At 39.0% G+C, this 220893-nt stretch overlaps 1 protein-coding gene and 1 long non-coding RNA gene across 4 annotated transcripts; one reads left to right on the top strand and one right to left on the bottom strand.

The window, feature by feature from the left end:
* Positions 1 to 18811: 18811 nt before the first annotated feature.
* Positions 18812 to 72597, bottom strand: RAP1B (RAP1B, member of RAS oncogene family). 2 transcript variants are annotated; one of them, XM_049883825.1, is made up of 8 exons: positions 72418 to 72597; positions 29745 to 29823; positions 28698 to 28766; positions 27424 to 27480; positions 26337 to 26477; positions 23574 to 23717; positions 22765 to 22881; positions 18812 to 20147 (listed from the first exon to the last, which is right to left on the bottom strand). In XM_049883825.1, exons 2-7 carry the CDS (start codon positions 29799 to 29801, stop codon positions 22795 to 22797), a joined length of 555 nt encoding a protein of 184 aa, XP_049739782.1. In that variant the 5' UTR covers positions 29802 to 29823; positions 72418 to 72597; the 3' UTR covers positions 18812 to 20147; positions 22765 to 22794. The 2 variants fall into 2 exon arrangements, with proteins under 2 accessions (XP_049739782.1, XP_049739781.1); XM_049883824.1 differs by having other exon boundaries at positions 72427 to 72597.
* Positions 72598 to 72637: 40 nt separating this feature from the next.
* LOC126075769 (uncharacterized) lies at positions 72638 to 171704 on the top strand. Of its 2 annotated transcripts, none has more exons than XR_007517260.1 (3): positions 72638 to 72964; positions 161276 to 161463; positions 171660 to 171704. It is a non-coding gene; the product is annotated as an uncharacterized LOC126075769 (long non-coding RNA). The 2 variants fall into 2 exon arrangements; XR_007517261.1 differs by lacking the exon at positions 72638 to 72964 and adding an exon at positions 135572 to 135866.
* Positions 171705 to 220893: the final 49189 nt, after the last annotated feature.

Here is a 220893-nt window from a genome sequence, read left to right as displayed (position 1 = left end):
TGCTTTCAAGTCTTTCAGATATAAACCTAAGAGTGGAATTACTGGGTCATATAAGTCTATGTCTAACTGTTTGAGGAACCACCAAATTGTTTTCCACAGCAGCTGCACCATTTTTATAACCAACAGTGGACGAGGGTTTCAATTTCTCCACATTCTGGTCAACACTTGTTATTTTGTTTTTCTGGTGATAGCCATCCTAAAACCAAAAAAAAAAAAAACGTTGTCATTGACTCCAACTCATAGTGACCCTATAGGTCAGAGCAGAGCTGTCCCATAGAGTTCCCAAGGAGCAACTCATGGATTTGAACTGCTGACCTTTGGGTTAGCAGTGTAACACTTAACCACTGCGCCACCAGGGCATCAACAGTCATTAGGAAAATGCAATACCATTTAGCCCCTACTAGGATGTCTATGGAGCCCTGGTGGCACAGTGGTTAAGAGCTACCGCTGATTATCAAAAGGTCTGCAGTTCGAATGCACCAGCTGCTCCTTGGAAACCCTATGTAGCAGTTCTACTCTGTCCTATGGGGTCACTGAGTTGGAATCAACTCGACAGCAATGGATTTGGTTTGGTTTTAATGACTAACGATGACATTTTGAGAATCTTTTCATGTGTTTATCGACCATTTGTGTATTTTCTCCCCACCACCCTGTTTGTTGTGCTGTGATGACTAGCATGTTGCTATGATGCTGGAAGCTTTGCCACCGGCATTTCAAAAACCAGCAGAATCACCCATGGTGGACAGGTTTCAGTGGCACTTCCTAACTAAAGCAGACTAGGAAGAAAGGCCTGGCAATCTACTTCCAAACGTTAACCAATGAAATCCTATCACATAAGACTATTGTCTGATGGAGTGCTAGAAGATGAGCCCCCTACATTGGAAGGCACTCAAAATTACAGTGGCTGCAACAAAGGACTCAAGCATATCAATGATCATGAAGATAGCACAGGACGAGGCAACACTTCATCCTGTTGTACGCATGGTCTCCAGGAGTCAGCGCCAACGTGATGGCAACTAACAAAAACATATCTTCTTCAGTGAAATGTCTATTTACGTCCTTTGCTCATTTTTATTTTTTTTGGTTGGATTGTTTTTGTTGTAGGAATTCTTTATATATTCTGGATACTAAACTCATGTGGAACCCAAATATTTTCTCCCATTCTGTCAGTTGTCTCTTCACTCTGTTGACATAGCTTTTCTCCTTAATTATTTCAAATTGTGCTCAATTTGAGGAGGAAAACAGAGTGGTGAAACATAAAACTTTGTAATTTCAAGACACTCTTCTATTATTGAATTTTGATTTAAACAACTAATGTCTGGGAGATTTTAACATGAAATCATAAATATATTATAACTTCTTAGAATTCTAACAGTAAGGGTCAGCCCAACATTGTGAAAACATAGGCCTTCATTGTGGCTTGAACTTCTAGTGTCTTAAGGATGGAATAATTTGTGACATTTTCAAGGTAGTGGTGAATTTGCTGACGAAGTTTGCCAGACATAATCAATTACAACAACTCTTCTTTACAGACATTTCAGACCTCATCAATAGTGGAAATGATCTTGGGGGCAACTGGAAAACAAAAATCGTTATTCCCTGTTGATATAAGACGTTCTCCAACTAAACCTCAGAACTATTATTGCAGCTTATGCATTTTGCTTTCCTGTTCTCTGCTTGGAATAGAAATCCTGTAAATCAAGCACAACGTCACGGTTCTGAAGAGTGATTTACAGGGTCCTTGGGAAAGCATTTTTTTGCTGTTTTCACTAAATAGCATGATTTATACTCTGATTTTATTGTGCGAAGAAGATAGCTGCCGTGAAGCTTACCACGCAAAGTCGACTGGGCAAGGAAAGTCACATTTGTGACTGAGCCCTCTCCTGCCTGGTCTGATGGGGTGAGGACAGGAAATCCAACCCCCCACCTAATAGGGGTTTTCTTTCTCTGGGTTATGCACAAGAATCCAGGGGTGCTGGGAGACAACTTCTGTGGTGCTAAGAACACAGGGAAAAGGCTTCTTTCAGTACTCTTTGGCTAATGCAGGTCATTGTCCAGTCCTCAGTGTTGCTCTGAAGATGGGAGGCACTGCTGCTTGCATACCGGGTTAGTTGGAAGAGGGCAAGGAGGGGGAGAGCAAACAAGGAAACCAAACACATGTCATTATTTGGATAAATAAGCTTTTGAGAAACAATGTAACATAATTTAAAATTCAAATGAATAATTAGTTAAGAAACTAAACCAAATCGGTTGCCACCGGGTTGAACTGTGCTCCACAGGGTTTTCAATGGCTGTGATCGTTCAAAAATAGATTGCCAGGCCTTTCTTCCAAGGCATCTCTGTGGATTCAAACTGCCAACCCTCTGGTTAGCAGCCAAGCACTTGACCATTTGTGACACCCAGGGACTCGACCTTATTTTAATAACACAGGTCTTCTGTGTTTGTTTGCTGGCTGTCCCCTTACCTTCCCCCCCCCGCCCAGGTATTTTTGTAAGCGCGCTATGCTCATTTTACGGCAACGTGTAGGACTGCATGGTGGCGCTTGTGAGAGTGCCTCAAAGAGGGGGAGGGACACGGCTGGCAAACAAATGTAAAAGGTATTTGTTATTGCATAAAATGCAGTAATTAGTTACTATATATGTACAATTGTAATCATCGCCTATAAGTATCTTCTAATTAGAGGATGTATGAAAAGGTATTCTTAAGATGGACCCATGATGTTATGAGTCTATTCTTTAAGAACATTTTCAAGCTATTATTTAAATGACTGAAAATGTAGCATATTTAGTTCATACATCAAGAGCAGGAATTGACTTCTAAAATACTCTGAGTATATTTTGAGTCACAAATGTATTGACATGTAAGAGCAAACTATGCAGGTTCTATAAATAGAAGTGCATTTAGAAGCAAAATGACAGAATATTAAGTATTGGCAATGCAATACAATGCTAAGAAAATGCTGTGTCTGCTTTTAACATCACCCTTCAAACTTGTTTGGAAGCTTGAGTTCTGCTGCAAAAGGGCACTAAGTAAATCTGTGCTTCAAAACCCTTACTGGCTTCTTCACAATTTCTAAATGATTCAGTTTAATCTTTAGAAACCTGCTTGCCATCCTAGGGGAGTCCTGCTTCTTTGCCCTTCACAGCATCAAGAAGTTCTTCAGCTGAACTGCATGTAATAAAAGAAAGTTAAATTCCTCTGGCTTTTTGCTTGCTTATAATTTTTTTTCTTCCAATTGTAGTATGAAGTTATGATGACATACAGTAATTATTTTTAAGTTTATTTTTACTTAAAGACAGCATTAACAATGGTAACAAAAAAAATTCAAAATCATTTCTATTGCTACTCTAGCACAGCAATTTTCATTACTGCACATTATTTTCCGATATATTACATTTATATTTTACATAAAATTGCTTTTAAAATTTCTATTCCAGAAATTATTTACCTGGTACTGATAATGGCATTCTCTATACCCCTTTGGACTCATTTTGTTCCTTTCAGTTTTTGCTTTCTCTCTCCCATATACTCAGATACCCCTCACTTCCTCACCCCTACCCTCCTCTATCCCCTTGCCAGATAACCCATGTTAACAACCTGGTATGTATCCTTCAGTACCTTTTCTAGGCTCATGTAAAACACACACACACGCAATACAGCCTTATCTGTATTTTGCTTTGTTCACTTCGAATACCTGATAGAAGTCAACTATTAAAAATCAAACTCACTTTTTAATGCCTGCATAGCGTTCTTTATGCATGAACTGTAATTTACTCAATCATTCCTTCTACTGATGGGCATTCACTTTTTTCTTCTACCGTGTCGCAGAAACTTGTCTTGTGTATAAATCTTTTCATTTCTTTGGAGTAAATGTCAGGAGAGGGATTACTGGGTCAAATATGCATATTTTGAATCTTAATATTGTCGTTGTGTGCCATCAATTCTGACTCATAGTCACCCTATGTGACAGAGTAGACAGAACTACCCCATAGGGATTCCTAGGCTGTAATCCTTTTTTTTTTTTTTTTTGGCTTTAACAAATTTATTCTCTCACAGTTTAGGAGGTTAGAAGTCCAAATTCAGGGCACCAGCTCTAGGGGAAGCCTTTCTCTGTTGGCTCTGGGGGAAGGTCTTTTTCTCCTTTCAACATCTGTGGGTCCGGCATTCCTTGGAGATCTCCATGTGTCTTGGCATCAATCTTCCCCGGGTCTAGGAGGTTCTCAGTGTAGGGATCCCAGGTCCAAGGGATATGCTTTGCTCCCGGCTCTTCCTTCTCAGTGGTCATGAGGTCCCTCCCCTCTCTGACTGCTTCTTTCTCCTTTTATCTCTTGTAAGATAAAAGGTATGACAAGATACACTACACACTGATCCTGCCTCATTAACATACAGAGATTGGGACTTACATCACAAAATGGAGGATAATTACATCAGATCACAAAATGGAAGACAACCACACAATACCAGGAATCATAGCTTAGCCAAATTGACACATATGTCAGGGAGACACAATCCATGACGTCCCACCCTTTGGTCCCAATAATTCATGTCCTTGCCACATGTAAAACACATTCACTCCATCATATCATCCCAAAAGTCTTAAATCAACTCCAAGCCCCAAATCTCTGCTTCTGAATCATCTAAATCAAATATGGGTGAGATGTTATGCATATTCCATCCTGGGGCAAAACTCCTTTTTATCTGTGAACCTGTGAAATCTAGAATACAAGTTATCTGTTTCCAAACTACAATGGTGGAACAGGCACGAGGCAGATATTTCCATTACAAATGGGGGAAACTGAAGGCACAGAAGGGATAACAAGCACCAAGCAAGTCCCAAACCCAGTAGAACAATTTACATTAGCTCTCAAGACTTGAAAATAATCTTCTGTTCTCTGAGACCATCTAGGCAACAGACCTACCCTCTAGACTCTGGGTGTTGGCCATGCTGTCTGGATTCTGGGTGGAAGCCCCTCAGCCCTGGGCTTCAGCTCCACCTTCCAGGCCCACTGGGATGGCAACTCTGCTCTCTCAGCTTTGGGTGGCCCCTTCTTCTAGTCCATGAGTGGTGACCCCACCCCCTTGGCCCTGGCAGACCCTGTTCTGCCCCTTGGCCATGGCAGCCCATGCCCTGGCACACCTTCACAGTAGCCCCACACTTCAGAACTGAGTTGGTGCAGATCTGACTCTTTGAAACCTAGGAGCCTGTGGCCCCACCCTTTGAAGCTAAGAAGGCCATGCTTCTAACAGTTCTGCTGATATCCTATTTGCTCCAGGGATGGTTATTTTCTTTTCTTTTCTTGGAGGACAACAGATGTAGCTCCTTTGGCCTGTTTCCTGCCTGTAGAATTTCAAAAGGCAGGCAGCATTTTCTTTTTATTCTTTCTCGGTCCACTTCAGCCTAAGCTGAAGGGTTCTCTGCTGTGGTAGTCGGTTAGATCAGTCACAGGCTTAATCTCTTTAACAAAAGACTGTAGACACGTTCTTGGTGAACATTCTAGAACACCTGTCCTTAGTTTCTACAACAGAATTTTCCAAATTAGGTTCTGTTTTCATTTTCAGTTCAAGTCCATCTCTTTCCTCTTGCATTGTACTGTAAGTGGCAAGGAGAAACCACGTGACCCCTTTAAGATCTTGCTTAGAAGTCTCATCAGCCAAATATCCAGTTCCATCACTTACAAGTACTACCTTCCACCAAACATTTGAACATAATTCAGACAAGTTCTTTGCCACTGCATAAAACGCATTGCTCTTCCTCCGTTGTTCAATCACGTTTATCATTTTCTTTTAAATCCTCCACATTTCTAACAACATTCTGTTGCTAGCACCATGTGTATTCTCTAAGATGATAGAGGCTTTTTCTATAGCTCTCCTCACTTCCTTCTGAGCCTTTATCTGCCTTTGACATCCATAATTCTACCAACAGTCTCTTCAAGGCAATCTAGGCTTTTACTATTAGGCACTTTAAAACTTTTCCAGCCTCTACCCACTAACCAATTCCAAAAATGCTTCCACATTTTAGGTATCTGTTAAAGCAGCACCCCACTCTCTTGGTATGAAATTTTCTTAGCTATCTAGTACTGCTATATCAGAAATACCACAAGTGGATGGTTTTAACAAACAGCAATTTATTCTCTCACAGTTTCGAGGCTAGAGGTCTGAACTCAGGGCACTAGCTCTAGAAGACTTTCTCTCTGTTGGCCCTGGGGGAAGGTCCTTGTCTCCTTTGCACATCTGTGGGCCTGGCATTCCTTGGAAATCTCCATGTGTCTTGGCATCAATCTAGGAAGTTCTCAGAGACCCCGGGTCCAAAGGACATGCTCCACTCCTGGCTCTTCTTTCTTGGTGGTAGTGAGGTCCCTCTCTAGGCTGTAATCTTTAACAGAAGCAGTTCACCAGGTCTTTTCTCCCGCTGAGTGGCTGCTGGGTTTGAACCACTGAACTTTTGGTTAGTAGTCAAGTGCTTAACCACTGTGCCACTGTCTTAGTCATCTAGTGCTGCTATAACAGAAATACCACAAGTGGATGGCTTTAACAAAGAGAAATTTATTCTTTCACAGCCTAGTAGGCTACAAGTCCAAACTCAGGGCATCAGCTCCAGGGCGGGAAGTCTTTCTGTCTGTTGGCTCTGGAGGAAGGTCCTTGTCATCAATCCTGCCCTAGTAAAGGAGCTTCTCAGGTGCAGGGACCCTGGGTCCGAAGGATGCACTCTGCTCCCGGTGCTGCTTTCTTGGCGGTATGAGGTCCCCACTGTCTGTTCATTTCTCTTTATCTCTTGTAAGATAAAAGGTGGTGCAGGCCACACCCCAGGGAAACTCCCTTTATACTGGATCAGGGATGTGACCTGAGCAAGAGTGTTACATCCCACCCTAATCCTCTTTAACATAATCTAACCTTGCCCCATTAACCACAGGCAGAGATTAGGATTTACAATACACAGGAAAACTATATCAATCACAAAATGGAGAACTACACAACAGTGGGAATCATGGCCCAGCCGAACAGATAAACATAGGGAATCATGCGTGACCTAGCCAAGTTGACAGATATTTTTTGGGGGACACAATTCAATCCATGACAGCCACCATGGCTCCTTTTAATAGATATTAGGAGATAGCACATTAAAAATTTGGTATACCCAAAGGCTATACAATTCACATTTCCATCAGCCACATATAGTTCTTTTCTTGCACTCCTTTCTTATGGGACTGTAATGTAATCTTTTTATAAATTTTGCCAGTGTGTTAGGCTCATTGGTATTTTGATTTGCATTTCTCTGGATACTTCTAAGTTTGAGCATCTTTTTATACTTATGGGCCATCTGTATTTGCTGTTCTCTGAACTGCCTAGTGATATCCTTCACCCATTGTTCTACTGGATTATTTGTTTCTTCTCAAATTTTAAGAACTCTTTGTATTTTATAGACATTAACCATTTATCTTTTATCTGTGCTATATTTTCTCGTTTACTGACTTTGTAATATATTTTGCCAAACAAGTTTTAAATTCATATATATATAAAATCTTTATTTTTAGAAATAAGTTCTGAGTTTCTTCAATTTGTTAAAGTTTCCACTACCTCTAGACTACATCTTCAGTCTCTTAGGATTTCCTTCCAAGATTTTTATTGTTTTACTTTATAATGTGAAAAATTTAAATGTATCTGGAATTTACTTTTTATGTGACGTAGGAGTTTTTTTTTGAAACTGTATTATTAAGCAATCCACTTCTATGACTTTGAGGAGCCCAGGCTAGGTTAACAGCGTTAAAGTCTAGAGGTAACCCACTCTGGACTTTCTGGTTATGATCACCTAGATCCAAGACCTCAATCCCTGCCCTCCCTATTCCTAGCAAATGCCAAAGACAGCTATGTAGGAGGCTTTTTCAGAGGAGATGATGACTTTGTCTTCTCAGAAGAGAAACCCTCCGCTTTTCTTTACGAGGCAGATAGCAACCCCAAACCACTGACAGGCTGGGGCCCGCGCAGGCCTCAACTGTAGGAGTGTAACTTCGGAGAGAATGGATAGCTAGCTGCGCCAGCACCATACTACTTCCTGCTGAATATATTTGAGATGTATCTTTGTCATGTATCAACTTCTGTTATTTATTGAAATCAACTTTATTCTATCAACTCTATTCTATTGATTAATAATTGTCCTTCTTTTACATGAATTTTAAGACCATTTAAATTTTAATTCCAAAATCTCACCTAGTTGAAATTCAAAGTCAAACTGTATTAAAATGTTACTTTGGGAGAAATTACATTTTTATATTGCTTTCCTATTTGAGAATACACTATTTGTTCAGATCTTAATTTATGCCTTTCAATAAAATTGTAAGTTCCTTGTTCATTTTATTCCTTGAGATATTTACAGCTTTTGTCTGTCATAAATATTTACTTCCATTTCCACTTTTAAGTGCTTATTGTAGATATAGAGAAAAGCTATTGTTTTGGGGCATATTCATCTTGTTTCCAGTAACCTTCCCAAATTCCAGAATAATTCTAATAGACTTTTTAGCTTTCTAGGTATTCATCTATAATAATAACAAAAACAATTTTTCCACAGTGTTTATAATTATTTCACTATATTGACTTAATGCTTCCCTTAGGACTACTATGGGACACTTGGCCCCTACTTCATTGCATTGTTGTGAGGGTTAAATAAGGTAACACAGGCAAAGTGCTTAGAGCAATGGGTGGCATGTAATAGGGGATTCAAGAATTCATACCTAATATTATTATTACTCCTCAGCCATCTGACAGTTTTTCAACTTAGAAATGTCTCTTTCATGGAAACATCAAGCCAAAGAACAATTAAGACACCTACCACTTGCTGGTTTTTCTTGTTCTTTCACCATTTCCCATTTTAATTTGTATTGGGGAGCCTGGGTAATAGCTTTCTTAAACTTCTATTTGTGATTCTCTCACCTTGATAGAATGGCAGAAAAGGGTAGCAGAGAAACAGTCTATGCATGGAGGCTATTCAGATTATTACGTTTATCTTCCCTTGGAAAAGAGAAGTTAAAGCCAAATTAGGTTCTGCCTACACACTGAATATTTTTGTTTAACTTCTGTAGTATTTCAGTGTTTATTTTGTGCAGGTCAAGGATACCTGGTCAGAAAAATATATTGCTTCCTAGAATTTACCTACTTCCAAGGTGAGATAAAGCAATTGAGCCCACTGTGACTAAATCCACTGCGTCTCTGAGTCTTAGGAGTAACTGAACTAATGCAAAAAAGCCCCTACTTATGATGTAATAGCCTTGGGGAGACGAACCGTGAGCAGTTGGCTCTCTCTGGCAGACAGCAGTAGAGGAGAATTAAAAAAAAAAATTTTTTTTTTTTTTTTTTTTTTTTTTACGGCACTAAAAAATGTCAGCCTTCCAGGGCATACATACATGGTTAGCATTCTACATCCATCCTGTTTGGATGATATCTTGAAGACTGTTTTCTTTACCCTCTATTGAACAGGAGCTTTGACAGACAGCCCTGGGCAGCCAAGTCATTAATTTTGCCTCCATTATTAGCCACATCCTGCCACGGGGAGAATGCATGGACTAGTTCAGAATGGAAGGATAGGTTAAGGATAGTGGGTGCCACTTCCTTCTTTGGTGATATTTCTCTATTCGTTCTGTTGCTGAAAAAGTAAGAACTAGCTGATAGGTGTTTGCTAAATAATAATTACTAATGGTCCCAGCTTCTGCAAAGAGCCCAAGATGTATTTCAGGAATCATTATTGCTTTTTAGTTCAATAAAATAGACTATAATTCTCCAGTTGAAATCCTGTATGATCCAAGTCATGCTTTTTTGAGACCAGAAAACTTTAAGAAATGAATGAGTTTAGTTCCAACTTTTTCCAGAATAGCTCTAGTAGAGAATGACTAAATCAACTTCTGGGAACTAGAAGTTTGTATCTTGAACATGTAAACCATACAGTAGGATTCAGTCTCCTTACACCATTACTTCAGATAATTAGCTGGTAAGACATATTTGGAGAAGGTCTGAATTAATTTTTTATAAGCGATTATACAAAGAGGAATCCCATTCCTAATGCTGGATGTACTAACAAAGAAATAAAAAATCTGTTGGGTTGAATTAATCTCTAACTTGCTCAAATGTTCGATGTACTTTATTCCAACTAGATGAGTTTTTATCTTGTGCCTGTACACTCCTCCCCAGTTTCTTAAAAAAAAAAAAAAAAAGGCAGCAAATAAAACATTCGGTTATGTACAGAAATAGAATAAAATCTTTTAAATTAATGACACAATTTGGACTTAGAAACACTCATTTTTTCCTAATATTAAATCACATACATCTGATTAAAGGTGGGAGGTGAGGTGGAGAGAAAACCCTATGGTCGTGCCTGAAATGAAAAGCAATGTTCGCCTCTCACCACTCCTATTCACCATTGTACTGGAAGTCCTAGCCAATGCAATTAGACAAGGAAAGGAAATGAAAGGAATACAGACTGGGAAGGAGGGGACTAAACTTTTTTGTTCACAGATGATATGATTATCTATGTAGAAAATACCAAAGAATCAACATCATCACCAAAAAACTCCTGGAACTAATAAGCAAGATAGCAGATACCAGGTCAATATACAAAAGTCAAATGCTTTCCCATATGTGAGCAATGAACACTTGGAATTTGAAATTAAAAACACAATGCTATTTATATTAGTACCCCTACTACCACCCCCCCAAAAAAAAGAATAGATATTTTGGTATAAATCTAACAAAATATATACAAGATCTACATGTGGTAAACTATAAAACTCTGATGAAAGAAATCAAAAGAATTTTTAAATAAAGGGAGAGATATCCCTTGTTCATGGATACCCTGCTGGCATTTGAAACACTGGCAGCAGAGTTTCCAGCACCATACCAACATGCAAGCCACCACAGTGGAACAAATAGGTGGTGGTCATGTCATTAGGGAACTACAAATCAAAACAAGAACGAGATACTACTACACAGCTATTAAAAAGGCTAAAATCCAAAACACTGACAATACCAAAATCCTGGAGGGGATGTGGAGCAACTGGAACTCTCATTCATTGCTGGTGGGAATGCAAAATGGTATAGCCACTGACAGTTTCTTACAAAGCTAAGCATAGGCTTACCATATGATTCAGGAATTGTGAACCTAGGTATCTACCCAAATGACACAAATAGATATGTACGCATAAAAGCCTACACACCAATGTTTATGGCAGTTTTATTCATAACTGCCAAAATTGGAAGCAAGATGGACGTTATCTATTATTCATAGGTGAATAGATAAGCTGTGGTATATCCTTACAATGGAGTATTACTCAGTGATAAAAAGAAATGAGCTATCAAGCCATGAAAAGACAAAGAGGAACCTTAAATGCATGCTGCTAAGTAAAAGAAAGCAGTCCGAAAAAGCTACATACTGAATGATTCCAACTACATGACATTCTGGAAAAGGTCAAACTACTGCGACAGCAAAAAGGTCAGTGGTTGCCAGGGGACCAGAGGGAGGGGCAAGGGATGAACAGGTGGAGCACAGGGCCCTTTCAGAGCAGTTAATCTATTCTGTAGGATACTGTCATGGTGGACACATGATATTACTCATTTGTCAAAACTCTTAGCACTGTACAACACAAAGAGTAAACCCTAAACTATGGACTTCAGTTAATATTATTTCATTAATTATAAAACATATACCACAGAAATAAAAGATGTTAACAAGGGGAAACAATGTGTAGGGAGAGGGGGAAAATGGGAACTACTTTTTGTACAATTTTTCTGTAAACCTAAACCTACTGTAAAAAAAAAAAAAAGCAAACTAAGAAAATAAAGTTGGCCATTTATATCATTCTTAAATTTAAGTGAGTGGAAGGAGCCCTGGTGGCACGACAGTTAAATGCTAAGCTGCTAACTGCAAGGTTGGCAGTTCGAACCTACTTAGTGGCTCTGAGGGAGAAAGACCTGGCTATTTGCTTCCATAAAGATTATAGCCACGAAAAACTTCTGGGGGCAGTTCTACTTTGTCGCATGGGGTTGCTACAAGTCCGAAATCGACTTGACGGCACCTAACGATTCAGTGAAAGGGGGAGGTTTCTGTCACGACCGGAAAACATTATAAAACATGTAAGGTAGACTGGCTATGTGCTAACAAAAGTGGAAGGTCACTTAGTATGTTCACAATGGTTAACAGCATTCTACTACCATTACATTGGCGCTGCAATTGTTGAGTCTAGTCCAGGCTGAGCCTTTTAGTGACTCCTGAAAAGTCTCATCTGAGCTTAGGCTTCCCTCAGAAGAATTCCTGCAGAGTAATTCAATTCTGGGATTTTTCTAGGTGCTCAGAATCTCTCTAGGGGTACCCCAGGGTATGACTCAGTTCAGAAATTCCTGGGTTATCTTGGAGTATACCGACACCGGTAGGCGGATAACGGCTTGTAAAGATATGCCTATATCCAAATCCACAAATCTGTATATGTTAACTTATTGGAATAAGAGTCCCTGAAGATATAATTCCCCCACGTCTGTCAGTTTGTCCTACTGTGGGGGTTTGCATGTTGCTGTGATGCTGGGAACTATGCCACCGGTATTCAGATACCAGCTGGGTCACCCATGGAGGACAGGTTTCAACTAAGCTTCCAGACTAAGGCAGACTAGGAAGAATGACCCACTGGTCTACTTCTGAAAAGCATTAGCCAGTGAAAACCTTATGAATAGCAGCATAACATTGTCTGATATAGTGCTGGAAGGTGAGTCCCCAGGTTGGAAGGCACTCAAAAGACGACTGGGGAAGAGCTGCCTCTTTATTAAATTAAGGATTTTGGTAAGAGGTTGTCTGCAATACCCATCTAGGTCCTAAATGCCATCACAGTGTCCTTATAAGAGAGAGGCAGGAAGAGATTACAGACACACAGAGAAGGCAATGTGAAGATGGAGGCAGAGGCTGGAGTGATGTGGCCTCAAGCCAAGGAATGCTAGCAGCCACGAGAAGCTCGAAGAGGAATGGATTTCTCCTAGACCTTCTCAAGGGAGCATGATCCTGCTGACACCTTGATTTTGGACTACTGGCCTCCAGAACTGTGAGAGAATAAATTTCTATTGTTTTAAGCCACCAAATTTGTGGTAATTTTGTAACAACTGCTCCAGGAAACTAGACATATAAACTGTTTAATCAAGACACTCATTTTTTTAGAGAACAGCAGAAATACATCAAAAGCATATCACGAGACACAGTTAATAAGAAATCATTATTTTCCTAACATTTTCTCAGGTAAAGCACTAAAATGGCATTTAACAAAAATTAGAGCCCCAAACAAAATTTATATTATTAAAAAGAAGTGTGGAGAAATATTGTGGCCTTGGTGCAGCTGAATTTGCACAGAAGTTTGCCAACACTGGCTCTGAAATGGGCTTTACAGCTGTTTGCACAGACCTACAAACACAGACCTGGTACTAATTAAAAAAAAAAAAGGTACTAATTAGAGGACGGTATTTCTGAAACTATCCTACCGTTTTCTTAGATTAGTACCCAATTCCCCACTGAGAAATATATAAGCAGATAAAACTTATAACACATCTCGAGAAAAAAATAACTGCTGTCCTACAGCACAAAATAAACAGAAGAAAACTGTAGTATCTTGCTGCCTGCCATGAAAGATGCTGTATTTTCAGGCACTACACAGCGATCTGCCTCCTCCTCCAACCTATCTTTGTAACAACCCTTTCTTCCCCACCCCCACCCACTAAGTCCTGGTTTCTTTTTTCTTCCTTCATACTTAAATCTTTATGAAAATAATTTCACTCACACTCAAGGCTTCGGTTGCCTCCTATATGCTAATGACTCCAAGGTCCAACTGTTCAAATCCCACTATTGAGAAGATATTCATTAAAATATTTCACTTAACATAAATTTCACGTTACGAAAAAGTTTTTTCACATATGCACTAAAAGCCAAGATTTATTGCCAGCTTCTCTATTTTATCATCATTAATGCTCTATCCCTTTGGTTCTGCTATTATAGTCAGACATTTCATCCTTTTCCTCCAGCCCCCACATCTAGGCCATTAATCAATTCTCCAGTTACTCCTTTGCAAAATTTCTTGGGCTCCCTTCCTTACAGCAGCTACAACCCTGAATCATTTCATGTTTAGCTTACCAAAGCAGCCTACAAGCTGGCTGGGTTTACTCTAGCTCTATCATTACTCCTCCCTGGGCTACAAACAACTGTCAAAAATTATTCCCATTTACAACAGTAGAGTGGCTCCTTGGTAACTATCCACACCATACAGTATTAATTGTACTCCATTTGCAGATACTAATTTTCTCTTCGAGCTATAAAGTATGCCACCATTGGTTGACTCAGGGAATCTAATTAATAACACTGACCTGTAAAGCTTAGAAATATAAATCAAACAGTCCATATATTTTAAAGCAAAATACAATTTGTACTATTACAATTAGATACAAATTATTGATCGTTTGATAGCTTTTATCTGACTGATCATTCCCACCAGTAGCAAGGACTGGGTTTATTATATGAGTTGCTCTTTCCTGCCCTTGCCCCAAGCACAGTGCTTTTGCACATTCAAACATTCGACAGTAATAGTTTCCTGTTTTGAAATTAGTGCTTACAGGGGACATAAACTACCACTGTATAAATGGAAATCTGAATGGGTAATAATGGCAGATAACAAAGACATTAAAGGCTATTTAAAGCTGCTGTAACCTTTGGACTTAGGTGAATATATTATTTACCTAAGAACCTTGTGAGATCTGTGCTTTCAGACGTAAAAGTGTACACTTTAACCCAAATACAGAATCTGAATAATTTATCATTGTATAAGGGAAGTCAGGTTATACTTGGTTCACTATAAAACAAAACAGTAAAAATTCCCTCCACACCTTTTCAGACAAATCAGAATAAAATAGTGACTGTCTATAAATGGTGATAAAAATCTTCAAACATATGAAAAATGATACTACGCTTTCCTAAAATCATTAAATTGTCCCAAATGGAAAGCTTTGAGAAAGTTTAACAGGCTGCTACCACTAGAGCTTTGTTCATTTGCCAATCATCTGTCTTCCACACTAGAATACAAGGTCCACGCAGGCAGCACATCTCTGCTATTCCTCAGCATCGTTAACAGTGCCTGGAACATGGCAGACATGCCGTACATTTATTCAGTGGTGAATGAATGAATCTGTTGATTCTTAGAAACAAAAACCAGGTAAGTACCTTTAATTATGGATAAAACGTGTAATTCCTAAGGCCAGTTACCTATACACCACTAACAAAAGTTGTTCTAAGGGAGCAATTTCAAAATATTTGCAAAGTAGAGAATACTTTTCATAAGGTTTTCACTGGCTAATGTTTTTCAGAAGTATACTGCCGGGTCCTTCTTCCTACTTTGTTTTAGTCTGGAAGCTCAGCTATAATCTGTCCTCCACGGGTGACCCTGCTGGTATCTGAATACCGGTGGTATAGCTTCCAGCATCATAGCAACACACAAGCCCCCAAAGTACAACAAACTGACAGACACGAGGGACTTGAAGTACTTACTAATGAACATCAAAGACCACAACCTTCAGTATAGATTGCACCTCAACATAAAAAAAAAAATCCTCACAACTGGACCAATGAGCAACATCATGATAAACGGAGAAAAGATTGAAGTTGTCAAGGATTTCATTTTACTTGGATCCACAATCAACAGCCATGGAAGCAGCAGTCAAGAAATCAAAGGATGCATTGCATTGGGCAAATCTGCTGCAAAGGACCTCTTCAAAGTGTTGAAGAGCAAAGATGTCACCCTGAAGACTAAGGTGCACCTGACCCAAGCCATGGTATTTTCAATTGCATCATATGCATGTGAAAGCTGGAAAATGAGCAAGGAAGACCGAAGAAGAGTTGACGCCTTTGAATTGTGGTGCTGGCGAAGAATATTGAACATACCATGGACTGCCAAAAGGATGAACAGATCTGTCTTGGAAGAAGTACAACCAGAATGCTCCTTAGAAGCAAGGATGGCGAGACTGCGTCTTACATACTTTGGACATGTTGTCAGGAGGGATCAGTGTCTGCAGAAGGACATCATGCTTGGCAGAGTACAGAGTCAGTGGAAAAGAGGAAGACCCTCAATAAGGTGGATTGACACAGTGGCTGCAGCAATTAAGCTCAAGCATGAAGATTGTGAGGACGGCGCAGGACCGGGCAATGTTTCATTCTGTTGTGCATAGGGTTGCTATGAGTCGGAACCGACTCGACGGCACCTAACAACAACAACAGAGAATACTTTTGTCTCAATCTATTACAATTCTCATGCATTCCTAAAATACAAGATGTATTGATGCACTGTAACAAATTACAAAACAGATTCAATTTGAGTCCTTTAAATCACAATTTGTTAAGGCTCACTGATAGTTTAAGACAAGCCCGCAAACACCTTAAAATTTCTAAGTTAAGGCAGTAGGAATATTAACTATGAAATATTCCTTTTCACATTTCTAATATTTAAAAGAAAGGAGACAAAATAATAGTTGGAAATTAAATTCAGTGAAGACACATTTTTGCAATGATGAATTTTGAATGTTTGCTGCCCCACAACTGAAGAGATGATTACATAAACAGAGGTTTCAGAACTTTCTATTCATCATACCTGCATGTGGTAGATGATATATTTACATTTAAGAAAAAAGTCCAAACAGGGTTTTTGCCATTTTTTAGAAAAACGTTAAGTGAAATACAGCACTCTGGTTTTCTCTTAAAAATTCAAGTTTCTCCATGTGTCCCTGGGGACATGAAAATGAACTCATGACTTTTGACTGTTCTCATATTTTTCCATCTAAGCACCAGAAAAGTCCACCTACATATGAATTTCACTCCCAAGCTGCAGTTACTGTTTTGTATGAGAAAATGGTGCTTATTGCCAAACCAGTCCTATTTCTATCAGCATAAAATGTTGACCTAGAGACTGGCACTGGCATTCATTTCACTCTTTTAACTCTTATTAAGTAGGTGCTATTATCAACCCCATTTTACAGACAAGGAATCCAAGAAGGCACCTAACCAAGGTCACATGTTAGCAAGTGGCGGAGCCAGGATTAGAAACCCACAAAGTCTGGTTCCAGAGTCCACATTCTTTCTCAATGTAATTAAACTGTCCGATTTGTACCCCTAAAGCTCATCTAAAACTAATGTGTTGTTTTTCACCAGATCAGTGGTTTCCAACCAGAGCAATTTTGCCCTTCAAACTCACCCCCTAACTGGAGGACATTTGACAATGTCTGCAGACATTTTTGGTTGTGACAACTTGGGGTGGGCAGTGTGACTGGCACCTTACTGAGTAGAGGTCAGGGATGATGCTGAATATTCTACAATGCACAGGACTGCCACTGCCCTACCCCTTGCAACAGATTCCAGGAACACAGGGTCCTAGTTGGTCTTGGTTACTACTGTATCCTTAGCCCTAGAAAAATCTTTGACAGAGTTAAGTACTTAAATATCTGCTGAATGAATATTTATGTTCTTAAGAGCCCAGAACTGTGCATGGTATATACCGGTAGGCAACAAACGTTAAAGATAATTGAATTAATAGTGGTGGCTTTAAAAGGAGTCAAACGGACGTATGTTATTGTTGTTAGGTGCCGTCAAGTTGATTTCAACTCACAGCGACCCCACACATCGGAGCAGAATTCCCCCAGGCGATTTCTATGCTGTGATCTTTATGGGAGCAGACTGCCAGGTCTTTCTGTTGCTGAGCTGCTGGATGGGTTCAAATCACCAATCTTTTGGCTAGAAGCTGAGCACTTAACCAGGGAGCCACCAGTGCTCCTTAAATGGACGTACAGGACATAACAAATTGAAGTGTTATTTTAGTACTCCACAACCCTACTCCTTTGGGTTTAATTTCCTCCCAAATGACTATAAATAAAACTAGTTCTGGCAAAACAAGTCTCTTATTTAAGTGGGCTTCTGGAAGAACAAACATATATTTTTCTTCAGGTCTTTAAATATACAGAGCTTAAATACATGTGAATAAAATATGTAAGTTAAATACATGTGAATTAAATACATAAGGAATAAGACCTTTTTCCTCTTAAAATGAAAGCCTTTAAATGTCCAATTCAAATACCATGTATTTAGGGGATTAGTCCCACCCAAACCCCCATGCCGTCGAGTGGATTCTGACTCATAGCGACCCTATAGGATGGAGGACTGCCCCACAGTTTCCAAGGAGCGCCTGGTGGATTCGAACTGCTGACCCTTTGGTTAGCAGCCATAGCACTTAACCACTATGCCACCAGGACACCTCTAAATTAGATGGTATTACTAATTAATTGCTGATATGGTCCAGTGGCTGGCAAATACTTTGAGAAAGTTTAAGAGCCTGTTTACAAATTTCACAAAAGAACTGAATTACAGCACATGTAAGACAAAGACAAATCTATTATTTAAAAAGAAAGCAGTACTGAGTCCACTTTGCTCAAAGATTTTTATAACCATAACATTCTAAGTATAACTCTATCCTACATTAAAAACAACCAACCCATCAGTTTAACATCTGTCAAAGTATTTTCAAACCTTCCTCCACCCCAAAGAGCTATTGCTCATTACCCAGAAGGCATCTGTTTATAAGTGATATTGCTTGATTTACAAAATTCTTTCCCAAGGAAAAGTTCAAAAGGTGGTTATGTGGATTTTCAAACAATACTAGAAAAAACTGACATCTTTCACTCTTCATTCCCTAATTAATGAATGAGCCTGGCTTGCCCAAATGTTAAATTATGACACCATTCTGTGTAAAATGCACCTATTACATTTAAAAAGAAGTTAAACCCATATTTATTTACTAGCATTGTTAAACATTACACAAAACATTCAAGTGGCAAGTAATTATAATGCAAGCCCTTGCATGGCAATCCAAATTTATTGAACTACTGATGCTAAGTTATACAAAATTGCACCACTTTAATTAAGGCTTTTAGTTTACATTTGGCCACCTCAAAGTAGTTGTAACATTAGGTTGGTCAATTTAAATACTGTGGCTCCCTGTTGGATAGACACACAATCTTTACACCCAAATGTTAATGCATACAAAGCAACAAGGCATTGTTAAATAAAACAGCAATAGTTACTGCAACTTAGGCCTTGTGACCAATTACACATGATTAAAATTACTTCCCACATTCACATCCACAGTACTCGTCAACCATTTAACATCTCAACCAAAACGTTACACATGTGAAACAATCACTAACAGGCAAAGATACTAAACCTGTATATTTGGTATTGCAAATACACTTATGCATGAGCAAGCAAGGGATTCACAGTGAGAATCTACAGCTGCAGAAGCCTGAAAATGATTTACAAAAATTGTTAAATCATTAAAAAACTGTTTGAAAATATACACTTCTTGTTGTAGACCCCCACTGTACACACAACTATAAACACTGTTCCCTATGTAAACAAAAAAGGAAACATATAATAAGAGATTTGAAAAGTCTGGACATTTCCTTCCCGACAGATATTAAAGGCAATGTCTTTAATCTAAGACATTATACTGAAAGGACTATCGTATTTTAAAGACAAGATCACTGTCTCCACAGGTTTTTCAAAAATTAAAAAAAAAAAAACCAAAAAACTATATAGCTGTGTTAATCAAAGCGCTTATTATTTTGTACAATACAATGATAATGATCTTGAATTTCTTAAAAAAAAAAAATTACAATAAGCTACAAGTATCAAAGAAGCAAAGTTATCTGGAGTAGTCTATATAGGAGCTCTTTGGACTTTCTTTTATTATGCTAAAATAGTGGTGCTTTTAGGATTTACATTATTGTACTCTCCAATACAAAGTATGGGGCGTGTTAAAGTATACAGTACACCATTTTCATACATGTACAACATCGGTGGATGAAGAATGTCTCTTAGCAGTAATACTGGATGTAGCCTCTGGTTTTACCAGTTGCATACTCTAGGGCTATTATATAAGTAAAAATCTCTCTTGTGATACTGGAAAGTGATTAGAATGTGCAAACTGATGTAGTAGCTTTCATCCGCCTCTTAAAGGGTACCACCACAGGAAAGTCCATTTAAGATGTTGTAGGTTTAACAAAGTTGGAATGCTGGCACTGTTGAATTGGGCAACAGTTTTTCAGACCTGTCAAAAGGAAAAAAATTAAGTGAAAACATGGGTTGAAAATAGGACATTAAAAAATCTAAAGGAACACATTAAGATAACACTCTTTAAGTGTTAGAAATGAAAATAAACACAGACTCTTGTCCTAAATCATTACATTAATGACTAATGAACCACATCTCATAGCAAAACACAGCATGAGTAGACATTTTCATCTTTGCATTCCAAAAAGATAAATGCTTTTCTGGTGTCACTTTGAAAGATTTTGTTTTGTTTTGCAGTAAAATTTTAGATACAAAAAAAACAAAGTACCTTTGTGCAAATTTCTATAATTACCTTCCAAAGTTAAGAGAGAAAAAAATCCTATTAATATTTAGGTTAATCTTATTAGAATAGGAATAAAGAGAGATTATCAATACTAACAAAATGGATGAACTTAAAACAGTGTTTACAATCCTAGAATTACATTGTTAGTATAGAATATACATCTAAACCAGGGTTTCTAGTATCAGAAAATCAATACCTTTCTTCTTTACTCTTTTAATAAAACTGGCTAAGAAGCTGGTTTTGAGAACTGTAAAAAATAGACTTATTTCAGGATGCCTCTTTACAGCTTTACCAACTGACAGTTACACATTCCCTAACTCTAAATTTAAACAGGTTCGATCAACTTTTTAAGATGGATGCCAGAAAAAACTGGTATTACACTAAAACTGTATGTAATTAAACTTTTAAAAAATACTAGTGAGATAAAAGAAGTAAAATCAGAACTCATTTCCTGCTAAATATTTATTTTGGATGATTTTCTGCAGGTATGCCTAGGCTAAATAAAAATGTTTTCTTTTTATTACATATATTTTTTTAACGGAGTTCAGGCTTATTGCAAGCTCCAGAAACAGCTGTTAATACAGATGTGGCTGCTGAAATAATTTGCACAAATGTGCTGAACTTTAGGCCCTCAGTGAGAGCCTGAAATCTCAACAGGTTTGGTAATCTAGTTTTCTAAAACCTAGCAGACAGGGTGTAGCAAATTGGAAAGGACAGATGGGAGCTGAGCTCAGGCATATGTGTGTTCTTGAAAATGGGCACGTGGACAGGAATGAGAGGATGTATTGCTAAACAGAAAGCCTTAAATGGGACAGAAACTCTAAAAAGATAAAGAATCAGAGTGGTATGGTAGTAAGGGCTATTTAACATAGGGGGAAGCAGGGCCACAAATCTCAAAATGTTCTCAAGGATAAGAGTGTAGTAAATAATGGTTTAACGATAACTGAGCAAGAAATTGTCTTTAGCATAAATGCAAGGAGCTAATAATTGAGTGCTTGCTATGTGCTATGCACTGATCTAACTGCTTTAGAGATATTGCTGTTGTTGTTAGGTGCTTCCTACTCATAGTGACCCCATGTACAACAGAACAAAATACTGCCCGGTCCTGCACCATCATCAAAATCATTGCTATGCTTAAGCCCATCATTGTAGCTACTGTGTCAATACATCACGTTGAGGGTCTTCCTCTCTTTTGTGGACCTTCTACTTTAAAGTATTAACTAATTTAATAGGATTGTTTTCAAAATCTACCTAAATATGTTGTATGCTCAGTTTTCCTTTGCAGTCTCACCTCTGGACTTTTATATTAGTGGTTCCCTCTCCCTGGGAATCCTTCAGGGGCTAGCTTCTACTTGTTTAGATCTCAGCTTGGCTATCTCTTACTGACAGACTTTCCCTCAATTCTCAATCCATATCTGACACATTTGGTGCCCTAGTTATAGACTCCTACAACACCCACAATAGCATACTGGTTAATAGCATGGAGTTGAGAGCCAGCCCACCCGGGTTCAAATTCTGCCTCTTTTATTTATTAACTATGTGGCCTTGAGTAAGTAATTTAATCTTTTTGTGCCTCAGTTCCTTCATCTGTACAATAGGAATAATGATGATTCTTTGTCTCACAGGGCTGTTGTGAGAATTCAATGAATACATAGACAGTACTTAAAAGAGTGCCAGTTGTTATTAGTTGCCGAGTCAATTCCAACTCATGGCAACCTCATGTGTGCAGAGAGAACTGCTCTATAGGATTTTCAAAGCTGAGACCTTTAGGAAGAACATCACCAGGCCTGTCTTCTGAGGTACACCTCTAGCTAGGTTCCAACTGCCAATCTTTCAGCTAGCACCAAAACTGTATGTGCCATCCAGGGACTCCGAAGAGTGCCTGGAATATGGTAAATGTCCTAAATGTTAGATGGTGTTATTATTAGTACTACCCTGGATTTATCCCATCAGAGGCATTTTTCAATTGTTTGTTTATCTGTTCCACTAGCCTCTAATTAGCTTCATGAGGTTAAGGGAGAAGGTCGATCTTATTCTCTGCTGTTATCACCAGCACCAACCAGCACCCTGCTGGGGCATAAGTATTTACTGAAAGAACTTATCTAGAATACTCACTTATATGGAACACCTTACTTCTGATGATGTGAGGTAAATAATTATTTCAATAGGGTATCATACTAACTCATGGATATCTTAAGAAGGAACTATTTCATTTTTAGAACTAACAAAAGACTCTATAGTTGTTTTCCTGACAGAGTGCCCTTAATGAAGATGAGTGGTTAAAGGTCAAAGGAAAGACAAATGAACATACCTGGCTCAGAGCTACAATGCATTCAGTATATTAAAGCAGCTGACATGATGACTTTTTGCGGGCCTTCCCAGGTACAGGAGTTTTTCTGTTAATTTGCCGCACTAGGTCATAAAAGATCTGCAAATACATTAGTTTTTTAATTTACAAGAGGAAAAAAAAAAAAAGTAAAGCAACAACAAAAACCAACAGAAAAAAAAAAAAAAAAAAAAGGATTTCCATGGATAAAATTGAACCTAGAAAGCAAATAGTCTGTTTAGTTAATGAATGACAGTAAAACCAGATATGCTTATAATTGCTGAGTTCTTTTGTATTAGTTTGTTTTTTGGGAGGGTCAAATTTTTTCTCCTTAAAGTAAGTACCAGTTGAAGGAGCTTCAGAGACCTTAATTAGAATATTTACAATCATACAAAAAGCCAACTCTTTACTTTTCTTCCAACTTTTCTATACAAGATAGCTTTAAGACCCCCTCAAGGCAAGAACCATGCAGATGCAAACCTTTCTAAATTTCAGTCACCATCGTTTATATAAAATCCTTCATACACCAGAAGACTTAATCTGTCTTCTACAACTCTATCATCTGTCGAGTCTTCTTTTCTTCATGGTAAGTTCCACTGTACCAGCACTTAAGAGACTGAAACAGCTTATTAACATGCATATATTTAACATAAGATTTTTTTGCCTGTAAGATCAACATAGTACTCTGAGCACACATTAACTTGGGGCTATATTAATACATACACGTTATTTCCTATTAATTATGAATGCTGAATTCCAACTAGAGTTATTTTAAGCATAATATCTGGCCATACCTCATTAACATTTATTTTTGACTTTGCAGAAGATTCTAAGAATGCACAGTTGTTCCACTGTCGTGCTAGATTTTGGCCTTGTTCCTTTCCTACAACTCTTTCATCTTCTAAGTCACACTTATTTCCAACCAGAATCATTGGAACCTAAAAATAAAATTTGTGAGGGTGAAAATAAGTAAGTAAATAAAAATATGCCCTAAAAATTCAAATCCAAAGAATTCTGAGAGAGCCCCAAGGATTATTTTTCATATTATGCCAAAGAAAAACAGCATTAATAATATACAAAATTTAGTTAAATATGAAAGCCTTAACACTGTTCATTTGTAATTCTTAAGCACAATTAATAATAAGTATTGATTTTCAGGTATGTTAACTACACTATCAATTGTCTCCACTGCCTTATCTCATGGAGATGTCATATGGTAACTCCAAAGAAAAGACAGAGAGGAGAAAAAAAGGAAAATTCTCATGTTAAATAAAGTGGATATAATACAGGTCCTCAATGAGTCAATGCAGATACAAACAAGAACCTTTCACATGAGCTTCTTAGAAAACCACGACCTACTTATAAAAGAGACACGCAAAACTGAAAATTACAAAATGGACTTATAATTACAGTAAGCAAAAACACATAACCTTTTAAAAGGAAGTACAAAGAGGTGTTACTCCAGAAGCCAATATATTTCAACATTTAAAAAAGTTTAAGGAGTGTGAATCAACTTCAAGTTTTCTTGTTTCCTGACATGCATTTATCACATAAGCGTTTCTCAATTTCACAACACAAAAAGGAGAAATTTGGAAGGCGCCTATAGATTATTACAAAGCCAAAGTTAAATTAACTTAAAAAAAAAAAAAACACAACCACTTATTAATAATGTCATGTGTTTGCATACATGTGGTATTTATAATTTTTAAAAAATACTATATGAAAAAATAACACTTATTCTGCAAAACCACTGTTAAACCTTTTGGCTTTCCAAAGCACTTCTGGGAAAAAAAAATTCGAAGTTGAAAAGCAAGAATTCTGTTTTATTAGGAAGAGAGAGTTTTATTTCTTGGAGATAAAGGAATTTCGCAGTTCTACACTGCTAAGTTCTAAACACACACCACCCCCCACACCCACCCACCCACACCGTGTTCACTTAAAAAAAAAATATTTTAAACATGTAGCTGATGACTTGCAGGAATATTCTTCTGTATCCTACAATGAATATCACTTCCAAAAAACGCTTTTAGTATAATCATTCCCTTTAGCAGGTGGAGTGTGGTCCTTTGACCATGTAAACGATCAAGTATAAAGAAAAAACATCTAATACTTTCTTACATGGTACAGCAGAAACTGACCTTGTTGAATGAAATATCCTTTTTAATTAAATTAAACCACAACATGTAAAAGGTCGCACTTGGACAGTATACAGGAAATCAGACAACAGGAAGTAGGCTCTAGGAAAGTTAAGTATTATTTACTTTTTTCCCCCTCAAGTTGGAAAGTAACATTATGAACCACAAATTATCTATGTTCTAGTCAAGCAGCCATGTTCTAGCCTCATCCTCACATTTTCCACACATTCTCAAATTTGCAAATTAGCCCATCAGAGATTTTTTTTTTTTAATCCTCTTCTATTTTTACATTTCGATAATTTCAACACATTTTTTCAGGGCCAAACTCAAAGATCCACCATCTTCAAAGAGCTTCTTCTATTTACTCCAGCCCAAACTAATTTTTTATTGTTCTATAAATATTTGTTTTGTTAATTTTGACTCGTTAATTTTAAGTTCCTTAAAGGGAAGAACCATGTCTTTAAATTTTTTGCATTCCCAATATCTATGACAGTTCTAGGTATATCAGACACACTTAGTAAGTACCTGTTAGGGATGCAAACAACTGAAGAGAACTACGCTAGAAGAGAACTACAACTGAGGAGAACTACCAGAGACAGGTGAAAACATATATTAACTGAAAAATGAGGTTGCTATAAATAGGTAGGTTCCCTGAAGGTTCCCTTGTTCCAGAAGTCCAGAAAATGACAGGATTTACCATGGGTATCTCCCAGCTCTCGCAATAGTTGCTACTTACAGTACAGTGGTTCTCAAGGTATAGGGACAGGAGCAGCAGCTTCACCATCACCTGGAAATTTCTTAGAAACATGAATTCTTGGGTCCTACCCCAGGCCAACCCAGGTTTACTGAATCAGTAACTCTGGGGATAAGGCCCAGCAATCTGTGTTTTAACAAGCCCTATAGATGATTCTGATACAAAATGAATTTTGAGAGCCACTGCTACATATAATACAATAAATAATGAAAATAATCTTTTCAATAGGGATTAAACTCCATTATGACGTACTCTGAAGGGGCATGTAAATTAAGCTTCGGTTCTAATATATTTTTTTGCTTCTTTTAAAAATTATTATTGTTATTATGCTCTTTCTATGTCATAGCTGCTTGAGATATGTTCGTATGTATGTGATTCTTGTTTAAAAAAAAAAAAAAGAGCTCTTAATTCTACCGGAAATTGGCCAGAACATCATTTATTCCATTTATTAACATCTGTCTTCCACATCCTTCCTCTCTCCCCACCAAATGCATGATTTAAAAATAGAAAGGGTATAAAATTTATTTTGCACAGGATAAGGTGGCAGGAAGAAATTTTTTCACTTTCCACATTATAAGGAAAAAACTTTTGAACATAAACCAGCAAAAAAGTTAAACTGAATACCATTACAAGGGTTTAAAAATAGAATGTATTAGAAGTCAGCTTACATCGTCAGTGTCTTTAACTCGAAGAATTTGTTCTCTCAGATCTTGCAAATCATTAAAAGTGGACTGTGCTGTGATGGAATAAACTAATGCAAAGCCTTGTCCATTTTTCATGTACAAATCCCTCATTGCTGTAAATTGTTCCTATAGTGGGAGGAAAAATTCATTAAAAAAAAAAAAGTTTTGATAGTTAATTTGACAATTTTCAAAGTAAAGTCTACAATTATAGTTCAGTGAAGATTATTATAGTATAATGTAACGTTTCTTAAAATTACAGTCATGGAAAAATACAATTTGAAAAACTGGTATTTCAAGAAATAGGTTTTTTATTTTAAAATAATACATCAAACTAGATTTATGCATAATAAATACACTTGAGTAGGTTAGAAATATCTCATCTCCAAAACTTACTTAAACGCAGATCTTATATATGGTTAACAACTTTTTCATGTATCTTAATGTGTAAGGCATCCAAATTCTATTGTCAAGTTATTCAGCTATCTCACAACGCTCTAGCTCTATGAGGTCCATCAGCATGCTTCCCCGTATCTTGTCATTTCTTCCTACCATTTTTCTCTTCACTACAGTGTGAGCTTTTGAGGGTTAGTACACAGTGCCTGGCGCATATAAGGTACTCAAACATTAGTTGAATAAATACCATATACCCAGAATACATCTTCCTTTCACCTTCAGATACCTATAAATCTAGTTGGCCTGTAAATACTTCGAAGGGGCAAAGATACCATGCAAAATAAATTCACAGTCACTGAAGAATGAATGTATGCCCAACTATTTTTCACATTATTTGAAATATGGCAATATATTCTAACTTGTTTTAAAAGTATTCCTGAGCTTATAAAAATTATCATTCTAATAAATGTTCTAATTCTTCAATAACTGACCTACTGTAATTAGAAAGCACACCATAAAAAAGAATGTAAGAATTATTCAAGAGAGTAAGAAAAATAGTTTCCAGATTTAATGTCAGTACTTTTAATAAGCTTAACTAATATTTGGCTATAGAGTACTAGCATTTATAAGGTCGCTACTGTACAAACTGCACATACGCTTTGGTACTTATTTTACATACCGTTCCTGCAGTATCCAAGATTTCAAGCATACACTGTTGTGCATCTACTTCAACTTGCTGGGGAAAAGATTAAAATACACCTTTAGTTTTCACGAATACAAGACTACCTTAATATACACAAAGGCTAATGTGATTTTAAACACAGACACAGGTAAATCAAGGTTCAAAGACCCCTAAATTGTATTAGGTTTAAAAACCATGTGTTCTCAACTCAACACAAGGACACCTACAAGATCGAGTCTCAATATGCATCACTCAGCACTTAATTCTGGAGAGGCAATGATTTCAAAACAGCTCAAAGATAGTTCCAACAATATTGAACTGTTCCTATATCAACTCCTCTATAATACTTTTTACTCTTCCTCTAGATAGCCACAGTCCCTATAATTACTAGTAACAAGCAGTGCCATGGCTATCAAATTAATTACATACACTAACCAAAACGTGGGCAGTTCAACTCCACCAGCAGCTCCTTGGAAACCCTATGGGGTAGTTTAAAAAAAAACCAAACTCATTGCCAATGAGTCGATTCCGACTGACAGTGACCCTGTAGGTAGTTACCTCTTTTGCCTGATATTCCTTATGGTAAAAAAAAAAAAAAAGTTGCTTAGATGTGAAAAGAAAATAGTAATACTGCCTTACAGCTGAGGTGCAAGAAGGCGTTCCCAGTTTTTCTGGATGACTGTGGACATGGAGGGAAAAATGGAAACAATACCTGTTTTTTTCCATCAGGCTGGCTGATACACAAAAAGTACAATTCTTTTTGTACTGTTAAAATGTCTGTGCAGTAAGCTTTACTGTCACATGCTGTGTTAGTGAACACAGGAATTCACTTTTCCATTGTTAGCGGTGGCGCTTTCTCAAGGAGTTCTAAGCAGGAAGTTTAGGTAGACCTCCAGACTCATACCTCAAGGTTTAAGAGAAGGAAGCCTGAGAATACTCAGTCTTTCTAGACGGAAAAACATGCAGACTACCACTTGGAATGGATGGCCACACTCTAAAGTCTGTAGGTCAAATTATAATCTTGGCACCAAAATAAACTTAAAGATTCTCTATGTGTGTGCACACGAGTGTTTAAGATGCTCCTATACGGGCAAACACACAACGCCACGTAATAATCAGGTGTTAACTTTTTCCACCAAATAATTTTATAAATTAAATCTGCTTCTTCATTCTACTTTGTATACAACACTCAATAATTATAAAGCTAAAAGCAGTAAGTATTTATATATATATTAAAGTAAAAGCAAAAGGCCTTCTAAAGTAAGACATACCTTTCTATAAGAATCTTCTATCGTAGGATCATATTTTTCAACAAAAATTCCTTGAACAAACTGTACGGTCTGAAAAAAATTAACATACCATTATACTTCTTAAAAAAAAAAAAAGAATTGAAATCTGTAAATTTTAAACTATTGATTTCACACTGCAGACTGTATCACTGAGGAAAAAACATAATCCATCTGAATGTATGTGCTGGGTGAGAAGATTATCTTAGAAACGACTCCTGTTTTAGCCTTAAGGGCTGAAATCTGAATTTTAATTAGAATGTATGCAACTATTGTGTATATACACACATGGGCACATACAACACACCTTCCCATCGCTTCAGATATATTTACAAATGAAAAAACACCTCACACCATGTTGTGCACACTTCTCAGTTTAATCCAACCAAGTCAAGTTCTGTGCTAGGTGGCTACTCTAAGTGGCCAAGTGAGGTGGTTTTCTCTCACTTGGAGAAAGAGAAGGTCAATCTATTTTTTATTGTGGGGCTTTGCTAAACTCTCAAATATCCAATTTATTTTCTCTACGTTTCTCCCCCTTTATCCCATCCCCACCACCAACTGTGTCTTCTTTCTTGTTACAGTATTCATTGATGCAGAAAACGTGGTTGCTAAAATTATGTTAAAAACTAGACAAAGGTAACACTTGAAAAAGATTTTTAAAATAAATGTTATTTTATATTTTCTAACAAAATATCTAGTATAAGCCTACTCACAGGGAGTAAGACCAAAATTCATTCCCATCTGACTCTGAAATACAAATCGACACACATTTATATGCTCTCTCCCTCTGGGCTTAGCCCAAACTCTATTCTGGCATACTTCATGTCAGTTTGGAACTAATGTTCCAGAAAGAGTATGATTTATCCAGATACAACTGGAAGCAGAGTACAATTACAAGAAAAATATATTACTTCTAAAGCCATTAGGAGATTTTACCCTAAACAAAAGAAGCTTAATAATCAAAACCTAAACCTCAACAAAAAAAGAACATGTCTTGGAACGAATAGCTTAAGTACACTGGGAACGACTTACCAGAGCAGACTTTCCAACACCTCCTGAGCCAAGAACGACTAACTTATATTCACGCATGGTGCACACTTGTTGTTAAAACCTGTTTAAAAAAAAAAATAATGCTTAAGTAATGTCTTGTTTTCACGTGCTTCTTATATAAATAAGACATACTCAAGAAAGCAGATTTATTTAAAATAACTATACTGTGCTAATCAGGAACATTCTTTAAACAACTCCTAAAGGATGCTATGGTAGGCTCTTTACGACAGAGGTAAAAAGAAACTACAGAGTTACAAAACATGACTTTCAGTAATACCCTAATTCAGAATCAAATATTTAGTCTGGTAAGTTAGAGAAAGGGGGGAGGGGGGATGGAAAACAGCACAAAAGGGTATTTTATTGGTTACAAGATGCCAGTGACAAACATGTTTCCCACTATCCCTTTCTTAGAAGCCATCCCAAAACAAGAGCAGGAAACAAATGCAAACATACCATCAATCATCTGTAATCTTACATTTAACAGGTAGCTGAGTGCCTACTAAGAGCCAGGGATACACCCAGCAAACAAAAGACAAAAACCAATGTCCTCACTGAGCTAATGGTCTAGTGAAGATCCCCAGGATAGGGCAGGGATCTGAAAACAAATCTGACCCATTACCTATTTTTGTACATACAGTTTTACTGGAATACAGCCACACTCATTCATTTGTGTATTATGATTGTATTCTTGCTACAATGGCAGAGTTAAGCAGTTACAACAGACACCATCCAGCCTGAAAGCATAAGGTATTTACTATCTGGCATTTTTGGAATCAAGTGGAGGACGACAGGTTTGATTATTATGCAGAAAAAGTCTGCTGACCCCTGGGGACAGAGGAATGGTAAATGAGTCAGCACAGGAAGCTGAATCCCAAATGTATATTCCTGAAGTGGGGGGAGGTACTGACAAACAGCCCATTTGCCCCTGAAGAATCCTGAAAATGCTCTGGAATTATAGGTAGAACTGCAGAATATGAGTGCCCAGAATGAAAAGTTTACTGAGTGTTTAGCATGACGAAATACGGAAATACCAAAAAAAAAAAAAGGAAGCCCATAACAAGGCTTATCATTATGAAACTTCAAAATACTAAGGACAGAAAGAGAAGATCTAAAAGTTTCTGCAGTAGGGGATCACATAAGAATAAAAAGCTCCCACATTTCTAAAAAAAAAAACAGAAAAACCCTAATTGGTCAGTAGCCATGGTAGCTGCCAGAACACATTTTAAACTCCCTCAATTAAGGAAAAAAAGTTCTATAGTCATGGTAAGGAGCCCTGATGGTGCAGTGATTAAGCTGCTAACAGAAAGGTAAGAATCAAACCCACCAGCTGCTCCTTGAAAGAGAAGACCTGGAGATTTGCTCCCTTAAAAAGGCAAACCTACAAAGGAGCCCTGGTGGCAGCCTGTTAAGTGCTTGGCTGCTATCCAAATGGCTAGCAGTTCAAATTCACCAGTTGCTCCTTGGAAAACCTATGGGGGCAGTTCTACTCTGTCCTATATGGTCAGTCGCTACGAGCTGGAATGGACTCGACGGCAATGGGTTTGGTTTTTTGGTTTACAGAGACAGAAGTAGATCATTGGTTGCCTGGAGGTGAGAGTGGAGACTAAACTATATATGGTCACAAGAGAACAGTTATGGATTGAATTGTGTGCCCCCAAAATGTGTGTTAACTTGGCTAGGCTACAATTACGGTACTGTGTGGATGTATGCCATTTTGTGATCTGTTGTGATTATCCCTTTTATTGTAAATCCTAACCTCTATGATGTTAATGAGGCAGGATTAAAAAAAAGGATTAGAGGCAGTTAAATTAATGGCACAGGACACAATCTACAAGATTAGGTTGTATCTTGAGTCAATCTCTTTTGAGATATAAGAGAGAGAAGCCGGCAGAGAGGAGGGGGACCTATCACCACCAAGAATGAAGAACCAGGAGGGGAGAGCATTCTTTGGACCCAGGGTCCCTGTACTAAGAAGCTGCTAAACCCTGGCAAGATGGACGACAAGGACCTTCCCCTAGAGCCAACACAGAAAGAAAGCTTTCCCTTGGAGCTGGCATGCTGAATTTAGACTTCGAGCCTCCTAGACTGTGAGAGAACAAATTTATCTTTGTTAAAGCCATCCACTTGTAGTATTTCTATTATAGCAGCACTAGATGGATAACTAAGGCAAGAAACTTTTGAGGAGATAGAGGTGTCCTAAAATAAGTAATGGTGATGGCTACACAACTGTATAAATTTTCTAAAATGCGAAAGCATAACACATTTGATTGCATCAACATAAATACTACCATTAAAAAATAATGAATATAAAAAGTAAAAAATTTTGGACATTGTATTTCTTAACAAGATGGTTAGGGCTCCAGCTGCTTCATTTATCCATGAATGAAAATTACTTGTTGCTAAAATGGATCAAGAATCATCCTGAATTGTCTTGCTATTTTTTATTTTTATGGGTGTAAACATAACGATGGGGGTGGAGTTTTGTTATATCAATGTCACCCAATTTTCTGAGCTCCTTTCAAGCTACATAGCAAAACACAGTAATCCATTATCAAAAAATTATTTTTAATAATCTCTTGGCTAATTTCATTCCATCCTTCTTAAATTTTGTTGAAAGCAAAGAATGGAAATCAAAAGATTTCTTAGAAGAAACTTCAAATAAATGGAATCATACAAGATGCGGTCTTTTGTGTTTGTATTATCTCACTTGGCATGTTTTTGAGGTTCATCCATATTATTGTTTCTATCAATAATTTGTTCTTTTATTTATTACTGATAAAAATATCTCCCTGCTACGGATATCCCACATTTTCTTTACCCATTCACCAGCTGATGGACATTTGGATTGTTCCCAGTTTGAGAATATTATAAATAATGCTAATCAATTTGTGTTTTAATTTAATAACTCAACCTAGAAGAATTTTTACTGCAGAGCCTTATGGACATAGAAAATTTAAGGTCAGCGATAAAGATTTTAAGCCTAAAAATATTTAGTGACAGAACATATCTAACTTATCAGTAAGCAGCTTTCTAACAAGGAACAGTGCTAAGAGGACAATACAACTGAGCATAATCATTATCTTTCTTAATCTTTTACTAATATTTCCTCATCTGGACCAACTGAAATATTTTATCTACATTCTGATAAATACCACTCCCAGGGGGTTAATTTTTCCCCTCAAAAACAGAATAACTAACAGTCCAATAGCCAATATTTGAAACAATATTTTTTCAAACCTTTGCTACTATAGCAGTCCTGAAAAACTGCTCGAACATTTGGAAATCTGTGACCTGTCTAAAGTCTCATGCACAATTTTAAGATGAGGAGAGACATCACATCGGATTTTCAAATGGATTTGTGGTAACTACTGTTTGAAACCCTGAGACTAACTGCTTTCTCCGAAGATCACAAATGCAGACAATTTTGAAAGCACAGCACAGTGGATAACAGCACCTAAGTTTTAAATCCTGTCTTTGTATAACCTTGGGCAAGTCAGGAAATCTTTCAGAGCCTCACTTTCCCTGTAGGTAAAACAGAGGCAAAAACACCTACATAAAATTGTGAAGCAAATTACACAACAATGTAAACCCCACAAGGGAAGGGATTTTTGTTTTCTTTATTGTTACATGCCCAGAACTTGAAACAGTGCCCAGCCCATAATATGTGCTTAATAAATTAAGGAATGAAATGTGGTAATTTTTCCTAAGAGTCATTGATATGATACCTGTACACCCATAAACCGCTGCCATCGAGATGATTCCAACTCATAGAGCCCCTACAGGACAGAGTAGAACTGCCCCATAGGGTTTCCAAGGAGCGCCTGGTAGATTCGAACTGCCAACCTTTTGGTTAGCAGCCACTGCTCTTAACCACTACACCACCAGGGTTTACACCTTGTACACAGTAACAATAAATGACAGCTGTTTAACACCATTAGCACTGGTCTGAGCTGGCACTCAATACAGTGAAACAGAATTGCTTTTTCCTCCATTAAGAATCAGAGCCCTGGTGGCGCAGTGGTTAAGAGCTTGGCTGTTAACCAAAAGCCTGGCAGTCTGAATCCACCAGCTGCTCCTTCGTAACCCTACAGGGCAGGTCTACTCTGTCCTATATGGTTGCTAAGAGTCAGAATTGATTTGGTGGAAACGGGTAATGAGTTTTCCACTGACAATCAGTTTTACCTACTAGCTCAATACAAAAAACTTAGTAAAGTTTTAGGATAAATGTGTTCACTATATAAACTCCAACTCATAGCGACCCCAAAGGACAGAGCAGAACTGCCCCATATAGTCAAGGAGTGCCTGGTGGATTCAAACTGCCGATCTTTTGGTTAGTAGCCGTAGTTCTTAGCCACTATGCCACCAGGGTTTCCTCACTCCATAAAAGTACGTATCAAAAAGCAACGAAACCCTGGTGGCGTAGTGGTTAAGTGCTACGGCTGCTAACCTAAAGGCCAGCAGTTCAAATCTGCCAGGCACTCCTTGGAAACTCTATGGGGCAGTTCTACTCTGTCCTATAGGGTCACTATGACTCAGAATCGACTTGATGGCAATGCGTTTGGTGTCAAAAAGCAAATAACAGTTTAATTATCCACTGTTCTGGATGATATAATACTTTTCACTAATAAGACCTAAGATCCAACTGCAGATATTACTGACCCAAATTATGAACCATACGAGTTAACTCTAAAAGTCACTGGGAAGTGAAAAAGTGTAACAAAACGATAAGTTGATGCAGTATTAAAAAAAATTAAAAGGCTCTTGTTAACTGTTTACTTGGTGGAGACATTTATTAAGGACCTATTCTGTTCTAGCGTTCCAGGAGTCAAATCTATTCTTCAGATGGTCTCTAAATTCAGGTGGGATATACTCAAGCTCGTATTTTGGCTCTCGTGGACTTGCTCTGATTTTCTTCAGTTTCAGCTTGAACTTGCATATGAGCAACTGATGGTCTGTTCCACAGTCAGCCCCTGGCCTTGTTCTGACTGATGATATTGAGCTTTTCCATTGTCTCTTTCCACAGATGTAGTCCATTTGATTTCCGTGTGTTCCGTCTGGCGACGCCCATGTGTACAGTCGCTGTTTATGCTGGTGAAAGAAGGTATTTGCAATGAAGAAGTCGTTGGTCTTGCAAAATTCTATCATTCGATCTCCGGCATTGTTTCTATCACCAAGGCTGTATTTTCCAATGAGTGATCCTTCTTCTTCGTTTCCAACTTTCGCATTCCAATCACCAGTAATTATCAATGCATCCTGATTGCATGTTCGATCAATTTCAGACTGCAGCAGCTGATAAAAATCTTCTATTTCTTCATCTCTGGCCCTAGTGGTTGGTGTGTAAATTTGAATAATAGTCGTATTAACTGGTCGTCCTTGTAGGCGTATGGATATTATCCTATCACTGACAGCGTTGTACTTCAGGATAGATCTTGAAATGTTCTTTTTGACGATGAATGCAACACCATTCCTCTTTGAGCTGTGATTCCCAGCATAGTAGACTATATGACTGTTCAATTCAAAATGGCCAATACCAGTCCATTTCAGCTCACTAATGCCCAGGATATCCATGTTTATGCGTTCCGTTTCATTTCTGACGATTTCCAATTTTCCTAGATTCATACTTCATACATTCCAGGTTCCGATTATTAATGGATGTTTGCAGCTGTTTCTTCTCATTTTCAGTCGTGCCACATCAGCAAATGAAGGTCCCGAAAGCTTTACTCCATCCACGTATTTAAGGTCGACTCTACTTTGAGGAGGCAGCTCTTCCCCAGTCATCTTTTGAGTGCCTTCCAATCCGGGGGGCTCATCTTCCAGCACTATATCAGACAATGTTCCGCTGCTATTCATAAGGTTTTCTCTGGCTGATGCTTTTCAGAAGTAGACTGCCAGGTCCTTCTTCCTAGTCTGTTTTAGTCTGGAAGCTCAGCTGAAACCTGTCCTCCATGGGTGACCCTGCTGGTACCTGAATACCGGTGGCATAGCTTCCAGCATCACAACAACACACAAGCCCCACAGTACGACAAACTGACAGACACGTGAACACTAGTGACCGAAGACCAGACGAGTTGTGGAATGACATCAAGGACATCATCCACGAAGAAAGCAAGAGGTCACTGAAAAGACAGGAAAGAAAGAAAAGACCAAGATGGATGTTGGAGGAGACTCTGAAAATTGCTCTTGAGCGTCGAGCAGCTAAAGCAAAAGGAAGCATTGATGAAGTAAAAGAACTGAAAAGAAGATTTAAAAGGGCCTCTTGAGAAGACAAAGTAAAGTAATGACATGTGCAAAGAGCTGGAGATGGAAAACCAAAAGGGAAGAACAAGCTCGGCATTTCTCAAGCTGAAAGAACTAAAGAAAAAATTCAAGCCTCAAGTTGCAATAGTGAAGGATTCCATGGGGAAAATATTAAACGACGCAGGAAGCATCAAAAGAAGATGGAAGGAATACACAGAGTCATTATACCAAAAAGAATTAGTTGACATTCAACCATCTCAAGAGGTGGCATATGATCAGGAACCGATGGTACTGAAGGAAGAAGTCCAAGCTGCTCTGAAGGCATTGGCGAAAAACAAGGCTCCAGGAATTGATGGAATATCGATTGAGATGTTTCAACAAACAGATGCAGCGCTGGAGGTGCTCACTCATCTATGCCAAGAAATATGAAAGACAGCTTCCTGGCCAACTGATTGGAAGAGATCCATATTTATGCCTATTCCCAAGAAAGGTGATCCAACCAAATGTGGAAATTATAGAAAAATATCATTAATATCACAACGCAAGCAAAATTTTGCTGAAGATCATTCAAAAACGGCTGCAGCAGTATGTCGACAGGGAACTGCCAGAAATTCAGGCCAGTTTCAGAGAAGGACGTGGAACCAGGATATCACTGCTGATGTCAGATGGATCCTGGCTGAAAGCAGAGAATACCAGAAGGATGTTTACCTGTGTTTCATTGACTATGCAAAGGCATTCGACTGTGTGGATCAGAACAAACTATGGATAACACTGCAAAGACTGGGAATTCCAGAACACTTAACTGTGCTCATGAGGAACCTTTACACAGATCAGGAGGCAGTTGTTCGGCTAGAACAAGGGGATACTGATTGGTTTAAAGTCAGGAAAGGTGTGCGCCAGGGTTCTATTCTTTCACCATACCTATTCAATCTGCATGCTGAACAAATAATCCGAGAAGCTGGACTATATGAAGAAGAATGGGGCATCAGGATTGGAGGAAGATTCATTAACAACCTGCGTTATGCAGATGACACAACTTTGCTTGCTGAAAGTGAAGAGGACTTGAAGCACTTACTGATGAAATCAAAGACCACGACCTTCAGTATGGATTGCACCTCAACATAAAGAAAAAAGTCCTCACAACTGGACCAATGAGCAACATCATGACAAACAGAGAAAAGACAGAAGTTGTCAAGGATTTCCTTTTACTTGGATCCACAATCAACAGCCACGAAAGCAGCAGTCAAGAAATCAAAAGACACATTGCATTGGGTAAATTTGCTGCAAAGGACCTCTTCAAAGTGAAGAGCAAAGATGTCACCCTGAAGACTAAGGTGCGCCTGACCGAAGCCATGGTATTTTCAATCACATGATATGCATGTGAAAGCTGGACAACGAATAAGGAAGACCGAAGAAGAGTTGATGCCTTTGTATTGTGGTGTTGGCGAAGAATACTGAATACACCATGGACTGCCAAAAGAACGAACGAATCTGTCTTGGAAGAAGTGCGGCCAGAATGCTCCTCAGGGCAAGGAGGGCGAGACTGCGTCTTACATGCTTTGGACATGTTGTCAGGAGGCATCAGTCCCTGGGGAAGGACATCATGCTTGGCAGAGTACAGGGTCAGCGGAAAAGAAGAAGACCCTCAACGAGGTGGACTGACACAGTGGCTGCAACAATGAGCTCAAGCATAACAACAATTGTAAGGATGGCGCGGGACCGGGCAATGTTTTGTTCTGTTGTGCATAGGGTTGCCATGAGTCGGAACCGACTCGAGGGCACCTAACAACAACAACATTCTGTTCTAAGAACTATGCTAGAATTAGAATCTGAAGACAAGAAAAGTAAATCTAGGAAATGATCATCTTTCACCAAAGAACTTAGGCTTATGAGGAAGACAAGCGTATATAAATAGATTACTGTAATACAGCTTTTAATATTCAATATCAACATTTACTGAGTACCTAAGACATGTCAGGCACCATTCTACGAAATCGGAATACAGCAGGGAACAAAAGACTCTGTCCTCCCTCATAGGATTTACAATCTAGAGGGACATAAACACAGTCAATATGCTATATGTCAAGAAGCAGTGTGGAAAAAAAAAATAAAACAAGGCAAAGGAAATAAAGAATGTAGGAATGGAAGGATTGCTTTATGTGGCTATGAAAGACCTGGGTTAAAGAGAAAGTACTCAGTATCTAGAGTCCTTTGAATAGTTTGATATTAAATCCTTTGTCAACAAAATGCTCTACCATTAGGCTTTGTCCCGTTTAGCATTTTAAAATCAACATCTTTCATGGAATAATTTAAGACATGATAAGGTGGCTGATGTTAAATTAGGATTTGGAGAGTACAGGGATTTGTCCAGGATCCACTGTAGAACTCATGGTATGGACGCCTCCTTCTTCCTCTGCCAACAGGGGCATAAATGGGATTGATTTACGGAGGAATCTTAATGCTGTTGGTCTTATGTGGTTCCGTTACGGTAGGTACAAACTGCCCCTCAGTGATATCCTTTGCCAGCTCTAAAAAGAAAGATGACTCCCCGCCCCCCACTCTGTAGCAAGAATAACACACAGATCAGGATAGGATGTTCCTGATTAGCACATACTCAGGATGCAGCTCTTAAAAGAGGGTAATGTCAATGAAATGTCCCTGAAGTATTGTTGCACTATCTCAGCCCACAGTGATTGCTCCCCTTTCTGACAAGCTGTACCAAATACTTTAGAACTTGATTATATACTATCTTTTATTGTTTTCTAAGAGGAAACAAGCTGTGGAAAGCAACATTATCTTGGGATCTAAGAGGCTTAGCTCTGCTATTTAGAAAGTTGTATCCCGTTACCATCAAGTTGATTCTGGCTCATAGTGACCCTACAGGAGAGTAGAATTGCCCCATAGGGTTTTCAAGGAGCACCCGGTGGATTTGAACTGTCAACCTTTTGGTTAGCAGCCGCAGCTCTTTACCACTACACCAACAGGATTTCCAGAAAGTTGTACAACTTGAGGTAAATCACTTAAATACCAGATTCCAGGTTTCTCATCTACAAAATGAAGGAATGGGGGAAAGCAGAGGAACTGTATACTCAGATGCCTTACATCAGACATCAGCCAGGTGGGCATGTAAATGTCTAAAGCAGCAAGCTGCTAAAGTCATCTGAATTCTACAAATTGTGAACATTGTGGAAACCAACAAAATTTATCTAGAGGATCGCGATTTGGACACTGGACCACCAGCTTTTTAACTTCTGTACTAGCTGATCTCTGAAGTCCCTTTCAATTCTAAAACGCATTATTACATACATTAGGATCTTGAAGAATTACGTATGGATGGAATTTTAAAAGTATCTTAGCTTTTTATATTCCTTCTCCTTATCACTGTACAAAAAGATGTAAAACTCTGCTTTGGTAATAAAATTTAATGATAACAATAACCTTTAACTTCATACTGGTGGTTTGATTACTATAAATATTTTGGAATTATCTTTTGAATATAATACAAATAAAATTAAAGGGGCTGAAAATAATACAGGACAATCTGCCTATAGCTGGGAAAATCCATTAACATTACTGAGCACTCAACCAAAGCAATATGCAAAGGCTGTCCACATTTCCTTCTTCCTTCCATCCAGCATGCTGAATCCCTGGGTGGTGCAAACAGTTAATGGCTGCTAACTGAAAGGCTGGAGGTTTGAGTTCACCCAGAGGCACCTGGGAAAAAAGGACTGGTGATCTACTTCCAAAAAACCAGCTACCGAAACGCTAAGGAGCACAATCTTACTTTGATGCACACGGGGTCACCGTGAGTCAGAGTCGACTTGCTGGCAACTGGTACTGGTCCAGCATGCTTGTTCCAGATGCTCTGTGTAAGGGATTCTTTCAAACAAGCTTAAGATTAGGCCATAGGCATGAGGTCCTCTCTTAGATATATACTTCTCTTTAACTATCACCCCAAACAAAGAGATTGGTCATATAGGGTTGGTGAATAATATGTTATTTTTAAAGACTGCTTTAATTCTATGCAGAACAGAATATAACAAAGCAGGCCAAAGGAATTAAAAATTTAAGTTTACATTAATTTAGTAACAAAATTTATACATAAGGTACTTTGAAAACAAGATTATCTTGAAAAGCAAACAAAATAAATTGATTCAGCTTTTTTTTTGAAATGGTGGACCTATGTTAAAGGACCTAAAGCAACTCTGTAATTTAAGAAGGTTAAACTAAATAGTAACCGACTGACATTTTCAGAGACTTTCTTAACCAAGTGAAGCCAGTTCATCATCTATAAATAAAGCCACCTGACTAGTCTGGAACCAATCTTAGTTTTTTTCTTATACACATAAAAGTAAATATGTGCAGCTCAGGGTGCTAAAAACATGGAGTTCAAAAATAAGGAGACACAGAGCTGGCTATCTCTGCAGCTTACAGGTGGTACTCACTTATTTCTCGGCTGGTGTCTTAATCTGTAAAGTATGAACAGTGATAATACCTATTTCACAGGGTTGATGGGCAGATTAAGTAAGAATGTAGATTGTCAATAAAAACCTTAAATGTTAGTCATTATAATCAACAACTAGATGCAGAGTCGTCCTTATTTACTTTCGTATCCACTATTTGATCTAGAAATATTTGATGAATAGAAGATTGACTAGATAAGACTCATTTCCAACAAAGGGAAAAACTTTTTTTTTTAAGACCAACTAGTTTTTTTTTTTTTTAGTTAACTCTTACAGGTAATTGTCATTTAAGTTTATATCAATTATTGACAAATGCCATGGATCCCAAATGAAGATAAATGAAACAGATCTTGCTATTAAAAAAATAGTAGTAATAGTGCTTATCCTTGTCTTCTTAGAATTTACAGTCCAGTAGTAAAGAAAACGCCGCAAGAGCAGAAATACTATTAAAGCCAACAGCTGTTAGGTCCTAGAGGCATCTGCTCTTAACCTCATAATTTGACTAATGCTTTAAATCTCATCAGTAAATACAGAAAGTAGAATCGAATGCTTGAAAAGTGATAAGCAACATTTTAAAAGCATAATTTCTTTCATTGAAACATCACATCAAAGGGTCATCCAATGTTGTTGTTAGGTGCCACCGTACTGACTTCCACTCACAGCAACCCCATGTAATCTAGAAAAAACGCCCCACAAGGTTTTCTTGGCTGTGATCTTTATGCAAGCAGACTGCTAGGTCTTCCTCCTGTAGAGCCACTGGGCAAGTTCAAACTACCAACCTTTCTGTTGACAGCCAAGGGCTTACCTTTGCGCCACCAAGGCTCCTTAATTACCAAAGGAAAAAAACACACACACAAGCAAACCCGTTGCCATGGGGTAGATTCCGACTCACAGCTACCCTACAGGACAGAGAAAAACTGCCCCAGAGGGCTTCCAAGGCATCTTTCTCCTGCAGAGCAGCTAGTGGGTTCAAACCACCGACCTTTTGGTTAGCAGCTGAGCACTTAACCACTGTACCAATAGGACTCCTGTAGTCGCCAAACAGCCATAGTCAAATTAAAGTTTTCCAAAACGCTGATAACTCAAGTGATTCTGTCAACCTCAAGTTGTTTAGCTACCCCCATCCCATTTGGAATTCTGTGATCTTAAATTACAAAGAAAGGACTAAGTAAAAATACTTAACTACTGGTTCTTGAAGTCAAGTGACATAAGTTCTCCTACTGAACACTTCTGGGAGAGAAAATACTTGATTTTTCCTTTCCGCCTCCAACTCACAAAGTAGTATTTTAGTAGCTAAAGGGGACTGTGTTCTCTTTTTCACTGCCAAATAAAACTAACTAATTCAAATGTCAGAAGAGCCTGGTACTAATCCGTTGGACACAACTGATACAACTGAAAACTCCTGAGCAGATTTTAAAATTACTTTTGGAGGGAAAAATATGAGGCCCAAACACTACCTACTTCTCATATACTCTTTAAAAAATAAAACTTCTAATGGGGAATTACAAAAATACACTGCAAGCTGTTAAAATGAATACTGCTTATCATACTTACTTTCTGAGATGTCTGCGTCTCTTATGAGGACGAATGGGAAATGTTTCTAATCTTACTAACTCATTCTGTTGAGAAAGGTCTTCTTCGTGAAGGGAATTTCTAAATCTAGTCAAGCACAGAATTTCTAGACTATGAAACTGTTTGTACAACTTCTGACCATATTTATAATACCTCAAGTAGGAAAAAATTATTTTCTTGCCCTTTTCATGGATTAATATTGGTAGTAAATAAAGCTTATTTCAGTTAATCAAACCAACTCTCACTGAAATATTCAATAACATATACATTGACATGCAATTTGAGGTCATATTTTCCAGTTTTATTACTGTTGTTACCTTTCAGTTCAGTACTTGATCACATCTCTAACAGAACATACTAGCTAGAGGGTAACAATTTATCAGTACTCTGACAAATGTAGAACTACCAGTTTTTTTTAACAGATTTTTCAGCTGGAGTCAAAAGATGAGCACAGTAGTTAAGTGACCAAAAAAAAAAAGAGAGACTGAAGATGTTTCAAAAGCAGGCAGGAAAAAATAATGTGGGTTGTTCAAGATCATCTTACCAGTTTCTATCAGCTCTCTAAATAAGTCGGATTTCTGTATAACTCTTCCCGGCTCCCAACAGGACATAATCTAAAAAATAACCTACTAGTTTTTTTCTTCTCATCAGATCTAGCTGTAAATTCACAGGCAAACATATTAACTCAAAAGATCTTCTGTGTCCTCCAAATACAGTTTAAGTAGCTTGAGTATAGACATTAACCTTAATATGTGTTACATAGCGTGTGATACAAAAAGGGGCCTTAGTTAACTACATTTTAAATTGGGAAAATATGATAAAATAGAAAAATGTAACTGTTAAGAGTATAGGCTAATTTTAGATCTGACCGCTTGGGTTGGAATCCTAGTTCTACCACATTTTAGCTGAGTGATCATGGTCATGTTATTCAGTGGCATCACTTGGGTTGGTGTCACCCAGTACGATAATTCATGCTGACCTCTCTCCCCCATGGACCTCCTCCCATACCAGACCATACAGAATACTTGGTAATGTTTTTTGTACTAATGTAACTTGCAAATCATAATTCCTGTGTACCACTCTTTTTCCTTTAATTACTTCATTCTCAAAGAAGTTACTGATATAGGTTCAAAAATACTAATTACCATAATATTGTAGCTAAAACACCAGATAATTTGACAAAATCAGAGAGAATAAAAACACCAGCAACGACAAAAGCAACAGCACATGCTTGTAGTGTGTGCAGACAAAACCACGTCATTTGAAGCATCATTGTAACTGAGTAATAATGACAGCTCTGACTGGGACACATTAGAAGGTGCCAAAAGTAAACTGCTATAGAATTTTAGCCTTATAGGTATATTGATACATATAAGCTGTTTATAAAAAATGTTTTTGTTTTGATATTTTTATAAAAAACCATAAATTTCTGCTGAAACAGTGCATGAAAATTTTTACAAACAGTCATCCTGGTGTCACCCCTAATAGTGTCACCTGGTGCAGTCTGCACTCCCCGCCCCCTCTAGTGACACCACTGATGTTATTTAACCTCTCTGTGCCTCAATTCCTAGCCTGAAAATGGGAATAACCATATCTACTTCATAGAGTTTTTAAGAGTAAAATGCCTAGCCTGAAAATGGGAATAACCATATCTACTTCATAGAGTTTTTAAGAGTAAAATGAAATAACTTTTCCTATGCAAAACACTTTGCACAAGTAGCACACACAGTAAGCAGTCAATAAATATTACTTGCTAATTTTTTCATCTCACTTATCTATTTACAGTGCTTAAAACCTGAGGCACCAAATGACTTCAAATATTTTTCCTTTTGTGACTGACTTGTTTCACTCAGCATGTCTTCAAGCTCCATAATATATTATAGCATGTATCAAGACTTCATTTCTCCTACTAGCTCAGTAGTATTCTATTGTATGTATGTACCATATTTTGCTTATCCATTTATTTGTTGGTGAGCATTAAGGTTGTTTCCACCTTTTGGCTTATTGTGAATAGTGCTGCAACGAACACTGGTGTACAAGTCTCTGGTTTGAGTCCCTGCTTTTGTCTTTTGGGTATATATCTAGAAGTGGAAGTGCTGGGTCATATGTTAGTTCTATTTTTAGTTTTTCTGAGGAGCTGTCACACTGTTTTCCACAATGCCTGAACCATTTAAGATGTTCTTAAAAAAGCTGTTAAGACAAAGAGACAGAATGTCTCAGAAGCTTGGGAAAAACAAATATGACAAACATATTTTTAGTGGCCTTTCTACTCCAGAAGATACTTTGTTAGTTTAGAACTTTAAAATGTTTATAATGTTTGCACTGTGTGAGGTCACAATCAAGCAGGCATTACAAAACAAAGTGCTGTGGGTTAACAGAGAACTGCCTGCCTGTAGTAACAGACAAGGTTTCACTATGTGCATGTTTGAACCAGACCTTAAAGCAACAGGGAGGAGTTCACTGTGATATGGTGAAGTTATGGGTAAAAGGATTAGCATGAGTGAGAGCGTCTGTCGGAAGGAGTGAGAGAAGGATGTGTGGTTTCCCGTGTGCATGCTAGGAGCAGGGGGAAAGGGAGCTCTCTGCTGAGGAGTTTGGCCTCTACCCTGTAAAAGTTTAGAAGCTGAGAGATGAACGGTATGCAAATTGGGATATGATAGGGACAGATCTGTTTTCAAAAGATCACAGGAACTGAGGATTTATTTTATGAATTCTGGGGATTCATATGGTAGACTATGTCAAGGCAGTGACAGAAGGAATAAAAGATGGTGCATCTCTGAGAAACTGATAAGCCAGAATCAAGAGAACATGGTGACTGTTAGATAGGTGAGGAAGGAAAAACAAGATGTAGCATGATCAAATAGATGGACAGTGATGCCATGAAACAAGATAGGGAGTCTAAGAGGAACAGAAGGTATCTTCTTTTACCTTTTGGGATCTGTCTCAAAGACAGTGGAGTGAAACCGGGAATGGCATGGACATGGCAATAAAACCAAAACCAAACCCACTGCCACTGAGTCAATTCTGACTCATAGCAACCCTACAGGACAGAGGATCTGCCCCATGGTTTCCAAGGAGTGCCTGGCGGATTCGAACTGCCGACCTCTTGGTTAGCAGCTGTAGCACTTAACTACTACGCCACAAAGGAATTGGAAATAAGATGGTGACTGCCTATATTCAAAAGACTCAGGCATACAGAGAAAAAGAACACTGATTCATGCAAGGAGGTTATAAACATACTAGGTATAATTTGTTTCATAATATTTTGGGCTTAATTTAAGATGTACAATTTATTTGATTACAAATATCGACTTAATTTTAAGGCCTTATTTTTATAGTTTTAGTTGTAAGGTTCCATTAAATGAACTTCAAGGTATCTTTTGCCAGTTTATGTGGAGCAGAAATAGGAACAGAAAAATTATCAATATTGCACAAAACCAAAACATTTTCTAGACTTAATGAGTTCCTGAGTGTAAAACACTCAATGGCTCGCTTCTATTCTACAATAACCCATATCATATAAAAATCATTTGCTCATGCAGTGCCTGTAATCTTTGCACTTGCTCCTTTTCTTCTTCACCCGGAATCTTTTGTAACCAAGGCAGTAAGCATCTTATTTCTAATTTCCCTAGGAATAAATAGATGCTATTGCTATGTTCACACTACTGGCAATGTTTATTCTACATTTGAGTCCCCCCCCCCGCCAAAAAAAGTCTAGTCTAAAAACAAGTATCTACTAAAAATGAACAACAACAAAAAAAAAAAAAAAAACACAAGAAAGCAAACCCCTTCTGTTGTGAAAAGGACATTTTTTTTTTTTTAACTTTAAAATTTCCAGTTCTCTTCCTAAATTTTTTTGTCTTCCAAAACTGACCTTTACACTTCAATATAGGATTATAATGTGGGATACATCTGCTTTGAAGGGACAAGTAATTTTAATACAACAATGTGATCCAGGATTTTGCTGAAGAATCAAGTGCAAGTTGGATCAGTCTGACAAGAACCATGAAGAGCTAAAAAGATGTCAAAAGAGCTATATTTGGGACAACTGGATCTCCACATGCAAAAGAATGAAATTGGATCAATACCTGAAACTATATACAAATTTAACTTAAAAAGAATCAATGATCTAAATATAAGAACTAGAACAATGAAACTCTCAGAAGAAAACATAGGGATAAAACATCAAGGTCTTGTTTTTGACAATGGATTCTTAGATATGACACCAAAGCAAAAGCAACAACAAAAACTAAGAAACAGATAAACTGGGCTTCATTAAAACGAAAAAAAAAAAAAAAAAAATTGCATCAAACAACTTTATAAGAAAGTGAAGATACAACTTAAAAGAATGGGAGAAAATATTTGGGAACCATATAAACAAATATACATTCCCAAGTAGATGAATAAATTGATAAGGGTTTAATATCTACAACATACAGAAGACAAAGAATCCAATTAAAAGAGGAGGAAAGGAACTGAACAGATTATTTCTCTGAATAAGATATAAAAATAGCCAGTAAACTCATGAAAAGATGCTCAAGGTCATTATAGTCATTAGGGAAATGCAAATAAAAACCACAATGAGATACTACCTCATATCCACTAGGATGGCCATTACAAGAAATATAGAAACTAAAAAATGTTGGCAGGGATGTGGAGAACCTGGCGTATTGGAGCCCTAGTGCATTGCTGGTGGGAACGTAAAATGGTGCAGCTCCTGTGGAAAACATTTTGGTGGGTTCTCAAAAAGCTACACATAGAATTATCGTATGACCCAGCAATTCTACTCCTGAATGTATACCCAAAAGAATTACAAGCTGGGACTCAAACAGACACCTGTACATCAATGTTCACTGCAACATTATTCACAACAGACAAAAGGTGGAAACAACCCCCATGTCCATCAACAGATTAATGCATAAATAAAATGTGGTATATACATACAATGGAATATCAGTCAGTCATAAAGAAAAAATAGATTCTGATACATGATACTACATGGATGAGCCCTGGAAACATTATGTTGAATAAAATAAACCACACATAAAAAGACAAATATTGTACAGACCTACTTATATGAAATATCTAGAATCACCAAATGCATAGAGACAGAAGTGGATTATTAGTGGTTGCTAGGGGCGAGAAGGAATGAAGGTTACTGCTGAGTTTCTGTTTGAGGTGGTGTAAGATTGTCGGAAATGAAGAGTGGTGATGGTTGTGCAAAATGATGAAAGCCATTAATGTTACTGAACTGTACAATTAAAAATGGTTAAAATGACAAACTTGTTATACAAATATTTTATCATACTGAATAATTAAAAAAAAAAAACTATTCACATTGTTACAAGAAAAAGGAGAAGAAAATAAAACAAACCATCCCTGAAGAGTCTATTTTAGCCAAAAGGTTAATCGAATTAAGGACACTATTACTCCACACAGCTCCATGAAGTACGTTAAAATTTAATCATTACAAAATGGGAAGAATCTGGTCTTTGATGCCCTTTTTGGTATACTGTATAAATATTTTTAATGGATAATTCTGTTTTCCAACAATATCACCAGGAATAATGTATGTCCCACTACGGTTTGCCTATTGATAAAATCCACAAGAATTTTTAATAGCCACTTTATCCTAAATTATATACCTGTCATACACCCCTTAAGAAGCAGTCTCCACAGACCTAAGACCAAAGCTGAAACCACTTTAAAGGGAACCAAGAGGAAATTTTTCAGGCCATCTGAGACTCCTCTGCTATTGTAAACATATCTATACCTAATACAGTACATACCTGACAGTTTATGCAAATTTAACAAAAAATTTTGAGTACTATTACCTTCTAATAAGGCCATCAAGACATGTCTGATACAAATACATTCCTAAGTAGATGAACTGATCAAACACACTTTTGAATTTTCATTTGGACATTAAAGACCATCTGTCCAAAATAAGTATATTTGGAAACCTAAATAAATAAAAGCTCAAGTGCCTCCAACACAGCTCTCCCGCCAAAAATGAAACAAAAGCCTAGGTGCCTAGAATTTATCACACCTTTTCAAAACTGTACTAACACAGTGATACACAAAAGAGATGATTACACAGTGAGGTGGAATCAGCGCAGTCAACTGTCCCAGTTTTATTACTTTAAGTCCCATGTCCCAGAAAACCCCTAGTCCTAGGCAAACAACGATGGTGGTCATCCTAGGTGGATCACATATCATGCATCGTAGGAATCTGCTTCCTCTCATGTTTCATAATCTTAATGTAAACATTTGGGGAGGGGGGCTCTGCACAGCCTTTAAAAAAAAAAAAACAGAATCTTCTCTGAAATATATGGAAATTAAAAACTGAATTGTGTGCAGCACTTAGCAGCAGAGTCAAGTTCAAGTGTTTATGATAACAGACAATATCATACAGGCTTTACAGTTCACAATGTATTTTTACATGTGTTTTCCCATGTGGATAAAAGTCCAATGACTTCTCATGAAGAACACTGCCCCTTGTTGAATCTAAAAAGGAACTTTTCATTTAATTAACATGTGATAAACATTTTGTGCAGGACACAGTCAAGATTACAAAGATGAACAAAATGTACTTGCTCTCACAAAGCTTATAATTTTGTAGAAAAGGTGACATAAAAATATGGAAAATCAGTATCACGAGAAACACAAAATACTATGGGAGTTCAGAAAAAGGTGGCCAGTGAAGAACAGTTATAGTGTTTCAATTGAAAAGAACATGCCAGACAGAAGGAAAGTCAGAAGTACAGAAGGAAGCAAAATTCAGGAAAACCATCAGAATACAGCAGAAAGCAGTCTGAAAGGATCACAGAGCACAAAGGAATAGGAAAATAAAAACAGCTAGAGTGTCTGCAGTTAAGATAATGGAGATCTTGGTATTTATTAGTCAAGAGCCTTGACTCCATTTCATAAGCAACAGTATCAGACATTTTGAAGAGAAACTTACCATTATTGTGAAAAATAAAGGTACTTTAAACTAAAGAAAGGTATTCTAACAATAGAAGGCTGTCTATTACATCTAGCAAAGTTAAGCATTTCATTAAAATATGATTAATACGTGGCCTACTTTAAAAATGCATGAGTAGGCTTGCAATGAAAACCCATATTAAGACGGCAAAAACCAAAATTAAGAGGTCAGAAACAACATACCACATGAAGAATCAGTAAGATAATTGGTAATTTTACCTTTATTCAACAACATCATAAGGATGCTAAGTGCCTACCACGTACAAAGTAGTGTAGATACAAGACACAACATCTTTGGCTTCTTATTTTTCATAGCAGGATGTTAACTTTGATACCCCAGAATGTGGTATCTAAAGCAGACTGAGGTTACTTAAAGTTAATACCACCAGCACAAAACATGACTTAGGGTACCTGCCTAAAATCTCACTTGTATTGACTGTTATGCAATGGGCGAAAAACCATATTCTTCCTCAGAGAGTTTCTCTGGATCTACTCAAGTGCATAAACAAAAAATACTCAGTTAAGGCTTAAGTCCCTTACAGCCAGGGATCTGTGTGTAATGTTCATTGCTGTATAACCAATGCTTAATACAGTGTGAGGAATACAGAAGCAGCTTAATTGTGTGTTGAATGGAAGAAAAGTAGAGTTTCTTGTCCTTGAGCAGGAGGCTGGCAAAACTATGGCCCTCAAGCCAAATCCCATCTGTTGCCTATGTTTTTGCAAATAAAGTTTTGTTGGAACAGTCACACTCATGAAGTTTTATTGGAACACAGTCAGGCTCATTTGTTTAGGTTGCCTACGGTTGCTTTCATGCTACAACTGCAGAATGTGTAGCTGTGACAGAGACTGTATAGCCTATAAAGCCTAAAATATTATATGACTTTACTGTACAAGTTTATCGATCCTTGTCCTTTGGCTAGAGCTTGGAAGAGACAAGGAGAGATCCTGCCAATTAGTCCAGCAGTGGCAAGCAAATGGGTTTTAGTTCAAGCACCAGCTGAAAATATTAATGGCTGCTAACTAAAAGATTTGTGGTTTAAACCCACCTAGCGGTTCCATGGGAGAAAAGACCTGGTGATCTGCTCCCATAAAGATTACGGCCTAAAAACCCCACTGAGCAGCTCTACTCTGCCACATTGGGTCACTATGAGTAAAAAAATTGATTTAACGGCACTTAACAACAACATCACCTGGAGTGTAGTATTGAGAAAACTCTGAGACCAACTCTAGACTCAACGGGAAAGCGTACAGTTCTTAATTTTCAATGTCTAATGTGGCTTAAGGAGTCCCTGGGTGGTACAAATAGTTTGTGCTCAAATACAGACCTAAAGGTTGGTGGTTAGAACCCACCCAGTGGCTCTGTGGAAGAAAGGCCTGGTGATTTGGTTCCGTAAAGATTACAGCCAAAAACCCTATGAATACTTCTACTTCTACTCATGGGGTTGCCATGAGTTCAAACTGACTCAACAGCAATGGGTTTGGTTTGCGGTAATATAGTATAATAAGTCCTTGGGTGGCGTAAACATTTAATGCTCTCAGCTGCTAACCAAAAGGCTGGAGGTTCACATCCACTCAGATATGCCTCAGAAGAAAGGCTGGTGATCTATTTCTGAAAAATCTGCCACCGAACACCCTATGGAGCACAATTCTACTTTGACACACGTGGGGTCGCTATGAGTGAGAGCTGACCTGTCAGCAACTGTTGTTTTTAATGTGGCTTATAATTCTGAAAATACCAGAAAATGCTGTAGAATACTTCATTTTAAATAGCTAGCACTGTTCTCTGAGTTTTACAAAGATGAGTTAATTTGCTGTAACGTATATACCAAAAACACAAAAAAGCCTAAATAGAATTACTGAGACTGGTTTACCTGAATACTGAAGACTGTCCACCAAAAACAATGATTTTGGTCCTGGCACAGCTGATGTTGCTCATTTTTACAACATTCATTTAATATCTCTATGTGCGAGGCACATTATTCATTTAGTCAACAGATACAGCTGTTTAAAGTCATCTAGAAAGTATGCTAAGTGGTGTTATCAGGGGAACCTACGGCAAGAAGGTAAGCCCCTCATATACCTAAAACTTCACCAAGCTTTACAGATAAAAATGAAAAGGGCAGTTTGGATAAAGTTAAGTTGTTCACATTTAAAATGAAATTTGATTGTTAGGAGACCATTTCTTTCCACTTTGATTCCTGAAGTGGTTTAATATACACAGTCTAACATTAAAGCATTCACACCACTGGGGCTTTGAAAGGGTTCCCTTTAGATTATTTTAGAAAAATTTTTTGTCAGCCAGCAAAAATAATCCTCATCTGAAAACATTTTTAAAGATGTTCCTGTATCTTTGATAAGTTAAATAACACATCTGCATGGTACTTTTAAAATTTATATAGTCTTTTCACACATTGTTTCATTCAATCTTTAGAACAACACTGTGAAGATAAGGCATTGTTTCTGCATAAGGATTTGAGGTTCAGGCCACTTATCCAAGATTGAAGAACTAGAAAATTATAGAATTAGACTAGAATCTGGACCAGTGCTTTACAACACACTTTCTGTAATGATCTAAATGTTCTACAGCTGCACTGTCCAATACAGTAGCCACTAGCTGCACGTGGCTATGGAGCATTTGAAATGTGGTTAGTGTGACTGAGAAACAATTTTACATTTCATTAAATTTCAATTAAAGTGCTTTCTACACCACAGAATTTGCACCTCTGAACCTATGGAATAACATATCCAGAGCTTCAATACTCATGAGAAGCTTGGATCTACAAAAGAAACACCAGGGAAGAGAGTCTGCCTCTAACCTCATTCATGTACTTTTCTCTCACATGAGGACATCACTCTTCTTTTTCCTCACATAAACCTGCCTTTGATGATAAAGTTTTGCTAAATTTTCTAGTGACGTGTATCAGACAAGGTTCTCTATTGCAAGTAACAAATCAACCTTATACAGCAACCAAAAAAAAAAAAAAAAAATAGACCCATTGTCATCTAGTCGATTCCAACACATAGTGATCCTATGTAATGGAGTAGAACTGCCCCATAGGGTTTCCAAGGAGCAGCTGGTGGATTCGAACTGCCACCTTTTGTATTCGCAGCCTTATCACTTAATCACTGTGTCACCAGGCCTCATTATATAGAAAAAGAATTCCACTGGAAGATACCAAGTAACTCACAAAGTTATGGTGAGGGCTAGCGAATCAAATTTGGGACTTACATAGCCAAAAAACCCAAAATCATATTGCAAAACTGGCCAGGTGAGGAAACCTGGGGATTTCCTTCTGAAAAATCAGCCACTGAAAAGCCTGGGGAACACAGTTTTACCCTGGCACACATGGCATCACAATGAGCCAGAATTACTTTGACAGGCAACTGGTTTTTGATTTAGGTTAAGTATTTGTGCCCTAATTGCAAGGGAGGTTGGAAAAGCGAGTACTTGGCATTTTCATTTTCTATAAAGCAAGGTTGTCCATATGGCTGAATAATAAGGTGGAGAAATGTCAAACATAGGAAGTATAAGTTCAGATGTTGGGTAACCAGTTAGAATGACAAACGTCCCAGTAAAGGATCAATATTAATTTGAAAAAAATCTTTAAAAAGTACTGCTTTGGTTTGAAATTTTATTTAAAGTCATCCTAAGGACCAAAAAATAAACGAACAAATTTCTCTTAATACTGGATTATAACAATTTCAAGTGATCTTAAAAAAACCAAACAAAAAAAACCCTTGTATGCTTATTGACAGCACTTCACATCTGAGATGTCTCATACGCATTTTAAACTCTGTATGTGCCAACAAAAGCACAAACAGCAAAAGAAATAAATGGGACCTCAAAAAGTTAGAAACTTTTGTTCACTGAAAACCAAAAAACCCCAAACCCAGTGCCGTCGAGTCAATTTCGACTCATAGCAACCCTACAGGACAGAGTAGAACCGCCCCATGGAGTTTCCAAGGAGTGCGTGGCGGATTCGAACTGCTGACCCTTTGGTTAGCAGCCGTAGCACTTAACCACTATGCAACCAGGGTTTCCTTTTGTTCATTGAAAGACTTCAGCAATAAAGTGAAAAGACAAGTTACTGACTGAAAGGGTATCTTTGGAAACCCTTTATCCAACAAGAACCTAATAACCAAAACATATACGAAACTTTGACAACAAAAGGACAAACAACCAATCATAAATGGGCAAAGAATTTAGACATCAGAAAGGACATTCAAATGGCCACCAAGCCATGAAAAGATGGTCAACATCATTAGCCATAAGAGAGATGCAAATCAAAACCACAATGAGATACCATTTCATTCCCTCTAGGATGGCTAAGATTAAAAACAAAAACAAACAAATGCCAGGAACAACAAATGTTAGCAAGGATATGGGGAAATTAGAACCTTTACCCATTGCTGGTGGGAATGCTAAATGATACACCTGTTGTGGGAAACAATGTGGCAGTTCCTCAAAAAACTAAAACTGGAACCACTATATGATCCAACAATTCCACTCCTAGGAATATACCTAAAAGACTTGAAAGCAGAGACTCAAAAAGAGACTAGTACACCAATGTTTGCTGCAGCACTATTCACAATAGCCAAAAGGTGGAAACGACCTAAATGCCCACCAACAGATAAATGGATAAACAAAACGTGGTACAAATATACAATGAAATACTACTCAGTGAGTAGGAGAAACGAAGTCTTGATACACGCTACAATATTGATGGAGCTTTACTTATGCTAAGTAAAATAAGTCAATCACAAAAGGACAAATACTGTATGACCTCTCATATAAAAAGATAAGACAAGTGTATGGAGAAAAAAGTTTATCAGTGGTTGCTATGGGTGGGAGGGATGGGGAAAGGCAAGGGTTAACAGTGATGGAAATATCACATTGATTAAGGATAGGGCTGCACAGTTGATTATTTTAATTGCTGTCAATAAACTATACCTGTAAAAAGTTGAATTGGCAAAAGTTGTATGATAGATATATTTACGATGACAACAAAAAAGAAAGAAAAATAGCTGCTGAGGCTGATTATGTACAACCAAAAACTTCACGGGATTTGGTTTCTTTGTTTGGAGGTTTAGGGTCATAATTTTATGCAGCATCCCAGTTAACTGGCCTAATAACAGGTTTAGTGCCTCTGTTCTACCTCCTAGTTCGATGCATAGTGTCTGCGGTCTTAAAAACTTGTAAATGGCCATCGAAGGCACACCAATAGATCTCTTATTTGCCTAGAATGACAGAGGAAGAAGGAGAGTCAGGAATAGGAGGAGAATATGGAATGTGTGGCTAAATGCCTCCATGAACAGCTGTCCCCTTTGACATGAGACCAGAAGAACTGGATGGTGCCTGGCTACCATTACTGAAGCTTACATATAAGAATTCTGATCAACAGGGGAAAAAGGCAGAACAGAACTTCAAGTTCTCACGGGCTCCAGACTTCCTGGAGGCATGAAGGTTGGATGAACCCCTGAAAACTTCTGCCATGAGATAATCTTTAAACCTTAAACCAAAAATATCCCCTAGGTCTTCTTAAAACCAAACCATACTTTAGCTTAACTAGTAAAAAATACCTGTCTTGAGCATTATGCTCTTTTAAGAACTATCTATATGAGGTAAACTGACGACAGCAACTCTAAAGATTACCACAGATAGGAAAATCAGGGGGCAGTTAATCTATGTCAACCTGGGAGGAACAACTCAGAAAAGGAGGATAAGAATGGTTACACAACTTGAATGTAATCAATGCTACTAAATGGTACATGTAGAAACTGTTAACAATAAAACTCCTCAATGTGTGCAAACATGAACTCATTTTTTGCATTCATAAACCAGCTCCTGTTTGTTATTTCTGTATCACACTGAACAATGCCAAAAACTCAACCATGCCAAAAACTCAACCCAAAATATGACAAAGTGCTCAAGTTCCCTGAATGTACTTGGTGCTTGTTCATGCCGCTCCCTCAGCCAAGAATGCCCTTGCCTCATCAAAACTGCCACCTCATTTTTCCTGAGTCCATTCAAACATGAGCTCCTCCTCTACAAAACCCTTTCTAACTCCTTATCCCACTTGAAGAATTTAGTAATTCTTTCTTTGTGCCCTGATTACAGCCTCTCACAATTTATTATAGCTGTTTATATGCCCCTCTTCCCAACTAGACCCTAAGAAAATTTGAGGGAGGGCTATTTCAATGATTACCACAAAGCAGGCAAACAGATAACTGATGAATGAATGTTGTAAATGTTTTCATTCATCTTCTACTCTGTCTTTTAAATATGAAAACCTTAATTTGAGAGGGGGGAAAAAAACAAAACACCTTCACACACGTTCTTTTTTAAGTATGAAAACTGACGAACTTCATTGGGAGTAGTGACTTTACAGTGCCATGTTCAGAGTAAGGGAGCCCATATTCCAAATCTCGGAATGCCACAACTTAGTCTTTTAATTGAGAAATCACATATTCTAGTCCCCATATTAGATTGCTACCTCTGTACTAGGTACATTTGATCCTTGACACAATCCTGCAAGTACTGTTGTTGTTATGTGCCGACAAAATCGATTCTGACTCATAGTGACCCTGTATGACAGAGTAGACTACCTCACAGGGTTTCCTAGGCTGTAATCTTTACAGGAGCAGACTGCCACATCTTTTCTCCCATGGAGCCACTGCTGGGTTCGAACCACCAATCTTTTGGTTAGCAGCCGAACGCTTAACCATTGCACCACCAGGGATCCTCTCTGCAAGTATAATTATCCCTAATACAAAGATTAAAAATAAAAACTGAGGCTTAGAAAAGTTATTTACCAATGACAGTAAACATAACCGAGATAACTTAGGTCTCTTTCTTTTTAGTACACCAGGGAGCCTCTCTAAATAGAAATGTGAATGCATACATTCCTAAGTCTATATAATAAGACATTTTTAGTCAGATGTTATGTTTCTGTTAAACGTAGCCTGGCTGGTATGGGCCACACCCTGGCATGACAGGAAGTAAGGAGTCATGCATGGGGTATTTGAAGATGTGGTTAAAACAAAAGTCACTGCTGGGAAGAGTGTGAAGGGAGGTCTCAAGGCCAGATCAAATCTAAATCCGAAGACACCAGAAGCCCAGAAGAGCTAAGTAATTACACTACAGCAGTGGCTATCCACCAAATGGTTCATATTTCCAACACTGGTACCAGGAGGGTGGAAGTTTTAAAATACACCCCTGAAAGACTCTGATAATATCCACCTCCCCCTTAAGACTGTAAGACCTATATCCCCAGCAAAGAAAGGTCAAGGTCCACCAGAGACCATCTCAGTCACCTTTTTACCTCCAAAGATTTTTCCCAATTTAGTACAACAAAGGAGGGTCTCTTGTTCCTCAGGTCTCTAGAAACAAGATTCTTCAGCAATTTAAACAAACTACTCAGTGTCTTAACTTCCAAAAGTCAAGGAAAAAAAGAGACACCACCGCTCCAAAGGGATGCTCATTATTAAGCTTAAGAAGGGGTACCCAGATGGTTTTCCATGTTCCTAGCTAAACCAAATACTATAATAAGTACAGTTTATGAGCTTTTGTGGCAAAGGTATAAGAAATCAGAAACGAAGTTCTGAAGCAGTACTAGCAGACAGAATTTAAGGTAAGGTAAGAATTCCAGAATAATCCACATTTGTTTTAATGAATGGGAGAATGCCAAACATATTTCTTTTAATATAAATACCTAGATTTTACAATACCCCTTTCCCTCAAGGATGGGGAAACATTTTTTAAAACATAATTTACTGTCTGTTTTAACAGAAAGCTGGATTCAGAAATAAATAGAATTAGTATCTTCCATCAGAGAATACATGACTACAAAAATTAATATTTTCATTTTACTGTTAATCTAGTAACCAGGATTAAATGGCAAGCTTATGTCCGCCCCCAAATGCATTTGAAACCGTAATAAGAATGTCTTGGAGTTTAGACTGTGGGTTCATAGTCTGCATGACTATACACACTCTAATGCAATTTGAGGACCAGGACATTCCAATGGAAAATTCCCTGGTTAAAACTGCCAGGGATGTCTGAGGTCTTAAACGCTAGCAAGCAGCCATCTAAGATGCATCAATTGGTCTCAACCTACCTGGACCAAAGGGGAATGAAGACTACCAAGGACACAAGGTGATTACAAGCCCAAGAGACAGAAAGGGCCACATGAACCACAGAGACCAGAAGAACTAGATGGTGCCTGGCTACAACTGATGACTGCCCTGACAGGGAACACAAGAGAGAACTCCTGAGGGAGCAGGAGAGCAGTGGGATGCAGACCCCAAATTCTCATAAAAAGACCAGACTTCATGGTCTGACTGAGACTAGAAGGACCCCAGTGGTCACGGCCCCCAGACCTTCTGCTGGTCCAGGACAGGAACCATTCCCGAAGCCAACTATTCAGACATGGATTGGACTGAACAATGGGTTGGAGAGGGATGCTGGTGAGGATTGAGATTCTTGGATCAGGTGGACGCTTGAGATTATGTTGGCATCTCCTGCCTAGAGGGTAAATGAGAGGGTAGAGGGGGTTAGAAGCTGGCGAAATGGACACGAAGAGAGAGAGCAGAGGGAAAGAGCAGGCTGTCTCATTAGGGGGAGAGTAATTGGTAGTATGTAGCAAGGTGTATATAAGTTTTAATGTGAGAGACTGACTTGATTTGTAAACTTTCTCTTAAAGCACAATTAAAAAAAAAAAACTGCCAGGGAACAAAAACCAACAAAACACAATGGAACCACAGGCACCTCCCATAATTTTAATATCCCAATCTACACAGCAGCTTATGTAAACTATTACATGCCCGCACTGGCATTTGTAGCAAATTTTACTCCTAACATGTTGTTTTTAACTAATTTAACAGTTCTTCCTTTTATACTCTACCCTCTCCCGTTTATTCAAAGATGTGCTTAGTATCCAGTAAAATATAGACCATGATGAAAAATAAAAACCGCACCACACTTCACTGGAAGCCAAAAATAACGCTTACAATTGGCTTTTACATACACTATTCCACTTGCTTGCCTAACTACTAGGTCAGTCAGTAAGCACTTAAAAAAAAAGTAGCTTTGAAACATGCCTGTCTTGGCAATTCCGAGGGCTAAATCAGTATCCTAAAAACAGCCGATGCATACGTGCTTGGGTTCTTGGGCATTAGTATATACCAAATGAATGAATAAAGCCAATAAGAACTGAAGTGTGGCTGTTAAAATTCGGCTGCTACCATAAGCAGAGCATATGGGGGAAAACATGAAAAGTGGGCAGGCACTTCCTGTAATCAGTTCTGAGTTTCAAAGTAGCCTCTTCAGATAGTTACTTCTTTCCTTGTCACGACCAAGTGGTTCCATCAAATATTTAAAACAGGGATTGTGTTAGTCCTGTTCTATAACATTCCTATTTTAATCTTCTACTATGTTTTTACTTCACAATTAAATACACTCTAATTTTTAGAAACCTTATCAATTAGGAGACAAACTGCATTAAGACTTTCAAATGTATCAAGAAGAAACTATGGCTAAAATATAAGCTCTCTCAATCACTGAACATATTTCTTATACTTATTACTTTCCAGCCATTAATACACAAATTCTCATTATTTCCAAAGATTTATCCGGATACTATGGGATTAGGTGGTTCTTCCACAGCCTTAAAGCCTCATCTCCAGCAGTAGTGCATTCCTTTCTCAGTCAATGTCAAAAAGAATTCTTTGGTAATGACTCCTTATAAGCTAACTGCTTCAAAGTAACATTTTCAGACTCCTTGTATTTTCTCCAAAGACACAAAGTAATAAGGAGTATAGTCTTTCCAGGCCATTCCGGACTACAGCTTTGAAACTTTTATAGAAATTCTGAAATCATAAAATCCCCAACAACTGAAAGTTTCATAACTTATTTGGTGGCAAAAAACTGACCTGATATAAATTAACTCTTTAAACACCAGAACTTCATCTAAACACTTACATGAGACTATTTAGTTTTTAAAATTAATCCTATTTAGTGTGACTATCCATGTTTCGGAGCCCTGGTGGCACAGTGGTTAAAAGGCTGGCTGCTTACTAAAAGGTTGGAAGTTTGAACCCACCAGCTGCTCCTTGGAAATCCTATGGGGCAGTTCTACTGTCCTATAGGATTGCTTGAGTTGGAATCATCTCGTCCGCAATGGGTATCCACGTTTCATTCTAGAAGTATTGATGGTGTTGGACTACTCTTACTTAGAACAACAACAAAAAAAAACCAAAACTTGAAAAATTTCTGAATTCCAAAATATGTGGCACCAAGGGTTATAGGTAAGGGATTATGGATTTATAATCCACTTCACAAACATTTTCTGGAGCAAACCACTCCCTTGAGCATTCTTTGCACTTTATGTGTTGTTGCCCACTGTTACTCACTGTTAATCTAAAATTTATACACCCCTCCTTTTAAATTTCTCCTCTGACTACTGGAGCCTAAGAGTTTTCACTTCTTCCTCTGACTTTATAAGCACTCATCTGTATCACTCATTTGGGTTTTTATTATTACACTGAACTGCTATTTGCATTTCATATTGGTTAACTATTCACACCTTTGCTTACAACATTACTCAATTTAATCCTAACATAAAGTAACTGAGAACAATTAGCTCTATGATGAACTAGCCCTCAAGAGACAGATGACCTAAACAATGAAGAATTATACTTGGAAATAAACTAACACTAAAAAGAATATAAGAAGTAGTTTATGATGGGAATGGATAAAGAAAATCTACTGAACACTTTATGTATTCTTTCAGTTAAAGTGAAAAAATGTGAGCACTTACTACGCACCAGCTACTGGGCTAAGCATTTGTGATAATGGTGGACAAGGGAGACAGTGTCCCTGCTCTCCTGAAACAAATAGAGGGAAAGAAAAGTAAACAAATGGATCAATGTAATTACTAATTTTAATAAGAACTAAGAAAGTAATAAAAAAGGTCATGCTTTTTAATAAAAGGCAATCAGAAAACACCACTCTGTAAAGGTGACATTTGAGCTGGGATCTAATGTTAAGACTGAGCAAAAATTGCAGACAACTGAGGAAAGTTTATCACTGACAGAAAGTAGTAGTTAACATCAAAACGCAAAGGTGGTAAAAAAGCTTGTCAGGTCATTAACAGAAAGAGGTCCAGACTAGCTACGGATCAGTGAACAGTGGAAAGGAGGTAAAGTTGTGAAGCAAGCAAGAATCGGACTACATAGGGCCTCCTAGGCCATGACGGAAACCCTGGCGATGCAGTGGTTAAGAGCTACCAGCTGTGAGCCAAAAGACAGGCAGTTTGAATCCACCAGGCACTCCTTGGAAACCCTATGGGACAGTTCTACGCTGTCCGATAGGGCCACTATGTGTTGGAATCGACTTGACGGCAACAGGTTTAAGCCATAATGAACAGGTTTTTATCCTAAGTCATGGGAGGGAGGGTTTGGGCGTACACTGGCTTCTGCGTGGAAGCTGAAGTGAAGGGGACAAGAATGAGTCGGGAAGCTCCTGTAGGAGTCCAGACAAGAGATGATTGTGGCTTAAACAAGCGTGGTATTATCACAGCAATACAGGATTTTAGAGCTTTAAAAGGCCTGAACAGCCATTTAATCAAACTTCCTCTACATAAAGATAATGTTCTAAACAGGAGTTGTTCGAGGTTTCATGGCCAGCGTCAGAACTGAAACCTAGGTCACCCAGCCCAATACCATCACTACTAACCCAAGCAGCTTAAGACAACAGGCTGCAATGAAATGCCAAGCACATCGTTTTTCTATCCCTTATGCCCAAAGGAATAAAACTAAAACTAATGAGAATAATGAAATAAATATCTGATTTGAGCACCTGAAGGTTCAGAGAAAATGCATAAGGTTCCGCTGGGAAGCAGAAACATCCAAAATACTCTCAACTCAAACTGCTCAGTGATGAAGCTCTTAAAGTAAAACCTGAGAAAGCCAGAACCTGTGTAAGGCGGAAACCTGTCAGAGAAGGAAAACTCAACTAAAACCAGTGATAGAAAAGCGGTAAAATCACGAGACCCAGAAAAACAAGGAATTCCATCTCGTTCCAGCTCTCACAGGTTTTACTGTACTTTAAGACCACCATCTGTTACTGAACAGGTATCCAATTATTCTCTACATAGGACCCGCTGGTGGACAAGATCTATCAACCACTAGAGCATCACAAGTGCTTTTCAAAGTGGGTTTTCTCATTCCTGTTCATCCAGAGGAAACCCTGGTGGTGCAGTGGTTAAGTGCTATGGCTGCTAACCAAAAGGCCGGCAGTTCAAATCCGCCAGATGCTCCTTGGAAACTCTATGGGGCAGTCCTACTCTGTCCTACTGGGTCGCTATGAGTCGGAATCGACTCGATGGCAGTGGTTTTTTCGGGTTCATCCAGAACTCTGGAGTAAGTAGTGTGAACGACAGCACTGCTGGCTAGAAAGAACCTTCCAGTCACCGTTCTCTTTCCTGCTGCACTTCCTCCTTCCAACTTCTTCACTGCCTGTTATCGCCACCAGCACTTTCAGCTAAACAGTAAAAAATGTTACAAATGCTCTCTATCCTCAAAAACTTTTAAATTCTTTTTGGTGAAGGATGATGAAGTAATGTTAGAGGGCTCTTAGAAGAAAAAAGGCTTAAGTATAAAAAGGCTAAGATGGAATGAATTTTCACACAAAAATTTTTTTAGCTAACAACTAAAACTGTGTAAATAGCCAGCAGCAACCTAGTGACTCATCTGGATGTCCTGGACATAAAATACGATCTCAGTAGGGTCCTTAATTCAGAAATGCCAGAATAGCCGACCAGTTAATTATTTAATATACAGAGAACTAATGCTTCCTATTGAACTCCCTCCCTCCCTCACTGTGGGATTAACTCATGTAGGCATGAGTTCTATAAAGCTTAATCTCTGAAGCTACATCGAAGAGCATTTTCACACTTATTCCTTCTCTAAACCATTCCAGACCCCTTTTTCTCTTCCTTTGGTGTCAACCCTGTTCTTTCAGACACTGGTGTTCAGACTTAATATTCTCTTTACAGAACACACTCATCTTATTACCTCTAGGGAAATAACTGGCACTAAATTTCCAAGAAACTGACTGTCTTAGTCATCTAGTGCTGCCATAAAAGAAATACCACAAGTGGATGGCTTCAACAAAGAGAAATTTATTTCCTCACAGTCTAGTACGTTACAAGACTAAATGCAGGACTTTGGCTCCAGGGGATGGCTTTCTTTCTGTCGCCTCTGGAGAAAGCTCCTTGTCCTCAATCTTCCCCTGGTCAAGGAGCTTTCTTAAGTGCAGAGAGACCCCATGTCCAAAGGCTGTGCACTGCTTCTGGTGCTGCTTTCTTGGTGATGTAAGGCCCCCACTCTCTGCTTGCTTCTCTTTCCTTTATCTCTTGAGAGAGAAAAGGTGGTGCAGGCCTCACCCCAGGGAAACTCCCTTTACACTGGATCAGGGAGGTGACCTGAGCAAGAAGAGCATTACCCAAAAACCCTCCTACCCTAATCCTTTTAATCAGAGATTATGACTTACAACACATAGGAAAATCACAAAATGGAGGACAACCACACATGGCCTGACCAAGTTAATACACACATTTTTGGGGGGACATAATTCAGTCCATGACACCAACCAAGTACAGTATATAATTTATCCATATTTCTTACTGCTTTCATAATTTTGAAACTAATTACTTGATCCAAACGCATGTTAGGCTAAAAACCCTTTAAAATCTGGAACTGTCTTTGGTATTTATAAAAAAACAGTTTAACAAGGATTGCAACAATTGTTTTTAAACAAGTATGAAAAAGAAACACCATTCTCCCAAAAGGTAAAATGTTATTATTCTGGAGGTGTTTTGGAAAAGTATCTACTAAAAGTAGACAAAACACCAAATTCTCAGGTCAAAAAAACATCACTAAGCTTGAAATGGGGAAAAGTCTATTGCTTCACCACAGGAAAACTATTAAACATCCCAAAATTCAGAAGGTCACCTATTAAAAATCTACCTAAGGTTTATGTTAAATGTTGGACACACACGCATCTGTCAATATATGAGAGTAATGAGGTGTACACAAGTTTTAAAACAAAAAATAAGTTTAAAAATGATAAACCTATTACTGTGAGCAAAATACTGAATGGACTCCTCAAAAGGGGCAACATGGTTAAGATATTAACCAAAAATGATTATATATTAATAAGAGATTTAAAGATAAACACATGAAAACACTGCCTTACATTTACCTATGGTTCCCACTCCTCTACCTCCTCTCAACAGAAATACAAACAAATCAGAGACATTAAACACTAACAGCAAAGCATGAAAAATTAATATCAAAGAGTTGGGAAACCCAAGTTCTACTCCTGGCTCTCCCATTACCACCTCTGCTACCTCAAGACCTAGCCCAGACTTCAGCTTCTTTTAAAAATGAGGCATTTGAACTAAACTGTTTCATTCAACAGATGATAGCTATATTAATAAAGTTTTTTTGATGTTTAAAATTCTGCAATTATCCTTTTAGTTTGTGTGAAGATGACAACGTTCTCTCATTCACACTGTTATAACTGATCAAGTACCATTCTTACTAAGGATATATATTCACTCAACATATTTGAAGACACATTACGGAGCTTTGAAGAAATGCTCTTTTCTTGATGCTTGTTTTTGAGTCTTTAACCTAGTGTCTGAGAGCACAGTGTTTGAAATCAAACACGGATCCAAATTCCGGCTTCTCCATGTAGTGGCTGTGATTTCACTTCTGTGTGTCTGTTTCCTCACTTGTAAAATTGGGTAACAGAGGGCTCTTTCGCCGCATTGTGAAGACTTAATGAAGTAATATATATATAGTGCCTGGGACAGTGGCTGACACACAGAAAATATTTAATGCATATTTACTATTATATTTTCTGGGGAGATAGCATGAACCTTACTATATGGTTTAATGGAAGGCAGCCGAAGTCTGTGTTTTGCCTCTAAGCTAGTCAATTGACATTTTTCTCTGTGCCCAAAATAACCCATCACATTGATCTAGTTTTACTGTTAACTCTGGAACAGTAAGGCTTCCTGGTGGTGCAGTGGTTAAAGCGCTCAGCTGCCAACCAAATGGTCAGTGGTTTGAACCCACCAGCTGCTCCATGGGAGAAAGACGTGGTAGTCTGCTTCGTGAAGATCTACATCCTTGGAAACCCTATGGGCCAATTCTACTCTGTCCGATAGGGTCGCTATGTGTCAAAATCGACTCAACAGCAGTGGGTGTTGATGCAGCAGCAATACAGGTGGCTGACACCATATGGGGATTCTGCTATCAATACCTCAGTCCTATGTATGATTATTTTAATGAATTCCTGCATAATCACTTATAAAAGAGGGTTTCTGCTAAATAGTAATAATGCTGAGTCTATCTATTTTACTTTCTTCCATATCAAAATGACAGAATCTCAAGATTTGGAAAGGACTTTTCAACTTCTCTCTTAATGACGTTTCTTTTGCAATAGCCTGGAACAGTCACCTAGACTCAGACTGAAATTCTAACATGGTGACCAGGAAAAGCAGTGAGCAAGAAAAATAGATCAAGTAATAGATTAAGCATATCTCTGGAAGGCTCAGAATTTAAAAGTTACTTTCTTTTGCACATTTTAACACACCAGCAGTTAACCTTTTTGGTCTTCTTGTTGTTGAGTCAATTCTGATTCATGGGGCCCCATGTGTGCAGAGAAAACCATAGGTTTTTCAAGGCTGTGACTTTTTGGAAGCAGATCAGCCGGCCTGTCTTCTAAGGTGCCTCTAGGTGGGTTCACACTGCCAGCCTTTCCGTTAATAGTTAAGCACTTAACTGTCTGCGCCATCCACGTACTCCTTGGTTAAGTGCTTGGTTACTAACTGAAAAATTGGTGGTTCGAATCTACCCAGAGGCAACTTAAAGAAAGGCCTGCTGATCTACTTCTGAAAAGCTAGTAATTGAAAACCCTACGGAGTGTGGTTATATTCTGATACACATGGGGTCACCATGACTTGGAAATGACTCGATGGCAATTGGTTTTTCGGTCTTAGGATGATGAAAATTACTGAGATTCTCAAAGAGACTGTCATGTGGATTATACCTATGGATATTTACTGTATTCAAAATTAAAACAAAATTTTAATATTCATTAATTTAAAATAAAACCACTACATGTTAACAGAAATAACTTTTTTTGAGGAATAACTGTATTTAAAAAAGGTGATAACAAGATTGGCATTAGTTTAAATCTTTACAAATCTCTTTAATGTTTGGCTTAATAAACGACAGCTAGATTCTCAAAATTTGCTTCTGCATTCAATCTGTTGGAATATGTTGTTTTGGCTAACATGAAGAAAACTCAGCTTCACACATAATAGTTGGAAAAGGCAGGAATATTTAAATAGTCTTTTTAGATTAAATGTGGGTATTCTTTTAGACGGTTCTGACTCACAGTGACCCTATATGACAGAGTATAACTGCCACATAGGGTTTCTTAGGCTATAATCATGGGAGCAGATTGCCAGGTGTTCTCTCCTGCAGAACCACTGGTGGGTTCGAACTGCCAACCTTTCAGTTAGGAGCGGAGCTCTGAAGCCATTACGCCACCAGGACTCCTTATTCTTCTTTGGCACTATACCAAAACTCGACAGTTGGTTGCAATATGGAATGGGAAACCACATCAATAAACTCTATATCCTCTATAACATTAAAAACCGTTAGTCTAGCTAGACCTTTGGAATGATTTTTTTTAACTTGTGCATGATTTTGTAACTCATACATTTGGTCATTTGTAATATACTCTTTCACCCAATTATGCCATCTTTAAGTGTTAACACATTATACATTATCAAAAAAACTCCTGTTCATTAATATCATCACCAATATAACCAGGAAAGTCTTTTAAATACTGGAAGCTCTCAAGTGTACAATGGCTTACATAAGTTTTCTAAAATTCTAATTTTCATTTGAAATCTTGAGCTTCATTACTGACTACAAATACTGTCAGTTATTTTCCTTAAAGTGATAGGCCCCTTTTGTTTATTTTCAATCTAATACCTAAGTATGAATAACCATAGTTTGTCAAGCACTCTTTAAAGTAAAAATGGTGTTCCACAAAGAAGGTGTCTGGTTCAACTTGCAACTCAAATAAAATAATCACACAGATGCTTTTCCAAAAGTCTACGGTTATACTTCAGAATGCAGCAAAAGTATTTTAAGTGTACTTTCCATTTTGTCATATTATACATTAAAAACATGTGTACAAGGGTCAGGATTTAGTAAAAATTTCTACTGCTTCATCACAGACATTCGTGAAGCTTTTTAAAAAACTGTGACTACTTAGCAGTGAAGTAAACGATGACTAGTACAGTGTGGTGCTCTAACCTGATTCCTTCTTCAGTACCGGCAGTTTTACCTACCAAATGTCAACCCAGTAAAAAAGACAAAGAACATCTTATTATTATAAAAATAATTTCATCCTTGCAGATCCCTGAAAATGTCTAAGGGATCCCCAGGAGTCGTTGGACCCACTTTGAAAACCACTGAACTAGACAATTCACTTAAGTTGTTTAGTCATAATTATTCTTTCTTAGTCCTTATTTATACCTTAATGGGATCTTAAAAATCAAATAAATCAACTTCAATTGAGAGAATCAATGCTATATGAAAATTAAAATTTTATAAATAAGAACTAATACTACTTTGGTATATTCTTTTACAGTTTATAAAATATTTATGAATAATACTTTTAATCCTCAACAACTCTAAGAAGTATATGTCACCATTCCCATTGAGGAAGCAAGGAGATAGGAAAGCTTCAGAAAGGGAAGTACAAATTTTGCCTGAAAATATATTGGTGGAATTATATGTTAATTTCCTTCTTCATACTTTATTATATTATAAATATTTTAATAAGACAACAAAACAGGCAAACATATTTGAAAACTCAGGCAGTCTTACCAATACAAATTCAGTGCAATTGCACAAGTTCAACAATTTCAATACCAGTAGGAGAAAAAGAACAGATGCATACATGTTTATGTAACTCATCCCTATCTCTTTTTTTGTACAGTTATAGAACTAAAGATTCCTGAGGGATTCCCAAGTTTTGTTATTGTTACTGAGAAGTTTAACAGTAACGTATAAAGCTTCGAAGCAGTAAAAAAAAAAAAAAAAAAGCTATAAATACGTTTGCATTAACAGCATAATATAGTAATAGGTTTCCGTATTTTCACTGCAACCTTAAAACACAAAGTTGTCAGTTGGATGCAATATACATACCACATTGAAACCTAAAAACTTTTAAATGAAATACCATATATTTATATAATATAAACCATATAATACCAATATATTTTATTGATACCCTCAGTTCCATTAACTTAGAAAGTCTCTCCAATTTTTTAAGTATAAAGTGATTTTGAAAAATATATTCTGTTAAGACGACAAATTTCAAGACACAGATAACTGACGTTTCATTTTACCTAACGCTTTCCATTTTCTCTCCAGAAGCTTTTGCCAAAAACTGCTATCAAATGGACAAAACAGACTGTTTACTTTCATCTGCTTTTCCTTCCGACAAGGCAAAGAGGAAGACGGCAACCCAAACCAAAAAACCTCATGCCATTGATTCTGACCCATAGGACCCCATAGGAGAGAGTAGAACTGCCCCGTAAGATTTCCAAGGCCGTAATCCTCATGGAAACACACTGCCACATCTCCCTTCTACAGAATGGCTGATGGGTTCAAACTGCTGACCTTTCAGTTAGCAGCCGCGTGTCAAAAAAGTTCACTGTATATTAAAAAAAAAAAGGTTACTAAATGAAATGCTGAATGTTTTAAACATAGGAGAAAAATCTTATTTTATTAAAGTGTATATTTACTGAAACAAAATTTCAAAGCAACTAGTGAAAAATACATCAAGAAGCTCTATGATATAGTAAAAGTAATGGTTTCATGAGTTAGTAATTTAAAGTTATCACAAACATTTCTACCTGCTTTTAATGGATGCTCTATTTTAACAACTTTGTTCAGTCTACCCATATAATAGTTAAAAACATTCAATCCCCCACCGCTTAAAAAGATCAAGTTAGAACAAGTCATCTCATGAAATCAAAATTCCATTTAAATCTAAAAGGTCTGAATTATGTGTGTCTGTGTATGTATGTCCACACTGCTACTGAAATACACACACGAGTGTAATAAAAGAGTAAGCTTTAGGAACCAGTTCAATGTAAAATTCAAAATTAGAATGTTAGATAATTATGATCAGACTAAAATTCTTAATTTAAAAATGAAAATATTTCTAGTATTCAAACATCTCATATACAATCAAAATTTTAAGCATAGTGATACTCTAGAATATTGCCCTTATGTATAATATAAACCATAATATATTGTATGTAATATATATTATACATACGGTGTATAATATAAGGTGGAAATTCTGCAATTCATTTTACACGTTATTTTTAAGCAACTTAAACGTTATTTAAAAACCCGGTACATTTCTTCTATTCACCCTCCCCCTTTTTTGGGCAGGGGGCTCCTTTTTGGAAACAGAATTTAAAATTTTTTGATCTAATGATGCAAAGCAAAAATTCTTTCCAAATTGCTACTGAAATAATGGTCAGTTGCTGTGTACCCTATTTGACTAACAACAGGAATAGTGTTAGAAGTCTGGAGAACAAGTGATACTTCTTTTCGTTGGTGGTGAATTAAAAAAATTCTAGTACTCTCAGCTAAAGGGATTGACTCTAGAATCCAGTGCTAAACTGGATTCAAAGTACACCAAATTATATTTAGCAATTCGGTCTGTACCATATGTGCATAAATTCATTCTCCTTTTTGTAGTTACTGCTTCTACAGAGTTAACGAGATTTCCAAAGAACTAATAAATTAAAAGACTTTTAAGTTTTTAAACGGTAATTAGTACCCTTCAATACTATGGAAAAATATCTAAGAAGACTGAAAAACATTACGCTGTCAGCACAGGGTAAACCATGGTACAATACTCCTGTTTATAGATGGTTTAACAGAAAAATCTGTCCAATGTTATGATGAATCACTGCATCAGCCAAAATGTCCCATCATGAGAAGGCTAACAGTTAAAACTTTTCAGCCGAACCTCTTAAGACCATTGAGTTCTCAAAAACGACAAGCTTTTATGGTCTTAGAAAGTTTAAGATCCCTCTTGATCAAGTTTTTCTGTAAGTAAACTTGTGACATCACTGCCATAAAAGAAAAAAAACAGCTTTTGAATACTTAGTTCATAAATGCTCAACTATTTTCTAGGCCAGTCAAATTTAGACACCACAGATCAATGCCAAACCTCTTTATCAATACAGATAGGCACAGGCGCACATTTTAACTGTCTTTAGTAAAATAACACATGCAAATCAGTAAGATTTCCTTGATATTCAATTATAAACTGTCGTTTAAATTATGCTTTTTGAAAACAAACAAAAAAAACACTTTTGTAAAATAAGCCAAATTCTCTTTGTATCAGATCTAGCGTCACTGATTAATTTCACTCCCTCAACAAATATTTATCAAGTAGCTACAACAAAAGATAAAGAAAAGTGAACATGAGCTTTTCATCCAAATCTATCCTATATTTCACCTTTAAAAAAATGTATTAGTAGTTACTATGTAATCAATCTCTGCATAGATCTTCCACCAATCTTATATTACATGGAAAGACACACCTGATTAAGACTCTTACAGGCATAAATCAAATTTTATGATCAATTCTTTATTATACCTCACTAGACCCACATGGGGTGGCCACAAGTCAGAATCCACTCGATTACAAAAAGACAATATGGCAGGTTGTCATCATGGGGGTTTTTCTTAACGTAGCTAAAATATTGGACATTCTACTGTAAAGCAGTATTTTGAGGATAAAATGGAAATCAATTTGTAAAGCAAAAGAGATCCCAAAACCAAGATGGAAATGTTTCTCTTCGAAAGATTACAACATTCTCTTCAAATATCTTCTCTTTCAATGCTCATTACCATTAATCCCTAAATCCAAATACTGAAGACTTACTTGGTGCCCAGGCCAGGTTCTAAGAACTGAGAATACACTGGAGAATTAAACAGGTGATGTCTCTACCTTCACAGTACATTTTAAATGAACTGGTACTGTCTACGTACAAGGTACAACGTCAGTGCTTTGGGACACACAAAGAACAGACGTATATATTGTCTTCAGAGCTTACAATTTAGCGGAAGAGATAAGAGTGATGATTTTCATGGAGGGCTGGGGGTGTGGGAGTTCCAGAGAAGAGAAGGCAGAGCAACCATTTTCATGATCCATGACACATATTTAAATCAAGTTGTTAGTATCTGGGCTCTCCAGTTGTATAATAATATCTGGCACATTGAAATCAAAATGACCACATGTGTTTCAAAGACTGACTTTGGGGGTTCTCTGATAAGGTAGAGTCATGTTTATTGTGAATGTCAAACAAGAAAATGCAACTGAAAACTCCATGCAGTACAGCGATTAAAAGCATGGATAAGCTGAAATAAGGCTATCATCCAAGGTTCTGTGTCCATAAAGTTATCTAACCTCCTGAGCATCAGGTTCATCTCTTAAAACCTGGGGATGAAACTACCCGAGTGGTGTCTTGCACACTATTTGACTAAGGTACCCACCTTCTTTGGGTATGATGGGAATATCAGCTACAAAAATGTAATTAGCTATAAAATGTCCTATTTCTTCCTCCAGGTTCTCTACTACAGACAAACTATTTTCCTAAAAGTCAGGAGACACAGTATGGTCACTAACTGGTTATCTTATCTGTTCTAGTCCTCAGTTTCCTCCTCCATAAAAGGATGATCTAAATAGTCCCTTCCGGCCCTTAAAAAGTCTCGTGACTCCATTATGACTCAATAAATACTATTTCAAGAGTCATCTTTTAAATGATAGGAAGTTGAAATGAAATGAACGTCTCCCTTTCCTCTAAATTATTTCTTGCTAAGATAAAAAGCATTCTAATTACAAAAAAGACAGCTGCAAAATGAATTTACAAGTTAGAAACTTTAAGTTATAAGCACTCAATTATACCTCAGCTGTTGCAACAGTGCGGGAGAAAGATGTGGCAGTCTGCTTCCACAAAGATTTACAGCTTTGGAAAACGTATGGGGCAGTTCTACTCTGTCCTACAAGGTCGCTATGAGCCAGAATCCACTGGACGGCAGTGGGTCTGATTTGGATAAACAACAAAATTCCAATTAGAGTGAATTAATGTAAAATTTAAAAAACCCACCATCTTCGCTGAGTGCCAACTTTTTATCCTGTAAAAATCTTTCCCTTTAGTATAACACAAAACTGCTTATATTCATACCAAACAGTACTTGCATAACAAAAATGCTTTTCTACATTATTAAGGGGGAGGGGGGAGGCAAGCGAAGGGGAAGCAAACCATTCGAAGGGGAAGCAAACCATTCGCTTAAACTTGCAAGGATGATCTTTTCCCCAAAGGCCATCAGTTTTTTCAGAAGAAAAATCTGGAGGGCTCGGTTCATTGAAAATAGTTTTAAACAAAATTCATGGCGCTGATAGTTTTGGATGAGACACATCGACATGGCTGAAAAGAGAACAGGACAAACTTCCTGGATTTGCTCTCCCTCTCTAAAGAGATTTCCTCTTGCTGACGAAGGGAAAGGCCCCTTTAACAGTTTTTCTCTACAGTGGTTACTGCCAGACTAGGTGGGGCTCCCTTTGCTGTCTTCCTCCAGCCACTTCCCGCAACAAATGGAGCACACCAACCCCGTTTCAGGCAAACTTTTTCCCTGTCAGGCTTGAGCCCTCAGGGCGCCGGGGAGTGGTTTCCCCCAAGGCTCCTCGCCCAGGTTAGGGGCCGGGGTAAGCTGTTCTTGCAAAGGATAACTTTCTGGTTTCCGTTCTAACTTCCACCCACCCCCGGGAGATAAGCAAGGCGACTTGGTAAGGGGGCTCCGCGGCGGGGCGACGAGTCTTGAGCCGTGGGGGGCGACGGGCAGCGGGAAAGGCGGCGGCGTCCGCCGGCAGGAGGAGCGGGCGGGTGGGGGGGGGGGTCCTCGGGCTCTCACTTCCTCCGCCATATTTCAGACATTTGACCCCTTCCGCAAAGCGCGCCGTTCTCCCGCGGCGGCGGCTCGTCCCCGCCGGCCCCAGAGTCGGCCCGTTCGCTGGCCGGGCGCCGGGCCCTCGCGCCACCTGCCGCATGCCGAGGAGCCGCTGCTGCCACTACCGTCACCCGGGGCCCCTTACCGCTCCGCGCGCCCCGCCCGGCCCGCGCCGCACCCCACCCGCTTCCCTCAGCCGGCGCCGGCCCCCCGCCCCCGCCCCGCGCGGCGGCCGCCGCTCCCCTCAGCGGCCGCGCACGCACTTTGCGAACCTCTGGCGCTGTCACCGGGTCCCCGAAGCCAGCGTCTTCCAACGTCTCGCGCTCCCTCCCGGTCTCTGTTCCCGGCGCCACGGCGGTCCTGCCGCTACCGCCGCCGCCGCCGCTTGGCTGGTTACACGCCTGACTCTGGGCGAGGTTTGGCGGTGTCGCCTTGACGTCAGGCGTTCAGCCTCGCTCTCGCTTCCGTCCGCGGGCGGGGCGCGAGGGGCGGGGCGGGCCGCCGCGTGGAGGCGGGGCCGCTGCGCGCGGGGGTCCTCGCTGCGGGCCTCCTGCCCCGCCTCCCGCTCTGCACGGGGCGCAGGCCGGATTCTCGCGGCGCCTTTTGCGGCGCTTGGGCGGCGGAGTTTCCTGCGTAGTGTTTCCTTCGTGTCTCCAACACATCTTCAACCACGCCTCAGTCGGGCGGCTGGAGGGCTGAATCTTGTGTCAGCAACCCTGAGGGCGCGCCCTTACCACCCCAGTGGGTTACAGTAATGCAAAGGGCTTAGAAAACCTCCCAAACCTCGTAATGAGTGACGTGGCCCAAAAGGTAACTTTTTTATGCCGACTGTAATTCAGTCATTAATGCCACCCAACAGTTGGTGTTCGTGTATTCATTCCTTTGTGCTGGAGCAAAGAGCCGGAGAAGTGACAGCGCGCCGTTTCCACACCTAGAGTTTGTGTGAAGGAGCCTAGGCCAGGGCAGTCTTCATTCCTGAGTTGGTTTTTTTCTTGAACTGACGAGTGTTCCATCCAGTGATGTTTTAACCCGTCTAAACTTTTTTCGAATTACCCTGCCAAAGTCAGTAATCCCCGAACAAGTTTCTATTCTATACCCAAATCAACACTATTTGCATGAATAAAATAAATTGCTCATTTAATGCCTGACTCGGGCAGCTCAGAGACTTTAAAGAGTTACCCGTACGAAGGTGTAGGGTGTGACTTAAGGGTACCAGAACGCACTTCCGTTGCAAAAATGCCTTGTTCCAAAAAGGGCGGAGTTATAATGGAAATTCTCTTAGCATGGCAATTTACCATCGTTTAAGAAAAGACTAAAAAGTACAACTTCCCTTGTACAAGAAACTTATTGGATCTTTTTTTTTTTTTTGAAACCAGGTTTAATGGGCGGAAAGATTGAGAGAGCGCAAAGTGCAGGGAAAAGTAGGGGTTAGGGGCCGTTGAAGCCTAACCTTGGCTTAGTTTATAGTTTAACTGGGTCCTGTACAAATTTTTCCTTTTTTTTTTAAAATGAGAAAATTTTTAAACAGAGAAAATTAGTTTCTCATTAAATAGTTAATACACAAATTGTTTTGTGACGTTGGTTGCCAACCCTGCAATGTGTTGACACTCTTCCCTTCTCTACCCGGGGTTCCCTGTTTCCATTTGTCCAGTTTTCCTGTCCCTTCCTGTCTTCTTTGATTTGGGGCTAATGTGTCCATTAGTCTCATATACATGATTGAACTACCAAGCACGTTCTTCACATGTGTTGGCCATACAGACCTGTCTAATCTTTGGTTGAAGGGTGAACCTCAGGATTGACTTCAGTACTGAGTTAAAAGGATGTCTGTCTGAGGCCCCTACTCTCCAGGTTTCTCCAGTCTCTGTCAGACCAGTAAGTGTGGTGTTTTTGTATGTGTGTGTGTGAATTTGAATTTTGTTCTACATTTTCTTCTACTCTGTCTGGGACCCTCTATTTCAGTTCCTGCCGGAGCAGTCGATGGTGGTAACCAGGCACCATCTAGTTCTGGGCTTAGTCTGGTGGAGGTTATGGCAGTTGTCCCTTAGTCCTTTGGACTAATCTTTCCCTTGTGTCTTTGGTTTTCTTCATTCTCCTTTGCCCCAGCTGGGATGGGACCAGCAGATGTACCTTAAATGGCTACTCACTGGCTTTTAAGGCCCCAGATGCTACTCACCACAGTTGAATGAAGAACATTTTCTTTATAGATTATGTTAGGCTGATTGAACTAGATGTCCCTCAAGACCATGATCTCCAGCCCTCAGCCTATTAGCTTGGTTCCTAAGGGCGTTTGGATGTACCTGTGAAGCTTCTATGACTTTGCCCTGGCCAGGTTGTGCTGACTTCCCCAGTGTTGTGTACTGTCTTTCCCTTCACCAAAATTACCACTTACCTACTGTCTAGTTAGTGTTTTTCCCTCCCCATCCGTCCCCTCCCTTGTAATCATCAAAGATAGTTTCTTACTGTGTGGAAACCTTTTCATGTGTTTTCATAATAGTGGTCTCATACAGCATTTGTCCTTTCATGACTAACTTATTTCATTCAGCATAATTCCCTCCAGATTCATCCATACTATGAGATGTTTGGAAGACTCATCATTGTTCTTTATTGTTGGATAGTATTCCATTGTGTGTGTGCACCATAGTTTGTTTATCCATTCATCTGTTGATGGGCACTAAGGTTGTTTCCATCTTTTTGCTGTTGTGAATAGTGCTGCAGTGAACACCGGTGTGCATGTGTCTATTCATGTGAGGGCTCTTATTTGTCTAGGACATATTCCTAGGAGTGGGATTACTAGATTGTATGGTTATTTCTATTTCTAGCCATTTAAGGAAGTTCCATATCTTGTTCCAAAATGTTGTACCATTTTGTATTTCTACCAGCAGTGCATAAGAGTTTCAATCTCTCTGGAACCTCACCAACATTTTTTATTTTCTGTTTTTTTGATTCGTGCCAGCGATGTCAGGTTGAGATGTTACTTCATGGTGATTTTGATTTTTTTTTTTTTAATGGCTTTTTTTAATGGCTAGTGATCGTGAGCATTTCCTCATGTATCGGTTAATGACCTGAATGTCTTCTTTGGTGAAGTCTCTGTTCATATCCTTTGCTCATTTTTTAATTGGATTATTTGTCTTTTTATTGTCGAGGTGTTGGATTTTCCTATAGATTAGAGATTAGACCTTTGTCAGATTTGTAACGGCCAAAAATTTTTCCCAGTCTGTAGGTCCCCTTTTTACTCTTGAAGTCTTTTGATGAGCATTAAGTGTTTAATTTTAAAAGATCCCATTTATGTAGCTTGTCTTCTGCTGTTTGTGTATCGTTAATTATGGTTTTATCCTGTTTGTGACATACTTTAGGGTCCCTAGTGTTGACCCTATTTTTACTTCCATGATCTTCGTAGTTTTTGGTTTTATATTTAGGCCTTTGATCCCTTTTGAGTTAGCTTTTGTGTATGGTGTGAGGTATGGGTCTTGTTACATTTTTTTGCAGATGGGCATCCAGTTTTGCCAGCACCAGTTGTTAAAAAGACTGTCTTTTCCCTCATTTAATGGACTTTGGGCCTTTGTCAAAGATCAGGTGGCCATAGGTAGATGGATTTACATCTGAGTTCTCGATTGTGCTCCATAGGCCAGTGTGTCTGTCCTTGTACCAGCACCAGGGTGTTTTGACTACCATAGCAGTGCAGTAAGTGCTGAGGTCAGGTGGTGCAAGGCCTCCTACTTTGTTCTTCTTCTTCAATAATGCTTTACTTATCTGGGGCCTCTTTCCTTTCCATGTGAGGTTAGTGATTAGTTTTACCATCTCGTTAAAGAATGCTGTCTGTATTTGGATTCGGATTGCATTGTATTTGTGGATTGCTGTGGGCAGAATTGACATTTTCACAAAGTCAAGTCTACCTATCCATCACCCATGAGTGTGGTATGTTTTTCCATTTATGTGTATCTCATTTGGTTTCTTGCAGTAGTGTTTTGTAGTTTTTTTTGTGTGTAGGTTTTTATGTTCCTGGTTAGATTAATTCCTAAGTATTAAAAAAAAAAAAAAAGTTTTTTTTCTTATTTAATTTTTTAGAAGCTGTTATAAATGGTATTGTTTTCTTGATTTCCTTTTTGTAGTTCTCTTTACTGCTGTATAGAAATCCAACTAATTTTTATATGTTGATCTTGTATCCTGCTGCTCTGCTGAATCCTTCTGTTAGTGGCAGTAGTTTTCTTATGGAGTCTTTAGGGTTCTCTATGTATAGTATCATATCATCTTTGAATAGGAATAGTTATACTTCTTCCTTACCAATTTGGATGCCCTTTATTTCTTTTTCTTGTCTTATTGCTCTAGCTGTGACTTCTGGCACAATGTTAAATAGTGGTGGTGATAAAGGGCACCCATGTCTTGTTCCCATTCTCAGGGGGAATGTTTTCAGCCTCTCTCTGTTGAGAATGATATTGGTTGTTGGTTTTGTGCATATGCCCTTTATTGTATTGAGGAATTTCCTTTCTCTTCCTATGTTTTTTTATCAGGAATGGGTGTTGGGCTTCATTGAATCCCTGTTGTGCATCGATTGAGATGATCATGTGGTTCTGTTATTTATGTAGTGGATTATGTTGATGATTGAGTTTCTAATGTTGAACCATCCTTGAATACCTGGTATGAATTCCACTTGGTCGTGGTTTTTTTTTTTCCTTTTTTTAATGTAGTGTTGAAGTCTACTGGCTAGAATTTTCTTGAAATTTTTTCGTCTATGTTCATGAGAGATATTTGGTCTGTAATTTTCTTTTTTGCGTGGTGTCTGCCTGGTTTTGTGGTATCAAGGTTATACTGGCTTCATAGAATGAATTTGGAAGTACCCCTTTCTTTTCTGTGTTCTGAAATAGTTTGAGAAGTACTGGCGTAAGCTCTTCTCTGAATGCTTGGTACAATTCTCCAGTGAAGCCAGAACTTTTTTTTGTTTTCAATCTCTTTTCTAGTTATGCGTCTGTTCAGATTTTCTATCCCAGTTTGTGTTAGTTTGGGTAGGTAGTGTGTTTCTAGAAATTTGTCCATTTCCTCTAGGTTTTCAAATTTGTTGGAGTACAGTTTTTCATAGTACTCTGTTATGATCCTTTGTATTTCAGTTGGGTCTGTTGTCATGTCACCCATTTCATTTCTTATCTGGGTTATTTGCACTCTCTCCTGCTTTTCTTTTGTCAGTTTGGCCAATGGTTTGTCAATTTTTTTGATACTTTCAAAGACCAACTTTTGGTTTTGTTGATTCTATTGTTTTTCTCTTCTTTAATTCATTTTTTTTTTAATTCATTTACTTCTGCGCTGATCTTTAATACTTCCTTTCTTCTGGTGTCTGTGAGTTTCTTTTGCCATTCTCTTTCTGTTTGTTCAAGTTGTAGGGCTAACGTTTTGATTTTGTCCGTTCTTTTTTGATGTGTGTGCCTATTGCTGTAAGTTGACCACTGAGCACTGCCTTCGCTGTATCTCAAAGGTTTTGCTATGATGTGCTTTCATTTTCATGTGATTCTAGAAAGTTTTTTATTCCGTCCTTGTTTTCTTTTATTACCCAGTGGTTTTTAAGCAAGGTGTTATTCGGTTTCTGTTAATTTTTTTCCTTGCCCTTCCTGTTTCTAATTTCTACTTTTATGGTGTTGTGATCAGAGAAGAAGCTTTGTATTAGCTCAGTGTTTTGAATTTTGTTGAGGGTTGCTTTGTGGCCTAAGATGTGGTCTGTCCTGGAGAACGTTCCATGTGTGTTGGGAAAGAATGTATACTTTGCTGCTATTGGGTGGAGTGCTCTATATATGTCAGGATGGTTGATTGTTGCCTTATATTTTCTGTATGTTTGTTGAGTTTCTTTCTAGATGTTCTGTGCTTTACTGAGAGTGGTATCTTGAACAGGAACTGTCAATTTCTGTTTTTGATGCTGTTAGAGTTTGTTTTATGTATTTTGGAGCCCTGTCATTGGGTGCATAGATATTTGTTATGGTTATGTCATCATGGTGGATTGTGCCTTTAATCATTATATAATGTCCTTCCTTGTCTTTTATGGTGGATTTTGCCTTAAAGTCTGTTTTAGCTGAGAGTAGTATTGCCATTCCTGTTCTTTTTTGCTTGCTGTTTGCTTGATATATTTCCTTCTGTTGTTTGATTTTGAACGTATTTATGTCTTTGTGTCTAAAATATGTCTATCCTAGACAGGATATGATGGGTCATATGTTTTTTTTAAAACAATCTGTCACTCTCTGTCTCTTTACAGGTGCTTTTAAGCCTTACATTCAGTGCCATTATTGGTACGTGTGAGTTTATTGATGTCATTTTGTGTTGTTGTTAGGTGCCGTCTAATTGGTTCTGATTCATAGCGACCCTGTGCACAACAGAATGAAACATTGCCTGGTCCTGCGCCATCCTCATAATTGTTGTTATGCTTGAGCCCATTGTTGCAGCCACTGTATTAATCCATCTTGTTGAGGGTCTTCCTCTTTTCTGCTGACCCTCTACTTTACCAAGCATGAAGTCCTTCTCCAGGGACTGATCCCTCCTGATAACATGTCCAAAGTATGTGAGATGTAGTCTCACCATCCTTGCTTCTAAGGAGCATTCTGGTTGTGCTTCTTCCAAGACAGATTTGTTCTTTCTTCTGGCAGTCCATGATATATTCAGTATTCTTCTCCAACACCACAATTCAAAGGCGTCAATTCTTCTTTGGTCTACCTTATTCATTGTCCAGCTAATGCGTGCATATGAGGCAATTGAAAACACCTTGGCTTGCGTCAGGTGCACCTTAGTCCTCAAGGTGACATCTTTGCTTCTCAACACTTTAAAGAAGTCTTTTTCAGCCAAATTGCCTGAATACAACGTGTCTTTTGATTTCTTGACTGCTGCTTCCATGGGTGTTGATTATGGATCCAAGTAAAACGAAATCCTTGACAACCTCAATCTTTTCTCTGTTATTATGACGTTGCTTATTGGTCCAGTTGAGAGGATTTTTGTTTTCTTTGTGTTGAGGTGTAATCCATACTGAAGGTTGTGGCCTTGGATCTTCATCAGTAAGTGCTTCAAGTCCTCTTCACTTTCAGAAAGCAAGGTTGTGTCATCTGCCTATTACAGCTTGTTAATGAGTCTTCCTCCAATCCTGATGCCCCATTCTTCTTCATACAGTCCAGCTTCTTGTATTATTTGCTCAGCATACAGATTGAATACGTATGGTGAAATGACACAACCCTGACACACACCTTTCCTGACTTTAAACTATGCAGTAACCTTCGTTCTGTTCAAAGAACTTCCTCTTGATCCATGTACAGAGTCCTCATGGGCACAATTAAGTGTTCCAGAATTCCCATTCTCAGCAATGTTATCCGTAATTTGTTATGATCCACACAGTCCAGTGCCTTAGCATGGTCAATAAAACACAGGTAAACATCTCTCCGGTATTTTCTGCTTTTAGCCAGGATCCATCTGACATCAGCAATGATATCCCTGGTTTCACATCCTCTTCTAAATTAGGCTTCAATTTCTTGCACTGCCCTATCGATATACTGCTGCAGCTGCTTTTGAAAAATTGTCAGCAAAATTTTGCTTGCGTGTGATATTAATATTGCTTGATAATTTTGGTATTTGGTTGGATCACCTTTCTTTGGAAGAGGCATAAATATGGATCTCTTCCAGTCGGTTGGCCAGGTAGCTGTCTTCCAAATTTCTTGGCATAGACAAGTGAGCACTTCCAGCGCATTGCATCCGTTTATTGAAACATCTTAGTTGGTGTTCCGTCAATTCCTGGAGCCTTGTTTTTCACCGATGCCTTCAATGCGGATTGGACTTTTTCCTTCAGTACCTTTGGTTCCTGATCATATGTTACTTCCTGAAATGGTTGAATGTTGACCCTTTTTTTTTTTTGGTACAGTGACTCTGTGTATTCCTTCCAACTTCTTTTGGTGCTTCCTGCATCTCTTAATATTTTGTCCATAGAATCTTTCAGTATTGCAACTTGAGGCTTGAATTTTTTCTTCAGTTCTTTCAGTTTGAGAAATGCTGAGTATGTTCTTTCCTTGTGATTTTCTATCTCCAGGTCATTGCACATGTCATCATAATACTTTGTCTTCTTGAGCTCCCCTTTGAAGTCTGTTCAGCTCTTTTACTTCATCATTTTTTCCTTTTGCTTTAGCTATTCAACATTCAAGAGCAGGTTTCAAAGTTTCTTCTGACATCCATTTAGGTCTTTTCTTTGTCTCTCTTTTTTTTTTAATTGTGGTTTAAGTGAAAGTTTACAAATCAAGTCAGTCTCTCGTACAAAAAGTTATACGCACCTTGCTATGTACTGATAGCTGCTCTCCCCTTAATGAGACAGCACATTCCTCCTCTCCACCCTGTATTCCCCATGTCCATTCAACCAGCTCCTGTCCCCCTCTGTCTTCTTCTCTTGCCTCCAGACAGGAGTTACCCACGTAGTCTCTCATGTCTACCTGAGTCAACAAGCTCACTCCTCACCAGTATTATTTTCTATCTTATAGTCCAGTCCAATCCCCGTCTGAAGAGTTGGCTTTGGGGATGGTTCCAGTCTTGCGCTAAAAAAGGGTCTAGGGATGATAACCTCCAGGGACCCTCTAGTCTCAGTCAGTCCATTAAGTCTGGTCTTTTTATGAGAATTTGAGATCTGCATCTCACTGTTTTCCTGCCATGTCAGTGATTCTCTGTTATGATCCCTGTCAGGGCAGTGATTGGTGGTAGCTGGGTACCATCTGGTTCTTCTGGTCTCAGGCTGAGGTAATCTCTGGCTTATGTGGCCTTTTCTGTCTATTGGGCTTATCTTTACCGTATGTCTTTGGTGTTCTTCATTCTCCTTTGCTCTAGGTGGGTTGAGACCAATTGATGCATCTTAGATGGCTGCTTGATAGCATTTAAGACCCAAGGCACCACTCACCAACGTGGGATGCAGAACGTTTTCTTAATACATTTTGTTATGCCGTTGACCTAGATGTCCCCTGAAACCATGGTCCCCAAACCCCTGTCCCTGCTACTCTGGCCTTTGAAGCATTTGGTTATATTCAGGAAACTTCTTTGCTTTTGTTTTAGTCCGGTTGTGCTGACCTCTCCTGTATTGTGTGTTGTCTTTCCCTTCACCTAAAATAGTTCTTGTCTATTGACTAATTAGTGAATATCCCCCTCTCTCTCTCCCCACCCTCATAACCATCGAAGAATATTTTCTGTGTTTAAATTAGTTTTTCTTGAATTCTTACAATAGTGGTCTCATACAATATTTGTCCTTTTGCAACTGACTAATTTCATTCAGAATAATGCCTTCCAGATTCCTCCATGTTATGAGATGTTTCATGGACTCATCGTTGTTCTTCATCCTTCTGTAGTATTCCATTATGTGCATATACCATAATTTATTTATCCATTCCTCCATTGATGGGCACCTTGGTTGCTTCCAACTTTTTGCTATTTTAAACAGTGCTGCAGTGAACATGGGTGTGCATGTATCTGTTCATGTGAGTGCTTTTATTTCCCCAGGATATATTCCAAGAAGTGAAGTTGCTGGATCGTATGGTAGTTCTATTTCAAGCTTTTAACGGAAGTGCCAAATCGATTTCCAAAGTGGTTGTACCATTTTACATTCCCAACAGCAGCATATAAGAGTTCCAGTCTCTCCACAACCTCTCCAAAATTTATTGCTTTATGTTTTTTGGATTAATGCCAGCCTTGTTGGGGTGAGATGATATCTCATTGTGGTTTTGATTTGCATTTCTCTAATAGCTAATGATTATGAGCACTCTCCTGTCATTTTAATAACTTCTTGCTTTGTTCATGTATGATGTCTTTGCACAACTCATCTGGTTTTCAGTCATTAGTGTTCAAGGCGTCAAATCTGTTCTTGAGATGGTCTCTAAACTCAGGTGGGATATACTCAAGGTCATACTTTGGCTCTGGTCGACTTGTTCTAATTTTCTTCATTTTCAACTTCAACTTGCATATGGGTAATTGATGGTCTGATCCACAGTCAGCCCCTGGCCTTGTTCTGACTGATGATATTGAGCGTTTCCATCGTCTCTTTCACAGATGTAGTTGATATGATTCCTGTGTGTTCCATCTGCCGAAGTCCATGTGTATAGTTGCCATTTATGTTGGAGAAAAAATGTATTTGCAATGAAGAAATCGTTGACCTTGCAAAATTCTATCATGTGATCTGCAGCATCATTTTTTATCACCAAGGCCATATTTTCCAACTACTGATCCTTCTCTTTATTTCCAGCTTTTGCATTCCAATCAGCGGTAGTTATCAGTGTATCCTGATTGCATGTTTGATCAATTTCAGACTGCAAAAGTTGGTAAATATCTTCAATTTCTTCATCTTTGGCCTTAGTGGTTGGTGTGTAAATTTGAATAATAGTTGTATTAACTAGTTTTCCATGTAGGCGTATGGATATTATCCTATCACTGACAGTGTTGTACTTCAGGATAGATCTTGAAATGTTCTTTTCGATGATGAATGCAATGCTATTCCTCTTCAAGTTGTCATTCCTGGCATAGTAGACCACATGATTGTCCGATTCAGAATGGCCAATACCAGTCCATTTCTGCTCACTAATGCCTAGGATATTGATGTTTATGCGTTCCATTTAATTTTTGACTATTCCAATTTTTGTAGATTCATACTTTGTAAATTTCAGGTTCTGATTATTAATAGATGTTTGCAGCTTTTTTTTTTTGTCATTTTGTAGTGCCTTTTTTTTTTTTTTGTGGTGCTGATGTTTTCTTTGTTCCTCTAGTAAGAACACAAACTTCTGTGCTGAGTTCCTTTTGTTCAGGAAATTTCTTTTCTTTTCTTTCATTATTGTAGATTTTGTGTTTACAAAGACTATATTTTTCTTCTTTATTTTGATGAATAAGTTGGTAACTTTCTTTGTTGTTACCTTGAAATTTACCCCTACTAAGTTTGAACCAGTCTTTTATTACTTAATTTTCCCTTGACTTTCGGTTGGTTTTGTCTGTGTTTTCCACATTTGCAAGTGCTGTACTTACACCATCTGTTCCCCCTTTTGTTGTCATCATTTACAGATGGACATCTCTAGTTCCCTGTTTAGAATCTTTTAGTTTAGTTTTATCCTTGAGAGTTCATTATGTAGGTTAGTATTTGGCTGAAATTGACCTGTGTCCTAGATTCAGGTTATTGTCTAATATTGTTGGTTCTCTAGCCGAAGGACTCTGTTTAATAATTCTTATAAATTTTGTTTTGTTTTTACAAATTCCCTTAATTTCTATTTATCTGGAAATGCCCTAATTTCATCATCATTTTTGAGAAAGAGTTTTGCGGGATATATTCTTGGTTGGCAATTTTTTTTTCTTTCAAGGTTTTATATATATTATCCCATTGCCTTCTTGCCTGCATGGTTTCTGCCAAGTAGTCAGAGCTTAGTCTTATTGTTGCCCCTTTGCGGGTGACTTTTCGTTTTTCTGGAGCTGCTCTCAGGATTCTTTCTTTGTCTTTGGTTTGGTGAGTGTGATTATGATAACGCACCCACTGCCATCGAGTCGATTCTGACTCATAGTGACCCTATAGGACAGAGTAGAACTGCCCCATAGAGTTTCCAAGGAGGGCCTGGCAGATTTGAACTGCCGACCTCTTGGTTAGCAGTCGTAGCACTTAACCACTACACCCCCAGGGATTATGATATGTCTTGGTGATTTTCTTTTAGAGTCTATCTTATGTGGGGTTTGTTGAGCTCCTTGGATGGTCAGTTTTTAATCTTTCATGATATTAGGGAGGTTTTCTGTCAGGAAATCTTCAATGATCTTTGTGTTTTCCATTTTCTCCCCCTGGTCTGGAACTCTAATCATGTGCAAATATTTGCTCTTGATTGTATCCCACATAGTTCTTAGGTTTCCTTCATTCTTTTCTCTGAATTTTCCCCAAAATGGAAGTGATAGATTTGTCTTCAGTTTTACTGATTCTATCTTCCATTGTTTCAAATTTGCTCCTAAAACCTTCTATTGCATCATCCATTTCTGACGTTTTGTGCTTATCTTTTGAATTTCTAATCGCAGCTTTTGTATGATTCCTAATTATTTATTTTGACATTTTGTTGTATTATTTTCATGAATCCTTCTATTGCTTTGTCTGTGTTTTCCTTGATTTTGGCTATGTTTTGGTTGGTTTTGTCTGTGTTTTCCATGATTTTGTCTGTGTTTTCCTTGATCTCTTTCCTAATCTCTTGGAGAGCCCTGAATATCAGACATTTGAATTCCCTCTCAGGTAGTTCCAGTGTCTTTTCTGCTGCTGGAAGTTCAACTGGTGCTTTATTCTGGTTGCTTACTGAAGCCATCTTGTCCTGTTTTTAAAACATGTTTTGATATTTTGTGTTGTCCCTGAGATGCTCAGGTATTATTGTCTTTATGTTTTTATTTTAAAAGATTTGTTTGTTTTGTCCTGCTTTTCTATTTTGTTTGGTTTTGTGTGGGCGGATGGGTCAGGTGTGCTTTGTTGCTTGCTCACCTGTGGGCATGATAGTTCTTACCACCTTGTCCAGGTGTTCAAGGCTGGTCACTCAGCTGTGGTGCAGCGGGCAGGTTCAGCAGAGAGGAAGGAGCAGAGATGGGTCATTTGTCTGCAATGTGAACTGAACCAGGGGCTGGGATGGGGTCATGGTGGTGGTGGGTCAGTGTCACGAGCTGGTGGAGAGGGACCTGGGGTCTTGGCCAGTTCCCCTCAGGGCCATAGTTGGTGGTGGGAGTGGTTTGGAGCTGGCCTAGAGGGGCCTGCGACGTGGGTTGGGTCCCCTTAGGGCAGTGGCAGGTGGCAGGAGGGGCCAGAGCCAGTGAGGAGGGGCCTGGTATCTGGGCCAGGTCCCCTCAGGTCACGGGTCACGATGGGCCCAGGTGGTGGGAGGGGTCTGGAGCTGGTGGGGAAAGGCCTGGGGCCCTGGCTGGGTCCCCTCGGGGCCACAGCTGGTGGGGCAGAGGAGAAAGGTGGGGGGGGGCAAAGGCAGGGACAAATGGGGCTAGATGGAGGAGGGCAATAGGGTAGGTTGGTACTATGGTTCCTGGCATTCGATGTTGCCAGGATGGGGTGGTTATAGCTGCTGTTCACCAGAGAGGTGGGGTTGTAGGAATGTGCTCCTGTGGTTATAGGTTGAGAGAGTCTGGGCTCCTCCTTGAGTTGCAACCAGCAAATATGATCTTAGCCATGGGTGTGTCCATACCGTAACTCTCTCTCCTACTGGGTATTTCATGGAGATGACTTTCTGCACATGGGGTTGTTGGTTTTATTCTAAGATGGCCATGCAGAGTCATGCTGTTTAGCTGGGAACCTCTACTCCATATGTATTCCTTCCCAATTGTCTATGAGTTTCTTCTTCTCCTCAGTGACTTCCAATTTAATACCTTATCCCTTCATTTAAGGTTCAGCATTCCAGGTTCCAGGATTGATGTCTGTATCTCTCTTACTTGTTTTTTTGGGTCTTTGTTGCAGTGGATGGCTTAGTGTGTCTGAGCAGTCTGCCATCTTGGCTCCATCTCCTTGTACAAATTATTCTTGAAATAAATTTTCACAAACTGACTTGATGGCAGTGGGTATCAGTATTCATAAATTTGGAAGGCTAATAAAAAGTGTGACTAATTATACTCCTTTTAAGAATATGTATTAATTGAAAACTAAGATAACGTAGGTTTAATGAATAGATAAGAATGGATTATAATTAACCTGTCAGCTTTCTGTAAGTGCTTTCTAGGTGTTTTGCAGTTTAGGTTAATTAAACATGTTACATATTTTCATAAATTCGATTTCCTTAGGAAACCCTTTTTAATGGATGTTTCAAAGGCAAATTTCAAAATAGTCTGTGAAAGTTGTGAATAAACGAGTTACAAACAAATTTGATTTTACTATTTTTCAGTTATTACATGAAACTTTAAGAGAAGTCTGAAAGCTTGAAACTCAGAGCTCATGGAAGCAGGTGTTTTGTGGAGATACTGGGTTTTTGTTTGTTTGTTTTTACCTTTCTTTGACCTTTGGGCAATTGTTTTTTTTTCCAGAGAAAATTGGTTTTAGAATATTGATATTAGGACTATTTAGAGTTTGGGAGAATGTGTAAAATAGGTTATTTTAATTAAAAATACATTTATTTTCTCCTATTAGAGTGGAAATCATTGCACTTACATTTAACTGTTATCTCGATGCAAAAGAGGCTAGAATTTGCATTTCCACCACTGAAGCCATGTTTGGGTGTTTGGGTTTGACCCCTTGTTCCTCTTTCCTTGATATCTTCATCTGGATATTCCATTGACAACTGGAACTGGTCACATGTGCAAATTGAAACCATCATCTTCATCACCAAAGCAGTCTCTCTTTCAGTTGTATCATCATCTTTAAAATTATCCAGTCTCCACACCTGGCACTTTTCTCTCTGCCTTTCTGGCATAATCAGTTGATTGTCATTATCTATTACATAGTAATTCAACAAGGCCTTCACTGTGTTTCCTCTTTTCCAGTTTTACTAAGACCAAATTTGTTCAGGTTGGCATTACTTCTCAACTCCCAGACTTTTGCAGCACCCTCATAACTTGCTTTTGGCGTTCAGTCTGTTCCTGCTGCAATCTATTCTGCGCATTGTTGCCAGATGGATTATTTTAAAGTATACTGAGCAAGTCCCCCACCTCAAGTGTCCTCAATTATTCCTCTTTCCTACCAAAATAAAGTTAAGATCCTTGTGTCTCACTCTTCCGTTTTGCATAAAACTGCCTTACAGTCAGAATGGACTTGCCCAAATATAATGCTTTTCCACCTCTCTGCTCTGTAGAGATGATTTCCTCTGCCTGGTATGTCCCTTCCCATCACATTCTGTAAATATCTTGTCCATTTTTTCATATTCAAGGTCCATCTACTTTCTCCAAGGAAGAACATCTTTTCTGATACTTGCAACCTAATGTAGTCTCTTTTCTTTCGAATCCCTGTAACCCTTTTTGCTCCTTTCTTTCGTCACTTATGCTCTACTTTCCTAGTGGAACGGGTTCGCAAACTATTTGTGTAAAGGGCCAAATACTAAATATTTTGGGCTTTGTGGGCAACTACTCATCTCTGCCATAATAGCACAAAAATAGTCATAGACAATAGGTAAAGAATAGTTGTGGCTTTATCCTAATACGACTTTATTTATGGACACTGAAATTTGAATTTCATATAATTTTCACATGACACAAAATGTTATTCTTTTCTTGTTTTTTGTTTTAACCATTTAAAAATGTAAAAACCATTTTTAGCTCATGGCTGTACAAAAACAGGTGGCAGGCTGAATTTGGCCAATGGGCCAGAGTTTGCCAATTGCTGTTCTCAAGTCTGGCTTCATAGGCATGTGACCTGTGCAATCAAACGGAACCCGGTGTATATAAAGGCCCTGTGCTTAGTTTAATGCTGTGCTATCTCCATCTTGAAATTTTTAATAACTTGACAAAAAACTTTGCAATTTCATTTTGGGTTGGGCCCCATATTATGTAGCTTCTTGCCTGTATTAGAAGGTAAAATCTGTAAGATCTGTGGACACACACACATATATATATATATATATATATATATATATATATATATATATATATATATATATTTAAAAACACACGTTTGTCCCTGTTAGCACCTGGTATAATGCTTTTCACGTAATAGGAATCCAAGGTTTATTTGTTGGATTTACAATTCCTAAAATACCATGGAATAGTGGAGAATGTGAGTCAGAGCTCAGCTCCACCACTTACTAACTGCATGAGCTTGGGCAATTTCCTTAAGCATGTTGAACCTAAGGTTTCTCAACTATGTGTATATATATATATACGTATACACATAGACATATGCGTACACACATACATACATAAACCTGTTGCGACTGAGTTGATTCAGATTCACGGTGACTGTCATGAATTGAATTGTGTCCCCCCAAAATATATGTCAACTTGGCTAGGCCATGATTCCCAGTATTGTGTAATTGTCCACCATTTTGTCGTCTGATGTGATTTTCCTATGTGTTGTAAATCCTGTCTCTATGATGTTAATGAGATGGGATTAGTGGCAGTTATGTTAAGGAGGCAGGACCCAATCTACAACATTAGGTGGTGTTTTAAACCAAGTTCTTTTGAGATAGAAAGGAGAGACGTGAGTAGAGAGACATGGAGACCTCATACCACCGAGAAAGCAGCACTGGGAGCAGAGCACATTCTTTGGACCTGAGGTTCCTGCGCTGAGATGCTCCCAGACCAAGGCAAGACTGATGGCAAGGACCTTCCTCCAGAGCCGACAGAGAGAGAAAGCCTTCCCCTGGAGCCAGTGCCCTGAATTTGGACTTTAGCCTGCTGGACTGTGAGAGAGTAAGCTTCTCTTTGTTAAAGCCATCCACTTGTGATATCTCTGTTATAGCAGCACTAGATAACTAAGACAGTGTAGAGCTGCTCAATAGGGTTTTCTTGGCTTTTAATCTATATGGAAGCAGACTGCCAGGCCGTTCTTCTGCAGCGCCTCTCGTAGGTTCAAACTTCCAACCTTCTCAACTATAACTTGGGGGTAATAACACCTGCCTTTCAGAACTGTTATGAGATAATGTGTAGAAACTAACCACTGTCTCAGCCTTTGGGACTAGAAGAAACTGAGTGTTAGATTTTCCCCATAACTATTGCTGTATTTAACCTGATACAGTATTTCTAGTTTTGCATGTCATTTGGGTCCTTAGAAGTTTTACTTCAAATAAAATCTATACTTTATTAATATCAAAAATCCACATAAGTAGAAGACTTATTGAAAATTCAAATTAGATTAAAAAAAATCAAACCCAAGTTTATAATTTTCCTAATTAACAGTTACTGATTATCAGTACTAACAAGAGTCATGCTGTTTAACCTCCAATTGAGCGTGGTCATTGGTAGTATTGATTATCATTAACCTTAAATATTATTATGTTATTTCATTCACAAATGAACGTTACTGAAATTTAATCCTTCCAAGGCAGTTCCTTACTGCCACTCTGCCTCTGATGTGTGTGTGTATATAAAGTATGGTATATAAATACAATTCTGCACCTTAACAGCAGCGTGCGTGGTTGGGGTTGGAGGCTGAGAAAGATAAAGCTGCTTGTTGGGTGCGAAAGAGGAAAATCCATGGCTTAAATTCCCAGTTGGTTTGCATTCTGTTTTCTTGGTCACAGATTATGATCCAAACTCCAGGCAATTGTTTTTTAAAGTCCAGCATTTAATAACATGAGAGACCAGGTAAGAGCATATGAGACCATTGCCATTGTAGGAAAATAACTCAGAACTTATTCTCTTCTAGCATAGTTTGTGTTCCTCTATGATTTCTGTTTTGGAGGAAACCATCTACTTATATGTAAGAAAAATGAGGCAGCTTAGGATGTTTTTTACTCTGTGTAAAAACTGTAATAACTGTTTGTTTGTCTAAAGACAAACATTCTGTCTGTACTCTTAGCAGTTGTGGGCTTGACCACTAAACCTACCTATGCCACATTAAATAAATCTTACAGTTCCATAATTTTGTCATTGCCAATATCTCTGATGCAAGGAGCAGATTATACTTAAAATTTTCCCCTTTCTCAAGGCCTTGCTGAAAAAAAAACCATACAAATGAAAATGACATTACCAGGGCCATCAAACAAATGAGTTTTAAAAGCAGAAAAGCGTCGGAAAACCAACTTCGTGAAGTACCCCCTTGCCATGAAATTTTCAGAAGAAATTTAAATTAAGGAAATCATTGTAAGCCACATGTAAGTACTTTTCAGAATCTGGGCTATCCTCAAATCCAACAGCTAATATTATCATACCAAAGATGCTCAAAAGTTAAAAGTTTAGGCATCCCTTTGGAATTTGTCATTATTTAGCTTCTATTTAATTACCTCAAGACCTGTGTATGAATCATATACTTTAATAATAATTACCAAATTCCAAGAATTAGATATTAATGAGGAGCCCTGGTGGTGCAATGGTTAAGCGCTTGGCTGCTATCTGAAGGGTCATCAGTTTGAGCCCACCCAGCGGCTCTATGGGCGAAAAGACCTGGCAATCTACTCCCATAAAGATAGCAGCCTGGGAAACCCTATGGAGCAGTTCTACTGTTTGATACAGTTTCGCTATGAGTCAAAATTGACAGGATGGCACACAAAAAGCAACAGGTATTAATGACCCATTATACAGATGTGAAAGCTAAAGTTTAGAAAGACTAAGTATCAATATGTGAGCAAGGCTGAAACTTGTATCCTAGTTTGTCTGTCTTCCTTTGGCACCATGCTGCACTATTTATTTCCTTATTGATGCTGTTCTTTCAGCCAGAAAATCTCTCCTGTCTCTTTTGTATTTATCTAAATCTTAAATCTTCCTCCTTCATAGATCAGTTTTGTCTATAGTGCTTTCTCCCTTAGGTCTGTATCACTCATTTGTAACTTATCATACATTGCTTTACTTAGATTGTTTTTTGTCTTATTCCATCCTGAGTGTCATGGAGTGAATATGTTTTGCACATAGGAAAGACATGAAATTTTGGAATGCTGTGGATTGAATTGTGTCCCCCAAAAGTATGTGTTGTAAATCCTAAACCCGTATACCTGTGGATGTAATCCCATTTGGGAATAGGACTTTCTTAGTTATGTAATGAGACCATATCAGTGTAGGGTATGTTTTAACCCAATCACCTTTGAGGTATGAAAAGAGCAGATTAGGCACAGAAGCAAGCAAGCACAGATGGGGAAAGATAGATGCCACACTACTTGACGATTGCTGAGGAACTGCAGAGCAGAAGCTAAAAAGAAACAAAGATCTTCCCCAGAGAGGACAGAGAGAGCTCTCCCTAGAGCCGGGCCCTGAATTTGGATTTCTGGGCTCCTAAACGGTGAGAAAATTAATTTCTGTTTGCTGAGCTCACCGACTTGTGGTATTTCTGTTACAGCAGCACTAGATAACGAAGACTCTGAGACACTTGAGAACTGAAACTATATATTTACATTTCTTTGTACCTGCCACTGCCTGGCATCACGTATTGGAAATAAAATGTCATTGGGGGGTTCTTGCTAATCTTGATTAGATTCTCCATGCTGTGGTTAGTGTATTTGTGAGCTCTGGCAGTTTTTTAACATCTTTGAATCTCTTCTTGTTAGTCTTTAAAATGCAAACAACAATGTCTGTAATACAGGGTTTTTAAAAAGACTTAAAATAAGTGGCCAGGTATAAAAATGAAAGTAACACAGAGTAGTGACTAAGTGAACTGCCTCTGGAGTTAGACTGTAAGGATTCAAATACAGGCCCCTCTTATCCTGGGGAATTTACTTCTTGGTGCCTCAGTTTCTTCGTTTATAAAGTAAGTATAATAATAGAACCCACTTTATGGAGTTATTGTAAGGATTAAATGAGTTAACAAAGCAAAGAGAACAGTGCCTTCCACAAAGTAAGCACTCTACAAATGTTAGCTATCGTTATCTAAAAGATTCTCAATGAATGTTGATTCCTGCCATGTTTCCTGGCACGATATTACTTTGTGCAAACATACTAAGAATTCAACAAATGTTTGTTAAACTTTTGTTTTGCTTCACTTATGACAGCCCTCAATTAAGGATTGGTTGCTTCTTTATGTCAGTAGTTTGTAACTTGAAAATATAAATGCAACGGAAACAATGCTATACAGTTTATAATATCCCATTGTTGTCTAGTTGATTCCGACTCATAGCAACCCTAGAGGACAGAGTGCAACTGCCCCACCAGGGTTTCCATAGTAGTATAAAAAAAAAAAAACTAGTGCCATAAAAATAAGTACCTTAAAATATTACTTGATTTCTAGGGCAGCTCAAAAAAAGCCTATTTAACCCATATACTCTAAAAATGGAAACCCTGCTGGCGTAGTGGTTAAGAGCTACGGCTGCTAACCAAAAGATTGGCAGTTCAAATCCACCAGGCACTCCTTGGAAACGCTGTGGGGCAGTTGTGCCTTGTCCTCCAGGGTTGCTATGAGTCAGAATTGACCCGACAGCAAAGGGCTTGGTTTGGTTTTTATTTCAAAAATACTGTTCTGAAAGTGCTATTTCAACTACTACTAATTAGCATTTTCCTTAGTTTCCTCAGCACCATATTCTTGTGTTTTTCTTTTTCTCTGGCTGTTCCTTTTCAGTCTGTCTTTGGGCTTTCTCTTCCTCCTCCTGAGCTTTAAGGGCTGGAGTCCTTCAGAGCTTGGACCTTGGTCCTATTCTTCTTGTATACTTTCTTCTGGGCAGTTTTAGTCATTCCCAAGGCTTTGCATGCCATTTAAATGGCAGTGCCTCATAGACCTGTATCTGTAGTTCAGAATTCTCTGCTGAACCCCAGATGCATAGAGCCAATTGCCCCCTGGAAAGTGTTCCTTGGTTGATCACCTCCAAACATGCTGTTCCTCCAGGAATCCTTATATCAATAAATAGCACCAAGTCCCTGAAACAGAAACCTGACACTTCCCTCCACCTTACTCGATGTTATCAATTCTTCACCAAGTCCACTGATTCTATCTCCCAGATAACTCAAATCTGACCATTTTTCCCTATTTCCTTTTTCTGGTTGGTTTATGTGCTTTCACTTTTATTCCCTCTCCTATCTAAAAATTAAGCAGCCTTAATTTGTTTTTAACTTTTTATTGTGGGAATTTTCAAACATACGTGTCTTGGTTATCTAGTGCTGCCATAACAGAAGTACCATAAGTGGATGGCTTTAACAATGAGAAATTTATTTCTTCACAATAAAGTAGCCTAAAAGTCTAAATTCAAGGCATCGGCTCCAGGGGAAGGCTTTCTGTCTCTGTTGGCTCTGGAAGAAGGTCCTTGTCCTCCATCTTCCCATGGCCGAGGACCCCATGTCCAAAGGATACACTCTGCTCCTGGTGCTGCTTTCTTGGTGGTGTGAAGTCCACAACTTTCTGCTTGCTTCCCTTTCCTTTTATTTCTTGAGAGATAAAAGGTGGTACAGGCCACACCCCAGGGAAACTCCCTTTACCTTAGATCAGGGAGGTGACCTGAGTAAGGGTGGTGTTACAATCCCACCCTAATCCTCTCAACATAAAATTACAATCACAAAATGGAGGACAACCGCACAATACTGGGAGTCATGGCCTAACCACGTTGACGCCTATTTTTTGAGGGACACAATTCAATCCATGACAATACGTAAATAGAACAGTTTAATGAATCCCATGTAGTCATCACTCAGTTTCTGCATTTATGTCTGTTTTGCTAATACTGTTTCATCTATGCCCTCCTTTTTTTTTCCTGGTGGTATAAAGTTTAAAGAAAATTACAGACATTATTTCTTTTCATCTGTATGTATTTCAGTATGCAGCTCCTACAAATAAGGACGTTAAAAAAAAAAAAAAACCCACAACCACAATGTCATTATCACACCTAACAAAATTAAAAATGAGTTCTTAACATAATCTAATACCTACCTATATATAGAATTTCCTGATTGCATCAAAGATGGCCTTTTACTATTGGTTTGTTCAATTCATGATTCAAACAAAGTCTAAACATTACATTTAATTGTGTCTCTTAAAAGTTTCTAACACTTATTTTCCCTTTGTTGAATGAGTGGCCATTTTTATTTTTTCTTTTGTGATGTGCCTTTTATTATCTTTCAACTTCTATATAAATGGCACCACTTTAGGTCAATAACTTGATAACAATTACTTAGCAAAAATTCTGTAGCATTTGCATTACACGCATGCACGGTAAGGATCAGCATGAATCCAGTCCCAGAATGTGGATTGGATGGACCCAGGCCTCACATTCCCACTTCTTTATTTTTGTCACCAGTCACCCCCGCAGCATTCCCTCTCTCTGACCCTAGCCACCCACAGCTAACAAGTTAAGAGGACACAATTCCTCAGATAGCCAAATAGGCAGATGCTAGCTGCAAGTTTGGGGAGTCCACATGACCCAATCTTCTGATCTGCTGGCCACAAATTTGGGACTGGTTTCCCATTACCCCTTTAGGATGCCAGCCGTAAGCCCAGGAGTCCACATGACACACTTACTTTCAATCCTGCTGGCTCCTACTACCCCTTAGGGTTCAGTGATTCACTGGATCAATTCACAGAATTCAAGGAAAGTATATGTATTGGTGTTTTTTTTTTTTTTTTTTTAATACTATACATAAAAACCAATTTACTACAGCCCAAAAGAATACAAATGAAGAGATACACAGGGTGAGGTATGGAAGGTTTCCCAACATAAAGCTTCCATGTCCCCAGGAACGCTCTACCCTCCCGAGAGCAGATGTTCTCATCAACCAGGAAGCTCTCTGAGCCTTAATGTTCAGGGCTTGTATTGATCAGTCCTGCATGCTAGGCTAAATCATGCTTCCTGAGGCTCGGTGATATCAGCCTCTCGGATGAGTCTTGTCTGGCCAGCCCTACTCATCAGCACAAGTTCTAAGGTATGGCTTAGAAACCCGAGATCAAGGCATCTCATTTATTTCAAGGGTTATTTCTCCAAAGGCAAGGACAGAGGTCACCTTACTTAGGGTATCCTAGATCCTTTACCCCACAACATCGTCATAAATACAAAACTGAAACAAGAAAATGTGAAAGATGGATTGAAACTACTCTTCATTCATCCCAAAATGTGGACAAAAAGTGCAATCATAAGCAATTACAATATACTAGAATTTTACATAATTGACTCATTTAATCCTTTCAAAAACCCTCTGAGTTAAGAATTTTTAGCCCCTTTTTCAGATTAGCAAACAGGCTTAGGGCAGCTAAGTAAGAAATCTGAGCCTGCAGCACTAGTCTGAGGCAGGGCCAGGACTGAAACCCAGGTCTCTCTGTCTGGGGCGCTCATGGTCTTTCTATATGGCCATCTGGCTGCTATAGCTGCTTTAGTAATAAAGTAATGAAGTTTTGTTGTTAGGTGCTGTCGAGTCAATTCTGACTTATAACGACCCTACGTACAACAGAACAAAACACTGCCTGATCCTGCACCATACTCACAATCCTTTCTATGTTTGACCCATTGTTGCAGCCACTGTGTCCATCCATCTTGCTAAAGGTCATCCTCTTTCTCTGACCCTCTACCAAGCATGATGTCCTTCTCCAGGAACTGGTGTTCTTAATAATATGTCCAAAGTACATGAGACAAAGTCTTGCCATCCTTGGTTCTAAGGAGCATTCTGGCTATACTTCTTTTAAGGTAGATATGTTTGTTCTTCTGGCAGTCCATGGTATATTCAATATTCTTCACCAGCACCATAATCCAAATGTATCAATACTTCTTCGATCTTCATTATTCATTGTCCAGCTTTCGCATGCATGTGATTAGGCAATTGAAAATACCATGGCTTGGGTCAGGCGTACCCTAGTCTTCAAAGTGATATCTTTGCTTTTTAATGCTTTAAAGAGGTCTTTTGTAGTAGGGGGCAAAAATTACTAAAGGACAATTCTGGTAGATTCTTTAACCGGATAAGAAGGAAAAATGAAAAAGAAAAAAAAGTCCTATCTGGGTGCGTGTGTGTATGTGTGTTGGTGGGGGGTGGGAGTAGACTGTTTTCTAGTCTCTTAAAGTGAATATATTTGAGAAAATAATTACTCAGTGAGATTCTGATACTAGTTAACAGCCTAACAGTGGCAGAAGCAGCCTTTTGGAGGACATTTATCTCTCAGTCCATTTCTTTTTTTCTTTTTAAATTAAGTCCTTTTGCCTTTTTAAAGACTGACTTTAACATCACTGATGTGTTTATACGTTTCCTTCCTGCTTTGCAGTAGACCTCAGAACCACAACTTTTTTTTCAGTAGGATCCCCTTCCCCTTCTAGCTGTCTGTATCTAAATTCTTCAGTGCCTTCTCATGTCCTCAGTGCCTAAAAAAGCATGTCAAAAGCCATGTCAGCCAAGGGAGGGAAATTATGTTTAAAATATATTTGGCCTGAAAAATTCTACCTGGCTTACCAGTCTGCCTGGATGAGCCTGCATGTATGAACCTAAGCCGTGAGCCACTCCAGCCTCTTCTTGCTTTTTTTCCTCTGTTAGTTTAAGATGACACAAGAATTTCCCTGGGTATATGCACATTCATAATTGCTTCATAAGTGGAGATGACCACAAAAAACAAAGAATAGCTGACCAAGAATACAAGAGAAGAAAGATAGTTGAAATGACTTGTTTATGAACTTGGGCTCTGGGGTCAGAAAGCCTGGGTTCAAATTCTTGCTCCATGACTCATTAGCCATGAGAACCTGGACTATTTACATATCCTTAGTTTGAGTTTCTTCACCTCTAAAATGGGGGAGTCCCTAAGTGGTGGAAACAGCTAACTCGCTTGAATGCTAACTGAAAGGTTGGCGGTTAGTGTCCACCCAGAGACACTGTGGAAGAAAGACTTAGGGATCTTGTTGTTAGGTGGCGTCGAGTTGGTTCCACTTCCAAAAAATCAGCTATTGAAAACCCTATGGAGTGTGATTCTGCTTTGACACCTTGGGGTGCCATGAGTCTGATTCTACTTGACAGCAGTTAATGCTGGTACTGATAATAGTATCTACTTCATAGGCTTGTGAGGATTAAATGAAACAATCTATTTAAAAGCCTTAGCAATCTGTCTTGCACATAGTAAGCACTCAATAAATGTTAGCCACTATGATTTTATTATTATTCCTTTACATCTAGCTTCACTTTTAAAAGTTAGATTGGTAGATTTTTCCCATGGGTCTTTAGGAATTCACTCCATATTTAGATTTCTTAATTATATAGTTCCAGGGGATGACTTCAGTATCCACAGCAGCTACAAGGGTAGCTGATACAGAGATACTGATGAGGCCTGAAGTTCTAATGAGTTTGTGAAGTTTGCTGGGAAGAACAAAGACATTGTCATAATTATAAAAGTATCCCTTTGTGTTTAGCTACTTTCTCTCAACTGTCAGAAAATAAGTAGCGTGGAACATAGGATTGCTTTTTGAATATTCTGAAACTTTAGATAGTTCTGCAATTGTTTGGTAGTATTTGTTACCCAACCCAATTGATAACAACCCAAGCTGTAAGTACAGGAAAATTTCGGATCACTTACCTCATGGCTTTGCAGTATGTATTTGGTGCCTTGACATAATGAAATGCCTCAGTTTTACCCACAGAAGTGTGATCCTTTTATGAATTGTGTGTGTGTGTGTGTGTGGAGAGAGAGAGAGAGGGAGAGACAATAGAGAGGACTGTAGAGCTGTAACTTGTTGAAAAGAGTAAACCCCAAAAATGTGAGGGAGACATCGTGCCAGGCTTTTTACAAATGAATCCTCCAACACTTCAAGGTTGCTATTGCTATCGATTACATCTTAAAGATGGGAAAACAGGCTCAGAACTTGCTTGTGTGAGAGGGTAAGCTGGAATTTGAACCTAGGTGATTTAACTCCAAAGTCCATTCTCCTTCCCTCAAACCACGCAGCCCCAAACCAAAACTTCTTGCCACTTGTCTCTGTCACTGTCAGTGGAGCTAGCATCACTTTTGGAGCTGCTGTGGCTTCTGAAATCACCCTTTGGAACTCCTGTTATCACTGACGGAATGTAGTGGTTGCTCTTTGCCTGCTAGCCTGCCCTCTGCACAGGGAGAGAAGCTGCTGCTTAGAAGAAGTGAATCGGATGGGCACAATAAGACACCTTGTTGTTGTTAGGTGCCGTCAGGTCGAAACACTGCCCGGTCCTACGCCATCTTCACAATCGTTGTTATGCTTGAGCCCATTGTTGCAGCCACTGTGTCCTTCCATCTCTTTGAGGGTCTTCCACTTTTTCCCTGACCGTCTACCAAGCATGATGTCCTTCTCCAGGGACTGATCCCTCCTGATAACATGTACAAAGTATGTAAGATGTAGTCTCACTATCCTTGCTTCTAAGGAGCATTCTGGCTGTACTTCTTCCAAGACAGATTTGTTCATTCTTTTGGCAGTCCGTAGTATATTCAGTACTCTTCGCCAACACCACAATTCAAAGGAGCCAGTTCTTCTTTGGTCTTCCTTATTCACTGCCCAGCTTTCGCATGCATCTGAGATGATTGAAAACACCATGGCTTGGGTCAGGTGGACCTTAGCCCTCAAGGTGACATCTTTGCTTTTCAACACTTTAAAGAGGTCTTTTGCAGCCGATTTGCCCAATGCAATGCGTCTTTTGATTTCTTAACTGCTGTTTCCATGGGTGTTGATTGTGCATCCAAGTAAAATGAAATTCTTGACAACCTCAATCTTTTCTCCGTTTATCATGATGTTGCTTATCAGTCCAGTTGTGAGGATTTTTGTTTTATGTTGATGTATAATCCATACTGAAGGCTGTAGTCTTTGATATTCATTGGTAAGTGCTTCAAGTCCTTTTCACTTTCGGCAAGCAAGGGTGTGTCATCTGCAGAATGCAGGTTGTTAATGAGTCTTTCTCCAGTCTTGATGCCCCATTCTTCTTCATATAGCCCAGCTTCTCAATTATTTGCTCAGCATACAGATTGAATAGGTACGATGAAAGGATACAACCCTGACGCACACCTTTCCTGACTTTAAACCATGTAGTATCCCCTTGTTCTGTTTGAACGACTCCCTCTTTATCCATATACAAATTCCTCATGAGCACAATTAATCGTTCTGGACTTCTCATTTTCCGCAATGTTATCCATAATTTGTTATGATCCACACAGTCAGATGCCTTAGCATAGTCAGTAAAACAGAGGAAACATCTCCTGGTATTCAAGGCCCCTGTATCCTAGAAATATCTCTTCTCTTTTCTGACCTAAAATGGCCACTATCATAGCCACTCTTGGTTTAGAAAACAGAAGTGCCATTGTCTTTAGAAATCCTCTGGTACAGTAGACACACGCTTGCTACCTGAGAGTAAGATAGAGGGACTGTGACTTCCTTCCAGCTGTCTCTCATTTGCACAGCTTAGTTTATCAGAGATGTTAGTGGTTTCCTCAGAAGGCCTAGAAAGCCCATCCCTGGAAAGAGACACTTGACAATAAAGTGTCACCAGGGCTCAGTGATGGCTCAGTGAGGCCAGCATGCTGGGTCGGGGTCCTGAAACCCAAGTAGTGGTGGGGCAGCCTGAGGATTCCAGGATACTGAGAGTGTGCCTCAGCCATGGGAAGTCTGTAGTAGTGATGGCTTGTCGGCTGCAAGTAGCAGAAACCTATCTGAGCTATATAAGCTAAGAGGGAATTTATTAGAAGGATACAGAGACATGTCATGGAACTGTGGGGTTATTCAACAGCCAGGCCTCAGGAAGGGAGAAGCCAAGGAGAGTCCTGGGACTACAGGATCTGTTCCAATCTGTAGGTTTCAGGGTGTAGCTCTACAGGTACTTGACTTTGCTCCCAATCTCAGTTTTCCTCAAGCCTAAACTGAGAGTAAGAATGTGATACACTCACCTTAGGTTTTTGCTTACAGTTGGCTTAATCAACAATGGCTGTGTGTGGGGAGGGGAAGATAGAGGTACAGTGGGAAGTTCACACAACAGAAGCAGAAGCATACCCGCAGATCAGCCAGCTTCCTGAGAAGAAGGGCTGGGGCAACACTACATTAGATGTCTACCACATATCACCACAGAAACAGGTCTTATTTTGGGAGACATTCTGTTAGAATAAAAGAGCTCTGGTGGTGCAGTGGTTACGATGCTCAACTGCTAACCAAAAGGTGGGTGAGTTGAACCTACCAACCATGAGAAAGCTGTGGCAGTCTGCTTCTATAAAGATTATAGAGTTGGAAACCCTATGGGGCAGTTCTACTCTGTCTTATAGAGTCTCTGTGAGTTGAAATCAACTCGATGGCAATAGGTTTGGTGTTTTGGGGTCTGTTAGGATACTGGTTAATAATGTGGGTTTTGGAGCTAGATTGCCTGACCTCAAATCCCAGCTCTGCCGCTTCCTGGACAACTTATTTAAGTATTTGGTATTCCCCACTTAAGCAGTTGCTGTTGAGTTGATTTTGACTCATGCCAACCCCATATGTGTCAGAGTAGAACAGTGCTCCATGGGGTTTTCCATGGCTGATTTCTCAGAAGTAGGTCTCTAGGGCTTTCTTCTGTGGCTCTGGATGGACTTGAACCTCCAGCCTGTCAGTTAGCAGTGAAGTACCATTTGCACCACTCAAGAACTCCTGTTCACTTTTAGAGGGGTGATAAAAATGTTGCTGTTGTATGCCACTAAGTTGATTCCAACACATAGCAACACTATATGACAGAATAAAACTGCCCCATAGGATTTCCTAAACTCTAATTTTTATGGCAGCAGATTGCCAGGTCTTTCTCCCATGGACCAGCTGTTGGGGTTCTAACTGCCAGCCTTTCTGCTAGCAGCCAAGCGCTTAACCACTGTGCCAGCAGGACCTCTTGGTGATAAAAATAGTACTTACTATATAAGAACATTAGGATTACATGATTTAATACCAGCAGAGAGCTTAAAACAGTGCCTGGCATTCAGTCCTCAATAAAGCAACTGTTATTATCTAGTCTTTGAGGCATTGCAGTATTTACTAAACATGCGAAATGAGGCCACCTTATTTAAAAAATGTCAAATGTCTTACTGTGGTGGCTGGCGTGTTGCTGTGAGGCAGGAATCTATGCCTCCAGTATTTCAAATACTAGAAGGGTCACCCCTGATGGACAGGTTTTAGCGGAGCTACCAGCCTAAGAATTGGAAAAAGGACCTGACGATCTACTTCTAAAAAAAGTGGCTGGTGAAAACCTTATGAATAGCAGCAGAACATGGTCTGATATAGTGCCGAAAGATGAGACCTTCGTGTTGGAAGGCATTCAAAATACAACTGGGGAAGAGCTGCCTTCTCAAAGTAGTTGTTGTTGTTAGGTGCTGTCGAGCCAGTTCTGACTCATAGTGACCCTGTATACAACAGAATGAAACATGGCATGGCCCTGTGCCATCCTCACAATCATTGTTCTACTTGAGCCCATTGTTGTAGCCATTGTGTCAGCTCATCTCATTGATGAACTTCATCTTTTTCACTGACCCTCTACTTTATCAAGCATGATGTCCTTCTCCAGGGACTGATCCCTCCTGAGAACATGTCCAAGTGTGTGAGAGCAAGTCTCGCCATCCTTGATGGTAAGGAGCATTCTGGCTGGCTGTACTTCTTCCAAAACAGATTTGTTCTTTCTTCTGGCAGTCCATGGTGTATTAAATCTTCTTGCCAACACCACAACTCCAAGGTGTCAATTCTTCTTCAGTCTTCCTTATTTATTGTCCAGCTTTCGCATGCATATGAGCTGACTGAAAATACCATGGCTTGGGTCAGGCACACCTTAGTCTTCAGTGTGGCATCTTTGCTTTTTAACATTTTAAAGAGGTCTTTTGCAGCAAAATTTCCAGTGAAATACATCATTTGATTTCTTACCTGCTGCTTCCATGGGTGCTGACTGTGGGTCTAAGTAAATGAAATCCTTGACAACTTCAATATTTTCTCCATTTATTATGGTGTTGCTTATTGGTCCAGTTGTGAGGATTTTTGTTTTCTTTATGTTGAGGTGTAATCCATACCAAAGGCAGAAAGCATCAAAAGAAGATGGAAAGAATACATAGTCACTGTACCAAAAAAAACTGGTTGATGTTCAGCCATTTCAGGGAGTAGCATATGATCAAGAACCAGTGGTATTGGAGGAAACTGCACTGAAGGCATTGGCAAAAAACAAGGCTCTAGGAATTGACAGAATACCAGTTGAGATGTTTCAACAAATGGATGCAACACTGGTAGTGCTCACTTGTCTATGCCAAGAAATTTGGAAGACAGCTATCTGGCCAACTGACTGGAAGAGATCCACATTTGTGCACATTCCAAAAAAATGGTAATCCAACAGAATTCAGAAATTATTGAGCAATATCATTAATGTCACATGCAGTTCTTTCAGAGTTCTCAAAGTAGAGAAGACCTTAATGATATGGATGATGTCAAGCTTTCAAGACTTTCATCTGCTGATGTGGCACGACTCAAAATGAGAAGGAACAGCTGCAAACATCCATTTATAATTGGAGCCTGGAATGTACGAAGTGTGAATCTAGGGAAATTGAAATTGTCAAAAATGAAATGAAATGATTGAAGATAGATATTCTAGGCATTAGTGAGCTGAAATGGACTGGTATTGGCCATTTTGAATCAGACAGTCATGAAGTCTGCTATGCTGGGAATGACAAATTGAAGAGGATCAGTGTTGCATTCATTGTCAAAAAGAACATTTCAAGATCTATTCTGAAGTACAACTCCGTCAGTGATAATATCCATAGGCCTACAAGGAAGACCTGTTAATATGACTATTATTCAGGTGTATTCACCAGCCACTAATGCAAAAGATAAAGAAATTGAAGATTTTTACCAATTTCTGCAGTCTGAAGTTAATCCAATATGCAATCAAGATGCATTGATAATTATCAGTGACTGGAATGCAAAAGTTGGAAACAAAGAAGAAGGATCAGTAGTTGGAAAATATGGCCTTGGTGATAGAAGTGACTCTGGAGATTGCATAATAGAATTTTGCAAGACCACCTACTTATTCATTGCAAATACCTTTTATCAACAATATAAACAGCGACTATACCTGTGGACCTCAGAAGATGGAATACACAGGAATCAAATTAACTACAAATTCGACGGCAGTGGGTTTGGTTTTTTCTGGTTTGTGAAAAGGGATGATGGAGAAGCTCTGTATCATCAGTTAGAACAAGGCCAGGGCTGACTGTGTAACAGACTATCAATTGTTCATGTGCAAATTCAAGTTAAAGCTGAAGAAAATTACAAGTCTATGAGAGTCAAAGTACAACCTTGAGTATATCCTACCTGAATTTAGAGACTATCTCAAGAATAGATTTGATGCATTGAATACTAGTAACTGAAGACGAGTTGTGGGATGATATCAAGGATATTATACATGAAGAAAGAAAGAAGTCGTTAAAAAGACAGAAAGAAAGAAAAGGCCAAAATGGATGTCAGAAGGAACTCTGAAACTTGTTCTTGAATGTAGAGTAGCTAAAGTGAAAGAAAGAAATGATGAAGTAAAAGAGCTGAACAGAAGATTTCAAAGGGTGGCTCAAGAAGACAAGTATTATAATGATATGTGCAAAGACCTGGAGGTAGAAAACCAAAAAGGAAGAACACGCTCAGCATTTCTCAAGCTGAAAGAACTGAAGAAACAACTCAAGCCTCAAGCTGCAATATTGAAGGATTCTACAGGGAAAATATTGAATGACACAGGAAGCATCCAAAGAAGATTGAAGCCCTCAAATTCTTGTAAAAAGACCAGACTTAATGGTCTGACTGAGACTAGAAGGACCCCAGAGGTCCTGGTCCCAAGATCTTCTGTTAACCCAAGCCTGGAACCATTCCCAAAGCCAACTCTTCAGACAGGGATTGGACTGGATTAAAAAGGTTTTTTTATAAGATAGAAAATGATACTGGTGAAGAGTGAACTTCTTGCCTCAAATAGACATATGAGACTATGCGGGCAGCTCCTGTCTGGAGGGAAGATGAGAAGGCAGAGGGGGACAGAAGCTGGCTGAATGGACACGGGGAATACAGGGTGGAGAGAAGGAGTGTACTGACTCATTAGGGGCAGAACAACTAGGAGTACATAGCGAGGTGTATATAAAGTTTTGTATGAGAGACTGACTTGTAAACTTTCACTTAAAGCACACACAGACAAAAAGATTGAAGGAACACACAGAGTCATTGTATGAAAAAAGAATCAATTTTTTTTTAGCCATTTCTGGAGGTGGCATATGATTAATAACCAGTGGTACCGAAGGAAGAAATCCAAGCTGCTCTGAAGGCATTGATGGAAAAACAAGACTCCAAGAATTGAAGGAGTACCAATTGAGATGTTTCAGCAAATGGGCACAATGCTGGAATGCTCACTTATCGATGCTAAGAAATTTGGAAGACAGCTGCCTGGCCAACTGACTGGAAGAGATCCATATTTGTGCCCATTCCAAAGAAAGGTGATCCAACAGATGTAGAAATTATAGAACAATATCATTAATATAACACGTGAGTAAAATTTTGCTAAAAATAATCCAAAAACGGTTGCAGCAGTACATCCAGAGGCAACTGACAGAAATTCAAGCCAGATTCAGAATAGGATTGTGGAACGAAGGATGTCATTGTTGATGTCAGATGGATCTTGACTGTGTTTTATTGACTATGCAAAGGCATTCAGCTTCATGGATCATAACAAATTATGGATAACATTGCAAAGAATAGGAATTCCAGAACACTTAATTGTGCTCCTGAGGACCTGATACATAGACCAAGAGGCAGTTGTGCAAACAGAACAAGGAGATACTGTGTGGTTTAAAATCAGGAAAGGTGTCTGTCATGGTTGTATCCTTTCACCATACTTATTCAGGCTGTGTGTTGAGCAAATAGTCTGAAAAGCTGGACTTCAGGATTGGAGGAAGACTCATTAAAACCTGTGATATGTAGATGACACAACCGTGCTTGCTGAAAGCAAAGAGAACTTGAAGCACTGATGAAGAGCAAAGACTACAGCCTTCAGTACAGATAACACCTCCACAAAAAGAAAACAAAAATCTTCACAACTGGACCAATAAGCAACACCACAATAAATGGAGAAAATGTTGAAGTTGTCAAGGATTTCATTTTACTTGGATCCACACTCAAAACCCACGGAAGCAGCAGTCAAGAAATAGAATGACATGTTGCATTGGGAAATCTGCTGCAAGAGACCTCTTTAAAGATGTTACTTTCAGGACTAAGGTGTGCCTGACTCAAGCCACAGTATTTTCAATCACCTCATATGCATGTGAAAGTTGAACAATGAGTAAGGAAGACTGAAGAAGAATTGTATTTGAATTATGATGTTGGCAAAGAATGTTGAATATACCACGGACTGCCAGACTAACGAACAGATCTGTCTTGGAAGAAGTACAGCCAGAATGCTTTTTAGAAGTGAGGATGGCGAGAGCTCATCTCATGTACTTTGGACATGTTATCAGGAGGAACCAGACTCTGGAGAAGACATCATACTTGGTAGAGGGCAGCGAAAAAGAAGATCCTCAATGAGATGGATTAAACACAGTGGCTGCAATAATGGTCTCAAAGATAGCAACAATTATGAGGATGGTGCAGAACCAGGCAGTGTTTTATTCTGTTGTACATAGGGTCGCAGTGAGTTGGAACAAACTCGACGGCACCGAACAACATCGAATTTCATGAACGCACGATGTTGTTTGGTACTGCCGAGTTGGTTCCGACTCAAAGAGACCGCATGTACAACTGAATAAAATATTGCCTGGTCCTGTGCCATCCTCACAATCATTACTGTGCTTGAGCCCATTGTTTCAGCCATGAAAGCAAAACAGAGGTGAGCAATTGGATACTTTCTTATGAAATTCCTATATAGTTTAACTTAGACATCAATATGGATACAACAAATTATAAAAATATGTAGATATAAAAATATTTATAATAGAATTAAAACAAAGAGAAAAACAAAATGAAAAGCAAACAAAAAAGAAAATTATGTGAATTTAACACCAAAAGCACAATTCATTAAAGAAAAACATTATAAATTGGAGTTCATCAAAATTAAAAACTTTTACTCTTCAAAAGGCGACATTAAGAGAATGAAAAGCCGCAGTGTAGATGAAAATATTTTCCAATAATATACCTGATAACAGACTTGTATCCAGAAAAGGGAACACTTACAACTCGGTAATAAGACAAAACACTTAATTAAAAAATGGGCAGAAGATATGAAAGACATTTAATTAAAGAAGCTATATGAATGGCTAATAAACACATGAAAAAATGCTTGACGTCTTTAGTTTGGAACATACACATTAAAATCACAATGAGATACCACTGCGTACTCACTAGAATGGATGTGATCTCAAAACCTGAAAATGCCAGGTATTGGGAGATACAGGGAAACTGAAACCCTCATTGCTGATGGGAATGTAAAATGGTGCAGACATTTCAGCAAATAGTTTGACCATATCTTAAAAAGCTAATCTTAAATTTACCTATGACCCAGCAATTCCACCTCTATGAATCTACTGAACAGAAATAAAAATACAGGTTCACACAAAAACTTACATGAAAGTGTTAATGGAAGCATTAATCATAATAGCTAAAAACTGGACACATCCAAATGCCCAATGACTGGTGAATGTTTAAGTAAAATGTGGTATTATGCAATTCAGCAATTAAAAAGTGAAATACTGAGATATGTGTCAACATAAATGAATCTCAGAAACACTATTCTAAGTAAAAGAAGACAGACACAAAAGACTATCTTGTGTGGTCCCATTTATACAAAATTTCTAGAAAAAATAAATCTACTGAGATGGAAAGTAGTAGTTGTCTGGGGGCGATGGTTGCAAAACTGCGTAAATTTACTAAAATCACCAAACTGAACGCTTATAATGGGTGAATTATATGGTATGTAAATTATACCTCAATTATTGTTGTTGTTAGGTGCCATCAACCACTGCCTGGTCCTGCCCTATCCTCACAATGGTTGCTCTGTTTGAGCCCATTGTTGTAGCCACTGGGTCAATCCATCTCTTTGAGGGTCTTCCTCTTTTTTGCTGACTCTCTTCTTTACCAAGTATGATGTCCTTTTCCAGGGACTGGTCACTCTGATAACATGTCCAGAAAACAGGAGATGAAGTCTCACCATCCTCACTTCTAAGGAGCATCCTGGCTGTACTTCTGCCAAGACATTTCATTTATATGATAAATGGAAATACGTCAATAAAGATGCTTTAAAAAGAATGTATATAGATACTTCTGTCTTATGCTTCAATCGTTTTGACTGAGGTACTACTAAAAACTATAAAAAAAAAAATAGCTAGAGATAATTAAAAAGAAGAAACCTGTCTCACACCAACATTATTTGTTGAACCTCTTTGTTTCCTCCCTATCTCCGCCAGTGATCCACCCTATTGTAGTAACTTTCTCTTATCAGGGTTGATAATCATGTATGGACAGTGGAGTCTAAGAGTACTTTGAATTGAGACATTAGGTAGACAATCTTTGTAGACTATTTATATTGCTCTGTTCCCACTCCTATTTGCTATTATGCAGATCCAAGCATTACTGGAGTGTAAGAAACTGTTCTCCAAGGAGGATTCTCCAGTATTGATTTCTAAAGTTGCCTGCTTATACCCAGGAGTTTTTTCTCTTTCATGTGGCATACAGCCCTGATTGTGACAGGAAGAAAACAACTTTCAGGTTGAGTGGTGCATCAGAAAGACTTCTCCTGTTACTAAAAAAAAAAAATTCTCTTCATGATTACTTCCTGTGCCAAACTATCAAATATTCCCCCTGACTGCAGCCATCTGGGGATTTGTTGTTTGTTTCATGCCAGCATATTGTAGCATAAGGTACCTGGAGTGAACAACATTCATTTATATACTCATCCATCCATTCATCCATCTATCTGTCCATCCATCCATCCATAGATCCTTCCACCAATCCATTCATCATCTACATGAACATTCAGCAGTGATTCCTTGAGTACCAGCTATGTACCATATACTGTGCCAGATATGAGGGTCTGAAACAGTGAGTAAGAAGGGCATAGTCTCTAACCTCACAGAAAATGTTCAGATGACATAAAAAGGGCCAGTACTGAAGACACATTTTCCTTACTTTCTGAGTTTTCTTGCAGCTGGCTTTGGCTCCTTTGGTGGCTGCACTGGTGGCATTTCAGGCATTGTGGTGACTATGAGGTAGCTCTAATAATGGAGACAAGGAGCTCTGGGTGCTGACATGGCTTTGATCCATTGTCAGTGGTCCCTTTGGCAAACTCAAGTGGGACAGTCTTTGAATCAGCCTACTTTTTAATGGCAATTCCAGAAGTGTCAAGGGTGGCAACAAGAACTTTGGTGGCAGCTATGTCATTGTCAGTGGTGCCTCTAGCACCTTTGTAAATTAAACAGAAATGCAAGTTTTGAATCTTTGTATGAAGATATGCCTCCTGTGTTATTGTAGTTATCGTTGAGTCGAGTCTGACTCATGGTGACCCCGTATACAACAGAATGAAACATTGCTCGGTTCTGCACCATCCTCGTGATTGTTGGTATGCTGGAGTCTACTGTTGTGGCCATTGTGTACTTTGAGTGCCTTCCAACCTAGGGCTGGCTTATCTTCCAGCATAATATCAGACAGTATTCTGCTGTGATCCATATGGTTTTCATTGGCTGATTTTTGGAAGTAGATCACCAGGCCTTTCTTCCTAATCCGCCCTAGTGTGGAAGCTCTGCTGTAGGTGGTCCTGCTGTGCTTGCTTGGAAACACATTGATTCTGTAAAGTAGAGCATCTTTGTATCATACTTTCCCTAAGAACCTAGAATTCATTTGTTTCTTAAATATTTCTTATTTCCGTGGATATATAGCAAATCAGGAGCCCCAGTGGTACAGTGGTTAAAAGCTCAGCTGCTAACCAAAAGGTTGGCAGTTTGAATCCACCAGCCACTCCTTGGGAACCCTATAGGGCAGTTCTACTCCATCCTATAGGGTAGCTATGAGTCAGACTTGACTTGGAGGCAACAAGTTTTTATAGCAAATCATGTTTTCTTTTTGACTCTTTCAGTATTTTCAGCCTGATGGTATGTAGTAGTTAGGTAATAACATTAGATAATATTGTTTTAGAAAGGGAAATTAAGAATGATATGCCCAGTTGGGATTCTAGAGAGAAAGAAAGACAATAAGTAATCAGCAAATTTATAAATAGGACCAAAAGATAGAGCTCCAACCTTTACTTTGGGGAAAAAACAATAAAAATATGTAAAAATGGAACAGTAAATGATATAATTGAGTTAAAACCTCACATGAATATTGTGAATATTGTATTTTCTGAACAGTCCGAGCCCAAGCCTGTTGCTGTCGAGTCGATTCTGACTCATAGCGACCTATGGGACAGAGTAGAACTGCCCCACAGGGTTTTCAAGGAGTGCCTGGTGGATTCGAACTCACAACCTTGTGGTTAGCAGCTGTAGCTCTTAACCACTACGCCAGCAGTGTTCCCTTCTGAATAGCACTTCTGGCCTAAATGGACCCTGCATATGGTTGAGTCCAAAGTTTCTTGAGTTACATGCTTTTCAGAATGCCACATAGTCTGATCTACTTAAATACATCAGTGGCATGAAAATTGCTATGGTAGTTCCTTTCTTCTTGCCTGTTTGAGAGTTACTACCATTGAAAGTGGAGTCCCTGGATGGTGCGAACTGTTAACATGTGTGGCTGTTAACATTGCTTGGTTCCAACTAAAAGGTTGGTGGTTCAAGTTCACCCAGAGGTACCTTGGAAGAAAGGGCTGGCAGTCTCCTTCCAAGAAATCAGCCACTGAAAACCCTTTAGAACACAGCTCTACTGTGACACACATGAGGTGGCCATGAGTTGGAATTGACTCAATGGCAACTGATTAACTGGTTACCACTGAAAGCACTTCCTCTTAGGTCAGGGATGACAAATATATGGCAAATGTATCCATGCCCAGGGCTCCAGCACTTACGCAGTACAGTATTATTTGCCACTGAATCCAGGTATGGTCTCAGCATCTTTTTCAGCTCAGCATCTCAGGCCGCACTACCAGTTGGAATTAACACATGAGATGAAATCTATATGTCATCCTTGGGCTAGGGAATACAAACGGGCATAAGTCTAAAAGTCTATAGTGAAATGAATATATGTTACTTTGTTATTGCCTGGTAGAATAACAGCTTGTTTTTTTTATCATATCAATACCTGCTCCTGAAGACTTGGGAGAGAAAATTTGAATAAGATTGAGCCAAGAATGACAGTGACCAGGCCTGGTAGCCTGAGGAGCTGGGTCAGAAAGGCAATGCAGAGAGGAGTGAGAGATGATGGAAAAACCAGACTTGGCTTATTTCACAATTTCCTTGTGGTCATGATGCTCTAGCTCAGTCTTTTTCTTAGCACTATCCTGAAGAGTTCAGTGGAGAATGACTCAGAATAAAGGCTACTCACAGTGAGTCACTTGCCACTCCCTGCATTACCTGGACTTTCTGGATGTCTTTCACCAAATACTGGTTAAAGCAGCCCAGCCCTTTCTACTTTGTGATGACTGATGACATCATACTTTGAGGCAAACCTTACTTGAGAGGCAAACATCCCTGTGCCCATCATTTCCACTGTAAATGGAAATAAAGCTTTAGTGGCCTCAGAGGCCATGAGGTTTGTGGCTTTACAATGAATATCCTGAAGTCATGTGAGTACAGCCAGCCAGCCAAATCATGATGTTTCACTTAAAATCCTCCGATAAAGTAACTTAATAATGGCGATAATTTTATTGGCCCATTTAATAGGATAACTAAGACAATAGAACAACCTTGTAAATTGCCTCTTTCCCCCTTACTAAGCGTGTGACCTTGAGCAAAAAATAAAGTAGAATCATTGCTTATTTAAAAAGAAAAACGATAGCAAAATTTATTGAGTATATACTGTACTGTGTTCAAGATATTGAGATTGGTTCTGTGGAGTCTTCAAAGATGGAAAAAACATAGGCAGTGCCCTGATGGAGCTTCAGTGTAACAAAGGAGAATAAAGACAAGTAGATCAATAACAATAATACAAGGCAAAAAGGAGATGTGTCTTAAGAGAAGTGTCAGTGTTGGGTGGAGGACAGGTCATGGTCTACTTACCAGTTGTATTAGTTTCCAAGGGCTGCTCTAATAAATTACCAGAAAATGGGTGACTTAAAATAACAGAATTTTACACTCGCACGGTTTTGGAGGCTAGAAGTTTGAATTTAGGGCATTGACAAGGACATGTTCTTTCCAAAGGCTTTAGGGGAACACCTTTCTTGTAGCCCCAGGCATTCCTTGGCTTAGGACAGTGTAACTCCAATCTCTGCCTCCATTATCACATGGTATTCTTCCCTGTGAGTCTGTCAGTGTTTCTTCTCTTTTTATATGGACATCAGCCAGATTGAATGAGGGCCCACACTACTCCAGCATGACCACGAGTGTTAGCTAATTACATCTGCAAAGACCCTATATCCAAATAAGTTCACATTCACAGGGAGTTAGGAATTCAGCATATCTTCTTGAGGGGCACAATTCAAACCATAACACAGGTTGTCTGACATATTCAGGTTGAAAAGGTGTTCAGCAAAGGCTGGTTGTTTTTTTTTTTTCGGTTTGGTTTTTTGCTGATGAAGAAATAAAAGGCTGCTTCCATTTATTTTACTCCCCTGCACATTATTCATGGGGGAAAAAAAAATAGTCAGCTTTAATAGTTTGAAGTTAACATATATGAGGTTGTGGTATATGTTTTTAAATTAAAAAGAGCTCAATCAGAATACAGAATACATTAACACTGGGAAATGTGAATTTCCTCTGATATAAGCCAGAGGCTTCGGAGCTGGTTATGATGTCCAGCAAGGAACACAAGGGAGGCATGATGTTTGCAAATCAAACTCTGTTCATTCAGAACAAAGCTGCCAATGTGAAAGAAACTTTACTCTTTTGTTACTTTTAAGAACTTTTACTCTTCTTTTGATTCCAAGTTGAAAGAAGAGCTCGAGAATTTTATAGCAACAAGCTAAAAATTGTCAGCAGCAGGATTCTAACCCAATTAACAAATTGGTTTCAATGAAAATAAAATTGGGATCAGTTTTGGTTGCTTTTCTTCTCCTCCCTGCTGTAGAATCCTGCTGTAATTATTATTTTTATTTTTTAATATCTAACTTTAGGCAGGAAAACAAAACTAAGGTTGTAGAGTATATAATTTGCTATAACTTTCATTTTGTTCTTTAATAACCTCCCCACCACCCCAGACTTCAGATTTCCACAATTTTACACACTTTTTTTTTTTCTAGAACGTGAAGAATGATCTCCAAAGAAGAGACCTGTTAGCAAGTAATTATCTACGTCTCTTCTTATTCATCTCAAACATGGAGCAAACTACCATATTTGAGATTTGTATGTATAGCCTCAACTTACTTTTGATACACTAAAAGCAAAGTCCAATAGAAATGGACAGAAATAATGCTACTAGTATTTCATTCAAGTTGCTTTTCCAACTTAAGAATTTCAAATGTACTGTATAACCAAATTGTGGTTGTATCATCATCTATATTGTATTAAAAAAAATTAATATAGTTTAAATAATTTAAACTACATAGTAGCTTAAATAGTGGGGCTGAAACAGCCCAGAACTGGTGATTTCTAATTAGTTGGGCCACCCTCTGCCCTATGAAGTGTGTATATCACATCTCTCATCTATTTTTCCACATTCACAAACATGCAAATCCCTCCGCAGTTCCTACTTAGGCAGTGCATTTTATTTCCAATAAAATCACTTACTTCCTCTTCTCATTTGTAGGACTAGATTGGTTTGTTCTTTCATCCTCAGACCTACAGAATGTATACCTGAATTTTAATATATGATGAATGTATTAATAGTTTGTTCTTGTCTCAGTGTTCTTTTTCTTTTTACCTTTAAAGTGTTTTATGGATGCCTTTAAATAAAATATTTTCCTTGTTGACTTGGATATTTGTGGCTATATCCTTTTATCTTAGCTTGAAACTCCTTTCTTTGCCTCTCTCTCATCCTCCTCTCCACCATTCCTCCCTCTCTCCCGCCCACCTTCCTTCCCTCTTTCTTTTCTTTGTGGGATTTATATTATATAATAACAATCAAGCAACAAAAAATTAGAAATCCAATAAGGGTCTAAGAAATCTAATAAAGATCATCATGCTTCGTAAAGTAGAGGGTCAATGAAAAAGACGAAGACCCTCAACAAGATGAATTGATATAGTGGCTGCAACAATGGGCTTAAACATAGCAATGATTGTGAGGATAGTGCAGGACTGGACAGTATTTCGTTCTGTTGTACATAAGGTCGTTATGAGTTGGAACCCACTGGATGGCAACTAACAACAGCAACAACAAGTGTCTCAAACCCTAAGTATTTTCCTCTTAAATGTGACTAGCCCTGTGGTACATAATGCTTCAAGCTTAAAGGTCAAGTCCAGACTAAATTATTTGGTATTGATGACAGAGGCAATGTTGTTGTTGTTGTTAGGTGCCGTTGAGTCAGTTCCGACTCATAGTGACCCTGTGCACAACGTTGCCTGGTCCTGAGCCATCCTTATGATCATTACAATACCAAGAGTCTATTTACAAAATGTTAGAAGAAGAAATCAGTGGCTGAGATGCCCTTTCTCTCTCTCTCTCTCTCACATACACCGACGCACATATGTAGCTAGCTTGATAAATGGTAGGCAATTTTTATAGTGAATACTCTAGGGTGTGCTATTTAAAACAGACCTTATTTAAAGCTTCTTTGTTTGAAGGGAGTTGTTCTTTACTTTCTGACATTAAGATACAATATTTTCAAAAAAATTTAGGACTTTAAAATTAAATTCACCTCAGTAAATAATGTGTTTACGTTTCTTATTATAAATCTCTTTAAACATTTATGGGGTAAAAGAAATATATTTTTATTGTGTTTCTGTTTTCTGTGAGGTACCTAACTTTGAGTCAGGGCCCAAAAGATAGGCTGCTTGGGCTGAAATCCAGGCCCTTCCATTCTCCACCTATATGACCTTGGACAAGTTATTTAATTTGGGTGTATCTTAGTTTTGTCACCTGTAAAGTGGGGATAATGACAGGACTCAGCTCATATGTAGTTTTGAGGACTAATTTGATAATACCAAATATTTAGCAGTAATGAGCATTCACATTACTTGGATCCACAACTGACACCCATGGAAGAAGCAGTCAAATGACGAATTGCATTGAGAAAATCTGCTGCAAAAGACCTCTTTAAAATATTACAAAGCAAAGATGTCACCTTGAGGACTAAGGTGTGCCTGACCTAAGGCATGGTATTTTCAGTTGCCTCATATGCATGTGAAAGGAAGACTGAAAAAGAATTGATGCCTTTGGATTATGGTGTTGGTGAAGAATATTAAATATACCATGGACTGTCAGAAGAACGAACAAATCTGTTTTGGAAGAAGTACGGCCAGTACACTCCTTAGAATCAAGGATGACGAGACTTGGTCTCACGTACTTTGGAAATGTTATCAGGAGGGGCCAGTGCCTGGAGAGGGACATCATGCTTGGTAAAGTAGAGGATCAGTGAAAAAGAGGAAGGCCCTCAATAAGGTGAATTGACACAGTGGCTGCAACAATCGGCTTAAACATGGCAGGAATCCTGAGGATGGCGGAGGACTGGTCAGCGTTTCATTCTGTTGTACGCTATGAATCAGAACCAACTCGATGGCATCTAATGACAACTACTTTTAGGAGGCAGCTCTTCATATTTTGGATGCACCTAACAACAACAAGCATTCAATAAATGTCAGCTCTTACTGTTGCAGATACCTTCAATTACATCAGCACCCTCTGCCCCTATCACCTTGTGAGTAGGGCATTATTGTATCTATTTTACAGATGAGTAAACTCAAAACCAGTGAAGTTAATAACTTACCCCCAAGTCACCGAAATTTTCACCAGCAGAGCTGGTATTCATTTGAACTCTATCTGCAAACTTATGCATAGCACTACACTACACTGAGTTCTCTGCATATAGATTATAAATCATTACAGAATGTCTTCTGTATGACTTTTGGCTTTTAGAATAAATCAGTAAATTGGAATTTATCAAGTATTCCCAAAACCAATTAATTCCAGCACCAGAAATATTTGTAGCCATCCTAAAATTTTATTTTATGAAAAAGAGACAGATGATTAAAAAAATGGGGAATTTAACTGAAGAAGAAAAGTAGGAGAAAGAGGGAGAGGAGGAGAAATATACAAACATACACATGAATCCCAAGTTTCATTTCAAATTTGGGGTAGATTCACACCAATCTCTTACCCCATTTACATTACCTGTAATTATTTTGGAGGCATCATAATATGGCTTGAAGGACACAGATTTTGGGATCAGAGTTTGGCTCTGCTCAGTTTGGAAGTCTGGAGCCTTAGTTTTCGTACCTCTAAAATCAGGACAATGATATGTATTTCATAGATTTGTTAAAAAGATTAAATGAAATGCATCCATGTTTGTGAAATGCCTGAGATAGTGCCAGATATGATGCCCAGTGAATGGTAGGCTGTCATGACATAACTAACTTCTATAATAATTTTTGCGAAGGATCTTAACAATATTAGAGGATATTTAAGATTAGTATAATCATAACATTGTGAGATTTTAGGGATGGATGATAAGTTAGCTTTCTAGTTCAATATCTTCATTTTATGTTTGAAGCAGCTGAAACTCAGCAAGACTAAGGGAATTGTCCAAAATCACACAGCTAGTTATTATTAGTGTTGGGACTAGAACCTGGCCTCTTAATTAATGATTTCCCTAATTTTTTGGAGTTATGAATGAATGATCATACCACTTGAGGAATAAACTTTGAAATGTGAATATCTGTGAAGAGGGTTTATGATCTTTCTAATCAAGTAGCTTAGTAAAGTTAGACATACTTAATGATAGCAGTAATTATTATTGTGCTGAATGATAACAGGCATAAATGGTAGATTGTTTATATTAACAAATGTCATTGTAGTTATTTTATATAGCCAAGGCAAGAAAGGGAAAATAAAGAAGAGTAGGAACTACTACTTTTTGAAGGTTCTTAAATCTGTTACCCAGGGGGCCTAGGTAGCTGGGTTTCTCTGGCCTGGGTATTATTGAGGGAGGATTGTATTACCGGGATTACATAGCTCTATTGCCTGGACCCAAAAACAATGGCACCATGTCTGTGGCCATGGTTGTACGTAGACATGGAATTGTTGTTTTGGAGTCCATCTCTAAGAGTGCCCAAATAAAGATGGTGGGTCCCAGCCCACACCTGCGTTGAACAGGCAGGAAAGGAGTCCTCAAAGCAACAGCATCTTAAAAAGGGTCTCCTCATCCTGGCACGCATCACATTATGTTGTTGTTAGTTGCTGTAGAGTCAATTCCAACTCGTGGCAACCCCATGTGTGCAGAATAGAACTGCTCCATGGGATTTTCAAGGCTGTGACCTTTTGGAAGCAGATTGCCAGGCCTATCTTCCCAGGCATGTCTGAGTGGGCTTGAACTGCCAACCTTTCAGCTAGTAGTCAAATATTTAACCATATGCACCACTCAGAGACTCCCTGATGCCAATATTGATAACCAAATCAATACCAATGTCAGCACCAATAGTAATACTATATTAGTGCTAATAGCAACACTAATTCCAATATTATTAAATGCCAACACTAATACTTCTGCTATTTCTGATACTACCTGAAAACAACCTATACTAGCTCCGTTTTATTGAGCGTTAAGTATATGCCATACACTATGCCAAGAACTTTGTAGGTAATATCACACTTAATCCTCACAAAACTCTTTTGGTGATAAAATATTTAGTGCTTAATATGTGCCAGGCACTCTTCTAAGTGCTTTACAGTTATTTACTTACTTAATTTTCCCTACAGCCCTAAGAAACAGGTACCTGTATTATTCCCATGAATGAGGAAATTGAGGAACCACGAGGTTACATAACTTGCCCAAACTCACGCAGTTAAATATGCTGCAGGGCAAAAAATTTAGGTTTCTCAGACTCTAGGTATTGCGTGTATATGTGTGCTCAGAATTGTGTCAGGATGGTTTTAAAAGCTTTCTGTATGATTTCTACATCTGCTAAAGAAATTTGTGATAATATACTGTGTTTTCGTTAAAGATAATTTTATCCTCACATTTTGCTTCACTTACAATTACCTTTTAAATTTAGAAATATTCTCTCTTGATTTCTCGATTTCAGTGAAGTGACTTGAAATAGGCTTTGAAAACGACACCAAGATTGGGCTACAGTTCAGTGTTGCGAATAACATTGAGGCGGTTTTTTAAAATCTATGACTTTGAAAATAATCCAAAACATTCTTTTGATGAGTACTTCATCATATTTTATTTGTGTATTTCTCTTTAACAGTAGACAAAGATACCAGAACTATTTCCTGATATTGTTCTTGTCAGGCACCACTTTTTTATAGAAATTTCTTTCACTAAACTGGATTTTGGGGAAAGCATAGAGTCTGACGTTCATGGGGAATTTTTAAAGGAATTTGGGTTTTATTATTTTCCTTAGATTCATATTCAGTCGTAGTATTCAGACGGGTGTCCCAAGGAAGGCCTTTGAGACTGAAGTCTGTTTTTCTGCAGATCAACCAAAACTTAATCTGTACAGAGTAAATGTGTAACAGTTTTTCTGAGTCTTAATCCTCTGCTGAAGAGAGGACTGAGGGGTCTAGCTGGTGGTTCGTTTCTCCTTTAATCCTTGCGTTGGCCCATAACTACAATCCACTGTCATTTGCAGCAGAGTTAACATTTTACAGCATAGACCTTTCTGGATGACAGTGACTGAAATCAGACATCCATACATTACAGCTTTCACCAGGTTCCTGAACTGTGAAAGGTCCTACAACCCGGGACCAGTTCAGTCAGGCATCTAATCATATCACAAAGTAGTCCATAGGCTCGACAGAACTCTTATGTGCCTCGGAGGGAATGCAGGAACCACCAGGATTCTTTCACGATTTAAAGCAGTGTTCTTAATCTGAGGTCTGTAGCCTCTCAGGGTGTCTGCTTAGAACTTAGGGGTTTGTCAACCTGATGGGAAAAATTACATAGTTATTTTTACTGATCTTTAGCTGAAATTTAGTATTTCCTTCCTGTAGAGTGAAGAATTAACCTTACCCAAAGAGAGGTCTGGCTTTTGCCCTTGGCTACTGGCAGGTGATCTCCAGGCTCCTGAGATGTCCTGCCTGATAAGTGTCCGTTTGCCTGTGGCCTTTGGCCACTACCACCACCAGTTTCCATCCAGTCAATTCTAACTCCTGGTGCCCCCATGTGTGTTAGAGGAGAACTGTGCTTCCAACGGTTTTCAGTGGCTGATTATTCAGCAGTAGATCACCAGGCCTTTCTTCCGAGGCACCTCTGGATGGACTTGAACTTCAACCGTTTTGGTTAGCAGCTGAGCACATTAACTGATTGTACCACTTTTGGGCATCAGATGGTCTATCAGTGTGATTTATGATGGGGGCTTTGTATCATGCAATATCAACTCTGCTTCCAGGGAGAGTGGAGACTAAAGGTAATAGCCCAACCTCTGGGAGGGGCTGGAAACTAAAGATCAGCCACAGAGGCAGTATCTAATTGAGCCCAGATAAAGACTGTTGGCATCACAGGCTCAGATGAGCTTCCCTGGTTGGCATTACTCCCTGTATATTTCTCACATTGATTTTGGAAAGTAACATGACTTCACAGGGAGAAGACAATGGAAGCTCCATGTCTGCTACTTTTCCTGGACTCTGCCCTATGTACTTCTTCCACGGCTCAGTTTAGTCAGTGTTGTTTCCCTGTAATAAGCCCTAGCCACGAACATAATGGCTTTCATTGAATTCTGTGAGTTCTTCTAGACGATGATCAGGCCTGGGGGTGGTTTTGGGAGCCCTGAACTTGCAATTGTTGTCAGAAATGAGGGTGGCCTCATGTGGACTGTCTCTGTAACCATATGGTTAAACTTGCAGCTGTGTTAGAGGGGACTGTACTCTCTAACTTTGCAATTAGCTTAAACTGATGCTCTTCATATGCCATGAACCACAATAGTATCAGCTGTATTCAAAGACATCACAGGTATTTTCTTTTCACATTGGAGTTGTTACTTGTCTTAGTCATCTAGTGTTGCTATAATGGAAATAACACAAGTGGATGGCTTTAACAAGTAGAAATTTATTCTCTCACAGTCTAGTAGGCTAGAAGCCCAAATTCAGGGCATCAGCTCCAGGGGGCGGCTTTCTCTCTCTGTCAGCTCTAGGGGAAGGTCCTTGTCATCAATCTTCCCCTGGACTAGGAGCTTCTCAGTGCAGGGACCCTGGGTCCAAAGGACATGCTATTTTCCTAGCACTTATTTCCTGGTGGTATGAGGTTTCCATGTCTCTCTGCTCCCTTCTCACTTTTATATCTCAAAAGAGATTGGCTTAAGACACAACCTATTTTTCTAGATTGAGTCCTGCTTCATTAACATAACTACCTCTAATCCTGCCTCATTAACATCATAGAGGTAGAATTTACAATACATGGGAAAATCACATCAGATGATAAAATGGTGGACAATCACACAATACTGGGAATCACGGCCCAGCCAAGTTGACACACATTTTTGGGAGACACAATCCAATCCATGACATTACTGATATTGCAAAATATCATTTATCTCTTTCTATTTTGAAATGATGCTAATTATTAGACCTACTGCTGTATCCTGAAATTTAACGCCTTAGTAAACCACATTTTACATTTAAGAAGCAATGGAATAATACTTCTGTAATAAGTACTTACCTATTACATTTAAAAATATTTTGATAACTGTATTTTAATATAATTTATTTCCAATTCTATCCATTTTATTTTTATAGATTTTAAAACATTTTTCTGAAAGGAGTCCACAGTCTGCCAAAATGGTACATGGCACAAAATAGGTTAAGAATCTCTGAAGAGTTGGTACAAATGTGTGTGGACAGAGAGAAACTCTGGTCAAATGCAGTCTCCAAGCCTGTGGTGTCCTAGAGAATGTTATGAAAGAGAGACAGAGCACCTTATTTTCCCTTCCTGGATTCAGCAAGGATGACTCATTGTCAGTTTAACAGATTTGAATCAGAAATGTTGAACATGAAGAATATGGGCCAGCCATAGCCAGGGATGTGAGCAGATTTCAAGGGACAATGGCCAATAGCACTTCTGCCCACAGCATATCAAGCATGAACCCAGGTAGGCTGTGACTTTTCTATGGATCTTGCCAAGCAACCACCCATGTAATTTCTGCACAAGTTTACCTGTGTTGCTAAGTACTCCTGTTCCCAACTTGAGGGGGATAATGTGTAAAACACATTGACTCAACTTAGGTCCTTATTCTTAAAGGTGTATACAGGAGAATCTAGCTTTTACTTTTCAAAATTTAATATGAATCTAACAGTATTACCTCTATTCAGAGCTTGACTCCATGACTTGGGACAGCTATTATCTTGAGATAATTACTTCATTCTCTGATTACTCATTGACAAAAGCTTTTATTTAAAAGAGCATAACCTTAAAATAGAAATAATTTGGGAAAATTATGTGTATCAGCTGGGATTAAGATCTGCTGCATACAATTAGAAACCCCAAATCACTGCAACGTAAACAAGATAGATATTTATTTTCTCTTGTGTTAAAAATATGCCTGGAGTAAGAAGTTCAGGACTAGTACAACTGGACCAAAGCAAAAGCTAAGACACATCCAAACACTTTGAGGGACAGAGTAGGTAGGGGTGGGGCCTGGGGACTATACTTTTGGAGGACAACTAGGTCAATTGGCATAACGAAGTTCATAAGAAAATAATCTGCATCCCACTTTGGTGAGTGGCATCCAGGGTCTTAAAAGCTTGCAGCTAGCCTTCTTCCAGCTAGCCTTCTAAGATGCATCAATTGGTCCCATCCCACTTAGAGCAAAAGAGAATGAAGAAAACCAAAGACACATGGAAAATATTAGACCAAGAGACTAAAGGATCACATAAACCAGAGACTCTACCAGCCTGAGACCAGAAGAACTAGATGGTGCCCAGCTATCACCAATGACCACCCTTACAGGGAACACAACAGAGAGCCCTAGACAGAGCAGGAGAAAAGTGTGGAGCAGAACTAAAATTCACGTAAAAAGACCAGACTTAATGGTCTGACAGAGACTGGAGGAACTCCCAAAATTGTGGCCCCCAGATGCTCTGTTAACCCAGAACTGAAACCGTTCCTGAAGCCCACTCTTCAGACAAAGACAGGACTATAAAACAAAAATAATACACCTGAGGAGTGTGCTTCTTGGTTCAATCAAATACATGGGACCAAATGGGCAGCTCCTGACTGCAGGCAGAATGAGAAAGCAGGAAGGGACACGAACTGGTTGAATGGACACAGACAGCCCAGGGTAGAAAGGGGGAGTATGCTTTCACATTGTGGGGATTGCAACTAATGTCACAAAACAATATGTGTATAAATTTTTGTGTGAGAAATTGACCTGTATACTTCCACCTAAAGCACATTAAAAAAAAAAACAAAAAAAAAACCCAGAACTAGTGTGGCAGGTCTGTAAAGTAACTGGCCCAGACTCCCTCTATCTTTGTGCTACTCCATCCTTAGCAAGTTACATTTAGTCTCTAATTTGCCTCGTGATTTATTACGGCTGATTGAGCTCTAGCCATTGTATCTGCATTCCAGAAGAAGGAGGAAAGAGGAAGGATAAACAAGTTCTTCTGCCAACTAAGGTAGCTTTCTTTTAGCAACCTTCTCAGTAATCCCATTCAACATTTCTTCATAGACTTCATTGATAAGAACTTGGTTACATGATCATACCTAGGTGTAAGGATGGGAAAAGTAATCTCATAATCAGGTGTATTGTTTCCAATAAAATCGTTCTATTTCTAAAGAAGAAAGGAGAATGGATATTAGGCAGCAGCTTGTGGTCCCTGTGACTATATGTGTATATATATGGGACTTTAAGCATGTACATGCTTTAGAGTGGCACTCAAGAAAGAGCACTGGACTAGCAGACAAAAGTCCTGGGTCCCAGTCCTACCTCTACTTTTCACCGACAATACCTTGAACAAATCACTTCTTTGAAGTTCAGTTCTTTCATTTATAATCTGGATGTGTCCATTCTTTCCCTTTCTGCTTTCTAATTGTTGTGAACCTTAACTGAAATAATGTATATGAATGCACTTTTAAAACTAGAAAAACCAGAAAAACCAAACCCATTGCCATTGAGTCAATTCTGATTCATAGCGACCCTATAGGACAGGGTAGAACTGCCCCATAGGATTTCCAGGGAGCGCCTGGTGGATTTGAACTGCCGACCTTTTGGTTAGCAGTCGTAGCTCTTAACCACTATGCATTGCACAATGCAAGATGCTTTGTGCTTCAGGAGGCATGGGAGCTGTAGCCAGGAAGGTCTCTTCAGCAGATCTTCCAGTAAACGACACCTAAAACTTTGAGGCAAGAAACAACCCCCATCTCTATATTGACTTTTCAACTTGTGATAATGTATTTTCTAAGATTAGATGGAAATTAAACTATGGTATTTTTTCATCGGATCATTAATGATGCCAGCTACATGTACTATATAATAGCTGCAAAAGTGGACTCAAATGTACCAACGATTGTGAAGATAACAGAAGACTGGGCAACAGTTCATTCTGTTATATGTAAGGTTGCCATGAGTCAGAGATGACTTGATGGCAATGAACAACAAAATGACAACCTGTACTATAGTTGTGATATAGGTAAGGAAATAAATTTTAAATGATAATATTATATCTTGTGGCCGATATCTTCAATGGAAGTCTTGGTAACTGTTGAGAAGAATCAACTCTTGTTAGCTGAAGCAGAAAGGATGTTGTTTCAATTTACTAGGGTTACTGTAACAATAAACGGCGAATATACACATGGACCTCGCCAGATGGAACACACAGAAATCAAATTGACTACATCTGTGGAAAGAGACGATGGAAAAGCTCAATATCATCAGCCAGAACAAGGCCAGGGGCTGACTGTGGAACAGACCATCAATTGTTCATATGCAAGTTCAAACTGAAACTGAAGAAAATCAGAGCAAGTCCATGAGAGTCAAAATATGACCTTGAGTATATCCCATCTGAATTTAGAGACCATCTTAAGAATAGATTTGACGCATTCAACACTAGTGACTGAAGACCAGATGAGTTGTGGAATGACATCAAGGATATCATACATGAAGAAAGCAAGAGGTCATTGCAAAGACAGGAAAGAAAGAAAAGACCAAGATGGATGTCAGAGGAGACTCTGGAACTTGCTCTTGAACGTCAAGCAGCTAAAGCAAAAGGAAGAATTGATGAAATAAAGGAACTGAAGATTTCAAAGGGTGTCTCGAGAAGACAAAGTAAAGTATTATAACGACGTGCAAAGAACTGGGGATGGAAAACCAAAAGGGAAGACCACGCTCGGTGTTTCTCAAGCTGAAAGAACTGAAGAGAAAATTCAAGCCTTGAGTTGCAATAGCGAAGGATTCCATGGGGAAAATATTAAACGACGCAGGAAGCATCAAAAGAAGATGGAAGGAATACACAGAGTCATTATACCAAAAAGAATTAGTCAATATTCAACCATTTCAAGAGGTGGCATATGATCAGGAACCGATGGTACTGAAGGAAGAAGTCCAAGCTGCTCTAAAGGCATTGGCGAAAAACAAGGCTCCAGGAATTGTTGGAATATCAAATGAGATATTTCGACAAAGAGATGCAGCGCTGGACGGGCTCACCCGTCTATGCCAAGAAATATGGCAGACAGCTTCCTGGCCAACTGACTGGAAGAGATCCATATTTATGCCTATTCCCAAGAAAGGTGATCCAACCGAATGTGGAAATTATAGAACACTATCATTAATATCACATGCAAGCAAAATTTTGCTGAAGATCATTCAAAAACGGCTGCAGCAGTATATCGACAGGGAACTGCCAGAAATTCAGGCTGGTTTCAGTAGAGGACATGGAACCAAGGATATCATTGCTGAGGTCAGGTGGGTCCTGGCTGAAAGCAGAGAATACCAGAAGGATGTTTACCTGTGTTTCATTGACTATGCAAAGGCATTCAACTGTGTGGATCATAACAAACTATGGATAACATTGCGAAGAATGGGAATTCCAGAACACTTAATTGTGCTCATGAGGAACCTTTACATAAATCAAGAGGCAGTTGTTCGGATAGAACAAGGGGATACTGATCGGTTTAAAGCCAGGAAAAGTGTGCATCAGGGTTGTATTCTTTCACCATACCTATTCAATCTGTATGCCGAGCAAATAATCCGAGAAGCTGGACTATATGAAGAAGAATGGGGCATCAGGATTGGAGAAAGATTCATTAACAACCTGCGTTATGCAGATGACACAACCTTGCTTGCTGAAAGTGAAGAGGACTTGAAGCACTTACTGATGAAGATCAAAGACCACAGCCTTCAGTATGGATTGCACCTCAACATAAAGAAAACAAAAGTCCTCACAACTGGACCAATGAGCAACATCATGATAAACGGAGAAAAGATTGAAGTTGTCAAGGATTTCATTCTACTTGGATCCACAGTCAACAGTCATGGAAGCAGCAGTCAAGAAATCAAAAGACGCATTGCATTGGGCAAATCTGCTGCAAAGGACCTCTTCAAAGTGTTGAAGAGCAAAGATGTCACCCTGAAGACTAAGGTGCGCCTGTCCCAAGCCATGGTATTTTAAATTGCATCATATGCATGTGAAAGCTGGACAATGAATAAGGAAGACCAAAGAAGAATTGACGCCTTTGAATTGTGCTGTTGGCGAAGAATATTGAATATACCATGCACTGCCAAAAGAACGAACAAATCTGTCTTAGAAGAACAGACAGAATGCTCCTTAGAGGCAAGGATGGCAAGACTGCATCTTACATACTTTGTCCATGTTGTCAGGAGGGATCAGTACCTGGAGAAGGACATCATGCTTGTCAGAGTACAGGGTAAGTGGAAAAGAGGAAGACCCTCAACGAGGTGGATTGACACAGTGGCTGCAACAATGAGCTCAAGCATAACAACGATTGTAAGGATGGCTCAGGACCGGGCAGTGTTTCGTTCTGTTGTGCATAGGGTTGCTATGAGTCTTAACCGACTCGCGGGCACCTAACAACAACAACAACAACAACTGTAACAAGGTACCTCAACTGGGTAGTTTAAAACAAAAGAAAATTTTGCTTCCAGTTCTGGAGGTCAGAAGTCTGAATTCAGCATATTGGCAGGACCGTGCTGTCTCCCAAGTTTCTAGAGGAAGATCCTTCTTTGTCTCTTCCAGCTTCTAGTAGCCCCAGGCGTTTCTTGGCTTGTGGGAGCGTAACATCAATTTCTGCCTGCCGTTTCACAGGATTGTCTTCCTTCTGTGTCTCTCTTTGTCTTCACATGGTGTTCTTCCTGTGTCTGTTTCTCTCCCTCTTCTCTTTTTTATAAGGACATCAGTCATATTGAATTAGGGCCCACCCTACTCCAGTTTGACATCATCTGAAGTAATTATATCTGCAAAGATTCTATTTCCAAATAAGGTCACATTTACAGAAAGGGAGGGTTAGGACTTAAACATATCTTTTTTGGGAGACACCCGTCAACCTATAACGGATGTATTACAGGATTTAAAATGACTTAAAGAACCACTGGGGGCAGGGAGCTGAAGAAATAGCCCCTAGGCTGAGCTTCTAGGGACGACCCCCAAAGCTCTGAGGGAACTGCTCTGCTGATCCTGCCATGATCAAGAGCCATCTGCTAAGTAAGGAGTCTTGCTTGAGTTTTCCGCTCTAGAATCATACTGCTGCAGCCTCAGTCTGATCCAGCTTGATCCACACCAGCAAAAGGCACCTAACCTCAATCAATCCAGAACCCTATCTTTAAGGGAGTCCAAGAAATACAGCTTTTATCTTTACAACCTCTGCTAGAAAGAAAAACACCTAGATGCAAGTTGGAATAGATGTTGGATGTGTCAGTCCACATATCTGCTAGAGTGAATTTTAGAATACTTATGAAATGGGAAGTGCTATTTGAAGTCCAAAAACACTAGCTACGTGTCTTAGAGATGAAATGATTTCAGTGTGACATAATATAATCATAGCAGAAGATTGAATGAGGAGGCAGGAAGCATAGGAAATATTCACATAAATGTATCTGTTGCATGTTATTTTTAAGTTAATACATTTGCATTAGCATTAAACCCAAGTTAGGCATGTGGGTGTTTCATTGAGAATATTATTTGCTCATATATATAAACTCTATGACTTTCTGTTTGCTTCTGTTGATTAGGACCAAATTAACTTACTCATTTTAATGTATTTACACATCATGACAAAACCACAGTAATTAAAGTTCAACATGTACCTAGAGGTGATCTAATGAAATTTTACTGAGTAGGAAGGTTCCTAATAATTATCTTTCTGCTTGAGCAGCTTAGTTAATAAAACAGAAGGTGTTCAAAAATAAGAATAGGCTAGAGTCATAGAAGAATGACCGCAGTTCTTAATGATTCTAAAAAATATTGTGGAAAAGAAAAGATATTCATTAGAGTGAAAAACAGTTTTGATGTTGCGGGTCAGCCCAGCTTCTGAGAAGGGCAGATTTTCAACCTGATAATGTGGAACATCCCCAGGCAATAGGGCTATGACCACTCCCTGATTGGTGTATTGGAGTAAACAAATATGGTCAATGGATGGAAGAATCAGATTGATGTTTCCAAGACTGCTTTGTTGCTTTTAGTTGCCATTGAGTCAGTTCCGACTTACGGTAACCCTGTGTGTGCAGAGCAGAACTGCTCCATAGGGTTTTCAAGGCTATTACTTTTTGGAAGCAGATCACCAGGCCTGTCTTTAGAGACACCTCTGGGTGAGTTTGAACTGCCAACATTTTGGCTAGTAGTTGAGTGATTAACAGCTTGCACCACACAGATACTCCCCCAAGACTTCTGAGGCAGGGCTTATAAAGAAGGTAGAGGAGAAGCAAAGACGAGGACAATGGGACAGTGAGAATATCCTTTCTAAAATCTGTTTCGTTTTCCCCTAGGAGAATGGTTCTCAAAATTTTTGGTCTCAGAAATGCAAATCAAAACCACAAGGAGATACCATCTCATCCCGGCATTACTGGCACAAATTAAAAAAAAAACAGGAAATAACAAATGTTGGAGAGGCCGCAGGGAGATCGGAACTCTTACGCAGTGCTGGTGGGAATGAAAAATGATACAACTATTTTGGAAAAAGATATGGCGCTTCCTTAGAAAACTAGAAATAGAAATACCGTATGATCCAGCAATCCCAGTCTTAGGAATATATCCTAGAGAGATAAGAGTTGTCACATGAATAGACATATGTACACCCATGTTCACTGGAACATTGTTCACAATAGCAAAAAGATGGAAACAACCTAGATGCCCATCAACAGATGAATGGATAAACAAACTATGGTTCATATACACAATAGAGTATTAAACAATGATAAAGAACAGTGATGAATCTGCGAAGCATGTCATAACATGGATGAATCTGGAGGGCATTATGGTGAGTGAAATAAGTCAATCACAAAAGGACAAATACTGTATGAGGCCACTACTGTAAAAACCCCTGAAAAGGTTTACACACAAAAAGAAACAATCTTTGATGGTCACAGGGAGTGAAGAGGTGGGAATGGGAAAACACTAAATAGACAATAGATAAGTGGTAATTTTGGTGAAGGGTAAGACCATACACAATACTGGGGAAGACAGCACAACTTGTACAAGGCAAGGTCATGGAAGCTCCATAAACACATCCAAACTCCCTGAGGGTCTGAATTGCTGGGCTGAGGGCTATGGGGACCACAGTCTCGGGGAACATCTAGCTCAGTTGGCATAACGTAGTTTATAAATAAAATGTTCTACATACTACTTTGGTGAGTAGTGTCTGGGGTCTTAAAAGCCTGTGAGCGGCCATCTGAGATACTCCCCTGGTCTCACCCCTTTGGGAGCAAGAACGAAGAAAACTAGACATACAAGGGAAAGATGAGTCTAAAGAATTAATGGACTACATCTACCACGGCTTCCACCGGACTGAGTCCAGTACAGCTCGATGGTGCCTGGCTACCACCACTGACTGCTCTAACAGAGATTACAATAGACGGTCCTGGACAGAGCTGGAGAAAAATGTAGAACAAAATTATAACTCAGAAAAAAAGACCAAACTTACTGGCCTGACAGAGACTGGAGAAACCCTGAGAGTATGGCCCCTGGACACCCTTTTAGCTCAGTAATGAAGTCACTCCTGAGGTTCACTTCTCAGCCAGAGATTAGACATGTCCATAAAACAAAAAAGACTAAAAGGGCACAGCAGCCCAAGGGCAAGGCCTGGAAGGCAGGAAAGCTGGTAATAGGGAACCCAAGGTTGAGAGGGGAGAGTGTTGATATGTCGTGGGGCTGTTAACCAATGTCATAAAATGAGATGTGTACTAACTGTTTAATGAGAAACTAGTTTGTTCTGTAAACCTTCATCTAAAGTACAATAAAAAAAAAAAGTAAAGAAAAGCAAAAGGAAAAAAAAATTGGGGTCTCAGAATCTTTTTAAACTCTTAAAAATTATTGAGACCCACAAAGAGCTTTTGTTTAGGTAAGTTATATCTCCCGATATTTATCATATTCAAAATCAAAACTTAGAGATTTTAAAAAGTATTAATTTTTTAAAAATAATAATAATCTATTATATGTTAACATGAAGGTTATTTGCAATTTAAACCCATGTCAATGAACTTTTTGTACTATATTACATTAAAATCCATTGGTCTATTTTGTACTTTGACTGGATCTTTTACCAGTTCGTGATTTTGTAAAATCATTTATTGGTAATTTGGAAAATACTAGTCCACTGAATTATGCAAATATTCCAAAGGTTGATACATTATATATATTTAATAGTCTATTGTGTTTTCAGAGATTTACATAGCAGTTTAGTTTCCCGTTCAGCAATTTCCATACAAATTTTTCAGTGACATTGGTTACGTTCTTCACAATGCATGAACATTCTCATTATTTCCATTCTGGTTGTTCCATTTCCATTAATCTAGCTTCCCCGTGCCCTTACATTCTCATCTTTGAAAGTAATTGTTGACAGTTTGGTCTCATATAGGTGATTTTTTAAAGATGCATAGTAATATTCATTATTTATTGAGCCAATTTGTTATTTCGGTTAGTTTTAACCTCAGGGATTAGTTTTGGTTCAAGGTTTGAAGAGTATCTCAGGGCAAGAGTCTTGGGGAGCCCTCCAGTCTTAATCAGTCTAGCAGGTCTGTTTTTTTTTTTTGAATTTGAGATTCTGTTCCACATTTTTCTCCCAGTCTATCAGGGCCCATCTGTTGTGGCTCTGATTAGAATGCTTGGTAGTGGTAGCTGAGCACCATCTAGTTCTTCTGGTCTCAGGGTAGATGAGTCCACTGTTCGTGTAGACTAATTGTCCTATTGACTAGTTTCTTCTTTGAGTCTTTGGTTTCCTTCTTGCTCTTTTTCTCCAGATGAGTACAGAGCAATAGTTGTATCTTGATGGCTGCTTGAAAGCTTTTAAGGTCCAGACACTACTCTCCAAACTAGGATGTAGAACATAACTTTATCAACTATATTATATAGTTGCTGGAGATATTCCACGAGACTATGATCCTAATCCTTTAAACCCAGAAATCCAATCCTGTGAGGTGTTTGGTTATGTCTATGAAGTATCCGTAACTGTGCCTTTATGTGCTTTATTATATATGTGAATATATATGCATACAGTCACACAGATGGAAATACATATACATACACCTATATATACACATATTACAATGTATTTTTTTTTTAAATCACATTTGTTAATGTCACTACTGGCTTCATCAGAAAAATTCTAGCAATTGGGAAACTGTCAATCTTAAGGTGGCAGACAGAAGTTTTCCAGAATTCTAATTTTCACTTGAATATTGAATTTTATCATTGTTGACAAATCCTATCAGTTGTTTTCTTTGAAGTGACAGTCTCACTTTATTCATTTTTTGAGAATATATCTGCCAAATACCCATGTTTGAATTAGCATAGTTTTTCTGTCGGTTGTTCTTTCAAGTAGAAAATGAAAAAAAGTAGCTAGTTCAGCTTGTAATTCAAACAATTGGACAAATACTTTTTCCGAAGACACCCATTGTACTTCTTCCGTATATAGAAGTGCTTTATGTGTACTTCACATTTCATTACACAAAATATACTGTATTTTTACATAAATAACGCACACTTTCTATGGTTGTTTGCCAACTGCTCCTTCCCCCCATGAGGTATTTTCATAGTCGTGTTAATTTTTTTTTTTACAGCAACATGTAAAAAAAAAAAAAATTGGCGTAGCAGCACTTATGAAAATGTATTGCAGGGGGAGGGAGTGGTTGTCTAAAAACGGTGTGGGGGTGGTGTCTGATCTCCTCTAACTTCACAAGGGGGACAGAGAATCAAGATCAACAGCCCAAGGCTGATTCTGTGAGGCAGAGGTCAGACATGCCTCCTCTCTCCGCCATCTTTACCAATTCTAACACCAAATGTCTCTCCCCAGGTGCTCTCTACTTCTCTGCTGGGTTCAATAATTCATTGCAATGGCCACACAGAACTCACAGACAATACTCATGATTATGAGGTTTATTAGGGAAGTAACAGTTTGCAGTTCAGGTTCGGGAATACTCAGGACACAGTTTTTCCATCTGGACAGCCTCTTCCCAGCCATCATAAGCATGCCTCCTTGGCCCTCAGCCTCTGCCCTGCTCAGACAAGTGTTACAAAGCTCTTTTAGCTCTCCCAGTAAGTGCCCAGAGACACTCTACCAGCAAGCTTCCTGCCCAAAGGCGCTCTCAGCTTTCTCCCTCGGTGGGCTGGGAAGCCCATCACACCATCTCCTGCTGTCATTTCTCTGCCACCGCTTTCTTCTCTGTCTCCTGGTTCCAGGAGCTTCTCAGCACAAGGATTCTGGGTCTAGTGCAGGCGGGGATCCCTGGTCCAGGAGATGCACTCTCCGATCCTGGCTGTTCTTCCTTGGCGGTGATGGAATCCTCTCTCTCACGCCTCTGGGATGGCTCACCACAAGCCTAGCAGGATGGCAAAACTCACCAATCACCTTGGTGGGCCACAATTACCCTATTTGCATAGTCCCACCCAGTCACTTAGGTGAGAGTTGCAAGAACATAGTGAGAAAGGACACACAAAAGTGATCCATTGCACAGCAGGTTGGCAAATAAATGTAGAAGGCACGTGTTATTTGGGTAAAAATACGGTACCCCAGGATCAAGATGTAAAAAAAGTAATAATTTTTCCTGCTTCGTCAAGGACATTCTTAAGTGAAAGTGGCATTTTTTCCCTTGTGAATGCCTCATGGTGAAGAATACAATGCCTACTAGTATAGTTAATGTCACTGGCTTGATTTGTGCTAAAATGGCAGTAGTTTTGTCCATTGTTGCTTTTGTATCATGAGTGCAAATCTCAACAGAGGAAAAAGGGCAAATAATGCTTTAGTTTTGTCATGTTTCATACTGTCGGTTGTATGAAACCCCTGAAATACTGCTGCAGTAGTATTTGAACTGACAGTCCCTAGGCAGCTTTGATATTGGTTTGTGGTAACTGTCATAGCCAGGGACAGTTTTGTAGCAAGGAAGCCACCATCTGTGCTAGACCCAATACATGAAATATTAAAGCAATCTTAGATTATTATTTATTAATCATGTATTGCTACTTGAGAAATCAAAACTTATTAGCTTGAAGAAAACTTTATTTTGTTAGCATTTCCAAGATTACCTTCTTGGTGTTCTTCTAATATACACTCTTTCTGGACCATCTCACCCATGCCTATGGCTTTAGTGCCCATCATCTTGAACACAGTCAGTTCCAGGTTCTGTACCTCTTACTAAGAAGTCCTCCGAGTTCTGAGCTCACATTTCCAGCCATTTTCCTGGCACTTTCCCCTGGATGTCTTACAGGCACCTCAAATTCAAACCCCCCACCAAAAACCAAAAAAAAACAAAAAACCAGTTGCCCTGAATTCTGACTCATGGCAACCCCATAAGTGTCAGTGTAGAACTATGCTCCATAGTGTTTTCAATGGCTGATTTTTCAGAAGTAGATTTCCAGGCCTTTCTTCTGAGGTGCTTCTGGGTGGACTAGAATTCCCAACCTTTCGGTTGGCAGCCAAGTGCATTAACTGTTTGCAACACCTGGGGACTCCAAATTGTTCCAAATTGCACATTTTTTCCTCTCAAACCTACTGCCCCTCCTCTGTTTTCTCTCTTAGGTGCCCAAACCAGAAACTTGGAAGTCAATCCTAGACTCTCTTTCTCCCCAATTCCATAACTAATTGAGCCTTAGGTCTTGTTGACTATGTTTTCTATCTTTTGGATCATCTTGCTATCCTGCAACTCCATTGCAAGTCCCTGGGTGAATAATTGCCTTTAGTATCCTGACTGGTTTCTCTGCCTTAGATTTGCCCTACCTCAATTCATCCCTCCTTTTAGATACTAGTATTTCTACTTCCTAATGCCAAAAATGGTTATATTAATTCTTCTCACATGGCATGCAGGATCCTTTAGCATCCACTCTTGTCTCTTTCCAGCCTTCTTTCCCATTATTTCTTCCGTTTCCAGTTCCCACAAAGTTCCGTGCTCTTTGGCACTTTGGTGATTTTGCTCATGTAGTCCCCTCTGCATAGAAGCCCTTTGGCTTTCATTTGCCTACCTGAATGTGACGCCTGTTCTTCAGTACACTTTAAGTTTGTAACCTGGCCCTTGAGCCTCCCAGTGCTTCTGCCCAGGGGAAACCCTCCTCAGTGCGCCTGCGCAGCCAACATCTTGCTACCTAAGCACATGAAAGCCCTGCCTCCCCGCCATTTGGGGAGTCGGCTCTGAGGACCTTCCTTCTGGCTCTTTGCTCTGTACATTGCAAATAAAGTTACTTTCTTCTTCTCAAAGGCCCATGTCCAGATTACTGGCAAGTGTGAGCGCGCCGGGAGAGGACCCCCCTTCCCGGGTTCCATAACAAGCACTCAGTGGGAGTACATCCCGATCTTTCAATTTTCGTCCTCTGTGTAGTCCCACAACTCCTTGTGCGTATCTCCGTTATAGAATTTATTACACTGTATGGTTATCGTTGATTTTCTTGCTTGTCTCCATCAATAAACTTCATCTTTTAGCACAGAGTCATGTAATGTTCATTTTTTTCCTCTGGTGCCTATAGCAGTGCTGGGCACATAATAGAAATAAGTAAAAATTGTATTAAACTAACTGGGTAAAATAATTTTTATTAGAAGGAATGAAAAATTTTATGTCTTCAAGGATTTTTTTGAGAGGGGAGGTGTCTATATGATACTGCATCACTATATTAAAAAATTATGGTGGAATAATGCTACATTTTTATGTAATATAATTTCACATTTTTTTTTTTTTTAAGTATTGATTAGGTTTCTACTGGATTCATCCATTTGCCTCCTTTGTGGAAGTAGCATGATATAATTATGCAATGGATAATAAAGGGTCCTTGAAATGGGATGGGGTCCATAAGAAAGTTGTTTTTGCTTAAATGCTTCCTTTTTCAAGGGATGAGCCAAAGTACTCCTGTGCTGCAGTTTCTAACTGCCTGACACTGGTTGGGTGGAGTGGGGTTTGGGTAGGGCAAATTGTGCCATTAAGCTGAATCCTAGAAAAAAAAAGAGAGAGGGATTGAAAATCCAGGAGTATGAAGGGGGTCCTTTCTCCTCGAATATCTGGGAAGGCCTGTTAATAACACTGTCTTGAAGATCAAGGCACCCATGATTACTATAAGCCCCAGCTTTAGGATTATTTTCATCCTAGATTTTCTCAACTATGGCTGAATTGTAGAAATCAAGAGGCAGAATCGGGGATTCCACCGGGGGGTGATGCTGTAGGAATCACACTTAAGCCATTTTTTGGGAGACTCATGAAATAAAAGAGCATCGTTAGGAGGATCTCACAATTTTATGTTGTCTCCTGGGAACTCTTGAAAACATACAGAAATGATTTCTTGGATGTGAAGAGTCTTCAGTATTTCACGGTTTAATTGTGAGGATTTACTTTAGCAAATTAGATTTATCCACTGAAGACTCCCACCTGAAATGTGAAGCGGAGGAGAATTTGGTTCTGACAAGCAATGTTTCAGAGTTGTCCCCGGGAGGCCCCTGGCTGTGTTGACTGGGGAAATCTTTTGATGTTTCAGAAGGCTTCTTAGCACAATCCTTTCTTTGGCCTATTTTTCTTCTTTTTTTTTCTTTTGTTGAAGTTGGTCCCTCATTTCATTATACTTACTGCCACAAGATAACTGACGTATATTTTACTCACACCTATGTTGAGCTGAACACTTTATCCTACTCAAAGATCATTCTCTTCCATAGTAAATACTTAATTTTATCCCAACTTTTTGAAAACAAGGCTTTTTTCATTTTCAAGGATAAACAATTTATTCTTTAACCCTATGGTTTAGATGGATAATATATGTTCATTTCTTTTCACATCTGGGTGTATTTACATAAATATTATTTTACTCCTTTTATTACAGAGTCTCAGTTTTTATTCTATCAAATATATTTCATAAGGTATCTTCATGGTTGGTATGATCACTAAATGCAGAACAATGCCTCATATGCCAGCACATCTTTTAAATAATATATCAACATCATATTTTGCCATTTTGACAAAATTTCTCTTTAACCCCTAAGTATAGATTTTGATTCCCCAACACATTTTGTTGTCCATGATTAATATCTCAATTTGTATAATTTCTTTATATTGTGTGGTTTATATAACTGTTTCAAACAATGTGATCACAGAATGTAAAACAACATAACAAGAGAGAAATGCATAGAACTTGAGTCTCTTGCATTTGATTGTATTATTGATTTAATGGTAATCTTATTAACTGTGTAACTTTCCAAAGTGTTTCCAAACGTTACTTCATATTGCTAAGCAGAGAAGCTGTCCTTTGGAAAGCTGTACTGATAATTTTGCAGAAAGGACACAGTCATTGCAAAGTACGTTTTAGCTAGAAGCTAAAGCAAATAAAAGCTGCAAATGAACCAATAAAAAAAGAAAGAGAAAGGCATTTGGAAAATAAATCCTGTGATTCACTTAGAGAAGAACTGTATGTTTCCTTTACCTGTTATAGTGGTATACCAGCTGGCTGGCCAGCCCCTAAAACCTTCATATCCTGTTTTCCAATTATAGAGCTACCATTTAATGCATCTCCAGTGTTGAGCAATGACATTTTGGATCATTTAACTAACTTCTTTGTGCAGGTTACCCTCCTTTATCAGAACCATAAAAATGAGACTGACGGCAGCCTTTATAGTCACTGTGAAGAATAGCCTAATAAGTTGGTGAGTCATGAACTCATTCTTTCCTGTTGCCCAGTATTTCTAGCAAAGCTGAAAGGTCGAAGGGAAAAGTAACCATACATTTTGTAAACAGACAAAGAGACGTAGTGACAATGTTAACTCTGACAATATTAAAGCCAGTATGAAAAATAATGTGTTTACCATATCTTAAAATCAAAGTAATCACTGCATAGTAATGAGGCTTAAATTTGTGTGATCAGGTGAAATCATGTATATATATCTGCTGGAAAATATACTCAAAATCACCTGGAGCCACAATAATTTGCAGAATTTTTCACCTTAGAAAATTGCTCCATAGACTGTTTATTTTAAACCATCTTTGTGTAGTATTTTAATAATATAAGATGACCAGTTAAATGTTTTCTGCTCACTATTACTATAACATTAGATGAGTGAATAACATAAATACACTTCTGTGTTCTGCCACTGATAAGGCTGGCATGGTAAAAGGCTTCCTCCTTTGTTTTCAGGATTTAAATTATTGGGTTGGACAGTGTTATGGATTGAATCATGCCCCCCATCAAGAAGATATGCTGAAGTCTGAAGCATTGGTACCTGCAAATGTGACCTCATTTGGAAACAGTCTTTGAAGATGTTATGATTTAAGTTAACACAAGGTTATACTGGGGTAGGATGTATCCTAACCCAATATGAATGGTGTCCTCATAAAAGAGAAGATACATGGAGGCACAGAGGGAAGATGGCCATGTGAAGATGGAGGCAGAGATTGGAATGACCTATAAGCCAAGGAATGCCAAGGATTGCCAGCTGGCAGTCACTGGAAGCTAGGAGAGAGGTAGGGAACAGATTCTTCCTCAGAGCCCTCAGAAGTCAGTACTGTGATTTCAGACTCCTAACCACCAGAACTGTGAGAAAATAAATTTCTGTTCTTATAAGACACCGATTTGTGGTACTCTGTAATGGCGGCCTTAGGAAACAGATATATTGAGAGAAATAACTGCATACCTAAATTCTTTCTGATGGGGACAACACTTTCAAAAGAATTTAGACTTAAGCTCTCTTTTTCTGAGATTTGAGTGGTCAAAAAGGAAATCCAAATCCTAAATCTACCTTTTTCTACTGTATTCCAGAAGAAATCACATTTTCATACTGGTTTTTGCCAGGTAATATCGTGAGGGTATTCAGACCGTATGTTCACAAATGACATAAAATTTTGATTTTTGATGCATCGTCTCCAAATGTGGTTATACCTAGCATCTCGGTGATGGGATGCATCGCATACCTTTAAATGCACATCTTGTCATTGGATTACGTTGTCACGGGTTAATATTTTAGAATAAATCCTGCAATTACCTTGTGAAGATTGCATTGTAGTATGTGTGTGGGGGAGGGGGAGTGTTAAAAATATTACTTTGCCAAGTGTTAATATTTACATAATTTTTGTAACCCATTATGCGTATTTCTTCCATTTTAAATGAAATGAGAGTCTCAAAAAAAAAAAAAAAAAGAAAGAAAGAAACCGGCTCTTTCTTGACCTCTGAGAGCCTTTAAGAAAAAAAGAAATACAAATAATACACGTGAGAACCTAAATGGTTTTTCCCTGGAAATAACTGTGTGGTTTATAGAGGCGTGAAGTAAGATTCAAGGAAAGAGTCTTACCTAGAAATTAGGCAGGGGGAGTTGGGACTAAAAAAAAAGGAAGAAAGAAAAAGACAGAGAGATACAGTGAGGTGCAGAGGTAGAGAGAGAGAGAACTTAAGACATCAGAGTATGCACATTAGCTAGACATGATTTCAAAAAGAGTTGTTCACCTTTTGATTATCTAAGCATTGACTGGGACACATTTACCATTTTATCTATCCTAGTTTAACCTGAAGGGGCCTGTATGATGCAATGGTTAAGCATTGCTAACTGAAAGGTCAACACTTTGAACCCACCAGCTGCTCCACTGGAGAAAGATGCGGTGGTCTGCTTCTATAAACATTACAGCATTGGAAACCCTATGGGGCAGTTCTACTCTGTCCTGCAGGGTAGCTGAGTTGGAATCCACTCAACAGCAATGGGTTTGGTTATTGCTTTTTTTTTTTTTTAGTTTATCTTGGGAGTCTTTGGGTGGTACAAACAGTTAATGCTCTCAGCTGCTAACTGAAAGGCTGGTGGTTTGAATCTACCCAGAGGCACCTCAGGAGAAAGCCCTGGCAATGGACTTCTGAAAAATCAGCCATTGAATACTCTATGGAGCACAGTTCTACTCTGACACATATGGGGTTGCCATGAATTGGAATTGACTCAACGGCATCTGGTAGTTTAACCTGGGAATGCCCCCTTTCAGCAAAGCACAGATACAGTTTTGTTTGAACCCTGAAAAGTGTTAATATTTTCAAGTTGAACACCAGGGAAGTTATTTTCCTTCTGGTAAGCCATTTTTTGAAGCATCCAAATGGTAAATTGTAAGCGGTGATTTTTTTTGCGGGAGTACTGTCTCCTATTCTTTCTTCTGTTTCTTTTTCTTCTCATGAAGCATTTCTTTTTGCTGCTCCGAGCCTTGCATCAAGTCCTATGCCAGGCTTATATCCTTCTTTCCTCCTGATTGAACCTGTTCTGGATCAGCTGTGGTATCGTCTCACCAGCTCTGCAGAACTAATATATACTAAGTTCTCCAAAGGGTGGTCACTGGACCAAGAGCATCAGTATCTTCTGGGAGCTTATTAGGAATGTGAATTTTGGGACCCTACCCTAGAAGAACTGGAAACTTTGGGCGTGGGGGCCAGCAATCCGTGTTTTAATAATATATTAAAGCCCTCCAGGTGATTTTGAGTCATGCTACAGTGTTATTCATTGGTAATAGCTGAACATTTTTGTTTTAATAGGAGACACTATCTTCACTAAAAATGCATTTTTAGTAGTGGAATTTCAGAGTATCAGTAACAAAGGGAAGTTATTCTGCCGTCCCTGAGATTATACCACTAAGTAACTCTACTTATGCACAAAATGGTTGCTGTTTTGGGTACAAATGCTAAAATAAATTATTTGAAGTTGCAAATAAATCAGGTGGTAGGCAAGTTAAGAGTGAATACACCAAACCCTACTCTTTGCCGTTGAGTCGATTCTGACTCATAGCGACCCTATAGGACAGAGTAGAACTGCCCCATAGGGTTTCCAAGGCTGTAGTCTTTTACAGAAGCAGGCTGCAACATCTTTCTCTTGTGGAGCCGTTGATGGGCTCAAACTGCTGACCTGTCAGTTAGCAGCCAAGCACTTAACCACGGCACCACCAGGGATACTAGTTACAGAGAACTAGGTTGTAAAAGATTTGGTTTTAGTTTGTTAATAATGAGGTAGGGAAAAGATCGAAAAGAAATTTGCCACTTTATTGCAAACATGGCAAGCTTCCCCCCTCCTTTTATCTTTTTGTATTTGACCTTGAATGATTACAAGAATGGCTACAAAGCCACTAAAAATTAAAGGTCATCTTACTACAAAGGAATTTTTATGCAGTCGCTTTAATGTTGATAGATCTAGATTCCAGACTGTTATTAACTTTCTCAGTGGTTTTATGCAAATGAATTACTTTGTCCTTCAATTTCTCTTTCTGTTGTAGATATTTTCAATCTATGGGTATAAAGGGTATATGGGAATGGAGACAAAAACTATTGGAAAATATTTTTATAATAATTTACTCTTTCTAAGCTATGATCATGAATACCGGTGTGCTTATTATATAAAGCATGTTTTCTCTTTTGTGTTTCTTCTACACAGACCCTTCTTGTTCTCAGAAGTTAGATTATCGAGGCAACCCTGAGGAATTATGTGAATTATATACTAGTCAAGTTATCATTGCAGTCAAGAGTTTAAATATTACTTTCAGCTCGGGGTGTATATATCGTTATGGTATTGTTTTGGTTGTTGTTAGGTGCCGTTGAGTCGGTTTCGACTCCTAGCGACCCTATGCACAACAGAACGAAACACTGCCCGGTCCTGAGCCATCCTTGCAATCACTGTTATGCCTGACCTCATTGTTGCAGCCACTGTGTCATTCCACCTCATTGAGGGTCTTCCTCTTTTCCGCTGACCCTGTACTCTGACAAGCATGATGTCCTTCTCCAGGGACTGATCCCTTCTGATAACATTGACAAAGTATATAAGACGCAGTCTTGCCATCCTGCCTTCTAAGGAGTATTCTGGCCGCACTCCTTCCAAGACAGATTTGTTTGTTCTTTTGGCAGTCCATGGTGTATTCAATATTCTTCTCCAACACCACAATTCAAAGGCGTCAGCTCTTCTTTGGTCTTCCTTATTCATTGTCCAGCTTTCACATGCATATGATGTGATTGAAAATACCATGGCTTGGGTCAGGTGCACCTTAAGAGGTCCTCTGCAGCAGATTTGTCCAAGGCAACGCGTCTTTTGCTTTCTTGACTGCTGCTTCCATGGCTGTTGACTGTGGATCCAAGTAAAATGAAGTCCTTGACAACTTCAATCTTTTCTCCGTTTATCATGATGTTGCTCATTGGTCCAGTAGTGAGGATTTTTGTTTTCCTTCTGTTGAGGTGTAATCCATACTGAAGGCTGTGGTCTTTGATCTTCATCAGTAAGTGCTTCAAGTCCTCTTCACTTTCAGCAAGCAAGGTTGTGTCATCTGCATAACGCAGGTTGTTAATGAGTCTTCCTCCAATCCTGATGCCCCGTTCTTCTTCATATACTCCAGCTTCTCGGATTATTTGCTCAGCATACAGATTGAATAGGTATGGTGAAAGGATACAACCCTGATGCACACCTTTCTTAACTTTAAACCACTCAGTATCCCCTTGTTCCATCCGAACAACTGCCTCTTGATCTATGTAAAGTTTCCTCATGAGCACAATTAAGTGTTCTGGAATTCCCATTCTTCGCAGTGTCATCCATAGTTTGTTATGATCCACACAGTCGAATGCATTTGCATAGTCAATAAAACACAGGTAAACACCCTTCTGGCATTCTCTGCTTTCAGCCAGGACCCATCTGACATCAGCAATGATATCCTTGGTTCCATGTCCTCTACTAAAACCAGCCTGAATTTCTGGCAGTTCCCTTTTGATATACTGCTGCAGCCGTTTTTGAATGATCTTCAGCAAAATTTTGCTTGCGTGTGATATTAATGATATTGTTCTATAATTTCCACATTCGGTTGGATCACCTTTCTTGGGAATAGGCATAAATATGGATCTCTTCTAGTCAGTTGGCCAGGAACCTGTCTTCCATATTTCTTGGCATAGACAAGTGAGCACCTCCAGCGCTGCATCTGTTTGTTGAAACATCTCAATCAATATTCCATCAATTCCTGGAGCCTTGTTTTTTGCCAATGCCTTCAGAGCAGCTTGGACTTCTTCCTTCAGTACCATCGGTTCCTGATCATATGCCACCTCTTGAAATGGCTGAACATTGACTAACTCTTTTTGGTATAATGGCTCTGTGTATTCCTTCCATCTTCTTTTGATGCTTCTTTGATGTTATGGTATACAAATGAAAAGTGTGCACATGCACAATCTCACCAATAAGGACAAAATGCACAAGCAACCCCAAGGGCTGATTGTTTTATGGGGACCAAAATCCTCTTCCTTTTTTGTGGTAATATGTTACTGCCACGTAGTAGGTTTATGAATAGAACAAATGAATAGACTCGACGGCACTGGGCACTGGGTTATTATTTCTAAAGCAAAATGAACAGGAAGGACTTAGTTCGTCTTTAGTTAAGAATGTGGGTGACATTTGGCTCTAAGGAAGGCATGGTGAAGAGAGCAGAAAAAAGGTTACCCAGGAGGATTTCACACAGACCCTTCAGAGTTCAATTTAATAGCTTTTGACTGCATATTTATCTTGCTTCTGTAAGGATTTTCTGCAAGCTAACCTTTTAAGGCAGCTAGAGGAATAGCGAAGAGAGAGAAGAACACCAAGTTTCCCAGAAACTGGCAGGGTAATGACTATGACTGTGCAATCACCTTTAACGCCACTTGCAGAACTCCAACCTGGCTGCTTCACCAAGGGCCCAAAGCCACTGACACATGGGTGACTTTGAGCAGCTGAGCCAGCCCAAGTTTATGTCTGATCTATCTCAGACACAATAATCTTTTTTTTTTTAATCTAGCATTTTCTACCTCATTCTTTCAAAGCACTATGCAAATATTTGCTGATCTTCCCAACATCTGATGAAGACACTAAAATAAATGTATTTAATCTCACTGGTGTATGGATGGGTGTGCTAGGAAGAAATCTAATGATCTCCTGTACTTCATGTCTTTAGTGATAATATACACAGTGTGGGATAGGAGAAAGAGTCTGACCTTTGAAGTTGGAGAGAACTGGTTCTGCATCCCAGATCAACCACTTTATTTTTGGCATTGGCAGGTTATTTAACCTTTCAGAACCCTAGTTTTTCGTCAGAAAAATGGCATAGTAATGCTAGTTTCATGCAAACCTTAAAAATGCTGTATGTAAAATGTGAAATGTCTGATGCCCAGCAAGCCCTCAACATTTAGTAAAAGTTCCAAGAGTCATTAGTCTTTAATTTCATCTGTTATGTCATGTGAAGAGGAAATGCGTAGAAATTCTGGCCTGGGGGATTGGGCATTTACTGCTTTCAGGAGAATTTCTCAGTTGTATGTGGGTGGTAGCCCTGAATCCACCTTTTTATCCCATGACAAGGCATCACAATGAAGAAATTTTCATTTTTATCTAGGATGTATTTGTTAATCTGTGGTCAAGCTCTTAGCCAGATCTTTTGCAGGATTCCTTTGAAAGTCCTGAAAGAAAGAATTCATTTAGTACTTACACTTGATCACTTAAATTTTATGTCTTTTAGGATTAAGCAACACTTGAAATTAACTTCTATTTTGAGCATTTACCTTTAATAAAAGCCAACAGTTGACTCCTGCTGTGATGGACACTCTCCTGGTACGACAACATCCAGGCCTTCAGGGTAAAAACTCAGGGACCAGCTGCTCACCCCTCATGGTCTCCTCTGCTGAAACAGGTCCAGCTGAACTCTGCTTTGTTCTCTGGGGTCTGGTCATTGCCTGGCTCTTTCTTGCTTGCTTCTGGGCCATCCACTCTGCCTGGTCCACTCCAGCTGCTTCCCATTCACTTCCTGATTTCACAGCTCACAGAGGGCTTGGGAATTCTTCCTGAGCCAGGCAGTGATCATCGTTCTTAACAGCTGGCAGTTTTCCTGCCAAGTGGGAGTCTTCCTCTTGCAGCATCCCCCACCTGTGTGCAGCTGTATTGCTTCTGGGTGTGTTCATGGCAGCCAGAGCTAAGAGCACGTACAACACAACCTGAGCTGAATTCTTGCTCTAGGCTGTAGGGGAGCCCGCCAACTGCACATCTAACTGGGGGCAATGGAAGTCACCCCTGCCCTGTCCCCACCTCCAACCCGAGGAGAAGCATTATCTAAGCAGACTTCTATGTATTCCTGTCCTGTCCTGCTCCATTTCCCCAAATGAGAACACTAAGGAAGGTCAGCAGACCTTGTAACTAGCTAAGCAGGGTTAAATCATGGAAAACACCAGAGGTCCAGACAGGAAATAGGGGCCAAGAAGAGCTTCAGATGGTTGACAAAAACAGGATTGGCTGTCCGTTCACTCCGGGGAATAAGTGGAGTAGGCCATGCTCGTTAACATTTTTGTGCCTCTGAGGATGTCTTCTTTCTCGAAGTTCTAGTTCCTAACCCAACTTCCTCTTTCCAGTAATAGCCGGGTGTGGTGCAGCATTTTCCAGCTCCATGGAATACTAATGCCCTGAGGTGCTCTTTGAAGAAAAGTTTCCATGGTTGAATAACATTGTGCAATACTGTACACTGTAACTCACTTAGGAAGGTTCACAGAATGTATATTAGAGGCTCTTGGAAGTTCTGCTTTACCCAGAGGCTCCTAATGTTATTGGACCACAGAATGCTTCTTTCAAACAACACCTAATAACAGCCAGTTAAGTTAATGTTCAGGGGACATGTTGTTCCTTAAACCCGCCAAGCATACACCCATCTCAGGGCCTTTGTTCTTGCCGTTCCCTCTGCCTGGAATGCTCTGTCCATGGATATGCACATGGCTCACTCCCTCACTTTACTCAGGTCTCTGCTCAAATGTCATCTCAGAGAAGTCTTCCTTGGCGATCTTGTCTGAAAGAGCCTCCCCTTTCACCCCCATCCAGTCACTTTCTAATTGTTCCCTTGTTCTGCTTTATTATTTTTTCATATCACTTACAGCTTTGATATTATAAGTCATTTATTTGTTAATATGTAAAAACTAATTTGAGAAGCCCTGGTGGCACAATGGTTAAGCACTCAGATGCTAACAGAAAGGTCATCGGTTTGAACCTACCATCTCCTCTGTGGGAGAAAAGATCTGGTGATCTGCTCCCGTAAGGATTACAGCCTAGGAAGCTCTATGGAGCAGTACCACTCTGTCACGTGGGGCCACTTTGTGTTGGAATTGACTTGATGGCAAACAATAGTTGACTTACTTTAGACAAATCGATTGTAATTGTTACAGGGGATCTCAGGTCTCGCTTGGCGTGGCCATAGAGACACAAAATGGGTGAAAGCAAAAGATTAAACTTTATTTGGTTGGCCAAGCAAAGGCTCACATCAGGACTTACGTCTCCAAGATGGCTCCCTCAACAATGACTGAAACAGTTTTTACCAAAGGCAAGAATCGAGGAAGGGTCCTGGTGGGAAGGAGCAAGTTCGTTGATTGATCTGGCCTGAAAAGGCATTCTTGGGGCAGTTCTGTCGTCTGCGCTTGCTCAGTTCCAACGGGGGGGGGGGGGGCGGGGCGCGGTCTCTGAAACTGGATCTTAAGCTTGGACCCTTCGTTTCTGAAAGTTTTCCCCCAATCTTGGGCTGCTAAAGTTTGGTTCTGTTTGGTGGGAGAAAAGTTCCGGGGTCACCCAGAGGAAGGGGTTCATAGTTCTGCGCATGTCAGGTGGGCCAGATTTGGTCTTAACTGGTTCTGTGGTCTGCAGACCCCAGCCTCTTGTTTTTCTTATCTTGGGTAGGAAGTTGGACAATTGCCTAAAAAACACCTGGAGACGCCAGTTAGAAGGGGAGGTGGCTCACGTTACTCTGCTTACAAGTTGGGGATTGGAAATGGTGCCTGGAGGCTGTTGGCTTCATAATTAAAATGGAAGGTCCATGAAAGCAGAAACATTCTTTTGGTCTCTGATATTCTAAGCTCTAGAATCATGTCAGGTGCAAAGTTGGCACTCAACAAGTATTTGTCGAATAAATCAATAGTGGAAAAGAGAAAGGGATCTCAAGGAAGAAAACCTGGTATCAAACTTCTACTTGGCCCTTTTTCTCTCTCAGTGTGACTTTGGACAAATTCCTTCATTGCTTGAATTGTTGGTTTCTTTATGTAAAATGAGGAGAAATAATACCTGCCCTGCCCTTCTCATAGGAATATGAGGAGAGCTCAGCTGTGATGGTGCCCTGTAAACTGTCAGGGGCTAAACGAATAGTAAAAACAAACATGGTACTGTTGAGTTGATTCCGATTCATGGCATCTCCATGTAGTACAGAGTAGAACTGATCCAGAGGGTTTTCTTGGCTATAATCTTTATGTAAGGGGTTTGCCAAGCTCTTCTTCCGTGGAGCCACTAGATGGGTTTGAGCAGCCAACCTTTAGGTTACCAGCTGATTGCAAACCACTTTTCCCACCAGGACTCCTGAACCAATATCAAACCCGCTGCTGTCAAAGTGACCCTATAGGACAGAGTAGAACTGCTCCATAGGGTTTCCAAAGCTATAATCTTTCGGAAGCAGACTGCCACATCTTTCTCCTGCAAAACAGCTGGTGAATTGAGACAGCCAATCTTTTGGGTAGCAACTGAGTGCTTTAACCACTGTGCTATCAGAGACTATTATTAAAGATAAAATGCAAAAGAGAAGAGGGAGGTAACCCCTATGGCTGGGATCAGATTAGCTGGGAGTATGAGGATAGGTTGTTTTGACATAAGGCGGGCGGGGGGAGGGGTGGGATAGGAAGGACCCTGAAAAGGCAGTGTGAACTGGAAAGGAAAGACCCCATGATGTTGTCCTACAATCACAGGGAACTGGAAGAAGTATTTAAGAGAGGGAAAAATATATACAAGACGAGGCTGGTGGGGTAGTCTGATAGTTACTGCTTTTTGAATGTTTACTATATCTGTGGCACTATGCTTTTTAGACAAAGTTCGTTTAATCTGCGTGACAACCTTATGGGGTAAGCATTGTCTAGGTTTCGTTTGTGAGGAAACTCAGGCAGAGGGCATTTCGATTTACCCAAGGTCACATAAGAGTCCAGACCTAAATACTGATCTGTCTGAGGCCCAAAGATCTCTTGCCTCCCATCCACCCTAGTTGGGTCTGCCTCTCATCCTATTTGGAAGTGGCACTGCACAGGTAAGGGCTAGGTTAACCAGGGAACACCTGTTAGCCTCTTCCTTAGCTCTGTATAGGAAAAACGTTGAACTGTATACCCACAGGATGCCACAAACGTTGCTGATCCATACAACCATCCGTGTGGGTTGCTCTTTAGGGGGAGGGAGGGGGGAAGGAAAGGGGAAGGTACGAAGTTATTAAGATGTAGCAGCGGTTTTGGTTTTGTTATAGGTGGAAATGCTTAGAAAAAGGAAATTGTTGAGGCTGGGGTATGTGGTAAATGCTACTAGCCTTGTTTACTTGTATTATTTTCTGTTGCCAGGGCTTATTTCTTCTTAAATCTTGTTTTTCTTGGTTTTTAAATCATGTGTCAATATTATTTTCATGTCCCCATCCAAAAATTATAAATGTCTTCAGTAACAAATGTTGGAAATGGATCAATTGAATAAGACCTAATATTCTCTGTGTTGCCAATGTTTGCCTAATGAAGACCTAAATCAACTTTGAAAACCTTTATTTGGATATTAAATTCCATAAAGACTTCTTCCTACCAATACCATAGTAGTCTTGGTGTGTGACACTGACCCCCATTGAAGACATTGGGAACTATGCCCATAAAATAGGGGACTATGGCTGAAAATCAAAGCTTGACAATTTTAGAATATGGGATCATTGAAATCTCTGGGATAAAATGAACATGCTAAATATCTTTTCTACTCCACAGAGCTGCTTTCCTTGTAGATGTTGTCAGGGAGTGAGTCTGGAAGGAGGCAAAACGGGGCTAATAATAGCCTTTGCGTCTCTGGGTTGTCATGAAGATTACATAAGATAATGCAAGTGGAGCATCTGGCACATGGTAAACACTCAGTAAATATTAGCCAGGATCATTTTCACAACCGCTATCCTCTCCATCCTCAGTGATGATATAAGTTCGTGAGGGAAGTACCAGTACTAGTTGTTGTAGAGTTCAATCTGACTCATGGTGACCCCACGTGTATCAGAGAAGATCTGTGCTCCACAGGCTTTTCACTGGCTGATTTCTCAGAAGTGAATTATCAGGACTTTGTTCTGAGATACTTCTGGGTGGACTCAAACCTCCAACCTTTCTGTTAGCAGCTGAGTACATCAACTGTTTGCACCATCCAAGAACTGTTTAACTCATCTAAATGATTCTGATGATACCTTGTACATTGTTATTGTTGTTGTTAGGTGCCGCCGAGTCAGTTCTGACTCCTAGCAACCCTGTGTACAACAGAATGAAACACTGCCCAGTCCTCACAATCGTTGTTATGTTTGAACCCATTGTCCGAGCCACTGTGTCAATCCATCTCATTGAATATCTTTCTCTTTTTTGCTAGCTGATCCTGTACTGGACAACGTTCCACTGCTATTCATAAGGTTTTCACTGGCCAGTTTTTTTTTAGAAGTAGATCTCCAGGTCCTTCTTCCTAGTCTGGAAGCTCCTCTGAAACCTGTTCACCATGGGTAACCCTGTTGGTATTTAAAATACCAGTGGCAAAGCTTCCAGCATCACAGCAACACACAAGCCACCACAGTACTACAAACAGACAGACAAGAGGTGGTTGTACATAGTAGGTATTTAATAATCACCCATTTAATAGAATGAAATTCACATCTTAACAATACTCCAAAACCAAAAACCAAACCCACTGCGGTAGAGTTGATTCCGACTCATAGCGACCCTCTGGAACAGAGTAGAACTGCCCCATAGGGTTTCCAAGGAGTGCCTGGAAGATTTGAACTGCCGACCTCTTGGTTTGCAGCCATAGCACTTAACCACTACGCCATAACAATACTCAGTGTATTGCAATTGGCCCTCAGGCTTCTTAAAAACATGGCCTCTCATAATTAGCATATCTTCCTTGCACATATTGCCAGGTGTCAGTTTGAGTGAACACTCCACTCCACCAAAAATAAATCTGTGGTGTATTTCTCAAAAGCATATCTTATACATTTTAAATGTTACCTTATTTTTTGGACATGCACTAGTCAGATTGGATTCTATGACCTTCTCTGGGAGTCTTATTCATATGGAGCGGGTACATGAAGAGAGTCACAGCTGTGAAAATCAGATGATTGAAATAGCATTTCATTGGAGAGAGAAGGCAAGAATTGACTGTCTTATTAAGAAGCACTGTGATGATAAAATGTGATTAAAGTGAATCAGAATAAATTACCAAGCAGGGGTCAAGAAAGGGTAGTAAGGAGCTTGATCATGGAAACACAGATCCAGATGAATTGATTCTAAGGGCGTTTGTTTATAATAATTATGCACAAATGTTTGGATAATGATCACACTCCCAATTATGTGAAAATTATACCCCTTTCAATTGCATAATACAGTTTACATGCCCATTATCAACTGAGCCAAGGAACATGTAATGATGTGAAACCTAAGATCTCCAATAAATGTTTCCATAAAAAGTGACAGTCAGCTTTTCCTTTACTTATATTTAGTTGTCAATTTAAAAGGAATCAAATTTCACTACATCATATAAAGAAAATATCCTGAAGGTACTAACTCCTGCTGTTTCAGTAAGCTACTCTATATTTAGAACATTTCTGTGGCTTTCAGAAAAGCAGCCTTCACAACCTATCCTAAGTGGTTAAAGTAGTAGCTGTTTATAATGAAACTAAGGAATTTGTGATGTCATATTGTATGTGGCAATCCCTCAATTAAAAGGGTAGGACTAGAAAAAGCCAAACCCTATGGTTATATCATGCAAGCTAACAAAATGTATCAAAAGCTTATTATCCATGGTCACAGTTTGCAGCAAGATACAATCTTTAGAAAGTGAAAGAGGCTGTTCTTTTATGTAACTTGGCTTTGGAAGCCTGTGGTGACAAACCACACAGATCAACAGCCCCCTTTGAGCAAATGTGGAAAACCACTTATTAGTTCCACCATTCTATGCATCCCTCCCTGTGGCCCCACTTTGTTTTTCAACTATTTTATTTTTGGTAAAAGTTAGGCTTACCAAGCTCTGAAATCTATGAAATCTCCTGCCATCTATTTTAACACACTGAAAGTGGCTCCGATATCAAAATTGGGGCATCATGTGTAATAAGCAGGAGAAATGCTATTTCATTAACAGTTGGCACCAGAATTCCTCTCAGAAAGGAAAATGTATTTACTTTGAAAAATACCCCGATAAGAACTTGGAGAGTAGAAGAGAGCCCCTGAGGGGCTTGGGTGTGGGCGGAATGTTTTTGAGACAAAGGAAGCAATTTGGCAGTAACTTTGAAGAGAGTCAGGGGAGGGTAGGGAGAGAGTGGTTGGAGCCAATGGGAGGGTAGAAAGCCGCTTGCATCTTCTTGACTCTTCCTTTCCACCCGCTTGCACAAATCTTTGCTGAAATTACTAAACTGACTAAATATTTGGTGCAAGGTTTTTTTTTTTTTTTTTAAAGAAACTTGTGTGAGGGCTGGGCTTTGTGTCTGGATCAACTGGGCAGAACAGAGTTAACTTGTGGGGACCTAAGAGGGTGGAGGCAGAAAAAAGCCTCTGAAACAAGCTTTTAGGAATTTTTTGAAATTGTGGGGAAAATACCCTGATAAGAACTTGGAGAGTAAAGAGCCCTGATGGCACTACCGTGTAGTACTGCTATCATCAGTGGGAAACTACTGTCATAGTCTTAAACTGCTTCGTGGACAGGTACTTGGAAATGTAACCAAACGAGGGTTCTTTTCCTGTCCTATTAGCCGATTGAAATAAGACGGATGCCACACCACCAGCAGCAAGGGAAACAGAAGGTGGAAATTTGTTTGCGTGAACAAGGAGCAACATGGGGCTTAGAAGCCAAAAGACCACGTGCTCCCTGTCTGAGGAGGTTAGGGAACTTTTTATTTCCAGTGGCGTCTGGGGGTTGTGTTTGGTCCCCGGAACTCTCTGCCCTTAGCCCTCCCATGTGCACATTTGGAGGTCTGGATGTTGAATCATGTCAGTGATATTCAGGTCCAAGGACAGATTGAGGACACAGCTCTTCAGGTCCTGTGCATGCTCCAAAATCCTGGTTCCTGTGTGCATGGGATTCTGGCACCAAATTCAAACTGCGGTTAGGACTGCAGCGTGGTCAGGCCAAACTGCAATTAGAAGCCATGGCTTGGCAGGCTGTGGGGGCAGGGAACCATGGCAGAGTGGGGGAATTCTCGGCAGAGGCTTCAGAAACATGACTGTAGACACTAGCCATCATCATCACTTTTGCAGTCTTTGAACTGGCCAGACATCAAAATAGTGCTAATTTAAGAGGCTGGCTGATGGAATAACAGGTTTTCAGGTATAAACTGGAAAACTGATTCCTTAATAGAATAGCAAAGAACATTAAGTTCTTAATCTTAACATTTTTGTAAGCATTCAACAAAATTAATTTTTTTAAATATTCAAAATTAATTCAAAATGCCTAAAAATGAGGGATAAATTCAGGACCAAAATAGTGTCTAATATTACCAAACAACTCTTCATTAGTCAAAGTTGCTAAGGTACAAATGAAGGTAGATCAACATATTGGACTTTTTTTGCAGCTATCATCATGTCTGTCCTAGGATCAAACCTAGAGGACCGCCATGTAAACCAATGGGCAAAAGGGTAGAAATATATTTGACCATGATTCACAGTCTACCTTAGGCTTTTATGGGCATAAAAATAATAATGGTATATTACTAAAGAAATAATTTAATGTGCATTGGATATTTCCTGTGACCGGAACACTCTGACCCAAGGTTTCAGATTACATCACCTCCTGAGCCACATCTTCCCTGACCACCTTATATAAAGTTTTCCTCTGTACATCACCCTTTGGATTTTCTTCACAACACTTATCACTATCTGAAATGATCCTGTTCTTTTATTTTTTTAAACTTGTTTGTGATCTGTCTGCCAACCATTCAATGTAGAGCCATGTGCCCTTTTCAGTACTGTTTCTCCAGCTCTAGAACAATTTCAGGAGATAGCATATGATCAGCAACTGATGGTGCTGAAGGAAGAAGTCCATGCTGCATGGAAGGCATTGGTGAAAAACAAGGCTCCGGGAATTGATGGAATACCAATTGAGATGTTTTAACAAATGGATGCAGCACTGGAAGTACTCACTTATCTATGCCAAGAAATTTGGAAGACAGCTTCCTGGCCAACCGACTGGAAGAGATCCATATTCATGCCTATTCCCAAGAAAGGTGTTCCAACCAAATACAGAAATTATCTAAAAATATCATTAATATCACATGCAACTAAATTTTGCTGAAGATCATTCAAAAGTGGCTGCAGCAGTACATTGACAGGGAACTGCCAAAAATTCAAGCCAGATTCAGAAGAGGACATGGAACCAGGGATATCATTGCTGATGTCAGGTGGATCCTGGCTAAAAGCAGAGAATACCAGAAAGATGTTTACCTGTGTTTTATTGGCTATGCAAAGGCATTCGACTGTGTGGATCATAACAAATTATGGATAATATTGCGAAGAATGGGAATGCCAGAACACTTAATTGTGCTCATGAGGAACATGTGCACGGATCAGAGGCAGTTGTTCGAACAGAACAAGGGGATACTACATAGTTTAAAGTCAGGAAAGGTGTGCATCAGGGTTGTATCCTTTCACCATACTTGTTCAATGTCTATGCTGAGCAAATAATCAGAGGAACTAGACCGTATGAAGAAGAACGGGGCATCAGGATTGGAGGAAAACTCATTAACAACCTGCATTATGCAGATGACACAACCTTGCTTGCTGAGAGCAAAGAGGACTTGAAGCACTTACTGACGAAGATCAAAGACCACAGCCTTCAGTATGGATTACACCTCAACAGAAAGAAAACAAAAATCCTCACAATGGGACCAATGAGCAACATCATGATAAACGGAGAAAAGAATGAAGTTGTCAAGGATTTCATTTTTACTTGTATTCACAATCAACTTCCAGGGAAGTGGCAGTCAAGAAGTCAAATGATGCATTGCATTGGGCAAATCAGCTGCAAAAAAAAAAAAAAAAAGGCCCTCTTTAAAGTGTTAAAAAGCAAAGCTGTCACCTTGAAGACTAAGGTACACCTGACCCAAGCCATGGTGTTTTCAATTGCCTCATATGTATGTGAAAGCTAGACAATGAACAAAGAACACCAAAGAAGAATAGATGCCTTTGAATTGTGGTGTTGGCGAAGAATATTGAATATACTGGACTGGCAAAAGAATTAACAAATCTGTCTTGGAAGAAGTACAACCAGAATGCTCCTTAGAAGCAAGGATGGCGAGATTACATTTCACATATTTTGGACATGTTATCAGGCAGGTTCAATGCCTGGAGAAGGACATCATACTTGGTAAAGTAGAGGATCAGCAAAAAAGAAGATTGTCAATGAGATGGATTGACACAGTGGCTGCAACAATGTGCTGATGCTTAACAACGACTGTGACTATGGCTCAGAAGCAGGCAGTGTTTCGTTCTATTGTACATAAGGTCACTAGGAGTTGGAACCAACTTGATGGCACCTAACAACAACAGGACAATAGCTGGCATATAATCAGAGCTCACGAAATCTTTGTTAAATCACCTAATGAATTTCACTCAGTATCTAATCTGTAGGATTTTTAAAATCCTCATATTGTTGTGTGCCATTGGGTTGATACCAACTCATAGTGATCCTATAGGACATAGTAGACCTACCCCACAGCATTCCCAAGGCTGTAAATCTTTACAGAAGCAGATTGCCACATCTTTATCCCATGGAACAGCTGGTGGGTTCCAACTGCTGACCTTTCAGTTTGCAGCTGAGCACTTAACCACTGCAGCACCAGGGCTCTTCAAAATCCTCATCTTAATTTTGAATGATGTGAATGATGATCACTTTGTACTCATCAAGATATTTTGCAAGAAAAAATTCACGATCATAGCCTCTCTGCCCTCAGAGTGAATCTAGAGATTCAATTAAATGATATAATATTAGAGTTCAGTTTTGGTTTGAAGGAATGTTTTGGTATTCCATATTAGTTTTAGGTTAATAGCATTATTAGATTACATTCTTGGGTCATTAGAAGGATGGGCTCACTTTTTAAAATTTAATTTAAGAGATAAATTCAGTGGTAGAAGCTAGATAGGAATCTATAAGATTTAGTAGGATTTAATATTTATTTTATGACATAATCACAAATAACCAAAACTAAACTAAACCTGTTGCTGTTAAGTCGATTCTGACCCATAGCGACCCTATAGGACAGAGCAGAACCACCCCATAGGGTTTCCACAGAGTGGCTGGTGGATTCAAACTGCTGACCTTTTGGTTAGCAGCTGAGCTCTTAACCACTGCTCCACCAGGGCTCCATAATTACATATAGGGAATATATATTTGAAAAGAGAACAAAACCAAAAATATTCATTAGGTCTATATTATAGATAATTAAAAGAAGATATTTCAGGTTTAAATGCATTGTTTTAGGAAGGTGGAACTTTTTTCTACTTCGTACCTTTTTGCTTTGGTTTTTGGGGGATGATGACACATGGGGTCACCATGAGTAATAATGGACTTGATAGCAACTGGTGGTGGTTATTTGTCAATTATATGTGTCCATAGAGGTCTTGTTTTACAATGTAATTTGACCTGTTAAACATAAAAATTATTAGTTTTATTTTATGTACATTTCCCACCCCCATATGAGAAAAATAATAAAAGCACATCTTGGTTACCTAGTGCTGCAGTAACAGAAATACCACAAATAGATGGCTTTAAAAAACAGGATATTTGCTCACAGTTCAGGAGGCCATTCAGGGCATGTCTCTAGGGGGAGACCCTTCTCTGTCTATTTCAGCTTCTAGTAGCTGGCAATCCTTAGAGTTCCTGGGTTTGTAGATGTATCTACCGTGTGTCCTTCTTTATATGACGTCTTCCCCGATGTGTGTCTCTGTGCCTGTTCTATTATTTTCATTACTTAGAAGCGATTGGGTTTAAAACCCACCCTACTCTGGTGTGACATCATTAACATAACAAAAATTTCTGTTTCCCATAAGTATAGGGAACAGGAGGTCAATGCTTATTTTGGGGGGACACAATTCAATCCATAATGGCGTCGTTGAATTAAAATGAATACATAAAAGAAAGTTCCAGGAATTTTTTGAAATTTCCATTCTGGAATTGGTGCATGCATATTTGTTCCTCATCAGAGTAAAGAAAGAAGTGTTTTCATGTATTTATCCATGAACAAAATGTTTTTGTTTTGTCTCCAAAAAAGTGCAGTAAGTATATTGGTCATCTATTTCTGCACAACAAATTACCCTAAAACTTAGTGGCTTAAAACATTAATAACATTTATCATTGCTTAAAGTTTCTGTGAGGGATTAGGGAGTAGCTTGTCTGGGTGACTGTGATTGGGGGTCTCTCATGAGGTTGCAGTGAAGATGTTGACCATGGCCTCAGTCATCTGAAGGTTTGACTGGGCCTGGAGGACCTGCTTACAAGATGGTTCACTCATATGGCTGGCAAATTGGTTGTTGGTAGAAAGCCTTAGTTCTCTGCCATGTGTGTCACTCCATAGGGTTGTTTGAGTGTCTTTACAACATGGTTGATTCCCCCCAGAGCAAGTGATACAAATGAGCAATGTGGAAGTGAAAGTGTTTTTTTATGACCTAACCTCAGGAATCACACACCATCACTTCTTCCATGTTCTACTGGCCACACAAACCAACCCTAATTCAATGTGGGAGGGGACTACATGAGAGAATAGATGCCAAGAGACAAGGATCATTGTGGGTCATGTTGGAGGCTGGCTGTGATGGTGAGAAATATCACAATTATCTTAAAATCTACCACCATTACGAATTTTAAATTTATTTCCAATGTTTCTAAAATGTGCTTTGCAAATGGAAAAAGCATTTAACAAAAAGTCCTGATAAACATAAAAATAACATTTCCCCCCAAATATTATGAACAATATATATCATCATACTGGATAAAGAAAATAAGTAAATATTTTAACATCTGTTTTGTAGGATTGTAAACATCCTCTGCTTTTGGTGGGTAATGAGATCAGATAATCGAAAGTAAAGAGGGAGAAAAGGGAAAGGTTGGAAAAGAAAATAACAGGAATCAGAGAAAGGGAAAAACAATATAAAAAAGAGGAGAAAGGAAACGGTATAAAAGGGAAGAGAGAAGACAATGGGAGAGTAAGACAAATGGTAGTAGATCTAGAAGACAAAGATACGTAAACAAGAGGCAAAAGAAGTATAGGAAAAAAAAGATGATCTGAACAAAAGAGAGAAGGAGGAAAAGAGAAGATCATGAGGAGAGAAAAGTAATGGAAAAAAAAAATAGCTTTCTCATTCTTTTCTTCTCCCAGTTTTCAGATCCCTCTTCACCTCAGAATATGGCCAGGAGCTAGCCCCTTTTTTGTGGTTTTCTCACTTTGGGGTCGGCAGTTCAAATCCTCCGGGCGCTCCTTGGAAACTCTATGGAGCAGTTCTACTCTGTCCAATAGGGTCGCTATGAGTCGGAAACGACTTGACGGCACTGGGTTTTAACTGGGTTCACTTTGTTTTCCTAGCTTCTCTGGGAACTTCCCTTTAATGCCTGGTTCTCTGAACTCTGGTTTTCAGTTTGTTGCTGAAACTGGGTTGGATAAGAGTTTCTGAAGAGGAAAGGGGAGGGGCCATCTTATTTACGATCTAACTTGTCACTTATAAGTGCACACTATGTTGTTGGATAATATACTTAAGTATTGAAAAAATGTAATTTCTTAGGAGGAAAAAATAAAACCAGACACAAGCGAATTATTTTTGAGAAAATTTTGGTTCTGTAAACAATTATTTCCAATTTTGGTTTTGGTTTCCTTTGTATTTTCTGCAGATTAGTACAGTTCATTTCACATTTTTGATTCGGGTTCACTTCAGTTCAGGTTCCTGCTTCAATTATGTTTCTGTGGTTGAAGTTAAATTCTGATTAAAAAAGTACTTAGCTGGCAGGTTTGATGGCCAATACGTAATTTTTTTTAGAAAATGATAACATCACATAATCTATGCTCCAATGATATTTAACTTACAGATAGATGTAAAGGAAATTTGGATAACTAATTTTAAAATATTAAATGAGCATATTGATATGCTATTTTAGTATATTTCCAATGTACTTTTTGATGTAGAAGTTTAACTTGCAAAGGTAAATTTAATCCAAACAGCTCACATAATATGCAAATGTCTTTATAGACGATTTCTCACCCTGTCCTCTCCCCAAACTGGTATATTTTTAAAAAAATTATTTAAATTAAAACATTTTCAAATATGTAATACATTCACAAAGTCCACTGTTTATCTTACTTGGAATTCATTGGACTTCTTGAATTTGTGATTGGTATCTTTCATTACTGGGGAAAATTCTCAGCTGTTATCTCTTCAAATATTGCCCCATTCTCATTCCTTTTTCCTTCTGGAACTCTGATTAGAGGCATGTTACTTTTTCAATCTGTCCTCCATTTCTTTTAACTTTTCTTACTTGCATCTCTTTGCTTCTCTGTGCTTCCTTGTAGGCCATTTCTTCTGCCTTAGCCTACATTTTAGTAATTTTTTTTTTCAGCTATGCCTAATATGTTGTTAATTCCATTGTCTTAGTTACTTAGTGTTGCCGTAACAGAAATACTACAAGCAGGGAGCTTTAAGAAACAGAAATTTATTTTTTCACAGTGTAGAATGCTAGAAGCCTGAATTCAGGGCCATCGGGGAAGGATATCTTTCTGTCGGTTCTGGGGGAAGATGTTTGTCTCAGCTTCTGTAGCCTCAGCATTCCTCAATTCCTTTGGCGATCTTCATACATCATCTGTCTCTCTCCTCTTCCCCCTCCCTCCATCTGTGCTTGCTTCTGTGTCTAATCCGCTCTTTTTATAGCTCAGAAGTGGTTAGGTTTAGGACACACCCTACACTGATATGGCCTCAGTAACATAATAAAGGAAACCCTATTCCCAAATGGGATTATATCCACAAGTATAGGGATTAGGATATTAAGTCATATTTTGGGGTGACGCAATTCAATCCATAACACCCACCCATTTAGTTTTAATTTTGATTATTATGTTTATTAGTTCTTGAGGTTTTATTTTATTGTTTTTCAAATCTGCTTTGTCATTCCATATAGTTTCTTATCATGTGGATGTATTTTCAAGCTTGACTTTTATTTAATGGAGAAAGCATAGTCATTTTGTAATCTGTATCCGATAATTCTGGGATTAGAAGTTTGGAAAACTGTTTCTACTTTCTGTAATTTCTGCTGGTTCTTGCTCCAGTACTTTGTTTCCTGATGACTGTGAGCTGCTTATTTTCTTTGGAAAATTATCTGTGAGCATTCTTTAAGACTCTGTGTGATGGTGGGTTCTTCCAGCAGGGATTTATGTTTGCTTCTGGTGGGTGCTTGGGAACACTACCAACTTTTAACTTTTTCTTGGATTACCCAGCTTGTGCACATTTGAACTGTAGAGCTTCATGAAGGCTTACTTGTCATTGCAACTTATTAAGGGCCTCCTCCTTTACAACTCTCAGCACCTTTCCTTGTAGTCCCCGGGGTAAGAGACTGTTGTCGTTAGCAGCTGTCAAGTAGATTCCGACTCATGGTGAGCCTGTGTGTGTGGAGTAGAACAGCTCCATAGGGTTATCAAAGCTGTGACCTTGCAGAAGCAGATGGCTAGGGCTGTCTTTCAAGGAGCCTCTGGGTGGGCCTTCTGGCTAGTAGTCGAGCACTTAACCATTTGTACCACCCAGGGACACAGGGGAAGGGGTAGTGGGGTTTATTTTTTATTCAATCTTATACCAAGGGACACCTGTGATTTGGGATCTGAGTATCATATTAGATTCTCGAGCAGGCCCTAGGCCTTGTCTTTTGTTTCTCCACATCACCCTAGGCCATGGAACCCAAGGCTGAGCTTGAGCAGGTTTGGCAAATGCCCTTGGTGCCATGCTCACTTCTCTGGGTTCCCATCTTCACTATGATTTCAGCCTAATAATTCTTTCCTAGCATTCCTTTAATGCTTTTAAGCTCTTAGTACCATTTTTATCTAGTATTTTCAGTTACTTTCAGCTGGAGGAGGATGATTGTTCCAGTTATCTGGCACACTCTACTACGAGATATGAAAATGATGATATAAAATTCAACAGGTACAAAAGAGTATACAGTGCGAAGTTCCTCTTATCCCTGTCTTCCTAATTACCATATGATCATCTCAGTAGATGCTGAAGGAACATTTGATAAATTCAAACTTCATTCACATATACATACAGACTCTTAGACACTTAGAAAGGAAACTTTAAAAACCTGATAATGGTTTAACATCATAATTTAGTGGTGAAAATTTGAAGGCATTCCTATTCAAGTTAAGAGCAATTTTAAGATGCCTTTGTCACTACTTCTATTTAATATTGTACTGGCAGTCCTAGCCAATACAATAAGACAAGGAAATGAAATATGATGTTGCAGAGGAAGACAAAATCTTTTTCTTATTGACAAAAGATATGACTGTATATAGACTCTAAAGACCACCTGTTAGAGCCAATAAGAATTCAGGAAGCTTACTGGGTATAATAGCATTCACATATTAGTAATAATCATTTGTAAAATTAGTGGAAAATATACAACTTACAATAGCAACAAAACTATAAGGTATCTTTAAATAAAGTTAATGAAATACCTGTAAGATTTTATTGAGATAATAGAACATTCAGAATGACATTAAAGAAGATCTGAATAAATGGAAATATATATCACTCTCTTGAAGGTGTCTTAGTTATCTAGTGCTGCTATAATAGAAATACCACAAGTAGATGGCTTTAAAGAAGAGAAATTTATTTTCTCACAGTTTAGGAAGCTAAAAGTCCAAATTCAGGGAGCCAGCTCCAGGGGAAGGCTCTCTCTTTGTGTCAGCTCTGCAGGAAGGTCCTTGTCATCAATCTTCTCCTGGTTTAGGAGGTCTCAGTACAGGGACCTCCTCAGGTCCAATGGATGCACTCTGCTCCTGGCACTACTTTCTTGCTGGTATGAGGTCCCGCTGTCTCTCTGCTTGCTTCTGTCTTTTATATTTCAAAAAAGATTGACTTAAGACAAAACTTAATCTTTTAGATTGAGTCCTGCCTCATTAACATAACTGCCTCAAATCCTGCCTCATTAACATCATAGAGGTATGATTTACAACACATAGGAAGATCACATCAGATGACAAGTTGACACATATTCTGGGGGACACAATTCAATCCATAACAAAAGGGAATATTAAATGTTATATGTTTATCAGGTATCAGTCTAAGTGCGGAGCCCTGGTGATGCGGTGGTTAAGAGCTCAGCTGCTAACCAGAAGGCTGCCAGTTCAAATCTACCGTCTGCTCCTTGGAAACCCTACAGGGCAGTTCTACTCTGTCCTGTAGGGTCGCTATAAGTCGGAATCGACTCTACGGCAACAGATTTGGTTGTTTTGTTTTTTTTTGGTTCTCAGTGCTTTTAAGTTTTAAGCCATTAAAAAATATATATATAAACAAATCCGGCCTAGCTGGATTTAAATCCTATCTCCATCACTTAGTAGACATATGACTTTGACTTTGGAGAAGTTACTTAACCTCTCTATGCTTCAGTTTCCTGACCTATAAAATGACAATAACAATATTCATTGTTATTATGTCAAATGGTTGTTGTGGGTTTGGCTCTGGAGCCCTGGTGGCACAATGACTAAGAGCTCGATTGCTAACCAAAAGATCTGCAGTTTGAATCCACCAGCCACTCCTTGGAAACACCATGGGACAGTTCTACTCTGTCCTGTAGGGTCACTATGGGTCAGAATTGACTTGATGGCAACAGGTTTGGTTTTTGTTTTTTTGAGGCTGGCTCCAGCAACTCTTAACTACTCTCCTGCTTACAAAGCAATAGAAAAAATAGAGCAACCCAGCTGAAAAATAGGCAAAAGAAGAGTAGGAAATTCACAGAAGAAATACAGTGCACTCAGTGTATTAAAAGATGCTAAACTTCACTGGCCACCTAAGAAATGCAAATTAAAACAACATGATATGTCACCTTTGCCTCCAGACTGGTAAAAAATATATTAAAAAGATTCTAATACATAAATGACATAAAAATTAAAAATGCTATAATAATTATAATAATAATCCTTAGACTGCACCCTTAAAAGAAACGATGGCAAGACTGTGTCTTACATACTTTGGACATGTTGTCAGGAGGGATCAGTCCCTGGAGAAGGATATCACGCTTGGCAGAGCACAGGGTCAGCGGAAAAGAGGAAGACCCTCAGTGAGGTGGACTGACACAGTGGCTGCAACAATGAGCTCAAGCATAACAACGATTGTAAGGATGGCTCAGGACCGGGCAGTGTTTTGTTCTGTAGTGCATACGGTCGCTATGAGTCAGAACCGACTCGATGGCACCTAACAACAACAACATAATAATAATAAGTGAAGATGTGGATACTGACAACTTTTATACTTTGTTGGTGGAAAATAAATTTCTATGATATTTTAGGGAGGCAATTTGGCAGTATTAATCAAAATTACAAATTCCCAAACCCTTAGATTATTGTTAGTTGCCATTGACTCAGCTCCAACTCATGGCAATCCCATATGCAACAGAACAAAACGTTGCCTGATCCTGTGCCATCTTCATGCTCATTGGTATGCTTGAGTCGATTGTTGTGGCCACTAGGTATTTTGAGTGTCTTCCAGTCTAGGGGGCTCATCTTCCAGCACTATATTGGACAATATTTTGTTGTGATCCATAGAATTTTCATTGACTAATTTTCAGAAGTAGATTGTGTGGCCTTCCTTCTTAATCCTGTCTTAGTCTAGAAGCTCCACGTAAACCTGTCCGCTATGGGTGACCCTACTGGTATTTGAAATATGGATGACATAGCTTCCAGAATCATAGCAATATGCAAGCCACCACAGTATGACAAACTGACAAATGGTACTTGAGCACTTAACCATTTGCCATGCAGGAACTCCTTAACTATACAATAAAATGCAACTTAAACATTAGAAAGAATGGGGTCTGTGTATATTCTGATGTGAAAAAAATGTCCAAAACAGAGCAACAGGTATGGTGTAATTATATTTGGGTTATAAAACACAAACATCTATGTCAAGAGCATGCCCCTCTGTGTATTCTCCAGTGCCTGGTGCTTTTCTCCCATCCCTGAGGTGGATCCTAGAGTGTGCCTCACCTTGAGTTTTGCCTCCTGTCTTTGTTCCTCCATGTGAGGGATTATTATTGAGATTCTGCTGGGGTCTTGTGTACTTATGTCCTGTCTGAACATAAGGATCCTTTCTTGAACCAAGATTACTCTGCTTCTTGTCTAGCAGTCTTTGATGTTGCTAGTATGTGCTAATCACTTTGCCTTAGTTTCATTGCTGATATAAGTCTGTTCATACATATATGTTTTTATTTCCTTGATCGTTTCAATGAGATTATGGGATAGGGGCAGCTGGAAACTTGTGTTCAGATCACCTTGTTACCTGTAATAATTTTTATACCTTCTTTTCCTCCCCATTTTCGGTAATTATTTAGGGATATTTTGGGGGTTCTAATGCCAATAACCAAACATTTGGAAGAGTACAGATTTGGGAATTTTGCCAGGACCAATTAAAAAGCAAAGTTTTGATAGAGGAACTGGTAGAATGAGGTAAAAATTAATGAAAACTTGTTTAAAGAACAATTTATTTCACATAGGTAAAACAGAGATGATTAATTATTTGTACACTTACAACTGTAATGATTTTAATTGATACCGGTCTTTTACTTTATTTGAGGGGACAGTTTGTATTAGGGGAATGAAAGGACCAGACTGGGATACCAGTGGCTAAAATAGGTTGTTTCTTGCAGGGCATGTGATGAACAGAGATTATCATCCAATAAAGCCTACAGGAAGGAAGGAGATCAGAATGGTTCCTATGAAGACAAGGAGGTTATCTTCACTTTCTATTGGGCAGCATATTTGTCAGCCTTGGAAATAACTAGAGATTTTTAAAATCATAACTGGACATACATATGGAGCACCCTGCATTAAAAAAGTAAGTTCATATTTATATATTTCATCAGTGTTAACAATGTGCTTTTACAAGTGTTTGCCCATAGGGCTCTCACTACAATCTGGGTGAGGTGGACAGTTTCTTATTGTCCTTATTGTGAAGGTAAGCAAACTGCAAGTCAAAGTGGTGAAATGATTTAACCAAGGTCACACATTTAGTTAGTAGAAATTCTCATATATAAAAGCTTTTAGGTATGATGTTTTATATATATATATATATGTATTTATATTTAAAACTGGTTCATATATATGATGCATTCAACAGCTGTAGGGACAAATTAATGCACTGATACTCTTGAACACTGCTAAGTTTTTTTTTTTCACAAATATGCATAAAGGACCAAATGTAAATAGGGTTTAAATATTGATAATTCCAATAAGATTCAATTGCCATGGAAAACATTGATAGCTCTCTGAAATTGGCCATCAATTCTGCATTCCCTAGGGTTGGGAGACATACCAAACCTCTTTTCCTCAGCCTAAGAGAGGCCAGTAAGATAAACAGAGTATAAGCGTGTTTCCAAGTATAGTGTCCACTCCTTGTCCTCTCCATTTTCCACTTCATTGATTTTCCTGGAAATCTATGTTTGTAGATGAATATGAGTAAGCAGAGGAGAGTTAATTAACAGACATTTGTTGGACACCATTATGTATAAAACACTTAACAAAGCATCTGGAATGATATAAAAGAAAAAAAAGATATGGACATGATCCCTGAGAAGCTTAGAATGTAAATAGAAGAAATAAAGCTAATGAAAGCAAACACAAAATAATATATGTAGAAGTGTGAAATAATTTAGAACAAATTAACCTCATCATTAATAGGAGAATATAGAGTAAATGATCAAAGAAGAACTGGGCAAATATTGGAAAACTGTCTTCATTTGACAAACGCTGAGACAAATTTTAACATCTGTCTGAGAATAAGATTCATGAAGAGGAGTGAGATGGATTTCCTTGGTGTGGAGTAAAGTATAAGGGGGAAGGGAAGGAATTGGTAAATTTACCACTAAAGATAAACACATATCTTTAGTGACATGGGAAAAGGTATGAAGACATGAATCTGGAAAGAAGATTTTAAATGCACAGTTTATGACCCAATTTTTTAAAATGAATTACCTTAAAAAATGTTAGGGAAGGCTTTTTTCTTGAAAAGATTGTTGTGTATTTGTTCTGCATGCTTATTTTTGGTATTGATATTAATGGGCAGCAGAAGATTAAATAAATGCCAAGAAATTGCAAAAATCTTTATTATCATACACTGGAAGTTCCTGGGTGGCACAAATGGTTAAGTGCTTGAGTACTAGTCAAAATGTTGGCAGTTCAAACCCACCCAGAGACGCCTCAGAAGACGGGCCTGGCAATCTGCTTCGGAAAGATCTCAGCCTTGAGAAAACTCTGTGGAGCAGTTCTACTCTGTGCACATGGGGTCACCATGAATCAGAATCGATTGGATGGCAACTAACAACAACAACATCCCATACCTAGCAAATGAGTGCAAAATATGAATGTCTCATTTCTCCAAGCAGACACATAATTGAAATAATGTGGACACTTCTTTGATCCAATATATATGTACTTATCATATGTGTAGAGCCCTGGAGGTGCAGTAGTTAAGAGGTACCGCTGCTAACCAAAAGGTCGGAAGTTCGAATTCATCAGTTGCTCCTTGGCAACCCTATGAGGCAGGTCTACTCTGTCCTACAGGATTGCTATGAGTTGGAATCGACTCAACGGCAACGGGTTTGGTTTTTGGATCATATGTGTACACATGCATGTATGTACACAAGGCAGCTGTGGTGAACTCTTTACTTGGAGTCAGTGGTTTTGGTTTAAAATCCTGGCTGTGACACTTAATTCTTCTCTAAGTTTGTGTAAGTTGTCTATATGCATTCAAACTCAAATCTTACAGGGCTCTGGTTGCTTTGAGTCAAAATTTACTCAACTGCAACGGGTTTGGTTTTGGGTTTTTTTGTGAGAATCAAGTAAGATGCTGTTCTTAGGTGCCATCAAGTCAGTTCTGACTCATAGCTGCCCTATGTACAACAGAACGAAACACTGCCCAGTGCCACACCATTGTCACAATTGTTGCTGTGTTTGAGCCCATTGTTGAAACCACTGTGTCAATCCCTCTTGTTGAGGCCTTCCTCTTTTTCACTGAAACTCTACTTTACCAGCATGATATCCTTCTCCAGGGACTGGTCCCTCCTGATGACGTGCCCAAGGTATGTGAGACAAAATCTTGCCATTCTCGGTTCTAAGGAGCATTCTGCCGGTACTTGTTCCAAGATAGATTTGTTTGTTCTTCTGGCAGTTTGTGGTATATTCAATAATCTTCCCCAATGCCATAATTCAAAGGTATCAATTCTTCTTCAGTCTCCCTTATTCATTGTCCAGCTTTTGCATACATATGAGGCAATTGAAAACACCATGGCTTGGGTCAGGCACACCTTAGTTCTCAAAGTGACATCCTTATATTCAACACTTGCAAGAGGCCTGTTGCAGCAGATTTGCCCAATGTAATACGTTGTTTGATTTCTTGACTGCTGCTTACATGGTCAAATAAGATAATGGATGTGAAATTACCAAGGATATGGTAGATACTCAATGTATTTTTATTTCTTTATTATTGTTCCTAAAAAATGATGGGTCGTTTTGGAGAATACTATAAAGCGCGGATGGGAATATAGGTGAATATGGAATGTGATTTAGTTCATCTGTAAAGTGAAGGGTGAGTAACGTCTTTTATATCGTTTCCATGGAAGCATTCAGTGATCTCCATGCTTCTAAAAACATCACCCAGTTTTCTGGGAATGGGTCTGAATGGAAATAGCCTACTTATAGCCAATCACACACACAAAAAAATTAGCCTTTTAGTGCACAGAATAAACATTTACAAAAACAACTTTTTAAAAATAGACTTTGTTTAGTGTAAAACATTTGGAAAGTCCAGAATATGAAGAACAACTGTAATCACACTAGTGAGAGAAATTTTGATGTATTTCTTTCCAGTCTTTTCTATGTGATATGTATATACCTACATTGTGATCAAATGCACATATATTTTGTATCCTGAGTTTTTAATTTAACATTATACAGAAGGCATATCCTTATGTCATTAAACATGAGAATTCTTGGAAACATGATTTTGAATGGCCATGGAGTATCCTGTTGTATGATGCAATCAACGGTTTATCTAATTATTTTCCTATTGTTCAGGTTTTTTAGAATATTTGGCACAATAAATATCACTGCAATGATCATCTGTATACATAAATCTCTGAAGATTTCTTTAAAACAAAGTCCTAGAAATGGAATTGTTGCATCAACAAGTAGAAATACCTTTAAGGCTCATAACTCAAATTGAAAAATTGTCCTATGGAAAGGCACCAATTTTACTCTCCAGTTAGCAGTGTGTAAGAGTTAGCATTTCCCAGTACTCTCAAAGCAAGAATTTCTATTAGACCTCCTTTGCATTTCCCAGTATTCTCAAAGCAAGAATTTCTATTAGACCTCCTTTACAAGTGATTGCCACGTCCATCTATCCTGATTAATTTCTCAAAACCTTTGTTAGTGGTCATTTATGAACAATCATTGTCAGTATACCTGAGGCTTTTTATTTCTTGTTTATCTTTATTGTAATTTATATGTTTCCTGTTAAAGTCGTTTCTTAAAAAGCAATAAACCAGCAAATGTTCCAATAAAACTAAAATTGAGATTTAATTTCTTAGATAAAATTGAGACGCGGTGACAAACTCAGACTTGTGGGAAGACTGGATGGACGGTTGCCTAGGAAATATTTCATGAGTCATTGTTTTTAAAACCTCCAGACCCTGGAAAAAGGAGCTGATTAGCTGATATGGGCTATCATTTTCCTATTTCACATATTTCTAGGAACAGCACAGTTTTATATATGTGTGAAATGGTCAAAAACTAATAAGTGATGATAAAAGCAGGAGATGACCCCAACCTAGTCGTGAACCTCCACTAAATCTCTCTTTAGTCCTCCTTCAGCATTTCCTTATTGCATTTATATTTATCGTCTGTATGCCTGTCTCCCTCACTGACTAGTGATGTTCCATGAGACAGGGAATGAGTATTTTTCATCCTTGTTTTACAGCTAGGAATTGAGAACAACACCTGGAATATAATAATATGAGTGAATAATTACCTGATTGCTGACTAGAAAAGGACTTTCAGAGCATAATCACAATGGAAGAAATCCCAAAGGAAAGTATTGAAAGATTTGAACATATAAAAATTTAAAAAATGTTTCTACACTTACCCCCCCACTATAAACCCTCAAGCCATAAATAAACTTAAAAGATAAAACAAATAGTTGAAAATAATTTCAGTAAATTTGACAGCAAGAGATTTGCTACCTTTAAATTTTACTACCTGAAGAACTCATAAAATTCAATAATAAAATATTAAGAGCCCAATAGTTAAATAAGCAAAGGACATATATAACATAATTCGCCAAAGAGAAAATAGAAATGGCTAATAAATATGAAAAATACTCAACTTCACTTTTAATCATAGAGCTGCAGAATAAAACAATCAAACACCATTTTGATTACCAGATGAAATTTTTCTTCATCTTTTTTTATTGGTAATAAATATGGCAAAGAGAGAGTGTGTAGGACTTTATCTTGGTATAGCCTTTTTGGAAAGCAGTTTGGGAATATGTATCAAAGCTTTAAAGGTGTTCATCCTCTGACACAAGAGTTCCATTTTGGCAATTTATCCTAAAGAAATAACCTGAAATGTGAGTTAAGGTGTTTTATACAATACTATTTATTTTAATACCAAACTTCTTGCCTTCGAGTCGATTCTGACTCATAGTACAGGGTCAGCGGAAAAGGGCAAGACCCTCAACAAGGTGGATTGACACAGTGGCTGCAACAATGAGCTCAAGCATAACGATTGTAAGGATGGCGCAGGACGGGGCAGTGTTTCATTCTGTTGTGCCTAGGGTCGCTATGAGTCGGAATCGACTCGACGGCACCTAACAACAACATTTATTTTAATAAAATACTGGAAAAATGTAAAAATCCAGCACTAAAAGAAAAAAGAGATAGTTAAATACATTTTGGCATAGCCAGAAAACAGACTGTTTACACATCTTTTAAGATGACATTAATGGGAAAAAAATTAATATGGCAAAATACATATAATTTGAAGCAAAAAGTATTTATAAAACAGACATCTATACATATATGTATTACGCATAGAAAAGGTACTAGAAAGAACTATACTGGTCTGTTAAGAACTATCCCCAGATGGTAGAGTTACAAGTAATTTCTACTTCATACTACTTTGTATTTTTTGAGTTTTTCACGATGACAATGTACTGCTAATATAATTTGACATTGGTAGTTCAGTGGTAGAATTCTCACCTTCCATGTGGGAAACCTGGATTTGATTCCTAGTGAATACACCTCATGCACAGCCACCACCCATCTATCAGTGATGGTTTGCGTGTTACTATGATACTGAACAGATTTCAGTGGATCGTGTAGACTAAGATGTTGTACTAGGAAGAAAGGCCTGGTGATCTACTTCCAAAAATCAGCCAATGAAAATACTATGGATCACAATGGCTCTGTCTGCAACTGGTCATGAGGATGGCACAGGACTGGGCAGCATTTCTGTTCCATTGTGCCTGGGGTCTCCGTGAGTTGGGGGCCATCTCAGGTTGGGTTCTCTAGAGAAGCAAAACCAGTGAATTGTATAGCTAGCTAGCTAGATATATATACACACACACACATATTTTTAAATGTATATATATATTTAGAGAGAGAGAGATTTATCTCAAGGAAATGGCTCAGGTGGCTGTAGAGGCTGGCAAGTCCCATGTCTGTGGGTCACGCATCAGGCTGGAGGCTTCTCCTGACTCATGTCGCTGCAGGTGCTGATGAATCCAAGATTGGCAGGTCAGACAGCAGATAGCTGGCTCATAGGCTGTGAAGGCTGACGAATTCCAACATCGGCAGGCAATACAGCAGACTGCTGGCTCAAGTCCCAAGAACTGGAGGTCAGACAATGATGAGCTGGATGCAGGATCCAGAGCAAGCAAGTGAACTTTGCCAGAACGTCCATATATATTTATTGGATACAGGCCACACCTCCGAGGAAACTCCCCTTACAACTGATTGGCTGATCATATCAGATCACATCATGGAGGATAATTACATCATTACATAACTGGCAAACTGTATCATTACATAACTGCCAAACTACATTATTACACAACTGCCAAACCACTGAGAATCATGGCCTAGTCAAGTTGACACACAGCTTTCACCGTCATAGGGGCTGACTTGAGGGAAGCTAACAATAACAACAACAGTATAATTTGAAGTTAACACTATGTATATATTTTAAATAAGTTTGGTGGTTAATGAAAAGCAAGGAATGAAAGGAAGTTCTTTTTAAGATGGGAGAAATTTGGGAAAGCTACATGCTGGAATAAACAAGGTAAGCACATCCTTATGGCATCGACAAAACAGGGCCACCAGTTTTCCAAAACAAAGACCCATAGATGCCGAGCAGACAGAACACAAGGAAAAGTGAACGCAGCAGTGGAAGGGAGCTGGCAGGGTACTAAATGAAATTGATACCAGCTCCAGTGTGTGAAAATATGCCAGCCAGAAATAAAGTTCATGCAGGGTTACAAGGGCGCCCACATGCAAGGTTGTTTAAGCTATGACACACCGACCACTGCAATACCTTTGTTGACCTCTGTCTCCTATGGTCCCCTCCTATGTAATTAAAACTCCCTAACTCAGCTGGTCTCTTGGGAATATACTATTTATTTCTTATAAACAAGAGGTGGGGATGGGCTGTTGAGTCTAACTCTTGCTGCATTCACTCAATATGCAACTAGATCCAACATGAGCAGTTACTGGGCAAGGATGGATTATATTAATAGATCACAGGGTCTCTGATCTATTTTGAGAAAACCATCTTGTACATCCATATCTGCTAATCCAGCAACTCCAGCCAGGAGGGCCAGCAATGTTCTTTGCCATGCTACAAACACAGGATATGCTTTTGCGCCTGTCCTGGTAAACAACCAATGGGAACTCCAGGCCCAGGTGATGGGAAAAAAAAAAAAAAAAAAACGAGGGAACTTGAATAAGTCAACCACTGCAATGAATTCAATCAAGTTACTTTTTAACTGCATGGCATTGACGTACGGAGTTATGTCCTAAGTTTTATAAACAATAATATTTATAACTTTAACTTTAAAATATGCTTGGCATACACACAGATACAATCTAGCATACATTTAATGTAATACTAACATAGGTAATAATCCTAGCATAACAAATGTCCGAAAATAGTGGAAATATTAATATTTATCTAATGTGAAGTTTTAATTTATGTATCAGGTGAGTTTCGTTTTTTATTGTCTGTTGCGCAGGACACAGTGCTTGATATTACTCTATTAACGTTAATAAATGAGGTATTTGGCACATTTAAAGGATGCAAAAGTCAATATTTATTTATTATACAAAATATGTTTCTGTTTTGCAATGATGAGTATGTTTCTAAATTTGTCTTCCAAGAAAGCAACAAGGGGCATTTATCAGAAAATTACGTTTATATTTTATCAGAATATTTACTTATCTCCGTGTAACAAAATTGGATAATTCCATGAGGAAATAAATTAAAAGTGATTTATCACATTTACTAGTTTAAAAAGTCATACCTGTAAAGAAATTGCAAATCGAGTGCTTCACTATTCATGTGAATTTGCAAAATTGATTTTTCTAAATGCAGAGGCCAGTCCTATGACAATGTTTTTAATATGTCAGGGCGTTATAACGGCATGCAACAGAAAATTTTAGAACTTTAATGAATATTCCATTTTCATACCAAGTACTGCAGGTTCACTTAATTTTGTAGAACACACTGAAGTAGATTATTATCTGGAAGCAGTTGATTTTTTTTTCCTACTGTTCAGTTACTGTACACATTTTTTGCTGCCTTTACTCGCCGATGGGCAGTTCTTAAAACATATTTAGGCCATGATTGAGCATTCAAATGTCTTTCTAACACATGTTGGGAAGTGCATGCTGTAGCAATGAGTGCAATCCTGGAATTATACACCCAGATTCTAGCCGCCTTAGAAAATATTACTGAAGACCAGACACGAAAAGGCGATACCAAAAGAGAAATTGAAAACATCACCGACAAAATACAAGCACTCGAGTATGTGTTTATGTTGATGATGTGGAATAGTATATTGCAACATTTTCACAGGACGAGCCAAACTCTTCAAGATTCAGAAGGCATTTTAAAGACGTATACAGATCTCCACCAGTCATTAATAAGGTATTTACGTGATTTAAGAGAAAATTTTGAAAATGCAACAAAACAAATACTGCCAAATACTGATTATCAAGCAGTTCACTGTCACAGAAGTATTAGAAAGAAACAAGTAAGTGACGGAAGTGCTCTAGAAGTATTGAGTGCCAGAGGATCAATTTCGTGTAGCCAGCTCTAAGGGAAGCCTTTCTTCCTCTGATGGCTTTGGGGGAAGGTTCTTGTCTCTTTTCATTTTATGTTTCTCAATTCCTTGGAGATCTCATGTGGTGTGGCATCTCTCTTCCCCAACTATGCTTGCTTGCTTAAACTGCTCTTTCACATATCAAAAGAGACCGATTTAAAACACACCCTACACTAATGCTGCCACATTAAAATAACAAATAAAACCTATCCCCAAATGAGATTATAACCACAAGTATAGGGTTAAGGTTTATAACACGTATTTTGGGGGGACACAGTTGAATCCATAACACAACTCTTGGGGGCTGGTACAAACTGATTCCAGCACACCAGTGCCACTAACTCCTTTACCTATAGATTTATTCAAGCCAGTTCCTGGGACCAGTCTTACAGTCTAAGCAGGTGACTATAAGAAGCTCTGAGTCAGGATTCCCGAGGTAGCATTAGCTCTCTTATTATCTGTTCTAGTCTTTGTGATCCAGTTCCTCAGAACTCGAGTTTCTGCTTTGTTTTTCAACAACCAATATTTCCTACAGATACCACCATCCTGGCAGAGACTAAGATTTTTTTTTTTTTTTCCTGAGTACTAGTTTCCCTCTGAATGGCTTGCTCGAGTTAGGGTTGATTGATTTGTACAAGTTCTGCACTGCACAGTGGGGCAACATTCATATGTAGACTGCTTGCTTGGACCATCACATGCTCCATTGCTTTCTTTTGCTTATCTGCCCTCACTATGCTAGAATACATGCCCTGGTATTTGCACTTTCTTGGACTCTGGCAAATGGCTCTTCTTTCCTGTTTATCCTCTTAGTTTTGGCTCTACCTTTGGACTCAAGATTCTTTTTTCCTTTTGCTTCAATAACTGACACCTGGCCTTTTTCCATAATCTGATTGTAGGCTTGTCTGGTTTCTCAGTTTTGGCCGAGCCAACCACTCCTCAAACCCAAATGCAGATAAACAGCAATATGAGAAAATAAGTTGATTTAAACAGATAATACTTTAGTGTTATTAATTTCTGCTAATAGTTGCAAAGACCATGCTTACCTTACTGCTAAACAATTCCTGGAGTTTCAAGTCTGCTTAGAAGTTTGAAGGCTGCCTAGGTTAAAATAATGGAGCAAATGAATTAAGCAAATGATGGTTCTCCCCAGCCGTCGGTTCAAAGAGGGCTCAGAGAAGATTAAGTGAACATGAGAGTCTTTTATAGATTGAGTTTCTCTTTGCTGTAGCCCCATAGTAAGGACATATGGGATAAATCAACACTAAGCACTATACATTTTTGGAATAAAAGGTGCTAAGCATATGGATAGTCTCTTAATTTGTGATCTGAACCTAACACCATCAAGGCTCTTCATTAAGGAAGGTGGCTTGCCATTTCTCTTAATCTTCAATAAGTATTAACACTAGTATAACCTAATATTGATGCAAAACTAAAGTTAATAAATTTCAACCTTGAATAGCCTTGGAAGATCTAGGGATCAATTTAAGAAAAACCACAAGAGAAAAAACATTTAAAAAATTCAATTGTTTTCCCTCAATGGGAATGAAAACTTTAGTTGAGGTGGCCAGGGCAAATCCCAATCCAGGAAAATATTTCTGTGCTTATCACTGGACAGTATGATCCTTTATTAACTCAAATATTGATTTTTTTTCACAATCCAGGGGAGCAGTTGTGATCAAAGACAGAGAAAAATCTGCCCAGGAAGTTGGTTTTCTGAAGAACATAAACTCTGATTCCCATACTCTTTCTATAGTACAAGAACTACCTTAAATCTTTTCCTGGAGAAGGTAAGGTTAAAAACAAATATTTTAAGAAAAAAATAAGCAACTGAGTGAAGTTAGAGCACTCTCTGAGTCTTGATCTCACCAAAAAAAACAGTGCCAAGCAGGGCTGGCTCCATGGGCCTGTGATGTGTGTAGTCATGCAAAAAAAAAACCAAACCAGTTGCCATCAAGTCGATTCTGACTCATGGCTACCCCGTGGTAAAGCAGATCACCAAATCTTTCTTCCAAGGGGCTTCTGGGTGGGTTCAAACCACCAACCTTTTGGTTAGTAGTGCAGTGCTTAACCATTTGCACCACCCAGGACTCCTGGGCAGGTGCACAGGGCTTTGCATTTAGAGGGACCTTACACTTGGTTTCATGCTTTGCCGTTATCATCTTGAAGTTCTTAATAATTTTTGAAGTGAGGCATTACGTTTTCATTTTTTACTGGGCCCTGCAAATGATGTAGCCAGTTCTGATGCAAAGAGAGGTAGAAAAAGACTTTCAAAGAGGATTTTCTCTGCAAAAATGTCCTAGGACAATGCTGAAAACATGTCTTGAAAAAAAATGATAATGTTTACTTATTCAGCGAGTCTAGAGTAAACTGAGAACATAGCCACCACAAGGGAGGGTTTATAAACAACCAAATGGATAATAATAATGGCTAATATTAACTTAGTGCTTACCATGTGCCAGGTACTGGCCTAAGTAAGTACTTTGCACCTATTGATTAATTTAATTCCTATTATATACTTTCTTCACATTTGAGGGTACAAGGCGTAGAGAGGATAAAAAAAATCGCCAAAGGTCACATAGGTAACAAGCTGCAGATCCTGGATTCAAACCAAGTCTGGCTCCAGAATGTTTTTTATGTAATGTTTCTCCTTTCAACTAAATGGAACAATGACATTGGTTTGCTAAAAGATGCTTCGTAGTATCTCTAATAGTTATAGTTATTACTTTTGGGTTCAAAACAACTGGACCAATAAGAAACATTATGATAAATGGAGAAAAAATAGAAATTGTCAAGATTTCATTTTATTTGGATCCACAATCAACACCCGTGGAAGCAGCAGTCAAGAAATCAAATGGCATATTGCATTTAGGCAAATCTGCTGGAAAAGACCTCTTTAAAGTGTTAAAAACAAAGATGTCACTTTGAAGACTAAGGTGTGCCTGACCCAAGCCATGGTGTTTTCAGTCACCTCATATGCATGCGAAAGCTGGACAATAAATAAGGAAGACTGAAGAAGAATTGACACCTTTGAGTTGTGGTGTTGGGGAAGAAGATTGAATATACCAAGGGGTACGTAAAGAACAAACAAATCTGTCTTGGAGGAAGTATAACCAGAATGCTCCTTAGAAGAAAGGATGGTGAGACTATGTCTCACATACCTTGGACATGCTATCAGGAGGGACCAATCCATGGAGAAAGTCATCATGCTTGGTAAAGGGCCAGAGAGAAAGGGGAAGACCTTTAACCAGATGGACTGACACAGTGGCCACAACAATGGGCTCAAGCATAACAACAATTGTGAGGATGGTGCAGGAGCAGGCAGTGTTTTGTTCTGTTGTTCATAGGGTTGCTATGAGTCAGAAAGGGCTCTACGGAACCTAATAACAACCACACTTTTGGGTTCAGAGAAAACTGATGAGCTAAGGCCTTTTAAAGTGCTAAGGCAATGTGGTCTTGGAAGCTAATAATGAATTGTACCATAGAACAAAACATATTCTTTTCTTTGGAACATCAGCTACTATTTTACAGAAGGTGAAAAGTACTAAACATATCACACTTTTGTGTCTCATGACTGGTACTCAATTTCGATTCAAAATTTTTTAACTGTAATACCAAGCTTATATACTAGAGGCAACATGTTTATCCTTGGAACACTATATTGCACTATATTCCTTTCAGGGAATTGGGAATTTGGTTCATAGTTGCCAGATATGGTACATAATTCTGTAAAGCCATTTTCAAATTAAAGTCTTCCCTTGTCTTTACTTTTAAAAAATCTTTGTAGGTACCAGAGCATATCGGTTAGGGTTCCAGCACCCTATGGATCATTTTCTGGGCCTCAGACTTGCATCTGGAATAGGGATAACAAAAACAGACACCTCATGTGACTGCTAGGAGACTTGGAAGTACTTAACACTTCCTAGAACATAGTGAACACTCAGTATATGTAACTGGTTTAGGAAAGCTGGCATACAAGAGTGTGGTAGGTAGACCTTGGGAGAAAACTTCTCTGAGCCTCAGTTTTCTCATCATAAAATAAAGTTAATAACATCTATCTCACAGATTGTTGTAAGGATTAAATAAGATAATGTATAAAAAGCACTTAGCACATGGCCTGGCACATAGTAAGATCTTAATAAGTGGTAACCGTGTTAAAAAAAAAAAAAAACCATTGTTAGGTGGCGTCAAGTCGATTCCAACTCATAACGACCCCATGTGACAGAGTAGAACTGTCTCAGGATTTTATTGGCTGTAATCTTTATGGAAGCAAACTGCCAGGTCTTCCTCCCTTGGACCAGTGGTGGATTTGAACCACTGACCTTTCGGTTAGCAATTGTTTGTGCCACCAAACCAAAAAACCAAATGACTCACAGCAACCCTATAGGACAGAGTAGGGTATCCAATGAGCAGCTGGTGGGTTCAGACTGCCATCATTTTGGTTAGCAGCTGAGTTCTTACCACTCTACCACCAGGGCTTCTTAAATGGTAAAAAACCTATTGCCATCAAGTGATTTATGTAGGGCTGAGTAGAACTGTGCCACCAGAACTCTTCCTCTTAAGTGATAACTATTGGCATTTTATTTGAAGTTCCTGGGTGGTGTAGTTAACATGCTCAGCTACTAAATGAAAGGTTGAAAGTTTGAGTCTATCCAGAGGCATCTCAGAAGAAAGGCCTGGTGATCTACTTGCAAAAAAATGAGCCATTGAAAACTCTGTGGCGCATAGCTCTCCTCTGACACACATGGGGTAGCCACGAGTCAGGTCTACTCAGTAGCAACTGGTGTATTATTTTATTTGAATTTTCTCTCTGTCATGTAGGTCTAGGTAACGTAACAGTGAAATGTGGGGCCCCGTATAAAATCTCTTATTTTTAATAATATTTTTATCTTTTTTTTTTCTTAGGTCATATTCTGTTAAGAAATGAAATAAATACTGGTTTTTACTATTAGTGATACTTTTCTGTATTAATTATACATTTTAAAAATAAACTTTGGAAAGACATGTTGGTCTTTTTCCAATGATCCTTTTATAAAAGGGCTGTTAAAAATAATGCATAAAAGAAATAATGTTCATTCATTATTAATACCTTGGAGCAGTGATTACATCAGCTCAGTCTGGCCATTGATTGGCCCTCAGGACCCTCCCCTTTGACAGAGGTTCAGGGAGCAAAGAGCAGAGGGAAGGCAAAGATCCTGTCTTTTTCTGTGCCCTCCAGATCTTACTCCATCAGCCATGACCGCCTTGTCCTGTATCTTCAGCTCTTCCCCTCTGCTGGCCTCTTACCCCTCTGCCCCCCAATGTGTTTGAGTCTTTTCCGCTTTACAGCAAAAATCAAACTATCTTTCCCTCAAATTCGCTGTTCCCTGAGGTACTATTTCATCTTTCCCCTTTCAAAGAAGATTGCTAAACTTCTACTAAAGGTAATCTTTACTTCTTTAACATCTACCACTCTTTACCCTCTTGTAATCTGATTTTTATCCCTCTGACTTCGCAGAAACTTACCTTGGAAGCATCAAAAACCTAATCATCAAGGTATACGATCTTTTATTAGTCTTCATTTTCCTTGATCTGTCTGTCTGAAACATGTGATAGTGTTGAAATCCTGACAATCTCCTAGCTTCTGAGCCGTTGTTCATACTTTAGTTAACACTTTTGCTTAGACTTGCTTACAGAAAATGACAAGGATACCAGCTTTGCAGCAAGTTATAAGGATAAAATGCAGTAAGATCTTTAACCTATTTAGCAATCAGTAAGATTCAGATTCACTTGGCATTCTCATTTACTCACAAAACTAAGTCTCGTCCTACACAGATGACTCCTATACCCATGTTTCTTTTTACCTTTCTGTAAATATTCATTCTTCCTTTTTACAGATTGCTGCACATCTCTGGGCACATCTCTTTCTACCTGAATAATAAAATCATGAATGATCAGAGCTGGAAGAGTTTTTTTTTTTTTAATTGTATTTTAGATGAAGGTTTACAGAACACACTAGCTTCTCATTAAATAGTATATATACTGTTTTATAACATTGGTTAACAACCCCATGACATGTCAATACTCTTCCTTCTCGACCTTGGGTTCCCTATTACCAGCTTTCCTGTCCCCTCCTGCCTTCTATGCCTTGCCCCTTGCCTGGTGTGCCCCTTTTGTCTTGTTTTGCTTTATGGTCCTGTCTAATCTTTGGATGAAGGGTAAACGTCAGGAGTGATTTCATTACTGAGCTAAAAGGGTGTCTGGGGGCCATACTCTTGGGGTTTCTCCAGTCTCTGTCAGGCCAGTAAGTCTGGTCTTTTTTTTAAATTAGAGTCTTATTCTACATTTTTCTCCAGCTCTGTCTGGGACCCTCTATTGTGACCCCTGTCAGAGCCGTTGGTGGTGGTATCCAGGCACCATCTAGTTGTGCTGGACTCAGTTTGGTGGAGGCCGTGGTAGTTGTGGTCCATTAGCCTTTTGGACTAATCTGGAAGAGTTCTTAATGAAATCTCTCTCAATTTACAGTGGAAAAAAAAAAAATGGTGGTGTGGAGAATACATTGATTTGGGCCCAGATGCTGGATCAATAAAGATGGCTTCAGCTTTAAATAACAGTAATCCCAATGCTTATATGTACAATCTTCCACAACAAGAAGTCCAAGAGTGGGGCATGCTAGGGTTGGTTATTGTAGCAGCTGTAATGGCAGTATCAAGGACTCAGGTTCTCTCTATCCAATGCATCTGCCACCCTCAGCACGTCCATCTGCCACAGGTGAGCTCTTGGTGGTTAGATGACTGCAGCAGCTCCTGGTGTTCCATCCAGACCCAACAATGTCTGGGGAAAGAGCAGGCCACCTTCCCCTTACTCTGAAATGCACAACAGACTCTTCTTCATACCTCATCGACCAGACTTGTGACATACCCTGGTGTGGTGGGATTAAGAAAGGCGCGTTGCCTTTCTTGCCGCGAATTTATAACTCCCACCCAGGTGATTGTGTGATAGGATAACTGTGGCCTACCAAGAGGATTATCAGTTTTACCTTTAAAAAGAGCCAATTCCAGAGGTGGGAGGGAGAGCCTACCACCACCAAAGAAGGAGAGACCCAAAGAAGATGGCACAGTGGGCTTCCTGGCCCATGAAGTGAGAAAGCTGAGTGCCTTTGGGCAGAGACTGAGGGCCAGGGAGAAGTCTATGCCTGACCCACGAATTTGGGTCTTGCCAGCCTCCACAACTGTGTGAGCCATTTCCTTTATATGGTTCTCGGGTTTTGTGAGACTTGAGTTCTGTTGCAGAAAGTTAGGGAACCCAAAGACAGGAGCGAGAGTACTGAGGCGAGAGGGAGTAGTTGATGTTAGAGAAGATGGAGTGGGGTACAGCAGCTTGGAACAGTTAGACATTTGGGACATCTTTAATCTCTGTCTCAAAGGGAACAGCTTTGTGCTGATCCTTTAAAGGAAATTATTCATTTACCTGGAAGTGGGATAAAGTGATTGGCTTAGATCAATCACAAATCTCCCTTTGATGCTGCATCCAGCACCCTTTGAAGCACATGGCACCGCCAAGGTGGGTGGATACAGAAACAAAACCTTCTTTCTCTTAGAAGGAAATGGAAAATGGTGTGGTGGGAAATGGATGTTGGGTGTAGTTGTTGTTAGGTGCCAACAAGTTGGTCCCGACTCATAGTGACCCTATGTACAACAGAATGAAACACTGCCCGGTCCTGCCCATCCTCATAATTGTTGTAGCGCCTGAGCCCCTTGTTGCAGTCACTGTGTCAATTCACCTCATTGAGGGCCTTGCTCTTTTTTGCTGTGTTGCTTTCCTAGGACTACTACAACAAAATACCACAAACTAGGTCGCTTTGAAGAACAGAAATTTATTGTCTCACAGTTCTGGAGGCTATGAGGCTGAATTCAGGGGCTTGGCACGGCCATGTTCTCTGTTTGCTCTTGAGGAAGATCCTTCCTTGTCTCTTCCAGTTTCTATTAGCCCTGGCATTTCTTGGTGTTCCTTGGCTTTTCGATGCACCTCCTGTGTGACTGTCTTCTTGTCTGTTCTCCCCTTTTATTAGACACCCCTCAGACGGGATTAGGACTCACCCTAGACTTGTTTGACTTCATTAACTGATAACAAGAAAGAACGTATTTCCAAAAAGTTCACGTTCACAGGTACAGGGCTTAGGGCTTAGGACTTTAATGTATTTTAGGAATTTAGCGTATCTTTTTGAAGGACACAGTTCAATCCACAATAGTAAGCTCCAGCAGTGTCTGCCACAGTCTTACAGTGAGTTAGTGGCTGTGCTGCAACTAAAACCCAGGTTTCCCAACCACTATCTAGCCCTCTTTCAATAATTTTTTTGCCTCTCAACACCTTAATTAAACTCAATATACCTACCATCTAACTTATCACCTTGCCACCCCAATTTGCCTCATATCGTGCTCTCCCACATATTGAACACTTTCTGTTAAAGCTCTGCTACTGCTTTTTCCACAAGTTAGTCAAATGACTCCTTTCTCTCTCTTGCTCTTTACAACAATTCACTTCCCAAGTCTTATTTAATCTCTCTATAGAGAATCTGGTGGTTTAGTGGTTAAGAGCTCAGCTGCTAACCAAAAGGTCGGCAGTTTGCATCCACCAGCTGCTCCTTGGAAACCCTATGGGGCAGTTCTTCTCTGTCCTATAGGGTCACTATGAGTTGGAATCGACTCAAAGGTGACTTTTTTTTTTAAATAGAGAATCTATTACATTTGTTGTTTTCATTATTACTATTACCTCTAGGTCAGGCTTTTATTACATATGACTTGGGTATCACAGTAGTGATAACTGATCTGCATGACTCAGTCTCTTTCCAACTCTCATTTACTTGTCAAACCAGTAGTATATTCATCTTTTTAAAACATTCCTCTCCCCTTTGGAAAAACTTTTATAGATTGGTTCCCAGTGAGATTAAACAATATATTTTTTGAAGTAGGATAAACTGTCATTTCAAAATTGTCAGCAGCTAGCTTCTCTTTCTAGTGTTTAAATTTATAAATTTCCTTGGAACAGATATCCTTTTACCAGGGGATAATCTTTCAAATGGTCTCTTTTAGATAGATGTAATGCCAGTAGGTACCATTGTTGAGAAAAAGTGTATGACAGGACTTATGTTTTTTACCAACAAATACTGTCTTCTGGAATGTTGCAAAATAAATGGGATGGGTATATTTGCATAAAGTCCAAGGAGCCTTCTAGGAAGGAGTGGATAAAACTGACACTTTCCTTTTTGAAGTTTAGCATTATTAGAAAAATATCAGATGGACTGAGATGGACCCAAGTGAGATCATTTGACAAAAGACATCAAATGCTTTGAGGAGAAACTCAAAACTGTTTTAGTTTCCTAGTGCTGCTGTAACAGAAATACCACAAGTGGGTGGCTTTAAACAAGAGAAATTAATTTTCTTACAGTTCAGGAGGCTAGAAGTCCAAATTCAGGGCAGTGGCTCTAGGGGAAAGCTCTCTCTTTCTGACGGCTCTGGGAGAAGATCTTTTTCTCAGCTTCTGTAGCCTCTGCGTTCCTTGGTTTCTTGGTTATCTTTATGTGGCATCTGTTTTTTCCCATTTGTGCTTGCTTTAGTGTCTGACCTAATTTTTATAGTTCAGAGGTGATTAGGTTTAGCATAGGAGCCCTGGTGGTACAGTGGTTGAGCGCCTGGCGGCCAACTGAAGAGTTAGTGGTTTGAGCCCACCAGCCATTCTGTGGGAGAAAGATGTGGCAGTCTGCTCCCATAAAAGATTACAGCCTTGGAAACCCTATGGGGAAGTTCTACTCTGCCGTACAGGGTCCTATGAGTTGCAATCAACTTGATGGCAATGGGTCTTTTTTTTTTTTTGGTCTAGGTTTATGCCAAAGATATGACCTCATTATCATAACAAAGAAAATTCCAAATAAGATTGCATTGACAGGTATACATAAAAAAAAAAACAACAAAAAAAACTTGTTGCTGTTGAGTTGATTTCAACTCATAGGGACCCTATAGGACAGAGTAGAACCTCCCCCATAGAGTTTCCAAGGAGCGGCTGGTAGATTTGAACTGCGATCTTTCGGCTAGCCGCCAAGCTGTTAACCACTGTGACGCCAGAGCTCCTCAACAGGTATAGAAGTTAAGATTCCAACACATTTTGGGGAAACACAATTCAATCCATATCACTCATAAGAGAAAGGAGAATCGGGAGTGGTGGCCCAGACCATACACCTATAGGGATTAGTTGGGATGGAAGAAGACTGGTTCCTGAATGGGTTTGGGCATATCAAGTGGATGAAGATGGAAACATCTCTAGGCAAAGTCCTAGTGGGGGAGGATTAGGATAAATGTTGTGTGTATGTATATACGTATGTATGTACTAAACCTGTTGCCGTTGAGTCACTTCTTACTCATAGTGACCCTACAGGGCTGAGTAGAACTGCCCCATAAGGTTTCCAAGGAGCAGCTGTGGATCTGAACAGCCAACCTTTTGATTAGTAGCCAAACTCTTAACCACTGCAGCGCCAGGGCTCCTATGTATACACTAGAGACCAAAATCACAAACATTCTTTTAAATCGTTAGAGTCCAGACTTGCTAGATCCGTTGAGGCTGGAAGAATCCCCAAAACTATTGCCCTGAGATTCTCTTTAAACCTTGAAGTGCAACTATCCCCCGAAGTCAATTTTAAACTAAATAGCAGTTTAGCTCGAAAAATGAAAAAATGTCACCCTTGAGTACTGTACTGTTTTAAAAACTTATCTATATGAGACCAAATAGACAACAGTTACTCTAAAAGTTTGGGGGGCCGTGAGTCTAAGTTAATGGTAGTGAAACAGCTAGAACAGAAATAATGAGAATGTTGACACAATGTGAGTAATGTAATCAATGTCACTGAATAATTTGTATAGAAATTGTTGAATGGGGTTGTGTTTTGCTGTGTATATTTTCGCCAAAAATATAATAAAATAAAAAAACCATGGAAGTTCTAGGGTAGCTTGGAGGTTTCCACAGCTGTTCTAACACTGAAGAAGAGCCATCTTCACTTGTACTCGAGGAGCTTCTGTACCTGTGGTGACACGGATGAATTGGTACCTCATACTTTTATAGGGAGTCTGGAATCAAATTTTTTGTTTTGTTTTTGGCAACAAGGCAAGAAAAAGACATAAAGTCATCCATATGAGAAAGGAAGAAGTAGATCTCTCTTTATATTCAGAGGTCATGATCTCTTAGGTAGAAAATCCTATGGAATCTTAAAACAAAACAAAACAAAACAAAACACTCCTAGAACTAATAAATGAGTTAAGCAAGGTTGCAGGATACAAGATCAATATACAAAAATCAATTGTATTTCTACATATCAGCAACAAGCAATCAGAAAATGAAATTAAAAACAACAAAATTTACAATAATATCAAAATTATAAAATATTTGGGGATAAACCTGAGAAAAGATATGAAAGACCTATACATGGAAAACTACAAAACACTGCTGAGAGAAATTAAAGAAGACCTAAATAAATTGAGAGATATATCATAGTCACAGATTGGAAGACTTAATATTGTTAAGATGTCAGATTCAATGCAATCCCAGTCAAAATCGTATCAGGTTTTTTTTTTTTTTTTTTTTTTTGTAGGAGTTGATAAGCTGATTCTAAGATTAATGTGGAAATGCAAAAGATCAAGAATGGCCCAAACAATTTTGAAAAAAGAGACGAAATTAGAAGATTTATATTACCTGACTTTGAGGCTTATTATAAAGCTATAGTAATCAAGATAGTGTTTTTATTGGCATCAAGATAGGCAGATAGAACAATGGAAGAGAACAGCGCCCAGAAATAGAACCGCACATTTATGGTCTTGATTTTTGGCAAAAGTATAAAGGCAATTCAGCAGAGAAAGGATAGTCTTTTCAACAAATGGTGCTGGAACAATTGAATATTCATATGCAAAAAAAAAAAAAAAAAAAGACCTTCAATTCATACCTTGCACTATTCACAGAAACTAATTCAAAATGAATCATAGACTTAAATGTAAAGCTATAAAACTAGAAGAAAACATAGGAGAAAATCTCCGTGACCTTGATTTAGGCAAAGATTTTTTTTCTTTTTTTTATTGTACTTTAGATGAAAGTTTACAGAACAAACTAGTTAAAGATTTCGTAAGATGCAATATCAAAAGCATAACTCATAAAAAAACTGATAAATTAGATGTTATCAAAATTAAGAATTTCTGCTCTTTGAAAGATATTGCTAAGAAAATGAAAACACAAGCCACAGACTACAAGGAATATTTGCAAATGACATATCTGATAAAGGACTAGCATTCAGAATATGTAAAGAACTCTAAAAACTCAATAATAATAATAATAACAATAAAAGCAATTTAAAAATGGGCAAAAGATTTGAACAGATACTTCACCAAAGAAGCTATAGGAGTGGGAGAGAAGAACATAAAAAGTTTTTCAACATCATTAGTCCTTGGGAAAAATGTAAATTAAAATCACAGTTAAGTTACTACTGCACGCCTATTAAAAAAAAATTTAGCATGTCTAAAATTTAAAAAAACACTGATCATGTCAAGTATTGGCAAGGATGTGGTGCAGCCAGGACTCTCATATACTCCTGGTGGAAATATAAAGCTGTACAACCACTTTGACAGTTTTACAGTTATTTAAAAAAGTCAACCTACCATATGACTCAGTCAGTTCCCACCTAGGTATTTACCCAAGAGAAATGAAGGCATACATACATACAAAGACTTGTACACGAATATTCATAGCAGCCTCATTTCTAATAACCCCAAACCGGAAATAATGCAGTTGTTCATCAAAAAGGTGAATGGATAAACAAGCTGTGGTATATCCATACAATAGAATAGTAGTCATCACTAAAAAGAAACAAACTATTGATATATCCAACAACACAGATAAATCTCAATAATTATGCTGAATGAAAGAAGCCAGGCTAAAAAAAGCATATACTTTATGATTTCTTTCATATAAAATTCTAGAAAATGCAAACTAACCTACAGTGACTGAAAGGAGATTAATGGTTGCCTAGAGCTGGGAAAAGAGGGATTACCAAGGGGCATGAGGAAACTTGGAGATGATGTATACGTTCATTATCTTGATTGTGGTGCTGGTTTCACGAGTACATAGATATGTCAAAACTTATCAAATTGTACACTTTAAACATGGGCAGTTAGTTGTATATCAGTTATACTGCAATAAAGCTGTTTTACAAAAAAGAGATGAGATGTTTTATTTTGTACCTGAAATAGGTAAAGTAGGAACCTGTGAAACTGCATTTCTCCAACTTAATAGCCTCCAAACCCTTGAGCCTGGCATTCCAGATCTTCTTGATTTGGTCTTAGGCTAATATTCCAGTTTTATCTGCCGCTGACGTCTTGAATTCCATTCAAAGGAGACTGTTTCCTGAATAGGTGCACTTGATTCGCCTGGAATGGCCTGCAGCCATCTTTTGACCCTCTCCCACACAGATGGTCCCTCCTTCTTCTGAACTCCCATAAAGCTTTATATCTTTCTTTATGGCACTTATCGCATACTTCTATATATTGCAATTTATAAACACATCTTACCTTTCCTACAAGACTGAAAGATTCTTGATAGTAATAACCTATGTATTATTTATCTTAATAATCCAATGACATCCTAGAGAATGCCTTATGAATAGCAACTGTGTATGTACCTCCACACACACGCACACGCACTCACATACTTTGTAACTGAGGATTTAAAAAAATACTAGCCCCAGGATAGAAAACTTTTTATTGTGCTTTCAAAAAATATGAAACTTTCTCTAATTGTCATGTGTGAAAACTTTATTTACACAAAATTGGGGAAATATTTTCCTTATATTTAGGTCACTTGATCTCTTAAGCTGTAGTAAATACCTTTTGTTTATGATCTCCAGAGACATCTCTCATCTTCTAAGTATCAGCAGCTATTGTTTGTAGATGTATAATTGTTTAATGATCACTCTGATAATATGCACACTCTACATTCTGAGCCAAAGTGGCATGAAGATGCAATGATTGTATTATAGACAAAAGTCTATCTGTTTCTGGAACATTTCTTTGTATTTTTTGAGCCCATGGTGAAATAATGAAACCCAAGTCCTATCTGAGAAATAAATCTATGATAAAATCTAAGAATAATTTCGTTGCAGAGTTAAGGTGAATAAGAAACTGGGCTAAGAAAGCTTTATTTCAGTTTTGAATGTCTGATAAAATTGGGATATTGGATAAAAGGAGTTTGGGAAATTGTACTGGATAGATATGTACTGATGTTTTGTATTTGTTCCATCGTAAAAACATCTATTTCCCTCACATAGAGATAGATACATAATGGTCTCAGATTTAATGAAAGTGCTCATTTTCAGGGGTATTGTAGTTTTGAAGTGAGTTCATTTGAGGATTTGGGGTCTAATTTCATATTATTAAACTCTGAAATTACAGAAGCCTTTCCAAAGTAATACTTGAGCCTCAGAATGGCCTCATGGTACACCATGAGCTTGTTGTGTACAAAGTCTGAAGAGCTTGTTTGCAATATAATCTTCATCCCTGTAACAACTATTGTCATATGTTAGTTCTTGCCTTTCCCATGGACTGGGATTCTTCCTACTGTAAGTATAAGAACTCACCTGGGCAGTGAAGTGACAGCGACTGGAGGCTTCTAAAAAAAAAAATTTTTATTGTGTTTTAGGTGAAAGTTTACACAGTGAATTGGTTCCCATTTAACAATTTTTATATGAATTGTTCTGTGACATTGGTGTGGTGTCCTCATTATTTTCATCTGTTTGTTCTGTTTCCAATGATACAGCTTCCCTTCCTTCCCTTTTCATCTTTGCTTTTGGGTAAATGTTGACCATTTGGTCTCATCTAGTTGATTGTTTAAGGGACATATTACTCATGGGTGATATTGTTAATTTATAAGCCAATCTATTTTTTTGGTTGAGAGGTGACCTCCAGGAGTGGCTTCAGTGTCAAGTTCAAAGGGTATCTTAGGGCAATAGTTTTGGGGGTTCCTCTAGTCTCTATTGGTCCAGTAAGAATTTGAGGGTTTTTTCTAGATTTTTCTCCATTTTATCCAGGACCTTCTATTGTGTCCCTGGTCAGAATGGTTGGTACTGGTAGCCAGGCACCATCTACTTCTCTTCTAAAGTTAGGTTCATATGGCCTATTTTGTCAGAGATTATAATGCTACTCCTGCTTTCTTTTGGTTACTGTTTGCTTCATGTATTTTTTTCCATCCTTTGATTTTTAATCTATTTATGGCTTTGTGTTTAAGATGTGTCTTTTGTAGGCAATATATTGATATTTGTTTTATTCATTTAGCAAATCTTTGTCTCTTGACGGGTGCCTTTAATCCATTTACATTCAGTGTGATTATTAATAGTTGTGAATTCGCTGCTGCCATTTTTTACAATTTTTTTTTTTGTGGTGTCAACGGTTTCTTTGTTCTGCTTAGTTTTTTGTCCTGAGTTCTTTTTGTATGTGGATTTTCCTTTCCTATCCTTCATTGTTGTTGTTTTTATATTTACTGAGCCTTTTTGATTTTCTTCTTCTTTATTTTGGTGAGTAGATTTATTAGTTTTCTTTGTGGTTACTCTGAAATTTACCTTTATCTTCCTAAATTTAAAACAGTCTGATATATCTTGAAACTGCCTTGACTTCTCCATATGGAGGTTGTATAACTACACCATTTATTCCCCCCCCCTTTTTTTTTTATCTTGAAGTTGCTGTTGTTTACAGTGTAACATCTCTGGTTTCCTGTTATCAGTTCTGCAACTTTATTTTACTTTTGTAAAGTCTTTATCTGGGTTGGTATCTGGGTGAGCCACTGAAGGTTTTTAAAGTGAATAAAAAGGCAGTGGTTAAGAGCTCAGGAGTTCCTGGGTGGTGTAAATGGTTAATAGTGCTCAGCTGCTAACCAAAAGGTTGGAAGTTCAAGTCCACCCAAAAGTACCTCAGAAGAAAGGTCTGATGATCTACTTCTGAAAAATCTGCACATTGAAAATCCTATGGAGCACAGTTCTACTGTGACACACACACAGTCACCACGAGTTGGGGTTGACTTGACGGCAACTGATACTGGTTAAAAGCTCAGAGTCTGGAGTTGGACCTGGGTTCAAATCCTATTTCCACTACTTACTAGCTCTTAATGGTGGCCTCAGTACAGTTATTTAGCTTCCCAAGCCTCAGTTTCCTCATCTACTAAAAGGGTACCATGAATATTAAGAGCTTACCATGATGCCTGGCACAGAGAGAACACACTCAAAATGCGTACTATCAGTATTATTAAAAACCAGAAGTTATCTTAATTTAACTTCAAGACACTAGCCAGCCTCTTGTTTTTTTTCTCCCAAGTTGCAAATAGAAGTGCTTATTCACGTCGTTGTTGTAAAACATCTGCGCTAAGGATTTTTTTTTTTAATGATAGAGTGGGTGTGGACATTTTTCTTAGAAACGTTTCTGGAGAGTTTGGTGGTTTGGTATCTAGTGTTAAAAGGCCAGCCCAGCCTTCTCTAAATGATACGCATATATCAGTGCCTCCAAATAGATGCACAGAGGGTGTAAACGGAACCCCAGATATTGTCTACTTAATTTACTGTGGGCAGGAAGAGGATCTATTTTTAAGGGGAGGGAAGAAGACCATAATGTGTTAAAAATAGGAGTCTCCTCCATCCTCTCTCTGCCACTTGCAGCCCTCTCTCTTATGTCCCCATTTTCCCTGAGGTCCTCTTATTATCTCTGTTCAACTCCCCCACCTCCTTCTCTACTCTAGAAATGGTACATATTATGAAAATAAAATACTTGACACCATCCCTGAAAGTCAGTGGTGGGGGTAATAATGTATTTTTAATCCTGAACACCTGGCCTCCTTCTATTTGGCTGCCAGAAAGGTTTCTTGATTATTCAAAAAAAAGTCCTCTTATGCCAATGTTTACAAGTGATGAAAAAGGTTAATAAATTTCAATATCTACTTGGTAATCCAGGGAGATAGAATTCTGCAAACACAAAATTTTCCTTTTCGTTTGAATTTGACATTATGAAAAGCTACCTCTCTCCTCCCACCCTCAAAGTATTTACCTAGGCTTTATGCACCCATAGTAGCAAGAGTGCGGCAAGGGAATTAACATTAATCGTGGGTCTGCTCTGCAGCAGGAATCTCACACGCAATACTTCACTTAATTCTCACAACAGTCCCGTGTGGAGAGCATCACAGTTTCCATAGTTCATAGGCGAGGACATGAGGGGGCTCCATCACGCCCCATTAGAGAAGAGTTCTCTCCAATGAGTTCCCCTAAACATTGGTGGTCCCATGCACCATTTAGTCATCTTCTCTAGCGGACCACTTCTGGTGGTGGTTTGCTGCCATTGCCTCTTTACTCACCATGCAATACCAATTATAGCAAGATGAAGCTTCCAATTCCAACCACCCTCTGCTGTCAGCCAGTTGGGACTTTGGCCAAGTGTGGAATCCATCTTTCTAGGGCAGAGGGGCTGTGGAACTGAGATCCCCTCCCATGGCAGTCTAACCACGATGTCTGTCTGCCCAAATCTCCTCTTTTTGCTCTGGTTATATAAGGGCAAATCCGGCAAGTCCCTTTATATAGGCTGAGATGGTGGGGGTATAGTGGGTGGTAAGCCCAGTCCTCTGACCTGGTAGCTCTCAGTAAACTCTGCAGGGCAGTGGCAGGGTACTTGGTGTCTTTCATCCACAGGTATAATTCTGGGATGATAAGAGCATCATTTTACACATGGATGATCAGATTTAATCCTTATAACAACTGTACGAAGATGGTTCAGGTATGTACCAGTGTGGTGTAGTGACTGCACATATGGGCTTGGCTTTGAATCATGGCTCTTATACTGTTGATATGAAGTCCAAACAAGATTACTTGTTATCTGTGTGACTTTCGTCTCCCTGTGCCTCAGCTTCCTTTCTATATAATAGGAAGAATAATAGTACCTACCTTCTAATGTTGTGAAACTCAAATGAGAGAACCTACATGGTAGTAACTGCTTTGTAAATGTTCACTATTGTTATCTCCATTTTTCTGAGGAAACTAACACCCAGGTTTGACAACTTGCCCAAAGTCACACAGATAAGTGAATCCAAAACCCATGCTCTTAGCCATTTCTCCATGGAACTGTTTCTTAAACTTTTTACATTCTGGCACCCATGGAAAATGATATAATTCATATTAGCACTGGGGAGAATGGATGGAACAGCTCAAGGCTTGAAATGACTGGCCTGAGGGGGCTCTAGTTACCCCATACCCCTTCAGGTCAACTGGGACTCTGCTGTTCTGGAACAGAGCATAGGAGCTGCCTATCTAGGGCCGAGGTGTTAAGGAAGTCTTCCTGGAGAAAATGATGTCTTAAGTGCTGTTTGAAGGATTAGTAAAATTTAATAGGTGAAAGGGGATGGGGTGAGAATAGGTGGGAGAGACTATTTTCTCTTCTGAAAAATGGAAATCACAGTAATATTATTTTACATACTTCATATACTTAAGAAAAGTAAATGAAGTACTGTATGTGGAAAGGGCTTTTTATATGGAATATCAATGTCAGCTGCTACTAGTCTTAAGGAAAATGGACAAAATATTTAGAGTCATAAGGGTAATCCAGGCATTTCTATCCAACATTCACTTAGGAAAAGTTACAGCTTTCATAGGACTTATTTATTTACTTATTTAATTTTTTAACCAAATAAAAATGGAAGTTAGCTCCCTCCAAGGTTTGTTAAGAGGCTTGACCTATTTTCATCAATTAACTGAAGCAAGTAGGAATAAGATCAAGAATCCTATAATCCCAAGCCGGGTATATATCTGAAGTTCACTGAAGTCCAGACTAGTTTGGTCTAGTGTAGGGAAATGGCATGCAAGGCTGTCCCTATGTGATGGTCCCAGGGGATTCTTGGGTAATGACTTGTTCTGAGGGATGAGGCAGACAGGCTTCACCATATGTACCCGGAGACAAGACTTTGGTCATTGAAGGGCAAGGGCTTGGGGCTGCCACTCAGGTTGTCTCCTGCTCAGAGTCTGCCATCTAAATCCTATGGAAAGGGGGGATTTGATAGCAGTGAGTAAAACTTGAAAGAGTCACTGCACTGACAACATTGCCTATCCTTGGGTCCCAAGAACATCTTCCCTGGTACTGTCTCTCTAACAGAGGGTAAGAAGGGAAGAGAGTCATTCTTCCCAGTTGTGCAATACAACATCAAAATAGCATTGTCATCCTGGGGGCTCCAGGGCATCAACTGTGGCAGGAGATGGCAATGTCTGCTGGACATGGTGGCAATGAAAGGAAAGGTGTCACATGGCCATGGAAGAAGAAAGAAAGGCAGGTACTACGTGAATAGAGACCAGACTTATTTGTCAGCATAAGGAAGGCATTCATAGAAAGAGTGCTTGGGGGCAGAAAAGTAGGGAAACATGGGTTACACATAGAATAAGGCAAAAATAGTTAAATCTTGGGACTTTCCCTCAAGTCCTTACCATCATTTTCTTTTTGCACTCTTGAGCTACTTATACTTTGAGATCAAGTATGAGCTCTGTAGACTAATCTCAAATATTACCTATTTCAAGAATTTTTTTAAAAATTAGAGTTCTTTGTTGAAAATCTGTCCAGCTTTGATGTTTTCTTTCCTGAGTTTGCTGTAAAATTCAAGTAACTTGCACAAATGCTTCAATATTTTAAAAGCTATCAACCTCACACATGCAAAAAGAAGGCTTACAATCTTTAATAATCTTAAATGTAACACGCATTCATTATTTATGAGCCCTCTAAGGAGAAACTCATGTTGCACAGAATCCTAAGTGCTGTACAATGGTGGCTTTGGGATAGTTAAATAACACACATTTGCTATGTAAAACCATCATTGAATGACTTTAGCAGATTAACCCTGAAAGTCATTGTGATTGTTTTTGTCTTTTATAATTTGGGCTAAGCCAAAGGAGAGAATTTTCTCTGCTGCAACATTCTTGTGGTCATAGTTTTAATAATACATCCTCTTTGAAATTTGACTTAGATGTTAGAATGCTCATCAATTCTTGGAGAAGCTGATTCATCCTTTGTGGCTGAACTTAAATGTCATATCCTCTGTGAACCAGTCCTGAAAACCTTGAACAAGATTAATTCCTCTCATGGAAATGGTACCTACCTCTGTTATGGCACCATTATCACATGGTGTCTTAGCTATTTGTGTGTTTGTTTACCCAATAAACTATGAGCTCCTTGGGGGGTATAGATGATTTTTGGCACAGGAAGTAGTACTGAATAAATGTTTGTAGAATTAAAGAGTGTGTCTATCACCAGTGGATACTACTTTTAAAAATAGAAATCAATTTGTTCACAAACTCAGAAAAAATATTAAGGGGTTGTTGCCATCCAGATATAGAACTAAAAAAATTTGGTGGTGATGGGGGGAAATTGTCATCTTAGCATCTCCTTTAACTGCAGAAATCCAAGAAAGGTCAACAGTATTTTGAGGCAAATGACTGAGTGAATGAATGAATAAAAATTTTTCTGTATCTAGTGTGTGCTTGACTTATACCTGTATTTGAAGCTAGAACTCCGGGAGAAAGGGAACGTGTTTTATAACTATTGAGTGACTTCTGTCTACTAGCTGTGTATTAGAAAGTTTCTATTATATGATCTCACTTTAAGTACAACCACCCTGCTGGTTGGGGACTATCAATCCCTATTTTTCAAATGGGGAGACTGAGTTTTGGTGACATTCAGTAATGTGAACAAAATAATTCCTGTAGTAGGTGTCAGAGCCAGAATTCCAACACAAGCCTATGCTGTTTGTGTGAGGAAAAAAGGGAGAATTCAGCATTTATTAAGGAAATCCAGGGCATCCCTTACCCTATTGCCTACACCCGTTCCTTAAATGTATATCTAAGGAAAAGGAGCAGTAGGGGCTTGAATTAGGCAGTATGTGTGGTGGTTAAGCAAGTGGATTCAGTTAGGAAATCTGGGTGCAGAGCCTGTCTCTGCCACGTTCTAGCTGTATGACCTTGGGCAAATTATTTAACTTCCTTGAGCCCCAGCTTCTGTATCTGTAAACATAGGCGATGGGGAATAATCATCGTTTCTGTCTCACAGCGATGTCGTGAGAATAAAATGAGAGAATTGCATAAGTACTAAGTCAAGTGCTTGGCACCCATTAATGCTCAATACATCATTATCATAATGATTCAAATACTCTGTTTACTGCCCAAAGTCAACAGATAATTGCTCATCGTCTTACTTTTTTTAATGTTTAGTAGATGCAATCTAGAGTAAGTGTAAGAGAAGCCCATTGAATTGCTTTTTCCCTGTGACCTGAATGCAGAGTATGGGGTTTGGGATCATTTGATAGGAGTTTGGCTCATGATTCTGCTTTGTAACATTGGCTAGACATGTTACTTAATCTCTCTGAACTCGGTTTCTTATCTATAAAATGGGGATCAAAACGACACCTATTTTACAGAATTGTTTCCAGGCTTACTTGAGGAAATTCACTTAGGAAATATTTATCACTAGCAGTGTACTAGGCATTGCTAGTTGCTGGAGAGATAGTAGCCAGTTCCACATCTGAAGGAGCTTCTAGTTTATTGAGAAACAGAAAAGTCAGCAGGTAAGATAGTCCCTCTGTGACAAGGGCTACTATAAGGAGTACATGGAAGGCAGGTAACCTGGTCTAAGAGGGTCAGGACTGCCTTCCCAAAGGGAGTGAAGTCCAGGTGGGCACTTCGTAAACTATGCTACGGTAATAATTACACAATCGTTTTAATAAAATTAAGTATATATAATGACTGACATTTAAGTTTAAGTCAGACTACATTTCCTATTTTACTGGTTTTACTTTCTGACATAACTTTTGAATTTAAGTTTTAAAGGAGAGGAATGCAATGACTTTTTTTTTGTTTTTTTGGTAGGCTGCTTCTTAAGTCCGAAGTTTGGTCCACCATTTTCCTAAAGGTGTTCCTAGTAGAACTTCAGTATTCTCTTTTTTTGTCTTCAACCGTTAGCAGTGTAAATGTAATAACCAAAATAAATATACATTGTGGAAATCTTTTTGGCTTTCGTATTGAATGGGAGGGGTACATGAGCTGAGTGTGTGTGTGCAAGAAACACATGGTATACATCTTGGATTTCATCCTGAGTTGTTCCCTGGGTATAAATAAGACACTTTGAAAGGCACGTTAACTTTTCCAGGTCACCGGGGTTTTCATTAGAATGCCGGACTATAAATAGTTCCCCAGTGGTGGAATGGAAATGATGTACCATTCTTTCTCTCCCCAAAGGGCTTAGTGTGCCAGAGAGCAACATTCACTTGCAAGTGTCTGGCTTATTGTGTACCGATGTTTGTTTATAAGGTCAAATTTTGGGTTAATCTTTTGTGATGGAAAAAAAATCACACAAGGGTGTCTTGGTGAACATTTTCTTTCTTAGGGAAAATTATTTCATCTGGAATTTACCTAGCTTTTTTTTTTTTACCGCATAAAAATTCTCAACACAGTAAATACATCTAGCGCAGTTTAAAAATTCATTTCCCTTGAGTTTCTTAAATGTCATCATGTTTGGTACTAAATAGACATACCTCATTTTGCAAGTAATCTTGCCGAAACTTCCCTTTCGTTGTCTCATATATAATGGTGGCCTCTTTTCTTTCTACATAGAAAAAAAAAAAATTTTTTTTTTTTTCTCTACATAGAAAAGGATAATTGAGTAACTACCTAGTGAATTCAAACTAAGCCAGCCACAAGAGAAAATTCAGGCAAAAGCCTTTGTTTTGTTATCCTCTAGAGCAATATTATCTGCCTAAATAATCTAGAAAAACTACCTATGGTCTTCTAATTTATTTTGCTTATTTTGTCTGAACTATTGCTATGAGATCCATTGAATAAGCCATGTAGGGATGAAGTAGATTTGTTAGGACAGAAAAATCTTCTACATGGCGGACCTTATCAGGGTTTTTTTTTTTTTTTTTTTTTAACTAGGTTATAAACCGCTCAAGGGCACAGACTATACCTTATTTATCTTTGAATCTTTCCAGTGTCTTAAGTATAGTTGTGTTGTTAGCTGCCATAGAGCTCATGGTGACATCAATCACAACGCGATTGAACCATGGTGATCCGTAGGGTTTACACTGGCTCATTTTTGAAGCTAGATTTCCAGACCTTTCTTCCTAATCTGTCTTATTCTGGAAGCTCTGCTGAAATCTGTTCAGCATCATAGCAACACACAAGCTTCCACTGACAGATGGGTAGTGGCTACTTATGAGGTGCATTGGTTGGGAATTGGGCCCAGATCTCCCTCATGGAAGGGGAGAATTCTACTACTGAACCACCATGGCCCTGTTTAAATGTAGTAGGCATTTTAAAAATAATTATCAAATTGATTTAAACTTTTGTTTTGAAAATATTTCGGGGCCTCCTAGGAATCTGGCTCTATTTAAAAAATATATACCTTGATGATCCTTTTTATTTAATCTGGTTTAGTTTTTCATGTGGGCCCGTGTGTGTCATGGAGGCATGGACAATATTTGTGATAGAAAAATATGAATTGTGACAATAATTGAGTAACATTTGGCAAATATAGGTAAAACCAATGCAGACCTGTGTGACCTAACAGAATTCATGTAAATTAAGAGATTTGAAAACTGTTTGTGTGGCTGTAGTAATTACACAGTTTATCTTAGTTTTCTTTTGACAATTTTATTATTAAGTAAACCAAAAAATCAGGTGAGGAAATGTGTACATGCGTGTGTGTATAAACAAGAGCTAAATGAAATTTAATCTCAACAAGATGAACACTGCTTAGAATGATGGTCATGGCCATTTATTGAGAGCCTAATATGTCTCAAGAGTCCCTGGGTGGTACAAATGGTTAATGTGCTCAGCTGCTAGCTAAAGGACTAGATGTTTGAGTCCACCCAGAGGCACCTCAAAAGAAAGGCCTGGCAATCTGTGTCAAAAAAATCAGCCATCGAGAACTCTATGAAACAATTCTACTCTGACACACATGGGGCCACCATTGGTCAGAGTCAGCTTGAGACAACTGGTTGTATATGTCTGATGCTCCCTAAATGTATTGGCATATTTAATTTATATAACAGCCCTATGACATAACTGTTATTTCCATTTTTTATGATTAATAAGGTTAGGTTTAGAGATGTTTAATAACTTGCCCAAGCTCACATGGTAAGTGGTAGAGCTGGGTCACAAACTGAAAACTCTCTGACTAGTAAATTGGTGTTCTTTGCACAGTGTTATCCTGGAAACTGAGGAGGCACCTACGCATGGTGATGCTTAGCAGTGTCAAAACATCTTTTTCTTTTGGGACACCACTTGCCTGTAATTATTACCTGTAGAAACTTTCTCTGAGCTGTAAGGCCAGATTAAGGCTTTGCTTATGTAGAGCAATAAGAGCCAAATCTCGGCTTTCACAACTGGCAAGTTGGTAACTGGATTGGAGTGAGTCACCTTGAAAAAAAGAACAAAAGTGAAGTGAGAGGGTGTTTAATGCTTTATCTTTTTTTTAATGCACCTAATTAAGCAGTTTGAATTCTGAGTAGAAAGAAACACATGAAAACGTTATTTCGCTTTTCAAACCATGTCGAATTCATTTCCTAGAATTTTTACCTTCAGGCAGTACTGAACAGGTACCATGGAAGAACTGCAGGTGGAAGAGTTTGAGGAGGATTCTGTATTATCAGTTGATACGGGAGCCAAGGTGGTATTTTGAGTAGGGAGGAGAATGAAAATATAGGAGAAGCATTAGCTTGTTTCTAGTCAATTGCCTTTCCTATGCACACAGGATAATTATAAAGTTGATTATCTTTTATGTTTTATGTTAGGAATGTAAGAATAATTTATCTACCTGACTTTTTTTTTCAAATACTGTCATACTCAGCAGCAGTCAAAATAGGAGACAAGGAAACCTGAGTCTAATGAGATGGGCATGTAAACGCCTAAATTTCTTTGTTGAACGATGTACTAGACACAGTGGTGAACAGAAGCAGCATTGTTCCTGTCCTCATGGAGCTTATCGTTGTTGCTAGCTGCTGCCCAGTCTGCCCAACTCAAGGTGACCCCATCCATGCACAAGAGAAGGAAACACTGCCCTGTCTTGTGCCATCCCCATGATCACTTAAGTAGGTTGCCTGGCCTTGCTTCCTAGCCCGCCTTAGTCTGGAGGCTCTGCAGAAATGTGTTCTGCATCATAGCAACACCCAGACCTCCACTGACAGATGGGTGGTGGCTGTACATGAGGCACATTGTTTGGGAATCAAACCTAGGTCTCCTGCATGGAAGGAGAGAATTCTACCACTGAACCACCACTTCCCTTATCATGGAGTTTATAGTCAGCATAAAAAGACATCATAATTTCATATGATATCATGTGAGAACTTCTAAAGAGATATCCTAGTAATGAAAATTCAGCAACTCAGAGGGAGAAAAACTGCCTTGCAAAAGGTCACTGGGGCCAACCCAAGGCTGGGGATATTCAGAAGAATTCTGGGATGACAAGACAGTGGAGAGAATAAGAGCTTCAGTGCAATTTTCAACTAATTCAAGGTATTGACGTAAATATGAGATTGCATCGATCTTCATTTGGGCTACTCTTGTAATTATAAACAAACAAAGAATGCCTGGGCATTAAAGGCTTGACTGGAATCGGTACTATAGTAGTTTAAAGCAAGATACCTTTTATTCATTGGTGACCGGAGACAGGTGTCTCTGAAATCCAGCAACTAATCATGTTCACTTTCTGCAAAGAATCTTTCATAATAACTTTTGAACTATGAAGTTTAGCTGTGTCATGTTGCAAATCCAACACCCACAGCAGTCTTAAAGGGCACAGTGGTGAGGTGTGGGCAGGGAGAAAAAAACGCAGAGAGCTCAGGAGAGGTAGGGCTTGGGGTATGACTAAAGGGGGCTAATATGCAGGTGTGTCTTCTCCAATAACTTCAACAACAAGACCTTCCCTCATAACTCAGAAGAGAAATAATAATGTTGACATGAAACTTTGATGGATTCTTAGAATCTGTGTCCTCAATTTCATTCTCAATTTTCACTGACTTTGTCTAGTTCAGTAATATAGAGTTGCCATTTTTGAGTGCATTTCATATACATTATCTTACTTAAACTCCTAACTGTGCCAGCTTGGGGTTTTGATTCTAACTTTATAGACTAGGAGAATTAAAGTTTGGGGAGAGTGACTGGTTCAAGATCACAAGTAGAAGGAGGCTGAATGAGTAGAGTCATTTAATGAAGCCCTACTGATTCCTGCTGGTTTCCTGCCGCTCCACACATGGTTCATCACTTGTTTGTATTATTTGCCCGAACCTCCTAACTTTTCTCTCTTCTGTTTTACCTTCTCCAATTAATCCTCCACACCACAAACTGGTGGTTTTTCTAAAATGTAAATCTTATGCAACATCCTTGCTTCAAGTCTTTTAATGGCTTGTCATCCTTCAAGATCCCCAATCTGCTCTTTCAAGTTATCATCCTGTTTTCCTTATTTGTACCCTAACTTAAAGTCATGTCAAACAACTCCTGATTTTGGAAGCCCTCAATGCTTTGAAAAAAAAAATTTTTTTTCTTTTTTTTTCAATGCTTATAACACACAATACCCTGGAATGCCTTAAGAACGACCTCCCGTCCCCGACTAGCACTGTATTATGAACATTTATTTCCCATGCCACAAAATACACAATTCTTGCAAAATGAGGTAGCAGGGGGAAAGAAGGAGGAAGCTGTCATATCCAAGGCAATCAACTGAAAAACTCATAAGACAGCTCCTTATTCAGATACAAGATAAAAACAAACAAACAAAAAACCATAGATCTCATAATCACCAACAGTAACCAATTAGAAAACGTAATGAAAAAAAAAGATCTTATTCATAATAGCATCAAAAACTATAAACTACCTAGAAACAAACTTAATGAAAAATGTGTAAAATCCATATTAAAAAAAAAGAAAAACTTTCTAAAATGATACTGAAGGATAGAAAAAGGACACCAGAATTCATGAAAATACACCCCATGCTTCTGCTCAGGAAGTTTAATGTGGTGGTTACGAGCCTGGGCTCTGAGGTCTGACTGCCTGAGTCTGAATGTCATCTCTACCAATCACTTCCTGTGCCATTTCCGGAAAGTAGCTTAACTCTTCTGGGGCTCAGCTTCCTTGTTTGTAAAATGGGGGTAATAATATTAGTTAACTCATGATCTGTGTGAAACACAGCCCAGCGCCAGGCACATCGTAGGCACTGAAGTTATCTATTATAGTAAAGATGCCAATTATCTTTAAAATAATCTGTGCATTTAATGCAATCTCAACTGAGTTTTTGTTTTTTTGTATGATTTATGATTTGTAATTTTATTGAGAATTCATCTTTACAGGATGTGTTTTTGTTTTATTTTTTTGGAGTCCTGTTTGTTCTGAGCTGTAGATATTTCCCAAAAGAGTTGTTTTGTTTTTGGTTTTGCTTTTTTGCCAGGTGTTTTGTTTGACAAAATATTCTTATGCCAGTGCCATGCTGTCTTTTTTTTTTAAAAATGTACGTATAATTTTATTTATATTATTGTTGAGAATATACACAGCAAAATATATACCAATTCAACAGTTTCTACATGTACAATTCAGGGACATTGATTACATTCTTCAAGTTGTGCAACCATTCTCGCTCTCTTTTTTTATTGTACTTTAGATGAAGGTTTACAGAACAAACTAGCTTCTCATTAAACAATTAGTAGTACACATATTATTTTGCAATATTGGTTACCAACCCCACGACATGTAGACATTCTCCCTTCTCGACCTTGGATTCCACATTACCAGCTTTCCTGTCCCCTTCTACCTTCCAGTCCTTGTCCTTGGGCTGGCATGTGCCTTAAGTCTTGTTTTGTTTTATGGGCCTGTTTAATCTTTGGCTGAAGGATGACCCTCAGGAGTGACTTCGGTACTGAGCTAAGGGTGTCCAGGGGCTATACTCTCAGGGTTTCTCCAGTCTCTGTCAGGTCAGTAAGTCTGATCTTTTTTTTTTTTTTTTTTATGAGTTAGAATCTTGTTCTACATTTTTCTTCAGTTTTGTCTGGGTCTTCTATTGTAATCCCTGTCAGAGCAGCTGGTGGTGGTAGATGGGCACCATCTAGTTGTGCTGGATTCAGTCTGGCGGAGGCTGTGGTAGTTGTGGTCCATTAGTCCTTTGTACTAATCTTTCCCATGTGTTTTTGGTTTTCTCCACTCTCCCTTGCTCCACATGGTCACCCTCCTTTTCTGAGTTGTTCTTCCCCCATTAACATAAATTCACTGCTCCCTAAGGTTTCTATCTAATCTTTCGAGTTGCTGTCGTCAATTTGATCCCACGTAGATTGTTCTTAAAAGAGCATAATGTTCAAGGCAGACTTTTTTTTCACTAATTAAGATAAAATATTTTTTGGTTTTGAGAAGATTTCAGGGGAACGCCATACTGTCTTAATACAAAATCTTGATATCTGGTAGAATAAGACACCCACCTTATTCTTCTTTAAGAGAATCTTGGCTCTTTCTTGCTCTTTTCTTTTCCATATAATTTTAGAATCAGCTTGTTGATTTATACATTAAAAAAAATTTGTTGGGTTTTTTTGGGAATTGCATTGAATTTATAGATGAATTTCAGGAGACTTGACGTCTTCACAATAGTGAGTCCTCTTCTCCTTGATTAAACATAGTATAGCCCTTCATTTATTTATATCTTTCTTTTGAGCCTAGCTTATATATTTAAAACATTGTTTTGATCATGGTTGAGAATTTCCATATGTTTGGGGTAGGAGAAGAAGGCTTCTGTGCTGATTTAGAATGATATATTCCCGGAAGTCTTCTGCAATTCTACTTGTAACTTTGAAAAAAAGTCCATTAATAGCAGAATAGATAAATAAGAGAATGAGATTTAAAAGACACAAGTCAATCTAAATACGGACAGTATGAAGAGACTTCTAAGGCATATTACTAAGATAAAACAAATTTCCTAATAATATGCATAGTATAATTTAACTTACGTAAATACAAAGCAAAGGAGTTCTTCTTTAAAATATTTATAGCAAAGGATTTGGAAATTCACATATTAAACTGTTGGTAGTAGTTGCCTCTAAAATGGGACTGGGGTGAAGGGTAGATAGAGAAAGGAGCTTTTCATGGATTTTTTTTCATGTTTTTCTGTATTGTTTGATTCTTTTTTCTTCTTCTTTGTTTTTTAACCATCTGTGTTACTTACATATTTAACAGCCAGCTATTCTCCCCTCTCTCACTGCTTACCTTGCTTGCTTCTGCCCCAAACCCTTGAAATGACCTTCACCACCTTGCCCTGGTCTTCACTGCCTTATCCTTTTTTGACCTGATCATCATTTGTGCTCCAGCTGCCTAGCTCTCTCTCAGTTCCTTGAGTGTAGCACTCTCCTTTCCACCCGAGATCCTTTGCATTTTTTCTCTCTGTCTGTAATGTTCTTCCCTGATCTCTTTGTCTCATCTCTTTATACAATTTATACAAATTGTCCTCTCCTGAACTTCAGACCAGATCATGTCCCCTGTTAAATGCTCTCTTAGTATCTTGTATTTCTCTTTTTCAATGTTTATCATGATTTTGATTAAATATTTGATTTTTAAAGTAGCTGTATAATGCTGGACAACTCCAGTAGAATGTGATCTTCACTGGGTCAGGGACTATGGCTGTCTATTTTGCTGATCAATCCCCAGGGCCTAGCAGAGTACCTTGTATAAAACAGGTGCTTGATAAAAACTTAGCGAGGGAATTAGTTAAGAGAATGAGATTTTTGGGAAATCTTGAGCATAGTCTGATTCCCCTAAGTCCCTTCATGGACACTTAAGGAGCTGAGGCTCCCACTTAGGAATTATCATTTCTTTTCTGTTCCCATTTGCCAAGAAACCCAATAACCAAATCCATTGCCATTGAGTTGATTCTGACACATAGTGACCCTATAGGACAGAGTAGAACTCCCCCATAGTGTTTCCAAGGAGCAGCTGGTGGATTTGAACTGTCCACCTTTTGGTTAGCAGCTGAACTCTCAACCCCTGCACCACAGGTTTCTGTACTGCACACGATTTGTACAAATGCAGGGGATGTGATTCTCTAATTTCTTACACTCTGAGTGTATTCTAAGAACACAGCCCATAAAATGTCTCCTGTAGAATTCCCAGTGTCTGTAAGTCTATGAAGGCTGTCTGCCCATGAATAAAGGAGGAACATAATAGACCTCTAAGGATTTTGGTAGGAAAAGGTGCTGCCTCAGATGAAAGCTAGTTTCTTGCTACCTCACTGGATTTTCCTTGTTGAACAATTTCCTGTCCATGTATCCTCAGGAGATTATGCTGAAATTTCATTCATTCCCTGTGTCAATTTGTGAAATTAACCAAATTCAACTGTAGAGAATGTACTTTAATACATAAGAGCATAGCTAAGTAATTGCTAGGTTGATCAGAGAAGGAAATCAGTCATTATAAAACTCATGCTATAGGACACCTCATTTCTAAGGGAGATCGTAATAGAAATTGACTAAACAGAATTAAACTTTTATGAGAAAAACTAACAGAAACATTATTTAAAATTTATTTAAGAGTCCAGAACTTTTTTAAAATTGTTCTTTCAGTAAAAGTTTACAGTTCAAGTTACTGATACAGAAATTTATGCACACATTGTATGTAACATACATTATATGTATGTTATATAACATTATAGGGAAAGTAACATAGTTGCTCTCCCTATAATGTGACAGCACACTCCTCCTTTCCACCTCGGATTTTCTGTGTCCATTCAACCAGCTCCTGTCTGCCTCTGCCTTCTCATCTCGTCTCCAGACAGGAGCTGCCCATTTAGCCTCATGTATCTATTTGAGCTAAGAAGCACACTCTTCACGAGTATCATTTTATGTCTTATAGTCGAGTCTAATCTTTGTCTGAAGAGTTGGTTTTGGGGATGGTTTTAGTTTTGGGCTAACAGGAAGTCCAGTGGCCATGTTGTTCAGGGTCCCTCCAGTCTCAGTCAGACCATTAAGTGTGGTCTTTTTATTAGAATTTGAGTTCTGCACCCCACTTTTCTACTGCTCCATCAGGGACTTTCTGTTTTGTTCCCTGTGAGGGTGGTCATTGGTGGTAGCTGGGCACCATCTGGTTCTTGTCTCAGCCTGATGGAGTCTCTGGTTTATATGGCCCTTTCTGTCTCTTAGGCTCATACTTTCCTTGTGTCTTTGGTTTTCTTCATTCTCCTTTGCTCCAGGCAGGTTAGGAAGAATTGATGCATCTTAGATGGCCACTTGCTAGCTTATAAGACCCCAGATGCCACTCACCAAAGTGGGATGCAGAACATTTTCTTAACAAACTTTGTTATGCCAGTTGACCTAGATCTCCCCTGAAACCATGGTCCCAGACCCTTGTAAAAGGCCTGAACTTTTTGATGTCCCAATTATACAGGAAATGTGTTATGCATAGGCTCATCAGAACTTAAGGGATGACTTAGTTATAAGAAAAGGCAAACTATGTTAAAATGCCTACTGAATGATCACTAGAAGAAAACCCTTCTTGGTGCCCACTGTATAGTCAGACCTTGCATCTCTGCACACATTCTTTTGAATGATTTCTAAAAAAGGAGGGGCCATTCATTTGGATGTGCCATTTATTGCCTATCAAAGGGCAATTTGCCAGTGAACGTTACTGTCTAGGATGTGAGTTCTTCCAACCTCAGAAAAAAGCAATGATAATTTGACTTTACATATATTTCTTGTTTTGAGATACAGACCACAAAATTTGTTTATGACTATCTTTAGCAAGAACAGGAAAATTAAGATAAACTAAAATGGAGAGGAATAGAGTTGAAGTGCTATAAACCTCATGGGAATTATGTTCCAAATGGTCCAGTGGCTTTAAAAAGCCCATTTTTTAAACATTAGAATGATGTAGCAGTGAGTTTTTTTTCCGGTAGCAGGGAGGGGCATTGTCGTGCCAACCACACCTTCTAGCTCTGTGACCAACTGCTAATTATTTGTCAGCAGATAGCTGGGTAGGGCTAAGGCTACAGTCTTTGGCTGTGAAAAGTGTTTTTCTGTGAGAAACTTACTTGTTTGTATAAAGGTCAAACCAGGAATGCTAACTTCTTAGCAGTACCCTCACCCTAACCTTAACCTTGACACTAACTTTAGTTTATACGAGTAATCTAAAGATAGATAATGTTCAAGGGTATGTTTTCAAATGTTCATGTCACTACTTAAGGGGTTACTGTTATGTATTTAATTGTGTCTTCCAAAAAGTTGTGTTGAAGTCCTAACCCCTGTATCTGTAAATATAACTGTTTGGAAATAGGGGTTTTCTTTCATTGTGTTAATGTAGGGTGGGTCCTGAGCTTAATCCCTTCTAAGTGGTGTTTTATAAAAAGAGCAGAATAGACACACACAGAGGGAGAAGACAGACACCATGTGAAGATACAGGTATAAGGAGTCAATGAACCCCAAGAAATGCCTGGAACTACAGAAGCTGAAAGAGACAAGGGTCTTTCTCTAGAGCAGACAGAGAAAGAGAGAGTCTAACCTTGCTGATGCCCTTGATTCAGACTCTGCTTCCTAAACTCTGAGACAAATTCTTGTTCTTTAAAGCCACCCACTTGTATTTTTTTGTTATGGCAGCACTAGGTAACTAATGGAGATCTTGTGGCACAGTGGTTAAGAGCTATGGCAAACTATGACTGCTAACCGAAAGGTTGGCAGTTGGAATTCACCAGCTGCTCCTTGGAAACCCTATGGAACAGTTCTACTCTGCTCTGTAGGGTCACTAGGAGTCGAAATTGACTAGATGGCGATGGATTTTGTTTTGTTTTTTAGGTAAATAAGACAGGTACCAAGTACTCTTCACCTCTCTTATTTCTTTTCAAGCTCACCGTAAAGTTTCTGCATCAGTCAGAATAGGCCAGGTTATGCTGCCAATAAATAAATAAAGTCTAACATCATGTGGCATTGGTTTAAGGACTGGTGGTGAGTGGTGGGAGCCCTGGTGGTGCAGTGATTGAGAGCTATGGCTGCTAACCAAAAAGTCTGCAGTTTGAATCCATCAGCAGCTCCTGTAGGGTCACTAGGAGTCAGAATCGATTTGATGGCAACGGGTTTGGTTTGGTGAGTGCTGTTACGGTAGGCAGGTAGAATGGTTCTCTTTCCCTTTGTCCTGGAGACAATGTTCAAGATGATGCTATTCCATCGGCCTGGTTCCTGGAGTGAGGAGATGAGCAGCTCTGTCCCCAGCTGACCTGTAATGAAAATAAGCTTTTGTTATTATAAGGGACTAGGATTTTATAGCTTAATGGCTTATCTTGACTAATATCTATAAAATAATATCTATAGCATCTATAACAGATGCTCATACAGGTTAAATGGCTGGCCCAAGACTCTAGTCAAGGACAGTGAAAACATGTGCAACCTCTGTCTAACACATTAGGCTGACTTCTCATTGGTGTCTGGTACAGTCATGAGAGACCATTGATTTTTCCATCAAGTACTCTGAGTCCTCAGTCTAATGAGGTCATTCTGATCCAATGTGCCTTGGGAAATGGACTTGATTTTTTGCAAAGAGAGCAGCATAACTTTTTTTTTTTAATTTAGCATCGTAGTTAGGGTAACCAACTGTTCCAATTTGCTTAGGACTGGGGGGTTTCCGAGGACATGGGACTTTCAGTGTAAAACCAGGAAAATCTTGGGCAAACTGGGACAAGTTGGTCAAACTAACTACTGGGATGATGCCTCCTACCAACTCTTATGGGTTATGCATCCTAGATTCTCCCTGCACCTTGTTATTGTTTTCATTATAATAGTTATTACAGGGTTGTAGATGACTCAGACTGCTTGGTGTCTCTCTGTCCACAAAACCCTGAGCTCCTGGGGCCAAGAACTACTTCTTTTCCATTTTGTATTCCAAACACCTTGTAGGATGCCTGCCACATCAAAGAAGCACAATAAATATTTATCAAATGGATGAATGAATGCTGTTTCTCTATTGTATTTTTTCCATTCCAAAAACTGGTGTGTTGTGTTTGGCTTTTCCTCCTTGGAGAATCAATTCTGCCTAGATACTATTTTTACTATAAAGAAAGGTGGGGATCTTCCTTCACTGCAACTACAGGCTTGAGTACAGTTTTTAGTGTGGCCCATAGTGTAAAATTACATAAACCCAGCATAGAGTTTCAGCATAAACTGATTCCTTATTAGACCGACTGAATAAATGAATCTCCTTGTTTGGCATTTGTTTAAAGACAGGAGGTCATGGGACAAATGGTGTGTATTTGAGGCTGTGGAAACATATGTTATAAATTTGGTTTAGCTGTTTGTGGTAACTGGAATTATTGTGACTGAAGACCCAGGCTTCCCAAGTCTGCCTTCCACCCCTGGGAATGCACAACAACATACACTCCGAAACTAGAGCCAAGAAGAAAATCTCCCTGGGCATACCTCACTGATGGATCACGTTCATGCCCGGTTAAGGACAGCAAAGTGGACTGAGAGACTTGCTACAGGGAACCAGACCCAGGACCTGTACAGTTGAATATTTTCATATCAGGCCTAAGGGGTGTGGTGAGAGAGGGCTTAGTGGCCCTTGACTCCACTTACAGCCTAACTTCTCAAACACCTTTTTTTTTTTTTAAGTTGAAAATTTTTTTTATAGTTTTATTTATTATTTAATAGTTTTTAATTTTTTTTATAGTTTCTTTTTTCTTTTTCTTTTTTTTAATTGCATTTTAGGTGAAGGTCTACAGAACAAACTAGTTTCTCATCAATCAGTACACACATTTTTCTATGACACTGGTTAACAGCCCCACGACACGTCAACACTCTCCCTTCTCAACCGTGGGTTCCCTGTTACCAGCTTTCTGTTTTCTCCTACCTTCCAGTCCCTGTTCCAGGGCTGGTGCGCCCCTTTAGTCTTGTTTTGTTCCATGGGTGTGTTCAGTTTTTGGCTGAAGGGTGAAATTCAGGAGTGACCTCATTACTGAGGTGAAAGAGTGTCTGGGGCCATACTCTCAGGGTTTCTCCTGTCTCTGACAGCCAGCAAGCCTGGTCAGACCTCTCTTTTTACTAATCGCCCACACTGGGTCTCTTGTAAGTGACTATGCTTTTTCAGGAACTGATTTAAATTCTAAAAGGGGCCCCCATGGCATAGTGTGGAAGATCACTGAACTTAGATTAAGAAGACTTTAGAAAATCCCCATCCTCAACTTTCTCTTCTGTAAAATGGCCTTAATAATACCCTCCTTTCTTACTTCAAGAGATAGCTTGTGAAGATCAAAGAAGATTAAGTTAGTGAAAATAGTTTGAAGATTATAAAATGCAGAATGAATATAATATGTCTTTTCTACCTCTATTAATTTACTTGATTCTTTTCATCCTATAGCAAAATTTTCCAAAACTTGCCTTCTGCTTGAGGACTTCTTTTTATTTATCCCAATGTTTTCCTCATCACAGGAAGGGAATACATATTGGTTGTATCCCGTGTATGTGCACTTTCCTCATAGCAGACTTGTGACACAAGCACTATTATTTTAATTTTACAAACCATAGTGATTTAGCAGCTTGTCCAAAGTCGTGCATCTAGACCTTAGGTTTAAATGCAACTATGCCAGTCTTATCGTTGCTGTTGTTAGGTGCCATCAAATTGGTTCCAGCCCATAGTGACCCTAGGTACAACACAACAAAACACTGCCTGGTCTTGCGCCATCCTCACAATCATTGCTATGTTTGAGCCCATTGTTGCAGCTACTGTGTCAATCCATCTAGTTGAGGGTCTTCCTCTTTTTCCCTGACCCTCTTCTTTACCAAGCCTGATGTCCTTCTCCAGGGACTTGTCCCTCCTGATAACATGTCCAAAGTACATGAGACGAAGCCTTGCTGTCCTTGCTCCCAAGGAGCACTCTGGCTGTATTTCTTCCAAGACAGACTTATTCATTCTTCTGGAAGTCTATGGTATATTTGATATCCTTTGCCAACATCATAACTCAACGGTGTCAGTTCTTCGATTTTCCTTATTCATTGTGCAGCTTTCGCACAAATATGAGGTGACTGAAAATATCACAGCTTGGGTCCGGCGCACCTTAGTCCTCAAAGTGATATCTTTGCTTTTGAATATTTTAAAGAGGTCTTTTGCAGCAGATTTGTCTAATGCAATATGTTGTTTGATTTCCTGACTGCTGTTTTCCATGGGTGTTGAATGTGGATCCAAGTAAAATGAAATCCTTGACAACTGCAATCTTTTCTCCATTTATCATGATGTTGTTTATTCGTCCAGTTGTGAGAATTTTTGTTTTCTTTAGGTTGAGGTGTAATCCATACTGAAGGTTGTAGTCTTTGATCTTTATCAGTAAGTGCTTCAAGTTCTCTTCACTTTCAGCAAGCGAGGCTATGTCATCTGTATACCAAAGGTTGTTAATGAGTCTTCCACCAATCCTGATGCCACATTCTTCTTCATATAGCCCATCTTCTTGGATTATTTGCTCAGCATACAGACTGAATAAGTATGGTGAAAGGTTACAACCCTGATGCACATCTTTCTTGATTTTAAGCCATCCAGTATCCCCTTGTTCTGTTCGAATGACTGCCTCTTGATCTGTGTACAGGTTCCTCATGAGCACAATTAAGTGTTCTGGAATTCGCATTCTTCTCAATATTATCCATCATTTGTTATGATCCACACAGTTGAATGCCTTTTCATAGTCAATAAAACCCAGGTAAACATGTTTCCAGTATTCTCTGCTTCCAGCCAAGATCCATCTGACATCAGCAATGATATCCCTCATTCCACATCCTCTTCTGAATCCAGCTTGAATTTCTGTCAGTTCCCTGCTGATGTACTGCTGGAACAGCTTTTGAATGATCTTCAGCAAAATTTTACTTGCATGTAATATTAATGATATTGTTTGATAATTTCTGTATTCTGTTGGATCACCTTTCTTTGGAATGGGCCCAAGTATGGATCTCTTCCAGTCAATTGGCCAGATAGCTGTCTTCCAAATTTCTTGGCACAGACGAGTGAGTACCTCCAGCACTGCATCCCTTTGTTGAAACATTTCAGTTGGTATTCTGTCAACTCCTGGAGCCTTGTTTTTTGCCAAAACCTTCAGTGCAGCTTAGACTTCTTCCTTCAATACCATCAGTTCGTGATCATATAATACCTCCTGCAATGGTTGAATTTCGACCAACGCTTTTTGGTACAGTGACTCTGTGTATTCTTTCCATCTGCTTTTGATGCTTCCTGTATCATTTAATATTTTGCCCATAGAATCTTTCAAAATTCCAATCTCATAGCCTATGGATTTTCTGTCACATCTTACTGGCTCTCAAGTTTGAAAGGGTTCCCTTCGATATTTTGTATCTTGGGTTTGGTGTACAAGTGATGGTGGAGATAGGGGTAAAACGTGGTTGTATTCTGGATATAGACTTGGATACGAGGGAAAGAGAAGAGTCAATGGTGATGCCAAAGTTTTTGACTTGAGAAATTGGAAGAATTGGATGAATGAAGTGCCTTTAATTGAGTTGAGATGAGCAGAACTGTGGGAGGCATTTTGTGTGTGTGTGTGTGTGTACATTTGTAGTATGGTGGTAGGGGATTAAGAGTTCTATTTTGTGCATTTTAAGTTTGAGATACATCCAAACTTAAATAGGCAGCTGGATATGAGTGTGACGTATTCAGTGGAAATGTTGGGCCTGGAGTTATAAATTTCAGATCTTAAAAGCACTGGGGCTAAATGAGATCACCTAGATAGAGAGATAAATAGGTAAGAAAAGAGGCCAAAGAACTGAACTCTGGGGCACTCCAACATTTAAAACTCAGAGAGATAAATGGAACCGGTAAAGAAGAGCATCAATTCTTTTTTGGTCTTACTTATTCACTGCCCAGCTTTTGCATGCATACGAGGCAAATGGAAATACCATGTGATGGTGCAGTGGTTAAGAGCTCTGCTAACCAAAAAGGCTGACAGTTTGAATCCACCAGCTGCTCCTTGGAACCCTATGGGACAGTTATACTCTGTCCTGTAGGGTCGCTATGAGTTGAAATTGACTCTGTGGCAATGGGTTTGGTTTGGTTTGGTTTTGGGTCAGGCATACCTTAGTCCACAGGTGACATTTTTGCTTTTTAACACTCTAAAGAGGTCTTTTGCATCAGATTTGACCAAATGCAGTACATCATTTGATTTCTTGACTGCTGCTTCCATGGGCATCAATTGTGGATCCCAAGTAAAATGAAATCCTTGACAACTTCAGTATTTTTTCTGCTTATCATGATGTTGCTTATTGGTCCAGTTGTGCGGATTTTTGTTTTCTTTATGTCGAGGTGTAATCCATACTGAAGGCTGTAGTTTTTGATCTTCATCAGCAAGTGCTTCAAGTCCCCTTTGCTTTTAGCAAGCAAGGTTGTGTCATATGCATATCACAGGTTGTTAAGAAGAATTGATGCCATTGAATTATGGTGTTGGCAAAGAATATTGAATAGACCATGGACTGCCAGAAGAACGAACAAATCTGCCTTGGAAGAAGTACAGCCAGAATGCTCCTTAGGAACGAGGTTAGTAAGACTTTGTCTCACTTACTCTGGACATGTTATCAGGAGGGACCAGTCCCTGGAGAAGGACATCATACTTGGTAAAGTAGAGGGTCAGCAAAAAAAAAGAAAACCGTCAATGACATGGATTGATACAGTGGCTGCAACAATGGCTCAAACACAGCAATGATTGTGAGGATGGCGCAGGGCCAGGCAGTGTCTTAGTCTGTTGTGCATAGGGTCACTTAAGTTGTAACCGACTCAACGGAACCTAACAACAACAACAACAAACAAAAGCTGTCACTTAGGAAGCTGATTTGGTGGGTCTGTGGCAGGAGCTACTGCAAATACTGGCCCTCTATATTGGAGGCCTGCTCTCAAAGGTCGTGGGGTGCGGGGTAGGGGGGAGGAAACCACCAAGGAATATTTATTCTTGAACATGTGACCACTATGTAGGATGATTGTGCAAAAACACAGAAAAAGACTCCTTTCTTTATCATTAAAAAACCTTCAGGAGATTGACCATCATTGGAAAATTAGGCCAAATTATTTTAGACTAGGGAAATTGGATTAACTGAGGAGAAACCAAAGGGAACCTATGTTGTTGCTATTGTGCTGCTGTAGAGTCAGCCCTGACTTATGGTGAAGCCTACACAAGGGAACAAAATGCCTGGTCCTGTGCCATCCCCATGATCAGTTGTAGATCTACCGACTGTTGTGATTCACAGGGTTTTCATTGACTAATTCTTGGAAGTAGGTTGCCAGGCCTTTCTTCCTAGTCTGTCTTTGTCTGAAAGCTGTGCTGAAACCTGTTCAGCATTATAGCAGCAAGAAAGCCTCCACTGACACACAGATAGTGGCTGTGCATAGGACGTATTGGCTGGGAATCAACCCAGGTCATCTGCTTGGAAGGTGAGAATTCTACCACTGAACCACCAGTGTCTCCTTGGGGATTCTATATTCCTGATAATATAAGCATGTGATATATACAAGGTTCCAGAAACTCTTCATGCTATGGATATGCAAATCATTAGCACATGCATTTATAAATTCACAAGATCAGAGTTACAGCATAATGCGTATTAACAAAATCACCTATACAATGCATGTAAATAATGTTTGGACTTTGGAATTTTTTTCTCTTCCATTGCAATTGGTGTTTAATTTTCTAGGTCATCTCACAGAAAACTTATTTAACCCGTGCTGTATCTCACGCATGCATTTAAGTTCTCAATTTTCAACCATGCCGTTAAGAGTTTTCTGGACAGTGGCAACTACCTCATCTGACAGTCAACCAAAGCGATGTTTGTAAGGTGGGGTGAAATATTAGAAGACTTTTTACATATTCCCTTTTTATCCTATGGACCCTTGCACTGCCCTTCTCCCCAGCTTAGCCAGTGAGAGATAAATCTCTAATTCCCAAGGAGGAAGTGGAGATCCAATTTTCAGTTAATTTTGAGAAGTCTTGTTTTTTGTGTAAGGCAGAGAGATTTAAAACAATCATAGCAGTGAGATAAGATTTTCTGGGTCGGGTCAGAAGGAGTAGAATTGGAGAGGAAGTTGGTGGAGTGCTGAGAAGGGACCTGTCTTAGTCATCTAGTGCTGCTATAACAGAAATACACACAATTGGGTGGCTTTAACAAACAAATTTATTTCTTCACAGTTTAGGAGGCTAGAAGTCCAAATTCAGGTGCCAGCTCTAGGGGAAGACTTTTTCTGTCTGTGGGCTGTGGAGGAAGGTCCTTGTCTCTTTGAGCTTCTGCTTCTGGTTCCTTGGAGATCCCCATGTGGCTTGGCATCTATCTGCCCTCTTCTCTACTTGCTTAATCTGCTTTTTATGTTCATAAGAGTTGACTCAGGACACACCCTACACTAATTCTGCTCATTAACAGAACAAAGTCAACGTATTTTCAGTGCCTGGGTCATGGTAGGCAAAGGATCATTATTTGTTACATTGATGAAGAACAACAAACTCATTTATTCTCTATGACATGAGTGTTCTATTACCTGATGTGAGTAACTGAACTGTGTAGAGGAGAATGACTTGGCCTATGCAGTAAAACAGTTTCTCTTCAACAGATGTTAAATAACAGTAACTACGACCACCTGCAGTGTCTTAGCTTCTTTGCTCTATCCCCTTCCCTTCAACAGATTGAGGCCTATTTTCTCCAGAAAGCCTTTGCTGTTTATCCGTCTTACAGCCTTTAGCCAACCTTCCCCCTTCCTAAGACATTTCCTGTTACCATGTGACTATAGTCCTAAGTACATACTTCTAGATTTTATATTCAGTGCCCTCTTTTTGCCACATCTTAGAAATCACTGCTTTTATAAGATGGAACGTTTTCTCCGTAGCAACAATGTTATAATTAAGGGACGACCAAGGACTCAATATCAAATAAAATACATCATGCTCAGTAACATCTCATAAGAGACAAAGCTACAACTACGATCCTCTAAAATAATTTAAAAGAGTAAAATTATGTTCCAAGTCATATAAAATAGTCATAAATACACACTGATTATACAAAGGTAGCTGAAATTATGTAAAATTTATGTAAAAATATAAACTTAATCTTGTTAGTTGCTGTCGATTCCAACTCATAAATCTTACTCGATCATAATTTTTTTCCTGAAGCCAATATATACATAAAACAAATATTTCCAGCACATTAATAATAATTTGTTCTGTTTTTTAAATGTAAGTGGAATATCAGGGGATTATGTACATAGCTTAGATCTTTCTGTTTTTATTGTGTTTTGGATGAAGGTTTACAGTACAAACTAGTTTCCACTCAAAAATTTATACACAAATTGTTTCGTGACATTGGTTGCAATCCGGCAATGTGTCAGCACTCTCCCTCTTTCCCTTTCCACCCCAGATTCCCCATGTCCATTTTTCCAGGTTTCCTGTCACTTCCTGCCTTCTTGTCTTTGCTTTTGGGCAGGTGTTGCCCATTTGGTCTCCTCTACTTGATTAAACTAAGAAGCACTTTCCTCATATGTGTTGTTGTTTGTTTTATAGGCCTGTCTAATCTTTGGCTGAAAGGTGGACTTTGGGAGTGGCTTCAGTTCTGAGTTAGTGGTGTGTCTGGGGACCATAGTTTAGGGCATCCCTTCAGTCTCTGTCAGAGCAATAAGCCTGGTCTTTTTTTGTGAATTTGAATTTTGTTCTACATTTTTCTCCCGCTCTGTCCGGAACACTCTGTTTTGATCCCTGTCAGAGTGGTTTGTGGTGGTAGCCAGGCACCATATAGTTGTCCTGGGCTCTGACTGGTGGAGGCTGTGGTTCGTGTGGTCCATTAGTCCTTTGGACTGATATTTTCCTTGTGTCTTTGGTTTTCTTCATTCTCCTTTGTTCCGAACATGATGGAACCAATAAATGTATCTTAGATGGCCACTCACAAGCTTTTAATACCTCAGACGCTACTCACCAAAGTAGGAAGTAGAACATTTTTTTATGAACTATGTTATGCCATCTGACCTAGATATCCCCAAAGACCATGGTCCCCAGCCCTCAGCCCTCAGCCCCAGTAACTTGGTCCCTTAAGGTGTTTGGGTGCGTCTAGGAAGCTTCTACAGCTTTGCCTTTGTCAAGGTGTGGTGACTTTCCCTATATTGTGTGTTGTCTTTCACCAAAGTTAACACTTGTCTACTATCTAGTTAGTGATTTTCCCTTCCCAGCCCTCCCCTCCCTTGTAACCATCAAAGGTTTTTTTTGTGTGTGTGTAAATCTTTTTGTGAGTTTTTATAATAGTGGTCTCATACAAAATTTGTCCTTTTGTGATCAACTTATTTCACTCAGCATAATGCCGTCCAGATTCATCCATGTTGTAAGATGTTTTGCAGATTCATTGTTGTTCTTTATTGTTGCATAGTATTCCATTGTGTGTATGTACCATCTGTTGATGGGCATTTTGCCTGTTTCCATATTCTTGCTACTGTGAATAATGCTGCAGTGAACATGGGTGTGCGTATGTCTATTCATGTGACGGCTCGAACTTCTCTAGGATATATTCCTAGAAGTGGGATTGCTAGATTGTATGGTATTTCTATTTCTAGCTTTTTAAGGAGGTGCCGTATTGTTTTCCTCAGTGGTTGTACTATTTTACATTCCCACCAGCAGTGCGAAAGACTTCCAGTCTCCTTGCAACCTCTCCAAAACTTGTTGTTTTCTGTTTTTATTTTATTTTTTTATTATATGGTTATCTCATTGTAGTTTTGGCTTGCATTTCTCTAGTGGCTAATGGTCATGAGCATTTCTTCATGTGTCTGTTAGTAGCTCGAATGTCTTCTTCAGTGAAGTGTCTGTTCATATCCTTTGCCCATTTTTTAATTGGATTGTCTTTTTGTTATTGAGGTGTTGAAGTATTTTACAGATTTTAAAGATTAGACCTGGGTCAGGTATGTCATAGTCAATTTTTTTGCTAAGCTGTAGGTTCTCTTTTTACTCTTTTGGTGAAGTTTTTTGATGAGCATAAGTGTTTAATTTTTAAGAGTTATCTAGTTTATCTTCTGGTGTTTGTGCATTGTTAATTATGGTTTGTATTGAATTTATGCTATGTAAAAAAAAAATTTTTTTTTTTTTTTATTAGAGGCTCTAGAATTGTCCTTAATTTTTCTTCCATGATCTTTATCATTTTAGGTTTTATATTTAGGCCTTTGATCCATTTTGAGTTAGTTTTGTGTATGGTGTGAGGTATGGATCCTGTTTCATTTTTTTTACAGATGGACATGCAGTTTTGCTAGCATCATTTGTTAAAAAGACTGTCTTTTCCCCATTTTATGGACTTTGGGGCTTTGTCAAAGATCAGATGACATAGGTGGATGGATTTACATCTGGGTTCTCAATTCTGTTCCACTGGTTTATGTGTCTGTTGTACCAGTACCAGACTGTTTTGACTATAGTGGCTGAATAGTAGGCCCTGAGATCAGGGAGTATGAGACCTCCTACTTAGCTTAGATCTCTTTTAAAAGAAGTCAGTCCGAGTAAGTTTGAACTTCTTCCCTTTTTGCCCTTCATAGGTTTTCCTCTCCAAAGCAGGGATTTCCGATGTAATTCAGTTGGTCCTGGAGTTGTAACCAAAGTAGTAGCCTCAAGAATGCTTCCTGTAGTTTATGACAATCAGTGTGTTTCTTTCCTCCACTGAGAAGCTGACCCAACATTTCTAACCTTCCCCCTCTCCTTTCCTCTTTATTTAAAGCACTCAGGAGAATATCAAAGCAGAGCTAGGGAGAAACATGAAATGGACTTAAATCATTCGCTCGCAAGCTCTACTTCCTGCTATGAATAATTCTTCCTTGATACAATTTTTATTGTAAAATCAATAAAATAATTGCTGATTGCGAGCAAACTCCTAAAAAAAGAGCTTCAAAACATCTGTGACACCACTTCTAAGAGTTCTGATTGTGCTTGCTTAAAATTCAGTAAATCAATTCAGTAAATATATATTGAAGATCTGCTGTGCTCCAGGCCAGATACAGGGCTTGGGGGATGATGAGATGCAGAAGACACAGCTTAGCCTTCAATGAACTCTGGCAAGGTTTGGGTGTTAGGAAGGAGCATCTAAGTCTAGTAGGCATGAGAGCCACTTATAGGAAGATAGTAGATTGTTTGGTCCTCTTTGGGGATTTTGGTCATACTCTCAACGGGTCTGTGATTGGCAATGATTTAAAATCATGTCTGGCAAGAAGAGGGAAATTTAGAAGCTGTTATAAAACAAGCTTCTGTGTTTTCTAGTGAGATTTGCGTATTAAAATTTGCTTCATGTTTAATTAAGAAAATGTCATAGTCCCATTGAAAACATAAATAAGATTATCATAATGTTTGGTAAAGGCTGATTTTATAGGCAATAGAGAATCCAATCAAGGAAATAGGATGGCGAGAAAGTACTGTTGAAGAAATGAGCCCCTTAGTCTGGAAATGTGGAATGTATTGTGTAATCATTCAAAGTGGAACCAGATTAGATGGCCAAGTCTGGGTTTACATAGCTTAGCTAATATTTTCTCTTAGAATGTTCAGGATTTTTTTCAGAAGTCAGCAAGATACACATCTATGAAAATAATACATGGCTTTTATGTGCATGGTAGTTTTCTGGGGGAATCAAGCAGCATCAAGGATAACATTACTTCGAAATATCTAGCACAAAACAGAACATGCAAGCAAATGATTACTGGGTGCAAGTTCAGATGCTGACAGTTTTGTCTAATTTTGTTTGTAATGTTGCTGCTGCGAGGCAGATTTATCCTTTTTTGACTTGTAAAAATAATTCTCAAGTTACTTTTGATAAGAGTAAATATAATCAGAAACAAGACCCAAAGTTTTTTTTTTTTTGTCTTCTCTATCAGTGACTACATAGCCCTGCATTTGAAATCATTACTCTGAGTTATATATATATATATATATATATATGTATTTTTTTTTTCACAGAAAGTTTTTCTAAAAATAAGATATGACCTTAGTGGAAAATTAAGCAAAAACATGAGTTGTCTTTGTAAGCATAATGCTCTGTAAGTCAAAATATATGCAAATAATCAAGGAGTCCTGAAAGCTACAACCCTTCCTCATCTGTCCATTGCACTTCCTTCCTAACTGCTCTACTGTCCTGTCTCTAATTAAGTCTTAATGCGGCCTCTGAGGTTATTTGAACTGGTCAGATCTCTCCCTTAATAGAAATCCTTTGGTGGCTCCATCTTATACTTGGATAAAGGCCAAAATCTTTTTTACCATGGCACAAAGGCCTCTATAATCGGGCTTTTAAGGTTTATTTCCCACCATTAGCCACCACATACCCTAGGCTGTCACCATACCTCACCTTTACAGAGCATGCCATACATGTATGTTCACATTTTTGCATATAATAGGTGCCTGCATGGCACAAATGGTTTGTGCTCATCTACTAACCTAAAGGTTGGTGGTTTGAACCATCAGCAGTACTGCAGAAGACAGGCCTGGCAATCTGCTTCTGTACAGATTGCAGCTAAGAAAACCCTAGGTAGCATGGGGTTGCCATAAGTCTGAATCGACTAGACAGCCATGGGTTTGGTTTGCATATTTGTTCTATATGGAAAGTAGTTTAAATGTCACCTCTTCCACAAAATCTTTCCCATTTCCTCCAGACAAAGGAGAGTTCCTTCTCTGCATAATTGATCTCTATTTTTGCACCTATCAGAAGGCATCATCATTATTTGTAAAAACGAAAGTCTTTCTCTTTATGCCTCAGTTTCTGATGAGACCTCAAAGTTTGAGACTGAAAAAATAGATGCCAAGTACCACCATCTTCTAAACTGGGATGCTAGACCATATGTGCTGGGCTTGCAAAGGAGATGCTCTAAAACTGGTTTGTGAGCTGAGTACCTACTTCTGGGGTATAAAAGAGTTGAAAAGTCAGATGGGGAGGAGTGCTTGCTTCAAACAGCATTGACAGTGTGTGTTGTATGTTGACAGAGTGGAGGGAGGGACTTCCCTCTCTACTCAAGTCAAGTAAAAAATGCTTAACAGGACCAATTGAGAAAAACCCAGGGATAGCTATTGGCCTTGTGCCTGCAAATACTCAGGGCAAAATCTGTGGTTGAAGTCACCTGCCTGTTTTCAGGGCAAAGACAGATTTTCGTTGGGTATAAGCTACACCTCCATCCATGATGACTGGCAAGAATATACGAGTGTTTCTCATTGACCAGACCCGGGACTCACAGGAGCAAAATGGCCTGGAGCCATTTTTGAATCCTGACCAAAAGGATTCCCAGAAGAGTGCTATGACTCCAGTACGGAGGTGGGACTCTGGATGGCCAGAGGCATAGATAGGAATAACAAGCCTGAAAAGAGGCATTCATTGCCCTAGCCAGGGGAGCTACTTGGGGGACTCCAGTGGGGATATATCTCATCCCACCAAAAACCAGTTCAAAGAACAACAGTGTTGCCATTGAGTCAACTCTGATTCATGGTAACCCCACGTGTGTCAGAGTAGAACTGTGCTCCGTAGGGTTCTCAGTGGCTGATTTTTTGGAAGTAGATTGCCAGGCACCTCTGCGTAGACTTGAACATCCTACCTTTCAGCTAGCAGCTGAGCGCATTAACCATTTGCACCACCCAGGTACTCCAATCCCATCAAAGTACCCCATAATAGTAAGAGTCAGCTCTGAACACTCTCTAAGACCAGAGAGCAGCAATGCCAGACTGTTAGGTTACTTGATAGGTAAGAAATTTCCTGCTCTTTATCTCTCCCATTTCTGGTTCCAATCCTGGAGGAGTCAGAGGCAGTGTTGGGAGGGGAGAGAGAGGAAGAGAAGTAGCATAAGGCAAGGAGGTAGAGGAGAAGCTGAGAACGCCCTTTCTTCCCCATAGCCTGGGGGAGCCTACAGCATTCCCAAGCTGGGGGAGCCCAGATGCTTTAACTTTGAATGAAGCTGAGACTATTTAACTAAAATGGGATGGGTCTTGTGACTAACAGAGACAGAGGGAATTTTCACTAAGAGTGACCAAAAGGGTTTATGGAATCTGCTTAATATTTCATCTACAGGATAGGGAAGATACAGTCACAGAATTGGATTAAAGCATTAGCAATGAGAAAGAATAGAATTCCTGTGACATCCCACCACCTCCAACCCAGTTTGGAGACCTATGTGGTCAGTGTACCCAGTTACATTTGTTTATTTATACTGAGAGTTTCTTGGGGATCCCATCGCCTTTGAGTTGATTCCAACTCATGGAGACATATTTCAGAGTGAAACTGTAGGCTATAATAATCTTATGGAAGTAGATTGCCAGGACTTTTCTTTTGTGGCACCACTTGGTGGATTCGAACTCTCAGCTTTTTGGTTAGTAATCAAGTGCAAAACTGTTTGTACCACCCAGGGACATTTTCTTGGGGATAAAACCAAAAAACCAATTGAGTTGATTGCGACTCATAGCGACCCTATAGGACAGAGTAGACCTGCCCCATAGAGTTTCCAAGGAGCGCCTGGCGGATTTGAACTGCTGACCTCTTGGTTAGCAGCCATAGCACTTAACCACTATGCCACCAGGGTTTCCTTCTTGGGGATGGAGAGCTTATATTATATCCACCTTTATAAACCCTGATAAAGCAGTGCCTGCAACATACTAAATGTTTGTTGAATGAATAAATGAACAAATTAATTGATAAATGAGGACTATATATTCTAGTGGTTAAGTCAGAGTCCAAACTCAGGGTTTGTCTGAAGATGGAAAGGACTAGTAATAAGACTTGGGCTTGATCCGGCTATATTTAAAACCAGAACACCCCTGACCTTCCAAGTTGCAAGAGCCAGTAAATTCCCTTTATTTTGTTTGTTAGTTTTAGTAGAGTTCCAGTCACTTGCATCAGAAAGAGTCCCAACTAATATGACAGGGTAGCAAGACTACATTTCACTCTGGATTTTAGAAAAGCACCGCAGCTGGTAGAGCTCACTTTATGGTCCAACTTGAAATCACAACTTGCAGGTTGTTTCTCATTAAGCTTATTTGCAGTAGATAATTCTGATCCTTTGGCTCAAGGCAATATGGGAACATACTTGTGCCTGCATTTTCCCTTTGGAGCTTGTTATTTTTCTCATAATAGATGAACTATTTGTAAGCAAAAATTAAAAATAAAAATCAATTCCCATTAGCTTAAAAAAATGTGGTGAACATGTCCCTAGAGCCATGAGGGCTGCAGAGTAATTTGTCTACAGTGTGCTGCTGGAAGGCAGAGCCCACCAATTCCCTTGAATTTAAGGTTAAGAACACCTATAGTTTTTTTTTGCTTGTAGATCAGAAGTTTTTGCTGCAGCAGCCAGGTTAAAGATAGCAAATCTTTAGAAGACCTGACAAACTAGGTAATAACAACTAACATTTATTAAATGCACACTATAGGTCTCTTGGAGCCCTGGTGGCACAGTGATTAAAAGCTCGGCTGCTAACCGAAAGGTTGGCAATTTGAATCCACCAGCCACTTCCTGGAAATGCTACAGGGGCAATTCTACTCTCTCCTATAGGGTTGCTATGAGTCAGAATTGACTTGATGGCGGTGGTTTGGTTTTTGCTTTTGATATAGACCGACTATGGTTCTAACTGCTCTTTATGTATTACCACAACCCCCAGGATTAAGTATTATCACCACCCCTGCTTTTCAGATGAGGAAACTGAGGCACAGCGGTTAAGCCAGGCTAAGTACCCAGGTATCCTGATGCTATTATGATGTGCTCTTAACCACTGCACTACACTTCTCTAGGTTATTGGTCAGCTTACAGAAGGACTCTTTGTTGACAATCTACTGTTAAAAGTATCAGCAAAAGTCTCAGGTGTCCGCTGACAAAGCAAAGAGAATGGGGTTTTGGGCCAGAGACAAAATTGCCTGGCTAATCATGAAAAGGAAAAAAAAAAAAAAATCAATTTCTGCCTGAAATGCATCCCTCCATTTGTTTTACTGGTGGACAACTGGATTTTCTGGTGAAGTTTTAAATATTGTTACTGGAAAATAAAAAATTTCAATTAATGTAACATTTCCAAAGTTACCTACCTTTGTGTTGTTAAAAGAGTTTTATCCACTTATCCTGTTATTGAGATAGACTGCATCACTGGCTTGCAATCTTGTACCCCCACTCCCAGCCCCTTCTTTGCTAACAGACCTTGGTTATGTGCAGGCATCAAGTGGCCATTCTTTGCTCTCAAGGATGGTGAGCATGTGACCCTGCCTGGGCAACGGGGTGTAGTTGTCCTTTCAATGGCCTACAGGCCCTAAAAGATTTGACCCCTCCAGTACCTCTCTGAACTCATCTCCTAAAAACCCAGTGCCTTAACATAACTATCATGTGAAAACGGATTGGGGCAGTGTCTGACCTCTTCTAACTTCGTAAGAGGGAAGAAAACTCTAGATCAAAAGCCCAAGGCTGGTTTCTCTGAGGCAGAGGTCAGGCACACCTTCTCTCTCCGCCATTTTTACTAATTCTGACATCAACTGTCCCTCGCACAACACTCTCTACTTCTCCGCTGGGTTCAACGATTCATTGCAATGGCCACACACAACTCACAGACCATACTCATGATTAAAGGGTTTGTTAGGGGAGTAACAGTTACAGTTTAGGCTCAGGAACACTCAAGGATACAGTTCTTCCATCAGGACAGCCCCTTCCAACCCTGCTCACAGGCACATCTCTCCCTGACCCTCAGTCTCTGCCTAAAGGCACTCAGCTTTCTCTCTCCGTGGGCTGGGAAGCTCGCCTCACTGTCTCCAGCTGCTGGGCCTCAGCTGCTGGGTCTCTCCTGCTGGTCTCTCCTTCCTTGGTGGTGGTGGGCTCTTCTTTCTGCTCTGGAATTGGCTCTCTCTTAAGGCAAACTGGCCAGTCCCCTTGTTGTTGTTAGGTGCCTTTGAGTCGATTCTGACTCATAGTGACCCTACACACAACAGAACAAAACATTGCCTGGTCCTGCACCATCCTCACGATCGTTGCCATGCTTGAGCTCATTGTTGCTCACCTCGTTGAGGGTCTTCCTCTTTTCCGCTGACCCTGTACTCTGCCAAGCATGATGTCCTTCTCCAGGGACTGATGCCTCCTGACAACATGTCCAAAGTATGTAAGACGCAGTCTTGCCATCCTTGCCTCTAAGGAGCATTCTGGCTGTACTTCTTCTAAGACAGATTTATTTGTTCTTTTGGCAGTCCATGGTATATTCAATATTCTTTGCCAACACCACAATTCAAAGGTGTCAATTCTTCTTCGGTCTTCCTTATTCATCGTCCAGCTTTCACGTGCATATGATGCGATTGAAAATACCATGGCTTGGGTCAGGAGCACCTTAGTCTTCAGGGTGACATCTTTGCTCTTCAATACTTTGAAAAGGTCCTTTGCAGCAGATTTACCCAATGCAATGCGTCTTTTGATTTCTTGACTCCTGTTTCCTTGGCTGTTGATTGTGGATCCAGGTAAAATGAAATTCTTGACAACTTCAATCTTTTCTCCGTTTATCATGACGTTGCTCATTGGTCCAGTTGTGAGGATTTTTGTTTTCTTTATGTTGAGGTGCAATCCATACTGAAGGCTGTGGTCTTTGATCTTCATTAGTAAGTGCTTTTTTTTTTCAAGTCCTCCTCACTTTCAGCAAGCAAGGTTGTGTCATCTGCATAACGCAGGTTGTTAATGAGTCTTCTTCCAATCCTGATGGCCCGTTCTTCTTCATATAGTCCAGTTTCTTGTATTATTTGCTCAGCATACAGATTGAATAGGTATGGTGAAAGAATACAACCCTGATGCACACTTTTCCTGACTTTAAACCACTCAGTATCCCCTTGTTCTGTCCGAACAACTGCCTCTTGATCTATGTAAAGGTTCCTCATGAG

The sequence above is a fragment of the Elephas maximus genome, chromosome 4 (genome assembly GCF_024166365.1).
Source record: "Elephas maximus indicus isolate mEleMax1 chromosome 4, mEleMax1 primary haplotype, whole genome shotgun sequence".
NCBI lineage: Eukaryota > Metazoa > Chordata > Mammalia > Proboscidea > Elephantidae > Elephas > Elephas maximus.
The sequence above is the reverse complement of the archived record's forward strand: the minus strand, read 5'-3'. Positions and strand labels throughout refer to the sequence as shown.

Bases quoted from the DNA above. Each gene is read 5' to 3' on its own strand.
- RAP1B (XM_049883825.1), bottom strand. From the start codon at position 29,801: ATGCGTGAATATAAGTTAGTCGTTCTTGGCTCAGGAGGTGTTGGAAAG. The intron at 28,767-29,744 runs GTAAGTCGTTCC...AATTTTTTTCAG, and splicing joins GTGTTGGAAAGTCTGCTCTG to ACCGTACAGTTTGTTCAAGG. The intron at 27,481-28,697 runs GTATGTCTTACT...TCTTTTCCCCAG, and splicing joins TAGAAGATTCTTATAGAAAG to CAAGTTGAAGTAGATGCACA.